This window comes from Syngnathus typhle, linkage group LG13 (genome assembly GCF_033458585.1).
Source record: "Syngnathus typhle isolate RoL2023-S1 ecotype Sweden linkage group LG13, RoL_Styp_1.0, whole genome shotgun sequence".
NCBI lineage: Eukaryota > Metazoa > Chordata > Actinopteri > Syngnathiformes > Syngnathidae > Syngnathus > Syngnathus typhle.
Genome location: NC_083750.1, coordinates 5486858 through 5723497, shown reverse-complemented (window position 1 = coordinate 5723497; position 236640 = coordinate 5486858). Strand labels below are relative to the sequence as shown.

Below are 236640 nucleotides of genomic sequence, written 5' to 3'. Positions count from 1 at the left end.
AGCAGCAACTGACTTGTTTTCAAGTCCCAAAGAGCACATTTAAAGTTTTCACTGTGCATCACATTATACAAAGTAATATGTGTACTTTTTTTCTGGAACATGTCAGTCTTTTTCCAACAATACACTTTCACCATCTATGAATTCCTATGATGCAAAAGAATGATAATAAATATATATATTCAAATTAGTTTCCAGTGCGACTAGTGTAGTTAAACGCAAAAAGAACAAAATATTGGAGACATCTATTTCCAAGATAAATAAACGTGAATGATAAGAAAGTAATTTGGGGACACATTACATTTCTGAACAAAATAATGGCCATTCAAAAAGAAAAGCATTGATGAGTCTTTCCTGGTGCGATGACGCTGGTGTCCGTTCGGATTTCCTCTGTGGCTGATGCCGCTCCAATCTTCAGCAACCCCAAAACATTTGCCCTCCTCACATCCGGAACTTCCAAATGAACACTCAAGAACAATAATGACCCTATTGTGCACAAGGATCCCTAGAGTGGCATGGGGGGTAAATTACAACAATCAAAAAATAACATGGGCCTCTGTCTCCCTTATTTTGCTTTGCAAATGACTGTTCACTAGATTTTGATCCACCATTCTGAGAATCAATTGTTCCCTGAGCTATTATTCTGATTTCTGTGATGTAACTTTTGGTGGTTGTGCTTTTTCCATTGATTTGATTGGACATCAAATCACCTAGTGTAGTCAGTCCAAGCAACCTCCCCGGAAATTATTCATGTGATTCTGCAGATAAATGTAATCCCCTTTTTTTTTGTTAGTACAAATCACTGACAGCTGTCACTGTGTGTGTGAGCATCTACACACACATCCATCCACTTGCATGGGGAAATATTTCTATGATGGTTTGCTCAAAGTGATCTTTTAAAGTAACTGGGACTTCACACTGTATATGTACTATTTATGTGTACTGTTTATATGATTTTTTATTATCACCTTAATCCATGCATATCACAGCGCAAACATCAAAAACAATTTCTAGGCTATTTTGCAATAGCCCCTCCCCTCCCCGATCTTCATTTATATGGAAATTGTACTCCAATGTTTCACACAATAGATAATTTACAAATAAATCATAGCACCTTGCTGGCAGTTTGGTTTAGTTTTTATTCCTCGCGCCGTCTGTCTGAAATAATTCAAGCTATCAAACTGTATCGTTTTGGCTGCTGTTTTGTAAATCATTCAAACCATTGTATTTGACAGCAGAGAGACGGTGTATATATAACGATACCTGCCAACCTAGAGAACGTCAGATATGAGGGGTCAACAAAACACGAATCAGTTGTTGGCGCACCAGTGTAAGCTAATGAGAAGGTGAATCCTGGAGCATGACACTTATGGATGAGGGCAGAGAATGATTAATTGTGGGAGTGTAATCCCAGGTCGTATGGATTTATGAAGGTGATGTGGGATGTGCAGTCTGGAAACATCTAAGGCAGGGGTGTCAAACTCTTTTTTTTCGCTGGCCGCATTGTAGTCATAGGTTTTTTTTGGAGGGCCATTATGACTATCAACACAAATAAATGAATGAGCACCTCATATTATATACAGTAAAAGCTACAAAACAAACTGACAAATAACTCGTTTTCCAAATTTAAAAAAAATAATAATTAAATTAAAAGTGAAGACAATTTGCAATTCTAGTAATGACACGAATTTGATGCACAATTTGTCTTCGCGGGCCACATAAAATGATGTGGCGGGCCGTATCTGGCCCCCGGGCCTTGAGTTTGACACCTGTGATCTAACCTAACTAACAACATCCAACACTTGAACTAATCAAAAGGCTCATTTCACCCTTCAGGATATGATGCCCCAATCAAATATTTTGTTATTTCAGATATTTTTGTGTCATCTTTTATGTTACAAAATCAACTGTCTTTGATTAGAACGTGTACGTGAAGTGATAGTCATGCGCAACAGTACAGTGTTTAGTAACGGAAGTAAATATAGCTCCTCGTTTAAGAGATTATCTCATTTGTGTATTTACAATTTAATAGATCCTTGCTCCTCTGTTTACATGGCAGTTCATCCCACCAGAAATCCCATCGAGGACATTAGGAGACTGAGGCAATGAGGGAGGAGAAGCAATGCAATATTTTGGGGTAAATAAGACCATATCTCCTCGACGTCTTTGTCAAGGTACCCTTGACAGTCATTTTCCTTCCTTCCCAACAATTTTATGACAAAATTGTATTCCATTTCAGAGGTCCAACTGTATATAACCATCGGTATTTTAGATTCAACCACACATACACACCCATCTAAACGCACATTTACCTGAGTACCTTTGTTCTCTAAGAACGGCCACAAAGGAATGGAACTACTTTAAGTGCACTCAGCTCGTCAGCTCGACAGTTTAGCAACTGGATGCAGAGCACCACTTTCCCTGCAGATTTGAAGGTTTAAAATAGGCAATAAAGACCTTATAGCTGTCCCTTTCGAACAGCAAAGCGATTCAATTTATAACGAATAGAAAACACAAACTTGTTTGTCCATGTTTATGGACCAATATATTTGTATGTGCAAATAAAATGTTGACAGGACTTCCTCTGCATATAATACAAGAATACCAATGGATGCTGCTTCTGTGAAGTCAGACAGTGAACAGAAAGGACTGTCTTATAGACATTTGATGTTAATTATACTGATGTGGGTCAAAACAAACTCCAGGGGGTAGGAGGAGCTTATTAACATCAAGCTTGAACTCACACACCGTGTCATGCTTAACTTCACAAGACACAATTCGAAACCAGATGTAACTCCTCAGGCAAGGAAACCTTTTCAGACAAAGCATCAAACCAGCTGCTAAAAAAAAAAAAAATGTTTATGTATGTGCAGTAAAGACCACAATGAATGGAAATGTGGTTATTCATAGCAGTGCCACTTTCCAGTAGCGCTAACACTATAATGGGTTAATTAATTCCTCGCAAATGGTTTGATGGCAAAATTCCAAACCATTTGGAGAAGTTGTAACAGATAAGTGAGCATCCATTTTAGGTTCAAGCTAGCAAAACCTTTCGAGCCTGAGCATTCTGTTGGAATGTAATTGAGAACCCGTCACTGTTCTTTAATTGACCGCCGCCATTTACAATGAGCCAAAGCAGCCTCTGAATAATAATTGCGATATTTTGATCAATGCTTATGAATGTTCTCATTCATCAAAAGTAATTTCATTGTCAGGGCGTTGAATCTATCCCGACTGAACTGTTTTGGTTGCCAGAACAATCCAGCTCTGATTGATTCAATGCCTTGGAACACATTAACTATAGGATTATTTAAACTGATGTAATTAGCATGTTCTTTCTAAAATTGTTATTTTGATCAAATGGACGAGCTGGATATAGTTAAAACTACCGCATAATGATTATACAGCTCAAAATTACTGTGCCGTAGGGACCGTCTCTCAATGGAGCATTGATGGCCATGTGAACTAATGGAAAAATGATTGAAGGGCACTCTATTGTCTTATGAATTTGACTAGAAGAAAATGTATTTCTTTGAAATGCAACATTCACAAAAAAATCCATTTAAATTACTATATTAGGACCATGATAGAGGGTTTAGCTGCATCTTGCTGCGCTCAAAGTTTGTGTTTGTGAGGAACAGAGTTCTGGACTGCAGTTAAATTTTGCATATTCCGGGTAATCAGTACCACGGGTGTTGAAATATGCGATAGAATGTTATTTCTGCCCATAGTCAGCCAACAGCTTAGAGCATTGAGCAATATGGTTGGCTGTAAATTACACTGAGACTGCACTGGTTGAGATAAATTGTTCTTCTGCTTTCATTTCATTTCCATTTCATTTCCAGCGTACCCAAGTCACGCTGACAGTATATATATATATATATATATATATATATATATATGTATATATATATATACATATATATATATATTCGTTTGTGCCCGAGTTGAAAATATCTAAAATTGATTGATTGATTTTTTTCTTCAAAAGACTGCAGTAAAAAAGAAAACATGTTTGCAATAGTGTATCCAATGTTGAATTTAATTCTGCAAGCGGCACATTAGATTTGCCTGAAATTTGGGGGATATAAAATCTTTCTCCAAATAATACAATGCATTTCACTTATCAAATGCAACAATAATTGAAAGAAATAAAAACAGCGCCAACTGCAGGATGTCTGCAGGCTTCCTCAGCTCCTTGCGTCGATTATCGACTGTTTTAAATTCAACCGGGGAGTAACGCTCCAGGCTGAGTGGATCATAAATCTATGCTTTAAAATGAATGAGAAAATAATAGTAATAACGCTCGTCTCTCTCTTTCACTCTCTCTTTTTCTCACTGAGAGGTAGAACATTTAAGTCAACACAAAAGCATTAGTTAGGTTCGTTATCGCTGGAAGATACTATCACACAGTGGGCGAGATAAGAGAGGGGGGAAAGGAGGAGGGGAGGTAAAAAGAGTCAATCGACCATCACCAGCACTGACGTCCGGCCGGCATTGGCGCTTCTTACTCCCTGCGTCCAATTCCTATGGACGAATTCGCACTGTGTGGAATACATTCGCCAACTCGGCCATCAGAACAGTGCTTTATGCACGGATTTCTTTCTTTCTTTAGAATGTCTGATGCCTTTTTCGTCGTTTAAGTGTCCAGAGCGAGGACTCTGCACGCGGAGAATTGGTAGGTTGCAATTGTATGGTAGCAGGATGCATAGTCAAGTGCGACAGTGCGATTAAAAAAAAGAAACTTGCGGTGGACACGTAATATGATCGTTGAGGATTTACTATAAAGTGCATATTTTTTGCGCCTTTATATTCATAATGTGTATGTAGCCTATGCGTGTTTCTTCTTTTATTATTATTATTATTATTATTATTATTATTATTATTATTATTATTATTATTATTATTATTATTATTATTATTATTATTATTATTATTATTATTATTATTATTATCATTATTGTATATTAACTATCACATAAGGAATAGTAGAAAAGTATATAAGTAATAATGATGAATTATTGATTATAGTAACTAGTTGGACAAGAATACCTTTAGGAGTACATGCCACTTTGACTCTTCTACCTTTGGTATTAAATTAGTTCAGTTTGCAAAAACACCAACCTTCTCAAACCCTAAAGAGTTGGGTACATAGTATATTGAACATTTTTGTTGATGTACAGAAAAAGCCTTTTGATGTGATCTAATTGCAAGTTTATTAGAATTATGTTACTCTTAAGAAAATGAGAAAAACAATACAAGCAAACTAATACATCAACTTTTTTCATCCATTTAGCACAAATCCATTTGTGCCTGGTGGCTTGCATTGAGGACAACAATGTCTTACAAAATTTCTCCACAAAAATTGTTGAGCAATTTAATCTAAATGAGGCAGTAATAGTACAGAAACTTAGTGTTGTGGACAATGCAGTGTATGTGACAGGATTAAAAGGCTATGACAAGCTAAATGCAGAAGGAACCAGATTGCAATTCAGAATCCACACGGGAAAGCAAATGCTCTGCCTCGAAGGTCATATTTTCTCATTCTCAGCATTAAGTGCAGCTCACACTTGGCCACTGTCACAGAGGGTATGCATATGACTCTGCTTAATTGCTATTCAAAACATGGACATGGGGCAAAACAGCAGTCCCTGGGATAGGACTCTGTTTGTTGTAACTCAGAGATGGCAAAGGGGTGGAGGGATTGGTGGTGGTGTCTCATGAACAGATTTGTATAGCAGACAAGTTGAATCCTTGTGCCTGCAGATGTTTAGATCTTTCATGGGGCTCTGCCAGAGACAATGATGACTGAAATAAATGTCGGTTGTTGTGTATGGCAAACCGAATCCCAGAAGACTTAGGAATGAAAAGCTCCTCTGCAATAAGAACGACATGAGGAAGACTAATAGTTTTCACCATTTCGGGCAGACAGAGCAACTATTCACCAGGCTGGTTGACAATATTATTTAACATATGTCTGGCAGCTGCCGTCATGTTACCATGAAAGTACAATTAGTCATCAAGCGTGCACAGTACTGTGCACTCGCTATTAATTGAAATGCTGCAGCGTGCAATAAAATTGTTATTAGAGTATAGTTTTCAATTTCATTTTCGGACACAATTTGCACACACTTCAGATTCCTGTTTGAGTAACGACTGCGCTGTGAATAGAGAACCCATAAAATAAAGCATATTTACCGTTTAGATTCAGCCAGATGAAACTGCATAATAATGCTTGATCTTGAACAGAATCAGTTAAATGCTAATTGTTAGGTGTGAATGCCTTAAATAAAATAGAAAATGAAAGGGATATTTGCGCTTCTCAAAGGGGGATGATGTAACTTCCCTTCATCTATCTTCCAACCTGTCAGATGCTATCCATCAATTACAGTGAGAAATGCTGCTGCTCAGAAAAGAACGGGCACACAATGGGACAGACACAGCCGTGTGCAACTCCAATGATAAAAATGAGAAGAATATCTAAATATCCTGCAAATTCTACAAAGCGACAAATGAAAATCAATTGCTTTAATTGATTGTGTCAATCATCTTTAATATTTACACTGGAAACAGTGTTTGTATGTGGGAGAACGTTTAGGACATTGATATTTAAACAGAAATATTGGTGTCAGAAAGAGCAGGAGGTCATGACGGTTACATTTCAAACAGGGGATAAGTATTATTTAAATCTAATGTCAGTCTTTGTGAAAAAAAATCAATCATGGCTGCCGAGTGGAATAACTGACATTTTACCATTTATCTCCTCAAAAACCTACGGTGAAAACATAGACATATACACCAATGATTGGCCAGATCATATGTTAAGGTGTCCACCATCTTGGGATAATCATTTTTCAAGCAACAGTGCCGCCTCACTGGAATTGTCTAAAATAACAGATTTTGTGGAATTACCTTTCAGATGTAGAAGAAATTGTTTTTGGTATTTGTTTGGTGCAAATAAACCACCCAACTATGCGTGGGAAATAGAACAATTTAAATGATGGAAAATGCTTCCCTCGTTCAAGCTAGTCTTTTTTTTTTTTGTAAGACATAAAATATAAGATTTTACATACATTTTACTACATTCATCTGAACTGTGGGGATTTATGAAGGTTATTAACTTTTCTAAACTTACTTTGCTGATGATCCCTTCTGTAAGGAGAGTGAAGGTCATTTCATCTGCCAGTCAGACAGGGGAAAAAAAAGCTTTTGTCCATGCAAACACTGAATCACAAGATTTTTTTTCCTCAGGGGACACAACAAGGATGCCCTTTTACTTTACCATACTACTACTAGACTTGCACTATTTTATTTGTTTGTGTACATCGTGTAAATGTACAGGCAAATAAATCGTTTTTCTTTTGTCTTGGACTACATCATGTAACTGAGATTGTCTGCTCCTGTGTACCCATTCAATTCGCAGTTTTCTTCCTGTCCTGACTGCAACTGTGAGTGTCAATAACTATAAATTGCTGCATACTATCATTCTTGTCAGCCAGTTAAAGTTGTAAACTGTTTCTCCCCCCCCCCCCCCCCCCCCGAAAAAAACCCCATCACTGTCACTGGTTGACGGGTTGTCATGACAGTGTGCGTCCATGCGTGTGTGTTTGTGTGCGTGAGTATGAATATTTGTTTTTTGAATACCACTCCTTGAATTGATGCTATTTCTCATTAGCATGTCAATGGGAGCACCGGAGATGTTTTGTATTTAAATATACACTCATTTATCTCTCACTATCACATATAGTGATATACAGGGGCAATTTCAAATCAATGTCTGCAACGAGCTTGTCAGAGTAGGAGTGTGAAGAGAAAAGAAATCAATGGTGGGCTGTTAACTGAGCAGGGCTTTTTTGACCATTGACCTACCAATGTGTGTTTTTGTGTCTTTATCCATTGCTTCCAGATCTGATTTGTGTTGGAGAATAATGTTGGCTGTTGGTGGTGTGGAAGTGCATAAACAGCGTGTGTGGGTGTATGTGTGTGAGTGTAGGTGTTATCTGATCTGTCAGTCAAACTGTAACAGGCTACCTTGGATGTGTGCTGCATGTTGATGGGCATTCACATGGTTGATGTTTTTATTTTGTTTCTGGTGGAGACTATCACTCAAAGTGGGAGTTTTTTTTTTTTTTATTATTATTATTGGTTTGGGCCAGAGTGTCGTCCCAGCTTACCTTGACCTTCGTGTGTTTGTGGACAAAAGGACGCAGTGAGACAAATGATTTAGGACCTGTCAGTCAGGCCACAAGGACAAGCGATGAGAAAAGAAAGAGGTCAGAAATGAGGAATGGAGAAATGATGGAGACTTTCAAAATTTGTAATTTGTCACCCGGACATCAGAGACTTGAGGTTCCTGTGAGTAATTTTGTGGAATGCATTTTTTTGTCTAAGCTCACGGAGAATGCGCTTGGTTGTTTGATTCTGCAAGGCACACGCTCCCCTTATCGTCGGAGTTACCATAACAACAGATGAGGCTGATCAGCAGCAATACGTGAACTTAGCTTGTGTCCCAAGCGCTGTGGCTGTCAGCTGCACTTTGAAACGTAAACAGCTTTTCTACTTCTCACACTTTTTGCTTCAATTTCCTGCATGTCATTATTGAATGCATAATTGCGCATTTGAAAACAAGGAGTACAATCATTTGGCAGGTTAACGTGTCAAATTTAAAGAACATTTGAATTTGAAGTTGAAATTCCGTAATGCAAGTGTGTTTAATTAGTCTCTTTTGGGGTTTATTTGTGATACTGATTAAAAATGCCACGACAGAAAAATTATCGTAAAAAGATGTGATGACAAAAAGGAGGTAAAAGCTTTTCAGTAGTCCAATACAAAATGTTTTTTTGCTCATTGGGATGCATGTACATAAAATAAAACGATGTCCTTTGTTGGGTTGCCGTTTTGATTTTTTTTTTTTCCGCATTTGAGACTGGCTCTAGTGGTTGCTTTTTAACATGCAGATCTAAGTACACAGCATTAAGCTCAAATCCTCCTTTTAAATTTTCACACTGTCGGCTGGGAGATACAGTTGACCTCATTTTTCAAAGCAAACAACAGAGACCTCGCTGTGAAAACATCAACAGTGCTGAGAGCGGCTTAGCTAACAAGCATCTGATTGTGCAGATTACGCCTGTACCGCAGAGGATTACTGGAATTGAAATGAACAAATTGACCTCTCACCAGTGAAATCCAAACATCAGCATAACAAAAAAAAAAGTCAAAACAATAAATGTAGAACAGATGAGCAAAAAAAACTCGAGTCAAGGACTGCTGATTTAGAAAGGCAAGTCACTGAACATTCTTTTTTGACTTTTGTTATCTATTTCTTTTCTGAGAACATAAAGAGTGAAAAAACTAGCGGAATTAAATCCAAAAGCTCTGCCTGGCAGGATGTCGTTGGCATTGATGTCTAGCCATGCATTCATACAATTTCTATTCCACATGTCCTCATTAGGGGCACGGATAACTGAAGGCTGTCCCAGCTGACTGGTGAGAGGCGGTGTGCACTCACAATTTAGTTTCTAAAACGTGCATACTCCACAAAGTGAAAGATGTTTCAATGGAGATTCAAATGTGTTTCTCCTGACTACGTGGTAGCTGCTCCTAATAACACCTATCGGGCAAAATACATCCTTTTCCGTGTCTATTCTCAGCCTGGGGCGAAAGTTTCTTTGCTCTCTGATCGCCCTGTGACATTTTCATTGTGAATCAAAGCAATTAAAAGCGCTCTTTCTCTCTCAGAGCAAAACATTGAAAAAATGAAATGACAGTCCAAGGCCATATTTAAAATTCAATTTTTGTCCTTTTGTCTATCCGACAATTACGATACGTTCTTTTCATACGGCAAGAGCTCTTGGCTGCTTTTGTTCTTTAGTGTCTCTGACGACTGAACAGTTAGACCACAAAGGAGTACTCAATCCAGGCTATCCTCATAAATGGTCTCTAAATATAACATGACATATTAGCATACAGTTCATTGGTTATTCTCTTAATAGTGCTGTGTTGTCAGACTGAAATATGGGCTACAATATTGCATTGGTGCTCTGGATTATTACCCAACTACAAATAAGACATGCTTAATGTCATTTTAATGAGTATGAATATGATGAGTCTTGAGGCTCTACTTTTGTGGACAGTGTGAGGCAAGGTCTTTGTAGGCACAAACTAAACTAAGTTGTGGTATTTTTGTGGACCTGTGCAAGTGGGCACAGTGTTTGCAAACTGTATTTAAGATGTGTACAAGGGTACATTTGTTTAGACTCTTTCACCAGTTTTCATTAGTGTGCACTCGAGTCACATGTCATCAATGTGCAGGCAATATTTATGCAGATGTGTTCATGTTTGTCTCGCTGGATTTAAATAAAGTAGTTTTTACAGAAGAAATATCAAGCCAGTTTATTCTTCTCCTTTCTGAATGTTAAATCCTCAGTTGTTCATCAACCATGGTCGTCTTGCGGCTGTCCACACACATCCTGATGATCCTGGCTTCAGTTTCACAACCTTCTCTGGGATGTCCCTCCGGTTGCCGCTGCTACAGCCTGACGGTGGAGTGTGGCTCTTTTGGAATCAAAGAAATCCCACAGGGCATCCCCTCTTTCACTGAGGTCAGTCGGACGAGTTCAGTCTACAGTGAACCTCTATTAACATACCAGTGATTTCCCATCTGTTGATATCTCTGTGATTCATTTGAATGTATTTGAGTTAAATGATTGTGGTCGATCATTTTGCCGTGACCATCTTCGACATAAGCCTGAGAGAGAGGCAATCAGCAGAGAAAGTGACCCTCGGCTCATCTGTCAACAAGATGTTTAATATCAGCCCGTGTTCACATTAATGGGTTCAGGCCCCCAGCATTAAGGCAGCTCATTAATATTGCTAAAACCATGTCTGAAATAATTCCTTCCATTAACCTTTGTGTCAAAGTCTGTGTTGTTGTAGTCTACCCGAATCGCACTGAGCCGAGAGTGTTTGCGCACGTAGCGAATGTTAGTATTTTGTCAGGGTTGAAAATGGGTGCAATTTCTGAGCATGTTCAAAATTTCTTCGCGATAACATAATCTGTTGATGACTGTCAAAACTGTTGATGAATGTCTGGTGAACGTTTTCGAGACCATTTGCGATCTTGAACAAACACTGATAAAAAATCAATGTTCTGCCCATGCACAAACCCTTGCTAATACAAACACGTGTCCATGCTTGGGCAAAATAGCTGACACCTTATAATGATTTTGGTGTTGAAAATTAGCTATTAGTAATTAGCAATTTAAAATAATTAATGACATTTCAAGATTGAATGCAGTTTGTTGACTATGACATCAAACCAGAAAGGACTTTTCACATATTTCTTAGATTTGTGTAGAATAACGTTTGCATGTATAAACCAAATTATTGAAAATACTGTAAATTTCTGAATTTTTGCAAATTTTGAACCCGGAATCACGGGTTTTAGCTGGGGCGTCTTATAGTCCGGTGCGGCTTATAGTCCAAAAATTACGGTAAGTCAAAAGTGCTGCAGAGTAACTTAGATTTCTTTGACAATTTAATAATGCGTCTGGGTATTTCCCTCTATCTATTAATTGTAATCAATTTAATTTCCCCTATCTACCCCACAGACATTGTTCCTCCAGGACAATGCTATTGTGCATATTCGTCTTCAGGATCTGACCCGACTGGGCAGGCTCCATTACCTGTACCTCCAAAATAACAGCATTTCAGCTCTGGAGCCGGGAGCATTTCTCAGTCAGGGTCAGTTACTCGAGCTCGCTCTCAATGGAAACCTCATCCATCTCATCACCCCAGAGATGTTCCAAGGTCTGGAGCATGTTCGGATCCTCTACCTTGCAGACAACCAGATTACTCGAGTCCAGGACAACACCTTCAGGGGTTTGCTGGTGAGTTTATGAGGACATGATGTTACATTTTTCGTTGCCTGAGAAGATTTGTTGACGGTTTTTGTTTCTTCTATTCACATTTGTCATTTTTTGCACTGTCCTCGTAGCGCCTCCAGGAACTCCACTTGCAGAAAAACAGCATAGAGCTACTGGCAGACAAAGCTCTGTCTGGGTTGTCGTCTCTGGCTCTACTGGATCTCAGCCAAAATCACCTCCATACCTTGGGAGCCTCAACACTCCAGCCACTTGTCAGCCTGCAAGTGCTCCGAGTCACAGGTTTGAAGAATGAGCGCATTATCAGTCATGAAATTACCCATCCCAAATCATTTTGGAAAGCAGCTGCAAAATTAACATTACTGCTTCATATTGTTTTTGTTGCGCTTCACACTCGTGAGATTTTGTATAATCAAAATCAGATTTACATAATCCATGAAAGGAGGAATAGTCAGAGGCAACTGGGATGATTTAGATATGCCAAAAAACAATTGCCAGCTTGGATACAATGGCCACCCTGCAATGAGTTTATTACGGGTGCCGGCATTGCTGCAGTTTAATCCAAAGCACAAAGCATTTCTTCATAATAACATGACGTAATACTAAGATAAAACAATGTTCTCCTTGACAGTCTAAACTTGCCCCTGTCAACATGTGTCCTAAAGGCATCTGTAATTTGCATAGTCTCTCTAGTGGAAGCTTTGTTTATCCCTTCTTATCACCTCTTAGAAACTATGTCTTTTCCCATTGGAAAAACAATTAATCCGTTTCAGCCTCAAACTGTTACTGTTATAAAAACTTGGCAGCATTTTCATACTTTTGTGTAATACGAAGGTGAGTAATTTCTGGCTTTTCTAAAATGTTTTTATTGTCTCTTTCTGTGGTCCATATAGAATTGTAAAAGTAACTCCTTGGTAAAATAAATGATTATCAGGTTCAAAGGTGCCTTCATATGATCATTGAAGAACTGAATAAACAGACGTACATTTCAGTTGGATGGCGTAAGGGGTTACGATGAAATTTCATTCAGTCACATCTTGTCCGTTCTCATTCTCATCCTGCAGAAAACCCATGGCGCTGTGATTGTGCTCTCGGTTGGCTAAGGACATGGATCAGTGAGGACGGACAGCGGCTGTTAAGCACAGCCGAGCAGCGTCGATTAATGTGCTCGGAGCCACCTCGCCTTTCCCACCTCAGCCTGGGGGAGGTAGCTCCAAACAGCCTGGTATGCATTCCCCCTGTCGTACAACTTGAACCGAGTCATCTAACTGTAAGACTCGGGGAGAGCCTCAGAGTCTCATGTCAAGCTTCAGGATATCCCCAGCCTCAGGTAACTTGGAAGAAATCTTACAACGGCAAGGCCCAGTTGTCCCCGCGAGGCTTGGTTCAAGAGCTGGGGCCCAATGGTGAACTATTCCGACCTGGCGTTGGAGGAGTGGTGACGGCGCTGCCCAGCAGCGGGGGGATGAAGACTGGAGGACTCAAAGGGCTTGTGCGTGGGACCGAGGAGGGCGGTGAGAGGGACAGCTTCGACCCAGATATGGGCAGCGGCATGCTCTTCCTCAGCAATGTGACCGTAGCACATGCTGGTCGCTATGAGTGCGAGGCATGGAATCCTGGTGGTGTGGCAAGGGTTACATTTCACTTAGCGGTCAATATGTCTTCATCTTCATATCCGTCCCAATTCTGGCCTCAACTGAACACGCACGCATCGGTTTCATCCTCATCAAATTCCTTCTACCAACCAAAGGTTGTGGATGTTAGCCAGGAGCCACTTTATGAGCAAGACAGCATGGACTTTAGTGCTCTTGGCCCGGCCACACAGACCGCCATCGCTATTGGGATCTCCTTACTCGCACTTACTGCTATTCTTCTCTTGGTTATGATCTATACCCGTCATCAGCAATACCATAAAGAAGAAGTGGGATCCTACTGTACCAGCAAGGAAGAGAGCATTATCTATGTAAATGATTACTCTGATGGACCAACCACTTTTGCACAGCTGGAAGAGTACAGTGATGACCATGGCCATGAGATGTACGTGCTGAACCGTGCAAAGCCAGTTGGGTCCGCCTCGGTGAGGTGTCCCATGATGGGAGAGTATGTCCAACAAAAGAGCATGAAAGAAGCTCTGCTGGATCATCAAGTGATTCAGACCCTGTCCAGATCAGGAGGAATGGAGGTTAGGAGGAATCCAGGCGATGGCGGCGAGGGGCCATTAAGCACGGATCAAGAGGAGGTCTTCCTCAGTCAGAGTCTTCTTTTTGGATCACAGCTTGCTTATGAAATCCACTGTTAAGTGGACAAACACAATATGTTATCAAAGCCACTAAATGAGACCAATTTGGAATGATGTGTAGAGTGATGGAAAGGATCAAATCATGCAGATTTTTAGGGAAAAGCAAAAAAGAGAACATTACATATCTGATATATACTGAACCGTTTATTCTGGAGCCTACCCCATTTGACTTCAGGCGGTACACCCTGAACTGGTTGGCAACCAATCCCAGGGCACACACTGACAAACAAGCATTCCCAATCACACCTAAGGACAATTTAGAATGCCCAATTAACCTATCACGCATGTCTATGAAATGTGGGAGAAAACCGGAATACCCGAAAGAGACTCGCAGGCACAGGGAAAACATGCAAGCTCCACACGGGAAGTCTGGAGCCGGAATCCAATCCCGCACCTCTGAACTGTATTAACCACTGCTCCACTGCGCCACTCACATCGCATATTTTATTTAGTTATGTGACAATGGATGGGTCAAACTATTACAAATTCCGGCATTCGATATCTGAATTGAACCTTTAAAAAGATCAACATGGAGATATGTGACATAGTTGGTATTTAACTATACTTTCAGAATGGACTGGGAAACTGAAACAACTGCATTGCTCAAACATTGTGTAGTCAGTATGTTTTGTGTAAATATAATAGCAGAAATGAAAACTTCATTTTTTGTGGTCCTTGTTGTAAATGTCATTTTACCAATCAATGTCTTTTTTTATTCAAGTTGTAAGAACACATTTTCATCGTGTATAATTGAAAGTGATGGAAATAACTACATTGGCATTCGTTTGTAACAACCAATTTATTGTAGTGTGAACAGGTCACAGTGCTCTGCAATTTCTAAATATTAAAATAACTTTTAAAGAATATAGTGGGTTGCTGTCTTTGTCTTTTCTCCTGCCTCACTATTTCTGGGACTGCTCTTGTACTGTCTTATATATATATAATATAATACAATATAAGCACCAACTCTCCTTATGAACTATAATAATCGTGCCTCTTTAAAGTAACTTGAAAATAAGGAATAGTGTGTAGAATTATTTAATATGCCTTATACTTAAATACACAGACTTGTGTTTTGAATCTATTAAGCAAAATGTTGTTTGCACAGTTGATAAGATTGAAGAGTCCGAGTGAAATCTCACTTTGTGGCAAATCCCTGATGGTTGGACCGCAGAAAGATTTTGACTGACATTTCAATTCCGCTGTCTTTTTTCAAAGGGCACTGCTTGCAGGGATTGTATAAGTTTGACAACACATCAGCAGGCACTGGCAGTGACACTTACTACAGAGATACTGAAAAAAAATACAAATAAATAAATACTAGAAGCCCAGCAACACCATTGCTCAGACTTGACTACAGTATACGGTAAACAAATGAGCACTGAAAGTATATCCTCGAATACTAGCGTGCAGGATATACTTTCTCCCTGTAATTTGATGTCAATTTATGTCCACCAAAGCCCTGGTTGTCATGGATGCAATGGATTTATATGATCCAGATAAACAGACTGGCCTTGGTCCTGTCTCTGTCATTGTGGCTCGATGGGAAGGAAAAATGAAATAATCCTGCAGTAATCAAAACAGATTTATACCTTCTTTTTTTTTCATGCAGCTCTTCCATTCAGAAGATAATATTGCTCTGTTTTGTCACCGTCACATTTGAGGTGTGTACATATACTATATACGTATATGGTCTGCAGCCACGTCTGAGGCTCAGAGTACCTGAAGGTGGCTATTGTTGATTAGAGAGCTCCATAATTGATTTAACAGCCAGGAAATTATGCATGAAAACCACTAATTAGAACAGTTACATAAAATCATGCAGAGCAGCAGCAGCTCCAAGCGGCTTGCTGTGGAGCGATGTTGGTTTTAACTTTATGTCTATCAGTATGCAAGTTGTACTAATTAGGCCATTATATATCTGTTCATTTACATCACTACTCAGCCATGTTATGAAATTCAACCAGGAAGTAAAACAAAAAAACCAATATGTGAAGTCCAAATATATTGCTGTGGGGGATGATGATGCAAATTAAACACATTTCCAGTTTTTTCACTTTTAATTGGGATGTTGCATCATTCAAACTAAAGTATTATGAATCTGAATCACAAAGCTTGATCATTTAGGGCAATTAGGAAGCAAGGGAAAGATTCAGATTTTTGTTTCATGTTTTTTGCTGATTCCAATTGTCATCTGTGATTTTTGAAAGATGTGACTTGAATGATATTGTGGATTCAATACTTGATCCATTTTGTCCCACACTTTGAAACAGCTTCATCCAGAGTCTCTCAAGGTAACACAGAGGTTCTCGTGCATGCTTTTAGCTTCTGTCTTTTAGATTATTGCAATACCCTGCTCTCTGATCTTCCAGAAATAAAAAACAGAGTGAGCACTCATCACCTCATGTGCTGACAAATCGGTGGGAGTACATTATACTCGTTTTAAGATCACTGCATTGGCACCCTGCATCCTTCAGAATCAGTTTAAAGGTTCTTTCATAGTATTCCATCATATCTATCTGATATGCTTTTATCATATTAACCCTCATGGGCCCTGAAATCCTCTGGCACCGGCTTTTTAATTGCTCCCAAAGCTAGAAAGAAAAAAAAAGAAATTGTGGAGATACTGCATTCAGCCATTCTGGCCAGAGGGCATTTGGACCACAGAGACTGCTGATATTTTGAGAGGCTCTAGACTCACCTATTTAATTTAGATTCTAACTCATTTATTTATTATTGATGTTTCATCTTTTCACTTAATTATTTATTCAATCATTTTTGGAATTGTTATTCCTCACGTTATGCCTTCTTTTAAGAGGCTGCGATTAGCAAGAATTCAACGTGTAGCGTAGTTTTCAAGTAAAATGAAATACATATGAATAATATATTCAGAAAATCAATCATCCCAACACAGTATACTGTTTTCTCTCTTCATTAGGAGTGATATGTATTTCGGGAGACCGAGTTGCTCATCTTGCAGAGCACATGTCATCTTTTGCTCAGGCCAACGAAGAGGAACGAACGACCAGTACTCGGCAGGTGTTATGAGAAAAGAAAATGTCTGCATCTTTAACCCTTTAGGACCTGAATCATAGGTGCCGCTGCAAACAAAATATTTGTTTTGAGGTGAGATTTCAATAATCATGTTACCTCATATCTTATTAGAAAGCCGCCATTATGGTGAATTGACAGCACAATTGAACCTGAATTGAGGTTCATTCATCAATTGGCATTTTCCAAACAAAAGGCCAGTGGCATGATGGCTGTTGGGAGTTTTGGGAGACCAATGGGTGATTTCAGTTGCCACAAAGTCTAAATAAGGCACTATTATATAGGAAGTCCAAAACCCATCATCAAGTCATTTCTTTATTTCTTTTTACATATTTTCTGCAGGATGTTCTTTACATGCATTGTGACAAACACTGTGTCCTGCTTTTAGAAGTGCTGTGAGTAACATTTGTTACTGCAATTATTTTACTTCATCTGGCTTGATTATTTTTTTTTTTTTTATGTTGTGGGGTTGAATTGCAGTTTAAAGGAAAATATGGAGGTAAAAATCTATTATTTGCTTAATGCTGCAGGCAGTCGGGGGAAAACAATGAAACACAAAAACAAAAAAAAATATGTGGTATGTTACTTCAGTAGACTTGGGCATCCATTGAATTCATGTTGAGGAAAACTGCAGGGGGGATTTTGCTGGTCACTTTCCCATAGTCCTCCTTTGGAGAATAGAAAAAACGAATGAAGAATGAATCACTCTTATGTGTTTGAAAAGCGCTGTGATGTAATGTGCTGCTCATAAGGACTTACCTTATTTTTTGCTTTCATCTCCATATTTTGTCTTAGCTTTGCAAATTGTTCTGAAAATCAACAGAGTAGGAGTTTCAAGATATTGATCATACTTCATGTATGTATGTTTCTCGCGAACCAGATAACACGCATGCAGCCATGCAAGGTCAAAGGTAAAATTGACCTTTGAAGAAATTTTCTCTTGATGTGTATTGTTCTCAATAAGAATGTGGTGTGAACTTACTATGTTTCCACATCTTCCTTGCTAATATAGCCAAGACTACGAGCAGCATGAAAGACGCAAACGTCATCACAGACTGCATGATGAAACTAAAACATGGACACAATCACAAGAAATTCACAAGACTGTTCAGCATAAAAAACTCTTGTCAAATGCACTTCCAGTGATTTTCAAATCTATAAAAGAATAGTTTCTCTGCCTTTCTCACGTTTGACACATCCAGCAATCATTGGTGTTGGGTTTGGGGGCATATGCATCTGCAACCACCAGGCTTGCTGGAGCTAAGGTTGTCACAGTCATCGTTGTTGCTGCTGGGAGAAATAGGAACACAGCTGTGAGGTTTCAGACTGACTACTTTAAGCGGTATCTGTAAATGTTTTTATTGTGTGGAGATGAGACTTGCTGAATTGCTATATGCCGCTACTATTTCTTGAATGACAAATAATTTACACATACACATTCCTCGTGTCTACAATATTAGCTTCATGACATCATTGAATGGGCCATTGTGAAGACTGCAACCAGTACTTACCTGGCCAGGCCTGCTTAACTAAATTCTAGTGAGATCTCACAAATATCCACATGAAGTTTATGTGATTCTTACTTGCTGTCAATTTACCAGTTGATGGTTGGTTTAAGACCTCCACGTGCACTGTCATCTGGTGTTGTCCGGTAGAGCACCAGTACCAGCCCATATCACTCATCTGCAGCTTCTTTAAGGTTATGGTGAAAGTGCCAGTTTTGTCATCTTTGATGGCCACTGACTTGTCTTCGTAGGTTCCCTCAGCACCTGTCACCAGGCAGGAGCTCGGGTCTCCACTCCTACACCACTTCTTCTCACTTCCTCTGTTGATGACGGACCAGAATGAATGAAGTGTTTACCGTATTTTCCGCACTATAAGGCGCACCTAAAAACCTCCAATTTTCTCAAAAGCCGACAGTGCGCCTTATAATCAAGTGCGCCTTATATATGGACCAATATTGAGCCACTACAGCAGGCGTGTCTAAAGTCCGGTCCACGGGCCAAATGTATATATCTTATATATGGACAAAGTTTTAAAATGGGCCATTCATTGAAGGTGCGCCTTATAATCCGGTGCGCCTTATGTATGGACAAAGTTTTAAAATGGGCCATTCATTGAAGGTGCGCTTTATAATCCACTGCGCCTTATAGTGTGGAAAATACGGTACATGTTTTTGGTTGCATAGAAAGTTAAATTCGCTTGTTGTTTTTATTCCGAACAAAATAGGTTCACAATAAAATTGCATGTCTTCAACTGACAAACACAACCATTAGCATCGCACCGTGAAAAAGAGCAAGCCATTTTCAACACTTTACCTTGGTTAATAATTTGCAACATGCCCACGTCTGAACTATCGGAATTATTAGCCCTTGAATTAATTCACGCAAGTAACTATTTTATTTAGGTAAGAGTAAATGAGGGTACAAATGGAACATTAAATGGATTGCAGAGACCTGTATTTTGGACTGTAGCGACATTGAACTGTGACACTATGCCCCTCCTCCTCGCTCAGCCTGTCATTTACTACCGACATTCCTGCAAAAACATACATTTTCATATAATAAAAAAAAAAGCATGAAAAATAAAACATTGATATATAAATACAACTTCCATTCACCTGGTTTGACTTTAATGTAAGTGAAAGCACGGGCATCCGCTTGCCAAAATCCACCAAGCTCCACACCACACATGTACCAGCCAGAATCTTCCTCCTTTACATTCTTCATTTCCACAGTGAAGACCTGCTGGATCGGGTCATCAAAAATACTTACGCTATCAGAGAGGGAGTTATCTGTACGGGCCAAACTTGAGCAAAATTCCCTCATCTTTCCCCGACACCAGTACTTCACATAGCTGGCATGCTGAGGCTCATAATGACATGGGATAATGAGGTCATTGCCTTCCAAGACTGTAACCTCGTCCTGGGTTATCAGACCACAAAGAAGTCCTGGTGGACAAACCAAATGTCTTTTAGTGTTGCTTAAAATTAAATTTTCATCGGGAAACCTGTATCCACAAGAAAACATTGCATGATTAGGAGTGAAGAAAAGGGAAGTGCTCTGACCATAGCACAGTTTCACTTTGTATTTGGCATAAATGATACTGGTGATCCTTTTGTATTATGAACTGGATTATGCCTAGTAATTGTAGTTTTTGAACAGACAAAACAGACTTTGAACACTTGAACATTTCTGTTTGCCGATATTACACAATAGCTAACAAAAGACAACTATTTTTCTTCTCATGATTTGTTGCTTACCACCGTTTTCTTTGTAAGAAGAAAAAGAAACAAAAGAACGGTTATAAATAATTAGAACGTACCAGGGATCCAAGGCAACAGGGTAAGCGCAAAACAGATGATTTGCTTCATGTTTTAATTTGTAATGTTTTTCAATCTCAATTCCTCTCTAAATCTGTTTTCCAGACTGCAGGTTTCACTATGAAAATCTCGCTCTGGTCACGTGACCACAAGTTGGATTCAGATGCTCCATGTCTTAACCACTTACATGCCAAACAGATGATAAAATAAGTTATTTTATGCACCATTTTTACAATGGTTAAATTCTAAATGTTATGTTATGCACACTAGGAATCATCTGTTGTGGTTGTTTACAAGGTTCACATCAGTGCATTGAGCCATTCCCAAAACTTTTTTTTTATTATGTGAATCTGTTCTTCTATATACGTATATGCTTTGTATGTGGTTTCAAATATGCTGAAATATGTTTAGAGTTTATATATGGGTACATTTAAGTTGAACAAAAAACAAAAGTAAATAAGGAACACCCCGACGGGCACTGAATGACATCATCATTATGCTTCCTGTGAAAAATGACAGTCTGTGTTTTGGTATGGGATTGAGTCAGTGGTGATAAGACGATGACACTTTTCAAATAAGAACAAGCAATGCAATGTGAGAGTTTCCATTCTGTGTACAAATGGCACTGGTGAGTTGTTACACGCTGGTGATGAAACGAAAGACAGATGCTTTGTTTTTGTGCTAATCCCAAAGCTATCATTCATCTATTCTTTTCTATACTATGTATTAAAGATGGAAATTATTTTACCCTATCGTAACACCTTTATTACAAGCTCTAATGTTTTTGTTCTGACCTTTTTTTAAAATGTGCTTAAACAGTGAACCTACACAAACTAAAAATGAAGACTTTAATTAGATCATGTACACATAGTGATTAAAATGCTGTAAACTGATGTAGTATAATTCTTTCCCCCGTTTTCTCTTTTCCTTGCAAAACTAATACAACTAGCATATTTCCTTGAATCACTCAGGAACAGACAGGAAGATAAAAGAATATGCTCATGCATTTGTCTGTTTGTTTTAATCTCCATAGCAACTATCTGCATGAATCAGCCACACACTGAAAACTGAATGAACACTGCAAACAGTTACGATTCGTAGAGTAATGCACACAGGCACGTTTCATCACACCAGTGAAATCACACTGACTTGATGTCACTCTGTTATGAATCAAGTGAATCATCACCCACAGCAAGTTAACATTCATCTGCCAGTAAAAGGGAGTGACGGATTCAAAAGTATGTGACCTCTTCACGGCAAGCTACCATGATGTTGCAATCACAGAGGTTTTTTTTTTTCTTTATTTCTTTTTGAAGTGGAAGCACAAAGAAACTGGAATTCAATTTGTGTTCAAAGGAGAGAGGTTATTTTTTGATGAGTGCCAATACAGAGATAACACCAAGGACAGTCTGATTTACCCAGCGTTTATTTCTATGGATTTTATTTGAATTACTTCACGACATGGTTTCCCCAACAGTGCCAGCCAGAACTTTTGTTCCCCTCTGTTACCCTCAGATGCTCAGGGAGCTCAATTCACCACTTTTATGTTTCTGCTCACGTACTCTGCTCGCCAGAAGCTGTGAATGTTGACCCTGCCATTCATCACACCGCTGTTTGTTCTGCTGGATCTGTAAAACTCTACAGGCTCTGTTTTTTCTTTTCTTTTTTTTTATATTGTAACATGGCTTCAATTTCATTAGAGAAATGCTGACTTGTTATCATAAGAAAATGCATAATAGAACGGATCCCATTATGAAGCGCTTTCTGTTTTTTAATTTAAATTGTTTGGTATATAGCATGTTGAGTGGCAAATGTGTTTTTGAGTAATGTGTATTGAATAAACTTGACTTAAGTGTAGTGCATGTTTTTGGGGGGGATGTGTTTTTTTTAGTTGTAGCAGTTTTTCTGTTCAACTTTCAAATTGCTTAGTGTTTTATTTCTAAAGACAAACATTTTATAGGCGGGAGATGTTAATTTTCATTACATCCTCTGTAATCCTATCAACTATACTAATGAATAAAAAGAGTCTGTTTTATTGCTCCCAGCAATTTCTCAAAAGAAAGTTATTCACTTATGAATGACCTTTGACATCATTATCAATGATGCAATACCACATATATAGCAGCTGTTTGACAACGCCTTTTTTTAAACAATCTATTGGTCTGCAGCATTTTTTTGAAATAGATATTTTTTCATTTTTAAAAAAACTCACCTGAAACCTTGTGAAACCTCTGATCAGCAAATGTTATTTTAATTCTCAAATGAGGGGAAGTGAGAATGTGAAAGGGAAGATTAATCCTGTTTTACTGTTACATGGCACACACACACACATGCACATGCACACGCACGTGCACGCACACACACACACACACACACACAGAGTTGGGGAATTCCTCGAGAATCCTGCCAAGATTTTCTTTTGGTTAATGATACAGGGTACTTTTACTTAAGGCCTAAATTTTAGTATTTTTATACTCAATGTTAATGACACAACTTCTCTCTCTCACTCAAATTTCGTGGTGCTTTACACACAGACCACGTCCCGTTTTACACAATACACACCCAAATAGCGCTGAGTGCTGGAAAAAGACATCTTGGGAGGAGTGGGAGAAACTTTAGTCGCACATTGCGGCCCAGTGGGGCGGAGTGTGTGTTAGAGTGGGTGTGTGAACGCTTAAAGCCCCATGCAGTACATTCCTGGACTGTCATATTCGGTTGTCTGAGCAAGTGATAGTAGAGAGAAAAGTTTCCAAAAGGTTCTTGAGAGGATAAGAAGCAAACTCTTCACCACTAATCCTTACACAGACAAAGTAAGACTTTCTTTTTTCCTTCACTGATCTTGTTCATGGCTAGATGAGGATTGTAAATAACGGTTTCCTTTCCCACAAAAGAAAGGGAAGCCTTTTGACCTTTAGTTTACAGCGGGGTTCCTTTGAGAAATGGCACTGAAAGAAATGGACAGTTTTACAACTTTTGCACAAGGTTCAGGAAAATTGCAGCAGTCATCCTGTTGTAGATTTAAAAGAAAGTAGAGTGTGAAGCTTTTGTGAGCACAAGCAAAATAAGCTCTCCTCAGTTGTTAACAAACAAGAAGCCTTCACATTCTGCAAAAATCAGATGACATTTTTAGTGTGTTAGGCACGCTTTGTCAGATGATTTTAGTTAAATTTCACTTTTGGGCTAGGGGACCTGTTGTTTGATGGCTACCAGGCTGCACATGACATCTGTTTTGCTTGATTATCCATGATTCATTACTTCATGTTGTGACTCTCCTTGTAGCATTATATTTATTTTTAGGGAAGGGGTGTCTGTCAGATAAACAAAAAGAACAAAACACAAACAAGCCCTGTGTGTAGATGATGCTGTTTTGGGACAACAAAACAGAACCTGAGTTTTAGGCGCTTATCTCAGGAGCCAGTTGGCATTCCAGTTGTGGTGCCATGCCAACATAAACTCGCTGAGAAAAGAAGATGGAGTGGGTGTATGCAGGCAGCATAAAGGAACATGTGACTTCCATTATAGTGATCGGCAGGAAAAAAAGACGTGGAAATTAATTTCAAACTAGTTAATCGGATTTTATGCTTCAGGGATCAGGGTAGATGGTTCTAAATCTAAATCCATCATTTGGGGCCTCACAAGCTTTATACCATTATATGTTTAATGTAACACCTATTACATGGACTTGAGCAATGCATGCAATTCCCCCAATTACTCACACGGACAGCTGACAACTTGTAAAATATACTTGTCACTGCTTGTGTCATCCCTCCACGAATGTATAAATACTGATAAACATTTTTATCAGTACTTTTTCACGTTATAACGCATATAATTTCAACTACCGTATTTTCCGCACTATAAGGCGCACCTAAAAACCTCCAATTTGCTCAAAAGCCGACAGTGCACCTTATAATCAAGTGCGCCTTATTTATAGACCAATATTGAGCCACTACAGCAGGCGTGTGTGTCCAAAGTCCGGCCCGCGGGCCAAATGTATATATCTTATATATGGACAAAGTTTTAAAATGGGCCATTCATTGAAGGTGCGCCTTATAATCCGGTGCACCTTAGAGTGCGGAAAATACAGTATACATGCTAACAAAAATGAGGTGGCACGGTGAAAGACTGGTTAGCACGTAGGCCTCAAAGGACAGAGGGGAGGGGTTCGATTCCACCTGTAGCTCTCCCTGTGTAGAGTTTGCATGTTCTCCCCGTGCCTACATGGGTTTACTCGGGGCACGTATCCAACTATTGGCCTGAGAGGCACAATTTTGCAATTGCTTATAATTATCATTAGGTTGTTAGGGTCGTGGGTGTACTGGAGTCTATCCCAGCAAACTCCAATCAGTAGGCGGGGAACACCCTGAACTGGTTGCCAGCCAATCACAGAGCACACATAAACAAACAACTGCATTGGTATATTTAGCCAAAAATAGCTGACAAGCAAGGAAGGCTGCAAGGTTATAGGTGATTGCAGAAGTTATGGATCGAGGGCAAATTGAAATATTGTTCACGCGGTTGACAAACCCTATTGTCTCCATCACAATGACTTTGGATGTTTATTCCAAATATTTACTGGATTTAGAAACAGAGGGGTGAACTCAGGAAGTCACTGTTAAAAATTAGATTACACACACGTCCGCACACACGCACGCACGCAGAATGTGAGGGAGAGCAACCACACACCAAGCAGCAAAACTTTTTAAACTTGAACATATCTTAAAGGATGGCTGTGACTTCAGAAATCACGCCCTATGTTATGCTCAGCTGTTCTGTGCCCTTTTAACTAGATTACTTCAGCATAATTGACTTTCCTCCAAACTGCAGTCACATGCTAATATTGAACAAATAACAGTACATTAACTCATTGTGAACTTTCTCTCAGGTCACCCAAAAGTGTAAAAAAGTAGTTTCATTTTTCTCCATTCCTTCCATAATAGTGTTTGTACAATTATAGAACTACTCAAAGCACTAAACATTTTGTGATATTTTATGCACAGTACTTTTTTTTTTTTTTTACCAAGTTTTAATGACTGTTCTGAATTTTCTTCCCAAAATCAAAAGAATTTCAGCATTAAATGTCTATGATTTTCAAGAGATGTTTGAGGTACCGTACGTAATATGATGTAAACTGGAAATGTACGTTTCCTTTAATGTTGCCCAGTTGAAATTAAAATAAAACTTGTGAGGACTGCAAAGTGACACACTGACTACACAGTGACAGTTTTCTTTTTTTAAATAGGATTCGGATTGTTTCCTTGCAACAGTGATAGTTGTAAACTATGGTAGCTTTAATGATAGATTTTAAACTTTGAATTGCAGAATAACTACTAAGATGTGCAGTCACTTGTTTAGTGAAAATTCAATCGTAGTAAAAACTAGAATAATGATGGCATATATATATGTGTGTTATTTCTGCTCATTACTGGGTGTTTTACCAGCGCTAACAGACTCCACGGCTGCTTTAACATTTTTACTAATCTTGGATTTTTTTTGCTGTGTATCATGGTCAATATAACTTTCAGGATGAGGCAAAGGAACATTAAGATGTGAGAAAACACATAAAAGGAAATGCCATTCTTCCCTTCGGCTTTTGTTTTCGCAAAAGGTCCTTCTTTTTTTCCCACTTTGAAATTTCTCACCCCGATTTAAAGCTGAGAACAAAAGGCAAAGCTTAAATGGCCAAATTCTGCTTTGTCTCTTGGTTCTCCACACAATGTGACATTGTGATAAATGCCCATATGATGTGTACATCATCTATGATGCGTGGCTTCATTACACACACAAGCCAGGCCAGGACCGTGTGGAATGCAACGTTTGTGGACGCAAAGGAGATGTTGATTTGTGATGAAAAAAATAAAGGAAAGGACAGAGGGCCTATTCATATGTTAATTTGAGACTATAATGTCAACTTCAACACGATGGCACAAAGCAATAATTGAGTTGTTTTTCCTCTCTGGCACTGAAAATGTAAAGTATAATTTTCTAATTCAAAATGATGTGCTATTTAGTTGTTTCTAATTTATTAAACATACATATTGATTTTGTTTCAGTCACAATGGGTAGCCTACAATATTTATGATCTCACATTCCATTTTTTTTTCGTTCGATAGGTTCTAATTCAGTGACTTAATATTTCTCTCTTGACTGAAATAAATGAATGCCATGTCCTTTCAAGGATGCCAGGTGAGAGGCTGACAGTAAGAGGCACATCTGATATGGGGCGCTTTCCTGGTGCAGCCCCACCCACCAAGGTGGAATTGTCCATTCACAAGGAAGGGGAAAAAAAAACAGAGGACAGTGCTTGTCGCCGCTGGTTTCGGAAAATGTGCCCATGCTGCTGTAAATGCCAGAATATCACCACCTATGATGTCACGGATAAAGTGGAACTGGTCAACCCTCCCACGCCGATTCCAGGACTTGATGGACCAAAGCCAGAAAATGGAGACTCCAACGAAATGGAAGGTAATGTCGATTAACTTTTGAGGTCAGTGAAGGTAGATTAACTTTTGAGGTCAGTGAAAATTGTAATAATGTACTCAAACATTTCATTTCTTTTTCCACCTTTTTTTCGCAGTTATGAAGTTGTCTGTGTGCTCTGTGGATCTCCTGAGCTCCAGAACAGGAAAAAACAGACAGGAGCATCACACCGACCTGCACAACTCAGAAAAGCTGATCATCCGCAGAGGACAGACGTTCCAAATAGAACTAGAGTTCAACAGGCCCTTTCGTGCTGACACTCACAAGCTGCATCTAGAACTGAGAACAGGTATGTATGAGACAATGACAAAAAAATTAAATGTGTATGGTGGTCATAAAGGGTCAAATGTTACTTGGGAAGCTATGAGATATTGTCCAATTAAAATCCTCATTTTAATCAAATTTTATTCTTAGCGCTTCTGAAGCTATGAGTTGGAGTTTCACAAAATCATGACCATGATAAATATATTCATATGGAAAATCTAAATGTGATTTCATGTCAAGCCTACTAAAGCAAAGGGGAGGCAGTGTGCTGAGACTGTATTTGAAATAAATAGCCATGACGACACTCTTTGGAATGGTGACCATTGCATCACAACAGAAACATTTGAAAATTCACACCCATCCCATCTCTTAAACAAATCCTCATTTGAACAGCTTTCAATGCCTTGAAAAATACTTTGTCATTCAATTCCTAACCCATTATCTGGTTCAAACAGTGGTAAGGATTTTCAGTCAAAGATGAAGCAATAAGAATAAAGCGGACTTTTTTAAATGGATTTTTTTCTCGGCAATGTTCTGTGATGGGAGAGGAAGGGAGGTGAGGTCTTGTCAAGAATCAGATAGAGAACAATGGATTCTTGATAAGCTCGATCCTCACGTAACCAATTCCAGCAGAATCCAGTCCAACCGAATACCACTAAGCAAACAGTTTGGAAGAAAACAAGGGAGGTAGTTACTTAGACAGCTACTGTTTTCTCACTCTACTAAATCAAGAGTTTCAATATTAGCTGGCAGAAAATGTAATAATGCCACGTAGGGTAATTCTAATTTTGGACAGTAATGAAAAGGGATAGGTTTTATTTTTAAGTCTTGTGTACCGAAGGTGAAGGTTCAGTTAAATGTAATACCTTTCACACATCAATCAAATATAATTCTTGCTAAACAGACACTATGTTGTTGTGAAAATTTTATATTTTGGTAATTTGTGGAAAGCCAGAAACTGCATGCATTTTTGTAAATGTACTTTTAGTTCAGATAAGTACCTTGGATTAAAATCATGAGTTGAATTTACTGCTATTTGTTACCATTGGAAACAGCCGCCATTTACAATCTTGCTGAGGAAGAAATAAATAAAATATAGCAGGATAGATTAGCATTTTTTTTTCTATGCATAATTGGTGAGAATCTGAAAAACTGCGGCACAGGGATTTGTCTAATCTGTCTTAACCTGATATATGATCTTTTTTGTAGGTCCGCTACCACTGGTGTCCAAAGGGACCCACATCATCATCCCATTGGTTGATACCTTGGATAATAAACAGTGGGGCGCTAAGATTGAAGAGCAAAATAACAACAAGTTTACGTTGTCTGTCAGCTCTACTGCCAATGCTGTGATTGGTCTTTATGGTCTGACAGTCACAACCAGCACCCTGAAAAATGAAAACCCAAATATTTACACCTCTAGCAAGAACATCATCATGCTCTTCAACCCCTGGTGTGCAGGTAAGATGGTGAAAGTCTTGTCTGCCCGTCATACAAGTGCACACAGTTTGGTGCTAACTTATCCTCCCCCCTACTAAACTTGATTTCCTTCTTAAGCCTCCTCCACATAGTTTTGCCACATCTGCTGACCTGAACTTCTCACAAACTTTCACCTCAGAGCCCTGCCCTCGTCTTCTTTTTCTCTGTCTCTGTTCTGACTTACATTTTAGAAATGCAGTTCTCCTGCCAGAACTCAAGACTTTTACTCCACCCCACAACCTCCCCAATCACACAACTTCCCCTCTTTCTCTTAACTGTCCCTCATGACTGGACGTCTCTTCCTTCCACTTTTTTTTTTGGTCATGCTTGTCTATCTTTGTCGCGTAATGTTTCCCACCCATTGTAGCAACAATAAGAGATACAAGAGATGGAATAAAAACGTCACATGTGCAGCACAAACACCCAACTCTGCCCTGGCAGAATTGGGGCCCATGTTTGGGAACCATTTCCTGACTCTATTGAAACCCAAATTTTTCGTGAAAAAAAATCACATTCTTGAGGGATGTTGAGGTGAATAGACCAGGCTTGCAGGGCCTCTTTCACTGAAAGGGAGCAAGCAAAATGTTTTAAATCTTAAACTGAAACTAATGTGAATGTGAAACATCAACTATACTACTACCACTACTACAGTAATAATAATAATAATAATAATAATAATAATAATAATAATAATAATAATAATAATAATAATAATAATAATAATAATAATAATAATAATAATAATAATAATAATAATAATAATAATAATAATAATAATAATAATAATAATAATAATAATAATAATCTCAAGGAAATATTTCAGGTGTTTTAAATGGTAGTCTTTTTCAGAGGACACAGTATTCCTGGATGATGAAGAGGAGAGGAAGGAGTATGTGTTGAATGACACTGGAAGAATTTATTATGGAACTGAGAAGCAAATTGGAGTTCGCACATGGAACTTTGGTCAGGTAGGAACTTTCTGGACAACACAACACCCTGATCACTGCAGTATTTTCCTCTTTCTGTATTTCAAAATGTCCAAATGCTTTGAAAATACAAATATTCTGTCTGTTTTGTACCGTCTTACTTTTTTTTGTTTTGGCATTAGCCCACAATTTGTTTGTTGGTTTGTTTGTTATTTTTGAACTCCTAAAAATTAAACTATACCATTTATTATTATATATTTAGAGAGCAGGTTAGCTTATTGGTTCAAATGAATTATCTTCAGCATGCTCTGGTGATACAATCAAAAGGCAAAGGAAAGCGGTTTGGGATTCCTTCAATTTGTTAGCAATATGGAGACACCAATATAAAGCCGCAACATACAAATACAATATGATGCAATCTGCAAAAAAACTATGCTAGTCGCATTGGTATGGATATGCATTGACGTTGAAGAAGATAACATTTTTGTGTTTGTAAAGAATTTGTAAAGACACTTCTTGACACAGCACTGCATTTTCCAAGGCAATGTTACACAATTGCAGATTTGAAAACAGACATTGATTGTGCTTTTCACGCTGGCATTATCAATACTGGGTTAAAGATAACATAATTCTATTGGCTTTTTTTTTTATTATTAAAAAAATGACAAAATGATTCTATATGTCTCTTGACTGCAGTTTCATGAGGGAATCTTGGAAGCATGTCTATTTGTTCTGGAGAAGAGTGACATGCCGCCATCTGGTCGAGGGGATCCTGTTAATGTTGTCAGGGTCATATCAGCCATGGTGAGTGGCTTTACTCATAAACATACTTTTACACATAACACTTCATAAATTTGGTTTGTTTTGGGTATATGATTTTTTTTTTTAAGATAAATGCACAAGACGATTATGGAGTTCTAATTGGAAGTTGGACTGGGAACTACTCTGATGGAGTGTCTCCTGCCGCGTGGAGCAGCAGTGTGGAGATCCTGAAAAAATACCACTCTTCCAATGGAATGCCTGTGTCATATGGACAATGTTGGGTCTTCTCTGGAGTAACAACATCAGGTGAGTGGGTGAGCAAATAAGGGAGGAAAGTGTGAAGACATATTTCATGATGACAGGATTGACCTTAGCAGTGCCAGATTTTCTGTTTTCCAAGTTGGGTTACAAAGAAGCAATTCTCTTTTGCTGTAGATTTTGGTTACAGTCCAGAAACATTTCAATGTGAAGTCAACTTTAAAAATTTCCACAATCACAGTGTTCTCTCTGCCAGGCCTTGTTAGGCTGCACCACGTGCGTGTGCATGCACATGATAGCCAGCTGACCCAAGCACTGATAGCCATAACTCATTTACACCCCCAAATGCTTTACACTGACATTCCCATCATACCTTCTACTTTGGTCCCTCATACAGCAACATGAGTCACTTTCATTCCACCAGCAAAGTGTAGTACTATCATGCAAATGTCACCTTGGTCGAAATATTTATGTGTTCAGAAAAACTGACTCATAATTGAAATATTAAATCATCCCTTCAGTTCTCTAACAACTACATCACTGTTTTTTTTTTTTGTCATCAGTACTTCGTTGTCTTGGCATACCTGCTCGCAGCGTGACCAACTTCCAGTCTGCTCATGACACTGATGTGTCCCTCACAACAGATGTATATTTTGATGAGAATATGGACCCAATCGACTACCTCAATAGTGATTCTGTCTGGTAAGTTATGGAAAGAGGTATGTGGTATGACCTGGGACATCAAAATCTAGTCCGCTATATTTAGATATTCTGAGAAATAGTCACCTTGAACTTGAGGCAGGCCGTAGACATGCTCCTTCAATTTGAGTTCATGAAAATTTTCAGCTCTCAATAGAAGCAGTCCGTCACACAATGGTGCTCGACATTCCTCGTCCAACTGTGCGAGTCTAGAAAAATAATAAAAATTCAATTGCAATGTTTAAAACAGTCACCCTGTGATTAACAGTTGATCAGAATCATATTTATATTCAACCCTTGTGTTTAGGAATTTCCATGTATGGAATGATTGCTGGATGGCCAGACCAGACTTGCCCCATGGTCATGGGGGCTGGCAAGCTGTTGACTCCACACCCCAAGAGACAAGTCAGGGTACCTTCCGCTGTGGCCCCGCCTCTGTCACCGCCATCCGTTCTGGGCAGGTCTACCTCAAACATGACACACCTTTTGTCTTTGCAGAGGTGGGCTAGTCTTCATTATGTTCAAACTTTCTATATTCGTCATCATCTCTATAAAAGGCAAGTCAACCCTGTTCACTGATGGTTGGAATGTTACTCCTTTATTAGGTCAACAGTGACAAGATCTTCTGGCAAAGGAATCTCGATGGTACATTCAGCCAAATCCAGAGTGAGAAGAAGGCTGTTGGCCACTGTATCAGCACAAAAGCAGTTGGATCTGATGAGCGACATGACATCACTCATTTGTATAAACATCAGGAAGGTATGCGTTTTCTATTCGTGCTATGCTCATAGAGTGGTGTCACCATTAAATTTAATTGTTCAAGATCAATATCAAGCGATAATCTCCTCCCATTCTCTTCCCATTTTTTCCAGGTTCAGAGGAGGAGCGTATCGCCGTAGAGACCGCGAGTCGTTTTGGCAGCAAGCCATACGTCTACTCCTCACCCATGGCAGAGGACGTCAGCATTGAAGTCAAAATGGAGGGAGAGGGGCCCAGGATGGGGACCGACGCTCATCTGAGCATCGTGCTGAAGAATCTGAGCTCTGAGCCTCGTAAAACTACGCTCCACAGTCACGTGGCTGTCATGTACTACACTGGTGTTGTGAAGGGCACCATCAAGAAGGAGCAGTTGCCAGTGGAGCTTTTGCCCAATGAAGGTCAGTTTTCACAGAAATTGACTCTCAAGGGCTCAATGGATGGACAGATGGGCGAGTGAACGGATGGATTTTTTTTCAAAGTATGACTTAAACCATTATTTTAAGAGCCTAGTGATATTTATTTACAGTAGTACGGCTTGGAGAGGTACTTTGTACAGTTCAAGCGGTTCTTCATTTATTGTGCAAGCGTACCTGGTGAACTACACAGTGAATGTATTTTGGTGCTTGTAAATCAATTTTTCAACTAGAAAAGAGCTTAGCATCCACAGAAAGAATGTCACACCAATGCTTGAAAAGCGCTCGTCGCCAAGAGGATATCACATTAGTGCCACAATTTATGTGTGTGTATGTGAAAAAAAGGACGTGCCTGTTCAAATATGCTGTTTTAGAAGATGATTGGTTGTTCATTTCTCTGCAGTGGTAACATCTTCATGGGCAATAAAGAATGCTGAAGGATGCATGACTGCGGCTCGCGTACTCTTCAAGGGTTAGATTAATGTGAGAATGTTCTAAGTCATTCCTCTGTCTATACACAGAAAGAAAGATTGAGTGGATTTTGCCTTATCAACAATACCAGAACCAACTGGTGGATCAGGCAGCACTGATGCTGACATTGTCCGGAAGAGTCAATGAAACCAAGCAAGTGTTAGCCAACCAGACCACCTTCAGGCTCCTTACACCTGATCTCATCGTCACGGTGAGTTTTTCTTAACTTTAGTATCAAATCAGATATGTTTGCATCAATTCATATAAATTCTGAATTTATGATCGGCAGCCTTTGGGGAAAGCTGTGGTTGGTAAGGAAATGGCAGCCAAGATCACGTTCACGAACCCGCTGCCGGGAATGCTGATGGGCGTGGTCTTTAGAGTGGAAGGACTGGGCCTGCAGAAAGGCCACGAAGTGTTTGTAGGGTAGGACTCCTTATCTCGTGGAAACTGTACTTTCTGTTATTGATAATTTTACTTGATGATTAACTTCTCTTTCTTCTATCTCAGTGACGTCAGTGGTCACTCCACCGTGACATTGACTGAACACTTCATCCCGACTCAACCCGGGCCCAGGAAACTGGTGGCATCGCTGGACTGCAAACAACTGACACAAGTGCACGGAGTGGCTGATATCATTGTTCTTGAACAATGAAAAGCAGCCGGCATCATCCCATAGTCATATTAGTCACTGACGCCTATAAAATATGAAGTCAATATAAAGCTTAAAATATGTATTGCTCTGCAGCAACATGTTGAAAAACATAGAAGAGAAATATATTTTGCTTTAAAAACACCACACAGTGTTAATTAAGTGTTGACAGGACGAGGATTTTTGTCATGAAAGTGAATAATTTTTCAAATAATTTTTGAAGCACTGAAAAAAAACTCACTGAACAAACATTTTTATTTCACAATTCTTTTATACCGAATCTGTGTAACTTAGTTTTAGTATGTGAAAAGTGTTATTGAACAAAGTGGAATTCACAATGGCTTTAATGAATGTAGCATGGAAGGTTTGGATGCATTGTAATTTCCCGTTTTTTTTAAATTACATTAATTATCTCAGTACAGGAAAGGCCTCAGTGGCAGTTTACTCTTGTGCTTTTTTTCTAAAAGACACCTGTGCAATGCTACAATATAATGTTCAAAAGGGAAAACCGCAGAAGTCTCATTCCCGTGAATATTAGACTGTACAGTTCCATCCATCATATCTTTGCCATTTTCACTATTATAGGCTATTTATGGTCATGTGCACACAAACAATGAAGTAAGCTCATTCCTGTAGCACGGTGATAAGTGGACTCATTAGGTAGCCCTATGAGAATGGTAAACACTGACCTACATTTAATTTTTTTTTTTATTACAGTATATTTAACCTCACAGAAATCACTATAAAATGTGAAGTAAACTGATTCAGTACCATTTTACTATTTATTTTTTTTGTATCGCCTAAGATGATGATTAAAACTATACCCAAACACGAAAAAAAGCTGAATTGAGTTCTTTCACTCTCCATACAGCAAGCTTTTCAGATAAGGTCATCCATCACTATGTGTACACAACATGTTCTGTTGAGAACATTGAAAGCAATATTCAATGTTCTCCAGATATTGCACTTCAACCTGGATCAAATTAATAGACAGCATACATTTGTTACATCTCAATCTGTAAAGTATTTAATTACAGTTATTGTTATACAAGTATGCATAGTCCATATAAGGCAGTGCTTCTCAATTATTTTCTGTTACGCCCCCCCCTAGCAAGAAGAAAACTATTCGCGCCCCCCCTCCCCACCGTGACTATCCTAACTTGTCTTGTAAGTCGCAAAATGTTGCACTGTCGCAAACGTGACAGAAGTAACAATGAGAGCGCCACTGCCCCCTGCTGTAGTAAACGCGCAATTACACTTTATTCTAGTACTGCCAAAAAAAAAGCCTGTTCCCCAGGGTCACACGCGCCCCCCCAGGAATAGCACCGCGCCCCCCAAGGGGGGCGCGCCCCACTATTTGAGAAGCACTGATATAAGGCGACGTGATTATTTTTCCTCCCCGAGTCACTGGTCCTTTCATTCTTACAAAAAGGAAACATGCCACTGTCACCTAGTGGTAGAAGATGAAATTGGCCAAATTCTCAAGTGGGTCACTGAAAACATGTTTTGGTATCAAAACAATCATTAATAATTTTCGATTTCTCATCGCTGGTGTGGATTAAATAATTTAGACGGCACTACATAACCCAAAAGCATACAAGCAAGTGAATTTTGCACAAATTTACTAGATTATTCACAAAAATAAAGTTTTTATCCTATATTATGATTGTGGATTATGCATAAACCCTTGTTGGTTTTTCATGAATATTCTTCGCACATACAGTACCTCAAAGGAGTAAAACCATTTATTGTTTTCAAAGTAGAAAATTCAGTTATGAGTGAAATCAAACAAGAGATCAAATGGGAAAAAAAAGAAAAGAAAAATAAGTATATGCTTTTTACATGGTCAAAATGCAAAACATAGCTGTAATAAACCACCCAAGTCAAATGCTGCTTAAATCTAGCGAATGAAAAACAAATAATTGGTTGCTTATTCATTCACACTGAGAACCAAAATATGTTTAGATTTTAATAGAGAAGATGGTAATAGATAAAAAGACATTAGTATAGAAACAGACTTTTTATATTATGATGAAATCAATGACACAAGGACAGGACGAAACAACATTCCTACTTACGTATATAAGATACAGAAACCCTCTGAACTTGGCTTTATATATATACACAGCATACAGTACACAGACAATATTAGTACTACACACAAGCTCTATTCAGTTAACAGAGTTGCATATATTTTCCACCACTTTGTTGAACTTCTCCGGTTGGTCGGCATAAACGTGGTGAGAGGCATCATTTATCATCTACGGAGTATAACAAATTTCAATATTATAAATGGATTGATGGATGAACAGAAACAAAGATTATCATTATAAGCAACATAAGTTTCCCTAATAAATAGTGTAACATAAACTAGAGTCAAGTGACATTAATTTGAATCAGGTCATCCAATATACGGTTGATAATTTGATAACTGCTGCACTTACCAGCACTTTAGTGTGAGCAGGTCCCCTAACCTGGACCACTTTGTCCCCAGAGGAACTATCAACCCACGATTGGGCGCCATAAAGCATGGTAAGCGGCATGGAGCTGGGTAACAGATGGACTCGCTGCAGCATGGGTCTCTTTGCCCAACCCAAAGACTCAGCCATGGCCCGGAAACCCACCTCGCCACTGAGAACAGAAAAATGAAAAAAATTATGAAATAGCCTTTTGAAAACAATGAGGGGTGCACATTGGGGGTATGCATGAGGACCAGAAATTGAATATTGGGTCTCATACTGTACGTAACAGTGTGTCGACATAGTACCTCGGCGGTTGTGCATTACAGTGGTAGATATACTGTGTCATGGTGTCATCATCAAACAGATCTTCAAATTTTCTTCTGAAATCAGGACGAAATCGGTTCACCAATCCTGGACCTGAATAAACAACACTCTGTGAGGTAAGAGGATGGCTTACATGCCACATAGAATTCGAGTGCAGAGGGATTATGTCTCACCCCATGGACCTGCTGCTCTGATGACAGCCAGAGGATTGAAGAGGGAAACTACGGAAAGAATAGCTTTCACCCAGTTAGGTGGGGATGGCCTTTTGACCAATTCTGTGGCCTGACTTTGGTTCTCCTGGATCTGCGGTCTCTCAGGGAAACCCCATGGATCAACCAGGATAAGATGAGACACTCTGGAAGAGAACATAGTACTTAACAATAATGCAAGACTTATTGCTAGTGCATTTGTAAGATTATTTGATAAGTCTAGCTCAGATGGCTCTAGGCAGAGTTATTTTAAAAAAAAAAAGAAAATCCCAATCTATATGACCCACCCACCTAAATACTAGAACTTTTATAATTACCTTGAAGGGTATTGGATGGCATAGGATGTAGCCAGGTACCCGCCCAGGCTGTGGCCCAACAGAATCATCTTCTCCACACCAACAGATTCTCTCCACTGCTCTATGGAGTTGACAAATTGCTCCTCTGCTTTGGAAGCATCGGAAGTGAATGATGGCCTGGAGCTCCTGCCAAAGCCAAGGAGGTCGAAGGCATAAACAGGCCGTGACCGGCACAGTGCGTCCAGATTCCGAATCCATAGGCCGACCCCTCCTCCAAAGCCATGGACCATCACCAGCGGCATTTTGGAATCTAAGACATGTGTAGGTGCATATGAATCATCACAATTTTCAATAATTTAAAAAAGTATTAATTTGTTATAAATAAACCAATTATCTTTTTACCATTAATTTAGTTTCCCTAGGATATGTCAACGCTGAGCTAAAAGCCCTAAAAGTGATGTCAATTTTGGTGTTTCTCTGACTTAATATACAAAAAGGTGGAGAAGACGTCAACCAGAACAACGTGCAAGTGTTTGGGAGAAGATACATAAACAATGCTGCCTGTTGCACTCTGACAAACAATGGGGGAAAAAAGGATAGGCAGAGGTACTACCTTGCTCTACAGGCTTTGGAACCACTTTGTTGGTAAGGGTCAGAGTCCATATTCGATCTTGAGTTGGAAGGGTCACAAACCTGGCCCATAGATTATTTTGAATACCTGCAACCAGAAAAAAAATCTATGAAGGGTGTCAAGAAGGCTGAGGGACACACTTGCCTAGGTTAATCATCACCACAGTCTACTGCAGTTTAATACTACATGAGATGTACCAACAACAATCTGCTTAATAGCATGATACTCAACAGACTAGTTTTCCTCCAGCAACCACACATTTTCCATCTCTCTCTCTCTCTCCGTCTCTCTGCAGGTTTAATGCGATGCTCAAACTTTCATACTGTACGAGAAGAAACAAAATATTGATATGATGTGTCAGGAGGTGTGTGACCATACAACTAAGAATCTTGCTCTCTGTAGCCTTCAATAGAGACATGGATGTTGGACGCCACGAAGGCCACCAGCTCCAAATAGAACTTGACCTGATAAATAAATACAAAGCAAACACAAATAAATAAAGCATTACAGTATACAGTATGTTTTGCTTCAATACTTGGGCAGGTCCAAACATTACACTACAAATCACATTAGGGCAAAGCCCCATGCTGTCAGTAAAAAACAGTTTAACTTGTAAGTACCTCCTGGTGCAAATGATTATCAGTGGACATGATATGCATGCTGTTCAGTACATTTTTCCTTTTCCTAGTATTATATATATGTTCCATTTTGTGGTTACACTGTCTGGGAGCTCAAATATTGCAAAACAATACCATATTTCTTCTTTCATTATCGGTACACGTATACCCCCATGGCCTTCAACCTGAGCACAGCTCTATAAGCTTATCTTGGATATGAGGTCTTTCAAATGTTGTGGTTCGTACAGATAGATGCATTTTATCAATTAAAAAATAAGGTATTTAAATGCCCTCATCCCCGAAAAGTTTTTGCTTAATTCTTCTTTAAGAACAATCTGGAAAAACACTACAATGCTAATGATTACTGCATAAAATACATTTCAAAACACTATTAATTTGGGGGCCATTACTAAAATGATTAACCAGTTTCCCACATTTTAATCAACCCTAAGAATCGACATCGCCAGTCTCTCTCACACACAAACACAAACATTCACACGCGTCTTTTCTCCTGTCAGTCTGTGACGTAATCAAACTAGTACAGCAGTGACATTTCTTACTCTGTCTCGCAATCGTTTTGCAATGCTACCGGTGCCGTAGGAGTAGGATCCATTCATAGATGTATCCTGGTGACTGCATACAAAATTAAGTAAAGCTATTGTAGTTATTTGTGGATGCGTCTTTCTGTCAATGTCTCGCCATGAGCCACCTATTACAATGTTTGGTAACTTGTGCATTCCTGGGTCAGCTGACCTAAAACAAAGATTGACAAGTGTGAAGATCCCTCTGCAACACTACCACCATGTTTATTATACTTCAGCGACCCACGTTACCTGACAACTCTATCTGAAAGTTTCTGCAGATTCAAATGATGAATACAGATTAACAACTCATTAAAGGCGTGTGGAATTGTTATTTTGAATGTTAGATATCATTTTGTCAGAAGAGGTTTGTTGAAATACAGTTTTGTTAAAATGTGTCAGAGTGGCACATTAGTGCTGCATTGTGACGCCATCTTTGTAGCGCGACCCATCAAATGCATCCTGCCGTTGATCGTTGTCCTTTCGTTCCTACTAAATGTTGTGACCGGATTATATTTACTGTTGCACTATGACCATTTCCGTGTTTTACGGACACGTAGCGTAACTGCATCATTTGGACTGCTATTGACCAGCGCACTTGACCAAATAATTGAAACGCAACAATGTCGGCTTCAGTCTTATCAGTTATTTCTCGGTTTCTTGAAGAATATACCTCGACGACGCCCAATAAATTGAAAGTGGTGGATGCATATTTGTTGTACATCATGCTGACGGGAGCGCTGCAGTTTCTTTACTGTCTGCTCGTTGGAACATTCCCCTTCAACAGTTTTCTTTCTGGCTTCATCTCATGCGTTGGCTCTTTCATTCTCGCAGGTAAACTTCTATTAAATAGTTTGTCCAGCACTGAATGGGATTTTTTTTTAAATCGAATTTAACCCAGTTTACCGATAGTCGCCATTTTTACGGCAATGAAAAGCTCGGTCCGCCCCTTGGTTTGTTGGTACCTTGCAAATTATGCAGAAATAATGTTCTTAAACTATTTGCAGAGAATATGTAACACAACTCATTAATTTTGTGTATGTCTTATGTCTCTCAAGTGTGTCTTCGTATCCAGATCAACCCTCACAACAAAGGAGACTTCTTGTCCATCTCACCAGAGAGAGCCTTTGCTGACTTTCTGTTTGCCCACACTGTTCTGCATCTCGTTGTCATGAACTTCATTGGCTGAACATTTTTCTATGACTGCCAGTATCACCTTGGTGGAAGGTGTGTGTTTGACACTTTACAGAATTTACAATGAGCATCATAATAACGTTTGCGATTATATCACGTGTAGGACAATTTTAGAAACTGACAAGAGATCACGGCTAAATATGCTGTCACTATAAAAAATACATGTTATAACACGTGTGGTACAAGTCACCTTGTATCTTTCTCATGGGCGAAACACTCAGATCATGTTCTGATATTGATTAATCACATATTAATAACCCAGTAATAGCTGTTGGCTTTCTCTGGAACCTCTTGTTGACTAATCATTTATCCTGTGTTGCTAACTAGACTTTGCTTTGCTCATAGATGCATACGAGAAGAAGATGGAGAAGAATAATCTCGACAAGTCCACATCTGCTTTTGTACATCTTCGTGGGAAAATTGCATCGATGAATGTCACAATTTCTTACAGATGATGGTTGACTTCTTTTTTTTACGTTTGAATTTGTTATCATTACCTTGCACTGAGGCATAGAAATAAAATTTAAAGAAAATGACAACTTTGAAATGGTGGTGTCTTTACACTTTTGTTCAGTGTACACATGTATTTATTCTTCTGATCTGGAGTTCATTTTAAAGCAGCTCGGGAGAAGCAATATACACTAATCTTTATATTAATTTGATCTGAAATATCATTCAACATTTCACTTTATTTCTACATTGATCACCAATTACACAGTCAAACAGAACACCAAAGGTGAAAATACCACACATATTAAAAGCTGAATACAAAAGTTAAGATGAAAATAAAACATTTCTATGAGGTTAATGGTTTGTTTTAATTTAGTATGTGATTATCGTCCATTATATAACAGGAACATTTGCTTTTTGAAGTAGACACAATCATTGACATGATCTCATATTAAATTGATATTTTTTAAAGTAAAAATTAAACAGTATTTGGACACACATATGTGTAAAATGCAATTTTTAACTGCATATTTTGCAACAAAGTTAAATGTTCTGTTGTGCAGCCAACAACACAGTGTACTGTTATTGCACGAAAAAAAAAAAGGTAAAATATTCCTTAGGATGCTCCCCTCATCAAGTATTTCCTGAAGATCGTCCTAATGGCGGCATTCAGATAGAAACTGCGGGTTTATGACATAGTGACCGGCTTGGTAGGGCTTCACCACATGGAAACAGCTGCCGCACCCACTGTTGATAAACCAATAAAAAAATTGTGATTAATAGGTTGATCCATTTTAGTTTGGATGCACAAACTAGGTTTGTTTGTTGTTTTTGTGTGTCAAATGTATTATCTGGATCACCATCAAAACCATAGTTTGAGATAAAAAAAAATTACCTTGATATTTTCTTCAGCTGGACACAGTTGCCAGTAGTATAGGATAGTTTCGGCTGCCGGGCAATAGAGGGCAGCTCTTGAACTGCAGATGGGTTTATGGCTTGCATGTGCTGTGTTTTGCTTGAGCCCACAATCCTGTCAGGGCTGACAGGACAAGTTCTTACTGGGCTATAGAATGACAGTCGTGTGACAGGGGGGAATGGTTGACAGCCAGCCTCCACAGGGGGTAAAGGTGTAAGTGGTTTGTGTGACTGTTTGTTCTGCTTTTTAAAAAGCCGGGGGAAAAGAAAGTCCTGCCAAGGCAACAGCATAAATAAAGGAGTAATAGATATGCAAGTCATATACATTATACAGAGACTGGAATTTTAACCCATTGCAAAAACAACCTAAGACAACTTAGTAGCAATAAGAAAGACTTTTTTACTGTGTGTTAAAGTTATTTTTCAATTGATAGTTTCTAATAAATATATCGAAGATATACACATTATTATACTTTCATTACTGTATTTGTTAGCTGATTCATTGGGTTTAAACATTTCTACTGCCTCAGCAGAGTAGAATATATCTGAAATTTTGACTGAGCAGATATTGTTCTTTTCATTATGTTTATTACATAATAATAAAATGAGACAACATTGAAACAGATTTACACAGGTTCTCACAATTATATTGAGTAACTATAGTTAATTGAAACTGTATTAAATTATTGAGCCATGTTATAGTCCTTTATTATGAAATTATCTGCTCAGCCTCTTACCGGTTGAGGGTGCGGGTTGTTTCTTCTGTGGGCAGAAGTTGGTTGAAGTTGGATTCGTTCCACTTTCCCAGGAGAGGCAAACTGCTCCCTATATGTTGTCATATAGAGCTGGAGGGCCATCCTCATTTGCAAATGTATTTTAATTCCCACTGCTTCTCTCATTGACCTAAACATCACCAATAACCCTCTCTGCCAATCCAACCTGAGAGCTCCTCCCTTTCTCTCACACACCTCTTCCTTGATTTTTTTTTTTTAAAGGAGCTTTGTATGTCAAATTTAATTCTAAAAAGTAACATAGAAACAAACAAAAATATTCAAGTTAGTCGAATTAAGAAATCAAATTGATTGGAAATAGTTTCTGAGCATATTTGCTGAACAACCAGAGCTCTTTGTGTCACCTGAGCACCTAATCCAAGCCCCCTGCTGTGACAAACATGGCTTGGTTTCCTAACATGACCTACTTTCCTCGGCGGTAGGTGTGTAGCCCGTCAATCTTATTACAGTTTTTATTGATTGCTTTGACTTGTTTGAAGAAACTGGGATATAGCAATCTGTCTTCAGACCTGTGTTATTCTTGGCAAGCATGGATTCTTCACTGTAAAATACTTTTTTTACCTTCTAATTTCTCACACAGTAGTGTTTATTTTAATTCCATGTATTCTCTGTGTGGATATTGTATTTGTCAACCACAGTCCCAAAAAAGAATGTAATCAATAAAATATCTGTAAAAATAAATTAAATTATCAGATATATCAAAGCATATCTTATTCTGGATTGGAGATGCTCATACACTTGAGTCAAAGTTTGATTTTCTGAAGGCAACATTTGCTTTTGTTCCATATTTTTAATATTTTGGCATAGGTATTGCCTTTTGCAAACAAAATGCGTTATTTTGACCTTTGTGGCATGTGTTTAGCCCTCTGCGTTAAGTGTTTTGAAAACGTCAAGTTTGAGTTGACGGCTGCGTCAATACAATCAAAAACTGTAGTTGGTGCTGTTCCGCTCCAATACTACAGGTGGCAGTATCTATTATAGAAGTCGATTAGAAGAAAAAGAAGGAGAAGAAGAAGACGACGAAGAAGAGCAAGAACAAGACCAAAAACACTGAAGGAGCCTTCAGCTGAAAATAAACCCTCGATCGAGTTCCAAATCAAGTTTTTGGACGTCAACTTTCCCCCACTTCATTTAACAAGATGTTTAACAGACAAACGAGTCTCTGGATGGGTGATGTATGCTTGAAGTCTTTTCAGTTAGTAGCATTAGCCTAGTTTTAAATTTAGCGAGTTCCGAACATGACACCGGCTAACATTACACAGTCTTGTTCAATTGTAATAGCTTTTTCTGTGTATGAGACCAATCACTTAAATGAAATTATTCACTTACAATAAACACTTAATCACTTCATCTCGATGCGTAGCTCTAACCATTTGCTATGCCATTGCTAAATTCCCATGTTTTGTAATGTTCACTAAAATGGTTGTTTACATGACGTAAGGTTTTCTTGCTGCAATTGATGTAGCATACAGTTGTTGCATTATTTTTTTTATCACCCATTTCTATAGTTGGACCCGTACATGGATGAGAGCTTCGTCAAACAGGCCTTCACTGCAATGGGAGAATCACCGCTTGGAGTAAAAATAATCACTCACAAGTTAACAGGGTAGGCTATATTCAAAGATTCGTGTTACAGTATTTCTTATGGCAATGGTTCTGAACCACATATTTAATCTACCAAACTACTTAGCCCACCAAGTATTACCATCATGAGCAACGTTACAATCAATACCACAAGTGTCTATCAAAACAAAACTAAAGATATATTCATAAAAAAAAAATATATATATATATTTAATAGCACCCTGTAAGGTAATATGCACGATTCAGTGTAAGATTTTTGTTTTACATCACTATGATTCTGTGAAAATGTGTTAGAGAGTTACATAAGAAAATATTTGATAAAATACATCCAAACAAATATTTATGCACATATTCTTCATTTAAAAGTGAAATGAGCTGCATTTAAGATGTGACTCTGTCACATCCCACCAGAGGGCCCCAAAGACATAACAGCACACATCAGTGGCCTGTGGCTTTGCTGGAGCAGGTTTCTCCTAGAGCTTTGCTGAAATCTAGTCTAGAGGTCCATATTGTCTCAACATATGACGTTTTTCCACCTTTCTCTAACGTTTGTGTTGTGTTGTTTAGTGGTTCTGCAGGTTACTGCTTTGTGGAGATGGCAGACGAAGCAAGTGTCGACCGCTGTGTTCAAAAACTAAATGGAAAACTGGTTCCTGGCTCAAACCCGGTATGCCCTCATTGCAAGTCGTTTACATTTCTTTTCTTTAATAATTGCTGAATGTCATCATTTCTGCATTGTATGTGTGAGTACTACTGACTTTCCTCTTTTCCGCAGTGGTAATCTGTATATTGTTAGGATTACTGTACTCCATTGTCAAATCTGATTTGTGGATTAATTTGCAGATTAATTGATTATTAAAATAATTGTTAGTAGTAGCCCTAGTAGAAAATTCCCTGTATTGTGGTTTGCTTTGTAAAAAGATTTGATTTCAGTTTGGACCCTGTAGTACAGTAGGGGTATTTTTCCTTTTCTGCTGGCAAATATAACACATGTATGCATTTTTCTGTGTTGACATATGTTCACAAAGTAGTGAATATATTTGATTGTACCATGAATCACATGGTATATGAAAAATAGTAGTAGTGTGTAGTGGTGCATGAAAGTACTGCTACCAAGTCAAGTCAAGTCAAGTCAAGTTTATTTGTATAGCCCTAAATCACAAGCAGTCTCAAAGGGCTTCACATAGACAGAAATTGACAATTATTCTCAAAGCATCCCCTGATCTTAAGCTCCCAAAAGGGCAAGGAAAAACTTAAAAACCCCTAGCAGGGGGAAAATGAGAAACCTTGAGAAGGGACCACAGATGGAAGGATCCCCCTTTCAGGATCACCAGGTTGAAATGGATGCAGAGAGGGCACAAATGATACAACATGAAAATCAATTAAATAAAAAGTGGATCTCCATGTCACAGCAGAGGGCTGCCGAAAGGAGCCCTCAATTGTCCTGGCAGTACCAAATTACTGTTGGCCCTGTGAGCTGGGCCAAACTTCTGAGTTCCGCTGTCCACTGCCCTCGACCTGCTGCTAAGAGGCTGCTTGTACATGAATGAACTTTGTTTGAAGCTGGTGAATAGAGTCTCTGGTAGCAACTAACAGAGGAATGGGCTAAAGGCTGGTCTAGGTGGAGGAGGTATGTAAACACAAATAACCATAATAACATCTCTCTTTATTCCCAGCAATATCAGTGCTATACTACAGGATTTTTGAGCGGTTCTGGTTTGCTTAGTGTGTGTTCTCTTTTCCCATTTGCAGCCTCGGAAGTTTAAGCTAAACTTTGCCACCTATGGGAAACGACAGGAGGCAGGGTAAGTTTGAGAAATCTGACCACTTATGTCCTTCTTGTTGATGAAGTGATTCATTTTGTGCAGCATGTCCTGAAAATAGGTAGAGATTAGTTCAAATGTGTTGTCAGCATTTACAAAGTAAAAAAAACAATATATATATATACTTAAAATCTATTTTACAATGGATGTCAATACATAAGAATGCGTGATCTGTCTTTTCTTCTACTAGGCCAGAGTTCTCAGTGTTTGTTGGAGATTTATCCTCTGAGGTGGATGATGACCAGCTCCACCATGTCTTTAAGGACTTTCCCTCCTGCAAGGGAGCCAAAGTCGTCACAGACCAATATGGCTACTCCAAGTATGTCAACTCGCAGTAGGACCCAACTGCAACTCCATTTCAATGAAATCTGTACTTGGATGTGGCTAGTGGTTCTCAAACTTTTCACAAGTACCACTCAAAAATATTTTGCACATATTTTGCAAAATCATCATGTTGGATTGCATTTGAAAATGATTTAGCATACCACTCACCAGAAAGAACTGGTACGCTTACTCCACTTTGAGAATCACTGGTGTAGACTGATTTTACACAGTAGGTCAGTGTAATTGCAAAGCTTTCATAGTGATTTACAATATTTTTTGTCTCTGTTTAGTAGCTTCTGGATAACAACACAAGGGACCTTGATGACATTTTCACTAGAAGCCTGAAGAAATGTTTTCTTGTCTTATGCTAAAACTATTGTTTTCCCCATATAGGCTAAGCAAGAGCAACTCACAATTGAAGTGATGCTACTTCATGTTAAAAGTAAAACCACAAGTTTCAGTTCTACTATAATAATACCCATCTATATACTGTTCTCAATATTAGCTGCTTTTCAATTTAAAAGTATCAAATGTCCAGGGGCATTGAGAGGAGTCCTGACTGTTGTTTACTTGCAGAGGTTATGGCTTTGTCAAGTTTGGAGATGAAAATGAACAGAAGAAGGCAATCGAGGAATGCCAGGGCATTGTGCTTGCGGGGAAGGCACTCCGACTCAGCCTTGCGGTGGCAAAGAGGTAAGCTAATCATCATTTGACATGTAAATACTCATACTCCAATACGCCATCGCATTCATCAAAGTACTCCACTGTGCGTAAACACTATTATATCGAAACACATGGCCTTTAACCTTTAGAAAGAGGTATTATCTAGGGTTAAGCTACTCAAGTTTTGTTCTTTGTAAATTGTTTGCATTTTAACTTTTTCTTTACACGCTCCCCATACATGCTGGACCACATTTACTTCTGTAAACAATACGTTGTGAGTGTCGTCGCTTCAGTGCACTCTGGAGACGCACAGCAGACAGACGGAGGTCACATTATGTGAACGCTCACACTAAAAAAAAAAAAACAATTCCATCCGAAACTTGTAGTGTGGAACACAAAAAAAAAAAAAAAACACAAGCATGAAGAGAATATGCAAGTTTCACACAGAGAGGCCAGAGCCAAGATTCTAACCATGAACCACAGAGCTGTGAGGCAGACATGCTAACCACGTAGCTCACTGTGCGGTCCTTATTTTGAATAGGCCTATTTCATAAATAGTCATATGGCAAAATGCATGCAGTGTCAATCTTTTATTTAGTACACTAATGATTTAGAATTCTTTCTTATTTCTTATTTTTTAACTGTTTGTTCTGTAGCCAGAAGACAACCACCTGGGTGGGCTCAAGTCAGAATTATCAGACTAACTACAGCCAGCCGCCAACCAATTACTTTGGAAACACCAATGGCGGGGGTCAAAGCTACTACTCTCAATGGGGCAGCTACGATCAGTACAACAACTACAACAATGGAGGCTACAACTCTGGCTATAATAATACTTCATACAATAGCGGCTACAACAGTGGCTACACCTACAACTATGGCCCCTACGGATACCCACCACCCAGCCAGATGGTACCACCACCTCCCACGGATTTGCCGCCCCCATCTTCTGATGTGACAGGAGACGTGCAGGTATGTGAGGTTTGTGATCCTACTGCTTAAATTACTGTTTAAAACCATCAAAGTATCTGCATAGTTTTCGCTTACAGAAATATGATCTCTGCAGTGGTTCTCCAACTTTTTACACAAAGTACCACCTCATTAACTACTTGGCTCTTCCAAGTATCATCATTACAACCAACATTAAACATTAGTAGAAAAGTATAATGGGTCAAATAAAATGTAGAGCACACAGAAGTTAAAGGGCAAGTCAATTTTTTTAAACGATAATATGGTCTATGCACCCCCAGTAGACGGAAACATGGCAGTCTGAATAATATTGCATTTGTGGAATAGAGCCGCTAAAATCACGCTCTTTGACTTTCTTACCAATAATACTGTTCATGACTTTACATAATCATATTCTGTATGTTCATTGGTCCTCAGCAGAGTCAAGAAGAGACTGGAGATGGTGAGGATAATACAGAAGGTAACACAGACACTTTCATCTCTCACCTTGCGTAATGTATCAGTTGGCCCTTTCAGATGAACCCCTGAGGCATGCAAATGATTGAAGTCCGCAACTCTTTAAAGGAGACATGAACTTTTTTTCCTTGTCTCCTTGCATAAGCTTTCTTAACATGCTTGACCTTCTGAGGTTTTGCCTGGCGTAGAGTGCGTGGAAGAGTCTCGGTTGGCTGTCGGATGTGTGCCATCCTTCTAATTTGACTTCAATTGATGGATTTCCAAAGCCATGACAAAGCACATCAGAGCAGAGTTGTGAAGCGGTCTATTTTGAGGAGGAATTAGGCCATCTGTTTTGCATAAATCATTTTCTCAGTGCCACCTATTTATCAGTCCTTTTATAGCCCTGACAGGAAAAAAAAAAATTAGGGTAACATTTGGTATTCACAGAAAGGGCCTCTAGTTTTATTTCACTCTGCTATGGTGCTTATTATTCTGTGTTTTACAGTGCCATTCCAAGAATGTGACGTTGACCAGTGGAACGCAGATTTTATGCAACGCAGCGAGGAGTTCTTTGATGCCTTGATGGATAGTCACTGGGAGCCACTGGACTCCTTTGACTCTGCTATACCCTTACTTGTTTGAAAGTCAATTAGTTCTTGTTTCCCCTTTGTTTGTGTTTTCATCTGTCAACTCCATAGACACAGCTCCAAAGTGTCACCACCATCAACAGTACGAGTCTACTTTGATTTTATTGTTTACCATGTTGGTAAGATTCAGAGTCTCACTATAAGGAGTGACGTTACCCCTCACGCCACAGTGTGCGTGGGTAGTTTGGGAACCCTGTCTGATCTTCACATTTGTTGTAGCAGTGCTCATCAAACACAACAAAAGTTGCATTGATTCATGTCGATGGTCATTGTAGAAAATGCGTAATGATCCCATTGAGCCTTAGACAGTCACTCCTGGATGGTACATAATTCATGTATACATAGGATTATTCTTTCAGGCTTTCATGAAGGAATTTTTAGATAATGGTTAAATCTAGGGGATGTTATATGGAGTGATATTTAAACCCAACACGTTTGTTGTGTGAATGCAACATTCCTGTTTCTAATGATGGATGTCACAGCAGCATCTCTAAATGTTGATTGGAAGGAGAATTTTGTACATATAGGTATATCTTTTCTGAAACTGTTTGAGCAATAAAACACTTTCAAAAGGGTCTCCAGGCCTGGTCATTTTGGATGGAGATGGTAAAATGGATTGCAAGGTATGGATGTAAAATTAGACCCAAATATATTATTACCCTCCCAAATTAGCACTTAAACTCGGTTGCATGTAAATGACACAAAATGAGATGTATGAAAAGATGAGCAAATATTAGCGATTGTTTTTTCATTTTTATAAAAGCGAACAGAGTTAAACTAGTGTCACAAACATTGGTTTGGGACGAGTAAAAAAATTGATTGTGAACATTTAAATACATCTGGGATCTGAGGCACACAACACATTTTTTTTGTCTCAAATTGTAGTTTGATATGCTCTACAAAATGCTCGGTCGCAACAAGTCAGGACACATCAACTATTGATGCAAAGTGGACAAATCGGGATTTATTTCAAACATTTTACACATTCAACAACCCCTTTTCCTTGACATACTTTGCTTAGGTTTTATATTAATTCACACTTGACACTCTTACACCTGCACTACATGATATAAAAGGAAGGGGGACATTTAAAGTGCTGTTAAATTTTGCATCTCGTTTTGACATTGCACAACACCCTAATTATGGAAGTGGGCATTCTGTCCCTGTGACAAAATGGCCCCTCTCTCCGTTACTAGTGGATGCCGATTTTGAGTACGTGGGACGAGAGCTCAAACAATAATTGATGTACAGAGGAACTGGGTATTTGCCTATCTGTGTAATCATCACCAACCAAGTGACGTGTCAATAGACCTCCTAGAAATGATGACCTTAGGATGGAATCCTATCACCCAGGTTTACACTTGTGCAATTACTCAGATTGTTCCACTTCAGTCTTGGTTTTTCAGAAGTCCAAGTCCAGGTCTCCCAGGGCAATACCAGCAGGGAACCTGACGGTACCACCCTTGATACAATCCCCTCCAACTCAAACAACCGAGGGCCCCTCCTAATAGCTGAGTGGGGAACTGGGGGAAGTAGGCGAGGAGACAGAGGAGCAGGAAGAGCCAAAGGCTGAGCAGGAGAACACAGAACAGGAAGAGGATCCTAAGTGGGGCATCAGAAAATCCACCTCGGTTCAGGTAAGGTCCAAACACTGCTGTTTCTTCAGCAAGCAGCAGGCAACAGAGACACAGGAGGAAAACATCCTCTGAAACTTCATATCCTCTCCATAGCATTCCAGCTTTGAGGCATTCTGTCTTGCTTTCACCTTCTCGCAACACCAAGAGAGACTGACTGTCGTTCTCCGGGTTGCCCGGTAGAGTCTCATAGCAGCTACCTGTAGCATTTCCGAGAACGCCGAGAAGTTTGCAGAAGACGAACCACAGTCCACCGGCCGCTCCAAGTCGAGACAGATGACGGAGTGACAGTGAGAGGGAACGACGGGAGGAGAAGGACAGAAGGAAGACAAAAGAGCCGACGAAGATGCACGTCCATCCCCAACCAGATCGCAAAAACATCCTGGAAAAATGCAATCAATCAATCACCAACCAAGATTGTAATGAAATAGTCTCTATTGCGGACTAGTAGTTTGTATATCTTCCTCACAGTTCTAAGATTTGAGGTTCACATTCCAAAAACATGCATTTTAGGTTCTGAAGACTCTAAATGGTCAATAGATGTAAATGTTAATCTGCAGTAGATGATTGGTGATGATTGATAATCTCTAACAAGATTAAGAGCGAAAATAATACAAATGAACTTGTGTTGGTGTTAATACAAGTCACAGCATCCTTCTCACCCTAAGCATCACGCAAAAGAAGACAGGAAGCAAACTCACCTGTAAAGGAAGTGGCTTCTCTTGGCAAAGATGCTGTGCTGGGACACCCAGAAACTCAGCACTGGGCCAAACATCACCGTGGCAGACAACACAAGATGGAAGTGTCGACGGAACAAATTGTTTCCCAGCAAGTGGGCGACCAGGTCCGTCAGGAACACCAGAACTGTGTTCAGGATCATCTCTACCTACAAATAACTGAGACAGAAGGAATTGCCTTGAATAAAATTCTTCACAGTCCTGTTCAGCATGCACCAAGTCACGCGTGATTTGAATCCAAGCTATTCCATTGATGTAAGAAACAAAATACTAGCCTAGTAAAAATAGTTAAGATACAATCCTAATTGGCTGAAGACCCTTCAGATTCGAAGCTGCCGTGCAGTCGGTTGCCACTGTGCAGGAAGTTGAACGAGCCACCTGTTTGTGGCTCCAAATATGTACATGAAGTTAAATCCAGCCGGGAAATTCTTAAGTGCCGGTGAGAAGGTCTGACTCGCAGCAGTATAGAGTGTCTGAGAACAGTTTGAACTGCAGCAGTAACATGAGCTGCTGTCTGTTGACTTCATACAATAATTTCCCGTGAGTCAGTCGCTGCGTAACGGCTGTCGCAGATACTGCAAAGAACTCAAACTTCACAGTTTATAGTCAAAGATTCCCTACAATAATATGAATATAATAATTCAGAAGACGGGATGTCTTGAAAATCACAGAAAGGTCAAAATAACCTTATTGTAGGGTATATCTCATCTGACGTACAAGCATAAGAAGAAAGCACACATGAAGTTATGAAATAAACATGTCATACCAATGTTGTATTATTAAAATCAAGTGTGTGTGCATGCGTGCGTGTAATAATAGCACTAACCTTTGCACCGACAACCACGCTGAAGCTCGACAGCTGCAACAGTCCATCTGCTTCTCCTTGTTGGTGGGTGGGCAAAGTGAGACGAATATTATAACATATTTTAAGAAACTTTTTTTTTTGTTCTAGGACTTTAAGGGAATTAGCATTTAAATAGTATCTTTGATACTAACCTTTTTTTCAGTGATATCAACTGTTAGGCAATTGACTGTCCACATGGCCACTTAAATGACCCTCCAAGTATGATAACACAATGGCATATTTCATGATATCAGTAAGAGATTTGCATGCCGTAACAACAATGGAGTGAAAGTGGATGTGGATGGTGGGCGTGGATGATGATGAGTGGTACTTGGCACTGTTGCCTTTGAATGGGTCATCTCACACCATGTTTTTCCATGAGTGACCTCTTTTTGGAGTAGTCCAGCTTTCTCCCACAGACGCAAAATAAATGTTTATTGAAGTCTCCTATGTCAGACCTGTGATTGACAGTTGATGAGTGTACAAAAACCCAGCATGGATGGATGAAGATAAATTTAACTGGCACAGAGAGTACCATAAAAAAAGTCTGTTGTGGAATACAATAATACATTAATATACAGTATGTAATTAATAAAAGTTTTACATTTTACTTCTCATTGATTGTTCATTAACATGTTCTCTTTGTATTTACATAATCTTAAATTGAGAAAATTAAATAAATCTATCTATCTATCTATCTATCTATCTATCTATCTATCTATCTATCTATCTATCTATCTATCTATCTATCTATCTATCTATCTATCTATCTATCTATCTATCTATCTATCTATCTATCTATCTATCTATCTATCTATCTATCTATCTATCTATCTATCTATCTATCTATCTATCTATCTATCTATCTATCTATCTATCTATCTATCTATCTATCTATCTATCTATCTATCTATCTATCTATCTATCTATCTATCTATCTATCTATCTATCTATCTATCTATCTATCTATCTATCTATCTATCTATCTATCTATCTATCTATCTATCTATCTATCTATCTATCTATCTATCTATCTATCTATCTATCTATCTATCTATCTATCTATCTATCTATCTATCTATCTATCTATCTATCTATCTATCTATCTATCTATCTATCTATCTATCTATCTATCTATCTATCTATCTATCTATCTATCTATCTATCTATCTATCTATCTATCTATCTATCTATCTATCTATCTATCTATCTATCTATCTATCTATCTATCTATCTATCTATCTATCTATCTATCTATCTATCTATCTATCTATCTATCTATCTATCTATCTATCTATTACTTCTCTGGTTCTTCTATATCAAACAAATTTGTTTTAGGTTCATTTACCTGACATGTTTCGGCGGAATCTTCCGCCTTCATCAGAGACTCTGATGAAGGCGGAAGATTCCGCCGAAACATGTCAGGTAAATGAACCTAAAACAAATTTGTTTGATATAGAAGAACCAGAGAAGTAATTGAAAAAGAAAAAACAAGATGAACCTAGTACAACTATCTATCTATCTATCTATCTATCTATCTATCTATCTATCTATCTATCTATCTATCTATCTATCTATCTATCTATCTATCTATCTATCTATCTATCTATCTATCTATCTATCTATCTATCTATCTATCTATCTATCTATCTATCTATCTATCTATCTATCTATCTATCTATCTATCTATCTATCTATCTATCTATCTATCTATCTATCTATCTATCTATCTATCTATCTATCTATCTATCTATCTATCTATCTATCTATCTATCTATCTATCTATCTATCTATCTATCTATCTATCTATCTATCTATCTATCTATCTATCTATCTATCTATCTATCTATCTATCTATCTATCTATCTATCTATCTATCTATCTATCTATCTATCTATCTATCTATCTATCTATCTATCTATCTATCTATCTATCTATTCGTTGGCGCCGCGGTAGTGGCGACACGTTTGCAGCAGCTCCGTCTTGGGGTGGTCTGCTGGAGCAGCGGCATCACTGCAGCGGAGAGGAAGAGGCTGGACAAGGTGGTGAAGAAAGCCGGCGCTGTCCTGGGCTGCAGTCTGGACCGGGTGGAGGTGGTGGGGGAGAGGAGGATGGTGGCTAAGCTGTCCTCCATCATGGACAATGTCTTCCACCCCCTTCATGAGACTGTCAGAGCCCTGGAGAGCTCCATCAGCGACCGGCTTCGTCACCCACGATGCACCACCGAGAGGCATCGCAGGTCCTTCCTCCCTGCTGCCATCAGACTGTACAACCAGGCCGACCATCGTAGCTAACGGACAAAATAACATGCAATAACGTGCAATAACCATATGTGCCATCACACTATGTGCAATATCTGTCTACCTCACACTCTTTTACCTGCTTTCTTTGCACTTTTTTTGCACTATTTTTTATCTAATATTTTTTTTTATCTCCACTGTATATTGTGTATTGTGTATTTTGTATACATTGTCCATATTTTTTTAATTATATATACCTTCTACTTCTTAAAATTTTTTACCCCCTTCCCCACATGCGTGTGTGTGTGTATATGTTACGTGTACTGCTGCCAACATAGGAGTTTCCCCATTGAGGGAATAATAAAGGATTATCTTATCTTATCTTATCTTATCTTATCTTATCTTATCTATCTATCTATCTATCTAGACTATGCAAAATACATATATATATATATATATATATATATATATATATATATATATATATATATATATATATATATATATATATATATATATATATAAACTGTGCAAAAATATAATGCTGCTACTTGACAATTTTCCTAGCAATGACATAGTAAACCTGTACAACATGTAAACAACTGTCCCATATTCCCATTGAAACAAAAAGACAGCTATCAAAACTTATTTGAAACATTTGTTTCAATGAAGGTCAAGATTGAAACAGAGGCTAATCTTCCATATTTGGGTTCACATTATTATATCTTTTCCAGAGTAGTGCCACACCATGCAGTCATGACGCTCATTGCACGCCACCCGCGCACCACTGTGTATACAAGATGTCAGCTGTTGTTTTGCACTGCCCATGACTGTCTCTTCATGGTTTGGCTCAATTACTCGAGGAAATACTTTATATCTGCCCCGCTGCTATCAGGTGTAAATGCCATTGATAAGTGAATTCTCCCCAGTATACACAACGAGTGTCTGTACTGTGTCTATGTTGTGGAACCGTGGTCAGGAATGATATCAAAGGTTTAAAAATATCAGTCACATGTGCAAATGCTCAAAACATAAACAGCTGTTTTGTTTTGAGTGAGTCCTCAATGTCAAGGTCAGAGAAGACCTGTGCATAAAGGATCATCAAAGTTTGGACAATTGTTTTCTGGGTGTTTGTTGTTTGCCCCTTTCATCCACTCACAGATAGAAAACAATAGGAATTGAAATGACCTGTTCTCGAGCCAAATTGTCTTGTCACCGTGGGATAGTGGAAACGTTATTTTGATTTCTTTGTGTGTCTTGGCATGTGAAGAAATTGACAATAAAGCAGACTTGGACTTTGACTTTGATAAGTAACAATTTAACATTCTTAAGTGTCATACAAGTGTAAAACTGTATGTCAAAACTGAGGGAGAATAAATTGTGTACTCACTTATGACTCATGCACATGTGTATAGATATTTTATGTTAACTTGTGACATTTGACTATAATTCTAACTAAAGCACACTTTGGTTGTATAGTATGGACATCATCACATATTTCCTTTGTTTTCATTTCTACAATGGCATAACATAAAAGTAAAAGAAAATGATAAAAACACTAGTATTTAGACATCGTGCAAAAGTCTCACTGAATATGGTTTAACTTCAAAGACCTTATAAAGCAAAATTCTTCCCAAAACCCATATATTCTCATTGATTCTTCAGTAAGATAACATTGTCAGAAGTGGGATTCGAACCCACGCCTCCAGTGGAGACTGCGACCTTAACGCAGCGCCTTAGACCGCTCGGCCATCCTGACACATGAGCACATAATAGGGGTGTAACGATCAATCGATACACATCGATTAATGCTCCGATTAGTTGTCATCGACGCTAGACGTAAACATCAATCCACAGATTCTCATTGATTCTTCAGTAAAATAACTTTGTCAGAAGTGGGATTCGAACCCACGCCTCCAGTAGAGACTGCGACCTGAACGCAGCGCCTTGGACCGCTCGGCCATCCTGACACATGAGCACATAATAGGGGTGTAACGATCAATCGATACACATCGATTAATGCTCCGATTAGTTGTCATCGACGCTAAACGTAAACATCGATCCACAGATTCTCATTGATTCTTCAGTAAAATAACTTTTGTCAGAAGTGGGACTCTAACCCACGCCTCCAGTGGAGACTGCGACCTGAACGCAGCGCCTTGGACCGCTCGGCCATCCTGACACATGAGCACATAATAGGGGTGTAACGATCAATCGATACACATCGATTAATGCTCCGATTAGTTGTCATCGACGCTAAACGTAAACATCGATCCACAGATTCACTAAAATAACTTTGTCAGCGCCTTGGACCGCTCGGCCATCCTGACACAAGAGGATACACGTTAGTTACTAAATTTATCAGGTGTGTGATTCTCAACTATCAAACTCAGGATTCTCATTGATTCTTCAGTAAGATTACCTTGTCAGAAGTGGGATTCGAACCCACGCCTCCAGTGGAGACTGCGACCTGAACGCAGCGCCTTGGACCGCTCGGCCATCCTGACACGTGAGCACATAATAGGGGTGTAACGATCAATCGATACACATCGATTAATGCTCCGATTAGTTGTCATCGACGCTAAACGTAAACATCGATCCACAGATTCTCATTGATTCTTCAGTAAGATAACCTTATCAGAAGTGGGATTCGAACCCACGCCTCCAGTGGAGACTGCCACCTGAACGCAGCGCCTTGGACCGCTCGGCCATCCTGACACGTGAGCACATAATAGGGGTGTAACGATCAATCGATACACATCGATTAATGCTCCGATTAGTTGTCATCGACGCTAAACGTAAACATCGATCCACAGGTTCTCATTGATTCTTCAGTAAGATAACCTTGTCAGAAGTGGGATTCGAACCCACGCCTCCAGTGGAGACTGCGACCTTAACGCAGCGCCTTGGACCGCTCGGCCATCCTGACACGTGAGCTCATAATAGGGGTGTAACAATCAATCGATACACATCGATTAATGCTCCGATTAGTTGTCATCGACGCTAAACGTAAACATCGATCCACAGATTCTCATTGATTCTTCAGTAAAATAACTTTGTCAGAAGTGGGATTCGAACCCACGCCTCCAGTGGAGACAGCGACCTTAACGCAGCGCCTTGGACTGCTCGGCCATCCTGACACGTGAGCACATAATAGGGGTGTAACGATCAATCGATACACATCGATTAATGCTCCGATTAGTTGTCATCGACGCTAAACGCAAACATTGAGCCACAGATTCTCATTGATTCTTCAGTAAGATAACCTTGTCAGAAGTGGGATTCGAACCCATGCCTCCAGTGGAGACTGCGACCTTAACGCAGCGCCTTAGACCGCTCGGCCATCCTGACACATGAGCACATAATAGGGGTGTAACGATCAATCGATACACATCGATTAATGCTCCGATTAGTTGTCATCGACGCTAAACGTAAACATCGATCCACAGATTCTCATTGATTCTTCAGTAAAATAACTTTGTCAGAAGTGGGATTCGAACCCACGCCTCCAGTAGAGACTGCGACCTGAACGCAGCGCCTTGGACCGCTCGGCCATCCTGACACATGAGCACATAATAGGGGTGTAACGATCAATCGAAACACATCGATTAATGCTCAGATTAGTTGTCATCGACGCTAAACGTAAACATCGATCCACAGATTCTCATTGATTCTTCAGTAAAATAACTTTTGTCAGAAGTGGGACTCTAACCCACGCCTCCAGTGGAGACTGCGACCTTAACGCAGGGCCTTGGACCGCTCGGCCATCCTGACACATGAGCACATAATAGGGGTGTAACGATCAATCGAAACACATCGATTAATGCTCCGATTAGTTGTCATCGACGCTAAACGTAAACATCGATCCACAGATTCTCATTGATTCTTCAGTAAAATAACTTTTGTCAGAAGTGGGACTCTAACCCACGCCTCCAGTGGAGACTGCGACCTGAACGCAGGGCCTTGGACCGCTCGGCCATCCTGACACATGAGCACATAATAGGGGTGTAACGATCAATCGATACACATCGATTAATGCTCCGATTAGTTGTCATCGACGCTAAACGTAAACATCGATCCACAGATTCTCATTGATTCTTCAGTAAAATAACTTTGTCAGAAGTGGGATTCGAACCCACGCCTCCAGTGGAGACTGCGACCTTAACGCAGCGCCTTAGACCGCTCGGCCATCCTGACACATGAGCACATAATAGGGGTGTAACGATCAATCGATACACATCGATTAATGCTCCGATTAGTTGTCATCGACGCTAAACGTAAACATCGATCCACAGATTCTCATTGATTCTTCAGTAAAATAACTTTGTCAGAAGTGGGATTCGAACCCACGCCTCCAGTAGAGACTGCGACCTGAACGCAGCGCCTTGGACCGCTCGGCCATCCTGACACATGAGCACATAATAGGGGTGTAACGATCAATCGATACACATCGATTAATGCTCCGATTAGTTGTCATCGACGCTAAACGTAAACATCGATCCACAGATTCTCATTGATTCTTCAGTAAAATAACTTTTGTCAGAAGTGGGACTCTAACCCACGCCTCCAGTGGAGACTGCGACCTGAACGCAGCGCCTTGGACCGCTCGGCCATCCTGACACATGAGCACATAATAGGGGTGTAACAATCAATTGATACACATCGATTAATGCTCCGATTAGTTGTCATCGACGCTAAACGTAAACATCGATCCACAGATTCAGTAAAATAACTTTGTCAGCGCCTTGGACCGCTCGGCCATCCTGACACAAGAGGATACACGTTAGTTACTAAATTTATCAGGTGTGTGATTCTCAACTATCAAACTCAGGATTCTCATTGATTCTTCAGTAAGATAACCTTGTCAGAAGTGGGATTCGAACCCACGCCTCCAGTGGAGACTGCGACCTGAACGCAGCGCCTTGGACCGCTCGGCCATCCTGACACGTGAGCATATTGATACACATCGATTAATGCTCCGATTAGTTGTCATCGACGCTAAACGTAAACATCGATCCACAGATTCTCATTGATTCTTCAGTAAAATAACTTTTGTCAGAAGTGGGATTCGAACCCACGCCTCCAGTGGAGACTGCGACCTGAACGCAGCGCTTTGGACCGCTCGGCCATCCTGACACATGAGCACATAATAGGGGTGTAACGATCAATCGATACACATCGATTAATGCTCCGATTAGTTGTCATCGACGCTAAACGTAAACATCGATCCACAGATTCTCATTGATTCTTCAGTAAAATAACTTTGTCAGAAGTGGGATTCGAACCCACGCCTCCAGTAGAGACTGCGACCTGAACGCAGCGCCTTGGACCGCTCGGCCATCCTGACACATGAGCACATAATAGGGGTGTAACGATCAATCGATACACATCGATTAATGCTCCGATTAGTTGTCATCGACGCTAAACGTAAACATCGATCCACAGATTCTCATTGATTCTTCAGTAAAATAACTTTTGTCAGAAGTGGGACTCTAACCCACGCCTCCAGTGGAGACTGCGACCTGAACGCAGCGCCTTGGACCGCTCGGCCATCCTGACACATGAGCACATAATAGGGGTGTAACGATCAATCGATACACATCGATTAATGCTCCGATTAGTTGTCATCGACGCTAAACGTAAACATCGATCCACAGATTCACTAAAATAACTTTGTCAGCGCCTTGGACCGCTCGGCCATCCTGACACAAGAGGATACACGTTAGTTACTAAATTTATCAGGTGTGTGATTCTCAACTATCAAACTCAGGATTCTCATTGATTCTTCAGTAAGATAACCTTGTCAGAAGTGGGATTCGAACCCACGCCTCCAGTGGAGACTGCGACCTGAACGCAGCGCCTTGGACCGCTCGGCCATCCTGACACGTGAGCACATAATAGGGGTGTAACGATCAATCGATACACATCGATTAATGCTCCGATTAGTTGTCATCGACGCTAAACGTAAACATCGATCCACAGATTCTCATTGATTCTTCAGTAAGATAACCTTATCAGAAGTGGGATTCGAACCCACGCCTCCAGTGGAGACTGCCACCTGAACGCAGCGCCTTGGACCGCTCGGCCATCCTGACACGTGAGCACATAATAGGGGTGTAACGATCAATCGATACACATCGATTAATGCTCCGATTAGTTGTCATCGACGCTAAACGTAAACATCGATCCACAGGTTCTCATTGATTCTTCAGTAAGATAACCTTGTCAGAAGTGGGATTCGAACCCACGCCTCCAGTGGAGACTGCGACCTTAACGCAGCGCCTTGGACCGCTCGGCCATCCTGACACGTGAGCTCATAATAGGGGTGTAACAATCAATCGATACACATCGATTAATGCTCCGATTAGTTGTCATCGACGCTAAACGTAAACATCGATCCACAGATTCTCATTGATTCTTCAGTAAAATAACTTTGTCAGAAGTGGGATTCGAACCCACGCCTCCAGTGGAGACAGCGACCTTAACGCAGCGCCTTGGACTGCTCGGCCATCCTGACACGTGAGCACATAATAGGGGTGTAACGATCAATCGATACACATCGATTAATGCTCCGATTAGTTGTCATCGACGCTAAACGCAAACATTGAGCCACAGATTCTCATTGATTCTTCAGTAAGATAACCTTGTCAGAAGTGGGATTCGAACCCATGCCTCCAGTGGAGACTGCGACCTTAACGCAGCGCCTTAGACCGCTCGGCCATCCTGACACATGAGCACATAATAGGGGTGTAACGATCAATCGATACACATCGATTAATGCTCCGATTAGTTGTCATCGACGCTAAACGTAAACATCGATCCACAGATTCTCATTGATTCTTCAGTAAAATAACTTTGTCAGAAGTGGGATTCGAACCCACGCCTCCAGTAGAGACTGCGACCTGAACGCAGCGCCTTGGACCGCTCGGCCATCCTGACACATGAGCACATAATAGGGGTGTAACGATCAATCGAAACACATCGATTAATGCTCCGATTAGTTGTCATCGACGCTAAACGTAAACATCGATCCACAGATTCTCATTGATTCTTCAGTAAAATAACTTTTGTCAGAAGTGGGACTCTAACCCACGCCTCCAGTGGAGACTGCGACCTTAACGCAGGGCCTTGGACCGCTCGGCCATCCTGACACATGAGCACATAATAGGGGTGTAACGATCAATCGAAACACATCGATTAATGCTCCGATTAGTTGTCATCGACGCTAAACGTAAACATCGATCCACAGATTCTCATTGATTCTTCAGTAAAATAACTTTTGTCAGAAGTGGGACTCTAACCCACGCCTCCAGTGGAGACTGCGACCTGAACGCAGGGCCTTGGACCGCTCGGCCATCCTGACACATGAGCACATAATAGGGGTGTAACGATCAATCGATACACATCGATTAATGCTCCGATTAGTTGTCATCGACGCTAAACGTAAACATCGATCCACAGATTCTCATTGATTCTTCAGTAAAATAACTTTGTCAGAAGTGGGATTCGAACCCACGCCTCCAGTGGAGACTGCGACCTGAACGCAGCGCCTTGGACCGCTCGGCCATCCTGACACATGAGCACATAATAGGGGTGTAACGATCAATCGATACACATCGATTAATGCTCCGATTAGTTGTCATCGACGCTAAACGTAAACATCGATCCACAGATTCTCATTGATTCTTCAGTAAAATAACTTTGTCAGAAGTGGGATTCGAACCCACGCCTCCAGTAGAGACTGCGACCTGAACGCAGCGCCTTGGACCGCTCGGCCATCCTGACACATGAGCACATAATAGGGGTGTAACGATCAATCGATACACATCGATTAATGCTCCGATTAGTTGTCATCGACGCTAAACGTAAACATCGATCCACAGATTCTCATTGATTCTTCAGTAAAATAACTTTTGTCAGAAGTGGGACTCTAACCCACGCCTCCAGTGGAGACTGCGACCTGAACGCAGCGCCTTGGACCGCTCGGCCATCCTGACACATGAGCACATAATAGGGGTGTAACAATCAATTGATACACATCGATTAATGCTCCGATTAGTTGTCATCGACGCTAAACGTAAACATCGATCCACAGATTCAGTAAAATAACTTTGTCAGCGCCTTGGACCGCTCGGCCATCCTGACACAAGAGGATACACGTTAGTTACTAAATTTATCAGGTGTGTGATTCTCAACTATCAAACTCAGGATTCTCATTGATTCTTCAGTAAGATAACCTTGTCAGAAGTGGGATTCGAACCCACGCCTCCAGTGGAGACTGCGACCTGAACGCAGCGCCTTGGACCGCTCGGCCATCCTGACACGTGAGCATATTGATACACATCGATTAATGCTCCGATTAGTTGTCATCGACGCTAAACGTAAACATCGATCCACAGATTCAGTAAAATAACTTTGTCAGCGCCTTGGACCGCTCGGCCATCCTGACACAAGAGGATACACGTTAGTTACTAAATTTATCAGGTGTGTGATTCTCAACTATCAAACTCAGGATTCTCATTGATTCTTCAGTAAGATAACCTTGTCAGAAGTGGGATTCGAACCCACGCCTCCAGTGGAGACTGCGACCTGAACGCAGCGCCTTGGACCGCTCGGCCATCCTGACACGTGAGCATATTGATACACATCGATTAATGCTCCGATTAGTTGTCATCGACGCTACACGTAAACATCGATCCACAGATTCTCATTGATTCTTCAGTAAAATAACTTTTGTCAGAAGTGGGATTCGAACCCACGCCTCCAGTGGAGACTGCGACCTGAACGCAGCGCTTTGGACCGCTCGGCCATCCTGACACATGAGCACATAATAGGGGTGTAACGATCAATCGATACACATCGATTAATGCTCCGATTAGTTGTCATCGACGCTAAACGTAAACATCGATCCACAGATTCTCATTGATTCTTCAGTAAAATAACTTTGTCAGAAGTGGGATTCGAACCCACGCCTCCAGTGGAGACTGCGACCTTAACGCAGCGCCTTAGACCGCTCGGCCATCCTGACACATGAACACATAATAGGGGTGTAACGATCAATCGATACACATCGATTAATGCTCCGATTAGTTGTCATCGACGCTAAACGTAAACATCGATCCACAGATTCTCATTGATTCTTCAGTAAAATAACTTTGTCAGAAGTGGGATTCGAACCCACGCCTCCAGTAGAGACTGCGACCTAAACGCAGCGCCTTGGACCGCTCGGCCATCCTGACACATGAGCACATAATAGGGGTGTAACGATCAATCGATACACATCGATTAATGCTCCGATTCGTTGTCATCGACGCTAAACGTAAACATCGATCCACAGATTCTCATTGATTCTTCAGTAAAATAACTTTTGTCAGAAGTGGGACTCTAACCCACGCCTCCAGTGGAGGCTGCGACCTGAACGCAGCGCCTTGGACCGCTCGGCCATCCTGACACATGAGCACATAATAGGGGTGTAACAATCAATTGATACACATCGATTAATGCTCCGATTAGTTGTCATCGACGCTAAACGTAAACATCGATCCACAGATTCAGTAAAATAACTTTGTCAGCGCCTTGGACCGCTCGGCCATCCTGACACAAGAGGATACACGTTAGTTACTAAATTTATCAGGTGTGTGATTCTCAACTATCAAACTCAGGATTCTCATTGATTCTTCAGTAAGATAACCTTGTCAGAAGTGGGATTCGAACCCACGCCTCCAGTGGAGACTGCGACCTGAACGCAGCGCCTTGGACCGCTCGGCCATCCTGACACGTGAGCATATTGATACACATCGATTAATGCTCCGATTAGTTGTCATCGACGCTAAACGTAAACATCGATCCACAGATTCTCATTGATTCTTCAGTAAAATAACTTTTGTCAGAAGTGGGATTCGAACCCACGCCTCCAGTGGAGACTGCGACCTGAACGCAGCGCTTTGGACCGCTCGGCCATCCTGACACATGAGCACATAACAGGGGTGTAACGATCAATCGATACACATCGATTAATGCTCCGATTAGTTGTCATCGACGCTAAACGTAAACATCGATCCACAGATTCTCATTGATTCTTCAGTAAAATAACTTTGTCAGAAGTGGGATTCGAACCCACGCCTCCAGTGGAGACTGCGACCTTAACGCAGCGCCTTAGACCGCTCGGCCATCCTGACACATGAACACATAATAGGGGTGTAACGATCAATCGATACACATCGATTAATGCTCCGATTAGTTGTCATCGACGCTAAACGTAAACATCGATCCACAGATTCTCATTGATTCTTCAGTAAAATAACTTTGTCAGAAGTGGGATTCGAACCCACGCCTCCAGTAGAGACTGCGACCTGAACGCAGCGCCTTGGACCGCTCGGCCATCCTGACACATGAGCACATAATAGGGGTGTAACGATCAATCGATACACATCGATTAATGCTCCGATTCGTTGTCATCGACGCTAAACGTAAACATCGATCCACAGATTCTCATTGATTCTTCAGTAAAATAACTTTTGTCAGAAGTGGGACTCTAACCCACGCCTCCAGTGGAGACTGCGACCTGAACGCAGCGCCTTGGACCGCTCGGCCATCCTGACACATGAGCACATAATAGGGGTGTAACAATCAATTGATACACATCGATTAATGCTCCGATTAGTTGTCATCGACGCTAAACGTAAACATCGATCCACAGATTCAGTAAAATAACTTTGTCAGCGCCTTGGACCGCTCGGCCATCCTGACACAAGAGGATACACGTTAGTTACTAAATTTATCAGGTGTGTGATTCTCAACTATCAAACTCAGGATTCTCATTGATTCTTCAGTAAGATAACCTTGTCAGAAGTGGGATTCGAACCCACGCCTCCAGTGGAGACTGCGACCTGAACGCAGCGCCTTGGACCGCTCGGCCATCCTGACACCTGAGCATATTGATACACATCGATTAATGCTCCGATTAGTTGTCATCGACGCTAAACGTAAACATCGATCCACAGATTCTCATTGATTCTTCAGTAAAATAACTTTGTCAGAAGTGGGATTCGAACCCACGCCTCCAGTGGAGACTGCGACCTGAACGCAGCGCTTTGGACCGCTCGGCCATCCTGACACATGAGGACAAATGTTAGTTACTAAATTTATCAGGTGTGTGATTCTCAACTATCAAACTCAGGATTCTCATTGATTCTTCAGTAAAAGAACTTTGTCCAAAGTGGGATTCGAACCCACGCCTCCAGTGGAGACTACGACCTGAACGCAGCGCCTTGGACCGCTCGGCCATCCTGACACATGAGGATAAACATTAGTTACTAAATTGATCAGGTGTGTGATTCTCAATTATCAAACTCAGGATTCTCATTGATTCTTCAGTAAGATAACCTTGTCAGAAGTGGGATTCGAACCCACGCCTCCTGTGGAGACTGCGACCTGAACGCAGCGCCTTGGACCGCTCGGCCATCCTGACACATGAGCACGTAATAGGGGTGTAACAATCAATCGATACACATCGATTAATGCTCCGATTAGTTGTCATCGACGCTAAACGTAAACATCGATCCACAGATTCTCATTGATTCTTCAGTAAAATAACTTTGTCAGAAGTGGGATTCGAACCCACGCCTCCAGTGGAGACTGCGACCTGAACGCAGCGCCTTGGACCGCTCGGCCATCCTGACACATTAGGATAAACATTAGTTACTAAATTTATCAGGTGTGTGAATCTCAACTATCAAACTCAGGATTCTCATTGATTCTTCAGTAAGATAACCTTGTCAGTAGTGGGATTCGAACCCACGCCTCCAGTGGAGACTGCGACCTTAACGCAGCGCCTTGGACCGCTCGGCCATCCTGACACGTGAGCACATAATAGGGGTGTAACAATCAATCGATACACATGGATTAATGCTCCGATTAGCTGTCATCGACGCTAAACGTAAACATCGATCCACAGATTCTCATTGATTCTTCAGTAAAATGACTTTGTCAGAAGTGAGATTCGAACCCACGCCTCCAGTGGAGACTGCAACCTGAACGGAGCGCCTTGGACCGCTCGGCCATCCTGACACATGAGGATTCACGTTAGTTACTACATTCATCAGGTGTGTGATTCTCAACGATCACAAACTGAGAATTCTCATTGATTCTTCAGTAAAATAACATTGTCAGAAGTGGGATTCGAACCCACGCCTCCAGAGGAGACTGCGACCTGACCGCAACGCCTTAGACCGCTCGGCCATCCTGACACATGAGGATTAACGTTAGTTACTACATTCATCAGGTGTGTGATTCTCAACGATCACAAACTGAGGATTCTCATTGATTCTTCAGTAAAATAACATTGTCAGAAGTGGGATTCGAACCCACGCCTCCAGAGGAGACTGCGACCTGAACGCAGCGCCTTAGACCGCTCGGCCATCCTGACACATGAGCACGCTCTCTAGTTACTAAATACATCGGGTGTGTGAGGCAGTACATAAGCATCAGACGCAACGCTCACTGACTGATCCGTTGATGCACGGGAATGAAGGCAGTTGAGCCATTGACTCATTAGCGGACGGGAAAGTCAGGATTCATTCCCTCACTGATCCGTTCTCGCGATGAACTAGAAATGCCAATCACTCACTCACTGATTTGTTCACTCACAGATTCGTTCGTTCGTGAACGGGAAATGCAATTCACGACTCGTTCGTGAACTTGATTATAACGTTTTGCATTCTGAACATTGGTTTTCTGAACAAGACTTAATGACTTTGCATAGCTCAGTGTAAGTATGAGATGCCCAACATTCAACAGTAGCACATATTAAAACGTGCATCATTCAGGATTCATTCCTTTTAAGTATCTCCATGAGTTATATTTATTTCATCAGTGTGAGGGGGATTACAGTTGACGACAGAACAACTGTCAGCAGCAATATGTAAACAGTAACAAGAAAGGAAAGCCTGCACTTTGTGTATAATAAAAGGACATGATGCCATTACTGATTTTGGGCCGACCTCTCAAATCTGTCATAGTGCTGTCAGAGCGAGGTGATTAGCAAGTCAATTAATACATGACAACACAACACTTGCTTCGGAAAGCACTGAAGAAGTAACACATATGCATACCATGGAGGATTTCTGGCGTCAACATTTGCAGGGATCACATTTATAAACCCTGATAACCCTGCCTTAATAGAGGCCACCACCCTAATTTACACACACACACACACACACATGCACATACACACACACACACACACAAACAACCCTCGCTGATGACAATAGAGACGCCGTCAGGGATTTGGCGGCATGTGAGAGAAAAAAAAATCTATTTGGGCCACAACATTTTGATGTTTTCGTAATTGCCGTCACTTTTCTGCTTCTTATGGTGACAATGACATTTTCCCCCCAAAATAGATGTAATGTAATTTCAGCAAATTTTATTTCATGCAAAAAACTCAATAAAAATAATAAAAAAAGCAATGCAATGTTCTTCAGTGGCCTTAATTTAAGCCGAAGCATCCACAAACAAACAGGAAGTGAGAGACGTGGGAGTGAAATTATTTATTGTGTTTATTGTGTGTGTATTGGTAATTGTGTTGGTAGTGTTTGGAAGATAATTTACTCAACGGAGGGTACACTATTTATGCACGCACAGTGTGTGTGCGTTCTCACAGGCATCATCATAGAAATTTCCATTCTGATACCTCAGATCTTGTAAGTTTGCTCAATTTTTACCATTTTTTACCATACAACACATTGCTAATGATCAGAAAATAAGCTCAGATATAATGGATTTTTTCTTAGAACATGAGCTTAAATATAAGTGAAACAAACAAGGAATTAAGAAATATACAGAAAAAACATTAATTATTCTCTTTGCTTTCTTTGTAGCTGAAGTCCTTTGTTTTTATTCTCAAGACTTCTGACTTTGTCTGAGTTGGACACATTGGTAAATTATACACTGAATCTAAATGGTTTGACTCCATTATTAATTCTAATTACAAATAATAAAATCTCAAAATGATAACAAATAATGAAAATGATTACTGTTTGATATTTTTTTTATTTGTAATTAACAAAACATTAAATTGTGTGTGAAGGGGAAAGATTTTCCATCTGTGATGTCCTTATTCTCTCCATTTACAGTGAAGCTATGGGAGATGCAGAGATGTCTGTGTACGGGGCAGCAGCGGATGGAGGCTTCCACTCGCATCTTCGACATAAAAAAGGAATGTTTCGTCCCTGATGCGGTAGAAGAGTTTGTAAAGGCTTCCGTCACAAGTCGAGACGGGGGCAGTGTCACTGTGCAGACAGAAAATGGAAAGGTTAGTGAGCTTAATGGCTACTCAAATTGAATTTTGCCAACATTGACAAAAAGAAGAAAGACAGACAAAATATGGTTTGGTGAGAAGGTGATTATTTAAAACTCCACGTACATTAATTACCCAGCATGCTTGGACGTTTGAGCTGTGTGGTTCCCAGTATGCTTCTTCGGTGGCCTAAAAATAAAGACAAATTAAAGTTACACTTGAAAGATAAAGTTCATGAGTGTATTCTTGTTAGCAAGAACTATTCTCCAGACTAGTGAGTAGCAGTTAGAAAATTATCTGAGCCAATCTAAAAATGCTATTTTTACTCTTAAAAGTAGAAGCTTGATTTAAAAAAAAAAAACAATCAAATAAAAAACATTGCACACATTTGACGGTTATACTGTGTTCCATAGACGGTGACCGTCAAAAGCGCCGAGATTCTGCAACAGAATCCTCCAAAATTTGACAAGATAGAAGACATGGCGATGTTGACCTTCCTCCACGAGCCCGCTGTGCTGTTTAACCTCAAAGAGCGTTATGCGGCATGGATGATCTATGTAAGATAATCATATTCGTTTTCCTGTCATTACTTAATGTCGCGCAATTTAAAAGTTGTTTTTTCGTTAGACCTACTCCGGATTGTTCTGTGTGACTGTCAACCCTTACAAGTGGCTGCCAGTCTACGACCGAGAGGTGGTTGTTGCCTACAGGGGAAAGAAGAGGAGCAAAGAAATTACTTCTTCTTTTTCAGTTTTTTTTTTTTTTTCATTAACAGATAGGTAGCAATAATTAGGTCCACATGTAATGGACAAAATTACCTTGCCTAACATGGCATTGTCTTATGTGATATTTTTTATGTTAATATGTATCTATTGGAAGTTATCATATGAAGGATTGCCAACTTCAGCTGGATGACTCTGTCCGAGCCAATGATGATCTGAAAGAGAACATTGCTATTGTGGAGAGGCTTAACAATCTCATTCAAACTGAGCTGGAAGAACTGAGGGCTGCTCTTGAACAAACTGAGAGAAGTCACAAACTTGCTGAGCAAGAGTTGCTGGATGTCAGTGAAAGGGTGCAGCTGCTGCATTCACAAGTGAGAGAAACACATGACATCTACCAATCTACCATCTTTCTGTTTGCTACTAAATAATCACTTGATTTAGAATACTTCTCTGATAAACCAAAAGAAGAAACTGGAAGCAGATACCTCCCAGCTTCTGACAGAAGTAGAAGATGCCCTCCAGGAGTGCAGGAATGCTGAGGAGAAGGCCAAGGCCATCACCGATGCGGCCATGATGGCAGAAGAGCTGAAGAAAGAGCAGGACACTAGTGCTCACCTGGAGCGTATGAAGAAAAACATGGAGCAAACCATCAAAAACCTGCAGCACCGTTTGGACGAAGCTGAACAAATTGCAATGAAGGGAGGGAAAAAGCAAATACAGAAGCTTGAGACTCGGGTGAGTGAAAGACAATTTCTGATTTGTGTCACTTAGGTTTGCTTTGTTCATTCATTGTGCATCTATATATTCATTTGCGAGGATAGGCAACTGGCGGGATTAGTATGGTCTTAGATTGATTTTTATAAATAAACATGTTGACTATAGCTGAGCAGCCATTAGTTGTAATACTGCTGTTCCCCACAAGGTAGCATTCATGACTTACAGTGCCTCCAATCCTAATACAGTAGTTGCACATCAGAAAAAGAGAGCTTGTCTTGGTTTGTGGATTTATGCCACAGACTGGTGGCACTGAATCAACTGCTTGCTCGTCTACAGTTGTAATCAATCTTGATCGATTCTGTCAATATCTTATACAATAAAGTAGGGCCTGCAAATATGTCAACAAAAATGTTTAGGAAATATTGTTTTCTGTAGCAACAATATTCCCACAAAATTGTTCAAAGTTGTTTTTGTAAAGATGGTTGTCCTTGATTAGGTTAAAGAGCTAAAGAATGAGGTGGAAATGGAACAGAAGAGGAGCAGTGAAGCTGTGAAGGGTGTGCGGAAATATGAACGACGCATCAAGGAACTCAGGCACTTCTCTTTACCACAGGGACACACTCTTTCTCAACGATCTAAACTTTGCTCTGATTTTGACAGACTGAGGAAGACCGCAAAAACCTTGCTTGTCTCCAAGATTTGGTAGACAAGTTGCAGATGAAAGTCAAAGCCTACAAGAGAGCTACTGAGGAGGCTGTATGTGTGAATACATTTAGTGGAAAACATACACTTGTTCCCCCTACCATCAGCCCGTAAACATCTATTTTCCTATATTTAAAACAGGAGGAGCAGGCTAATGTTCATCTGGGAAAGTTTCGGAAGCTGCAGCATGAATTGGACGAGGCTGAAGAGCGTGCTGACATTGCTGAGTCTCAGGTCAACAAGCTACGAGCCAAGAGCCGTGATGCTGGCCCCAAGGTTGGTGCAGCTGATACACTGCCCGACCTTTACACATGCTGCATTTAATTTCTATGCTGCTTTAAAATTGAGTCATTACTATAAACACGCTACTTCAGCACCTCATATGACGATGATATGATAAAGCAATACTAATCCGAAGACTTAATAGCTGTTTTTTTTTGTTCCCCCAATCTCCAACTTGCCCTGGCTGCAACAGAAAGGCTTTTGAGGAGGAGTGAAGTTTGGAGTCTTCAGCAAAACCTTTTGCTTGCAGTGTGACGTAGATTCCCTCAACACCCCCTCACAATTCACTACTTGTAGTGTCTAATAAAAGCTTATCAAGGATTGCACCACCCCTCTACTGTAGTTGTCATTTTCTTGCCATACTTGAGTTTTTCTGTTGATATATTTGTTTAGTCATAGTATGTAGTATTGGACATGTCAATAGGTTGAGATAGGTTGGAAAATAATAAATTTTAAACCAAATGTTTTTCAACTAAATGATGACAAAGCTCCAACCTGCCATGAAATTGAATATCCCATAAAAAATGGGGTTGACTACCTGCAAAATTCCAAAATCGCCGCTCCCTTTCTAAAACAACAACACCTCCAAAAAAACAACAAAATCCTAAAAAACACAATTAGGTCAATTTAATATTTTTTCAAATATTAGTCAATCGACTTGTGTGGGTGTTATAGATACAGATTACTGACCACTCAAAATTGTGGGAAATGGCTTGCTGTCTTTGTTCATGCAATTTTAACAGTTAAATAATCATGGTGTTTTTGGGGTCTCCTGAAAACGGACTATTTTGGAAGTAGACAGAACAAGGCTTCAGCCCGACGCGAGTTATCCTTGACCAATCACAATATAGTAATCTAAAAATCTTTGTGTCTTACAGAAGCAATTTGGCTACAAGGCAAATAAAAAGGACATCATGTCCTCGTTGATATAATAAATTCTGCAACTCATTATGTAATTTCTATTTTAACATGTAGACACTTAAGTATATACGTAGTTATTGTGCATTTTGCACGTCACACCTAAAAAATAACAACACGCTTTAGGTTTTGGTACAGAAGCGTCTAACTCTTGGATCAGTTCTTATTAGTTGTTATTAGATCTGAATGGAAAAAGACAACACTCATTTCAGTTTTGGATGTCGAGACGCCAGAGTTTAAGTAAAGGGGACCACAAATCTCCTGATCTTAAAATAGAGTTAATGAAATCCCATCTGCCAGGGCCTCAAGGTCAACAATAAACCACATATAATCCTAAACAGCTGCTTAGTGAATCCCCGCTAAGGTCTGCCTGTTTCCCCAAATGGCTATGATGGCAGATTTCAGTGAATCGATTTGTGTGTTAAATTACCGGTATGCCTAATCATCATACTTTGATGAAGTGAAATCAGTTTTTAAAATCTTTTTTACCAACATGTTAAACAGATGATCTATTTTTGCATTATACACAGTGATAGCTATATTTTCTAATAAGACAAAAATGTCAGTATGGAATGATTTTTTTCCCGTTTTTTGGTGACGTTGTTGTCACGTCTTTGTCATTTTAATTTGTGCTGGAGACGGAATAATCATTTGATAGAGGAGACCCCAGACACTCTTGGTGTGAAATTCTGGGAGCCTTTAGTATCTCATTACAAAACATGTCCTTGGATCCTCGAGCTGGCAATCACGTCTCTAAGAGCTAATAAAAATAAATTCACACGTCGACATAACAAGGAGAACAATATGTGTTAAGGACTAACAGCATTAAGTTTTAGAACGTCTGAGTCTTGGCCCGAGTGAAGAACACCAAAGACTGACCAAAAAAGAAATTCGAACCTTCAAAATGATATGATTATGTTCTTATTCTTGCTAAAAAGAAAAATGATCTATGGTACACACCTCTATTTTTGAGAGCTCCTCCTATTTAAAGTTTAAGGAGATGATGTAAGTCAAAGTCAAAGTCTGCTTTATTGTCAATTTCTTTACATGCCAAGACACACAAAGAAATCAAAATTACGTTCCCACTATCCCACGGTGACAAGACATAGTACACAATATACATACAAGTAAACAACACAAAAAAATAGAAACAAGAAGGCACAAACAATGAATAATAAATAAATGAATAATAAATGTGTTATGGCATAAACAAGGTATGCCTCCTTTAATGAGTAGAGGTTTGACCTATGATTAGCAGCTGCAAAGAATTTCTCGCTTCCATTTGGCAACCTGACGCCAGCTGTCAGGAAGAGGGCCGCTCACTTATTTGAACGGAAATAATCTCAGCACTTGTCAGCAGTTGTTGACCTTCTTTTTATCTCTTAACCTTTGAAGGGACTGTGATTGTTGGTGCTTAGGACTGTCTGTCCAGTTCCTGTTATAGTACACATCTATGATGCAGGTTGGTGAGATAAATTGTAGGAGTTTTACTTCTTTGCATTTTTTTTTTCATCCAATTTCTGTAATCCTTTGGAGTATCCCATTGGAGATTTTGTGCTGGTCGATAGTCACAGACATTCATAATCACTCGGTGACAGAGGGGGAACAAAAACATCCCACTTGCACAGCCGAAACAACACTTCAATTCCATTTGTTTAACTTAACACAGCCCCTCTGATTGATTCTCATAAATTCGCTTTTTCATGTTTCCAAATGCTGCTATGTAATAGAACAGCCAAGCCATTTCAGTTGAAAACAATCTTGTGTAACCTGTCCCTAAACACAGTCAAGTACATAAAAATCAAATTAACCAAGACCACACACCCGGTTCTCAAATTGGAAAAAAAATAAATCAAGACAAAATAAATGAGGGGAGTTCGCTGAAAGATGCTCTCTTAGTTTTTTTCTCAAGAGACTGCCATCTAATCTGGAGTACAAAAATGTAAGGAGGAATGCCGTCTACCTGTCACTCTCAGTGTATTTATGTATAACAGGCTGTGTGTGTGTGTGTGTGTGGCCACCATGTGCTGTTGTTATCCTTGATGCAAGCAAAGCCTCTGTGGCTGTTCTCCTCAATCAGTGCAAGGTTTTAAGAAGGCATTTCACACTGTTATCTTTGTCCTCAAAGACACAAAGCCACGTCAACAGGGCTGTTCGGGACCAGCTTTTTAATGTTTGATGGCTACTCTATTGTGACCTTGGCATTACAGTGGAGTCTGTCATACTGGCACACCCCACTGTTATTTGTCATCATTACAGCCTTTCAGTGAATCTCAGGCATGTCTCCGACTGAAGATTTTAGTCTGTGTTGCCTCACACTCGTCGCCTGGATAATCTCACAAACCAATGTTCTTTATTTAGAACTCCCCCACTTACCATCTCATGGTGTTTATACTGCAACAGTGGCCCTCCTATGATAACTCATCACATTACGTTACAGACACCACTTAAGCCCCCTGAGTAACTGAGACCCCTTCATAGCATAACGTTTTTTGGAGATCTACTGAGCTACTTTCCGTGGTTTATGTTGTTTGTACGAAAGGACGCCGATATTAAAAAAAAAAAAAGGATTATGCAAGTAAATTTAGTCCATTTGTTCCCAGATGAAAACAATTTAATATTACTACATTCATAATAAGTCTTGAGGAGGCTGGTCTTCCACCCAACATCCATTGTTCCCCCAGCCAACAGTTGCATGTTGGGACGATGACAAAAGAATTCCTTCTCGTGTCTATTTACGGATCGAGTCGTGTTTCCCTGGCTGCTTAAGGATACCTATGATTAATCACCAGCCTACAATGAGCTCCTAATATGGCCTCGTCAGGAGACCCCGACACTGATAAGACTCTGACCCGCTGATTTCTATATTGCTCTCTGCCCTTCATTTACCCTCAAACTGACCAACCCAACTCGGACACAATAGCATTCTTGGGCCTAACAAGCATCCTCCATATATGGCGGAGGGGGCTTCCTTTATAAAGGGAACTGATTGTGGAACCCACAGTGGGTCACCATTCTATCACAAGGTAAGGCTTCACCGTTTGACTGTCATCATATTTATTATAAGTCACTTTCAGCGCTCTATTTTTCCATCTAGGGCCGTAGCACCTCCGTCTTCTCTATACGAATTAAAAAAGTAAGTATTAATCTAAATCCAACATTTCTTCTAACCACAATTTACAATGCTTAACTCTATTTTTGCTTTCCTTTTGTATTAAGCAAGCTTAAAAATGGGTGACGCCGCCATGAGAGAGTTTGGGGCAGCGGCCCCCTACCTGAGGAAATCAGACAAGGAGCGTCTGGAGGCTCAGACTCGTGTATTTGACATGAAGAAAGAATGTTTTGTTCCTGACACTGAGGAGGAGTTCGTGAAGGCTTCCATCACCAGCCGCGAGGGGGACAAAGTCACCGCTCAAACTGCAAAGGGGAAGGTCAGTCATACTGGCAGGACCCAAAATCTCAGAGGTGAAGAAAGCTACCTATTAAGTGAGAAACTAAACAAGAAAAGACAGGAGGCAGATGATCGTCCCATTCCAAGATGCACATAAATAATTTTAATCTATGTCTGTCAACTCATCTTTATGTACTATATACAGATTACCACTGTCTACTTCAACATAATCTCCAGTTTAAATGAAAAAAAAATCTACAAATGAATGAAATTGTTGTCCATCTAATTGCCTCCAAAGAAGGAGTGGCTTACTTTAATGACAGGCAAACACATTAAGTTGCAAACCAATGTCTGCAAGCTGTATGTACGACGGAAGACAAAAAGAACACTGATGGCATTGCAATGATGGTTTTGTTGATTATAGTAAATATAATATAATATAGTATTGGAAATATGCTAAAGTCATTGAATTTTCTTTGTCTTCAGACTGTGACTGTGAAGGATGTTGACGTACACCCTCAGAACCCGCCAAAGTTTGATAAAATTGAAGACATGGCCATGTTCACTTTCCTTCATGAGCCCGCTGTGCTGTTTAACCTCAAAGAGCGTTACGCAGCATGGATGATCTATGTGAGTTAAGAGCTTTGAAAGCTATGTGAACGATGTCAGCTTCAAATGCCAGTGATAGCAGACCATGCCCTTACTTTCTGTATGTCTTTGCCAGACCTACTCTGGGCTGTTTTGTGTGACTGTCAACCCCTACAAGGCGCTGCCAGTCTACAACCAAGAGGTGGTTGTTGCCTACAGAGGGAAGAAGAGGAGTGAAGCTCCTCCTCACATCTTCTCCATCTCTGACAACGCTTACCAGTACATGTTAACTGGTAATTAAAGATTTATATAGACTATGCTCATATCAATATGATGGACACAATTTATGGAGATTGTGTACGAAGTTTTGAAATCTCTCTTGTATGTCCTTTCCAGACAGAGAAAATCAGTCTATTCTCATCACGTAAGTTTGATTTTAGTTCTTGGTTGGTTTTTGTAAGGTTTTATTTGCAGAGTGAGGCCTGAATTGAATCTATAATGCCATCATTACTGGTATTATTGTTTGCTCATTTGGAAGACATAATTAAAGACATTATTGATTAAATGTCAGTGTAATTTCGCATGCTTTTTCCACAGTGGAGAATCTGGTGCTGGGAAGACTGTCAACACTAAGAGAGTCATCCAGTATTTTGCCAGCATTGCAGCTAGCAGTGGGAAGAAAGAAACAGGCTCTGAGAAAAAGGTGTCTATCCTAATTTTGCAAAATTTTAAATCTATACTTTTTTCTTGTGTATTGCATTCCATAAGATTACTGTGTTTCCAGGGTACCTTGGAGGATCAAATCATTCAAGCTAACCCAGCTTTAGAGGCCTTTGGAAATGCCAAGACCATTAGAAATGACAACTCTTCCAGATTTGTAAGTTTCACTTATACAAAAAGTAATAAAAACAAGTATTTGTACTCTAAGTGTTGTACTTTAACACATTATTATTATTATTCTTTTTTTAAACCAGGGTAAATTCATCCGAATTCACTTTGCTGCCAGTGGAAAGCTTGCATCGGCTGATATTGAGACATGTTGGTAACACTTCATACATATAATCGATTATAGCAACAGCTAGTATGTATGTATGTATGTATGTATGTATGTATGTATGTATGTATATATGTATGTATGTATGTATGTATGTATGTATGTATGTATGTATGTATGTATGTATGTATGTATGTATGTATGTATGTATGTATGTATGTATGTATGTATGTATGTATGTATGTATGTATGTATGTATGTATGTATGTATGTATGTATGTATGTATGTATGTATGTATGTATGTATGTATGTATGTATGTATGTATGTATGTATGTATGTATGTATGTATGTATGTATGTATGTATGTATGTATGTATGTATGTATGTATGTATGTATGTATGTATGTATGTATGTATGTATGTATGTATGTATGTATGTATGTATGTATGTATGTACGTATGTATTTATTGTCACACCTATGTTTTCAATATGCGTCTATAGATCTGTTGGAGAAGTCCCGTGTCACCTTTCAGCTTAAGGCTGAAAGAGATTACCACATCTTCTATCAGATTCTCTCACAGAAAAAACCTGAGCTTTTGGGTAAATAAAAACAGCTGACTAAAAGCTTGTTTTGCGGTGCATGATTAAAAAAGTAACTATTTTTTCCCACTCTTATAGAAATGATGCTTATCACCAACAACCCCTACGACTATGCATTCATCTCCCAAGGAGAAACAACTGTCGCCTCCATCAATGATGCTGATGAGCTTGTGGCCACTGATGTGAGAAAATCAAACATATTGCTTGTTACATTTTCCAGTATTACTATTTTTTTGAGGTAGTGCAGAAAATATCAAGACAGGCAATCAAAATCATTTGCATATTAATCTCAGGATGCCTTTGATGTGCTGGGGTTCACCCAAGAGGAGAAGAATGGCATTTACAAACTTACGGGTGCCATCATGCACTATGGTAACATGAAATTCAAGAACAAGCAGCGTGAGGAGCAAGCAGAGGCTGATGGCACGGAAGGTAAAATTGACTGGATTTCAAAAACAGATTAATTAGGATGAAAAAAAAATGATTCCGATTTTTCATACTTAATTTCTTCAGATGCTGACAAAGTTGCTTACCTGATGGGCTTAAACTCTGCTGACCTCATCAAAGGTCTCTGTCATCCAAGAGTTAAAGTGGGAAATGAGTGGGTCACCAAGGGACAAAATGATAAGCAGGTAAATACTACAAAAGTGGTGGAAATGTTTTTTGGTCTAGTAAAATCAAGATGTATGTATGTAGCATTAGGACTGCACACTATAGCTTACCCATTGTATGATTTGCTGCAAAACATGATTTCTACAGTACGGTGTATAGCTCACCTGATTACGATCACACACCATAAGTGTGTTACTTGTTTTTTCTTTTTTTCTAGGTCTCCTATGCTGTTGGTGCACTAGCCAAGTCAGTGTATGAGAAGATGTTTTTGTGGATGGTGATCCGTATTAATCAATCTCTGGACACCAAGCAACCTCGCCAGTACTTCATTGGGGTTCTGGATATTGCTGGATTTGAGATCTTTGATGTGAGCTTTGTCTTGTATTGTTTTGTATAAAGATGACATTTGGTTAAACTTTTAATCGCTTTCTCTTTCAGTTCAACACATTTGAGCAGCTTTGTATCAACTTCACCAATGAAAAACTGCAACAGTTTTTCAACCATCACATGTTTGTGCTGGAGCAAGAAGAATACAAAAAAGAAGGCATTGAATGGACTTTCATCGATTTTGGAATGGACTTGCAGGCCTGTATTGACCTAATTGAAAAGGTGAGAGACACTTTTATGAGAGGCTATGACTGATCAGACATAACATTGAAATCTAAAATGTCATGTTCTCCTCAGCCCATGGGTATCATGTCCATCCTTGAAGAGGAGTGCATGTTCCCCAAAGCCAGCGATGCAACCTTTAAAGCTAAGCTCTACGACAACCACTTAGGGAAATCCAACAATTTCCAAAAGCCCAGAATAGTCAAAGGGAGACCAGAGGCCCATTTTGCCCTGATGCACTATGCTGGCACTGTTGATTACAATATCAACAACTGGCTGGTGAAGAACAAGGATCCTCTAAATGAGACGGTTGTTGGACTGTTCCAGAAATCTAACCTCAAATTATTGTCTTTACTCTTTGCAAATTATGCTGGATCAGATTTAGCCGCAGGTAAAAATGAACTCAATCCACCCCACCCATTCTTGCTTGTGTCGCTAAAAAAGATACTTAAAGTTGGCCCTCGTTAACAGATGGTGGAAAAGCCAAAGGAAGCAAGAAGAAGGGTTCATCTTTTCAGACTGTGTCGGCCTTGCATAGGGTCAGTACAAGACGTACAAGAAACTTTTCAATCAAGAATTGATCACAGTTATCACCCAGGTTAGTTGCAAACATTGTATCACTACCTTCACAGGAGAATCTGAACAAGCTGATGACCAACCTGAGGTCTACTCACCCCCATTTTGTACGCTGCATCATCCCCAATGAGACCAAGACTCCTGGAGCCATGGAGAACCCTCTGGTGATGCACCAGCTGCGTTGTAATGGTGTGCTGGAAGGCATCCGAATCTGCAGAAAGGGCTTTCCCAACAGGATACTCTATGGAGATTTCAAACAGAGGTAGCACCAGATAACTTTTATCCCCGCCAAAATTGGAAATTCACAGGGATTATTATTTGTAAATATTTTATCCATGTGTTTTTAGATATCGGATCTTGAATCCTGCTGCTATCCCTGAGGGTCAATTTATCGACAGTAAGAAGGGTGCAGAAAAACTTCTTGGGTCTTTGGATATTGACCACAATCAATACAAGTTTGGACACACAAAGGCAAGTTATAAAGGAATTCAAAAGTATTTGTTTTGAATTTTCAATCTATGCACATAATCCAAATGCGTCAAAACAATGTAACTGTTTAGTGTAACACTTATCTAATATTTGAGTTCAAGCATTAAGAATACAAAATATCATTGTATAATTATTGTTTATTCTGATTATTCCCTAACATTGGTAATAAAGGGTAGTTAGTATAGGACCATTACACCTAACATCTAATATAAATATCTTTCTGAAAATTTTAATGAACTAGATAGTAACATTGATTTACATTTTTCAAAAGGTGTTCTTCAAGGCTGGTCTCCTTGGGCAACTCGAGGAGATGAGAGATGACCGTTTATCTCTCATCATTACCGGAATCCAGTCTAGATCAAGAGGTCTCCTGGCAAGAATGGAATACCAAAAGATTGTTGAGAGGAGGTTAGAGGAATTAGGGCTACAGATTGTTTTAATATTTGGGCAAATGTCTGAACAAAGAGTTAAAACAATGGATGATCTTTGACAGGGATGCATTATTGGTAATCCAGTGGAACATTCGTGCCTTTATGGGGGTCAAGAATTGGCCTTGGATGAAACTATTCTTCAAGATCAAACCTCTTTTGAGATCAGCAGAGGCAGAAAAAGAAATGGCCAACATGAAGGAAGAATTCCTGAAATTGAAAGAAGCTTATGCAAAGTCAGAATCTCGCAGGAAGGAACTGGAGGAAAAAATGGTCTCTCTTCTCCAAGAAAAAAATGACCTGCAGCTCCAAGTCCAGGCCGTACGTTTAATATCATCATTCAGCTTTTAAGAAATGATCTATATCAGTTATATAAAAATATATGACATTGTGTTTCTAAATTAGGAGCAAGATAATCTTGCCGATGCTGAAGAAAGATGTGAGGGGTTGATCAAACACAAAATCCAGACGGAAGCAAAGGCAAAGGAGTTATCTGAAAGACTGGAGGATGAGGAGGAAATGAACGCTGAATTAACAGCAAAGAAGAGGAAGTTAGAGGATGAGTGTTCCGAGCTGAAGAAAGACATTGATGACTTGGAGTTAACTCTAGCTAAAGTGGAGAAAGAGAAGCACGCCACTGAGAACAAGGTATGAAAACTGCTTGATTATGTCCTACAAGAAAGATTAGAAATAGAAATTACAATAACTTAATTATGAACTATCATGATGATTTCCAGGTGAAAAACCTGGTCGAAGAAATGGCAGCTTTGGATGAAGTCATTGCCAAGTTGACCAAAGAGAAGAAGGCTTTACAAGAAGCTCACCAGCAAACATTGGATGACCTTCAGAGTGAGGAAGACAAAGTCAACACTCTGACCAAGGCCAAGTCAAAACTAGAACAGCAAGTTGATGATGTATGTGCTTGAGTATGATTTATTTGAAAAGCATGTTACTGCTACCTTGGAGCTAAACGTTTTGGATGCATTTTCTAATAGCTTGAAGGAAGCCTTGAACAAGAGAGGAAGATTCGAATGGATCTTGAGAGAGCAAAGAGGAAACTGGAGGGAGACTTAAAGTTGACCCAGGAAAGCCTCATGGATCTGGAGAATGACAAGCAGCAACTGGAAGAGCAGCTCAAAAAGTAAATACCATTGCAATTATTATTTCAAAGAATATATAGCCAGCTACATTGAAACTTTTGTTTCCTATACTATTTAATGATAAATATTTCATTGCAGGAAGGACTTTGAAGTCAACCAGCTCACTAGTAGAATAGAGGATGAGCAGGCAATTGGCATTCAGCTTCAAAAGAAACTGAAAGAGCTTCAGGTAACAAATGTTTCAGGTAATGGTTTGAAATTTGAAGTTTTCTAAAACGACTAACCAATAATGTTTAATCAGGCCCGCATTGAGGAGCTGGAAGAAGAGCTCGAGGCAGAGCGAGCTGCTCGAGCCAAGGTGGAGAAGCAAAGAGCAGAACTTGCAAGAGAGCTGGAGGAGATCAGTGAGAGACTCGAGGAGGCTGGTGGAGCAACATCTGCCCAGATTGAGATGAACAAGAAGAGGGAGGCTGAGTTCCAGAAACTTCGTCGAGACCTGGAAGAGGCCACGCTGCAGCATGAATCCACTGCGGCCACTCTGAGAAAGAAACAAGCTGACAGTGTGGCCGACTTGGGGGAGCAGATTGACAACCTGCAGAGAGTCAAGCAGAAATTGGAGAAAGAGAAGAGCGAACTTAGACTGGAATTAGATGATGTCGTCTCCAATATGGAACATATTGTCAAAACAAAAGTTAGCTGAACTTTTTTCTTAAGTTTCAATTTTATAAGTTTAAGGTGATAGTGCTAATATAAGAATTGCAATTGCAGATAACACTTGAGAAGACATGCAGAACGGTAGAAGATCAGATGAATGAATACAAGACCAAATTTGAAGAAGCCCAACGTTGCATCAATGACTTCAACATGCAGAAAGCAAAGCTTCAAACTGAAAATGGTATGTCATTGTGTTGTTTTAATTTAAAACTGTTCTTCTCCACTATGTTCCGACATAAATGAAACATGTGGCCATAACGTTAGGCGAGTTCTCAAGACAACTTGAGGAGAAAGAGTCTCTGGTATCTCAACTTACCAGAGGAAAAATGTCCTACACACAACAAATTGAAGACCTCAAACGACAACTGGAGGAGGAAACCAAAGTAAGATGAACTCTGCTCTGAGGCAGGTGCCTCAACATTTTGTAATTGTTTTCCACATATTCATAAAATATTTTCCTCACAGGCCAAGAATGCTTTAGCCCATGCTGTGCAATCTTCTCGCCACGATTGCGACCTGCTCAGAGAGCAGTATGAGGAAGAACAAGAGGCCAAGGCTGAATTGCAGCGTGGCATGTCCAAGAGCAATGCTGAGGTGGCTCAGTGGAGGACCAAGTATGAAACTGATGCCATCCAGAGAACTGAAGAACTGGAGGAGGCTAAGTAAGCGTTTGATCCACCTTGACTAAAATGTGACTCATCATTTCACCATGACTTCACTGTGTCTGGCAGATCAGCTTTTTGTTTGTGTTATGTTCCAGCTAAAATGTAAGACGAACAAAAAGTTTATTTGTTGGATAAATGAGCAGCCAATAATTGAATCGTTTTGAATTAAAAATTTTAACAATGGAAGCAATAACATTTATAACGTTTAAATGATTTCTAAAGGAAGAAGCTGGCTCAGCGTCTGCAGGATGCCGAAGAAGCTGTAGAAGCAGTGAATGCCAAATGTTCCTCTCTGGAGAAAACAAAACACAGACTGCAGAATGAGATTGAAGACCTCATGGTGGATGTGGAGAGATCAAATGCTGCTGCTGCTGCTCTGGACAAGAAGCAAAGAAACTTTGACAAGGTGAAGTGTTCAAACGGAGGCAACATTAGTAATTGCAGACCACAAAATTGAATAAGTCTGTATTCATGCATGGCAGTTCGATAAATTAAAATTGAAAGTTAACTAACTCAGAGACCCATGAATTGATGGATATAATTTGATGAGGAAGGGAATTAACCATAAAGCAATCAATCATCATTTTAATTAACCATACAGTTCATTGACAGTAAATGAAAACATGAATTTAGAGTTGAAGTCTGGATAGTTTTACACAGAAAATAGGACCTGGGATTCAGGAGAAACTTGAACACCACAAATACAGTATTTTAAAATACAAGAATGAAAACAGAAATATTTGATGGTCAGTCAATATATGCCAGGTATTAGTATAAAGAACAGAACTCATAATACAAGATTATGTTGGTGAATACAAAGCTGTTAGCAGTATGTTCATTAAAATGTCTCCTCAATGTGGCTTTTTTCTTTCCTGGTAGGTCTTGTCTGAATGGAAACAAAAGTATGAGGAATCTCAATGTGAATTGGAGGGCTCCCAGAAGGAAGCCAGAGCTCTGAGCACTGAGCTCTTCAAGCTAAAGAACTCCTATGAAGAGTCTCTGGATCATCTGGAGACCATGAAAAGAGAAAACAAAAACTTACAGGGTATGCTCTACTTGGATTGTGTTTAGAGTAGATATTTATCCCTAATGGTGCTTGATATTCTACAGAGGAGATTTCTGATCTCAGTGAGCAACTCGGTGAGAGTGGAAAGAATATTCATGAGCTGGAGAAAATAAGAAAGCAATTGGACCAAGAGAAGAGTGAGATCCAGTCTGCTCTAGAGGAAGCAGAGGTTAGGAAATTTTACCCGAGAACTTCACATTACCGTATTTATGTCAACCGTGAATTACTTCAGTGGATTCTTGTGTCTTCCAGGCTTCCTTGGAGCATGAGGAGGGTAAGATTCTAAGAGCCCAGCTTGAGTTCAGTCAGATCAAATCTGAAATTGAGCGAAAACTAGCTGAGAAAGATGAGGAGATGGAGCAGTGCAAGAGGAACATGCAGAGGACTATCGAAACTCTGCAGAGTTCTCTAGAAGCGGAGTGCCGAAGCAGAAACGAGGCCCTTCGTTTGAAGAAGAAGATGGAGGGAGACCTTAATGAGATGGAGATTCAGCTAAGTCAAGCCAACAGGCAGGCAGCGGAGGCTCAGAAGCAACTCAAATCTGTTCATTCACATCTGAAGGTAATCTTGGAGCAACACATTTTCACAAAATATTCGACAGACTACTAATTATGACGGATGTTGTCCCATGAAGGATTGCCAACTTCAGCTGGATGAGTCTCTTCGTGCCAATGATGATCTCAAAGAGAACATTGCTATTGTGGAGAGACGTAATAATCTCATTCAAGCTGAGCTGGAAGAACTGAGGGCTGCTCTCGAGCAAACTGATAGAAGTCGCAAACTTGCTGAGCAAGAGTTGCTGGATGTCAGTGAAAGGGTGCAGCTGCTGCACTCACAGGTGAGAGACTTTTATTATTCCAGCAAAATGGTTAACAGATGACTTTCTGCAACAGCACTTATTTACTTTCCAAACAATTTTACAGAACACCGGTCTGATTAATCAGAAGAAGAAACTTGAAAATGATGCATCCCAGCTTCAGAATGAAGTAGAAGAAGCAGTTCAGGAATGCAGGAACGCTGAGGAGAAGGCCAAGAAGGCCATCACCGATGCCGCCATGATGGCAGAAGAATTAAAGAAAGAGCAGGACACCAGTGCTCACCTGGAGCGTATGAAGAAGAACATGGAGCAAACCATCAAAGACCTGCAACACCGTTTGGACGAAGCTGAACAAATTGCAATGAAGGGGGGGAGGAAGCAGGTGCAGAAGCTCGAGGCCAGGGTAAGACTTCCTCGATCCACGAGAGTTCAGCCGATTCACCCTAACTCACCAGGTTCCCTGTTATAGTGCTAAAAATACGTTTTTGCTTTCAGGTGAAGGAGCTTGAGAATGAGGTGGAGTCTGAGCAAAAGAAGAGCAGCGAAGCAATAAAGGGAATTCGCAAGTATGAGAGGCGCATCAAGGAACTCACCTATCAGGTGGGATTTCTTTTAAAGAAATGTTCTTTTCTATAAATACATAAATACAAAATAGCATGTAAGCCTCTTTATACATTCAGTTTCTTAAATACTGAAATATATTTCATCATTGATATCCATCATTGATGGATCACACATTTTTCAATGTTTATTTTCATACAAATTTAGAATTAAAGAAATTGAGAGAACTTGAGTGTCTTACCTAGTCCTTATAATTACAGACGGAGGAAGATCGCAAGAATGTTGTGCGCCTCCAAGATCTGGTTGATAAACTCCAACTGAAAGTCAAAGCATACAAAAGATCTGCTGAGGAGGCTGTAAGTTGTTTTCAAAATGTTGGCCAATAAGCCTCTGCTCATTCACAATTAAATGACATCATACGAAAGCAACAACACCCTCATGAAGTTAATATTCATTGATTATATTGTATATAATTTTGTGTCGTGTGCTTTTCTGCATGGATCCCTGTAGGAAGAACAAGCCAATACTCATCTGGGCAAGTTCCGTAAACTGCAGCACGAGCTCGATGAAGCTGAAGAAAGAGCTGACATTGCTGAATCTCAGGTCAACAAGTTGCGTGCTAAAAGCCGTGATGTTGGCGCCAAGGTAAAGGATGCTTCTATGTTATTAGGCAAAAAGTAATGGATGACTGTCTTCACAAAATTGCAACTCATATTTCTCGATGGTCTTTGATGTAATAAGACAACTGAGGAGTTTATTTATTAAATCAGATATTTCGGAGGAAACTAAAAGTATGTTTTAGTCGAAACCATCCTGGTTTCACTTACCGTATTTTCCGCACTATAAGGCGCACCGGATTTCAAGGCGCACCTTCAATGAATGGCCCATTTTAAAACTTTGTCCATATATAAGGCGCACCGGATTATAAGGCGCACCTTCAATGAATGGCCCATTTTAAAACTTTGTCCATATATAAATCCATATATTAGGACACGCCTGCTGTAGTGGCTCAATATTGGTCCATATATAAGGCGCACCGGATTATAAAGCGCACTGTCGGCTTTTGAGAAAATTGGAGGTTTTTAGGTGCGCCTTATAGTGCGGAAAATACGGTACATTCTATTTTTGGCATTCCAGATTTCCAAGGGTTGAGGGTACGCTAGCTTTCTACCCATTCTAAAAACCCAAACGTTAGGTTACCTGAAGACAATATAAATAGGAGTGTGAACGGTTTGTAATGCCCTGTGATTGGCCGGCAAACAATCTGGGCCTCTCGCTCAAAGTTAGATGGGAAAGGTTGCAGCTCACCCATGACCCGAATGAGGACAAACGGATGGAAGGGTTTTCTTGAGCCGCTGTCAATCACGGGCTCCATGGACATCATTTTTCTCCTCCTTATGGCACCCCTGTTCAAAAGAGAAATGTTTTTTTTTTGTTTTTGTTTTTTTACAGGGCTTTGAAATTTTTTTTTATTATTGAGTGTTGTTATCTGTTACTAAATTGTCTTTCTTTGTCTATTCTTCATTACAGAAAGGACTAGATGAGGAGTGAAACCCACAGACAACCATGCAACAATTTTGGGTTTATCTGTAGCTAACAGTCTCTAAAATATCTGTAGAATAAAGCAAATGTGCAATAAAATGTATGTTCATTGCTTTTTTTTAATCATTTTTTTATTTTAAGGCAATGCAACAAGCACCTGGAGGCATAAAGTATAAGTCAGAAAGACCTTTTCATTCAATGTCATGAATCAAGAATTCAAGAATTGTGCTCACAACTTTGACTAGTACAAGAAGAGACAATCTAATGATGTTGGACAGGTGCATAGCAACTTATACTGAAGGACTGTTATTGAGACACTTTCATGCATTATTTTGTTTAGCTCTAATTTAGCCCCAAGGGGTCAAATATTTGTTGTTTTTAGACAGTCTTAAATATTATTCCCTCTAAGACTGCTGTATTTTGAATCTTTCTATCAATCAAGCAATAAGGTTTAATTGTGTGATGGAAATGCACTGCACCACAAGGCATTGATTTCACTATAGTATTTGCAGAAAACAGAAAAGGTCCAAGTAATTCAGGCCACACAAGCTTGCTGCTTAATTTGCTGCTTGTTTGTAATTAACTTTTACAAATTGACCAGAAAATGTACGTATACATTTAAAAATGAGTATTAGGTGCATCTTGAGGCATTTGTGCAATTTATAGTCTTGTAGAATGTTTTGGAGAAAACAATTTGTGGCTACATTTGGTGAAATAAGTACATAAACTAAGATATGATAATTAAATTGAAATGAAGAATATTCATGTTAAAAATTATCTAAAGAACACTTCATGCAAATACCGGACAGTTCCTGAAAAAAATAAAATATGTTACTCTACCGTAAGGAATAGTGCAGAAGGTCCATTCCTGGCAGAGATCAGATAAAGCTGGCGATCAGACTTGTCTCCCACTGCTTGTTGGTTCTAATCTTGCCGAGTCCAGTCTGCACAAAATTCCGGAGAACTATTGCTTCTGAATTCTTAACATAAAATGCACACAGCTATTCAAGAGCTTCTCTCTTCCTGCTTAGATTTGGACTGTTGTTACCTTTAACCGTCTTCTACATATGACTTTCATGGGGGAGTCTAAATTTGTGCACACACAGCCGTAGGAAGGGAATCAAGGTTTGAAGGTGAGATATCAGCGGCGAAGATGTGTAAGACAGCTGAGAATGAGGCCAACAAAGGAAAAAAACTAATTCAACCAGATATTATGCTGTGCACTGACACACTTTAAAAGTGAAGGAGAAAACCAGGGATTGACTAAGGTGTATCTAGCTACTAATAATAAAAATTTGCACTTAAATGAGTTAGTGTTTTGTATAAGTAAATACTGAATACTGGTGTGATAAGAATTAATTTAATTTAAAAATAAAAATAATTAATTTAATTTCTTGATATTGTATTAAATTTATTCTCATTTCAAAAATGAATAATAACATTTCAAGATGAGATGTATTCTCTGAGCACCTGTTAACCCTCATCCGTCACGAAAGCTGGCAGCTGTTGTGTTTCTCAATAAGGGACAAACAATCCAGACAAGAATTTCACACGGTTAACTTTGTCCTCAAGGCCAAAGGAAAAAGAACAATGCTATGACGACAGAATGAGATAAAGGGTGCACACCTCTCAGGGATCAGCAGTTGTGCGTGTGAAGTCACTCCATGACCTTAGGCCTCACTCAACGACAGCAAAAACAATTCAGTCTCATAAGTGTGTCACAAACGTGTTGCTACCACCTTCGTGACTGACCTTTCAGTAAATGTTTTGGATGAGGCGACCCCAGCTGAATGTTTGAAATCTCATTTCCTGGAAGATCTTGGATTCAATAATAATAATAATAATTAAAAAAAAAAGATAAATTCCAAAATGACAAACACCTAAAACAAAAATAAATTCATTTAAGTAAACATTAATCTATCTGACTGGGCACTTATAAGATTTACCATGATGCATATGTTGCGCTAATTCAGCTTTTGACTGGATTTGTAACAGAATGAAAGATGGCTGTCTTGAGCTTTGTTATAGTTTTGCTATTATTGGACTTATGAATAAGTAAACCCTGATTGTGTTGTTTAATAATTTTATGTCACATCTACATAGTCTTGATAATCACCTATGAATGCATTTCTGTTGTGTTCTGTTAATGCGGTAAATGATGTCAAGCCGGTCTATGATTGACACCTCACCTCTCTCCCTCCCCAGTGAAAGCAACGAATAGGAGCAGAGCATCCCGCCCAATTAAGAGAAAGCTTTTTATATTGTGTAACCTTTCTCCAAAATTGTATCCCATATTTGGCAGACAAACACCCTTTATTAGCGCAGGGGTGACAGCTGTAAGGTACAGTACATGCCTCCTCGCTTCGCTTAGCCAACAGGTAAGCGAAAAATCTTACCTAGTACAAATATTCTTCACATATTACTGTGCTCTTCATAGTATTAGTTGATTGGCTTTCTTCATTAGGTTATATTAAACACAATTCCTGTCTTCAAGCAAAGCACCCAAGGTAAGGGTGATTTATTTATGTATTTTTTAGCATATATTTTACATGAAATATTATTGATACTATGTAAAGTTGAGCAATTAAATAAGTAACTAAAACTTTTAGGCATGTGTGTTGTATTTATTCAATTTGAATCTCACTGTGTAATTACTTTTAAATTGACAACTTTTGACTATCATGACAGTTTGGATATATTTGTTGAATTATACATTATATCTATACATATTGTATTATTTATACACATATTAATGTTAAACAGGTTAAAATGGGCGACGCTGCTATGAGAGAGTTTGGGTCGGCTGCTCCTTATTTGAGAAAGTCAGACAGGGAGCGCTTGGAGGCTCAGACTCGTCTATTTGACATGAAGAAGGAATGTTTTGTTCCTGACCCTGAGGTTGAGTTCGTCAAGGCATCTATTAAGAGTCGAGATGGCGACAAGGTCACTGTTGAGACTGAGTTTGGAAAGGTATTTCCTTCAAAGTCATTTTGTTCAGAAAGTATTACAGGTTTTGGTATTACATCTGAATTTACACTTATCTGTCTCCAGACTGTGACAGTGAAGGAGATTGACGTACATCCTCAGAACCCGCCAAAGTTTGATAAAATTGAAGACATGGCCATGTTCACTTTTCTCCACGAACCTGCTGTGCTGTTTAACCTCAAAGAGCGATACGCGGCATGGATGATCTATGTAAGATAATCATATTCATTTTCCTGTCATTTTTTAATATCATGCAATTCAGATTTTTTTTTTTTTTTTTTTTAGACCTACTCCGGGCTGTTTTGTGTGACTGTCAACCCCTACAAGGCGCTGCCAGTCTACAACCAAGAGGTGGTTGTTGCCTACAGAGGAAAGAAGAGGAGTGAAGCTCCTCCTCACATCTTCTCCATCTCTGACAACGCTTACCAGTACATGCTGGCAGGTACAAAATCTACATTTCAAGCACTAATGTAAAAGCCATGAATAAATGGAAGCTTTTTGATTTACAGACAGGGAAAACCAGTCCATTCTTATCACGTAAGTCACAGAAAACACATTTCTTAAGTACTAGTTAAAAAGGTTTCGATGTCTTGTTTTAAACTGATGATGTCACGATTGAACTCAGTGGAGAATCCGGTGCTGGAAAGACTGTCAACACCAAGAGAGTAATACAATACTTTGCCAGCATTGCCGCGGCTCCAAGTGGAAAGAAAGATGCAGCTGCTGAGAAGAAGGTTTGTGTGACACGTTCTTTTTTTAATTTCACTGAATTCACATGTGTTGTGTAAATGAACTATATATAGTTATGACACAATGTCTGACTTGATTTCCGGATAACAAGCTATTCGTCTTATCTGATAACTTAGGGTACCCTGGAGGATCAAATCATCCAGGCAAACCCGGCTCTGGAAGCTTTTGGAAATGCCAAGACCATCCGAAATGACAACTCGTCCAGATTTGTGAGTGGTTGTGCAATGTCATTTCTCAAAACAAGAGACTTAGTGGTTCTTTTTGATGTAGGGTAAATTCATCCGAATTCATTTTGACAACCGAGGAAAGCTGGCTTCTGCTGATATCGAAACTTGTGAGTGGAACAATTTACAACGACAAATTACTGTATCACAATAACAGTCCATTATTATTATTATTATTATTATTATTATTATTATTATTATTATTATTATTATTATTATTATTATTATTATTATTATTATTATTATTATTATTATTATTATTATTATTATTATCAGACCTTTTGGAAAAGTCTCGTGTGACCTACCAACTCAAAGCTGAAAGAGACTACCATCTTTTCTACCAGATCTTGTCTCAGGTGAAACCTGAACTTCTGGGTAAGTAACAAATGACAGAGAATAAAACAGTTTGACATTATTATAGGAGCACTGTAATAAATATGATGGTTTCTGTGCGATATCATTTTAGAAATGTTGCTCATCACCAACAACCCCTACGACTATGCATTCATCTCCCAAGGAGAGACAACTGTCGCTTCCATCAATGATGCTGAGGAACTCATGGCCACTGATGTGGGCTGAATTTTTAAATTCACAGTATCACACCAAATAAGCAGAAAAAAATCACATCCCTTTTCTTCTCTCCTCACCAGGATGCATTTGATGTGCTGGGCTTCACCCAAGAAGAGAAGAACAGCATTTATAAGCTAACAGGTGCCATTATGCATTATGGTAACATGAAGTTTAAACAGAAGCAACGAGAAGAGCAGGCAGAGGCTGATGGTACTGAAGGTGAGCGTATTAGTAAAAAAAAAAAAAAATCTCACAAAGTGATACAACAGAAAAAAAAGTTCAGCGTTGTGGGGCACTGGCTGCTTTATTGATGACCATTAAATTCTCTGACCCAGATGCTGACAAAGTTGCTTATCTAATGGGCCTGAATTCTGCTGACCTCATCAAAGGTCTCTGTCATCCAAGAGTTAAAGTAGGAAACGAGTGGGTCACTAAGGGACAAAATGTCGCCCAGGTAAAGTGTTTTTTGTCTTGTTTTGTTTTTTTAAATCTTACTTTCAAGACAAATTCTTACTTTACTTTTAGGTGTACTATGCTGTTGGTGCACTGTCAAAGTCAGTGTATGAAAAAATGTTTCTGTGGATGGTGATGAGGATTAACCAATCGCTGGACACCAAGCAGCCTCGCCAGTACTTCATTGGAGTTCTGGATATTGCTGGATTTGAGATCTTTGATGTGAGCTTTGTCTTGGATTGTTTTGTATAAAGATGACATTTGGTTAAATTTTTAATCGCTTTCTCTTTCAGTTCAACACATTTGAGCAGCTTTGTATCAACTTCACCAATGAAAAACTGCAACAGTTTTTCAACCATCACATGTTTGTGCTGGAGCAAGAAGAATACAAAAAAGAAGGCATTGAATGGACTTTCATTGATTTTGGAATGGACTTGCAGGCCTGTATTGACCTAATTGAAAAGGTGAGAGACACTTTTCTGAGAGGCTATGACTGATCAGACATAACATTGAAATCTAAAATGTCATGTTCTCCTCAGCCCATGGGTATCATGTCCATCCTTGAAGAGGAGTGCATGTTCCCCAAAGCCAGCGATGCAACCTTTAAAGCTAAGCTCTACGACAACCACTTGGGGAAATCCAACAATTTCCAGAAGCCCAGAATAGTCAAAGGGAGACCAGAGGCCCATTTTGCCCTGATGCACTATGCTGGCACTGTTGATTACAATATCAACAACTGGCTGGTGAAGAACAAGGATCCTCTAAATGAAACTGTTGTTGGGCTTTACCAGAAATCAACCGTTAAGATGCTGGCTTTCCTCTTTGCAAATTATGCAGGATCGGACTCAGGTTTGTATTTTATAAACTTGTTGCTTGTTTATCTCAAATAAAATGATCAATAACACCATCTTATCTTATTCCCCTCAAGAACATGCCACTAAGGGTAAAGGTACCAAGAAGAAAGGTTCATCCTTTCAAACAGTATCTGCCTTACATAGGGTAAGATAATCTTACAATGTACATTGTGCTGTATTTTTAAATTCTAATAAATGATGACAATATGTTTTCTGAACTCATAGGAGAATCTGAACAAACTGATGACCAACCTGAGGTCTACTCACCCCCACTTTGTACGCTGCATCATCCCCAATGAGACCAAGACTCCTGGAGCCATGGAGAACCCTCTGGTGATGCACCAGCTGCGTTGTAACGGTGTGCTGGAAGGCATCCGAATCTGCAGGAAGGGCTTCCCCAACCGGATCCTCTATGGAGATTTCAAACAGAGGTATTGTTAATAGCAAAATAAACAGTCTACATAATGGGTTTATCCGTTCTCTTAAATGTAAATACTCTTTGCAGACACATTCACGCAAAATATATTAGTCAGTCATTTTAACTTAGGCTCCATTTCTTTTAAGGTACCGCATCCTAAACCCAAGTTCTATCCCAGAGGGACAGTTCATTGATAACAAGAAAGCAGCTGAGAAATTGTTAGGCTCTTTGGACATCGATCATAACCAGTACAAACTGGGGCACACCAAGGTAAAATTTAAGTTTACTCATGGCCTACACATAACAAAACTGGAGATGTTTTTATGTTTTGTTTTTATTAGGTGTTCTTCAAAGCAGGGCTCCTTGGTTTGCTTGAAGAGATGCGAGATGATCGATTAGCTCTGATAATTACCCGAATCCAGGCAAGGTCACGTGGTGTTCTGGCAAGAATTGAATTCCAGAAAATCGTTGAACGCAGGTATGTGCTATTCAAGTCTGACAAAGTTTCCATCTGTATGGGTATATTTAAACAGACAGATGACTGAGATGGGTGATTCAGAACAAAACCACTTTGATTGCTCTGTCTACCATATCGTCACAGGGATGCACTACTTGTTATCCAATGGAACATCCGTGCCTTCATGGGGGTCAAAAATTGGCCCTGGATGAAGATGTTCTTTAAGATCAAACCCCTTCTGAAGTCAGCAGAGACTGAGAAAGAAATGGCCAACATGAAGGAAGAATTTACCAAATTAAAAGAAGCTTTTGCAAAATCAGAAGCACGGAAAAAAGAACTGGAAGAGAAAATGGTCTCACTTCTCCAAGAGAAAAATGACCTACAGATACAAGTTCAAGCTGTATGTTCAAAATCTATCATCAAAATAACAGATTTAGAATTAATGTGCAAAGTGTTCAAACTCATCAATTCTGTGTCTTTTGTAAAAGGAGCAAGATAATCTTTGTGATGCTGAAGAAAGATGTGAGGGGCTGATTAAGAGCAAGATTCAGTTGGAGGCAAAAATTAAAGAACTGTTAGAAAGACTAGAAGATGAGGAGGAGATGAATGCCGATCTAACGTCCAAGAAGCGGAAATTGGAAGATGAGTCCTCTGAGCTCAAGAAGGACATTGATGACTTAGAATTAACCCTTGCTAAAGTGGAGAAGGAGAAACATGCCACTGAAAACAAGGTACAACCTCCATGTCCTTAAGACTATCATGAATCAACTAAAAATATATTTCGATGAATAGGTGAAGAACCTGACTGAAGAAATGGCTGCTTTGGATGAAATTATCGCCAAGCTGACCAAAGAGAAGAAAGCCTTACAAGAAGCCCATCAACAAACACTGGATGACCTTCAGAGTGAAGAAGACAAAGTCAACACTCTTACCAAGGCCAAGTCAAAACTAGAGCAGCAAGTGGATGATGTGAGATTCAACATGAAATGTAATTCAATAATCAGTGCTAACTAATCAAATTAATTGTGAATACTTGCCAACAGCTGGAAGGATCCCTGGAGCAAGAGAAAAAAGTGCGAATGGACCTTGAAAGGGCAAAGCGAAAGCTTGAAGGGGACTTAAAATTAACTCAAGAGAGTCTTATGGACCTAGAAAATGACAAGCAACAACTTGAAGAGAGGCTGAAAAAGTAAGAGGTTACAGTTTAAAAAAAAAAAAAAAAAACACGCAATTATGTTTTATGAAATATGTTTATGTCCACTCACAGGAAAGATTTTGAAATTAATCAATTTCTGAGCAAAATTGAGGATGAGCAAGCCATGAGTTCACAGCTCCAGAAAAAATTGAAGGAGTTGCAGGTACAATTGGCCTTTTGATCAATATTTGTTGTTGTATTGATTAAAATCTGTTGTCTGCTGAACAACGCAATCATATTTCGGGTCTTGAGCTTAAACATCCGCTTTGGCACGTGACTTCACATGCATATAGGCCCGCATAGAAGAGCTGGAGGAAGAGCTCGAGGCAGAGCGAGCTGCTCGAGCCAAGGTGGAAAAGCAGAGGGCAGACTTGGCCAGAGAGCTGGAGGAGATCAGTGAGAGACTGGAGGAGGCTGGTGGAGCAACATCTGCCCAGATTGAGATGAACAAGAAGAGGGAGGCTGAGTTCCAGAAACTCCGCCGAGACCTGGAAGAGGCCACTCTGCAGCATGAAGCTACTGCGGCCACTCTGAGAAAGAAACAAGCTGACAGTGTGGCTGACTTGGGGGAGCAGATTGACAGCCTGCAGAGAGTGAAGCAGAAACTAGAGAAGGAGAAGAGCGAACTCAGACTGGAATTGGATGATGTCGTCTCCAATATGGAACACATTGTAAAGTCTAAGGTACTGTAATTAATATGACAGGTTAGTAATTGCTAATTTGCCCACTTTGAATCACCTATTTCAATGCCTTTCTCTGTAATCTGTTGTTTTCAGAGTCATTTGGAGAAAATGTGCAGGTCTCTGGAAGACCAGATGAGTGAATATAAAACAAAAGCAGAAGAGGGACAGCGTACTATCAATGACTTCACCATGCACAAAGCCAAACTTCAAACAGAAAATGGTATTGTTTGTTTAATTCATTTTCTATTATAAATAAATGCACTGACAAAAACACGATTCATTGCTCTGTAACATTAGGTGAACTTGCAAGGCAACTTGAGGAGAAGGATTCCTTGGTGTCACAACTCACTAGAGGAAAGCAGTCCTACACTCAACAAATTGAAGACCTTAAAAGGCAACTGGAAGAGGAAGTCAAGGTAGCTTTGTGATGAGAATAATAATATACATTACAATGTGAGTCACAGCCAAATGTATGTATTTCATTTTAGGCCAAGAATGCATTAGCCCATGCTGTGCAGTCTTCGCGCCACGACTGCGACCTGCTCAGAGAGCAGTATGAGGAAGAACAAGAGGCCAAGGCGGAACTGCAGCGCGGCATGTCCAAGGCCAACTCTGAGGTGGCTCAGTGGAGGACCAAGTATGAAACTGATGCCATCCAGAAAACTGAAGAACTGGAGGAGGCTAAGTAAGAAAAAAATATACTCAAACATTTTTTTTAGTTTTATAGGAGAATTAAAATAAATGATCATAATGCAGGAAGAAGCTGGCCCAGCGTCTGCAGGATGCCGAGGAAGCTGTAGAAGCAGTGAATGCCAAATGTTCCTCTCTGGAGAAAACAAAACACAGACTGCAAAATGAGATTGAAGACCTCATGGTGGATGTGGAGAGATCAAATGCTGCTGCTGCTGCTCTGGACAAGAAGCAAAGAAACTTCGACAAGGTACCAAAGCAAGATATGCTATCAGAGGAATTTTAACAAGAGTAAAATGCTAATTTTAATTACCATTTTAACATGACTAAAATCTCAAAAAGATGATATTTGCATTCCTTGAATAAACACATAACTAAAACATGATCTGTCAGGTCTTGGCAGAGTGGAAACAGAAGTACGAAGAGTCTCAAACAGAGTTAGAAAGTTCTCAAAAGGATGCAAGATCTCTGAGCACAGAGCTTTTCAAACTCAAGAACTCCTACGAAGAATCCCTCGAGAACCTTGAGACTCTGAAGAGAGAAAATAAGAACTTGCAAGGTCAGTTAACAGAAATTCTGTACTTCAAATTGTTTGAAATATTTTCAGAAAATATTCATGTACAGTTTATTTCTTTTCAATGCAAAGAGGAAATATCTGACCTCACTGAACAAATCAGTGAGGGTGGAAAGAGCATCCATGAGCTCGAGAAGATTCGAAAGCAGTTGGAACAGGAGAAGTCTGACATCCAAACTGCTCTGGAAGAAGCAGAGGTAGGTTGTGTTGCATTAAAAAAATATTATATTCATTTCATCATGAATAGATGATGAGTAGTTCACCAACACCAACATAATTTATCTTTGTAGGCCACATTGGAACATGAGGAAGGAAAAATTCTCAGGTTCCAGCTTGAATTCAGTCAAGTGAAGGCTGAAATTGAGCGCAAGCTGGCTGAAAAAGATGAAGAGCTGGAGCAAGCAAAGAGAAACCAACAGAGGGTCGTGGACAACCTTCAGAGCGCCCTTGAGGCTGAGACCCGAAGCAGGAACGAGGCCCTTCGTTTGAAGAAGAAGATGGAGGGAGACCTCAATGAAATGGAGATCCAATTAAGTCAAGCCAACCGGCAGGCAGCCGAAGCACAGAAGCAACTCAAATCTGTTCATGCGCATCTGAAGGTTTGAACTGACCGAAGAAAAAGCCCTCCTGACTCCCCTTCAAAAACACACTTTAACATTTGGGTTTCCATTTTCAAGGATTCCCAACTCCAACTTGATGAGTCTCTTCGTACCAATGACGATCTTAAAGAGAACATCGCCATTGTGGAGAGACGGAACAACCTGATGCAGACCGAGCTGGAGGAACTGAGGGCTGCTCTCGAACAAGCTGAGAGAAGTCGCAAACTTGCTGAGCAAGAGTTGCTGGATGTTAGCGAAAGGGTGCAGTTGCTGCACTCACAAGTGAGAGCAACATGTGACATCTACAAATCTACCACCTTTCTTTTCGCTACTAAAGAACTACTTTTATATTTTTTTGTTGATTTAGAATACTGCTCTGATAAACCAAAAGAAAAAATTGGAAGCAGATACCTCCCAGCTTCAGACGGAAGTAGAAGATGCCGTCCAGGAATGCAGGAATACTGAGGAGAAGGCCAAGAAGGCCATCACCGATGCGGCCATGATGGCAGAAGAGCTGAAGAAAGAGCAGGACACCAGTGCTCACCTGGAGCGTATGAAGAAGAACATGGAGCAAACCATCAAAGACCTGCAGCACCGACTGGATGAAGCTGAACAAATTGCAATGAAGGGAGGGAAAAAGCAAATACAGAAGCTTGAGACTCGGGTGAGTATACCACACAATTTTGTAACAATTATTACCCAATATCTGGATTCATTCAAATGTCAGAAAATTCAGAGATGATTGGGTTTTATGATGATTCCATTTTGTAGGTAAAGGAACTTGAAAATGAGGTGGACATTGAACAGAAAAAGGCTAATGAAGCTGTCAAGGGTGTTAGGAAGTATGAAAGACGCATCAAAGAACTTACATACCAGGTAACTAACTAAACTTTGAAAGCTGTCAAGTAAATAAATCAAATAAAAATACTGTGTCTCAACAGACAGAAGAAGACAAAAAAAATCTAGTGCGTCTTCAAGATCTGGTGGATAAGCTTCAACTTAAGATCAAAGCCTACAAGAGAACAACTGAGGATGCAGTAAGTAGAACAAAGTCAGTTTTAACCAAATTTAAAGCCAATTTAAACAAAAGAAACACAATTATGAGCATAATCTTGTCATTCTCTATAGGAGGAACAAGCCAACATCAACCTCACCAAGTTCCGTAAGATTCAACATGAGCTTGATGAAGCTGAGGAGAGAGCTGACATCGCCGAGTCTCAAGTCAACAAGTTACGTGCCAAGAGTCGGGATGCTGGCTCAAAGGTTAGTAGATTTAAGTCATACTCTAAGTGACCCATCTTTTTGATTTTGCACATTTCATTTCAAAGCTGCACAAGTATATTACATTGATCAAACAATTAGTTACCAGATATTAAAACTTGGACCACACTCATTTATGAAGCATTCTTGTCTCTTTGTTTTTACAGAAAGCTTTTGATCGAGAGTGACCCCAACCGCATGATGAATCTTCTACTGTTTTGTTTCTGATGTTTTGAATGTTATGTAATTGTCTCCATAAGCATGTTTTTGGTCAGTAGAATAAATTGGAGTGTGCATCTAAAAGATCTCGTTTTTTTCTAAAATATATTGACGACAGTTTACAATTAATGGATATCATGTTTAACTGACCTACTCGGTTAAATAAAAGTTAAATAAAACTGACAATTTTTGTGATGCCACCATATAGCAAGGAATAATTTGGATTGTTCGGCTAACTGCTTGGATGGAATTTAAGTGTTGACTATGAGCATTTAATTACAGTGGTGAAGACATTTTACAAAATATTTTAATGAGAGATGCAATTAAACTTTTCAATATTATTTTATTGCCCTAATTGCGAATCACCCCTTGTTTTTCCTCCAAAGATCAGGTCTTCATAATATCAAAATAACAATAAAAATTACATACTAATAAGAGGCGGCACGGTGGAGCACTGGTTAGAACGTCCACCTCACAGTTTAGAGGGTGTGGATTCGATTCCACCTCTGGTCCTCCTTGAGTGGAGTTTGCATGTTCTCCCCCTGCCTGAATAATAAGTAAGTAATATTTATTATTTAAGGGCTAGATTTAGCAACAGTTCTTTCCATCATTGCTATAAATTACAATATAAAATCTGTATGTGCAAGCTTTCATAGGTCAAACTTAAAAACAAACATGAACATTTTTCAAAATCTGAAAAAAAAAGTCATTTTTTAATTTAAAATACATTAAGGGACACATGAAGCCAGCTCTGATTAAAATTAGCTGTTGGTCAATTATTTTAGGCTACTTTCTGCCTTACCAACATTAAGTTAAGTGCATGGGAGAGGTGGATGATTTACAACCCTTGTCAGGATAAGCGGTACAGAGAATGGGATGGATGGTTTTATGTGTGCAGCCCACTGGAGAGAGGCTAAATACTATTGCATATAATTTTTCACATTTGAGTTTGTAAAATTATTTGAAAACCATGTATCTTTTCTTTCAACTTAACAATATTTTGCCATTTTGTGTTGGTCTAGCCATCAACCTGCCTCCGTTTTCATGTACAACATAATGTAAAATGAAATTGTAATGAATATTGATTCATGTACTTGGTGAAATAATCAAATCAAATCAAATCAAATCAAATCAAATATGAACATTATATCCAGTAAACATTTACCTTACTTTTATTCCAAGAGTGCCACCTTGAGGTTTCATTAAAATACAGTATTAGTGTACCATAGCCTTAAAGGAAATACATGTAAATGTTTTTGAAAACCTGCATATTTAAAAATACATATAATCTTCTGCAATGTATTGATGAAAACTACAATAAATTAAGATACAAAACTAATAGATCTTATGCCTCTTTTTTTCACACTAGGTATGAATATGTTGCACAAGAACACATCCTTAACAATTACAAGTAAAAATATCATTATACACCGTATTTTGATGCCAAACATTTAACTATATTTTTCTGGAGTAAAACATTTAATCACTGAACATTTACTGAAAATTCAGTGGATGTTGCAAAATTCAATCAGCAGAGGGCACTTGCTAACTTGATAAGTTGCTAGGTGTGAAAACACTAATGAGTTCATGGTTGATTTCTGTTTAGTTTTCTGAATAAAAGGTTATAACAAACGAAAACAACTAACCTTTAGATCAATGGTGATTTTGTCTGTTTGGATCATCGTCTTCTCAAGAGTGCTGAAAGGAAGAGACACCGATTTGAAATAAGACATTTTGTCAAAATAACATCAAATATTGCACATTATCATCCTAGCAAAATTATCTTTTAATTGAATTACCTTAACCATATCTTTGCTTCTCCTGGTCTGCATTTCCTCTACAGATATCTTGAGTCCACACCGAGGTCCGTGGACTAAGCAATGGGGAAGGAAAAGACAAGACAAAAGAAAGATCAAGTCCAGTGAGCCTCCACCTGAATTCAACACCCCCTTGAAAGCCACATTTCACAATTGCAAAGAACAAATACTATTAATAGCTTCATGGGCTTGTGTTTCATACTCAAGTGAGACAAGGTGCTTCACACTTTCTTTTATGTGCTCATTATAAAACTCAAACTTAGAAGTACTGGTGACAGCTGGGTATGAGACCTTGGGTGGAAGGCAACAAGTGCAAAAGTCTGGATACAGGCTAAGACTGACATCATTTTTGTTTTATTACAAAGGTGATCAAATTCAAGCATTTAAAGATGCAAAGATGGTTCTGAAACGGAAAGCAACCAATGTTGCAAATGTTCAGTGTGGATTTCACTTCCTGGTTGCCATTTTTCTCCATTAGTTGCTCTGACAAATGAGCTCTCATATTTGAAAATACCAGAATCCTTTTGTACATTATTGTGCGTGTATATTACGTGGTGTGATTCGCAACATTTCTTCCGATCAAACACAATGTACATTGTCATTTATGGCGGTCACCTGTCATTGTGAATCAGAGGAACAATTAAAATACATCGAGTCAACGTGTGTCCCCAAGCTGTCCTCTGAATTTACAATTTCCCAGGGGTAGCAAAGAGCAATGTAACAAGTTATCTTTGTACTCAAACGTACAACGTTGTGGCAACGGCTCGTGCACTCTACTGCTTTTGCATAGAAGCTAGCAGTGAAGGTCAAAGTGATTTAAATTTTATTCAGTTATAAATTATGTTTTTTTTACATTTGTATTTTTTATTTATTGTAAAGGCATTATATTTATTTCTTCCCTGTTTTATGTTTATAATTTTGTCTTTTAAATGTGCTGGCATTGACGTTATAGCACTCCAGTTGCAACGGCAATTACCCCTCCCAAAAAAAAAAACAATGTGCATGACAATTCTGCAGGGAAGTCTACGTCTGAACCAGATTTGAAAAAGGTTCCTTAAATGGTTATGCCGGTTAAAAAAAAACACTTCACATTGGCAGATCCATGCTTTCATATACCTGACTTATTGTGTGGATATATGGAGGTCCTGCTCATCAGTATTGGTACCCTTCATTTTTTGCATACACTGCCAGAAAGGTCTATTTTTGTTTCTTCTGTCCAGTAACCATTTCTCTGTAGGATTGTGATTTGTCCAGATACTCCTTGGCAAACCGTAGTTGTTCCTTTTTATATGCTTGCCTCAAGATTGTTGTCTTCCATGACGCACTGCTCGGTTCAGTGTACGGCATATGGTACAAGTTCAAACCATGATCCCAGACTTTTCCAGGTTAGCCTTCAGGTCTCTTTGGATGTTTGACATTAAAGTCGAGACGTTAAAATCACCAACAATTTAGAATAAGAAATTCTCATTTGTGAGTTCCCATACTGATTTACAGGACAGTGTGCCAATATTAGTGACACAGCCAGCAAACTTTGAGTTTTCTAGTTTTCCCTGCCATTGTTTGAATGGGGTGTTTATCTTTTCTACTTCATAAAAAAGTTCTCTAGAGTAAAGAAAATGTTTCACTTTTTTTTTCTAGAAGATGTTCCACATTATGCACTTTAACTTCATGGGTGCTAATAGCTCATATAAGGAGTTCTGATTAATTAGCTGTAACCCCGGGCAGAGAAACTGCTCCTCAAAATTAGAATGTCAAGGGAACTCATTGATTGACTCCTCAAAGAATAAAAAAGGTTTTTAGCCTAAGGGTGATTATAGGCATTACCATAAAATACATCCAGAAATATTTTGTGCAAAGAAAGTGTCAAGATACAATAGATTGGACCAGTCTTCTTCTACTAATGTACAGTAACAGTATACGACAGCATGAAGTGAGATGGAAATGACAATGCCTAAAAAAAAAACAATCGAACAATTTTAAGAGCCTTGGGGCCGAGGGTATAGATCTACAGTAACTGTAAATAGTGATGAGTGATCATAAAGAGATGTCGCAGCTGTGACCTTGACCCTGTCTTGTCTTTTTGAAGGCAGCAGCTGCAACTCTCCAATCTCCCTCTTGAAATGTTTTTCACACCATATCACTTGACAGACTATTGTTGATCTTGATGTGTTTGGGGTCTCATAAAATCTGGTTGCTCACAAGCCCATAAATACTTAATTTAGAATCAGAATAGACCCAATGTCTGAACAACATAATTAGACAAACTATCATATAGATAATACAATTAAATCTATGGTGTACATTGATTATAGGTCATGTGGTTTGTTTTCTGAGGATATTTAATACAAAATATCAATTAGTAATTAAACAATAAATTAAAAAAAAATAAGTAAAGACAAACCCAATATAAGAAAAATCACCATAGAAATACGCTGTTCCAATTGGCATCCTACAATAAAATTGCTATTATTAGTTGCTAATGTACTTCTGTATTTGATAGAGAGTCGTGTGCTTCTCCCCACCTACAACCACCTCTTCCTACGTCATGTCCAACCTTGCTTATTGTTCTTTTGTGGACAAGGTGATAGCAACAAATAGCGGCACAAGACTCGACCCAATGTGGGGATGTCTTTTTTCTGATATGCAAATGGGAAGCCATCCGTCTCATATCCATCACCTTATTTGGCTGAGTAACAACCTTTATTAATGGAGAGGACACCTAGCATCAGCTACCACAACCATTATTCCGCTTGACAGAGTTTGACATCTTAAGGTAAGCACAACAGAACATATTCACGACATTATTTACTTAGCTTAACATGTATTTGTTCTCCAATTAACTTTTTTTTTTTTACCATGTCTGTAGTAGATCATAATGGATGAGACATTCAAATGTTCTAATAGTAGAGTAATAGACTAATTGTTTGTTACAATGTAAATATTATAAAATACATCTTTTTAACATAAATAAACACATAATTTACTTAAAATGTGGAGTGAAAGGCATGGTTGTGTTCAAACATTACATTGTCTCTTGACAGAAGACATAAAAAGGAGCAAAATGGGTGACGCAGCAATGGCAGAGTTTGGGGCAGCTGCCCCTTTTCTTAGAAAGTCAGACAAGGAGCGTTTGGAAGCCCAAACTCGACAATTTGATATGAAGAAGGAATGCTTCGTTCCAGACCCTGAAGTTGAGTACGTCAAGGCATCTGTTACAAGTCGAGATGGTGACAAGGTTACTGCTCATACTGAGTTTGGAAAGGTATATTTTTAATAGTCTTGAAACCCTAAAAAAATGACATGCTTTCATTTTAAGAGTGCATTATTTATTTCTACAGACTGTGACAGTGAAGGAGATTGACGTACATCCTCAGAACCCGCCAAAGTTTGATAAAATTGAAGACATGGCCATGTTCACATTCCTTCATGAGCCCGCTGTGTTGTTTAACCTCAAAGAGCGTTACGCGGCATGGATGATCTATGTAAGATAATCATATTCATTTTCCTGTCATTTTTTTAATATCATGCAATTCAGAATTTTATTTTATTTTTTAGACCTACTCCGGGCTGTTCTGTGTGACTGTCAACCCCTACAAGGCGCTGCCAGTCTACAACCAAGAGGTGGTTGTTGCCTACAGAGGAAAGAAGAGGAGTGAAGCTCCTCCTCACATCTTCTCCATCTCTGACAACGCTTACCAGTACATGCTGGCAGGTACAAAATCTATATTTCAAGCACTAATGTAAAAGCCATGAATGAAAGGAAGCTTTTTGATTTACAGACAGGGAAAACCAGTCCGTTCTTATCACGTAAGTCAGAGAAAACACATTTCTTAAGTACTAGTTAAAAAGGTTTCAATGTCTTGTTTTAAACTGATGATGTCACGATTGAACTCAGTGGAGAATCCGGTGCTGGAAAGACTGTCAACACCAAGAGAGTAATACAATACTTTGCCAGCATTGCTGCGGTTCCAAGTGGAAAGAAAGATGCAGCAGCTGAGAAAAAGGTGACAGATAACTGCATATTTTTCCTGAAAGGTGTGACTGAATTACAAACGATGTGACCTGAGCGGTGTTTGAATTTTACGCTTCACCAAATTTAAAATAATCACAGCCATGTTTATTTCCCCACACAACTTGTCCAAAAGAAAGCAACTCACATATTTTGTCTTCAGGGTACCTTGGAGGATCAAATCATCCAGGCAAACCCTGCTCTGGAGGCCTTCGGTAATGCTAAGACAATCAGAAATGACAATTCTTCGAGATTTGTGAGTATGTTCATTCATTGAGGCAAATTTAGAAATGCCACATTATCGAAATGAATGTTCAACACTTTGCATTTCAGGGAAAATTCATCAGAATTCATTTCGACAATCGAGGAAAGTTGGCGTCTGCTGATATTGAGACCTGTAAGTGAAGCATTATCTTTCCACATTTTTTTTCCAAAACACATCTTCAAGTGTTGCGTGATACAACATGAGAAAGGCAAGTAATATAAAGTGATCAGACAATCCTGAATTAACCTAATTTATTGTACATGGAAACTGTACATACTGGAAGAACATGCAAATGTCTCTCAAATGATTTGTATTTAGCTGCGAGCAATGACCTTCTTTTTTTGCGCAACAATGCGAACTTATTTTTTGCTATTTTTATGTTTAAATGTTAAACATACATTAATTTTTCATATGTATATATTAAACAGATCTTCTGGAAAAGTCTCGTGTGACCTACCAGCTCAAAGCTGAAAGGGACTATCACATTTTCTACCAAATTTTGTCTCAGGTGAAACCTGAACTTCTTGGTAAGTAATCATAAGCAAATGATATTTTAGCAGCTGGGATTGTTACAAAATTAATACTTGCTCTAAGTAACTATTTTAAAAATTTGGTGTAACATAATTTTAGATATGCTGCTGATCACCAACAACCCCTACGACTACGCCTTCATCTCCCAAGGAGAGACAACCGTAGCCTCCATCAATGACTCTGAGGAGCTTATGGCAACTGATGTGAGGGGAGAAAAAAGCTGTATACTTTCAAATCCAGCAGTTTAATCAATGTTTTGATTGTTTCATTTTTTTTAATTTTCAGGAGGCCTTTGACGTGCTTGGCTTCACTCAAGAGGAGAAGAACAGCATTTATAAGCTAACAGGTGCCATTATGCACTACGGTAACATGAAGTTTAAACAGAAGCAGCGAGAAGAGCAGGCAGAAGCGGACGGTACTGAAGGTAAGCTAATATTTGTACACTTTTCCTTAACAAATATGTATATTTTTTAAAAATGTACTGACATGGTGTTATGGTCAAACTCAGTCAACCTTTTCCAAGAGGTATTACATCTCGTGGAGGGTCTGGTTTATGTGGAGAAAAAATATTTATCTTGGTCTTTACCTTGCACTTGTGTAACCTCCTCGAGCTTCCCCCGGATATCAAAGCAATAACAGAAACGACAGAAATAAAGATGTTCAATAAATATTCTCCCTACAGTTGCTGACAAAGTTGCTTATCTGATGGGCCTGAACTCTGCTGACCTCATCAAAGGTCTTTGTCATCCAAGAGTTAAAGTAGGAAATGAGTGGGTCACTAAAGGACAAAGTGTTGCCCAGGTATGTATTTGTGGGGAATCTTTTGAGGAAGAAATTGGAATAAGTATTAGAAATGTATCAATTATTTTCTAGGTTTACTATGCTATTGGTGCACTGGCCAAGTCAGTGTATGAGAAGATGTTTCTGTGGATGGTGGTCCGTATCAACCAATCGCTGGACACCAAGCAGCCTCGTCAATACTTCATTGGTGTTTTGGATATCGCTGGATTTGAGATCTTTGATGTGAGCTGTGGTTAATTAATCATGGAGTAAAATCAGATTTCAGCTCTGTTAGATAATAGGACAGAGTTGAAAATGAGAAAACCTTTCCACTTTCAATTACAGTTCAACACCTTCGAGCAGCTTTGTATCAACTTCACCAATGAAAAACTCCAACAGTTTTTCAACCATCACATGTTTGTGCTGGAGCAGGAAGAATACAAAAAAGAAGGCATTGAATGGACTTTTATAGATTTTGGTATGGATTTGCAGGCCTGTATTGACTTGATTGAGAAGGTGAGTAACGTGTTATTAAAATATGGTTGAGCAATGTCGATTCTACTCAACGTGTATTTTGTTTTCCTTAGCCCATGGGTATCATGTCCATCCTTGAAGAGGAGTGTATGTTCCCCAAAGCCAGTGACACCACCTTTAAAGCTAAGCTATATGACAACCATCTAGGAAAATCCAACAACTTCCAGAAGCCCAGAGTCGTCAAAGGGAGACCAGAGGCTCATTTTTCCCTTGTCCACTACGCTGGCACCGTTGATTATAATATCAACAACTGGCTCGTAAAGAACAAGGACCCCCTAAATGAGACTGTTGTTGGACTTTTCCAGAAATCTAACCTCAAACTATTATCAATTCTTTTTGCTGGGTATGCAGGAGCTGATTCTGGTATGTTGAGCTTTGAAAAAATTGTCTTTGTGAATAAAATGTTTGAGAAATACAAACCTTGAACGTGATTGCTTCCAGTGCAATACGTTTTACAATTAATTCAGTTTCGTTCATTTAGATTCTGGCAAGGGAAAAGGTACCAAGAAGAAAGGTTCCTCGTTCCAGACGGTGTCTGCTTTACATAGGGTAAGACATTTCCCCATTTTTTTTTTAAGTCACAACTATGAAAGGCTCACTGATTACATAGCAACATTAAAGAAAGCAGCAACACACAATGCTTTTAATTCTCGATTACTCTCATTGACAAATTGACAAATTATCACAGGTAAAATCAGAGAACATTTATCCAAGATGTCCATGGTTGCATAATCATTATCATCATCATGATAAAAAAATTAAGTTTGTGGCACTTAAGGACACTACAGAGATATATATTATATACTCTTACACAAAAACCCAATACCTCAAAGCACCTCCACATCTAAGAAAATGGTTTATAGAATTCACATGAATTAAATTGATGAAACCTTGCAGGAGAATCTGAACAAGCTAATGACCAACCTGAGGTCTACTCACCCCCACTTTGTACGCTGCCTCATCCCCAATGAGACCAAGACTCCTGGAGCCATGGAGAACCCTCTAGTGATGCACCAGCTGCGTTGTAATGGTGTGTTGGAAGGCATCCGAATCTGCAGGAAGGGCTTCCCCAATAGGATCCTCTATGGAGATTTCAAACAGAGGTTTGCATCTGAGTGAATTGTCCATTCAAAGCACATGTTGACTGAATAAACTAGATAATTTCAAATTAAAAATGTTCCATTTCCATAAAGATACCGTATTCTGAACCCCAATGCAATTCCGGAAGGACAGTTCATTGACAACAAGAAGGCTGCAGAGAAACTGTTAGGTTCTCTGGATATTGACCACAGTCAGTACAGGCTTGGACACACCAAGGTCTGCAACTGATACTTTGTATAAGAGAATATTATTTTGATATAATTGTTGCCAATAATAAAGAATGCTCTCCAACAGGTGTTCTTCAAAGCAGGACTGCTGGGTCAGCTTGAAGAGATGCGAGATGACCGATTAGCACTGATTATCACTGGCATCCAAGCCCGGTCAAGGGGTCTTCTTGCGAGAATTGAATTCCAGAAGATTGTTGAACGAAGGTAACAAAGCCAAACTCTGTAACAATTAATATTTCATGATGAAAAAAAATGGAGGTACACCTTGGCAAATACTGTATGAAAGCCATAGTTTATGCAAGGCCAGGTCCTAAAAGGGGCATCCTTGGCTTACTGAATACTCTAAATTGGATTTACGGTTGCAGTCAAAATTATTCAACCATCATTGTACAGAATATTTCTTTCCAATTTTTCCTTATAATATATACTTTGCAAATCACCAGCAAAATAAGAATAATATCTACAGCAAAACAACTAACATTATAAGTGGCAATTATTTGGTTTTAAATGTGTCCATTTTAAAATATTGGACATTTTGCAAGTAGCCTTCATGTAATATACAATGGGAATTGAATTAATTATTTTGTAGTGAATGGCAGTCAATCTGAATAAATCGATTTAGATATACTGTACAAAGTTCTAACATAAAATCAATGACTGTTGTCAACAGAGATGCATTGCTTGTGATCCAGTGGAACATCCGTGCCTTCATGGGGGTGAAGAATTGGCCCTGGATGAAAATGTTCTTCAAGATTAAACCTCTCCTTAAATCAGCAGAGACTGAAAAGGAAATGGCCAATATGAAGGAAGAGTTTACCAAACTAAAAGAGGCTTATGCAAAATCAGAAGCCCGGAAAAAGGAACTGGAAGAAAAAATGGTCACTCTTCTCCAAGAGAAAAATGACTTACAGCTTCAAGTTCAGGCTGTATGTCTACCATAAGAAATACCAATCATTTTAAGACCAAAACAAGCCTGCCAACTCATCATTATGTGTATTTCTTGATAACAGGAGCAAGATAACCTTGGTGATGCTGAGGAAAGATGTGAGGGATTGATTAAAAGCAAAATCCAGATGGAAGCAAAAACAAAAGAGTTAACCGAACGACTGGAAGATGAGGAGGAGATGAATGCTGAATTAACATCTAAGAAACGTAAATTGGAGGATGAGTGCTCTGAGCTAAAGAAAGACATTGACGACTTAGAATTAACCCTTGCTAAAGTGGAGAAGGAGAAACATGCCACTGAAAACAAGGTGCAACCTCGACAGTCCATGTCCTGAAGACTATCATGATTCAACTAAAAATATATTTTCATGAATAGGTGAAGAACCTGACTGAGGAAATGGCGGCTTTGGATGAAATTATCACCAAGCTGACCAAAGAGAAGAAAGCCTTGCAAGAAGCTCATCAGCAAACACTGGATGACCTTCAGAGTGAAGAAGACAAAGTCAACACTCTTACCAAGGCCAAGTCAAAACTAGAGCAGCAAGTGGATGATGTGAGATTCAACATGAAATGTAAATCAATAATCAATGCTAACTAATCAAACTAATTGTGAATACTTGCCAACAGCTGGAAGGATCCCTGGAGCAAGAAAAGAAAGTGCGAATGGACCTTGAAAGAGCAAAGCGAAAGCTTGAAGGGGACTTAAAATTAGCTCAAGAGAGTCTTATGGACCTGGAAAATGACAAGCAACAACTTGAAGAGCGACTGAAAAAGTAAGAGGTTACAGGTTTAAAAAAAAAACCACACACACAATTATATTTTACATTTTGTGACTGAAATATGTGTATGTCCACTCACAGGAAAGATTTTGAAATTAATCAGCTTTTGTGCAAAATTGAGGATGAGCAAGCCATGAGTACACAGCTCCAGAAAAAATTGAAGGAGTTGCAGGTAATATCATTATCCTATTAAAAATATATTTCCTTCACTAAAGGTCAACCACAATTTATAGCAACCTATCCGAACTTCGGTTTGAGAGACAAAAAGACCAAGGGTCAGTTTTGACTGGGTTGCTGCCAATCCACAATTGGCCTTTTGTATTAAAATTTGTTGTCTGCTGAACAACACAATCATATTCTGGGTCTTGTGCTTAAACATTTTTGCACGGTTTTGCACGTGACTTCACATGCGTATAGGCCCGCATCGAAGAGCTGGAAGAAGAGCTCGAGGCAGAGCGAGCTGCTCGAGCCAAGGTGGAAAAGCAGAGGGCAGACTTGGCCAGAGAGCTGGAGGAGATCAGTGAGAGACTGGAGGAGGCTGGTGGAGCAACATCTGTCCAGATTGAGATGAACAAGAAGAGGGAGGCTGAGTTCCAGAAACTTCGTCGAGACCTGGAAGAGGCCACGCTGCAGCATGAAGCCACTGCGGCCACTCTGAGAAAGAAACAAGCTGACAGTGTGGCCGACTTTGGGGAGCAGATTGACAGCCTGCAGAGAGTGAAGCAGAAACTGGAGAAGGAGAAGAGCGAACTCAGACTGGAATTGGATGATGTTGTCTCCAATATGGAACACATTGTAAAGTCTAAGGTACTGTAATTAATATGACAGGTTAGTAATTGCTGTTTTGCTCACTTTGAATCACCTATCAATGCCTTTCTCTGTAATCTGTTGTTTTCAGAGTCATTTGGAGAAAATGTGCAGGTCTCTGGAAGACCAGATGAGTGAATATAAAACAAAAGCAGAAGAGGGACAGCGTACCATCAATGACTTTACCATGCACAAAGCCAAACTTCAAACAGAAAATGGTATTGTTTGTTGAATTCATTTTCTATTATAATTAAATGCACTGACAAAAACACGATTCATTGCTCTGTGAACATTAGGTGAACTTGCAAGGCAACTTGAGGAGAAGGATTCCTTGGTGTCACAACTCACTAGAGGAAAGCAGTCCTACACTCAACAAATTGAAGACCTTAAAAGGCAACTGGAAGAGGAAGTCAAGGTAGCTTTGTGATGAGAATAATAATATACATTACAACGTGAGTCACAGCCAACTGTACGTATTTCATTTTAGGCCAAGAACGCATTAGCCCATGCTGTGCAGTCTTCTCGCCACGACTGTGACCTGCTCAGAGAGCAGTATGAGGAAGAACAAGAGGCCAAGGCTGAATTGCAGCGTGGTATGTCCAAGAGCAATGCTGAGGTGGCTCAGTGGAGGACCAAGTATGAAACTGATGCCATCCAGAGGACTGAAGAATTGGAAGATGCTAAGTGAGTTAACGCCACAACTGTATATCCAACAGTGACACAGAGAGTGTCACAGTAGACTAAGGACCTTGGATCAAAATGCAGGAAGAAGCTAGCTCAGCGTCTGCAGGATGCAGAGGAAGCTGTGGAAGCAGTCAATGCTAAATGTTCCTCTCTGGAGAAGACCAAACACAGACTGCAGAATGAAATTGAAGATCTCATGGTGGATGTTGAGAGGTCAAACGCGGCTGCTGCTGCTCTGGATAAGAAGCAAAGAAACTTTGATAAGGTTGAACTAACTTCATACTGATTGCCAATGTCCGTGATTATATTTTATTCTAGGAAGACAATTCAAAATATTTAAAATGATATGGACTGGTTTTCAGATATTGGCGGAGTGGAAGCAGAAACATGAAGAGTCTCAAACAGAGTTGGAAAGCTCTCAAAAGGAGGCAAGGACTTTAAGCACAGAGCTTTTCAAACTCAAGAATTCCTACGAAGAATCTCTCGAGCACCTTGAGACTATGAAGAGAGAAAATAAGAACCTACAAGGTCAGTTAGTAATCATTCATTCCAATAGTCCATAAACATCAATATCACTTGAATTTATAATGGGTTTCATTTGAATGCAAAGAGGAAATATCTGACCTCACTGAACAAATCAGTGAGGGCGGAAAGAGCATCCATGAGCTCGAGAAGATTCGAAAGCAGTTGGAACAGGAGAAGTCTGACATCCAAACTGCTCTGGAAGAAGCAGAGGTAGGTTGTGTTTAAAAAAAACCCAATTCAATTCAACATGAATAGATTAAGCAGGTGCAGCAACACCACAATATTTGATCTTTATAGGCCACATTGGAGCATGAGGAAGGAAAGATTCTCAGAGCCCAGCTTGAGTTCAATCAAGTGAAGGCTGAAATTGAGCGCAAGCTGGCTGAAAAAGATGAAGAGCTAGAGCAAGCAAAGAGAAACCAACAGAGGATCGTGGACAACCTTCAGAGCGCCCTTGAGGCTGAGACCCGAAGCAGGAACGAGGCCCTTCGTTTGAAGAAGAAGATGGAGGGAGATCTCAATGAAATGGAGATCCAACTAAGTCAAGCCAACCGGCAGGCGGCCGAGGCTCAAAAGCAACTCAAATCTGTTCATGCCCATCTGAAGGTTTGAACTGACTGAATAAAAAGCCCTCCTGACCCCTTCAAAAACATACATTAATATTTGGGTTTCCATTTTCAAGGATTCCCAACTCCAACTTGATGAGTCTCTTCGTGCCAATGATGATCTTAAAGAGAACATCGCCATTGTAGAGAGACGGAACAACCTGATGCAGGCCGAGCTGGAGGAACTGAGGGCTGCTCTCGAGCAAGCTGAGAGAAGTCGCAAACTTGCTGAGCAAGAATTGTTGGAAGTTAGCGAAAGGGTGCAGTTGCTGCACTCACAGGTAAAAATGCATTCATGCAAATAGTAAATTGATCTCAGTTAAAGGTTTTGTGAGCCAATTTGTGTTTCTCCCCGATTTATTCAGAACACCAGCCTGCTAAACCAGAAGAAGAAACTGGAAGCTGACACATCCCAACTTCAGAGTGAGGTTGAAGATGCAGTTCAGGAGTGCAGAAATGCTGAGGAGAAGGCCAAGAAGGCCATCACCGATGCAGCCATGATGGCAGAAGAGCTGAAGAAAGAGCAGGACACCAGTGCTCACCTGGAGCGTATGAAGAAGAACATGGAGCAAACCATCAAAGACCTGCAGCACCGTTTGGACGAAGCTGAACAAATTGCAATGAAGGGAGGGAGGAAGCAAATACAGAAGCTCGAGGCCCGGGTGAGTGCTACTAAATCATGCAACAATAAAATGCTGACCACATCGGAAATATATGGTGGATACAAAAGATCTAAGATTCAAAATAAAGAAAAAAATTATTTATGTTTTCCTCCAAACAGATTAAAGATCTGGAAAGTGAAGTGGAAATCGAACAAAGAAAGTCCAGCGATGCAATCAAGGGAGTGCGGAAGTATGAGAGACGCATCAAGGAGCTAACCTACCAAGTAAAATTAAATTAGTTACAAAAATAACACAAATTAAAAAATTTTCATTTAATATTTTTATTTGATGTATTTATTACTATATATTGTTTTTAATTTCAGACAGAAGAGGATCGTAAGAATCTAGTTCGTCTGCAAGACCTAGTGGATAAACTCCAGTTGAAAGTGAAATCATACAAGAGGAATGCTGAGGAGGCTGTAAGCACTCATTACATACTTTTGTGAAATATTCCCATGTGATAATAATTCTAATATCGTGTTTATAGGAGGAGCAAGCCAACAGCAACATGATCAAGTTTCGTAAGATTCAGCATGAGCTTGATGAAGCAGAGGAAAGAGCTGACATTGCCGAGTCTCAGGTCAACAAGTTGCGAGCCAAGAGTCGGGATGTTGGCCCAAAGGTCAGTTTGGATGTTTTGATCATGTGTTAAATATAACAAATACATCTTGTGGATATTTTTACAATCCGGCGATGCAGGATATTATGAATAAAACTAAATATTTTGACAGCTACCAGTTGTTGCCAAAGTGGACATGGATGATTTTGTTGCACATTCAATTTCTGCCAAATTTGACAAAAATCGAGAAATCCCTAATTAATTGGGATAATTCTATGTTCATCATCATTAAGCAATTGTTTGGTTTTTAACTATCATGGTTTATCCAGTTACAAAGCGTACAGTATAACATAATACAGATCATTCTTGACCAAATGAAATGTTTAAATCAAACAACTTAGACAATATGATTGACAAAATATACCTAACAAATTTCAACTCTGAGAAAATTGTCACACTCACATTCTTTTTGTTATTAAAGAAAGGACAGAATGAAGAATGAAGCTCCTGGATCATCATTCAGCCCCTGAGTTACCTGTGGCCTGACTGTTGGTGATTCCACAAGTGTGTTAATCAGTAGAATAAAGTAATCTGCATCTCACACCACCGTCCTTTGTCTTTTTATTTCCAATTCTACCAACATAATAATTGGAATGATTTGAATGAGCTGCAAAAAATATATCTGATTACAGCCTCCGGTGGCTGTAAGCTATCCCACTGAGTCGTGGCCATGCACATGACCTTTCTCACACACACACACACACGCACGCACAAAAAAATTACTCCTAGATACTGCTCAGTTTTGCATGTTTTTAGCAATTATTGTCAAACATGTATCATGTACGTATTTAATTAAAAAAGAATCTCTGAATCTCACAGTCTTAAAGGTTGTAAGAAAGATATACATTTTAGTTAGTGTTGAGATTTACTATTTCAAATAGATAGAAATGAAAACAAGACAATTAAAAAGTATGAATAGCTTATATGTGACAGGTTCCACCAATCCTCTCGAATAAGACACACTACAGCAACATAAACTGCACAGAGATCATCGGAATCTCAGAAATCTTAATTATAATCCAGCTCTTGTCATTAATGACTTAAATCAAATATAGCCATATGTTTTAAAAAGAATAATATAAATTATTCTTCTACATTTAGTGTTTTCTCGCAATCGGCATTCGAAAGAGTATGTTAATATTAGAATGCATTGAATTAGAGTTGTGATCTCACTATAAATATTAGACATGCAATATGAATATTAATGTGACAAGATAAATGTGGAAAAACAACTTCTTTATAAACGGAACTGTTTTGGTGCAATGTTATATATGTCTTACCTTGATGTTTCTCCATTATGCTCCATGCTCATTGCACTTTCCCTCAGCAGAAGAGTTCTTCTGAGTGTGTAAGATCCCACTTCATTGTCTGAATGGACGCTGGTATAAAGGACAAGCCAAGAAAAGAACATATGGAGGCAAGGTCCAATACTCAACACCTCCTCAAGTGACATTTGTAAATAAGCATTCTAATAATAGCGACTTTGTCTGACAGATTTCAAACTCAAGACACAGAGTGTCTCACTCCTTGCCTTTGTGCACATGCATGTATGAGATTGCACAAGGATACAAGGACAGTGGACAGCTGAGAATGGCACATTTAATGAGAGGCTTACAGTTCATCCTCATTCTTGATGCCGGGCAGAGATTTAAGGATAAGTAATGGAGTTCAGAAAACTGAGATGTCACACATTCAAAAAAAAAAAATCTCAAAAGCCGACAGTGCGCCTTATAGTCCGGTGCGCCTTATATATGGACCAAATTCCTAAATTTAAACTGGCCCGAAGCATTGTGTCTTGAAATCAATCATAAGTGGCCCGCTGAAGACTATGAATCATGAATCAATAAGACTATGGATCATTATTTTGTGATTATAAAGTAATTTGTTGCGTCTGAAGTTGAAATAAAAAAGATAAAATGGAGAATGACTTGATTTGGATTAAAACTCTGACATGATGCATTAATGGTGTGCCTTATAGTCCGGTGCGCCTTACATAAGGACAAAGTTTTAAAATGGGCCATTCATTGAAGGTGCGCCTTATAATCCGGAAAATACGGTAAATCAAATTATAGGCCTGATATGCAGCCAGAGAGGGATGAGTTTTCAAAATTCCAAGTTTGGTATTTACTGTGTCAGGTCATAGTTTTTTGGAGGGGTATTTCTTTTCCCCCAAACTCCCCTTTCAAATGACCTAATCCTTAATATCACGTCACAATCTTATAAAATAATATCTAAAGTTAGGTTGAGTTGCAAATGCATACTAAATATCGCATTATAATGTAGGATAAGCGGTTCGGAAGATGAATTCTTTGATTTCACAATCCAGGGTGGCAAAGAAATAACAACCGTGTTGACGTCTGCTCTTTTCTTCATCTTTTTATTTCTTGATGAATATTCACATCACTGGTTGACAATCACAAAGAACATCTCTTTCATACCAAATATTCAGAATTGGAGGGGAAGATGAGCTCTAGCTAAAAAAAAGATGGATGTCTAACAATCAGCAGTTACTTTCTTCTCTTCCGTGTGCTCTTGCTCTGGTGTTGCGCCCCTCACAATAATTGCGCACACGACAGTGGGCCTATTCAACGACACTGAAAACCAGTTCCTTGTGATATAAATGTGAATGTTGCGCTGAATGTACAGCTCATAATTGCGCAAGAAAACTGTACTTATGTGTATACAAAAAGGTATACAATATATTGACCCAGTTTTATTTTTTCTTGTTTACAAATGGATTTGTACTTGAGAAGATATCATTTGATGGTTCTAAATAGCCCAATATTTTTATGTTTTGGGAATACCAGCCAACATTTGCCAAATTGTGTTGATTGGTATGTAAGGATTTTCATCAATAAGGAGTAATACTTTAAAAGTTAATCCAAAAAACTGTGGAAGAAAGGGCTGCCCAGTGTGTCCTACTCTCCTGTACCAAATACTGCCAAAAGTAGACATCCGTTTTCAGCTGATACATACGAAATATCTTGAGGTTCTGAATTTCATTTATCAGCTATCTTCCAGAGCATAACAGAAACAGACCTCATATATGAATTACATCTTTGATATATTTGAAAACATTCTTGAAATCAGAGTCTCTGAATTGGGACTCTCTCCATAAAGAAAAAGTATGTTTTTTTTCTTTCTTGCACTGTTAATTTAATAATAATACTATTAGAAGCTGTAACAGGTTTAGGAACACAAATGTTCATCAGTCAACATCCGCAACACCCTGTGAAGTATGATTTTTTTTATTATTATTACTATATCAGGAGTGATAAAAAGGTGGTTCTATCTATATACAGGGGATAGTGAAATCCTAGAGGGAAATGCAGAATTCCAGTGATATAATTGGACACAAACACTTATGGGTGGATATGATCTAATTATTATTACCTACAGTGCAAGTCATAGATCTGCAACTTTACCTAGATTCTCCACACATGATTACGTTTGATTTCAAAAGCACAATCAATATTATTCTCTTTGAAATGTGACTTCTTCAAAACCTTGCTACAGTTGTTCTTTGCTACTGGTGCAGCACAAAGCATATGTATTAAATTTGGCTGTGGTTTGCCAGTTTGTGGAGCGAGCCAAGAACTTGTACCCCTAAACTGCAGACTTGTAAGGCTCCCACTTTTCAGGTCTTCTCCACCATTTCAGGAATGAGCTTTTTTTGAGCCTTAAACAACTTTGTATGTCGCTTAATGCATCGCTCCAGGGTGCTGAAATACAAATTACTGCAGACTTTTTTCTCAGACAATTCATAGTTGATTGCAGCTATGATCAAGAAGAGAGGGTAGCAGTCGACACTGTCAAAGTGCCATTTGACCCTCGCTTTTTTTTTTTTCTAATAAAGTCAGCATGAACACTTCTGCTGCTACTATCACCACTACCACCCGCAAGTATTTGACATCACACCACTGGATGCTTATAATGAAAATCAGGGGTGTCGTCAAGGATTTAGAAATAAAACATTAGGCCACATACTTGAATGGCTCATTCCAGATGGGCCTTTTGAATCACCATTAGATGAAAATTACAAAGCATATTTTATGCTGAAGAGTAGAGTTTAGGTGAGGGCACACTTTAGCTCAGCTTTTAAATGTTGTTATAAACGTCGTTATAGCCAGTAGCACAACACCAATGACCAACGTTTCACCAGAGTCCACAAACTGACTAGAATGATGGTTTATCCAAGATACAACTCAAAGCCAAGGTCACATACAGCTTGTCTTTACTACTATTACAAGTTCATGTTGTCATACACAACTTACTATTCTTATCAAAGTGCTGTTATTCCTTTGCTCAGAATTACAGTGGAATGCACAATTTAATTTCACGCATGATCCACATATTTTACTTAGGCATCTTATGGATATGATTTGGAGGGTACAGAACAATATCAAATCTGACTATTTTTTTATTGTCTAGATTTTCTTCTTCCTTTGATTATAATAGATTTTAACAATCCAAACTAATAGTTTCCCCAAAACATAGATGTGCAGTAGCCGACTATACTCATATATACGTAGTACTGTAAAACAAAGTTTAGTACCTCAAGAAATGAATAAGACTGTGTTGAAAGTGCACAAGAGGAGAGCTGTACATAATGAATATAATTTGAATAGCATCTATGTGCAGGACACACACATATAAATAGCATGAGAGACAGATCAGCTTTCTGAAACAGCCTTACGGTTTCAGAGCCAGACTATCAGTGTTCCAGAGGCTAAGCGGCACTCTAAAAGGTGGATGAGACGGCAACACTTCACACATCTGACATCAACGACCACAAACACCTCACTAAACCTTCACTGTTTAAGTGCAGGCCATTAGAGTGGGAATTCATGATCTAAAGGCCTTTTGCCGAGTTGATGGTGGGCTGAACCTATGTCACACAAAACATTCTGTCTGTAAATTGGTACATCACAGTGTAAAAAGCTGAAATGTTGTTCATGGAGCCAACTCTTTAAGTTTAACAAAAATAATGCTCCATCATATTTTGGGTTCATTCGTTTAATGTTTTACAATAACCCTACTGAGACAAAAACAGACAGGATAACTAATCAACTAATTAATTAATCGATCAATTAATTAATTAACTTAGTCCGAAAAAAAAAAATGGGGTCCATGATCATATCGTGTTAGACAGAATGTAGCGTAGAATTGAAGCGTGTATAATCGAGGCTTAACTGTAGATCGTGGTGCTTTTTAAAAAAAAATATATATTTTAGTAGGAGTAATAAAACAATAATTATTATATTCTTTGATGTGCTACACAAACTATCAAAGATGGAAAGTATGACAAACTAAACAAATGTTTGAAGAAAAAAACAAAACAAAAAATCTTTCTTGTATTTACAGTACAAATCCAGGCTATAGCACAAGAGAATCAAATTTGACCTCCACTCTCACACAATCAGTATTTCATTTCTTGGTATCAGTTTTTTCCAAAGTGATTAATCAACATGTTATGCCAAAGTAGCATAATAAATCCACACTTGTATTTATTTGAACACAACATTCTACCCAGAAGACAACACTTTAGATTAGCATTTTTTGTAATCTTGCTAAAGGCTACCTCTTCAGCACATGTGTCTGCCTGGGTATATAATTGTGACAGCAGTCGGGATTACTATATTGCTCTAATCGACGTCTAATGAGAGACAGAAAGTGGAATTCGATGAATAAATGGCTGGTTGAGGTAAACTTATGACAAACGTGATAAGAATTTTAAATCAGTGTAGTTTAGCATTGTTTTAATCAACAACCCAACATGTTTGGATATTGGGTACCATATTTTCCGCACTATAAGGCGCACCTAAAAAACTCCAATTTTCTCAAAAGCCGACAGTGCGCCTTATAATTCAGTGCGCCTTATATACGGACCAATATTGAGCCACTACAGCAGGCGTGTCTAAAGTCAGGCCCGCGGGCCAAATGTATATATCTTATATATATATGGACAAAGTTTTAAAATGGGCCATTCATTGAAGGTGCGCCTTATAATCCGGTGCACCTTATATATGGACAAAGTTTTAAAACGGGCCATTCATTGAAGGTGAGTCTTATAATCTGGTGCGCCTTATAGTGCGGAAAATACGGTATTTCTTTGTGTGTGCATAGACAGCGTAGAGAAAATTAACAGGTTGAATCTCTTTAGGCCCAACGCAGAGCGAGCAAAGCAGTCAACCGAAACTGAAGTGGACTATCGTGAAAAAAAATACAGTTGGCAACTCTTTGCCCCGTACCACTCCATTGACCACCGTAACTGCAACCCTGTAATAATACACGACACTGTATTATTTCTTAATTGAACTACAAAAACATGCCGTGATTGTCGAGGAAGAGATGATGGCCGCATAGTGGAAACAGGTGAGAATAAAGAAGAAGGTGGCTATTTTGAGAGGTTGTCTGTAGTGATTGATTGCCTCATTTACTGACTTCACTTGTGCATTTTGGCAACCATGCTTTGTTTTCTAACCACAGGTACAAATTAAATTATTAATATTAAGTATTATTGTAAAACAGTGAGCATAGATAGATATGTGAGCAGTGTATTGGTACAACTTGGCGAGACCCCTTAAATGTAAATTTAGGAAACATTTTTGTAAAGGTTTGAAAATTAGTTACGGAACCCTGGACAGCGTGAGACTTCATTTGGTTTCTACCACGGTGCTCGGTGCGACGGGCGTAATAGATCACATCACATTGAGATCTAAAGAAGCTCTAACAAATCAGATTTGCCTTTAATAGAGTTTTATCTAATTCACCAGATTTAGACTATCCCTGGCCTCCAAACATATGAACCTGAACTAAACTAAACATTCCTACCATGTCCCACAGGTCTTGTGCTAAAACCATGTGATCAGAAAGTGTTGCAGACACTTTTGTCAGTAGGATGCAAATGTACATGATCCAACAGTTTAGTAGTGTTGATACATTCACCTAACACAAACAAAGCAGTAAGGCTCGTCTATCAGCAGACAATAATCACATCCAGCCTACTGAATATTAATGTTTTCATGTCGCAATTTATATGCAATGTAATTTTAAAATGTGCAGCAGCAATCAATTTTAACTGAAGTTCAACACAAATCAAATGCAAATAATTGAAGGAAGCACAGCAATTAAATAGACACTACTTCTAACGGATATCATTTTCCCTCCCCAGAATCGTCTCAATCTATCATCAACTGTCGTTTCACTCTCTCTTACTAACAGTGACACTGATACCAATGTGTAATTGCAGATACAGTATAAGGGTTTCAATTAGAGACAATGCTAAGCAAGCTCTAGTTACCTACAATGACACACAGTGCAGCGCTGTAGTTACCATAGATTTACAAACCATTAAGTGCTGGTTAAAAGGATGACTGTGCCCATTTAAAGCAGACAGGGAATTAGTTGCTATCCAGCTGAATTTACGAGTAAGCTTCAGATGGTTAGGAAAGCGTGGAGCTGGATTATCAATGGTGAAGTTGTTTGCTACTAGTTGGAGGGTTAATGGATTGATGAGTAAATTACTAAAGTAGGTGAAGTTACTTCATGAAAAAGAAAAAGGCCAACTTAAAATATTTCTACGGAGCGTTGGGGTCTACAGTGATGGGATTTTAGTTTTGCATTTTACGCCCTCTATGCCAGTGATCATGAGGAGTACAATGAGACGGAAGTTTTACAGACAATAAGTGCTCTTCTCTATGGTGCGGAGAGCTAAAGGTCAATCCCCTGGCAGGTGGATGTTCAGTTTGGTGATGCGGGATGGAGGGCGGGGCCAAAGGGAAGTCACCATGGAAGGTTGGTTGGTCAGCCGGCAAGCGCGGTGCGTGCCCCACTAAAACTCTGCAGCTGAGATTCAATCTGTGAAAGGGAGGAAGCCAGATTAAATTTGTAATGCTCAGGCCACTGATATATTGCTAACTACTTTATAGTTCTTATTAAGTGTTTTTTATATTGCATTTTGTGAGTCAGTAAGTGACACAGCATAATTAAACAATTTAGCATTAAAATTGATATTTTTCAGACCCTTAAAGGCCACCATACTAAATCAGCAAGTCTAACAGCAGAACACTGATGAGGTGTTCAAAATAATGACTATAATTAATATTTATTCTATTAATGTGTTTACACCTACTTTTCTCAGCAATGCGCCTGTCAATACTCATGGGGTCCCTCAATCCGTCTCCACCAAAAGGAGTAGGCATGGGCTCCTTAACCCCATTTTCCTTTGCAACACTTCCCGGTGCTGTCGTTGCCTTGGCAACACCTGCCGGTCCTGCACTTGGAGTGCTGTTTGGGGGTGAGGGTGTTTTTTCCTCTGCTCTCTCCTCCTGTTACCATTTATAGACATGCATGCATGGTAGGCAAGGACAAAAGCACACATCCAATCCATTAGCGGGCTACTCATTGTGCCACTACTCTATCTAGTGGTGATGACTGGAAAGAGCACAATGAGTCAGCAGACACATCATATACATCCATCCATCCATTCTCGACTCTATACTGTAAGACGGAGCCTGTCCCTTGACCTTTGGCGAGAGCACACTGGACTGGTTGCCAGCCAATTGCTGAGCCCAATTTAATTTTCAAAGAACCTAAATAAATTTGGAATGTGTGTGATTCAAACTCCATACAGGAGCTCCTGAGCCAAAATTGAAAACTCTCAACATGACAGAATTTATCATAATAGCAACTCACCTTGTGTCCATTCGTATGTCCATTTCCTGGTCCCACATTGTCCAGTGAGCCAATCTTGGATTTTGCCTTAATGTTCAGTTTATGAGACTCAATCTTGACATCGCCACCACCTGCAGTAAACGTGTTCATATGAGACTATTCTAAAAGCAAACAAGCACGCACTCCCGCGCACGCACACACGCAAGAGCGACAACCTGGCTTGTGCTTGATGTTGTCCTTGGAGCCACATTTGGATGTGACCTTGCTCACGTCAACCTTCTTGTTCAGGATTTGCACCTAAGGAGCAGATTTCAAAAAATGAATATTCTATCCTAGCAAATACCCACACTGACGAATCCGCTATGTTGCATATCTGGCATATTTATTGAAAGGATAAATAATCTCTTTTTGGGTATGTGGGGAAACCACAATCACCCTGAATTCTTTGAGGTTCGTTTTGATAAGCTAATTATTGCCAATCATTATTTGTATTTAATATAATTTATGTACTTCAGAATTTATATCCAACAAAACCACTGTAGATTACATTCATGAATAAATACTATAATGTACTTGATGCTGTATGGCAGTGGTATAAATGAGCTAACATGAACTTATATTCAAATAAATGATGTGCATGTTATATAAAAGCTGAATTTCAATTCTTTGTTATTTTGGGGAAGTACACTTAGAAGTAAGACCAAAATGGAAAATTAAACAATGTATACAAAAAGGAATAAAGTAAGATAACTGCAAATTAAACCAAATATGGGTCGCCCCCTGTGATCATCACTATCAAGTTCTTCCAATAAAACTCCCCAAACCGTTCCAAAAGTTTCATTTTAAATTCCTTAAAGATTCAGTTCATTCATGTTCAGAACAAAGTATTTAGAGATTGGTTGTTAGGATTGTTTGTAAAGTAGTTGTGAGAGCACAGATCATGCGTTTTGACATGCAGTAGAGTTAAGGCATATATTAACTCTAAATATAATGAATGCTAAACTTTTCACATTCATCACCACGCACAGAAAAAGCCAAGACACAAAACATACCTTTAAGAGTGGCAGGGGGGGATTTTAAACAGCAGTGGCGCTTACTAAGATAAAAATCAGTCCCAGAAGTGTAAATACAGCCCAGTCAGGTCTATACGATACCTTTGCATACCCAAAACTGCTGTTACATATTTTTTTTCTCTTGCAGAAAGCAATGTAGGCTTTTTATGGCTGCTACAAAATAACAAGAGATTCTTGATACATCACAAATTTAGAATTTGCTTAAAAACCTGATATTGAAGTCTCATGCCAAACCAGTCTACTCTCATCAGCAGCAGCTTTACTTACATTGCCACCTCCAGGGACATGTTTGATATTGTCCTTGGAGCCACAGCGAGACGTGACATGGCTGAAGTCCAGCTTTTTGTGCACTATCTGAACCTAAAGACAGTCAGGGAGACACATAGGCAAGCAAGAAAAGGATAGGTATCAGATAGAGGTGTTACAGACAGAAATAGAAAGCAAAAGAGAGATGAGAGCAGCAGAAAAGAGAAGATCAGCTGGCAGCTTTAAGTTCACACAAAACTTGCACTGTTATGGAAGTGTTTCTGTCATTCAACTCAAATGCTTCCTCTTAAATTACCTCAGTGTTTGAAACATCAGCTAAATGGAGCTAATGCGTAAGGCTGTATTTTTTTTTTCCAACAAAAGAAAGAAATTCCAGTTCCAAAAATGAATGCTGAATGTGAAACAGATGAGGATACTGACTTAATAACAAAGCGCTTCCATTGACAGCATAAGATAAAGCCAGCAAAGGACAGGTGAGACAGAGCACATGCAACACAATACTGTACTGCACAAAACATTCAGGGTGAGTTTTGGCTAAGCATGCCGTTCAGACTAAATGTAGTTGAACTGTCACCAAGTTTGAGCAACAACTACCAGGACGTTTGATTAAGGATGGATTACAGACAAGAGAATGTTGATCAGGTCAAGACATCATCATGAGTGATGTAACCTGACACATCAGCAACTTCAGCCTAACTGAGCCCAATTGCGTGTTTGGTTTTTGCTTTGACTTTTATTTTTGGAGTAAAATATTCCAAAAGACACAAAACATGATGACAAGAAGAGAAGAATGCATAGCATTGTCATGAAATAAGCGGACTCACTTTCAAAATCAGTACCCCGCAACTGTCAGACATAATATGTATTTAATCTTTTAATTTATTTAGCCCTTATCAAATGTTTTATTTAAATGCATTAAGAGACAAAAACACAATCATTTCAAAATACTTTGTGGCTCTGCATGATCGATGTTTTGTCTGAAATTTTAGTTTGTATCTGTGCGAGTGTTTTTTTTTTCTTCAATCAAAATCAAAACTTAACAGTATAACAAGAATGCTAACACACACACACACTCACACACACAATTACTTATGCTTTGCTGCTGGCTCGATTGTGGGAATTAAATGAACATCTCTCTCGGCTACTCCAACATCCCTAAGTGATATTTGATGGACCTGAACAGTTGTAAATTTTCAGTACCATCTTCCGCCATGTCCATTTCATCTGCTTAAATTGCACTTCTGGGCAGGTTCTCTTGTGTGTTTGCTATCTATAGGGGCCACTCATAAACAATGAGATCCTTAACCGGCCATACTTCAAAATTACATGGTGACAGGATCAACCCAGTTTATTGCCAACTCAGATCACTATGAGTGAGTGGCAAAGATAAATAAAACAACAACACTTTTTTGAAAACAGGATTAGATAAAGGGCTCAATGCGAGGGGCGTGGCCCCACAGTTATGCTTATAAGATCATAAATATTGGGATGTATATTGTTTTTGTGCATTAAGGTATTCATGGTAACTAAATCAAATGTTTTAATTATGGCAGGGATCACCAACTATATTTGTCAGAGGGCTAGAATTTTACCGTACAGTCACCTTGGGGGCCGGACCATCAAATAAAGATTAAATAAAAATAAAATTTTGGTTATTGTTAAATTTATATTTTCTTTGTTCCTCATAATGATAAAATCCAGTCATGGGCCGGATTGAATGGTTAGGCGGATTTGGCCCGCAGGCCAACAGTTGATGATGACTGGAGTATGGAATTGAGCAACATAATGTATTCGTCAGGGAGGAATGAAAAACACAACATTCTCATGGGGATCCAGAGTACGTATATACAATATGTACTGACTATTAATTATAGTTAGACGTCAGTAAAACTGGAAAAAAAAAAAGCCTGCCTTTACCCTCTAAAAAGTCCGGCTGTTCTTATTCAAGCAAAAAGCAGTATAAACCGGCACACAGCGGAATGAAATATGGATAAAGTGGGCTTGATGGAAATGTTTAAGAAGAAATGATATTTCGAAACTAAGACGTCTGATCGTAGTGGGAATGAACAGGAAACTGGAATGAAAGTGTGGAATTTTAATACTTCTTAATCCGCGAATTGTTATGCTAAATACTGCATATACGCAGGAGCCACAGCACAGCGGAGATGATCTTTGAGCTAATTCCAGAAGTAGTCCTGACTTATAGAGAACTCTTACTCTTTCCAACGAACTGTTCTTTTTTCAGCCTGATGAAAATGCAATTAACAAATCGTGCAACTCAGTTTGTTTCATATCCGTCATGTATTCGGGACTGATGTTTTCCACTATTATAAAATGTTGTATATTGTATAGTATTGTAAATGAAATAAAATTAAGGTTTTTGTTGCCTGAAGAGCAAAACCATTATTTCACGTCAGGCTAATCCTGATGACTAATGTTTACTGATCTCCACTAAATAGCAAAACTCCTGCATTATTAAAAAATTCTTAAATCCTTCAACAACAACCAAGATATCTCTGAGAAAAACAATTTCCTTCAAATAAATGCCCATCATTGTTTTTTATATTGGAAGTTTTATTTACTTTCTTTTTCTAAGCCTTCCTCAATTTTACTGTGTCTTTCATTGACCATAGGACACTAGGTGGTCAATGCAAATTGGAGAAAAAATTAAATATTGGTGTGTAGAAGTGAATATGCAGGTGACGGCGACTCACTCTGGCCTTGGAAGGATTGGATGGGTCTGTTGTCTTGTTGTTCTGTATGGAAGAAACCTGGGGAGACACCCAACTCCTGGTCAATAAATCTCACAAATTCTTACTGTGTTATAGTTATATAGGATCATTTGCTTCATTATGAAACATGGTCCTAGCAGTTTTGTAGCATTTGGCTAAAATGTAAGCAGAGAAAGAACTATACATTTCAAAATTCATTCAATTATTTCTGTTGACAGTTACATAGTAATCATAGAATGAGCATGTTTGGTCATTCATACCCATAGTTAACCTCCACCATATTTCTCAAAAATTGAATGAAGGCAACATGTTTTTCCTTGGTTGTTAAAGACAGTTCATCTTGAAAAAGGTTTCTTCAGTTCTAAATCTTAGGTATAGAGCAAGGATGGGCAACCAAAATGGCCCCTTGGGCATGTTTCTTCTACTACAGTAGATTCCTGAATATGCGCAACAATTTGCAGATTTTTACGTTTTTGTAAATATTATTTGTTTTGGTTTTTTGGGGAGGCGCAGAAAAAGTATAATGGAGGTTAATTTGTGTTTTTTTGTAGAATACTTTGGGTTTTATTTTGCATTTCATTGGGTGTCAGACGCAGATTCGCGCGATTCGCAAGCCGACCTGGGGCAAGCCAAATATTGCACATCAAAACACAAATTGGTTCACATTGCTTGTTAGTGAAGATGAAAAAAGGTAACAAGATCAGAGAGCATTTGCGGAAAAGGACACTGTGCATGAGGCTTCATAATGGACAAACAAATATCAGCATCATTAAAGACGTAGTGAGCCAGTGCAAGAAATTACAAAGCAGGAAGTGATGTGCTGGAGCGAGTATGTCATATAGCTTGACAAAGGTTGATCAAAAGAAGAGCGGCGTGAAAGAAAAAGGAGTAAACTTATTAAAGAGCACTAACAAGAGCAATAAGAAAACACAAGAACACACAAGACACTTTTTTTTTTGGAGACAGTGCACTCCTAGCAGAGTGGCAATTTTGTGGTAGAAACTCAATCTGAACACTGTTCAGACCATGGCTAAGTCTTGGCACGGGGTGAACTGCTGATCGGTGAATCTGATCGGAGCACCGGCTAGAGCAATGGCAATGCCCCCACTCATGTGCAGATCAGTCCCATCATTCCTTGTCAGTTCACCTTTCTGTCTTGCTCCCTGTTCCTGCTCTCATGCTCGTTGTTTTTCAGTTGCCGATCCTGTTTCCCCATCCGACTGACCGACTGTGCCCAAACGCCGCCTGCCCCGACCTATTGCCTTTCTCTGACAATGATTTCGCCTCACGTCGTACTTGCTTGTCAGTTCCACCCCTGCTTGCCTTTGACCATGTTTTCACCTTGACCTCCTGCTGCATTGAATCAGCAATGCGCCCGCTCTCCACCTCTTGCTCTTTTCAAGAAACGAGACTACTGCTGCATTTGGTTAGGGGGATAGGAGGAAAAAAACTCTTGATTTGCACAAAGGAGATTATGCAAAAAGCACTAAATTATCACAACATCCCACCTTACAGGTATTTTGCCTTTCCCTGCCAACGAGCCAGCAGCATCAGTCCTTCCTTTTTTTCCTTACAGGGCACCAAATGGAAGAGCTACAGTACATTTGTTTTGTATTTTCTAATACTGGTTTGTTTTGTTACATTTATGTAACTTGGAAAAAAAATGCTAATTGAAAAATATCCTGAAAAAAAATGCTGATTGAAAAACAAGCCAATTGCCCCAATATAAGGACATACACATTGTCACAGGAAATATAGCATGCATGAACAGAAATAATGTGGAAGTGTCACAGAAGGTGTGAGGCCGTAAACAGTACAAATAACTAACATAATGGCATATGTAAATTTTGCTCATGGATGTTTTATGTTGTAAGCAAACGGGCTTACAGAATATGCGCTAATTAAAACATTAAATACGAAAATAAAAATTAAATCAACAACGTGAGGATGGGATCTTCTTGCATTTTTTTCCCCATTTTGGGTTTAATTGTTGTAAATCACAAATTTGAAACAGTCTATAAATTAAAATAATCCTTCACGGATTATATTTGTAGATGCCCAAGTTATAAAGTTTTAGTGTGTAAATTCACAGTGCACAGTAACAAAGTTTTATCCCTTACCAAAAAATTTCAGAATTCAAAATTTAACCTTGGACCCGTGTGTAGTGAGCCCTATGATGAGCAATTAGCGAAGAAATCATTGCAGCATGATTTGCAAAGATAACATTTAGCTTCTTTGGTTGTCCTACCTTTCCTCCACCAGGCTGGTACTTAATGTTGTCGGTGGACCCGATCTTGGAACGCACGTTCTTCAAGTCTGGTGTGGGCGCATTGATGGGGCGGAGAGTTCGAGGAGCACGGGGCACCGTTGGCTTCTTTTCCAGAGCAGTTTGCTTGGGGACAGGAGGCTTGGTGATGACCCGGCGCCGTTGGGTGGGAGCGGCTTCACCGTTGGTTGTGTTTGCTGGAGTCGTTGGAGAGGTGGTGGAGGCTGGACGTGGACGAGCTACAGAGACAAAAAAAAAAAAATCTCTCAAATGATGTTTTAATCAATTTATTGTAAATGAGTAAAATGGTGTAACATTTGAAACGTGATCATGCACAACCTTAAAAAGTACTTCCAGAATTGTAATTGAAGAAAAACACTGTCCAATTTTTCTGACTTTATATATTTTATTCATATGCGTTAGGTTTCTCACCTGTAGGTTTGGTTTTCTTGGCTTCTGCTGACTTGTTCTCAGTCTTGTCATTCTTATTTGCTGTAAAAAAGGAAGCAGTAAATACGTTAATGACTAGCGGGCCTAGAAATAGGAACCACTGGGAATATTGTGCACTATACCGCTTATCGTTATTTATGTTGTGGATGAGCTGGAACATATCCCAGCTGACTTTGAATGAGAGGTTGTAACACACCAGAGGCACATAAACAACACTTGACGCAGGATGGCCGGAGACCAGATTCTAATTCCTAACCAGACAACTGTGAAGCAAATGTGCTAGGTAGACCATATTGACCATGTTGACATTAAAATCCTGCATGTAGCTACCCTGAATGCGAAAATAACTTGTTTTGCTCTGTCTGAAAATCCCAAATATATTAGAGATCATCTAAGATCCCAGAACGCATGACATTACCTCAGAGGTTTCAGTCTACTATAGTTTACTTTTAGCTTAGGTACCAAGATGGACACTGAAGCAACTCCATTGCAAATTATATCTCTGTTGTTAAATGTGTGTGTTTGTGTGTGCTCTTTGATTTACCAGCAGTTTTGGTCCCAGCAGAAGCAGAGGAATTGTTCTTGTTGGCAACAGAACGCGGAGCGGGAGTGGCTTTTTGCACAGCTGCACGTTTCTCAGCTGCTCCACTTTCTGGTGTCTGCGAATCAAACCAAAATAAATATATTGTGTGTGTGTGTATGTATGTATGTTTATGTGAATGTGTATGTGTATGTATGTATGTGTGCGAGCATGTGTGCGTGCATGTGTGTGTGCATGTGTGTGTGCATGATATGTTATATCTATACACTTAATATAATATATATATATATATGTCATATATACCTTAATATATATCTATATCTATATCTATATCTATATATATTTTAAGATATATCTATATATCTATATATAAAACATATTTATATAATACATACATATATTTATAAAAATAATCGGGACATCATGGATGTTGTATGTACTGTAAAAGGAGAGGAGGTGTACTTTGTATTCAACTTTGGAATAAGACTGTAACAAAACATGTAAAAAGTGCAACATTATGAATGGTTTTCAAGTGTACTGTTAAGAGTACAACACAATTATGGCTTTCTTACTTTTGCAGGTCCAGTTGCTATTGGAGGCCTCTTAGCAGCAGTGGGTGTTGCCGCCTTGGGCAGAGGACTTTTTTTATTAGCTGGGGTCATGGTTGGGGAGGGGCGTTTGGCTGAGGTGGCCTCGCCATTGGTTGGGAGGGTGGACGGACGAGATTTGGATGCATTTGTTTTGGTCGAAACCACCTCAGTCTAAAGGTTCAATTAAAATAAAATGATCCATAAGAACACAGTAAAAAATAATAAAGGGAAAAAAATAAATGAACGTGTGGATCAAATAAAATAGGGAGGGAAATAGAACAAGCAGAAATGGAGTGAGCAATGTCATTGCAGAGCAAGCACATTACAATTGCAACAGTCCATCCATTTTCTATATCGCGAATGCTCATTAGGGTTGCAGATGAGCTGGAGCTGGAAAAAAGTCTCCCTATTTTTCACAACCGGATGTTGGCAGGTATGGAACATGCAAACTCGACGCAAGAAGGCCTGAGCTATGATTGGAACAGCAAACCTCTTGACTTTGAGGCAGACATGCTAACCACTCAACGGCTCCAATCCAACCACTCCAATCAGAGCAGCCACAAATTCAAAAATAAAAACATATTCATCAACATAAAAAAATTGTCATTATGCCTCAGTCCCAATGAGCAGTAAATTACAAAAGCAAGTGCCAAATATGTAGCAGTCTAAATGCACATAAATAATCAAATCAGATATTAGATACTGGGCATGCACAAGCAAGTACAATGAAAGGGTACTGCAGTTGTATGTATGTACATATGCATCAAATGTTATTATTGGTATATTTGGGCGAATAATAACCAATCTATGTCGTTTTATTTAACCATCTAACAAAAAATATCTCGGTTAAGTGTGTGCTAAAATGAGCGTACAACTCTAGCTACAATGTTGGACTCTGTCAAAAAAACAACACAGAATAACCAACATGGTAAACAACATAGAGAGAAGGGATTATTTTACATTTTAACAACTGAAAAAAGCTGCAGTAGTAGTTTTACCAATATACCAATATTTTCGTAATAGCTATACAAGTATAATCTACTTTTGCTTAATTACTAGTAAAGGGCTCCAGCACAGGTATCAAACTCAAAGCCCGGGGGCCAGATACGGCCCGCCACATCATTTTATGTGGCCCGCGAAGACAAATTGTGCATTAAATTTGTGTCATTACTAGAATTGCAAATTGTCTTCACTTTTAATATATATATTTTTTAAATGTTAGACCAGTTTTTACTCGTCTGATTTGAAAATGAGTTATTTGTCACTTTGTTTTGTAGCTTTTACTGTATATAATATGAGGTGCTCATACATTTATTTGGGTTGACAATCATAATGGCCCTCCGAAAGAAGCTATGACTACAATGAATTTTGTTTTTGATACCCCTGGGCTACAGTAATTAAAGTAGTAATTAAATACTGATGTGGTAGGTTTTCATTCAAAATGAATCTGCTGTGGTTTTTTAGATGACAGAGGTCCAACCTTAGATCAAGCATGATTGTGTGGAAAGCCAAATGTTTGTGTCTTGCTATTCCTAAATTTGACACCCTGAGCGTGTGAAGAAATACTGCATGAGTAATGCAGATGCATGTGTGTGTGTGTGTGGGTGCATGCGTGTGTAAAAGATCCACCTTGCTCTTGTTGTCCTGGCTTGGCAGGGCCTTACTGCCATTGCCCGTTGGAGACTTGGCCACCACTTTTCCTCCTTTCTCATCCTTCTTTTCAGTCAGCTTCTTTTCCTCTTCTTTCTTATCTTCTTTGTTGGTCTTCTCTGGCTTATCTGTTTTCTCTGCCTTCTCACTGGCCTTGTTTTTCTCAGCATTCATCTTGTCCATCTTCTCGTCATCTTTGAGAATTTTCTCAGGCTTCAGATTCTTGTCAGGGCAGTTGTCTTTGTTCTGCTTCTCCGCTATCTCCTTCTTCTCAAAGGCATCCATCTTGCTGGACACGATGTCTGTTTTCTCCTGCTTGGCCTTGTCAACTTTCACTGTGAAAGTAAGATAAGTAAAATTTGTGTCAGGCTATTTTGACCAACTCACAAAGACTGAATTACAACACAAATGGAGAAAAGTGATTACAATAATGCATGTGGAAATAAATGCAAATTAAATTAGTTTGTATCTTATCATGTAGTATATTAAAGACTGCAGTAAATACAAACGCTCCTTCTATTAAGCGACAAATTGTCATAAGCTAAAAAATCCAAATTAACTGATGTTTCCCAAAAAAGCTGTAACACCATGAATTAAAAAGAAATAGTGTAATAAATTTGTTCTGCTGCAAAGCTTGAACAGAATTATATATAAGTCTAAGACACAAGTGTGACAGTAATTAGACACATTTTATAAAAAAAGATTGTTACGGTAGAACTGGTATGCTAATTATTATTGAATTTAAAAAAAAAGTGTAATAAATGTATTCTGCTGCAAAGTTTGAACAGAATTACATGCAAGTCTAAGACACAAGTATGACAGTGATTAGACACATTTCATAAAAATTTGTTACAGTAGAACTGGTATGCTAATTATGCATGCTTAGAAGGGCAGAAAGAGCCAGACTCTCTGCTTCTGTTTTTAAAATCTTACATAAGACATCTGGTTGCGTTCAGTCTTCATGCCGCACCATTTTTATTCGTGCGACACACTTGGCAATTTGATTTTGTTGTGCTTGTAAAATAATGACAGATATCACTTGACAACTTCCACAACTCTGGCTACCTTCAAATAAAACCAACAAAAGTTATATTGGATCTTTCAATTAGGTCAGCCTGGAGCCTCAATCAAACAGGCTTTGCTAATGAAAATTGATCACTGGTACTTGTGTGGTCACAGTCAGTGATGACCTAATTAAATTACCTTTTATAGAGTACAATTCATTTCACACATGGATTACCACTACTACCCAACACAGCTTAAAATGTTCAATTTGAGGAGGACTGAACATGAACATATTTGTGATGAGAAAGCATATGGGGGAAAAAAAAAACACTGACTCAAAATGTGTCAAGGATATGAAACTGGACTTTACAATTGATATATCTGTTAATTAGTTCTAATTCTGCAACAAAGTTTCACACTATGTAAAACATGCACAGTGAGTGTAGATCAGCATGTTGTTTAACAACCTGATTATTTTTAGTGAGACTGCGGTGAGGAGCATCTTAGAGCAAACAGATCTAAAAGACATAGAAATAGTTGCTGCTCTCTGTGCAGTTGTGCCTTTAAAATCTTGAAGATGACGCCATTACAAACTCTTCACACGTGTGTGTGCGTGTGTGTGTGTTTGTGTGAGCGTGCATGCACAGAAACTGCTAAAAATAGCTGCTCTATATTTGAATGAGTACAGTCAATGTCTAGTCAATATCCCAGCTCTTTCTCTAAACAGATCTGAATGCTACATAATTCTGCAAACTATTATAAAGCGTATTGGACTACAAATAGAGAAAATAAAAATGCATGATTGGTTTAACTTTAATTAGCTTAATATTTTGTCCCTGTTTTTTTTTTTTTTTTTGGTCATGTTTCATACATTATCTACCATGAAGCAATGCAAAGATGAGGTGAATATGTGGAAGAGTCAAAGTTGACAAGGGATACATATATCGAACACTGGAACATATAAAGTGGAACCTCTGTTTACGTCCAAATTGAATCCGTTCTGTGACTCAGTAAAGTGACATTTTTCCCATTAAAATGAATGGAAATAGCTCATGAACCAAGTTATGTTTTCCTCATTTTTATCAAGAAATGGTTACAAATAAAGATGAATATAGAGTAGAAATGTAATAGGAAATAACACAAGCCAATAACTGGAACGTCTTAACGTGTAGCCTTTTCACATTTCACACGTTTCAAAACACCGATTTTTTTTCTTACGCCCTCATCTCTTTATTTTTTGCTGTGGCGTGAGCAAGATCACACCTAAGAATGAGGGGTTTAAAATGGCCTTGCTAGTGCGAAGAACCCAGACAGCGAGCACTCGTTTCCAACACCCGCTATTTTATTTATTTTTTTCTCGTGGGTCACACCTGAGAATGCGCTTCAAAGTAACTAAGAGACCCAATTCCATTCATGTGGCTGGAGAAAGAAAACCCTGAGCCTTCTGTTGCCAGGTCAAGATCATTTCTCTTCAAAGGTTTTGATGGTAAATCGACATTTTGGTAACAGCGGACATACATACCAGCCGAGGTTGGCACGGAAATTAAAACATTGGTCTCGCAGGTCCCATGATGTCTCCTAGGTGGTGGAGATGACGGCAACACAGGTGATATCATTAACGGAGTTGACATCATTGATGCCATTGCAGCGGAGGCTTCCGTGGCGTCTGTCACTGTGAGCGAACGCCGGACCACCATGTGCGGGTAGGGCACCCTGAGTGGACACCCTGTTCCCATTACGGCAAAGTTGGTTAAGTTAGACGTTACTGCTGCTGAGCCTTCCGCACCGCTGTGGAACATTTCAGCATTTAACGTAGGAACAGATAGGTGAGAACAGTCTGACATTGCTCGTCTGACCACACTTCGCTGGGGCAGCTCGTTGGCGTGATTATTTTTTGTCCCATTGTTGACTGTAACATCTAATGTTACTTTGCTGTCTTCACTAGGATTTGTCTTTGCATCCTGACTTTCTTTTCCACCTGTACGAGTTTCAGCATGGTTCAAGTTGCCTTTTACCGTCACTCTTCCCTCTCCAATCATGTTTGCTTGGTTAGATGAAGCAGGGAATACGGAGAGCCTTGAAGATAATGTCATGTTACTTCCTGTTGCGTTGACTATGGATTGAGCAGCAGGTTGCTCATCAGGATTTTGCCTCCCTATAGGTGACTTGAGTCCTGCGTCTTCAATCAGACATCCAGTTGAATTTTCTTCAAAAATATGCTCAAATGAAGAAGAACAAACTGTATTTGGCTGATTATTCTTGTCTCCCGAACATGGACGACCAGTCGAAATAGGTCTTTGTTGAACTTCTTGGGATTGCTCAATGTAAACTCCATCTTTACTTGGGCGAGAACAGTTCAGGTTATGTAAAAGGTTTGTTCCAAAGTTAGCATTTGATCCAGGTTTAGATTCCAGTGCGGCATTGAATAATTTCCCAGGAGAAACTGCTGGAGAAGTTGATGAAGAGGAAGGGGAGGAATAGGGAGAAAGAGGGCTGCTGGGAGTTTGTCCTGCACTCCCTAGCGAAATGCCTCCTCTTTGTTTTTCCGCCTTCGGTCCCCCACCTGTTGTTTTATCCTCGACAATCAGCACCGGAATATTTAGACCCAGGGTCTCTGGTGTAATTCCAGAGGATGTTTTGCCACACCCTAATCTCAATTCCTCTTCAGTTAAAGTCACATTGAATCCCCCTTGTGGGGTGGTAGCAACCTTCCCGCCAGGTGCCATCTGGCCTGGGTCATGCAAGCCGCTGTGGTCGGCAGAGGCCAAGACTGCAGGGATGTTGGCAGCGGAGAGGGTAAGCGCAGGTTTTGGTTGCTGCTGTTGATGCCCACTGGATGGTTTTCTGCACCCGTTGTTACCAGCAATAATGCCAGGCTCCTGCCACTGTGAGCCAGACAAAAAGGACATTTTCCTGTTGTCGCGTGCGTCCTTTGCTCGTGCCGCTGTGTTACTTAACCCCTTTAATTCCGTCTTGGTCTTTTCTGTTGTTTGAGTCCGTCTTCCTCTCTGTTTTCTTCTTGCTTAATGTCCAGTAAGGGAAAAATGCTCTGTCCAGTAAGGGAAAAATGCTCTAAATATTAGAGCTTAAAAAAATGGGAGGAAAAAAATAACATCCCCTGTAAAGTGATGCCCGAATTGGTTTGAGGGTGCGATTGTGCTGAAGTGTGAGAAGAGCATGCACGCAAATTGTATGTGCATGTCTTAACAAGTGAGGCGAGGAAAACTCAGATAAGAGCGAATGTGTGTCTGGTGGTCTTGCTTCCTCTCTGAGCTCTGCACAGATCAGCTGTAGGGATAAATTACACCTTGCGCTCTCTCTCTTTCTCTCTCTCTCTGTCTCTCTCTCTCTCTTTCTCTCTCTCTTTCTCTCTCTCTCTCTCTCCCTCTCCCTTTCTCTCTCTCTCTCCCTCTCCCTTTCTCTCTCTCTCTTTCCTGACATCACACAATCACATGACAACTGGGAATATGCCCTCATTTGTTGATACTAAATTTCATCTAGTCCCTCGCGACAAACATGTACAAGCATACGTGAGACCGCACAGTTACATACACTCACATGGGCTGTGTCCTTTTCCCCTAATCCCTCATTCATGATATATTCCTGCACTATATGGCACTGGAAAGTAGTTTCCTCATTCTGTTTAGTGATTTCAGACAGCCAGCTCACTACTTTTTCCTTGTGGCATATCAGGTGACCACCGTACATGTCCTGACAAAGATCCCAGACTATTTATTGGGAATAAGTTTATTTATTTTAAACTGTTTTCATTTTTTTAGTTGTACATTTTTTGAATTAAATTAAATGAATGAATTATACCGCATTGATATTTGTGTTTGTGCCGTGTTTTTCTGCTCACAATGCATTGTGGTCTATATTGTGGTTGCATTGGGAGTGATTTTGAGTACCCTACATTTATGCTTCCTTGACCTCCTACAAATGGCATAACGCTATCTGGGAATAGTGTGCATATTCGGACACAGCCATGCAACTTTAAACAGATGTGCTCAAATGATGATCAATGGCTGTCACGGTTGTTCAACTAGCATATGACAACTGCCTTTCATATGTTGATTTAGAAGGAGAGATTTGCAGGAAAACACTGAGGACTGCAATTACCCTGACAAGTGTGATGAGGCTATTGACTGGCGACAGATGTGGGGGGGAGGGGGGGGGGGGGGGACAATGAATATCTACAGTGACTTCAGTTGACATCAATTATGATCATTTGTGTGCTTGTCTTAGAAATTATATTTTGCTGTTTTTCATTTACACAAATGAGTATATATTTTTGTAAAAAATAAAATATACTTGTAATCAATTCACAGAGGCTACTCTTATTTCCTTTGGCCCAAAGAATATCTTATGCACTCAAAATAATGATAGGGAAATTGTGTTTCTTGAAAGATGCTTGTATATAAATCTATGTATATATACTGCTGATTTAAATTGTTTGCAAATAGCAACTTTATACTACTACATAGCTCAAGTGACACACCCATTTAGCTATGCCATTTAGCCATGGTCAAAGAAGCTGAAAACATACTCATAACAACACGCCACTAACGCAAAGGCTAACTTCAAAATTAAAGCTTACCAAAGAATTTATAGACACCAATGAAATCGCCAGGCAGCACGGTGGCGCACTGGTTAGTTCATTACCTTCATCATCTTTCGCTACCCAGGTGGGACTATAATCACACCAAAACAATAAACTGGATTCCCTGAGAGCGCCAATTCATGTCTCTCCCTCATACACCCTAATCTCTGCTTCCTTTCGTCCTCATCCAATCACACTTCATGACGTCCCAGACAATTGGAAATTACAGAACTCATGACCAAAATCCAATGATTATTTTGCGGACCACCAGAGAGAGAGCCTTGAATATCACTTGTTGGTAAAGTACAATTTGAGAATCACTGCTCGAGCGTACTCATGACACTAGTGAGCATAAACGGCATAGAAGATGGATGAATGTATTCAAATGAATGCAATAGTTTGTTTAACTGTTTAAATAATAATCCAAATTGAATTAAGTCCAACCCTTTTCAACAAAACTGTTGCCTACATGCAACACATATCTTATGATGATGTAGAGAGTCATTAGGTTAGATTGCTGTGCCTGTTGTAAAATGGCAATTTCATAAATGGCCCTTTGGTAATAATATTCCAATAAACCACTGTTAATTGAATCCAAACAAAGGCAAATCACTCTGGATATATTGATGTTCAACTAGGTTTCGCTATTTTTACTGGCCTGCAGTCCAGAGTTGATAGATGATGTCATTCATGAACAAACATTAGGAAAGCATAGGGGTACCGAATAAAATGAGATTCTTAGATGATGTTTTCTACCCAGACAGTCTCATAGAGGTCATGGTAAATGATCTTTATGAAGGTCAGAGATCTCTGAGCAGCTGGAGACAGGGGAGCCAAGAGGAGACAGAGGATGCTACAGCTGCCTGCCCGTGGTGCTGGGAAAAGAGGCAGAATGGGTGGGGGCCGAAGGAGGAACAGAGGGTTGGGGATCTTGTCACAGTGTTTCTATTTTTAATCTTCAACCTCACAGACTGTCACACCCAGTCCACTCCTTCTCTATTCCTCCGTCCCTCACTTGCAGAGTGGTTTAGTTGCTATGGCAACCGCCTCCCACATCTCCCCGACAACGCCTTCCCCTCTCCAACAACACCCTCAATTGCCCACCCCACCCCTGCAGTGCAGATGCAGTGATTACTGCGTTGTGGCAGAGACTCAGAGAATCTGGGTAGCCAATGGAAGATATGATGTGGTCGTAGGAGACAGAAAGGGCAAAAACATAGATAAAGAAAAAAATCCAAATGGCAAATGCGGACATAAAGGGAATGGAGATTAGAATCCAAAAAGGGAAAATACAGGAAAGTGCTTTGCTACAACAACAGCTTTTGTGATCTTAAAAAATATTTTAACAGGTTGGTGGGCCGTAGGAGTAGGGGTCACACTCGGAAATACGATTGGGGATGCAAGGTGGTCTCGCGGAATATCTGAGGAAATAAAACTCTACCCATGCGGACAGTGAGACTGTGATTTGCGCTAGACTTAGGGCACGCTAAAGATTTCTTTTCCTGGTGTTAAATCTAAAAATGATTAATCATGTTCTTTCAACTCATCTGGCGTGAAAAAGCAATAACACTTGAATCAAATAGATCACAGAGGTAGCAACAAAAAGAGCACCAACCCATGTTAGTGCAACATCACAGTGTGGGCTAAATTAAGACTGCATTTTCTCCCCTGTGAAAAATATGCTTTTCTACCAACTCGCTCTAATTGAAAACAAATGAGCCAAGACTGAGTCACACAACACTATTAGCAGCCAATGCAATTAAAAGGGGTCGTTTCTCATGCAGCGTCAGTGACAGCTCAGCCTTCTGTACATCCTCAGCAGGAACTGCTTCCTCAAGATCAAGAGGATACAGTATAAGCAGATGTGAGTGAGATCACTTTGAACACTATTTAAAGAGAGAGGTGCAGAAGCACAGACTACAAGTATACTGTCAACGAAAAGATTTAGTGCATGCCACTGAAGGGCACACCCTACAAAACAGCTGCTGACCTTTGATCTTGTACGTATACAGCAGATAAGATAGATGCCGTAATGTCAGACATGTATACCAAAGATGAAATAATGATGAAATAAATAAATAATGATGCAATTATGTACGTTCTTCGAGTTGAGAACTTTATTCTTTATAATATTCCTATTTTATGAAACAGCTATCTATCGTTAGTGTTACAGAACTCAAACATCATACAATATGGAAACAACCTTTCTCAATGCGAATTACATGTTCATTTGTAAAACCAGACTCCCTTCTGCTGTCATGGGATCCCATGTCTGGTGTTTTTCACTATCATGAGGCCATCTGATCATTAAATTTAAAAAGGTTTTTCTACAAAAAAAATATGAATTTATATATATATATATGAAATGACATTACAAACCAAACAACAAAAAGACTACAAGAAAGGATTGTACCCGAGTTCTGAGAGCTCAGTGTTTCATTTTAAATATTTGCTTTAAAATTAAACGCATACGTACATGGCACAAATTTGATATGATGAGTGAAATATGACTTACCTGGTGCTACTTCGTTGGCAGCATTGTGGGAGCAAGTAAGAGAGAAGGGAGGGAAAAAAGAAAGACAATTTAAAGAACTATCATGCTTGACACACTCAACTATTATGCAACTTAGACATTCCATTACCCAATAACTGTTAAACAATATATTATCACAAAATGTAAATTCAAGGAAGTGCAAAAACATGCCCAGTAAGACGCTGCAGTTGACAGATTTCTGATTGGTCCCAATTACACTCTCAGGCCGATTCTCATTGTTGTAAGAAAAATATATGAATTTAGACTCTTTGCCACGTCAAATTTATAGTTAGAACACACTGCCACTTACTGGTCAGGTTATTAAGTGAGGAGAATAATACAGCACACTATATACTTCATTCTACAGAAAACAAATATAGTAAGTATAGCCAGAGCATTAAATCAGAGGCATTATATAAGTAAATACAATTCACCCCAGATTACAGAGGAAATGCATTGTAAAAAAAATGACACCCAACATGGTAGGTAGATGATGATCAAAAGTATTTCACAATTTTAGTACTTTTTGAAGTACCACATGAGTAGAAGCCCAATGACAAAGGGTGATTTGTGGATTAATATAGTACACAAAAGAGAGGCCAGCTTTTGCAAACTGCACCAGATAATGCGATCATGTTTAAGGTTATATTAATAAAACTTTTAGTACAGGAGGTGGGGCAAGGGTATGAGGGATCAAATTTTAGTATCTTGCAGTGGATAAAAGTCTACACGCTGAGGGTTGTGCTAGAAAGAACGCCTACTAAAATAGCCGAACTTTATTTGGTGTTAATCAGAAGCATGGCTCCTATTTAAAATTAGTTTGAATATAACTGGGTAATTCTCAACTTAGCCATATGTACACACTTGCGTCACCACATTATTTCAATTTTTTTATTCTCCTCTCTAAAAGCTTTTTTTTTATATTTGGCATTGTACAGTTAGTTTCTAAGTGTCAAAATGAAGGGAAAGGTTTTGAACTAATTATCTTTCTATCTCATTTTTCCATTTCACAGTTGTGTAGACTTTTTATATCCACTGTAGTAGCACACATTTTTATATAACATTTCATCTTTCAAATTATCGTCATGTATACTTTTAACAACATCACAACAATTGCAGTTAGAGAACCATAGCTGTGACGTTTTTTGTAGCCAGCTTGCTTCGCACTGCATTAAATTAACATTTGTGTTTCTATGGCGAGAGGGAACAGTGGAAAGTTACACAAGCTGTTGGCCTTACGAGAAAGGACAGAGGAGAAATAATTGCACTTATCTGATTTAGCAGAGCAAGTAATTAACAGGTTATGAAAGAGGTAATAGAGCAATACATAGCAGCAAAGCAGAATGGAACCATCATTTGGAGCCCGACTAAAACAATTTGAACATGTCCAGCATTTGTGCAAGTAGTTATGAAGGGACATAAGCACTTTTAAAAAGCCTTCCAGTAAAATGTTTCTTCACTATTTTTGGTTTGTTTGCTTTTGTATGCTCAACTGCCGGGACCCTTTTAATTAAAAATATGGACCAAGGTCCAAGCAAGTCTAGTACTCAATCCACAAGCAAACAGGCATGCATAGCACAAGACAAATATAAGCAACTCTTTTTTATTTTAGATGATCAGCCCCATGTTAGTCATACTTTTCCCTGTAGTTCACCAACCTTCCAGTGGGGGGAGCAGTGGTGATGCGGGAACTGCAGGTGTGGTGAACAGAGATGGGGTGGCTTCAGCTTTGTTGGGAGTGTCTGATAATGCTGGCTTTACAGCTTCACTGATAGTGGAAGGAGGACAACCAAGATGCATGACTGCACCGGTGGAGACTGTTGCGTTAACAGTAGCAGGAGATGCGTTTGGACTGGGAGCAGTTGTGGGGGTTATGCGTGAGGCTGAGGGGATGAAAGGCTTTGCATCAACGTTGAGGACCGATTCACGGGCAGATTTTGAATATTGGGTGTCTGTGACAGGTGAGGGGCAGGACTTTGACGGCACAGCAAAGGTTGGAGGGACATCTGAAGTGGTCTTAGAGGCTTGTGAAGAAGAGACAATAATGTCGGCTGAAGTGGACAAGGAAGTTGAAGAAAGTTCGGGTGCATTTGTGATAGGGGTGGCGTTCTGTGAGTCGGGGGTAGAACCTGGCGGTGTCTGGAGGACTGAATCGAGAAAAGAGAACGTCTGGGAGACTGGGCTTAGATTGTCCCCCGTCATTAATGCTAAATCTCCACTAACCATCCCTAGTGTACTACTTTTATTGGTAGCGTTGCCCGGTGAGCTAATTAGTTGAGGTTTGCTGGTCACATTTTGGGTAGACACAGGGTAGTCATCGACACACACGGGCTCAAAGGAACTAGGAGATGAATCTGCTGTGCGATTGGTCAAACTTGTTGGTATTTGCATAGATGGAGAGAAACCTGGACTGGGGTTGGATTTAGGAACTTTGGAGTCTAAAGGGCCAAAGTCTGCTGCTGTGGCCCAAGTAGGAGCAACTGCAGCTGGGATGGGAGACATCGGCTGCTGAGGTGCTCCCCACTCCTCTGGAAGTCTTGCACGGCTTTTCAATTTCTTGCCTTTCACTCTACCTCCTGCTCCACTCTCTCTTATTTCCCACTCCCAGTTGTCTTCCTCCTCCTCATCCTCCTCCACACCCTGTCCACCCTTATCCTGCAAGCCATGTTTGTCGGAATGGCCGTTCTTCTCCTGGCTATCCAAGAAGCTGTAAACCTCGTCACGCCCCTTCCTCTTCTTCTTCTTCCGCCTTTGCTGTTGCTTGCCAGCCTCACACCCCGATCGTTCGGGACTGAGGGGTTCAGATGTGGAGGAAGTGGGGCTGCTGTCATCCACTGAGCCGCTGGGAGAAAGGGTGGGAGCTGCCGAGGGGGGAAGGTTTTATATGAGCAGGAACCAGTCACATACTGTGTCAGAAAGCAAAATTAACTACCAAAATGAAATTAATTATGTGGAAATGTAGGCTCTTTGAATTATGTCTAAATGTACGTCCTTAAGGTCCCTAAACAAAAAATACCGGTAAAAATATACCTCAGAGTCAACAGTCAGCAGCACAACCCGAGATACAAAAGGCCTTGTCTATGAGGCAGCTATATATAACATAGCAAAATAGGCATACAAAGTATAACAATAAAGCGAGTGCATTGTGAATACAGTACATCATTAAAAGCAGGATTCAAAACAAATTCATGCGTGCTGGGAGCATCATGAAATACAATGATCCATTGCTACACATGCAATGATTAGAAAAAAATAAAAAAATCATGTTTAAAAACAACATCTTGGAAAAGGTAAGAGAAAGGAATGACAAGCAGTACATGCAAGATACTACAAAATAAATGTTTTGCATATTAACTTGCTTGAAATGATCCAATCGTTTTTTCCCACTTGTTATCTGACCTGTCATTGGATAAATAATAATTATATAAACTCCTATTTTTATATTTATAATATAATATGACTACATCTCATTCATCCAGCGACTAAAGAAATATATATTGAAATTGAAAATAGATACTTGCGAAAAAAACAAAAAGAAACTGAACCTTTATCAATCTGCTTTCACTTTTTCTCTTCATGTAAAATATCTCCGCTTCTATCATCTCTGCCTTTCGGTCTTACATCATGGGATAAACCAATCAAAACCTAGGAAAAAGTGCATACCACCCTAAAGCCGACTTTTCACTTCATAGATTGATTGCTGCTTGGCATGCGATTCTCCTGCAATAGACAGCTCAAACAGGAGTATTAAGGTATTTAATGGATGTAAGTCTGGGACGCTCCCAAAATATGCATTATTGTTCCAGTGTTGAACATCTGATCAAATCACTAATATTTATTAATCATATGACCATATATGTCAACAGAATTAGATGATTATGTAATTATAACAATTTTCCTGTCAATTTCTTAATCCTCTTTAAGATAGAGAAAGTACCGAGCTGCGTGCTTCCAATAAATAAATGAGAAGATGCAGGAAATCTAAAGATAGGCGTCAACGCGACATGAACGCAGCACTGAAACGGCTCGGTCGCAAGCAAAGGCTGCCCTCTGCTGCTCAAAGTATTTCCTTTGTCATTACATCCCACATTGCCTACACTGGAGCTCTAAGATTTAATATTTGTTCTTTTCATTTCAGAATTCCAGGCTGGGCACATTCATCGAAAGCACTTATAGTACATGCATTTTAACATACATACTTTTTATCATCACTTCACTCATTTCATCCTTTCTGCATGCAGGTTACCTGGACTGCGATCCAAAGACTGGATTCCTGGACCACCAGAAGAAAACGGATCATTTGGTTTGAAGGGATTGTTGCCACTGGTGTTACTGATGTTTTGGGGCTCTGAACCAAAGAGGCCAGAAGTTTTCTGCGTGTCCGTAGATTTTCCCATTCCCATCTGGCCTAGAGAGGAGTTCATGTTTGTTTGGAACGGTGGCATGCTGGAACCCATATTACCACTCATTACAGACTGAGAAAATCCTGGAGCAGAGAAAACAAATACATTCAACAGGTATACGCCACGTTCACACAAACATTCACAACACTCATGGGGTTCCTTAATTCAGTTGTCATTTAACGAAACCTCGTCACACTTCTTTAATCTATTATAGCAATTAATGTTTGGAAGTCACTTTGATAAAGGTGTTTTACAAAAAAGAAAATACATCCTTTCTAATAATATTTCTTACATTTAATTCTACTATCTTAAACCAGGGAAACACAAGATAGATGAAGAATAAGAGAACCTAGGAATGCGTCAGGCATGCTGGCATCCTTTGTTTTGTTCTGGTTCCACTGGTCACTCATTCCTCCCATCTTAGGACCTTGGAAAGCAAAAGCGAGGAAGACGGGAATCAGTAAATTAGTCATTTATTGTAAAGTTAACCCCAGTTGCTTTCATTCAACATTTGCAGATTACCATTACCTGGATAACTGTGAAGCAAGTCGCTCAAACTGTTCCTCGTAAGCAAAGATTAAATGTCAAATGATTTTTCATCAACAAATTCTTACCAGACAGGTAGTCGGAAGTGAATGCAGGTTGTCCAGGAGGGTCTTGGCGTCCACCTGGAAACATCATTGATGAAGTCATCCCAAGTCCTGTCAAAGAAAAACACTTATTGTATTATATGTGTAACCAATACACTATATAAAAGTAATTTGCACCAGTTTCCTACATTTACTCACTGCCAAATTTTGTCTAATAGGGAAACAGGGTCATTGTCGAATATTTTTTTATCCATCATGCTGCATTTATCTCCGGACAAGATCCAAACATGCTGCTTGCTCATCAAAACATTTTGCAAAACTGGCTGAACCAGCTCATAAGTGTCTCTTTCTCGTGCGGGTATTAGTGCATCTTTGACAGTGACACATGTAGACAAAACATGTCGCTGAAGGGTCTATCGCTATGGTTACACCAGAAGAGGACGACAGCATCTGTGACTCTTGGCGTTCGTGTCTCACCGTCTCAGAATCATCACATTTGTATGTGTCCTTGAAGGACATACTAGTGAGTGTGTTGGAATAGGCCTCTTTGGCACGCATGATTAACTAGATAGCTTGAGCTATGCTGATATCTTGCTGTGAACCTACTCTTGATTTCAGAGGTACATCAAAAAAGTGGGCGGAATAAGTTGAATAATAAAATATAAGAAAAGGCTAGTTGCCTTCACACAATAAATGCATTTAAGGTTTCTCCCAAAAGATTTAACTGCTGTTTTGAGCTTCTGTGTATATATGAGAATGACTGAAAAGGTGCAATAATTCATATTCATATTTAGAAACGTTCTTTGCAATGCGGGAAAAGGCCTAGATTCATCACAGGAGCCTTTGTTACCTAATTTTGCAATAAACGCAATCGTTCATCAAGATGAGTGTATCAGGAATGAGGGATATGAGAAACATTCTAAATCACACAAGAGGACAGGTAAATAAAAAAAATTAAAAAAGGGGGCGGGTGTAACGGACACTAAACGTGAGGGCAGCACAGCTGGAATCTTGTCAGGCCTCTGAGGACTGCAGTCATTCTGCAGGCTCAAGGTCAAAGTCCTTCTTTTAAACCAAATTGCATTTCTGCATCACTAAACTGAAAGCTCTCCCGACATTTCCCATCCAAGTAAAAGCTTCCAAAATGGGGTAGCACCCCTAAAATAGATACCCACATGCGTGGGTAGGAGTGAGTGTTTTTTAAATCAACATCATGTACTGCAGTATTGCATGAGATGCAAAGTTGACCTTTTCCTGTTTAGTTCATGGTGCAAGACACAGGGGAATACTTCAAGACTCTTGAAAGGTAAGTCAGTTATTGTGACACAAACCAAAGCTGTTGTATAGAACTAAGTCATAGTGCAAATATGATTCCGATTATTCTGTTATGTATAAACACTGCCTCCTTATTACGATATGTAGTAATTAACATTTTAACAACAAATGTCATTATGACCAATAGGTCGTGTAGTAATAATATTTGATCGACATCGGTTTCATCATCAAAACTGACTCAAAAGCCAGCAACCACTGGACGGATAATCGGAATGACAGTTTCCTCAAAATTCCAGACATTTGGCGAAGCCTCACGATGACATTTATCCTCTGGCCATATGTGACATTTAAGATAGAAACTGAGCTATGATTTTCAGTCAACAGCTAGTCAACAAACAAACATATAGCAGCAACACCATCTGGCTTAAGTACAAAGTTTTATATACAGAAATCAAGATCCTCAATAAAAATACCATTTCCTTTAATGTTTGTAGTGACTCACCACTCTTGCCGTCCTTTCCATCCAGTAAAGGTCGGTAGTCACTTTTGGTCATTGTCTCACCGACCTTGTCGTCATAACTCTCTTTTTCCAGCGCACTCATAAAGTCTCTCTTGATTAGTGCTTCGGCAGGGGCTCCGCCTGGGACCCCACCTCCACCCCCACCCAGTGCATCTCGCAAGCTCAGGTCCATAGTCGTCGAACTGGAGAGGTAAAATAGAGACAGACACACACATCATTGGTTGTATTGCTCAGAGGTAGGGCTGCTCGAATTTTAATCATGATTACGATTTTGGCTCCACACGATCTCAAAATTCATATAATCGAGGAAAAATTCATATTTAGTGTTTACGTTCTGAGAGGCGCATGCACAACTTAACAGCTGCATCCCTGAATGTGTGGAAATGCTGCTCCAATTTCAAAAACATAATCGCACAAATAATCGTGGTTTCAACATTGAACAAAATAATCGTGATCATGATTTATCCATAATCGAGCAGCCCTACCCAGAGGAGTTATTTGGAATTATTTGTTATTTTTCGCTGCAAAGTTTTGTTTTCTTTCATCTTTTCTTGAGTTTTCTGTTCTCTCCACAATCTGTCTCCTCTCTGTCGTAGACTGACGTCAGATAAAAGTTGTAAACAAGTTATTCCGCACCAAAACTCATTCAAGCATCTTTTCATTGCCCTTGCTTTGTGTACCCGAGCACATTCACGCTAGAATAAAAAAGCATCATCGCCAATCACAACCCAAGCGCAATGCGCAGTCTAACTATGTTTTCGATATTTTCCTAGACTCGCACAGGTGAAAGAGGAAGTTTGCAACTCTCCGTAAACATGGGATGGTGACTCCCCCTCATTCCATTTAAAATGAGGGCAGTCAAAGCTTGCCATTACAGAAGCAAAACTTGACTTGCTAATAATAATAATGTAATATAAATTTGTTATACCTGCTTTTTACATAATAGCTTTTTGAGCATTTCCCTGACTCAGAGAAATAAAAAAATAAAAGAAATGTCCACAATTTTTTAAAATAAACATCAAGGTCCATTCATTGTAATGCCACTTGTAAAATGACACAAATATCAGCTATAAATGGTATCCTGACACTTTGACACCATGGCCTCGAAACAAACCCCTCATTCTTTTTTGTTTTTTTACATCTCCACATCCAGGCTCCCAGTACAACAAGTTGTCATTGTCTCACAGAAGACATCCACACAAACACACGCACATAAGATACACGCACACGATGGCCAGCAGCCAGTTTGAAAGCATGCAGTAGTGTAAGCAGGGAACTGTAAGCCATTGTTTCAAGGTAATGGTGCAGTATAGTGGAAACCAATTTTTTTATTTATTTTTGCCACTCCTCTAGTCTTGCTTAGCAAACAATTTTGTTATTGTAACATCTAAATGTGGTAGTCATGAATAGGCAGTTGATAACCTCATAGCGCTCTGAGTGCATTTGTCTCTTATAATTCATTAGTCCATTGGAACGCTTTCATAATCTAAAATATTCAGTGGCCTGAATTCAGAGATCTTTGTTGTGGGCTCTCTCATTCATTCCACACAAGTTTTTCCACTGTTTGTATTGTTAACATTTGTTTGTGAAAAACTACTGTATCTGCACGCTATCAACTCAAAAAAATGGGTCAAGAAAGGTAAGAATTAGCATGCGTGGTTGGTTTACGTTAATGATTTGCCCTCTGACCAATCCTATCTCAGTCATAATGTGTTAGATAACCTTTGATAATAATTAAATGAAAAACAAAATAAGCAATGCTAAATAATCTTGCCAGCTCGCAGTTCTAGATTGTCTATCTTGATAACTAAATGCTTGTTTCCTGGCTAAGATAGACTTGAGTAATTCAATTATTTCCTAATTTGACATACGACATAATATAATATGTGACATTATAATATAATATGTATATGTGACGATAAGATCTGTGTAACATAAGACATCTCAAAAGGCAATGACAGTCCTCAGAAAATTTCCTTGTACGGTATTGTACTGTACATGTAAGCAATATGTTTGTAGTACACATAAAAACATTTCAGATTAGGTTACTATGGTAAAAATATTTGGCTATATCTAGCCGCTTTCAATATCAAGCCTTTTCGAATTTCAGTAGCTCTTCACAGAGGGTGGCATTATGATGTAACTGGTGGCAAGCAAAAAGCTATGCATGTCTAAAGTAAGAGAGGGAGAGAGACTGAGCGACTGAGATGGGGGGAGAGAGAGAGAGAGAGAGAGAGAGAGAGAGAGAGAGAGAGAGAGAGAGAGAGAGAGAGAGAGAGAGAGAGAGAGAGAGAGAGAGAGAGAGAGTGAGAGAGAGCCTGTTAAACTCAGAGATTAAAAACAATCTCAGTATTCACAATCCCTGGCTTTCAGCCACCTCTGCCTCTCTGAACCTTTAGCCGCCTGCTACATAATCATCTCATGCTCCAAAACCCGAGGAGCACTCACGAAAACGACGCACATGCACATGTAAACTAAAACAGACTCGCGTGAAGGCTTTGCAGGAGAAAATATTCTAATTTGAAAACGGGGCCTAATGTTCTTAATTGCATCCATGGGCAGCTATTTGACACTCAATCAAACATTTATTTCAGTGTACAATGAGACCTTGTATGACCTGCATGTGTAATGAATTAAGTGAGACTGTTTGTTGTTGTAATTGTCTCCACAAATGTCAGTATACACTCACATTGTCATTATTTACTCAGAGTATATAATATAATATGAAGCATATTTGCAAAACTATTAGGTTTTATTAAGAGTGCACCTAAGTATACTCAAATGTCAAATTTGAAAGTATCATATTTGGCACCATCTGTATGAAAAAACAAGCCAGCCACAGGTTAGTCGGGCTAAGTGATGAGTCATTGTACAACATCCGCGGTCTTAGCTCATGATGTAACAGTAATGAATGGAGAGGTTAGTGGCCTCGGGGAGAAACTCTTTCCTGCTTTCATGGGATTATATTCATTGAAAAAGCAATAAAGAGTCATGTCACTAATACTGATGATGGGACTTGTAAAGTTGTGTTGGGCAAATCACTGTCCAAGATGCATTTCAAGCAGCAGTCCAAAAAGTAGTAGAGTGATCCAAAGACAGGCAATAAAAAGTGTGTATTGTAAATTTACTTTGTAAATTGGATGTCGTTAATATTTCTCAACTGTGGGTATGTGAAGGCCTTTGGGACAGTGATTAAGGGCTACATAAATAATCTTGACTTGACTCCAACTTGCAGTGCCATGAAGGAGTATTTGCCCTATATTTGTAATGAATTAATGTACGCACATTTAGACTGAGATTGTTTTTCAACTTTCAAATCATTATATTTTGAGACAAATGATTAAAAATGAACAAAATATTTTAAACAACCAATTCGAGGGAGAAAAAATCAAAATGCACGAAATTGCTTATTTTAATAAAAAAATATTTCTTGGTATATTTCTTCCTTTGCACATATTATATTAAAACATGGGCTTTAAATCTTATGGCCTTAAATAGCAAATTATGGCTTCCTCTTGCCTTTCTCCTTTTGCTGTTTGCCATTGACTCCCATGATAATCCTTTTATTTCTAAGATTAAAAACTTAAAAACAACAAATCAAAATACAAGAACAATGAAAACACTACAACATTTCCCTTTTTTAAACTGAGAGCATTAAATCTGTTCATCAAATCCGTGCATGGTTGTCCAGGCAGTCAGTTACCAGGGTGACTCAGCACCTCATCAATGTGCCCTTCTTGACAGGCAGAAGCTCTGTCACGCATATACACAAACACACACGCACACACACACACATACGCGCGCACACAGCGTTTCTGAAAAGAAAAGAAATGTTGATTAGTGTTGACAACACTGTCACCTCAAGCACACACACACGTTCACGCATCATACTGTCAGGAAATTAAAACGCTGCAGATATTTTATACAACTTGCCTAATGATTGAACCATTTCTTCAAAGTTGTCAGCAGTATGCATTTCACATTGTGGTCGTGCAGTGGGATTTTTAAAACCTATTAACTGGCATCCTTCCCAGGCAGGATGCACATTTGAGTCGGTGATGGCAGTGAATGAGGAAATGGACAAAAATAATTTCTTCTAGGTTTCTACTCAACCCTTGGTATTGCTCTGATTTTTAACATAAAAAAGGTAGTAAAAATAAAAAGAGAATTAATCCGTACCACAGTCAAACCGTCAACATCAGAATACAACTAGGGCTGCACGATAATGGAAAAACATGTAGCGATAACGATGGAATGTTGTGATATCGATATTATTGTAATATTTAACATGTTCCAAAAGAAATGACAATTTTATTATATAATGGAGAAAAAACTGCAGCAAAATGAGCAAGCTCAATGTGTTATTGGCTACTTACCGTAATTTTCTGACTATAAGTCGCACCGGAGTATAAGTCGCACCAGCCATAAAATGCCCAAAAAAGTGAAAAAAAAAACATATATATGTATATAAATCGCTCCTGAGTATAAGTCGCCCCCCCACCCAAACTATGAAAAAAAAACGCGACTTATAGTCCGAAAATTACGGTACTTGTAATTGCCCTTCCTGATGTAAGAAGCATAAACCCATAATACAGTTATCAACCCAATCTGGTTCAAAATAAGTACCCAACCTTGGGTAAAATTAACTTAATTTGCTCAAAATTTAAGGCTATCAGTCAGCAGGTTCGTAAAGCAACCCGGCATTTGCGTGTGTGTATTGCATATCCCCAAACTAATTGACTGTTGTTACTCATCATCTTACTGATTTATTTTCCAGACATGTGTCCTTCACATTGCCTGTCCCCAAAACCCAGCGATAAAGACGATCTAAAACAGCCTATTATTCTGGTGTATTGTACCTACTCTGTCTCAAGGCTTTGAGGGGCAAGGATTGTTTCAGTAAGCCTTGCTGGTTTACTTAAATCTGTCATGGAATTGATTGGGCGACCTTGAGGGAGGTAATGTTTAATATGATAATCAAAACACAGATAGCAACACTTTGTCATTGATCCTCGGTTTATCATTTACCACTGCGATGCAGTTCATTAAGGCGCTACTGTCATTTTCACGGATGCCGAAGCAGCAAAATAAACTTGACTAAAATTTGACTCTGTTGTTCCACCGTGTTTACTGAATGTAAACCAAACCCCAGTTCAAAATGGCAATAATAATCTATGTATACTTTATCATTCATTGTGCTCTGTGAAAAATATGTGTAGCCTACTGAATTGCATTTATTTACAATACAAAAACAAAAAATATTGCTTTAATTACCGTATTTTCCGCACTATAAGGCGCACCGGATTATAAGGCGCACCTTCAATGAATGGCCCATTTTAAAACTTTGTCCATATATAAATCCATACATCTGGACACGCCTGCTGTAGTGGCTCAATATTGGTCCATATATAAGGCGCACCGGATTATAAGGCGAAGTGTCGGCTTTTGAGAAAATTGAAGGTTTTTAGGTGCGTCTTATAGTGCAGAAAGTACGGTATTTGAAACTGGAAGAAAGAGCAGCACTATAAACCACTGACAATCACTATGTCATAAAATAAATGACATCTGCACTTTACAGTATCATAGATTATTTATTTCAATAAAATGTTACCAACTATTACAGGGGAATATAAATTGTTTTTGGACGCCTGTTTGATCACATTCCTGTGATCGCACCCCTGTACTGCCTGCCCCTGCCTGATACACTGCCGTAATGAATAAGGGGAGACATTTCCTGTAGAAGCACCCTATTAAAACAGACAAAGATGCTTTTGTCTCGAAACACTAAGAGATAGACCTACTACTGCCCGTTTATCTGCTCATCACATACATGACTCAGACTCTATGGATGCTGGGCAGAAACTGTGGGCTGTACCAGATGTACTCCATGACCCCAAACCTAACTGCCTGACTGGTAATCTGAGAGGGATTGAATATAATCTCTCCAATCCACACAGTACAAAATCTACATGTACGTATATCATCATGCCAAAAGATATATATTTTAATATCTCTGATTGTCAAAACACTTCATCCTTGTCGTGCGTATTGTAGCAATTAAAAAAAAAAGGGGCTCAAACTCACCTAATAAAGACAAGCGCTACAGAAAATGTTTATGTTGATTGATAATTTGATAATTTGATCGGCGCGCAACACAAACCTTTACTGCGTGTGTTATGACGTCAGTCTACGGGTTTGTTATTCCCGGAAGCTGCCATCTCCTTCAGTTCATCATCACTTGTGGCTTGTGGCTTAAAAATAATACAAAAAAAAGCTGATGTGCACACTTGTGCAATTACAATTTTTACTTCCACACTTGAAAAGTCATCATATATTACAGAACTGTACAAAAGTCAATTTGGCATTTCACTTTTCTAAAATTCTCCAACATCCATCCTGGAAATGCCCAGTCTAACATTCGACAAAAGATGTATTTTATTGAGGGCAAAGTCTGCAATCATTTCACCCTACTTCCACGAGAATGGGCCCAATCCGTGATATTTCAGTTGAGAAAGACAAACAGCTAGACAGACATGGGCACAGACAGAACAATGTGGAGGCCTACTAATCCCCACAGAGAGGATACAGGATGTGCCAGGATGCCTTTGTGTCTATTGAGCGACATCATTTTATAACCAAAAGCTCTGGTCTAAAACAGTCTTTACCTGACAGGCTGCATTAAATCAGAAAATGATATTTTATGTAACAAGGTCTTCCAGCCTACCTACGAAAAACACAGCGTGTAATATAGGAAAGTCGGAAAAAAATGTAGTTCGGGATCCCTCATTTTGAGGTTCGATCCTCCATACATGCACATCACGTATGCCATTTGATATGATTATTCTAATAGCTGACAATCTACGGCCTAGTCATTTTTAGCATGCGCGTAGATCATCCCGATTGCGGCATCACTGTAACAAAGAGGAACGGATTCACGGATCTCCGCAGGAGACCGACAACACCCCCACTACACGCCCACCATGCCATTGTGGATGAGGGGAAACGTCGTATACTACAATGATCCATATCGCTACTCCGCCATCTGATGAGCTATAGATAGGCCACATCCTTGCAGGTAATGCATACTGTCGTGGCATCTATATCCCACGCATTTCATCACTCATTTCAAATGATGGTGCAGAGCGCTGGAGCAAGAGCAAGGTTTCACACGCGATGACATAACAGCCCAACTGGTGTAAAATGAAGAAATTAAATTCACTCACGGTGCACTGCTGTCTTGTTTTCTCGTAGCGTGTGTGTGTGGCTGTAAATCAGAGGGGGGATTAAAATATCTCTCCACCTTACTCTGTCACTAAAAAAAAAAAAAAATGATGACAGGGATGAGAAGTCAGTCCCGCCCACAATAGCCCGTTTGACCAATTGGAAGCCGGAGCGAGAAACCCCATTCGGTACAATTTGCGGACTCTTCGCGTGGCTCTTCGGAGGGTACTGTTGCCTTCAAGTGCTACCGTACATACAAGAATTTCCGCAAATGCATAGCATCCAGGGACGCAATTTTTTCCCCCCCGAACTGTTTACTCACGAGGGTCAGTGATGCCCCCAAAAGGCTTCTGAATTTGGGCCATGGGGAAAGTGGTAACCAAAACCAACATTTATGTCATTGATGAAAAACTGCAGCATCTTGCGCTGTAATCTGCCTTTTCTTTGTATTTGGTAGATACCAGTGAACAGTTTACATAACAATGTTGTTAGCAACTATCAAGTAGGCAGAGAGACAAATATTTCAAATCTAGATTAAAAACAGAGCAGTGCTAAAAACCTGTTTTGCAACTCAAAAAATGGATGACTTTCATTGTAACCTCATCTTTGACACTCTTACAAGGAGTGCTTTGGGTTACAATGTGTTTACATGCACAGGTTCATCATATCAGACAATCTAGCTAGACTCGGAGTACGCACCCAATAAATTGATGTCATATTTTTTTTCCATACGTGTTTGTCAATTGCATGTGTGTGCTTTCTTACCACGCACCATACAGCATATTGCATGTAAATCGGTCACACAGACCAGATGTTGGAGCTCTGTGGACCAATCCAGATGAGTTCCCAATGGACCTCATCCATACAATGATGACCTAAATAAGGAATGAACCCCTGCAGTGTTAGAGCTTAGTTTAGAGATTGACACAGTAATATGAAAAACATCCTAAAGCACACATTAAAGCTATACTAGCAATAGTATTAGAATAGAATATTACAAATAGATTGTAGAGACAAAAGAACTGCTGTGACAATTTCAAGAATTCTATCTGAAATATCTTCTTTGATCAGGAGAATTATCGAGGGAGGCTTGGGAGATTTTCTGTCAGTCAGTAATGTTGGTCTTCAGACCAACCCAGGGGGTGCCCGCGGAATGAAAGATTTGGAGAGAGAGTGGGGGAATTTGTTGAGGGGATTTGGACTGAGGCTGTGCAGGGGGTGTCTGGGTTAGATTGGGAGATGAGACACAAGTGGGGCATTTGGAATGCTCAAGAGAGATTTTTTTTAAAAACATAAACTGATGTCCTTTAAAGGTACCTCAAGCATAGTTTTTTTGGAGACTGGTCTGTGGATGTCCCCCTTCAGATGGATGCCTGAAGACCCCAGATCCGTTGAGTCAACCTAGACACACAGGTCCAGACATTAGCTGACATATACAATTTGGTGCAGCCTCCATGAGGAAAAGTAAAATGAATATTGCCACGTGAGTGGTTTGCACTTGGGAGTTCACAGTAACTTTTTAAATCCAGGTTTCTACATTCGGCCACTTCTGCCCCTCATCATGGTAATGAAATCCATACTTGCTATTGGCACAAACAGACAAATTTCAACAAAACAAAAACTCCGGTGTGTAAAGCATGCAATACTTTTTTTATCTTGAGGTATTTTGACAAAACACTGTCACTAATTTGTGATAAGGGCACTTGCAAACCTTTTTTGAATTTTTAAAATTTTTAGTCCCCTTTCAATTTACTTGACTCATTAAACCTCTGGTACAGACAATGACACAAATTAACATTAAATTCTGTGCCACTTTTGTTACTGACGCTTAAAGAAAAGATCATATCTATATTTGGCCTCCAAAAATCAAAGAGGATTTGAAAATTACAGACGAAAGGAACCTCAGAATTAAAAAATTGGAAGACATCTGACATTAAAAAAAAGAATTTATCATGTGTTCTACAAAAACCAGCCGAAAAACAAAGCACCCTAAAATAACATGGATACACACTACCCTCTTGTGGACAAAAAGAGTTGGTGCAACTTGTATATATAAAAGGAAACCATAGGATTTAATTGCCATTTTAAACATCTCACAGGCAATAAAAAAAAAAAATATTATCCGTATAGAAACGGTTTACGAAAATACGAAATTACGGTAATAAATTAGATGACTGATGAACATAATTTATATACCGTATTTTCAGTAGTAGTACGCTCTTTATTTTGCGCATGCACAGAACAACATTCATGCACAACCACTGATTACCAAGTGTAATATGTTTTTTAACATGGCTTTAACAGTTTTTGTTAACCTACATTCTGTAAAACAATGCATTGAAAATCAAACTATGATTCACAAGAAAACATTAAACCCAGTTGGTGCATGGGTCTTGAAAGAAACCATTAAGTTGCTGTGGCTCTGGATAAAGGCACTTAGTAAAAGTTTATTTTTATTGTCACTGAGTAACTGATTGTGTATTGTTTCTTTCCCTATCTACAGTGCAAGAAGCGTGGGTTCAGTTTCCACTCAAGGCGGTATGAATGTGAAAGCACTGTGATTGACTGGCAAGTAGTCGCGGATGTAGTTAGCCGTTTGCCCCAAATCAGTTGGGACAGGCTCCAGGTTACCTTGACGATGAACAGGCTAAGTGGTTTAGTGGTTGGATGGAGCCACTCTGGCATGCTTGACAAACACATTATATTCCTTTGTTTTTGTTTTTAAAAGGCCTTGGAGTAAGTCCCAAATTGATAGGACTATTAATCTAATGGCAGTGAAGGATGTTCCTATACTGTAGTACTATAAATGATAAATACAAGCATGTAAAAGTAAATGCAAAAATATGACAGCAAAACCAAATAACCAAATAACATTTGCCAAATTAAAATCTCATTTTGTGAGCAATATAGCTTCAGACATTGACTTAAACACAGGTTTGAGGAAATTGTAGATGCCTTCCACTCTTGCCTCCTACGCTCCATCTTTCATTACTCCATTCATTATAGTGTCCTGCCGCAAAGTATGTTTGTATGACTAAGGCTATGGGTGACCCATTGCTTTCAACTCTTAAGATTAACTGCAGCAAGTAGTGAGCCAAAGGAGACACAGCCCCGCTCTGATAAGGCACATGCCTTAACACATACAGCCACTGGATAAATGTAAAACTTCCTGCTAATAGGCCCAGGCCATATGTAAGTGGATCTGTGCTTATCTGAGTGGCATCACTGCACCCTTAACACACAAAGGCAATTTACCAATTCCTTCAAAGACGTACACAGAAACCCGACAGGCAACCGTTTAATGGGTTTAGTCGTTACCGATGCATGTCCTGCATATATATGACACATTGATTTGAACTTATGTTCTGTTTTTATGTATTATAAAACCAGTTTTTAATGGTCATTAAATTTCAGGAATAAAATGGTTTGATTTGTTGCATTTCTAATCAATGTAATTAATAATTTTGATAATAGTTAAGCAATAAAAGCATGTCATAATTTAGCCTAATTTGCGTGCGTGAGTGCGTGCATGCATGTTGGTTATGATAATCTTGATATATGATATGACATGATATATGATTATCATGAGATGATACATTCATTGTGATCTTTCTGTGGAAGGACAGCATGGTAGTCGACTGGCTCTGGCCTTCCTGTGTGGAATTTGCATGTTCTCCCCATGCCTCTTTCTCTGGCTATCCCAATTTCCTCCCACACTCCAAAAACATGCATGGTAGATGAATTGAAGATTCTTAATTGTAGGTGTGAATGCTTGTTTGTCTATTTATCTCCTGTGACCAGTTCAAGGTGTACTCTGCCTCTCGCCCAAAGCCAGCTGGGATAGCAAGGAGTCTTAATCGTGATGCTAGAACCTACAGGCCTATTGTTTGAATAACACCCATCCAGCGGAACCGACATTTACCTCCATTACCCCTCTATGTTTATCGCCGCACGATGCCCAGAATAACCTGTCACTCTGCAGCCACTGTTCACCCGTTTCCTCCAATAGCGTGACTCTGCTATATCAGGGGGCGGGAACTCAATTAAAACAGGATAGAAGGAGGAAAACAAGATGTGACTGTGAAGTGGGTTTCACAAAGGACAGGAAACTTAAAGACATGTCAAGGAGAAGTGGGAGCAAGATGGAGGAGCGATAGAAGGAGGACGGCTGTGGGGGTGAGAAGAATTGAAGTGAGGTAAGTTAATGTGTTTGAACAGAGAACAAAACTAACAAGAACAAATACAAGGAGGAAGGAAAGTCCAGAGCTAAAAGGAGGAAAAAAGAAAATGAAAACATCCCCAAAATATTGCTCCATTGCCTTTGAAATTCATTAATAGACGTGCTTATCATATCATTGGATAAACAATTGTCTTGGCGTGTGTGTGTGCATGCGGATGAAGTGGTGAAAGCTTCATGATAACAGAAACGCTCAAAGCTTTTGGTCTCATGTTAGTGAGTTGACTGACAGACACAGCTTTGATGTGTGACACTGATTCCGAGCATATCACAATTGATTTCGTCAGTATGCGAGTGGCTGAGATTTTGAGGATTTTTTTTTTTCCTCCTTCAGTGTTTGCACAAGTTAAAAAAGCTATTTTCAACATTTGTCCAACATTATACCAATATGTTAGAACATTTAGGAAGTAAACATATTTATTAGTCATTTTATGGTTTTATTATCATGTCCGCAGTGCATGATGCCATTTTTTGCAGTTAGCCTAAATTTTATTAATATGTCTGAACATATTTTGCAAAAATGTTCAGATGTGTATTAACGCTAACCTCTCCTCGCAAACACATGGGGTACATCTGCAGCACAAACACAGGAATGAGTACTGATGAAGGTTCTGATGTTTTGAAACTTGTATAAAAAAAATACTAGGGGGACGAATGGGGGCTGAATATATTGCTGACAGTGATTGCATGATGTAGTGCTGTAGATACATATAATCTATTATTCTAACTTGGATAAAGAGGTTAATAAATGATGGGAGACATTTACACTTTCATGACTACCGTTACAAACAATCACAACATGACATAACCAAGCCACAAAAAAAAACTGCTGCTGTAAACCAAAACAACTCGATGTTCGTGAGATACTGGTTGTTTTTGGTTGGAGAGGGGAAGCCAAACCCACTGGGTGACAAACAGTCATCTCTCATAGGCCTCAACATCATGATTAATCCATTCACTGAGGATGGAACTGGCCTTCCCTTTTTAATACCACTTGTCCTTGTGAGCCGGATTCTGTAACCCAAATGAAGAGAGGTACGGCGCATCCTAAATTGGTTCTCAGTCAATCACTGGGCACAAACATCCAGTCACACTCACATTCATACATAGGCATGATTTAGGGTCTTCAGATGACCTAATTTACATTTTTTAGATGGAAAACCAAGAAGGGGCTTAGCCAGGATTCGAATAAAGGACTCCTGAACTTGAGGTACACGTATTAACAACTGTCATCATATATCGTACGTATATAACAGTCACCATGCTTCATAATAAGTTACAGTATATATATATATATCTATTATATATTTATATTTGGATTGAGATGGATACTTGGATGGATTAAAAAACACATAGGGTCCAAACCCTTGATGAAGAGGCCTTTAAGGCTCCATCTGCTGTCAATTATAGAAGCAGGTGCTGGTTGTCCAGAGCTCTCAGACACACAGAGTAAATGAGACTGGAGAAAAAAAAATCTTAGCATCTGTTTTTTTTCTTTCATTTTGCAAGTCTGCTAGGCAGATTTGTTCATCTAAAAATTGTATGACAAGCACTTTAATAATATACCATTGTTCATACAATAAGGGAGCTAATGGTCAGGTAATCTTATCCACCGTTCATAATAAAGAGCAGATGCTATATGCAAAAGTGTTTTGGTAAATCCTTAAATTTCTAGTTAGCGGGCATACTAATGAAATGGAAAGGACATGTCAAAAATATTTTTTAAAATAAGATAAAAGTTTTCCCTTCATTCGTTGCATATCTGGCCTATTGTTTTACGATGCAAATTTGTGTAATGTAATTTAAGTGGAGAAAAAAAAACTCATTGCATAGCCATTTTACTCAATTCAAAAAGTATTGTCATTTTCTGTTGCCACTAAAACGATAGTTTTACACATTAATTTGGAGATTGCATTAAAATCAATTGTGAGATCTACTATACCAAACAACTTGCATGTCTTCAAACGTATCTTATAAAAATACGAGAATTCATAAAATAAAAATGTCTACCTTGATTTAAATTCCCAAACATTTTGTGTTTGATTTGGTTTGCCAAAACATATGTGTGAGCAGATTCTATGTCTCTATGCAAACTCAATATGTATTTACACTAAAATCAGTGATTTTTGTAAACTTCCATTTCTTTACGATATTGAGATATGTTGCCTATAAGCCAAGTTATCCAGCATTTATATCCTAGGGAAATTGTGACTGACCTTGGGCCAAAGTAAATAAAACAGTGGATGCATGGCACGCTACCTGCAGAACATTTAAAGATCTTAGAACTTTTGTGACATATACAGTACTTGAAAGAGGAAATAATATTTGACACCATTTCACACCAAATATCCTGCATGTAAGCCTCTTTCTGTTCGTCAAATAATGACAGACCAGTGTGTGGTTCCTGCTGATGCTGCTGCAGGCGGGCCTCTCGGGTCTGAGTGGGAGGTGCGTTTTTTTTTTTTTTTTGACTTATGAAATTTAAAAGACAGCCAAATTCAAACATGCATTGCCGAAAGAAGTAGGTAGCCAACAAATACGAACGTGGTGAAACGGACAAGTGTATTAAGTTTTGTGGTGGAAATGTTCCATTCTGTTTCCAATAGCATGGTAAGTTGAATTATTCATTATTAAATTTCCCAATTTGTAGCGCCGGACAAGTGTGATGACAAACTTGAAACGGAGGTTGTTTTCTTTTTAAATAATGACAGAATTAAAAAAAACAAAAAATCGACGCACAAGTTTTTCGAATGCATTATTCTTTTTCATTTGAGTATAGAGATATGTTTTCTCTTTAGGGCAGTGTCATTTTTACCTTGACATTCATGCAAATTCGTGCACAACGAACAACACGTCAAAATATGAGAGTAGTTTGTATTTTCCGTATTTGTGATGTTCTGGTGTGCGACTTTTCCTGCGCGTCTCCGCAAAGTAAACACGCTACGTGCGCACTGCGCAGCCGCTTTATCAATTACCTTCACCTGTGAGGCATATTACGCACACTGTCCAGCTGTGCACGCGTCGGCAGGACCGTGTTTCGGGTTGAGACCCCGGTCCAGACATAATTTGTTTTGGTTCCGTCTTTAATTAACTTGAAGACTAGATTAATGTTGAATATTAAAGTTTTGTTTGTAAGATAAAATGAAATAAATTGGTGGTCATGGGAATATAAACCTTGTTTCCTGGTTTGGTCGTAAGGGAGTATCTGTCAGTCGGTCAGTATTTGAAGCATGTCCGACACACAATTGACACCTCCGGACGCTTTAGTCCAATATGGAAATTATTTTGTCGACATAGTAAGTTATTTTTTTCTATAATTAATTGAACGTTGTTTGAGTTATATTACATAAATGCTCGGGGTTTATGTGGTAAAACAACTTAAAACAACGCCGACTGACTGAGCGCGCACATCAAAGTGGTGCCGCCTGTGACAAATACAATATAAATGTCAACAGTTGCCGTGCTAGCAAAACAACCGGTATTGAATTGTTTTTAACCTCAAGTTTGTATACTTCGACGACCTCAAGGCAAAACTTAAATTGTGAACTTTTTATTTCTTAATGGTAATGTCATTTGTAAGCAGTGATTTATTATATTATATTTCTAACAGGGTTCCTCTGGCTCCGAAGACCTTTTTGAGGACTGCTTTTCTCCCTGCACTTTGTCCTCCTCCTCTTCCCCATTAACTTCTCAGCAAGGAAAATTCTTCTGTTCGTCTTGCTGCGGGGAGATAGTGGACAGGTATCTCCTCAAGGTATGGCCTTGTTATACTGTATCAAAGAGACTATAAGTACAGAAAAGAGTCAACGCCGCCAGAGTTTTGGGGACGGCTCAAATAAAAGTGAGATAAAAACTCACGGTAATTCATGGAAATTCTCATATTGCTACTTGAACATGGCTTTCTGCAAACAAAGAGCCATGGGTAACCTCATAATTAGGACTGCTACTATAGCTCTCCAGTATGCAATAACAATGTTTAGCAACAATCAAAAAAAATATTTTCAAGCGGATTCTCCTTTCAGGTGAACAATTTATGTTGGCATGTCCGCTGCTTGACATGCTGTGTGTGCAAGACATCCTTAGGGAGACATGTGAGCTGCTTTATCAAGGAGACACAAGTTTTCTGCAAACTAGACTACTTCAGGTAACACAAAATGTTTTGGTCTGGCTATGGGGATGATAAATATATTTATTATTAAATAATTTATGAGTATATACCTTTATTATCCAATCAGATTATATATTTTTGTGGTTTAACCAAAATGAACACATTTTACTGATGATGTTTAGAGTTCACCATTTTTTGTGTTCTTTATCAGGAAATATGGGACCCGTTGTGCACGTTGTGGTCGGAACATCCATACCAGTGACTGGGTGCGACAGGCAAGAGGTAACACCTTCCACCTGGCTTGTTTTGCCTGTGCCACCTGTAAGCGTCAGCTTTCGACTGGAGAGGAATGTGGGCTATTAGAAAACAGAGTCTACTGCCGGCCCCACTATGATGTTATGATGGAGAATATCAAACGTTCTAAAGAAAATGGTGAGCAAAAAGGAACACAGTAATGACCAAATGTAAATTGTGTCCAATGTTTTAGCTGTTGATGCCTCTACTGCAGTGTTGATACTTCAGATATAACTATTTGCAACGGTTGAGACATTGAATGGCGGACAAAAACATAAAGTTAAGATTAAAATAAAAAAAACAAACTAACATACACTGTGTGTTGTCTCTGATGACCAATCCTAAGTCGATAGAGACCAGGCAGTGAAAGATGGCTCCAGCACCATGCCCAGACCCGCTAAGAGGGCTAGGACCAGTTTTACTGTTGACCAGTTGCAGGTACTGAATTGTTGTCAAGCCCTCCACAAAGCGTAGACTTTGGAGTTGTTGTGTTTTGTTCATATTGTACATACTTTACATTCACTGAAGTTATAGGTGTAAAAGGACCCATGGTTGTTCCGAGCACTGGTCATGTGAGCCTCATGCCCTCAACTCTATCTTCAGGTAATGCAAACTCAGTTTGCTCAAGACAACAACCCAGATGCTCAGACTCTCCAGACACTGTCAGAAAGGACTGGCCTAAGCCGCAGAGTAATTCAGGTGGGATAAGACAAAATGATTTAAATAATTGCTTAATCGATGGATAATTAAAAATGGACATTATTTCAAATTCATAGTGCCCAAAAAGAACTGCATCAACACGAAAGATCTCGAAGTTATGGATTCGGATTTATTTATAAATTAGTTTTTTGTACATATCCATGTATATTTTACAAATGAATCGGTAATGAATTTTTTTTGCCAACATTTTCAATTATGGATTTTTATTGACTCACTGTTGCAGCCCTATTGAAAAGTTCATTCTGGTACTGTAATTTCAACACGGATCTTATGCTGCAGAACATTTATTGACATTGCAGCTTACCCTAATTTCTCTCAACTGCAGGTCTGGTTCCAGAACTGCAGAGCCCGTCAAAAGAAACACACAACCACAAATTGTGCCCCCAAAACAATGGCTTCACTCCCTACTGGTCATCTGACAACATCACTGTTGGATGACTTGCAGTACACAACTTATATTACACCAGATGTGCCTCTCCTGACCACAATGACCTATATGGAGGGTAAGAAATCCTCTCTTCACACTTGTCTCAACCAACATTTTCAAACAGAAAAACCTTGAACGCACATCATTGTATAAAATAGTGTTAGACCTTTCCCAAATCTTATACACTTCAATTTCAAGTTCATTGTTGGCAAATTTCTGAAAATGCTTGCAAATTGTATTTGTTTAAATTATGACTTTTTTTTCTTATGCATTATTTATATTTTCAGTACAAACGCAAGACCCACTTCTACTTCAGCCGCTCATACCCCATCCACTAACACAGCTGCCCGTCAGACATACTTAAGAGGCTGTCTACCACTGGGAGAGGTCACTAATTGTCCATCTATGTTTTCTTCACCACTTATCCTCTTTTGGGTGACGAGCAAGCCTGTGCCAGAGAGTGGCGGGGAAACACCCTGGACTGGAAGCCAGCCAATTTCACAAGTTATTACTGTAAAGTTTACGCCCCCGAATGTGTTCCCATGCACTTCAAATACACAGGAAAGGTAGAGGAATTCGACTGGAGTTTTATGTTTAAAAAGAATGCTACTTTAATTTATATGCATAGTATGTTGAAAGCACCAAGACAGTTGAAGTAAATTATTTGATTAAAAATGAAATTTCAATCTCCACTTATATTTATAGGATATAAAATGTCTGTCATCTGCTGTTACAAAATTCACAGCCGCTAGTTAAACTGAAAATCATTTGAACCAGTACTTACATTCTTGCACCTCCATTTTTTGATTGTTATGATGAATGTGTAATGATCATTTGGCACACTACAATTGACTTATTGTTATGCTCAATTCTTCATATACTGTGCCTAATTCTCATGTATTATCACAAGGATCCTCTACCACAAAATAAATCACAGCAAACAATGTCATTTGTCAAATGTGAATGCAAGAATTACACGCTTGCATAATATTTAAATATAAAATGGATGCTGATATGACGGCTGAAATTTGGTATTTACCGACTTGTCCCAATTATCAAACGAAGCATATCAATTTGGGGATTTTAGACAACTACACAACTATATACAAAATCTGCATTTACTGTACTGTGTAGTGTATAAACTTGAACTCTGTACAATTTTTGATCTAGTGGAAACTTCATGATACAAGAGTAAATCTGAATACTGTACAATAATGAACTAGTCTTAGAATGAACTGCTGAACTGTATGCAACAGTTATACGGAACAAAAGCAAACATCTCCCTTGAATTTTGATTCAATTATATTTATGTTCTTTTAAATCGACATATTTAATTTTGCTTCATTTGTGTTCATAAAGACTGGCCATAAATTAAATGTTAAAATTAAGGAGAGAAAATAAAATAAGTTTCGTTTAATGATCAATTGCTTTACGTTCTACTAATCATCAGCACGTATGAATGAGTACGTCACTCAAGGTAAAAAAAAATATTATAAAATCGGGGGTTACACGACCCTTAAGAATCGCTGATCTTGCGCGTTTAACTCGATGACGTAATTCAATTCCTTTATTTTGAAAGCGCCTTGTCCGGAAGTGATACTTGATATTTTGACATGCGCACATCGTCAATGAAGAAAAGCTACGTCTCCAACCATCAAACTTGTAAACATTAGCGAGCCGAAATCACTGTGTTTTTCCTCGTTTGATTTTGGCATGTAAATACAAGGTAACTGTCCTTCAAAATCAATACACTTTATTTCGTTTTGACATTCGGAGTTTTTAATAACAGCTCTGGATGTGGCGTGTTTGCTGATAATGTGGAGTTAATGTTAGCATGGCATTCTGTTGATACCAGTTTTAGGCAACAGCTATAGATTCTCACGTATTACAAAACGGTACTCTTGTAAATACATTAAATTACCCTTACACAAAATTACCTTTGTTTTTACCCTGCATTACTTAAAATAGTCGTCATGGGAAATCGGTTGACACTCAGCTACCGACAAAAGCAAACAAGTTAGTTTACGATTTGTTCAAAGAACAGTCTAACGTTTACATTGGATTTTTGATTTAACATTAAGTTTACAGTATTGCAATGCATTCTATAGGAATTTGTCTGGTCCATATTGTCGAAATAAAATGTCCTGCGTAGAGATATTTCGCTACTTTGCTGGCTGAGCTCCTCTATGGAATGTGTCTATTTGCTGAAACTACAAATGGTTAACATGAAACGACATGACTTCCACTTTTTTTTTTGTAATACGTAATCTATAAAACGTATGAGCGAACGAGCCACTACTTTCTGTGACAGATGCCTGACGTTACGTTCATTAACCATTCAAGTTATTTGCAGTAACCGGCGAAGGTAAACAATTAAAGGGGATCTAAGAAAAGCAAAATCGTAATTTGGCAAAGGTAAAACATTCAGTGTGTTGAGAGATGAAACATTATAACAGCCATAGGAGAAATTATTAATTCCTGACACAGTTTTAAAACTGCCAGGCTGGTTACATGTAGCGAAGCAGAGAAGTGGGGGTGGGTGGTGCACACAATTCTATATTCTGATATAGTTTCTTTGTGTTTGCAGGCTTTTAAGGTGTGGTACAAAACACTGTTCTACCTTGCATGGACCCAAAGCTGATGCGCAGGTATGTCTGAAAATAATGTGAATTTGCGATTCCTCACGTTAGCAGTACAGAAAAGGCACAACCGTGAATTGAATACGGTTCCGTGACTGGATTGGTCCATACTAACACGTGTTTACAAAGCATATATTCACTCACTTGACCGTGTGGTTCACCTCCAGGGCCACCAGCGCACGCCAAGACGCCACTGGAATGGACATCACCAGCCGCTGTACTTTGGGGGACCCTAACAAGCTTCCCGAAGGGGTCCCCCAGCCTGCGCGCATGCCGTACGTCTCGGACAAACACCCACGGCAAACCCTAGAAGTGATAAACTTGCTGAGGAAGCACCGTGAGCTCTGTGATGTGGTACTTGTGGTGGGTGCCAAGAAAATTTATGCCCATCGTGTCATCCTTTCTGCTTGCAGTCCCTACTTCAGGTAATAGAGCGTTGGATGGCGACTTAACCCGTTCGATGAACTTTACCAATATTTATTATAATGGTCTTGCCACGTATACAAGCTTTTTTGTCCTGGTCTCTTCAGGGCAATGTTTACTGGGGAGCTTGCTGAAAGTAGACAGACTGAAGTTGTTATTCGAGATATTGATGAGAGAGCAATGGAACTGTTGATCGACTTTGCCTATACTTCGCAGGTTTGTATGCGTGTTTTTGTGTTTTTAGTGTGTAAATTGCTTTCAGCTTACTTACGTAAATCAGTGGCCCCAAAATCCACCAGTTCAATTAGATGTGCTCCTTCCATCTGTAGGTGACTGTAGAGGAAGGGAATGTTCAGACCCTGCTTCCAGCAGCCTGTCTGCTCCAGCTTGCTGAGATCCAGGAGGCTTGCTGCGAGTTCCTCAAGAGGCAGCTGGATCCTTCCAACTGCCTGGGTATCAGGGCATTTGCAGACACTCACTCCTGTCGGGAACTGCTTCGCATTGCAGACAAATTCACGCAACACAATTTTCAAGAGGTAAAAATTTAAACATTTTTTAGCCTGATACATTTTAGGGATAGGTGACTCTCTGTGAATATTTTAAATCATCCAAACTAAATGAAATGTTCCCAATGTGATAATGAAAAATGTCTTTTTCATTGTCTTGTTAGGTTATGGAAAGTGAGGAGTTCATGTTACTACCCGCCAACCAGTTGATTGATATAATTTCCAGCGATGAACTTAATGTGCGAAGTGAGGAGCAGGTTTTTAATGCTGTGATGGCCTGGGTGAAATATAGCATTCAGGAACGCAGACCACAACTACCCCAGGTATGTTTCTTGTTGAAAAAGCATTAAAGCAATTTTTTATTTTATCAGTGTAGTTGGAAAAATGGACAATCAATGATTTTCTTTTGGTTTTAGGTTCTACAACATGTCAGACTACCGCTCCTTAGCCCCAAATTTCTGGTGGGCACTGTGGGCTCAGACCCTCTTATCAAGAGTGATGAAGAATGCAGGTAATCCAAATGATAGATAACATATTTCATGTAACTTTTGCACTTAGGCATTTCTTTTTCTTTTTTTTTTTGTCAATCTGTTACTGTATCAATTTGGTAAGTATGATGTGTGCTATATAAATCTCTTCTGTGGCTGTTAGGGACCTGGTTGATGAAGCTAAGAACTACCTGTTGCTGCCACAAGAAAGGCCACTGATGCAAGGCCCAAGAACCCGGCCAAGGAAACCCATACGGTGTGGCGAAGTCCTTTTTGCAGGTTAGTTTTATTTAGTATTACAATCGAAAGACATTTTATGGGGCTAGGTGATATGAACAAAATTACATAGTATCTTAAAACTAATGCTCAACATTTCAATGATTAAAAACCAATATGATGAAAACCAAGCTTTTTTTTCTAAGGAAAAAACAAAACAATCCAAAAGGGCGTCACCTGGGGGGCGGTACGAGCCTCATACTTTCTTGACATTCTGAGCTCTCCAAAGGTTCAAATCCCCTTCAATTCTCCCTGTTCCAGAAGATGAGTCGAAATCTTTCATTTTCTTATAGTTGGTGGTTGGTGCAGTGGTGACGCCATATCCAGTGTGGAACGTTACGATCCTCAGACCAATGAGTGGCGGATGGTGGCATCAATGAGTAAACGGCGTTGTGGAGTGGGTGTCAGTGTCCTGGATGACTTGCTGTATGCTGTGGGAGGACATGACGGCTCCTCCTATCTCAACTCAGTAGAGAGGTGTGCAAAAATGTTGCTTTTCGTTGTCTCTTTAGAGCTGTGGTTCCCAACGTTTACAAGAGTAGCTGCCGTTAAAAATTGGATTCTGCTTTGGTCTCGTCCTCTTCTGTTTTTGTTGTGATATGACTTTCCTGAGCCACACCTTTTCAAACTGAAGCCATGATAGTTTCGTTGAGCTCTTTGCAGTTAGTTTAGTGACCTCCACTTCTTGCAGGCACAGTGTTTGATGATTTTACATGCTGTGCATGCCAGAAGCTTGCCTTGCTCAAAAAAATGATAATATTTGAATGAACCATTTTGGGGACAAAAATTACCTCAGCAAAAAGTAGGCCAAGTTAAAGAATTGAACAAGAGGAGAGAAGAAAATATAAGAAAAAGGGTAATCTGTCTGTCCATGCTTCTAGTCAAAAGATTTGTGTGTGACATTTTTTCCATTTCTTATTTGGTTGTTCCAGATATGATCCAAAGACCAACCAATGGAGCAGTGATGTGGCCCCAACTAGCACCTGTCGAACCAGTGTAGGCGTAGCTGTTCTTGGTGGTTTTTTGTATGCGGTAGGAGGACAGGATGGGGTTTCCTGTCTCAACATTGTTGAAAGGTACTAGTTGAAACCTCAAGTTATTGCCCATGAAAATGCGTGAGGTGCTTTCAACACGCTTGCTGTGCAGGTATGATCCAAAAGAGAACAAATGGACTCGTGTGGCCTCCATGAGCACCAGGCGACTAGGTGTCGCCGTGGCTGTGCTCGGAGGTTTTCTGTATGCTGTAGGAGGCTCTGATGGGACATCCCCATTAAATACAGGTATTAAATAAACTGTATGATCTGGACTTTTCCAATTGCGCAATTCTCGAAAATGTATCTACAGTAAAAATGGTAACGCACATTTCAAGGTTTGTATAGAACTAGGGAAGGAACATAATGCGGAAAGAGACCATTTTTTAAAAATAAGTCAACACGATGCAAAATGAGTAGGTTACAGTGAGGAAAACAAATTGGGAAATAATATTCACCTGACAGTTTTCCTTTCCCGTTCTCCTCCTCAGTGGAGCGTTACAATCCTCAGGAGAACCGATGGCACACCGTATCTCCAATGGGTACGCGGCGTAAGCACCTTGGCTGTGCAGTCTACCAAGACATGATTTATTCTGTTGGAGGCCGCGATGACACAACAGAGTTGAGCAGTGCCGAGCGTTACAATCCCAGGACCAACCAGTGGTCTCCTGTAGTCGCTATGACATCGAGACGGAGTGGGGTATGTACCGTCGTCAGCCGGCATATGAATTGTGTAAACCTCCATATGATTGGTTTCATTTGAAATGCATTGGGAGGAAACCAATTAAAAACATTCAATGAGTCTTTCTCCCCCAAAAAGTTTCACATTAGCATGTTACACTTGGATCACTCAATGTTGATGTGTTGGTTTTGATTATCACTGCGTCTTCAGGTGGGCTTAGCTGTAGTCAATGGTCAATTGATGGCAGTAGGAGGATTTGATGGGACGACATATTTGAAAACTATCGAAGTTTACGACCCTGATGCCAACACATGGAGGTAGGTTCCTTTTGCTGCCCCGATTATATTTAAGTCGTGTATATTTAAGAGTTTCTGTATACTCATTGAATGCCATTCAACAATGTGAAAATGACTAATTATTTTTTAAAATATTATCTTGAGTCCCTACCACTAACTTGATTTGACCTCTTCACAGGTTGTACGGAGGAATGAATTACCGACGACTAGGTGGTGGAGTGGGCGTCATTAAAATGACTCACTGTGAATCCCACATATGGTAACGCTAGCCTCCCTCACAGACACACACACACACAGCCTCCGAAGTGGACGCCACCAACACTCATACCTCCATAAAAGACTGTTACTTATGTGAGGATAAAAGAAATGTTTGGACGACACTGAAAGCAGAACGCATTTCCTACTCATCATCATCATCCCTCCTTCAACTTTCAAAACTCTTGTCTTCAGCGATTGAACATTATCTCCTTGTTATGCATTGTGCACAGAGAGCACACGCTGGGCATCAGTGACGCGCCAGATTGGAAAAGCAGTTATAAGGACCCTTCCAGTGACCTCATCTTACTTTTACCTTCAAAGCTATTAGCTCAAAAACTGACTTGCAATTGTGTAGGTTTGTTTAATTGAGACGTGTGGGCAGTGACTGTTTCTAAACCTTAGAACAAGGGAGAGGGTTAAAAGATCATCAAAGGAGGCAAAATAAAACATTGTACAGCATCCAGCAAACAAGCAATCATTTTGTCCAGTTTCCATGAGACAGATAACAAACGCTAACTCAATATACAACCTACTCACATTTCCACAAAGCTTGTACGACATCCCAGTTAATATTTATGTATGCAATTTAAACAACAGAAAGCGATCAAAACAAATTGCTGCTTGTCGATAAAAAGCATCTTTACAATCCTGCCACTTTCCAACAGAAAAATCGGGACAAGCACGTCACATCCTATTTGTAGGCCGCATATGACACATGCCTAGCATTGTGTTTTATGACTATCTGTTTTGAATACTTTGTTCAGGCCCCTCGTCACACTACTGCAATAAATAAAAGTTTAAACGCCAAAATCAGTCATTTCTGTCGCTCGCCGAGTCTCGTTCTGAAACAGCTCAGTGTGCTTTTAGCTGACTTGCACAATTAAATTTGTGCGGAGAGTCCACATATGAAAAGTTGATTTCCTTTTTAACAAAAGAGGCCACACTGTCTTAAGTTAATATATTTGTTATTGATCAATTTCAAAAGCAGACTAATAAACATTTGATGAGTTAGTTGATGTGGCTATATAAGAAGAAGAAAAAAGGTGGAAACAACCTGCAGAGTTTGGTCTGGAAATCGTGTTGCTTGCTTACTGGATTACTGCATTTTTTTATTTTAGAAATAGCTTCCCTTTTGAAAAGTATTCAGTTATCTATAGCTTGAAAAAAAAAAAACAATCTCAAGAACAGGCCAAGGCTTTCTAAATTGGATTGCTGACACTTACAATAAACTTAGACAAATATGAAAATCAGCTTTCACCCCTCTTGTTCCATCAAGTTGTTCTGCTTTGTGTAACATTATTTCTGAGCGGGCTTGTGTGCAGCAATGTGGTGCAATAGTGCCATCTGCTGGAAACTGTGGAATAGTGCAGCTGTTCCTTTGTAATCGTGCTGCCTTTCCAATAGGTGGGGATGACTGCGTGAAAACAGTCGATGACAGACGTTATTATACTCAGAATGTATTGCAGTGCAACTGGAAGTGAGTTTCAGATTTAATTTCTTTAAATCTATTTTGTTGGACTTTGCTAAACTGTGCATACAAATCTTTCACCAGTTGTTGGAGGCAGACATTTAGACTGTTTAATGCAGTGGTGCTTGACGTTTTGACTGGTTTTTGTCTCAAAGTGCTTTGTGTGTGTGCGTGTGTGTGTGTCACTGCAATCACAAAGCTCATAACGTTAAGTAAATGTTAAAGGCAGCTCATCTTCGATTTCACAATTTCTTGAAGGAACAAATGCTCTCTAGGATTAATGAGAGAGGAAAGTTAACCCCGCCAATCTGCCACGTTCTTAGTTATGCAAGTCTTTGTGTTACAGATGCATTTTTCACAAAATTCGATCATTTCATGCATTTTATTATTTGTTTATATTTTTTAACAACATGCACCATCTAGCCTCGTTTTAGAAAACAAAAGTGAAATCCTCTTGCTGAAAAATGCCTAATTCAGTTATGCAGTTTTACTGCCATTATGAAATGTACCACACAGCCCTTTTTTTGTGTCAGGTTATCTCTGTTTTTATTTTACAAAACAAATCTGCTATTAATGCTCAAGGAGTACAGTTGCTCAAGAAGAAGAGCTATAAATTATTTAAGTATGTCCTCACTATTTTTTCCCTCCAAGTACATGTTCTTTCTTAAAAAGCCTTAATTTGAGAATTTTCTTCAACAGTTTTACACTTTTCTGGGGTGTGTGTACATGGTTCAAAACTAGACGGGAGTTTTCCAGGACTAATGTGCTCTTGTAACAATCATTTGGAACTTGTTTGGCGTGACCTCTGTGAAGTATGTCCAATTTGTAATCTGAATAGAATTCCTAACACAGATTCAGTTTTAAGGTATGGCCTCAACATCAAAAATGTTCTCCATGAAAATAATAAAATTTGTTTTAGTGGGGAAAGAAAGGTTCCCGTGTTCATGTATGTTGTATGTTTTCTATGATAAAATTATTTTTGTGTCTGACCTGAAAAGTATTTGCGTCTTTCTGAAATTCATACTCTGAGCCACGAAATAAGACATACAACAAACTCTGGCATCATGTATGTCGAAGTCTGAAAGCTAATTTATTTTTAACCGGAAAGCCTTCACTCTTGCAGCTGGAAGTTTTTCTTCAGCATTTTTGATCATCCAATCACAAAGTAATAGTGTTTATGATTCAATGTGGTTTGGAAGTCCAGAAAACGTTTTATTTACGTCAAAATAAGCTTGCCTACTCCAATAATGGCAATTTGACTAAGAAAATGTTATGAATGCGCTTGTGTTACTTGGAACAAAATGCAATAAGTACTATGAAGAATTATTTTTAAAAATAATTTTTTATATAGAAATATTAGCTTTTCCGAGCAGCACTGGTTAGTTTTAAATATAAAACAAATATGTTGAACATGTGTTCATCTTTTATAAAGGGAACCGGAACAAAATGTCAAAATGTGCTGTATTTAAATTTTCATTAAAAATAATTTCTTCTCAAGAGAAGGTTTTTTGCCACCTCCTGTTCATGCTCTCTATTTCTCCAGCTTTTAAAAATATGCATTCAAATGGCACTGATGATGCAGAAAGACAAATATTTGCATACCACTTCCCCTCAGCGTGGGAGCATTATGATATGACTATGCCTTTTTTTTTTTTTTTACTTTTTAAATTATACCCCTGTCGTCAGCACAGCTATGAGTGGCTTTCTTTCTCTCTTTTTGTTTGTGGGGCACGGACACAAATGGAGTTGTAAAACAGTAGCCCCCTAACCTGTTGCTTGCTGCTCTGCGATGAGATCACTGGCTATGAAATATTAAAATAAGATGACTAATCCACTGTAATTGTCATTTATGGGGCATCGTAAAACAGTGTAGAGAGCCTCGTGAATCAAGCATGGACGAATGACGTTTGAAGCATCATCACAAAAACTTCAAGAATGGTCTCAGCAGAGCTGCAAGTTGAATGAAAAGCTTTGTAAACTCCTTCAGACAAAAAGAAGTTAGAGGCATCTCCGGGAGCGAAAGTAACTTCAGTAAACCTGAGAACAAGTTGAAAATAACTCAGTGGGAATAACAGAGGATAAAAGTCAGGATTGCAACTCAGGTTTTCAGCAGGAGTTTGTCAGATGTTTGAGAACACACGTCGCTGCACACAGCTGCATCTGTCAAAGTTCAGAGAATGTTTAGAGACCGTAGTGCTCCTGAGAAACATTGATGTCAACTTGGAAGGGCTCCACAGCAGAATTCCTTCAAGGTGAACAATACAAAGCGCTGTGGACATACAAGCACGTATAGCAAAGAAAGGCTCTGGTGAAGTCAGAAAAATCCAGGAAGTGAAATATTTTATATATATGAATTTTTTATATTTAGTATATATGACGGGTTATTTTTTTACGATATCGGGAGGCTGTCTGATTCTAATGGCCAAGGCTTTTACTTCCTTATTGTCAGGGTTTGTCATGATCAAGTTAGGCCTTTTATTACTCTGGAAGCTTGCACTGAATGAACAAGGAAGACAAGTGTCCTTTGATTAAGCGACATCAGTAGACTGAAATAGGCCATTGAACCTCTGTGACAATGCTGCTAGTCTTTGAGGTTACACTCAGGAAAAATAATTTTGATAGTACAAAGAAGAAAAAAAAAATTCTAATAAATGTTGACTTGGAGTCAAGGCATTGAAAAAGACTGGATATAGCTTGCAATCATTCCGCATGTTTTCGGTAAAGTCTTTCTTATTAAGAGACAGGTCTAGTGTGATGTTGAATTTAATCTGACAGTGGTATTTTGATTCACATCACATCGGTACTTTGAGTGTCAAGCTTGCCAACTTGGTCGTGATACAAATAAACAGCAGGTACAAAAGCTAGTCCACAATCTTTGTCAGATATTTCAGGCTAATTATAGTCGTTGGTTTTTGGAAATGCTACAGCTGTCGGCTGCTGTCACATGTGGTCAGGTTGAGGCTCATAATGCAAATTTCCACCAACTTCATAGAATATTTGTTTTTTAACTCTATGCTTGTTTTCATGTAAAAGCAGGTAGACTGATGAAGAAGCCTTTCACATGATTTATAATCTATCAATGTTGGTAAAACGTGTATTATTCATCATGCATTTTCTGAAGAGCAAAAAAAAGACATCCTAATGCCATTTGATTCATAAACTCACTATTCCAAATTAAGAAACACATTATAGTGCTGTATATATAATATAATATAATATAATATAATATAATATAATATAATATAATATAATATAATATAATATAATATAATATAATATAATATAATATAATATAATATAATATAATATAATATAATATAATATAATATAACACAACGCACCGTAACGCAACGCAACGTAACGTAACGTAATGTAATGTAATGTAATATATATAATATAAAACACCTCAATCATTACATTTTAAAGGGTGACACTTCCATGCAGGAAAAAAAAACAATAACCCCGAAAAACCCACAGGCATACAGTATTTCTATCCGTTGACTCCCTAGATAAGAAGGAAATAAGCATTATTGCCACACAGCAGAGGCCTATTTGCGTCACCTACCACATACAGCATATTCTTTTGTGGCTGACTATATTGAAACTTATTACATTCATAAACCCTAACCCTGGTAAAGAAATGATAAGGATCCATCAGTAAAATGCTCACATTTGCAATAGACTGGATATTAGATATCTTTGGTCATCTGTCATCCGTGGATGCTGCTCTGAATTATAATGACATTGACTTTCATACATGCATTGTTCATATTGCTCAGCCTGAATAGTGGGGGGGTGCAAGGCAGGGCCCACACTAAGCAAATCGTGAGTCAATGACAAGGTACATAGAGATGGAGAATGATGCAAACTCACATTCCCACCTATGGGTAATTTAGAGCCCTTAATTAGTATAGAATGCATGTTATTGTAATATGGGAGAACTACTATACTAGGCTTGAAGAAAATTGTAATGTGATTATGTCTTATTTTTCTGCAACTATAACGGAATACACAACTACATGTTAAAATTCATCCTGTGGGCCGGTTTTGTATTTTGACTAGATAGTAAGTTATACATCCGCAGAATAAATAAATGTTCAATCAATCAAATGGATATTCATGTTCCTTCGCTATTTCATGACATCATCATGAAATGAAAGTGCCACTTGATAAATTATTCAAATGTTTGACTATGCAGCAAGGCAAATAAAATTATGCATGGTGAACTGCAATAGCAGGCTGGACTATTTATGAACTTGCTTTAGGAGGTGACAAGAAAAAAAGGTTGGTGTACAGTGCTCATGAAAATAAAATACTAATGGTGTTTGGTAGTAATGTTGCAGAAATATTATGGTAGGAACTACTACATCCGAGAACTGATTAAAATAGAATAACAATTGCAATTTTTCTCTCTCTTGCTCTCACTTTCCAATGAATATCCAATTCCGTAGTCCATCATGATAGCAGCCTTACGTTGAATCAGAAATAAAACATTTACTTTGAAAAACAATGATCAACATTTTTGGTCTATTTTCTGATGTAATGTCCTGTTTTTAATAAAAATAATCGAAATTCATATTTTTTTTTCGTTGATACACTGCCAATCAAATCAGCAAATTAAATAATTAAAATAAAATAATACTAATATTAATTAAAATAATAATTAGTTGCAGCCCTAGAATTAAATATTACATATTTTTGCGCTTCATCCACTTCAGTTGAACTCATTAATAATTTCATGCGTTGCACATATTAGTTGTGCACCTGGTCTTATTTTTACAAATGGATAGTATATTTTTAAATATATCATGAAAGTTACAATGAGCTTATTAGTTAATGCTTTCTAATTTACAAATTTGAACAGAGGTGAACATCAGTGACGCAGGATCTTTTTGTGTTCCAAAAAGTGGTTTGATCAATAGAATTCTAACCATAATGTCAAAGAGCCCGCGGAAAATGGAGGTGAAGTGGACTCAGTAACGATTATGTTTCAAAAAAAAAAAAAAATACAACAACAAAGTGCTGTGGTTATCAGCTGTGCCTCCATGTGAAAACCCAATGAAAAAGACACGGCGGTGCCAGATTTTTAAAAAGGAACTGGTCAAGCAAAGCACTCTTCTTCCTGCAGACACAGAAAAGAATCAGGAGGTTGGCGAGTGCAATAACACAATAACTCAGTGCTGTCTCCAACCATGACTAAGAAGGAAGCAACAAGATAAAAAAAAAACACGTGGCAACATTGCCCACATACTTCTCAACATGCTGCCATATTAAAAAAACGGACCAAAATTGAAGGATATTGATTACCTAGGGATCCAAACAGGCTGGCAGGATGTCTCCCACCCACGACATGAAACAATCTCTTCTAACGCTCTCAAAGAAAACAAAATCTCAAAGTGCAAAAGACTCCCGAAAGACATCACTAAACCAAATGAAAACATAGCACATCAAGCATAACTCTTAATAAGCTCTCAGATAAACTACAGCAAAGCATTAAACTAAAAGCGGTGAAATAAACATAAACCCTCAGGGCAAACACTGTTCAGCTGACAAAAGAAAAATGACAAAATGAAGAATTAATTAAAGTGTGACAAAACAGCAAGGAAGTTAACAGAAAAATAAATAGTGGGGGTCGGGCTAAAAGCGTCCTACACAACTCTTGAACGCTACTGAGGCATCACCAGAGGCCAATGGCATGACCCATGTGCAATTTTTAGCTTGGCAAAGACAGAAAGACAAAAGAGAGTCGTTTAGTGGGGTGAACAATCAGTAGAAGCAAGCCTTTGTGTAGTAAGGGCACATTTAACCCATAGCAAGCAGTGGCAGGAGCCAAGAGAATGAAACTGCATGAACAGGTGCCTCGTGTCACTTGGGCTTCATTAGGAGGTTAGCAGAGGAGAAAGAAGAGTCAAGCCTGAGGCAGCAACACAACCCCTGCCTCCCTCTTCAAGCCAGGCCAAGTCAGATGAGCTCTTACGCTTTGCATTTTACAAAGTTAGTTGTTGTATCACCTTGACCATATTTACACTCTAAACCACAGGTGTCAAACTCAAGGCCCGGGGGCCCAGATACGGCCCGCCACATCATTTTATGTGGCCCGCGAAGACAAATTGTGCATCAAATTGGTGTGTCATTACTAGAATTGCAAATTGTCTTCACTTTTAATAATAGCTTTTTTTTTTTTAGTATTCGACCAGTTTTTACTCGTCTGATTTGAAAACGAGTTATTTGTCAGTTTGTTTTGTAGCTTTTACTGAATATAATATGAGGTGCTCATACATTTATTTGGGTTGACAGTCATAATGGCCCTCCGAAAGAAGCTATGACTACAATGCAGCCCGCGAAAAAAATTAGTTTGACACCCCTGTTCTAAACACAATATCTTACAAAAATTTGCGGTGTGTTTATCGAATGATAATAAAGCTCAGTCTAATAATTAGCTAAACAAAATGGAATAACGTTGTTAAAGTAAACACCAAAGCACTTTGGGAGAAATCATTGTCTAATGGAAAATTCCTAGGAATGAACAAACTGCTCACAAGGACTGAAATATGACTGAATAAACTGTAATGCAACAATAAATATTATCTTCACTCCCTCTGACTACAAAGTCAATACCTTGTGGCAGGTGTTTGTTTGTTATTTAAAGAGTCTGTTTATCCCTTCATACTGTTGCGGACTTATTGCATTTGTGTAAAAAACAATATACGGGAAAAATGCAGGTCGAATGACAAATAGTCTATTTCGGGATCACTGTTAAATAAAATCATATTGACGTGTGTGACAGTATTGCTCATCTGGTTTTATCTTCAAAGATGTGATACAAGTCTGTTTAATTTTCTCAGCCGTTGAAAAGCTGGAGACTGCATTCTTATTTCCTTTGGTGCACGTGTCAGCTCCAATAGAAAGGAACGTGATGCTGTGTAAATATTTTAGTACCGTTTCCTGTGTCTTCTGATCTAAAATGCATAATGTGATGACGGTGACTTGGAGTCTGTCACAAGAGATTTTTCATTTTAAGTCTGGAGTTGGCAAAGAGTTGTGGAAGAATATTGCCCTGCGTTGTTTTCTTTCAATCTACGGCAGTGTGAAATGAAATTGTTGCACCTTTACAATGTGTTTACACACGAGTGCATTTTCTGCTTTCCACTCAAGCAGAACATCCACAGCTATCTTATTGCCATAAACATCCTGACAGATGGTTGAAAAAAATTGTGAATTACTTGAGCACATTCATTTTGCTCAAACTTTGAAACCAATGAAATAGACAAGGGACAGAATATGGGATCAGCTTGACAAATCGTTGTCTAGTCAGTCACAGTTCAACTCAAGACCTTTCTACAACTTAACATCATGTCAAATTGGCAATTACCGTATTTTCCATACTATAAGGTGCGCCTAAAAACCTCCAATTTTTGGCGCCCTATATATGCACCAATATGGATTTGTTGATGAGGACTAACTTATTAAAGTAAGCTTTACGTGTTTATTTTGTGTGTTGTGTGATATTAACGTTTGAGCAACGTTGACTTATTGACATATTGTTATTGTTTTCACTATTTCGAGTGTTACTATATTGTGATTGCATTAACGTTTGAGCAACGTTGAGTTATTTATTCTATGCGCCTTATAATCCGGTGTGCCTTATATATGTACACAGTTTTAAAATGGGCCATTCATTGAAGGTGGGCTTTATAATCCGGTGCGCCTTATATTGCGGAAAATACGGTAAGATTATCAAGTGCCTTCAGGATCCTTTACTGGTCGAAACCACTTTTATTCTGGTTATTTGTGTTTCATTGTGACATTGTTAGGAATAATGCCTTACATTACAAAACTAACAATTTATGGAATTCTTTTCACAGAAACGAATTACATGAAACTGCAGCAGGTTATAAAATCTATTTCCTATCTATTGAAGACAAATGTGTGATTGGTCAATATGTTTGTACTTGAATTTCCAAACAAATTTAAAACAGCCTCAGACCTTGCACAAATAATGATGGACCATCTGCAGGAAAATATTTGTTTAAAAAAAAAAAAAAAAAACACGGCCGCATGCTAGATCCAGAAGTCCATTGAAACGCTTGCATTAATCCAAGACTTCAGAATTTTTTAATATTATATGTTGAATTTGTATACAAAATGCGAACATTTCCACACATTCACCAGCAAATGTCTTTGTAACTTTATGAAAGTGTTAGTAAAGTCAAGATATTAACACTTTTCTGAAATCATTAATAAGAACCTCAACAACTCGATTTGTTATGGTTGATAAATTCACTGTATAATTTCCCAATCAAATAGCGCCAGAGCTCTCCAACAAATAAATGTGATAAATTTTAGTAGGAAAGTACAATCTATCAGGTCAAACATCAGCACTAAGCAGTAAATGACAAATTATTCAACATGCTACTTTGAATGGAAGGGAATCTTCAAAGTGTTTAATCCTGGTGTGATATGTTAAGGATTTTCTTAAAGTTCAACAGTAGCAGAAATGATTCAAAAAAAAAAAAAAGGCTTCAGAATCAGATTTCAAGCTTTCTTCATTTTTTTTTGTAGTAGAATGAATGCATAAATTATATTAAATGAAAACGATATGACGCCAATTCTGCGTCTGTTTAAAAGAGATAGTTCAACATTTAGGGAATAATAGATAACGAGGAAAATATTCTTCTCATTGCTTGAACAATAGCAAGCCGGAGCCAAGAGTTAGCTGAGATTTGAAGTCAATAGTCGAAATGGAAAATGCTTCTGTGCATACTATAGGAAGTGCAAGATCTCTTTGTGTGTTGTTTAATAATTCCATCAATTAATTGATTCTTATAATAGTTCAGAGGAATTGGGGCACACTGTTGTCACTTTTTTTTGATTGATTGATTTCTTTATTTTGAACATATTTAAAACATAGAAAGTACTTATTAAGGAGTACGATGATATCCACCGCATACATTTGCGCAAAATGTGTCTTACTGCATCTCGGTGAGGTATACCAAAATCATGTTTCACTATCTGCGCCACAAAATAGACCGACTTTTAGCTGATCTTTTGTCTATAGTCGACTTTCTGTCACCAAAATGTGAGGCACGCTGGCAGCGTTTAATACTTAATGCTCTTGGTCTGCTGAAATGCCGAGCGAGGCGCAGCACCTTCTGCTAAATTCCCAAACACGGTAAACTAGACTTGCCCCACCATGAAAATTACTACACAAAGCACATGTGCACTTGTTTAGGGAAAAGGGCCTCACAATGCACCAATGCTAAAATAATTCTGCTAAGAAGAGTGATTTCCCCACAGTGATGCAAATTGATCAATTTCACAACCGACCATTAATCTTTAAACACACGGCCAGAAAGGTTCGGATATTTTGTCGATTATGTCGAAAGTGCTTTTCATATTTACAATGATAAATTTGCAACAAAAGTTTGAAATCAGGAAGGGCAAATACTTTTTCATCACACTATATGGCAAATAAATTATGTATAGAAGTAATTTTATGTTTTGTGGCGAAAAGCTAGTCTGTGTACGGCATTGAATGCATTTTTAACAACAATGTAGTAACAGCAAAACAACACCGTAAAATTTTAATGAGGTCCTTCTAGTATAATGCCACTTAGGGCTATTCCATGATACAATAACAATAGTTTCCTTCACAAATTAGTTGTGAAGTAGTTTTCTTTTGCTCTTTGTATGCTTTGTAGAATAAAGAAATTTAGTTCAGTCAAGCAATTATTTTTCTAAAAATTCATATAGAAGAATCTCTTCTAAACTTTTGTTTCTCTTTCAAATGGGTTACATATATGCTTTTCATCGTGTGTGTGTGTGTGTTGACCATGTTTGGGGGTGATATGCTCATCACCACCTGGTGATGGCAGCATTGCTTCTCAGAATGTTAACCATCACTTGTTTTTCTCCTGCCCTTATCTGGAACAGTGTGACTTTAAGGGAAGTGGTTAAAGGTTAAATACTTTTCTCAAGAGTGCTCCACACAGTCCCTCATCATATGCTAAAATCCGCATACAAAAAGCTGCGAGCTATAAGCTCTCAGATCGCCATTTTACAACGTACTTATCAACTGGAATGCTGCACTTCAGCTTTAAGGCTGTATGCTAATCACATGGCTCAGACTCAACTACAATTATTTAGTCTGCGATTCGGAATGTAAAGCGATGTAACATTTTGAGGGATGAGCTTGGTGGGTTGGCCTGTTTATTTCTGAGCACACATTCTTTTGTACTGCTGCTCCATAACAATATTTCATGCTCAGTGGAGCGTAACAGATCCTCCTCAGCTATCACAACACTGCTAATTAACGGAAGGCATTCATGAATTGGATCTCAGTCTACAGATCTATAGTCAGTAAGTCAGTATGAATGAACCACCAGGAAATGTCTCCCATGTGTTTAATCTCTTATTGTGCCATTTGCGAATTCCGTAGTGCTGCTCAGAGGGTTTTACATACTCTGCCAGCAGGATGTTTCAGTCAACATTCAGATTTCGATAATGCCCCATTCCAGCCCGTGTTGTAATACAAGTGCCCGTGGAGTCTCAGATGCTTTTAAAAAACACATTCGAACCAGGGGGTTAGCACCTGTTAGGCCATTTCCACATCAGGGTAAATTCACAGGGGATCAGAAGGCCTTGGAAAAATAATCAATAACTCTCCCAGACACATCGGAGTTGGGGTTACGAGTGACCATGACTTATGACACCGACGAAATGGGTGACTGCAGGTGAATACCAAGACAATGGCTGAAAAATTTTGACAGTTTGCATTCAGGTGAGTTTTTGTCCAGCTAATATAATACTAAATCGGTTATTTTCTGCTATATTATGACTAATGGTGACTAACTGATTATGCAATATCAACCTACCTTCAAGCCTGGGATGGATAAATTAAGTGCCTATGAATGTACAGTGCATAATTCATTAGGCAACCACACTTCATCGTCTCGGGGACTATCCAGAATCACAAAGTGCTTTCATGCGGACCGTTATCTTCACTGAGCGCTCAACTTTAACAGGAATAATTTCAAACTGAACTTTTTCTTTCTTCAGTTTTCTGAGAAGACAAACATCAAACCCATAAAATGTATGCATTTTCATGGATACCAATAAGGATTATGTTTTAGAATTAAAATAAGCGTCAGTTAGGGAAGATGTTGAAAATAGATAAATAATCTAATAAATTTGCTAAGCAATTCACACAATGTACGACTAACAATACTTGCCTATGGTAGACCACCATTTGTTTTTTTTACTGTGTTTGGGTCCTTGACATTTGCAATTGCTGTGATCCCATTTTGTCACAGGCCTGGTGTCTTTCAGAGCTTAAGCTTTAGTTGCTCTTTGGCACGTTGTCAGAACATCCCATTCTCTCCCATGCCTCTTTGTTGCATACAATTGAACTTCCAATAAAAAAGGAAACGCCCAAGATACAATCAAATCATATATAAATAAATAAATATATATCATATATAAATCGTATATTTAAGCTTCAGAAGAAAGCAGAAAGCTATGACTGCAATTGGGTGGGTTTCCAAGTGTGAGCGTTCTCACTCCGTAGGTGTTGGGGTTGCAGGAGCTTGTTATTCTGGTCTTGTTTCTGCGACAGCATGCATAGTGCCAAGCTAACTGTGCAGCCATATTTAGTGATAGCAGCTGGTGAGCCTGCAAACATGCAAGAATGCACTCTTGCTTATCCCTGCCCAATTTCCATCCCTCCCTCCTTATTTCTTGCTCACTTTCAGACATTCTCATTAAGAACAGAAGAAAAAAAAAACCATCCGGATGACAAGCACAGCCAAGTTCTCCCCAGGTTTAAATCACGCTGACAATTCAAAGAGGCATTTGTACCAACTTGAACTAACTTTACCCCAAAGCGCTGAAATGACTAAGAATTTTTGTGAGGCCATTTGTAATACTTTGAGCTGTAGAAGCTGGGTCAAATGATTTATTATGCTGTCCTAACATCAGATCATGTCAGTCACCACTATGTCTAGCGGTTGTGCTTTTAATATTCTGTTCGGAAAATCCATCCATCCTTTATACTCTTGTCCTCATTCAGGCAATACGTTTTTTTTATTCAGAGAATTGGTAGAGTACCTACTGTATATATTTGGGCTAGTGTGGGGAGATCCGTGTTTGCAATAGAAATATTCCACGTGCGCTGGTTGCTCCAATTTTCTACATCCAATGTGGGAGCAATATTGTTGCATAATTCAGCATTTGCGGTAAGGTCTATGAACCGTATACAGCACAGGTGTCAAACTCAAGGCCCGGGGGCCAGATACGGCCCGCCACATCATTTTATGTGGCCGGGGAAGGCAAATTGTGCATCAGATTCGTGTCATTACTAGAATTGCAAATTGTCTTCACTTTTAACATCTTAATTTTTTTTTAAATATTTGACCAGTTTTTACTCATCTGATTTGAAAACAAGTTATTTGTCAGTTTGTTTTGTAGCTTTTACTGTATATAATATGAGGTGCTCATACATTTATTTGGGTTGACAGCCCTCCGAAAGAAGCTGACTACAATGCGGCCCGTGAAGAAAATGAGGTTCACACCCCTAGTATACAGCATACGTCCGTCTATGGACTTTGCCTCTCTCTGACCTGAATAACATTGTGTGAGCTCCCTGGGGTCCAAATTGTTCCTTCCATCCCCAGCACTTCGTTAGTGGGTGTTGTAGATGAAATCTTTCAGCCGAGAAGTTAGATGATGGACAACACAATCCTCACAGCAAAATAAAGAAAATGATTACATCAAGTTGAAACGGAAAACAAGAAAAAGTGAGACAACCCACACAAGGTTGTGATGAATAGTGATAGAGAATCTATCTGTCCCTGCTCTGAGAGGAAGGCAGTGTGCAAAACATTCTACCTACATCTATTGAGTCCTGGAGACTGATGTATAGAAATATTCCTATCCTGGCTGCAGGCGCGTTTCCGTTCTTTTGTACATTTTGACTACCGTCATCTCCCTGCTCATGCGACCCAAGGTCACTGGTTATTACAGGAATGCAGAGACCTTCTCATGGGAGGGTGAGGGACAATTTTGTCAACAGGAAATCACACAGCAAAGATCAAAAGGTCATGGTGAAGACAATGACATATTAAGACTGAGCAAGTTCAAATAGCTTCCAGTCAATAATAGGAGGTGGACACAATTTCCTCTTGACCTGTGCAATCAAAGCCATTCATCCCCGCAGCTAGCTGTGATCACAAGCTTTGGGGCTTTAGAGGTTGAACTCATGAGGTGTGATTTTTGATCGTCTAATGTTTGAAGAAGTTCCAAGAGCTTTTTAAGAATAAACCTGCTAATTACTTGCATGCATTACATTTATTATCTCTGCACCACCCTTTACATCTATTATTTCCACCAAACCCACATTTATTGCAAAATAGTGTGCACAACTTTATATCGACGTGTGGTATAATGACTACTATTTTTACCAACAAAACGACTGCTGCAGAACATTGGGCACTTGTTTGTTTGTGCCTATAGAAATACAGTATGTTGTCCACCGAGTGGATACATGACCTAAAGGCGACCTACCCACAAGCTAACATCCACCCACTCTGTGTTAGACAAGAGTGTGGCTGGCTACACATCTACAGCAAGTCCCTCAACCTGCAAGGTTGCTGTAAAAAAAAAAATGCTTTAACTAGATCGCACTAAGCCCTAGTCTTCAAATCCAAAATCCAAGACTGAGTTACAGTCAACAGGAGTTATGAACCTAATCAACAAACCTGTTCTATAATAATGGAGACATGATCTAACGCAGGCATCCTGTTATTGTTATTTTTATACACTTTAGGATTTTTTTTAACATACCGTATTTTCCGCTCTATAAGGCCCACCGGATTATAAGGCGCACCTTCAATGAATGGCCCATTTTAAAACTTTGTATGGACAATCTTATATATGTAAGATATATACATTTGGCCCGCGGGCCGGACTTTGGACACGCCTGCTGTAGTGGCTCAATATTGGTCCATATATAAGGCACACCTGATTATAAGGCGCACTGTCGGCTTTCGAGAAAATTCGAGGTTTTTAGGTGTGCCTTATTGTGCGGAAAATACGGTACATTAAAAGGTTTTTTTTTTAATTTTTTTTAGAGAAATTACTTGAGGTATAAAGCTCAAGAAGCTAACTAGCATTATAAAATACTTTTTAGGTCTCCCAAAAAATACTGATAAACAAATCAACAGTCATATTGTATCTTCAGCACTATTAAGTGCTTGCTCATGTGGGGTTTGATAAGTTGTTTTTCTTGGACCTGCTAAATATAGAAAGTGCTTTGAGATAACTGTTGTGAATTGGCACATAACAAATAACTGACTTGACTACCGCCAGCTTCCTTTCACAAGCAAAAAAAAAAAGCAGTGGCAAGAGAAAAAAAGAGAGGCGTTTGTAGAGGACGTCATACAATAGCAAGCAAGACATGTTTATATTTTTAAACAGTCATTACTATGTGACAGCTGGGTGTCTGTCATCTAGTTTGTCTTGATATGATTTATTTGCAGTCTGGCAGGTCTGAATTTCAAATCACAGCTTACACAACGGTGCTCATTCCCGGGAAGTCAGTATTCACTTTGAGACTCATAAGCAAGATAGCCACACTTTAAAATAAAATGGCCCCTTTGCAAAGACCCAAGTAGTAAAACAGTATGGAGCAGTTGGATTTGCATTGGCTGTATCTGTTTGTCTTTGGTGTAATAGTTTATTTAGACCGAAAAAGGCTGACCATGATTTTTGTTGCTAGGTGGGTATGAGGAAATATTTTATATATATATATAACGGTCATCCAAGCACAAATTTTGTTAAAACTGTGGTAGGCTCGTGATCAAATGTGTTAGGCCATGACCAATACAATTGTGGCCTAATGAAAGTACTTAGGTATTTTGCAATGCTTTGGACTGAGTAAAACATGGATAATAGCATGAAAAGAAGCCCTGAGGTCACTCATTTTAAAATGTAATAAGTTAATTTAAGTAATACTTGTGCGTGTGTGTGTGTGCGCGCGTCTGAAGTTGTGCTCTTTTCTAATCCGAACACATGGCTCTACCAAAATATGCCTTCAAAAAGTCAAAAATGACAAATCAACAGATGTTATTTTATCAATTAATCTGGATATAGAAATAAGATGCATTGATGTTTTTTTTAATAGGCTACATTAATAATGTTGGGCTTTTTGCTGCAAGACAAACGGCTGATGAATGAGCCATCACAATAAATAAATCTGCTGATGCAAGTGCAATATGTTTCTTGTGTGTCGTGATATCTAAATGCCATCTTTCTTAATGACTTTTTTCTGGATAGTTAGTTTTCTCAGTGAACCACAGTACCCCAATAATGAGTGTAGAAACAGCATTTCACGTTAGTTTCCTGAAATCCTAAAAACACAGAACTCCCCTGAAATAATGACGATATTTAGCTTAAAAAAATAAGTCAAACTGATGCAGTAACATTCGTGTTCTCCCCTCAGTATCTACTCTAAATAGTGAATGTTGTTTTTGTTGGTCCTCTTATCTACAACTTGTCTGACCTTCATTCAGTCAGGTAACTATTTAGTTTACTTTTTTATTTAGTTTACCTTAATTTGCTATTTCGTTTTGCCATTGCCAAACAGTCCTGATAATGCTCTTGCTTATCTCAGACAATCCATGCGCCAGCCTATGCAAAAGATTGCATCATGCGGAAGCCGTCGCCACAGTTTGCTACCGTGAAAATAGACATTTGAAAAAGTTACTTGTTTACTGTTGGGAACTATACACAGCATATAATTTCTCTTGTTTTGAGTTCCTCTTTATCTGCAATAATGAAACTATTTTTGTGATTCTTAGTCGAACATGAGAACTAATAGGACATCATTTTTAGAGCAATCATCGCAATCTCTGTTTTGTAATATCTTTTGGTTTTTAGTTTGAAAGTGATGCAGCTCATTACAATTTCTTATGTTATGACTCTTTAGTTTTGGTTCGTTTTCCGTGACCCCTGTCTGCTGAGCATTGTGGACTGAACCCACTGCCTGCACCGAAGGTCTAACTACACCATTATTTGGTAATCCTCAAAAATCACATTTACAATTATTATAAAGCAAACCTCACGCTCGGAACAAAATCAGACTCTTTCAAACCTACAATGTGTATTGATCCCTGAAGGAAAATTCAATTTTCATTCACCAAGCAATCAATTTTCTATACCCCTTGACTTCTATGTAATTGTCCTTATTAGGATTGTGGGTGAACTGGAGCCTTTCCCATCTTATATTGGCCAAGGAGCAAGGTACAGCTTGGACTGGTTGCCAACCAATTGCAGATTATGTCTGTGTATGTTCTTCTGTGGGTTTTTAGCTTGTAATTTTTTAATCTTTTTATTCTATTTATTTTTTATCTCATGCGCTGATCGGTTGGCACTTTTAAATTTCGTTGTACGTGTGACAATGACAAATGAAGACCTATTCTATTCTATTCTATTCTATTCTATTCTATTCTATTCTATTCTATTCTATTCTATTCTATTCTATTCTATTCTATTCTATTCTATTCTACATATTGGCATTTTTATTACACCAAAGAGAATTTGACCATACACATGCAGGGGAAGAAAGAAAAATGAGTGTGTGGGGGATTGCTGCCTTGCTCAAGGGCACTTCAGGAGTAGATACTGTCAATAGAATCTCTTCAACACCAACTTGACATCCCAAGTCCATACCCTCTCTTGCCAGAGGGTGAGTCCTTGCAGACTGAGCTACTGTCAGTGAATTTTTATGCTAAATTAATCAATTATGTGACTGCCCCCCCCCCACAGCACATATAACTGTTTTTTCTCCCTGTCAAAATTGGTATTATATGGGGCCTTTGTGTTAAATACTTAGCCTGCAGCCATAGCAGCTATCTGGTTAACGTGGTCAAACTTCGAGCTAAAAATAAATGACAAAGTCATTAAAAGTCGGTGGTGTGAGAAAGTGTCGTCCTCAAGCCTTGTTAAAATTTGGGCATAAATGTTTAGGTGCTAATGTCTGCTGAAATTATGTGTGGGAACATTGGCTGTCCAAGGCTTGCATAGGGAAGTTTGCCAGTGATGATTTTGTTTTTCTTCAAAATAAAAACGGATATCTTTCTCAATGTCTGTGTTTTTCCATCATCATTTAATATTCATCATACTAATCCCCTTTCTGTAAACTGATGAGTTTGGCAATGTTCTGCTGTTCTCATAGTTAGGGTCATTTGTATCATGATTCATTTTGGGCCAACACTGGTTCTGTGTCAACATTTGACCCTTAGATAATTCAGTGAATGAGTATTATTCTGGTTTCCCATTTCTCAAACAATTTTGGATTTTTCATTTGGCTGTAATTATTCTTGCATTTTCACACTGGCTTTAAAGCAATTCATTCTAAACTTAAATCAAGCAATACCGTGCAAGTAGCAAGCTGTTATACAATGAACAACAATATCAATGAATACGCGCCTAGTTTTAATGAGTTGAACACAAAGATCTAATAAATGTAAATCAGTGTCTGTATTAGTGAGAACAATAAATAAATAAATAAATAAATAAATAAATAAATAAATAAATAAATAAATAAATAAATAAATAAATAAATAAATAAATAAATAAATAAATAAATAAATAAATAAATAAATAAATAAATAAATAAATAAATAAATAAATAAATAAATAAACCTGTGCCCTTAGCTTTCAAAAAGCTTGGCTTTAAGTCAGAAACAGTAATTTCCTCCTCCACATTCATCACCACGTCGTCCAATCATGAACTAGAAAATACGCAACTTATCAGTGTAACTTTTTACCAATAACGCCCAACAGTTCTCAACTGGAAGATAAACGCATGTGTGCTGCCATATGTCTTCATTGTAGTCTTTATTTTTCGGTCCATTGTTCTCCAAACATGAACATTTGTCATGATTTGGTTGCTCATGAAATGCTTGGTTACCCAGCCAAACAGCTTAATAAAAAAACGGCAGCCAGTCCCAAGTACTGAAGGAGTATGAAAACTGTTTACTGAAGCATGATCACAGTGAGATGTGAAAATGTTCACCTTTCTGATTTCTTTGTAAACTGCTGTAACTTACTATGATTATGAATCAGTTGTGAGTCACGTTCTCATTAACTCAGAAGACAACAAAAGAACAAATTTTAGGCAGATGAGGCAGTAGGATATTTTCTTTAATGGCGTAAACTTATTTTGCAGGGGCTGAAAAAAAAATTATTGTTCAAACAATGAGTATTCTAAACCAAGATTATTCTAAAATGAATTTGATTAGACTTTACATTGAATCACTACTGCCACATGCCACTACAGTATACATTTTAGCCTACTTTTCTTCTTAGTTTGAAGACTGATAACTGACACAAACTAAGATAAAAACTGGCCATAAAAACGAAGTGCTAGAATTTTCAAAAATGAATCACAAGTCATTGAAACACGCACTCTATTTTAGAAGGTGGGCGTAATTAACCAAAAAAAAATGCCAACCATCAAAAAAAGAAGAAAAAAAAGAAGAAATAGAAGTAGTCGGAGCAAATAATTTGTCATATGCTGTATGTCGTCAGAAGCAAATTTCCCTTTCCAAAATAAATTGCACATTTAAGATAAGTAACTGCAATGCCTTTCAACACCACTGTCATGCATTCAGTGGAAGTAAAGTCAGTGTGGCGCTACGGTGGGATCATTGGGGCTATTCAGGGTGTCCACTGGGACGCCAAACACAAGAGACTCAGTAGGGCCTGTCAGGAGGACGGACTGGATACCAAACAAATAGAAATTTCCAAGGTTGTTCTTTGGGGAATAGCTGGAAAAACAGGAGACACTGACAGGTGAAGTGGACATAAGGTGAACAGGGCAATGACCACCATTACTGAGGCACCTGAGTTAGCTGCTACAAGTTTTACCTATGTGTACTTTTAGCCGAGTAAAGGTCAGCAAGACAACAAGAATGAGGCAGTGAACAACATGACAAAAAAGGACAGCAATGAAGGGGACACTGCACAAATAAAAAAAAAATAAAACTCAGGGTTCAACACAAATCTTCCAAACACGTTTTATTTATTTATTTCTTTTAGGGCAGCTAACTATTTATTTATTTATTATTTCTTTTTTAGGGCAGCTAACTATGATCATTGATTGTCCTCGTCATGCCTCACTAAACATGTTTCAAGTTCAACACAGAGTTGAGACTCAGCATTAGGGTCAATTACTTGCTCAAATTATAGGCTTTAAACACTAACTTGAAATTCAATCGGTCTTTAGATTAGAGAAGTAATGCCCTCAGCATCATTTAATTAGAAAACATTGAGGGTTGGTTTGCAGCTAAGAACAATCCAGTTAAATGGTTGATTTGCGCGTACAGTGGACGAAGGTGTATGAAACATCCCTTCAAATGAACTCTAATTTAATAGAATACCAATACAATATAGATTAAGGTTGCTAGGTTAGATACGAACTGCTTCACCATAAATTGTAATCTGTTTGACTTTTAGAATGAGATTTTATGGAAAATATTGCTATGGCAATACAGTATAGTGTTTACTATCTTGTTTTAGATGTTGTTTTACAAATGCATAGTTTTGCATACAAGCTATATTCTTAAGTCACTCATGAGTATTTATTTTACTCTCTGCCTCAGTTAATCAGAAAATATTCAAATAAAATAATTTGAAGGAGTTAATGCAAGACGGAATGTTTTAGGGCGTAAGTATACGCTTCTGCATATCCAACTGTCAATCGTGGAATCAATCAAATCAATATTTCATCCACCAAGCCTCGTGAAGATAGGTGGTTCAGAAAATGGATGGACTGATGGATGGATTTAATATTATAAATAATAGCAGACTCTCACCAGCATATGCATATTTGGGCTTCGAAGGTTTTAAAATTTAAAACCTTAGAAGTAAATATTTGGAACATAACCCGCACAACAAAGAAGATTACTGTGTTGGAGGATTGTTTTTGGAAGATTACAGTTTGCTTTCCAATCTAGTTTCTGTCTATATCTTACAAAACAATGTTGAAGACTTTCCCATAACTGGCAGTTATCGCAGATGTGTCACATCCCACTTTACATATCTCATGCATATCGGGTAGTTAATCAAATATTTACCACCGGATAGAACATGTTTTATTCTCTGCATATTTGCTCTTATAGTTGACTAGAGTTCCCTTTGGCAAGTCCCGTTGCTGAATGCTAATGTATACAGTATGGCTAAATGCAGTGGCTGTCGTGTGGTATCAGATTACAGAATGATTAAAACATGCCTATAGTCTCTCCAGATTTCTCCTCTGTGTGAGGTTGGCAAGTATCTTTGTGACCAATTTACATTTTATGTCCAGCTTTGCCCCCAACAGGAATTACTGTGACCTCCCTCATTGATTGGCTAGAACGTCATTTCCAGGCAGTCCTTAATTAGGATTGGAGTTAATCCCCCTCCGTCATGTCTCCCGCTGAATTTTTCCTCGCTCCAGCTGACCTCTGCCAAAGATAAGACGCACACCTTCCTTGTATTGCGCGTTAGTTGTTCACCCTAAGACTTCTGAGCTGTGCTGATAAAGCCAGGCTTTTAAGAAGCCTTTTTTTTCGTGAGAACATGGTACCTCATTACTTACTGCCTGGTCAGTCAGCCCATTTAGTGTGACATGGATGGTAGAAAGAATGAGTCACATGAAATGTGTCTTTACTTGGAATTCCTAAGTCCAGAACTACTAAAAGGTTATTTATTATTCAAGGACCAATTTTGAAATATCCCGAATAAAAATAATCTCAATTTAAAAAGAGTTTAAAATGTCATTGCAGCAAGGTCCTTCTGAAATTTCAAATCAGTGACTTTTTTCAAGGCGACACAAACTCAGTTCTGACCGACAGACTTTCTCCGAAAAATCGACTTCATCCTTTATGCCCACAAGGGAGCCACTTTGAGAATTGCTGCGATAGGTCATTAGAGTGATTACAATAAATTAATAAAGCTTTTCAAGCCGTTGAGTATTATGTATCCAGATTGTAGTAACAACTGTACACTGCATTGCATTTCGCACCAAATCCTATTAAATTCTCACGAGAACAGGCTCTATCTAGTCATGTGGATAAATGGAAGCAATGTAGTGTTCAACTTGCAGACTCAGGTCCGTCATCTTATGACTGGGGAGAACAGAGAGCTTTCTTTCTCAAGCACTCAATAATGACATTTGAGATTTGATTCCCTCCGCAATATCTGTGCTTCTTGTTCTTCACTTCATAATCTATGTAACCATGGGAACTTATATTTTGTTTGTGTCAGTGTTGAGTTAAATAAGGTCCAACACTCTTCGAGACACTTCAGACCAGTAACGTTGAGTGGGTGAGGGCATTGAGTTGATTGCCTGAGGTGCCAAATTTGAAAAGAAGGGAAGAGAAGAGGGGGGGGGGGGAGTAATGATGAATAATCCTCTCCTCTGGTGTGGAGTCGCATCATTACATTGATGCGCATTTCTGAGTTGGGGCATAGCTGAGCCAATAGACAGGAATCAATCAGCAAAGAACGGGAAAAAAATGTGTCCAGTACCGTCAGCTGCTAGACTTTTAATGAACTTTTTTATAAAATCAGCTATTTGCAAAGTAATAAGTCGAACAGATGGATTTTTAAAAAACTATTTGCCTTAAACGCCATTCCAAACCAAATTCAAAGATGAGCTTGAGCACGATCACACAGCAGTCAGTGCAGCCATTTGAAATCCGCTGGTTATAATGGATTGTTTTAAACTGCTACCTGCTGTCAGGACAAACTTCAACAATACCTGTTTTGAGCATCGCGCTTCCCATGCAGACAATTTTGATCAAATGAGTCACATTTAAAGCTACAGGGTTCAAAGCATAGGAAAATAGTAGCGACTGTCTTGAAAATACAGTGCTAAAATTTCCCACTGTGCCATTTTGATGAATGTAATAGTGGGAGCCCTACGCTTTTAAGAACCACCAGAGCCTTGTTTTTCACTGTCGGCCGCCAGCATTTGAGTTTGAAGCTACTCCTCCCAGTTGTAGGTGAAAAAAGTATAAATATGCTGGTGTGTTTTTTTTTTTTTCTCTATCTCAAGCTCTATATAGCTACCGTATTTTCCGGACTATAAGGCACACCTAAAAACCCCCAATTTTTTCAAAAGCCGACAGTTCGCCTAATAAATCAGGTGCGCCTTATATATGGACAAAGTTTTAAAATGGGCCATTCATTGACGGTGCGCTTTATAATCCGGTGCGCCTTATAGTGCGGAAAATACGGTACATATGGTTACATATGGTAGCTTTTTTGAAGTGTATAATAATTGTGGTGGGATGTATTGTAAAACCTCATCCCCAATATGATGGTTCACCTTCCTGGGCTGCTGGATTTACTACAGTCTCTACAGTCTTTACTACAGCAGAGGAAATCTGCATATGTTGACTAGAGAATCTACAGATGACCAGATTTAACAAGGAATGGCGACATTTTAGAGTATCTCCCAGAGTGCATATCTGGCGAGAAGCTGTATAAATGACAGCCTTAAGTGGATAGGAGAATCCTCACAGCCAAACTAGTGTGTAAGTGAGCAGATCTTTTTTTTTTTTACTTAAGCTCATAGAAAAAATATGACCATTCATGATTGTTGTTTTTTTTACTTACATTTTGTGAATGTCTGCATCAAGGACTGACAGAATTATACAAGAATGGCACAGTTATATGGATTAGCTATTTTTTATTAAAAAAAAATTGAGATCAAATAGTCACTAATGTAGATTTTACATGAAATGTAACCTGTGATAAAGTGGATTTACTTCCTAGCTACTTTGCAATCTACTGCATAATTGGATCAAAGAGAAAATAAATACCGTATTTTGCGCCCTATTAGGCGCACCGGGGTATAAGGCGCACCTTCAATGAACGGCCCATTTTAAAACTTTGTCCATATACAAGGCGCACCGGACTATAAGGCGCATAAAATAGAAGCTTTACTGCAACAAACTGAGGTTGACTAGGGTTGCGGTATGCACCCACTAGCCAATAACCAACGAGCCCTCTGTAAACAATCGCGTTTCTCAAACGATCTCCTATAAAATGATCAGAACTGACTAAAGTTCGATCTAACGCATTGGTACTTCTTACCTATGTTTCCCTTCCATATCGATCCGTAGATTTACTCGAAACATTAACAGAGCAGCCTATTTTGACATGAAATAGCCTCGCGCGTATAGCAACTATCGTTATAGCCTTAGCCATCCGCAATTTCCTATGAGCCTCAGCTCGCAATCTCCCATGAGCCTCAGCAAAGTGGAAACAATCGCGTTTCTCAAACGATCTCCTATAAAATGATCAGAACTGACTAAAGTTCGATCTAACGCATTGGTACTACTTACCTATGTTTCCCTTCCATATCGATCCGTAGATTTACTCGAAACATTAACGGAGCAGCCTATTTTGAAATGAAATAGCCTCGCTATTCGGTGACGCCCCCTGACTACAGTTACCGTAATGTTGGGAAGCAATGTGACCTTGTAATTTACTAGTCGTACTAAAACGTACTAAAACATTTTGGCAGAGCACTGTGTACAACCAGTATGGATCAACAAATTCATCACTTGATCCATATATAAGGCGCACCGGACTATAAGGCGCACTGTCAACTTTTGATAAGAATTTAGGTTTTTAGGTGCGCCTTATAGGGCGGAAAATACGGTAATCTCAAAAGGGATGTATTTTGTATGCACTCTGAAAACATTTGGCGGAAAGATTGACATTGGACTGGATTGTAATACTGCTGCTCAGACAAGGGAGATTATTACCCAAAGCGCAGCTATGACGGAGTAGATATTAGACAATGAAACGAATGAAATTTACTCAAACAATGATACTGGCAGTCAATCAAGCAACAAGGGAGTAAATTCCATACACACAACAGATGGGATGGGAAATACAGAATAGACAAAGCTTGGCAAAAAGTCTGGAAGGCTTTTAAGTCAACATTTAAATGCCTACTGTCAAATAAAAAAGGTTTTGCTTGAATAACATTGAACTTTATTTCTCCGTCAGTTTGCATATTCTTTGACAAATTTGTCGTTTGTTTATTTTTTTTTACCTTATTCTATTTATTTAACAGTTTTGTCTTAAAAAACATTGTGTGTCTTGTCTCCTCCTCTATATCTATGTACAACAGTGTGTGTGTCTGTGTGTGTGCGTGATCTACAGTGGTATTAACAAGCAAGACAGATGTTGCTCCCAGCTGAGTGAGGATTTAGTGAATGCTTAATGAACATTGTAATTTCACTCTTTGCCCTGTCAGCACAGCAGTCTTCCTTTTTATTATCAGGGATGGCACAGTGCTTTGTAAACTTTTAATCTTCGTTTTTATTGAGTGCACACACTTATTGTGACTCAATATGCTTGGCCATTGATTTTCCTATATCATTTTCTGTTTCAGTTATACATCAGGAAATTCTGTGAATACATCTACATTATTAGTAATGCAGGGAATATCACGGCTGATAAATATTACTACTACTGTTCTACTATCTGGACATGGTATTTACCTTATCGGTCTTGTATTATACAAGAGGAATATGATTGACTGTTCATATCCAGAGATGGGACCAAGTCGCACTTGTGCAAGTCTCAAGTAAGTCTCAAGTCTTAACCTTCAAGTCTCAGGTAAGTCCCAAGTCATTTTTTCTTGGGCAAGTCAAGTCAAGTCCCAAGTCACAAGTCATCAAAACAGAGACTCGAGTCGACTTGACTCCAAGTCACAGTGACTCGAGTCCCCATCTCTGTTTATATTTGAATACATCAAAACTGGACAACTTACTTTTTTAATCAGTGCTTCTTATTGGACACAAACGCAGTTTCCAACCAGATGAATGACAAAAAATGTATTTTAAATGTGGACAAAATACATGCATGTGGACAAAATAGATGCTCTTAATAAATTTTAGTTTTGCTAATGCATTTTTCAAGGTATGTATAAAAGATCCACTATTAAAAAAAAAAAAAGGGAAACTAATTCAAAAATAAAATAACCATGTGCTGTGATTTTCTTTTCATAGTGCAAATGGCTAGCTTCAAATAATTCCTTATTACTGCGAAAGGTGCATTAGCACTAAAACAGACTTTTTTCCCTTTGTCATTATGGGATGTGTCATTTTGAGGGGAAAGATGATTTACGCCATCATGGGATAAGGCTGTTACAGCAAATAAATGGAAAAAGTGAATATTGTCTGGATTTGCTGTATAAGACTCCAGTGGAACAGCAATAGCCAGAACACACAGTGAGGGCAGCCAAGTTGTGCGTCTCAGTCCAGACAATGCATATCTAATGATGTCCTGATGACTCCAGGGACAGCAGTTCCCATTCTGAAGTCTTGAGTGACTAACAGAACGGTTTTCACAGAAAAATCCAAGTCCAGTTCAGAAATGTCACTATTGCGTTATTGAGTTGTTGTTTTTTTCTGCCCTTTGTCTCATTTGCCTGAATCAGTAAATGTTTTTTTCTGTCTGTGTGAAAGTGTGTGCATTTTTATGGGCTGAAATTTGCAATGTCACCACAATTCACGTTATGAAATCCAGAGGACTCGTGAAATCACACACTTTTTGGATGCGAACTTTACACTGAAGGCTTGCATAGTTCAGTTGATCAATTCATTGGCGCATGTTGTAATGAAAAAGCACGTTTGTCAAGCTGGGACAACCGAGGCTGGTGTCAGGCCGCTCTGGAACCTATAACGGAAAATCAGCTAAAGTTTTAACGAGAAAAAATTGCTTTTTGCCCCACTGAGGCCTCTGGCAAATATATTCCTTCTGCAGGACTGCTCTTTTTGTCACCTAAATTGTCATTATTGCTGCTTTGCTCGCTTAGCAATTACCATAGAGTAAAATCAATTATTCTCAAATGAGTTGTTCAATAACACCATTCACACAAAATTAAATTCTCTGATTATTTAGCTAAATTATTTACCTCCTGCATCCACATCACAATCAACTCCCTTCACACCGAATGGTAAATAATTGTTGTTTGTGAAAGCTTTTCAGGATGATGTTGGTGGGTTGAAATTTGCAATGTGACAATCAGATACAGATACTAGTCACAAAAAGCTATTACACCAACTGGTGTTAAAATTATTTTTAAGATGCTGTCCTCTGTCCATAAAAATATTTTTCCTTTAGAAAAACAGTCCCATAATTTAACAGGGTAAACTGGAAATGAAATTCCATGGTTGTCCTTGACTGTTGTAGGGCGTGGTATGTAGGTGGTGATGCAAGAAGAGGGGTGACCAAACTCATTCAAATTCTGGAAGATCCACAGGTTGATTGAAAAAGCTTTAGAAAAAATCCATTCGTCGAAGTTGGGTCAGGCAGGGTCAACAACAATCAAATCAATCCAGACACAAATGTTGGAAAGTCATGCATGGGCAGAGGATCAATCCACCAATGGAAAAAGATACTTAAATCCCGGTGAACTAAATTCCGGTGGCTTAAAGTTAATTGCAGTTAAGAAGAAAAGTTTGGTCACACTGCATTCAGGGACACACAGGAACCGGTAAGTCAGTGACTGCTGGTCATTAATGGAGGGGAAGCTCTTTTTTTATTTTTTTTACGACCAAAATCATAAATGTGTTTCTTTATTGACATCCTCGCTGTCAGGCGGAAACCTTCTAGTGTTAAATAACTTTACAGGAACTCAAAAAACTGCCAGCTTGTTTTGAGTTCTCAGGTATTACCGTGTTTTCCGGACTATAAGGCGCACCTTCAATGAATGGCCCATTTTAAAACTTTGTCCTTATATAAAGCACACCGGACTATAAGGCGCACCATTAATGCATCATGTCAGATTTTTAATCCAAATCAAATCATTCTCCATTGTATATGTTTTATTTCAACTTCAGACGTAACAAATTACTTTACAATCCCAAAATAATGATCCATAGTCTTTTTGATTCATGATTCATAGTCTTCAGCGGGCCACTTATGATTGATTTCATGACACAATGCTTCGGGCCAGTTTAAATTGAGGAATTTGGTCCATATACAAGGCGCACCAGACTATAAGGCGCACTGTCGGCTTTTGAGAAAATGTTTGGTTTTTACGTGCGCCTTATAGTCCGGAAAATACGGTACTTTGTTCCAGATGTATTGTACCTTAATATTGCCATTCCAAACTTGCGTCAACATTACACTACCTACAAACACTAATACGCTAAAAAACTTTTGGGTGAAGCAGAAGCTTATATAGGGCTCCCTAACTACATAGCTTTCAGTAGAGCAGGGAAACGTTTTCCATCGAGAACTGCATATTAAAAAATATCACATGCATAAATATCATCTGTAATATTTCATCAACCCTGCAGTGCTGCTGTCAGTTGCTCAATCTTAAGACCCTTGGAGCTATATATTCTTTCTTTAATGTATTGAATTTTTTTTTTTTTTTTTTTATTGACAGAAAACAAAGACTATATCTGCACTCTCGGGGTGATTTCAGCAGTTTTACAAGTGGTACTTAGGTGAACTTCATTAAACCATTTTCTATCCATGACCACAGAGGGAAGCTGGTTGAATAAGCAATTACCACTAAAGAGTGCTTCAATTGGGATTTCTATTTCAGTTAATGTGCACTGAGGGGACAAAAGACGAATGCAATTTTGTGAAACACCCGTTTAGGTATATGGGTTATGTGAAGCCCGCTGAGTCATTCGGCTATGCTACCTCTGCAGGTGGTGCTCCACTTAACAAGCAGAAACATCACAGCATCCCAATTAAAAAGCAAAGTGCTTACTGTCCATGCCACTTTGTGTTTTGATGTTGACGAATGATCATGGCTACAACAAAAACTCTCCTCTAATGAAGAGATGAAAGTAGCCTTCACAGGTTATAGAAGGGCTTCTGTATTTTCATCAACTTCAGCCATCAGCTAATTCACAAGAAGTGTTGTTTTGAATCATTCATTACTTCATTTAAAAGTTTTATGGTCAGCTTCCTCCCTCTGGATTCTGTGCATCAAATTTAAGGCTGATTTGCTTGAAGTTGCACTCCTCTTGCATTATGTCTGATGAAGCCATGCTTAGATTGCAATTCTTAATTTTGGATGGACAGGGACTTGTGCAGTTACTGATCTTTCAGATGAGCCAATACCACCGCTTTTATTATCAGAACATCCATTTCAGACAATTTTGGTGAAAAGCTAGAATGCAAATACATCAATTCACAGTGTGCAACATTAAACATACAATACACACTGACTCATAGCGTTTCATGTTCCAGACAGGAATTCAGGAGCAAATAAGAGTAAGCCAAACATTGTTGCATGCACAGTATGCTTCATTTTCCTCCTCAGACCTGACGCAATTATCTAACTACTTGTAACTAATTCCTGCCACACGATGCAACCCTCAAATAGAACAGTGGGAGACAATAACCCAAACAAATGTGAGTATTTTGAAATGTACATTACATTTACATTGCAATACATATAGAAAAATAAACAAACACGATCCTTTTAAATCACAACAGTTCCATACAGTTTGTAACTAATGCAGCTAAAAGATTTCTGATGGATGTTTGCCCATTTTAATTTTAGAATTACCCTGCTACTTTTATTCTTCATCTCTGCTGTTCACAGTAGAACACATTTTGCAAACCATAAAGCAATCCATGTCACAGTGAAGATATATAACTCCACTGTGACAAGGATTGCTTTATGCAATGCTGACTTTTCAGCTTTTGAAATAATTCAAATGCTGAAAAGTCAGCATTGCAGCAGCTTTCATCATCATCATCTGTCAGCATCAGTCATCGGTCCTTATAATGCTGAAGCGGCTGCTTAGAAGCACAAAACTGTAACAATGTATTCACTTATTTATGATAACCTACCCACTCTCTAAATTGCTCATTTTGTGCTTTTCCAAGCACAAGTAAATAATAGTCATTATCTGCTGCAATGCACCGACTTGAACAGTAATGTGCGCATTGTGCAAGGAGTAACAGTTTGAAATCTGTAATTGAGTGAGATAAATGTACTACCAACGTATTGTTGCTCTACTGCAGTAAAGGATGATAAAATATCCCAGAAGGGGTCGGTCATGTGTCATGATGGCCCATGCTTTTTATGAGGACTTTTTTTATTTTTATTCCACTAATGAGCACTTAAATGGCTCGCCAGCAACTGTTTTGTCATTATACACTGATAAATGCAATAGTACTAAGAAAGAAAGTACTAAGAAACAATTCTCAAATGATATATGTATGTACAAATTATCCGTCCATTTTCAGAACCGCTCGTCCTCACTAGTTTTTGTTAATTCAGATTTATCAGGGAATTATTCATAAGAAAGCACATGATCCCGATTTGTTGCTATTGTAACCTATTCTAAAAAAAAAAAGCTCATATACTGACCTTGCAGATTCAAATCTGTTGCAGCCCCATATGGCACCATACACTTGAAGGCCTTTTTGGTGATTAATTACATTACATTAGTGTATTGAGTGCATAATGGCTGCTGATCCATTACATCCAGTCTTTGACATCACAAAATCAATCAGGCCTAAATGAAAGAGAAAAGTAATGTAATGATGCAAAATAAATGACTAATGGAGACCTTTTATAAGAGAACATAGAATAAAGACGTTGGCTGCTCTAAAGAGACTGTTATAAATGGTGCATGGTTAGTAGAGGTGGGATGGTGCATTTCTATTGTGTGTTTTGTGCATAGAGAGGACATTACTTATTCACAGTATTTTGATTGAACAATTTTTACTTATTATTTATTGATTTGAACTGAATTAGGGGAAAAAACATGCTCTGCTTAGTGGAAGTGAATGATGTGTACCATGTTAAACAGGTTACCGTATTTTCCGGACTATAAGGCGCACCGGACTATAAGGCAGACTTTCAATGAATGGCCCATTTTAAAACTTTGTCCTCATTTAAGGTATCATATTAATTCATCATGTCAGATTTTTAATCCAAATCAAATCATTCTCCATTTTATCTTTTTTATTTCAACTTCAGACGCAACAAATTACTTTCTAATCAAGAAATAATGATCCATAGTCTTTTTGATTCATGATTCATAGTCTTCAGTCACTTATGATTGATTTTATGACACAATGCTTCGGGCCAGTTTAAATTTAGAAATTTGGTCCATATATAAAGCGCACCGGACTATAAAGCGCACTGTCGGCTTTTGAGAAAATTTTAGGTTTTTAGGTGCGCCTCATAGTCCGGAAAATACGGTAGTAGTCAAAGTCCAAACAAATTATTTGAACAAGTTACATTTACAATTATCATATTTCCATGCTAATTCACAAATGAGGTGAGTTGCAGTCCTCAAAAAAAATAAAAAAATGTGTGCTGAGGGATTTATATGCACTTTCATTTTGGAAAGTAGGCAGGAGGACAATACATTGCAGAAGCTTAATGTTCTGTTGCTGCCCGTGTTTAATTACATTTCTCGACCAGCCCAGGAACTGGACTGGCACACCCTCCTTTAACTCAAAGAGCTCCAGTTGATTCATGTTGCTCTAATAGATTGTCTGCATTAATGTCACCTTGGACCCTCTGTCCAAAATTGTTTTTAACTTGCTGGATAGCAGACGGTTCAGCTTTACAGTACACATTCATTATAAAGTGACAGTAGTGCTTCCCCCACTGTAAAAGATGATGAGGACTTCTGTCTTGAAGAGAAAGAAATAAACATGGCTGCATGAAGCACAGTAGAACTGAGACTTCATTGATTATTAATAACTTCTACTCACTGACACGATCAGTCAGGATCTAATCATTATTAATGTACAGTGTTCTTCAACACATGAAAAAGGTCACGCGATTAGAGACTGCTTGCAGTCATTACAAACCTTTCTATGCATGCAGCAAAACCCCTCAAGCAACTGCCACTTGAGATTTTAGCCAAAAATATCCTATGACACAGCCAAGTGTACATCTATATAATTAATTTAGAGACCATTAAAACACCTTCTGTGTCATTCATCTCACATTGTGCTCACCTTATGAATTGTTAAACCTTTTGGAATACAATGGACACGTCTCAAATACGCATGCACATTTTCATTTCAAAAGATGTCTGCATGCCTGCTGTTATTCTTCCCCTGGTGTGTGTGTGTGTGTGTGTGCGTGGATGCTTGCATGTGTGTGTGCGCATGCTGATGATTTGATCAGGCCACTAACTTGGTCATCAAATAATCTAACAAATAGGTTACATACAATATTAATAACAATAATAATAAAAGAATAAAATCATAATACCGTACTTTCCGCACTATTAGGCGCACTTAAAAACTTAAAATTTACTCAAAAAACCACAGTGCGCCTTATAATGCAGAGCGCCTTATATGTATATGGATCACTTGATGAATTTGTTGATCCATACTGGTTGTACACAGCGCTCTGCCAAAATGTTTCAGTACATTTTAGTACGACTAGTAAATTACAAGGTCGCATCGCTTCCCAGCATTACGGCAACCGTGGTCACTGAATAGCTGTTGTACCCGCGAGGCTATTTCATTTTTAAATAGGCTGTTCCGTTCATGTTTTCGAGTACGTTTACAGATCAATATCAAACAATCAAACAGAAGCAGCACCAATGTGTTAAATCAATCTTTAGTTGGTTCCGATCACTTTTATGAGAGAAAGTTTGAGAAACGCGATTGTTTACACTCTTTTTCTCTTGCTTCTTACGTTTGACTATTACCTTGCACACTCCACAGAGTTCATACAGTCCTAGTTCTCCCATTCCCATTTTCTTCCTCAAACCCGGTTCTCCTCACGCATGCACATTCTGCATTTGTACGTCGCAAATAGTCAGCCGTCAGTCACACACAAGATTTTCCAACAGCAGCTTCCGTCACACACACGAGCATAAATAAGCAGACACAGCCGGAAAAAAAACAGGCATATGGTGAAAAAAATAACCCATGAAGGACACGCTGGAGATACACAAGCAGAGGTAAACAGTCATTTTTTTTAGCGAGGAGGAAACCTACTGCTTGATTCCTGTGGTGGATGAAATGACTATAATTTCTTTTGTTTATGGTAGAAGTAACAAGCAAAATTAATGTCTTTTGTGTCATGACGTAAATGTGTCGTTCAATCAGGATAGTTAAATGAGCAAGTAGCTCTGTCATCCAGGCAAAAACAGGTTATTGCAAATGTTTCCGAAACTGGGGATGTCCTTCTCTCGAATATTGCACACCTGATTTATTTACACAGCAACATTGGAAACATACACTACCGTTCAAAAGTTTGGGGTCACAAAATTGTTTGGGTGACCCCAAACTTTTGAACGGTAGTGTAAATATTATAAATAAATATATACACTAATATATACAATACAATATTGTATATACAATAAATATATACCTACACGTTCAAAGGTTTGGGGTCACCCAAACAATTTTGTGACCCCAAACTTTTGAACGGTAGTGTACTTCCGTAGCTTCATTCGATGGACATTTTGCAGGGGTTACTTTACGGCGTCATTGAAGTAGACAAACGATCATAAACCAACACACACTGATGCTTTGCAAGTGCCAAAGACAAAACCCTCATATATACGTATGCTGTTAAGCCAAGGGCTGACAATATCAGCACAGGGAAAGGTACAAGATTGAGGGCGGAATCAAAGAACATTGCCTTGTCTCTAACGGGAATACAACCAATGGAAAACACTTACACTCCTTTGATTTTAGCAGCAGGCTTGATTTGAGATACACACTTCACTGAGGTTCTAAGTGTTTTTTATTATTCTCCCTTAGAGGTTGTGCTTACGTTTCTTCTTGTTGCCTCTTGAAAAATATATTGTTTTGAACCTTTCACAAATTTGACGACTACGACTTTGATGAAGGAGTTTGAATTTGGGAAACAGTTTACAGCGCAATACGTACAGTTTATAGCACTTTTGTTTTTACGGTAATGAGCGCATGTATAATCACACCCATTTACCCATTTATTAGTGAAACATTTTGTTCTGTATTCTATATACTTTGTTTTAATGACAAATAAAGGAAGTCTAGTCTAATTAGGATATCCCGCCTTTGGCCGCCGCCCAGCTCACTTTGCACCCGACCCCTTTGACCCCACTCACAGGTGGTGAGCCCATGGGAAGGGGGACCCATGTTGCCTTTTCGGGCTGTGGGTGAATGTATTAGTGCTCCTTCTGGGGACTTTGGATGTTGTGGGGCTGTTCTGGCTGACACACCTCTACAACATTGCATGGACATCAGAAACAGTGCCTTTGCATTGGCAGACTGGGGTGGTGGTAGACCGGAGGGTGTGTTCCAACTACAGAGGAATCACACTCCTCAGCTTCCCTGGTAAGGTCCATTCAGGGGTGGTGGGTCCGTCGGGAGGTTGAATCTTGGATTCAGGAGGAGCAGTGTGGAACAGTGGACCAGCTCTATACCCTCGGCAAGATCCTCGAGGGTGGATGGGAGTTCGCTCAACCAGCTCATGAGTGTTTTGTGGACCTGGAAAAGGCGTTTGACCGTGTCCTTTTGGGAGTTCCGTAGGGGGTGCTTCGGGAGTACGGCGTGACAAACCCACTGATAAGGGCGCACTGTATCACCGATGCCAGAGTTTTGTCCACATTTCCGGCAGTAAGTCGGATTCGTTCACAGTGAGGGTTGGATTCCGCCACGGCTGCCCTTTGTCACTGATTCTGTTCATAAATTTTATGGACAGAATTTCTAGGGGTAGCGGAGGCGTTGAGGTTCTCCAGTTTGTTGACCTGAGCATCGCAGCTCTGCTTTTTGCAGACGATGTGGTGCTGTTGGCTTCTTCAAGCCATGATCTCCAGCTCTCACTGGAGCGTTTTGCAGCTGAGTGTAAAGCGGTCAGGATGAAAGTCACCACCTCCAACTCTGAGACCATTGTCCTCAGTCGGAAAAGGGTGGAATGCCCTCTCCGGGTCAGGGATGAGACCCTGCCCCAAGTGGAAAAGTTCAAGTATCTTTGGGTCTTGTTCACGAGCAACGACAGGATGGAGCATGAGATCGACAGGCGAATCGGTGCAGCAACTTAAGTTTACGATATGCAGCAATTTTTTCCCTGTTGGTTTTGCTTTCATTTCATTGTTAACAGTTCTGAGACAGGATTTAAGTGTGCCACTCACAGTTTCATGAAACGCATGCACTCTGGGTTGAGTGACTTTCAAATTAGAGTGTTCCCTGCAAAATGTGTTAAGAGTTGAAACGCAAATCAAACACTACAGTTATCATCATTGTCAAGTTGTCCTGACTCTCTCCAGTTCTTTGCCCTAACTTGATAAAGGGCCTTGGTGCTTCGAACACAAGACCAACTCAGATCTTCCTCTTTCTTTTTGCAGTTTTGCAAGGTTAATTAGAGGGTGATTAGGTTGCCAACCTTAACAAAGAAAACATTGCATTATTTTAAGTTCAGTAATGGCATACATATGCCAGGAAAAAACGAAGCATAAGTAATTAAGTTAAAGGAAATAAGCAACTTACCTGAGTGTTCAAACATAAATGCCAAACATAAACATCCAATTTTCCTTTGTGAGTTCTTTAAACTGATTGAGCCAGTCAAAATTAAGATAAACACAGCTTGTGACTCAAACCAAACATTTCAAACAAACTAAGCATTTACCAAACTATATTATCCAAGTGACTATTTCCTACGTGTTGCGTGTGATCAGGAACACTGGAGTGTCTTTGTTTTGTTTTTTTCTTTGATTTCTCAGGTTTTTTTTGCTTTGTCTTTGTTTCACTAACAAGCTTTTCCTTCTTTGTTCCCCCAGCTCACATGCTGGTCTGTAGGCTATATGGCAGTCCCTAGCATCTGACAAGAAGTTTGTTGATGTGGCTGTTTTTTCTCTGCCACCTTCAGGTCTGGAGGGGGACTAGTGGATATTTTGACTAAATATTTTTTCGTAGGATTGAAACAAAGCAAGCAACTAAATACCAAGAAACTGACGAGACACAATTGGCTGGAGGAGGCTGACTGGGAAAGACAAGGGGAAGGGAAAATGAGCACTGGTGCACACAATAACCTCAGAAGATGGGGGAATAGGGTGGAACAACACTAAATTAACATGAGAAATACATTCAACAAAATGATCAATCATAAAACGTAACAAATATGCCCCCACATCAGAAAAAGCAATTTAGAATTAGATGGATGGATAATAAATGACAATTCCGCCCAGTGAAATATGCTTGATCTTCCTAAATAACAGTAATTCTTGCATTCATCAAACGTTTCAAATAATATTTATGCATCTGGATCGGGATGAAAAACTTGAGATGAGAGATGAGATTTCATTATAATAACCTAAAGATTCAGACAGAGAGATGAGGCAATATTTCGTGGGCTTCACCATGGAGATTTGATGTACCAGAAAAGGGCACAGTTCCCTTATGGCCATTTGAAATGAATACTGATTTTTTTTTTTTCAAAGAACATAAAATAAATATGAATCAACTTCAGCTAATCCCATTTATTTTGAGCAGTAGCATTGATGGGTTCAGAAGTGGCAGTCGAAACTTAAGTCATAGTGTTGGTATTGATGCCAGCCAGGTCTGAGTGTCAATCTCTCACTGACGAATCTTGACAGCCATTTCCAGGCCACCATTTGTGTGCTCCTCAGCCTTCAACATCAATAAAAAAAAAAACATTGTAATTGCAGTTCTATTTTAGTTAAATGATAAAAATATTATCAGGCAAAACAATCAATCTTCATGCGTGTCATCATCAAAATTCGAACATTGTTAATTTAATACATATCTGACAGTGTCAGTTAAAACTGACTTTTATTATAGTATATCTAGAATGCAGGCTATTTGACAGTGAGTCTTATGTTATTAAAAAAGAAAACGATACGAATAAATGACCCGTTCCATACTCTGATTTATTGTTATTTGCTTGTCCTGGTGATAAATAGCAGGTTACTCAGAGGAAGAACAATTTAATGCCCATGAGGGAATTGCTTTAGATGTTTTGGACAGATGCTTTTCACAAGAAATCCAAAGATTAATGGGATTGCTCTCACAACTGAGATAATCCCGCATTATACTTTTTTGGTGGCGATGCACTGCTCTAATCATAGCATCCATCTGCATAAGAAGCCAAAGTTAAAGCTGTGCTCCTCACTAAAATTTTCTATGCAGAACCCTCAAAGCCGATGTACACCATTAGCATAATACTATGTGTCTATGACTCTTGAGTGTAATTGGATTTTTTTTTTTTTTTTTTTGCCTTTGTGAGACAACAGTTATAATTTCTCTTTACCTAGTTTAAAATTGAATTACTAGTTGGATTGTGATCATGAATAAGTGCACTCTAACAGTGACGGAGCTGACTTTTAGTTGACTGTGCGAGACAAAAAAAAAGTAAAGACAGTGTAGAGTTTGCGTGGTTTTCCTCCGGGAACTCCGGTTTCCTCCTACATCCCCAAAAAATGTGTGGTAGGCTGATTGGGCAATCCAAATTATCTGTGGTTGTACGTGCAAGTGCGAGTGGTTGTTCGTCTCTGTGTGCCCTGCGATTTGCTGGAAACCAATTCAAGGTGTCCCCCGTCTACTGCCCGATGACTGCTGGGATAGGCTCTAGCCCGCCCGCAACCCCCAAGTGGTACAGAAGATCTTTATTTTTAATTTCATTTACAATTAAAATTATTTCCCTAATTCTCATTCCTGCGAGAGAAGTCAATTATCACCAGGCTGCATTCTTGAGGTTAATACAATTATCAGTGCCAGGCCATCATATAAAGGCTGTCACATTATGTTTCCCTGCCTCATTCTGTGTTAGGCTTTTGCAGCTGCATGCAGTGTAAATTGGAATTTTTACGTCATAGCCCAGAAATAATCATCGTTAATGATAATTTTTAAATGAGTGTTTTTATGTACATGCACAGTTTGTGGTGACTACGTTGATGACAACTTGCAACAAGAATAGAAATAACACGCTTGGAGCTTTAGGCACAGTACACCACAACCCCAGTGGCCTCCCAGAGGTATGGGAGTGCCTGTCATCCATTGACACCAGAGGGTGCAGCCAGCAGAACAGGGCCAAGACTGAGCCTAATGCATGGGGCAACTTGATCACCGCACCAAGTACCGAAGGCCCCTGAGGAGTTACCCTTGAAAAACAAACAGAAGCAGCCCTTCCCTTAGGTCACCCTATAGTCCAGTTGCATTCCATTCCTTTGGTGCCCATAGCAACCAGTCAATCTGCAGATCACCATGGTCAATTTAAAGATGCATGGTTTGGCTAAGAATCTAAGCGAGCAGTTGCCCTCCTCAATGAAGAGAAGCCATGTTGCGTCACATTCCCCAAAATGGAAACTCTTGACTATAAAATCGGGAGATTAGCGAGACAAATGACTGATTGGGAGTTATGCAGCAGATGAGGCTGAAATTTGGGATTCTGAATCGGGAAATGTGGTGTGTAATCAATTTTGTGGTCCATGCGTCATGGTTAATGCAGGAGTAACTCTATTTACTCAGTGGGTTCTTGTAAATGTTTCTGATACTAGAACTTTGACCTTAGCTCGAAGACTGATGACATATGAACATAGTTATATTTATTTTAACATGATGATATCATCACTTGGGTCAGGCAGCCAAGTCACATGATTGTCCACGAAGGTGGAGTGGTTCCAAGCAACATGGCGAACAAAGGTACATTTTCAGCAGAACGACTCATTACTGTATAATAAAACAAGACCATGACAATATTGAGGCGGTTTTAAAACAATGAATATTATGACATCCTATTTATCTTTTGTTGCCGGCGGGTAAATTTCGTTGCACAAACCATTTGTCGCTGATCATTGCATATGATTCCTGTAAGCTGCAATTCATTCCTTTTCTTGGTATTTTGAGTAAATTGTTCCAGTTTTGGCAACATTTTCAGTTCATCCATAATTGGTCAACTTCCAAGAAAACATGTTCTCTGCCTGAAGTGGACAATGAGACAAAAAACTAAGTTTCATCATTAGGTTGCAAAAGAGAGCTGAGACACAAAAAGACACAAAAGGATAATTGCTGCTCATTTTCGTGTTAAAGAATACCACGTTATGCTTGTGCAAAAAGTACTTAAATGAGGGTGTGTGCTTTTAAAAGTCAAGTCACTTGTAAAGGTTATAGCATAGAGATTTCATTTTGTGAGTGGACTTGGCAACAGCTGGGTTCTTTTGAAAAAGGCATTGATTGCAGGAGAAACCTTGAAAAGAGTTGGTGTCCAAAGTCAGACCAATCATACACCACGCACCTTACTCTTTTTCAAAGTGCTGGAAAAAGTGGAGGAAGTCTCAGTCAGGAAAAGAGGAGGGTCAAGACTTTTCAGAATAATGTCAGAATTGACTGTATGTTTCAAAAAGGCAAACAATGTTGTCATGTTCAACAATGATCGATAGACTCCATTCAGTGATCCATGGCTAGTCATTATTCCCGCGGTCACATATCCAAAGGAACGGAAGCTCTTAACAGGCCACGTATGTCCTTCCAAGAGTTGTGGGATGTTTTCATATGACAGCAGAGATTTTAATCACTTTACCACAATATTCAATTTAACCTTGAATATAACCTTACATCTTAATTAGAAAATGTAATAGTGTGTAGTGACCATAGACCATTGTAATTATGTCCCAGCATAGCGTAACATTGATGAAACCGTCTGTAAAGTATCTGTCTGAGAACATAATGATGACAAATTCTAAAATAAAAAGGTTTAATTTGAAAAATTAATACATATTCCCCGTAGAAAAGAGCAGGTACTATGCTTATTTATACATGCCACATGCATTATTCAAAATACAAATTAAGGCATACAGGTAGGGCAGGCAAAATTACAAAACGACTGTTTGTATTTTTCAATGATTATATGACTACATAGTCACCTACCACGTCGACGGATAAGAGATCATCACATTTGACTGTCCGTATGCTGTGTTGGAGGAAAAAAGGTCAAAGTAAATATTTATAACCCTACACAGAGTTTAAAGTAAATAATCTGATGTATGCCAATTTGGGTGAGGGAGGTCATTCTGGTGTAGCTGGAGGTTTATTGTAGATACACTATTAGAGCTGCCCAATTGAGAGCATAGAAAAAAGAAATTACATTAAGTATTCAATATTCATATTTCCCCAATTCACCTTGCCTTTCTCTTTTTCGATCTCTTTTCCATTTGAATTTATTTCTACTTCACACTCCTCTCTGCCACACTCACATTGGTAGGATGAGGTGCTGTGCCCCTAACATGCCATTTTGATGTAGTGTGAAATAACTACCGGATTGGATCGGCAGATGTGCGGATGAATACAAATTGTAGGGGAAGCAATGAGCAGCTCAAGGTTATCTGACAGGATCATATCCAAAAGTCATTTCATTGTTCGTTGGGTAATGAGAATAAGGACTTGGATTACCGTGTGGAATGAAATTTCTCCTTTCCACTGCCAGATTCTGTTACTTATAGCATGTGCTGGACTGTTTTGCCAAAACGTTTAAAGAATGGTATACAAAAAGTACTGTGTTGCACTAATGCCAACTGCCCGATGATGGCTGGGATAGGCTCCAGCACGCCTGCGACCCCGTGGGGACAAAGCGGTACAGAAAATGTGTATATATATATATATACATATACACTACCATTCAAAAGTTTGGGGTCACAAAATTGTTTGGGTGACCCCAAACTTTTGAACGGTAGTGTATATATTTATTTAGATAATTATTTATAGATTAGATTCTATTCTGCGTAAAAAATCGTATAATATATATGTGTACTTATATTCATAGATTATATATAATCTTATACAAATATAAGATATCATTTATAATATTTAATTCGTAATATTTTATTATAATAATATTTACACTACCGTTCAAAAGTTTGGGGTCACCCAAACAATTTTGTGACCCCAAACATTTGAACGGTAGTATATATATATATATATATATATATATATATATATATATATATATATATATATATATATATATATATTCCACCTTCTTATCTAGTTTAGTTGCAGAAAAAAAGTATATGTATATGACTATTTTTTTGTGCCCGTTTTAGCAATATGTGATTGACACAGAAGTTTCAGTTTCTATACACTGCTGTGGTTTGTCATATTAGTGGCTCTGCTCACAAAAACCTGGAACTAAAATTATTTTTCTGCACAGGGTGGCTTCTTTTTCAGCCATCCATCCATCCATCCATCCATCCATCCATCCATCCATCCATCCATCCATCCATCCATCCATCCATCCATCCATCCATCCATCCATCCATCCATCCAACATGTATACTATATACACACATATATATATAAATAAATCCAATTTGATTCGCATTTCAAACTGGTTCGACTAAGATCACAAAAAAGGATTTTCTGAGCTCCATGAATCAAAGTGGGGTTCTGTTATAACTTTATCTCTAACGTCCCTGCTGACTGTGGGGATGGCAGGTATGCAGTAGCTCATCAGTTACTCCTTAAATGTTCCCCAAAACCACTGAGTCATCTAGTGTGTGTGTGTGTGTGTGTGTGTGTGCGGTTGCGTGCGCGTGCGCGCGTGTGTGTGTGTGTGTAAATGCGTATGTACTTTGTGTGCATTTGTGTGCATTTGTGCGCGAGTTCATTCTGGTTTATTAATCATTCCCAAGCTTGTAGCACGAAAGAAGAGAGCTTTAAGAAGATTCCAGCTTTGTTGCCAGATGAGAGGCTATGAAAAATAAAATGAAGAGCATAACCAAGATAAAAAGCTAGGAAGCAGGAACACACACACATACACACAGACGCACACACACACATGTAAAATACAATGTAGGTGTGAGTGATTGTGGGTGACTGCTTACTGCCCAAGTTAGATGGGATAGGCTCCAGCATGCCCACGGCCCTCATGAGGAAAAGCGGCTCAGAAAACAGATGGCTGGATGGATGGATGGCTGGATGGATGGATGGCTGGATGGATGGATGATGGATGGATGGATGGATGGATGGATGGATGGATGGATGGATGGATGGATGGATGGATGGATGGATGGATGGATGGATGGATGGATGGATGGATGGATGGATGGATGGATGGATGGATGAACTATTTAGAAAAGCAGGTGGCATATATTGTATGCAATGTACAGCTTCCATCTTGCAACACAATGTGCAGAATTGCTGATGTAGCAGCGTCTGGAATAGAAAGCATACTAATCAGATTTGAAACTCACATTCACACACTGATGGTGCAGCTCATCAAGAGTAATTATACTTTATCGAGGTAGCATGCTCAAGGACACTTTGATATGATCTGTACAAATATCGAAGGTAAAGCCTGCAAGTTTCTTCTCATCAAGTGACGGACAATGAAAGATAATGCATCTAGAGTGCTGGAATTAAGGTTAATAATACCTTTTACTAAAGCAGAATTAGAATGTATGAAATACTTTACTAAATAAAATCACAGTCAATTGTAAATGTATATATTGTGATATATATATACTTTTCGATATATATACTTTTTTTCAGACTTGAAATCTTGCAGTCTTTTAGTAGAAGGTTCACTTCTAATCTCTGAGGTCTAAGTTTGTCAGGGCTTGCCTGTCGTCTGATGTTCACTCTTCAATCGATCAACATTTGGCACTCAATAGAGTAAAGCACTTTGTTCTTTTTTTTTCTACAGCCACAAGCTCACTTTATACTTAGAAGAAGAAGAAATGGGCTTTGGAGATTGTACTATGTCGTGGCAGAGCTGGTGACGGCAGTGGTGGGGGCATCTAAGACAACCGAGAATAGGATAAGAGGAACTTTAGTGACATTTTATGCAAAGTGGTTGGATTTAAAGAAAAATGCAAAGACAGCTAAACCCTCCAGTCATGAACGACCCTATGTAACGAATTTTCAAGTCACGCACATTTTTATGTTGAAAACCTACCTATAGGTACGTACATGTTCTGTTATGCAAAGTAAGCGATAGTTAAAGTAAACATTTCTTACATGTATTATTGTATTCATATGCACATATCTGGGCTTAGCGCTGGAAATATGCCACAGGTGATAGTGATGCAACTAACTTTTTTTCAATCCTCTGGCCCCTCAGCTCTAATGATATATGTACTAGCCTAGAGGAAGATACTAAAGATTTCCATTGCACCATTTATTTACCAATGTATTCACTTTGTGGACGTCGCCTTCATGCAGTAGAGAAACAATACGATGAATGGCCTATAAAAAAAAGAACAAACTGGAATATTGTCATTTTTTTTGTACGTCAGGGATTGATGAAATAACTACTCTGCTGCACAGCTCAAATAGCATAGCCAGGAGCGTTTGATACCAATATCCTTCCTGCAGCCTACCTTTGGGTCCTGAACTATGCAATGAAAAATAGTAATGAACATGCTTAATTGTGTGCTGGGGGCTCAGTTGTGACCTAGATACCCCCTATCAAGTCAATTTGAGTGGATAATTACAGAATACGTGTGCTACTCATACTCAGTGTGGGCCCACAAGGGGGGACAAATGTCACTGTAAATGAGATAAAACAGACTGATAAATAATTGGAGAGCCCTCGGAAAAGGTAGACATTCATTTTTTTTTCTAAATACCAAGAAAAGCTATTGTATAAAGAGGGATTTTAATTTACCCTCAACTCAAATCTTTGTATACTAAAGCATTTCAAAATATCACCTTTTTTAAAAAAAAAATCTCACACTCGAAACAGCAGAAAGAAGAATAGAATTACAATGCAATGCAAACATTCGCACCGACTAACTGAAACTGAATATATTACACAAATGCAGAGAGGAGAGGCATGCCCCCCGTAACTTGGTTTGTGAGCTGCATGCATCAATTTTGCCTCAAGAGAAATTCTATATGAATTTAACATTAGTATGCTGTTCTGACTGCTGCATTCTCAACATGTGGTTCGCCTCTCCCAGGTATGTGAATATAGATCGGCCGGTGTGTTTATCTGCACAGTCTCAGTGATCTATTTCCCATGGTGACTTAAGAACATGACCTTCAAGTGACATATGCTTTCTGCATCCCGGCAACCATGATGAGGCTATTCCCAGGGAAGACTTCAAACATAGTACATCATTCAGGAACTAAGATGAGGATACATTCACACCCTGAGTTACATAGATCTTTAGAGTATGATATTCCTGGGAATGCAGAAATGAATGACACAATTCTGATCATGTTTAAAAGTAGCAAGATGATTGTTGCTGGAGAAGTTATTATAAAACTCTCACTTCATTTCATTTTTATATTTGTTTCTGGCAATAGCAAAAGCAACAGTCAGTGTCATATTCCAAAATATAACAAAAAGGAAAATTGGTAAAAAAAAAAACCAAATCAATTTTGCCTGAAAGATAGTGGAAAGAAGAAAATAAATATATTCACACCACACTCCCACTGTTTACTATGTGCAGAACATACCTTTGGCATAGCCCAAGATATGGCTAATTAGGGTCATCTTGTGATTAAAAAAATAAACAAGACCTCAATGTGGAAGCTTTAACGAGAGGTAAGCTGAATGTCAGAAAAACCATGGGCATCTTTTAAACCGGACGAATAACAACAATAATAATAAAAGTAATCAATTGGCGACAGAGAAGCATGGCTAAAGTCAGTAAGGCATGATCATTTTTCGAATGTTACATAAACCGCTGGGAGTGGTTGGCAATGAAGCACCATGCAGCAATTCCAAGAAAAAATGGCATCCTAATTAAAAATCCATTTTCATGTAAATGTAAAATCGTTTAATCTGCTTTATGAATAGAAGCACCATTTTCATATTCGAACTGCACTTCTATTTATGTTTGAAATCCCGTAAACTCTCTTTTTCAAGGACGGGGGAAATCATGCATACATTTGTCCTGCATGCTCGGGATAGAGTAATTCTGCTAATTGTTTTCTCCTACTGCTTCAGTTCATTTATCCCTTATCTAATAGTACCGTTGGGCAAATGTTCATCACAATAAAATTAATTCAGTATTTAGTGTTTTGTCATATATGCTCAAGCAGTACATTGTCTTTTCACCAGGTGGAGGATGATAATTGTAAAAAAAAAAATAATGTACGTGTCCAGATGTAATGTAGTTTAATCAACAGAGAATGGTTTTGCTCACGCTGTTTTGATTAAATCTGTTTTAGTCATAAGCCTTAAATCAAGTATTATTCCTCTTCACATTCAGGCAGTTGCGGATGACCAATAACAGAAGGCAGCTGTGTTTGCAAGGTTAGGTGAAAAACATTGTTTGGCCGCATAAAACAGAACTTGGCGACATGGAGAACTTTTTCGAACCTATCTACAGCCGACAGATAGCAAATTCTAAGTGTGAAAGATTTCATTATCCATCGTTACATAATCAAATCAATATTTCAACACATATCCAATAAGATTACTTAAGTAAGTGGAGCTGCATGATTATTACTATGGCTTTGAATTTATTTATGAAGTCAAGCCATAAAGCAGTGGGTTACTTTGCAGAGATGCCACATTGATGGGGTGCTTCTATTTCTGTTGCTATACAATGAGACATGGATGAAAGCTGATGAAAATGGTTTTCATGACAGCGTGTGGGATTAGAGGTCAACGAAATGATTATCTGATATTCTTCTTTTAAAACACACACTCGTGTACACACACATTCCCATCTTCTTCACAGCGATCCTCGCCTCCATGGAGATCTCATAGTCGATTCCCCAACACCAAAACCCACTGCAAGAATCTAATTGCTTTGCTGGCCTCTCCATGTAATGGCCCCATGCAGAGTAAATTTTACCACCGGGCCGTTGCGAAACCTATGACTAAAGATTGCAATATTGATGGCTCCCCCGTCCCTCTGCCTCATCTCAACACTTCTTTTATGGCTGACAGTCATTTCTCGACTGTTATCCTCTGATGTTTCCTACCGCTAAAATCACATGACCCCATGCAGTGCATAGCAGGGCCCCTGTAGATAATTCAGATCAGATACTTTGCTTTTCCTTGCGTTTAGCTGATTCCACCAATTGATTTTTTTTATTTCATTTGTGAATATTTTTTTTTCTGATGGTGGCTTAATGCATAATCAAAGCAATCGTATTAACGTTTCAAAATAAAGTTAATGCAGTATAGTGAAATGGGATTAAACGCTAAAAAAAAAAAAGATACAGAGAATATAAAGTGTAGCATTTTAGAAACTGGGAGCACACGATTTCGATGAAACGCAGTAGTGCTCAAAAGCACTTGACCCCAGGTTTGGCTGTCAGATCATAGGTGGGCTGTGTTCACACAGAATCCAGTGGACAATACCTTGATGCAGCTCTCTTCACAAATCCATTTCACAGTCAGTTTAACAGCTCTCTCCTGGAGGAAATCTCCCTTCCTTCTCACCACAGTGTCTTCAGGGGAGGACCGACTTCCTGTAAAATCAAGTTCATATTTCTTTTGTTTATTGTAGAAGACTATCATAGAATGAGTGTGTACAGAACAGTATGTTTACTGTTCTGGGCCAGGGTAATAGACTCATTTTCTATTATATGGCACATTCATACACAGCGTGGTAAGAAATCAAACTCGGGGTGACAAATACTAAGAAAAGAAATAACATACACATCGAGTGTATTCAGTCACCCATTAGTACATCATGGGCACAATTCTCACCTTAAGATGTGTTTGAGTGCCGATCCACATTCTTATCTAATCTGCATAACAGAATAGAACAACTTGAAATTACTCACAAAGTCAAGAAAGTTATGGTACTACTGATTTGTATTAGGAAATGATGGCGCAGAAAAACAAGCTGAAGGGGGAATGACTGCAGTGCCATGTAGGAGGAAGGGGATATTATGCCGAAGGTGGAACTTGCCCACCGCTGATGTAATAGAAATGGAAGTCAACAGCGAGTTATCTGCAAAATTGCACTTTCAAGTGGGTCCATTTCCAGAAGTGTGAGTGTGTACCAGAGGCCTCAGTGTTGTGTAGTGATTATTGAGATTGAACATCCCCAGGCATGGAAGGCCAGGCGTGTCCACGATGTCCATATCTAATCCATGCTGGATGTGATTGCACTCTTACCGACTCTTCACATAACCACAACTTAACCCTGCACCCTCAGTGTTTACATTTTGATAGAGATGTGGGAGAGGGTTATCTGTCAAGTTGTGCTTTTACAGGCGATTTGTTTTCTCGATTTGGAAGTGGAAAATTACCATGTTGTAAGCGATAAAGAGGAGCCACAGTTCCCCCCCAGGAACTATAGAACATAAAACATTCAAGCCAAGTGGTTACCAACTAGTCAAAGAAAATGTTTAGGGAGTGAATATAGACTTGAATTATCCATCCATCCATTTTCTGTACCGTTTAGTCCCCACGGGGGTCGCGGGTGTGCTGGAGCCCATCCCAGCCATCATCGGGCACTAGGCGGGGGACACCCTGAACCGGTTGCCAGCCAATCGCAGGGCACACAGAGACAAACAACCATTTGCACTCATTCCTAGGGACAATTTGGAGTGCTCAATCGGCCTACCAAGCATGTATTTGGGATGTGGGAGGAAACCGGAGTGCCCGGAGAAAATTATGTTTTTTTTAATTATTATGATTTTCAGGGCGGCTCTGTGGGGCACTGGGTAGCACGTCCGCCTCACAGTTAGGAGGGTGCGGGTTCGATTTCACCTCCGGCCCTCCCTGTGTGGAGTTTGCATGTTCTCCCCGGGCCCGCGTGGGTTTCCTCCGGGCACTCCGGTTTCCTCCCAAAGGGAAGATACTTTATGCTGCCAATAGAAAAATACTGCACAGCTTTGCTAAACTAAAAAAGGCTAAAACAAAGAATCTAAAATTGAAATATTGGGCTTCTTCTCAATGGATAAGAATGTAAGGTGTGAAATAAAACTGAAGCCATATACAGTACATATTGTAACTATATAAATGCATAGACATCAAATAAGAAAATAACCAAAAAACTGTTAATATACTGCTGTATTCTAATTATATGGCACTCAAGCGCCTCACAAAATGGAGATGATTAACAAAAAAAAAGTTCACAAAACATAATCAGCGTGCTTTGAACTACAATAAAAGCATCAACAATTTTATGTGGTTACTTGAAAAAGGAACATTTCCACTCAGGTATGCAGGATTTTATTTGTGCTCACAAGAATACTTCACAAAACTGCCACTTCACCTTCTCCCACATTGTTTACATTGTCAGAGATGTGGGCAAGCTTTCCTGTCGAGTTGTGCTTTTTGCAACGAGTAGAAGCGTGTGATCCGATCACAAGTACTCTCTTGAAAGTGTGTGGACCAAATTCTAATGTCAGATCTAACATGGTGTGCTTATAGCTGTACACTTGTAACTGCTATACCCTGGACACTTGTAAATTCAATATGTAGATAGCTGGTGAGGGTGTTAGCCTTAAACTGTGCTGCATGTGCTATGTGTACCTTAATACTGTGCATGCCAAATTACAGACAGAATATTGAAGATACAACTGTATTTTGAACAACATTTTTTAAAATTCATTTAACATATCACAACAGACAGCAAATTACTGGCAGGAGGGAGTCCAGTAATTTACTCTTATATTACAATGCACCAACTGTAATTCATTTTAACAATATCGTACATAATTACAGTACTGCTATATTTTGAATTACAGTATTTTACGGTAAGATAACTGTGGATGGTGTGGTAATTTTACATCTACTGTTATTTATTTTAACAATACATGTCATTAGGATAACTGTGTTATTGTATTGTTTCCACTACACACCATTACTCTAATACAAATAATAATATAAACGCTTTTGATTTACATCCCACTTTTCTGTCAAAGCTCCCAGATTTCATATTCTCGTACTTGCATATTCACATTCTGGTGGGGCTAAATTACGTTTTCACCACAACGACAATAATTACTGAAACAGAGTGGAAATTAAAAGAACAGACCCTTCAGTTGACGGATGATCTGTGTGGGCTTTTTCTTGCCCTCCCAGAGGTTAATATCAGCATATGCATTCATAAAGTGCCCACTCACATAATTATGTCAATAAGCCCAGTCTGACACATAGCCCGGAGATAAAGACAACACTCTTAATACTGCTGGGTCAAAAACTACCCAATTTGGGTTAATCAATTTGACCTGACAAAGTTTTTTTTTTTTTTTGCTGAACAACTCAGAGTTTGGTCGAATTGACCCAACTGCCTGGGTCACTCCAATTTTTAACTCTGCAGTTTTAAGGAGTGCAATTTTGTAATTTTTCCATACAGCAAAAACTATAATCTTGCACTTGGTATACTACCATCCACACATAAATCAATAAACCTTCGTCCACTCATGGATAATTGAAGTATTTATAAATAAATATTGATGAAGATTTAAAAAAAATGGTATCACACAGGAAAAAAAACATTATACATAACCCCTTCTCAAAATAAATGCTAATTCCTGTCCCCTCTATACAAATAACATTTATATATGTACAAACATAGGCCACAGCAATGCAGAAAAGAGCTATTAGTGCAATTAATATTACATTATCACTCGGGAGTGTTTTAGTCATATTAGAGAGGAGTAGACAAAGCGGCACTGCAGCAGATGAAGATACCAGTGCACCTACTAATTGCAATATCTACCCTTCTTAGCCAAAATGTCTTCGGAAAAATTAGAAAAGTGGATAAGTAGAGAGAATTCAAAAAATGTAACGTTCACTACTTATTCACAGTGGTGAACGGGAAGCTTGGTGTGGAATCAACAAGTGTCAGAAGGACTACAATTTGCAATGCCACAATAAGACTCATCTTAGTGAGAATATTTCAAGGACAACAAATAAAATGGTGGTGGGTCGAAGGATAGAGCAATCCATTTTCCCAAAGAGCCGAATGACAGCAGTATAAGCCAGCTAACCATATCCCGACAGTGCGTGGGTTAAAAGATGCACGCTGAAGGCTGCAGAGGTCTTGTTCTGATAAGCAACAAGCTTTTACTGACATTAGTCTGACAAATAATACTGTGTCAAAGAAGATATTGGACACAAGGACAAATTTCTTGTATTTTCTGCCGCAATTAATGAGAGCACGGCCATTATAGACATTCGTGAACTGGCCATATTCATGGCATTTTTCATACGCTGACCGTCACCGAGGAGTTTATTGTGTACCATTTGTGAGCTGACACTATATAGAAGGATTCCTAAGTCTAAGGCACAGGTGTCAAACTCAAGGGCCGGGGGCTAGATACGGCCCGCCACATCATTTCATGTGGTCCGCAAAGACAAATTGTGCATCAAATTCGTGTGTCATGATTAGAATTGCAAATTGTCTTCACTTTTAATTATATCTTTTTTTTTTAATATTTGACCAGTTTTTCCTCGTTTGATTTGAAAACGAGTTATTTTTCTATTTGTTTTGTAGCTTTTACTGCATATAATATGAGGTGTTCATACATTTATTTGGGATGGCAGTCATAATGGCCCTCTGAAAGAAGCTATGACTACAATGCGCCCCGCGAAAAAAAATAGTTTGACACCCCTGGTCTAAGGGATTACTTAACCACTCCCAAAAACAATTTTTTTTGCTTATCCTGTCCATGGTCACGCGCGAGCTAGTGCCGATCCCAGCACACTTTGGATGAGGGACAGGATACACCCTGGGCTGATTTCCAGTCAATCAGGGTTGCTCAAAAAATATGTTTCAGCCAATACCCTTCCACTGCAGTCTTGCTGGTGGTGCAATGCACATTTCAAATTGGACGTCAACAGCCAAACAAGTCAGCAAGACGGCATCTTTGCTGTCTCATTGTGTGATGTGGATTCCATAGGTATAAAGGAAAGTTTCAATCATTGTACCACATATAGAATATATTCTACCTTCTTATCTAGTTTAGTTGCAGAAAAAAAGTATATGTACTATATGATTATTTTTTTGAGCCCGTTTTAGCAATATGTGATTGACAGAAGTTTCAGTTTCTATACGCTGCTGTGGTTTGTCATATTAGTGGCTCTGCTCACAAAAAAACTGGAACTAAAATGATTTTTATGCACAGGGTGGCTTCTTTTTCATCCATCCATCCATCCATCCATCCATCCGTCCGTCCGTCCGTCCGTCCGTCCGTCCGTCCATCCATCCATCCATCCATCCATCCATCCATCCATCCATCCATCCATCCATCCATGTAATATATATCCATATCTATCTATCTATCTATCTATATATCTCTCTCTCTATATATAGATAGATATGGATATAGATAGATAGATAGATAGATAGATAGATAGATAGATAGATAGATAGATAGATAGATAGATAGATAGATAGATAGATAGATAGATAGATAGATAGATAGATAGATAGATAGATAGATAGATAGATAGATAGATAGATAGATAGATAGATAGATAGATAGATAGATAGATAGATATGGATATAGATAGATAGATAGATAGATAGATAGATAGATAGATAGATAGATAGATAGATAGATAGATAGATAGATAGATAGATAGATAGATAGATAGATAGATAGATAGATAGATAGATAGATAGATAGATAGATAGATAGATAGATAGATAGATAGATAGAGATAGAGATAGAGATAGAGATAGAGATAGAGATAGAGATAGAGATAGAGATAGAGATAGATAGATAGATAGATAGATAGATAGATAGATAGATAGATAGATAGATAGATAGATAGATAGATAGATAGATAGATAGATAGATAGATAGATAGATAGATAGATAGATAGATAGATAGATAGATAGATAGATAGATAGATAGATAGATAGATAGATAGATAGATACGTATATATATATATATATAGATAGATACACACACAGTATATATACTGTATAGTATATATATTATCTTTTTAAATATATTAATCATTAAAAAAAATCTCATTACATGTAATAAATTTTACTTTTAAAATGCAAAACGAAGAGTAAATATTTAGCTGCAGGCTATGAGAAGAGCCTGCTCTGCGCCCCCGGCACAGTGCGAATACGATGGAACATTAGCTAATGACTACGTTACAGTTCAAATAAATTAAAATAAAATAAGAGGGGAGACGGACAGAAATCGAAGAGGGAAGAGACAAAAATCGAAAAAAGGGAGGCAGAGGCTGAAGTGAAGAAAAACAAGTGATGTGTGAAAGCTTATTCCACAATTGGAGCTGGATTTCTTATTCAAAGTGTGAGAAGACAGCAGAGGGGAGAAAAGCAGAACATTGGAGTCATTCTTTGACAGCAAAAAAGCATCAGAGAGCTACAATGAGGTCAGAAATGTAACCCCACACTGAATGCCACTACTTGATATGTTCCGTAGGGCACTGTGTGTAACCACAAGCTTTATAACAAAGAAATCTGCGATCTATGGGAAGAATAAATTCAAACTGAAACAAAAGGTCAGAATAATGGCTAACTGATAAAAAGTGGATGTGTCTGTTTAAAGAAAAGTCAAGAATCTCCAGAATCTACACTTTTATAAATGGAATTTCTGTGCAATAAATCATGCTCGGTTTTTTTTTTTTTTTTTGAGGGGGGGAACTTTTACCGTAATTTCCGGAATATAAACTGCTACTTTTTGCTCATACATTGAACCCGGTGGCTTATAGTCCAGTGTGGTTTATCTATGGTTTTGTCATGATTTTTATGATATTGTAAGAGGGTTTGTTTTACACGCAAAACGGGTAATAGGACATTTTATTTAAAGCACCTGCAATTTATAGTCATGTATGGCTTATATATAAACAAAACAAGATTTTCACCTAATTTTATTGCCTGAAGTCACCTGGGATAGGCTTCTACACGCCCATGACCCTCGTGAGGATAAAGCGATTTGTTTAATGAATGGTTTCTTGAATGATTAAGAGGGTATGATGCATGCTATTGTCATATCTTTGAAATCAATACAATAACATCCACCATACATGTCTGCAGAGGGCAGAATCTGTCTGCCCAAGGTCATTTGGTAAAACAAAGTTCAGATGACTATGTTCCAACAAATTGTCATATAAGCCAGGCGCATGTTAAGGGAAGTTTCCTCTAAGAGCCGAAACAACCAGCATGGCGTGGAGAGATGACCCAAATTCCTGGAAAAAAATGTTGAGGCACGCGTCGGCACAAAAATGAGGATACGCCACTTTATACCAGAGTGCAGCTGCGCTGGCTACAAATAATGGGGTCTTAATCTTTGTTCTGCTCAAGAACAGTGATTTGTTGCTAACCTTGCTGATGTGGTCACTTATGTGGGGTTAGGTGGTTTTCAATAATGTACTTGGCCGCGGAAAATACCAAAAGATGATTTTTTTTCCATTTATCAGTGTTTTAAATCATATTTTAAATCAGGGGTGTCAAACAAATTTTTTTCGCAAACTGTCAAATAACAAATCAGACGAGTAAAATCTGGTCAAATATATTTTTTTCTTTTTTTCTTCAATCTGCAATTCTAGTAATGACACGAATTTGATGCACAATTTGTCACATAAAATGATGTGGCGGGCCGAATCTGGCCCCCGGGCCTTGAGTTTGACACCTCTGTTTTAAATAGATAAACGATAATATGAACATGAGTTTTTCTCATAGATAAATATTCTGTAAATTCAAAATTCACTTTAGAAAAACAGCAATTCCTAAAAAAAAGTGAAATGACACAAGTTCAGGTAATAACATTTATTGTAATAATATAACAAGAGGATTTTTTGGCGATAAGACATCAATGCCATGTTGTAACATTATTAAATAAGCTCCAGAACTTGAGGAAAAGAAATACTCCTGGGCTGTGGGTGGTGGAGCAAGGCCAACAGATGGAGATGGAACTTTCCAGATGGTTTACCAAGGACCAATGAGATAAGTGACTAGTAGGGGGTGGACAACATGGAGTAATGCAAATGAAAACACTGATATTTAAAAGAGGAAAAAATGTGAGTGTGGTTGGCTCAGAGGAACCTGGCAGATGGAGGTCTAAACAGAGAAAATGTTTTGGGATAATGTGGGGAAACACATGGGGGGGTGATAGGCGCAAAATTCCCAGCAGCCCCAGCTGTCCGTATTCTTGGTGCGGCACCATGTTACACCTTACTTTGCTTCATCCTTTAATGAAGCGGTTTAATTTTCATTCAGGTAGCGCTTCTATTTAACAACCTATTTCATTCATGGCGGCACTTATTACAATACAGTTTGCTGGAAATGTTGTAAAATAATGGGTTCAAATGAACTTGCAACAGTTTTTGGACAGAATTAAATACATCGTGGGCCTGAATTATTTATTACACTGTTCAGTTTAGGTGGATGGTGACGTTATAGTGGCGAGTGGACTTCAGAATTAAAAAAAGAATCTAGAGCACTGTAAAAAATTTCAAACAAACGAGCCACTTGATTTCTGATTTAAGCAAGCTGAAAACAGATAAACAGCTGGAAATGAGGAAAAAATGTTTGTTTTTTTAAATACAGAATAGAATAATAATAATAATATTAATAATAATAACTCTTACAAGGCGCTGTGTTGTTTGAAGTTCTCAGAATAACCATCATTGCCCTTCAGAAACCATAAAAAAAGTTATAATTTTCAGATGATAATGCTGAACCTGTCACTTTGTGAGTCAATAAAAATATCAAAAACTTTACGATATTTTTAGAAATATAACCACTCCAGGTGTGAGAGCATCTATAATTGGACCAAGAGGACCTTTGCTGAATAATTACATTACCGTATTCAAAGCAAATGGTGCAATGTGGCCAGCATGTACATGGAAAAGCACATTAACTTGAAGGATGTGTTTTTACTGATAGAAAACTGGAAATCTTAAAAGGAATACATCACCTGCCAGGAAATCAAACACCAAAACAAAATGTGCTTCTCACAACACTTACTCCATATAAGGCATGAGTTGTTATAAACATTTCTGTCTTTTTTTTCTTTTTTTTTTTTGTCTTTCCACTTGGTTATCTAAAAAGCAATGTGCACATATTCACACGTCAAGTTAGATGGCGCATTATTTACAGCACTGTACCCGCAATTATTTTTTTAATAACCACATCATAATTTCCTTAGGTTTTCATTTCAAAAGAAGAAAAATAAAAAGAAACATATAAGCTATGTTGCTATTTGCGTTGCCAATGTGTTCACCTTTTTTGTTCTGGTAAAGACACATCACCAAATATAGAGCTAACACTAACAGACTTCTCGGTTGTTCAGCATAGATACACATTTTCAAATGTCTGAAAAAAAGAAAGTCAAAAGGTTGGGAGGAAATATTCAATGATAGTAACACGGTTGGGGTTATCAAAATGTAAGCATAACATCGATTCAATGCACATTTGATTTTTATCCACTATTCTCCTCTCTAGATTGTTCCCTAACCAAAGAAAATAGGTTAGGACAATCTTCCTCTATTAGATCATTAATGTTGATCCATCAAGAATCCCTCTATACATCACAATCACATTTCTCTTTACAAGACATAGGCGTTAGGTACTTGACTCTCCCAGCTATCATGTAGTTTGCCGTAAGAAAGGCAGTTATAGCAAAATTAAGCCTCCAGGCAAGTTCAGGAGAGCACTTGAACTTCATGTTCTCCAAGAGGTCGAAATCATGCCTTGATCGATGGCCTCTGATAGTCATAACCCTCATGATTCAAACAACACTGGAAAATCAGCCAAGAGACTTTGTCACGTCATTGTGATATATCGATTCTGATAAGGTCCAAGGTTTGCTGGAAACCACGTTCCTCATGCCAATAATATCCCTGAATCTCCTTAGCAGGGTAGTCCAGCCCTGCCCTGAGAGTTAAGCTAGTTAGCTGCAGAGCTGAGCCAGCTCAGGTTCAGGAGAGGCATTGGGGAGCTTTGAGTTGAAGATCTGAAGAGCTTCCTTGATACGCACTACCTCACCAGCTGACATCTTCAGTCGGTGACGCAGAAGACAAGAAAACAGGTCGAGTGGCTGTGGCGCTGGCGGGGCCAACCTGTTAACGCGATCCCTCATTTCCAGTAACATCAAAAAGGCAGCATCCTGTGTACTCTGTGTATATGGGTAGTCCAGCTGGAGTATCAAATCTTTAATGCCCTCAGGGTCAAAGTGCATGCTGTATCCAAAGATTTTCAGAGTATTGATCTTCATATAACCCATGTTAGACGTCTGGTCATCCATGTCCAACGGTTCATAGAATAGAGTTTCGTTCACTGTTGGATCATCTGTGACAATGCGGCTTCGCAGGTAGATGTGCACGGTTTCAAAGAAGGACTTCCATATGTTGCCCAGTGACAATGTCCAGTTGAAGCATTGTGCAGTTGTCACAAAGTCCAGTCGAGTTCTCTCCCAGTTGGGGAACTCAGGCTGGTTCACAGGCATGAACCAACTTTCTGAGTGACTTCCCCCAAAAGGGTTAACGTAAATTGCTGGCACTGGCTCCAGTGTTGAATTTTTCGTTAAGCATATCTGGAAAGTCATGCCCATCAACATGTGGATAAGATTTGACTTATTTTTATTACTCTTGAGAGTAAGCAGCATCCTCTTTCTCCAAGCAGGGTTGAACCAACTTCCCAGACGGACGTCGTTGCTAATGTAAATGGCATGGACCTCAATTCTGCTATCAAGCTGCTGAAGTAGGTACTTCACCTACAAAAACAACAATCATTTACTTACACTTCTTCAGGGAACAACAAAGAAACACACTTAATCACTTCATATACATTGTGTCGACAATGGTTCTCGGACTTTGATGCGGACCAAGATTGAGGACGAGAACCCTGAAGAGGTTAGGTGTAGAAAATGCGTGATGATATAATTTGACATTGATATAAAACAATAATGATCAATTTACTGTAACAAACAAAGCAAAAAAACAATGGCTACTACCGTATTTTCCGCACTATAAGGCACACCTAAAAACCTAAAATTTTCTCAAAAGCCGACAGTGCGCCTTATAATCCGGTGCACCTTATATATGGACCAATATGGATTCGTGGATGAGGACTAATTCATTAAAGTAAGCTTTACGTGTTTATTTTGTGTGTTCTGTGATATTAACGTTTGAGCAACGTTGAGTTATTGATATATTGTTATTGTTTTCACATTTCAAGTGTTACTATATTGTGATTGCATTAACGTTTGAGCAACGTTGAGTTATTTATTCTATGCGTTTTATAATCTGGTGCGCTTTATATATGGACAAAGTTTTAAAATGGGTCATTCATTGAAGGTGCACTTTATAATCCGGTGCGCCTTATAGTGCGGAAAATACGGTATTTTGGTATGCAATAGCTGCATGTTCATCTCCTTCCTGGACTACAAAGACCTAACATTTAAGACCATCCAAGTTTGAGAACCATTGGAATGTATAAGATAATTTTGAAACCTCAGCATCCGGCATGTCGAGATCAAAGTTCAGATAGTGGTCCAAGGACGTAGCGATGCTCGGTCGACAGGAACCAAGGTGTAAGAGATTGCCGTGGTGGCAGGATCCACAGCGGGTTACATTGTCAGCAGCACAAGCAGAGCAGGAGGTGAAGGAGGCGTCAACAAGACAGGGAATGGCACCCTGACAGGTTGGCTGCTCCACAGGACAGCTGCATCGCTTCACTTCCTCAGCAAATGATCCCAGTACTCCATGGTCATTGCAGTACAGAAGGGATTGAGCCTTGTTCAACCAAAAGGCTATCGACCTACAAAAAGACAAAAACAACTTCTCATAAACTATAAAAATATGCTGTTAGAGGTAGCTGGTATATTGATGATACGCAATTTAACACACAGTTGTGCTCATGAAGTTTTTATACTCTTGCATAATTTGTAAGATGAGCAGAATTGGTCAAAAAAGATATGATTCATTTGATTTGGAATAGAACTGAAATTAAACTACATAGCATTTCAGACAATCATTAAATTAAAAAAACAACAACAGCTCAGCTCTAGTGGATTGCCCTGTTGGGCATCAATGATGGCTTTCAGTCTGTTTTTGTGATATTTGTGGATGAGGTCCCTTATTTTTTTCTGGTGGTAAAGCTTTCCATTTTCCTTGCCAAAAAGTTACTATGCCCTGTAAAATTTTACAGGTTGTGTTTGGTGCCTTACTGGAACTGCACATTTGAGTCTCTTGTCAGAGTGGCTCAATATTTTTAGGTCAGGAGACTTTCATGGCCACACCACAACCTTCCTTTTTATTCTGCTGTCAGACTTGACCGTGTGCTTTGGATCAATGTCATCTTTGAAAGCCAAGTGAATCCCTTTATGCAACTGGGACTCATGAATGCAAATTGTCCTCCAATATGTTCGGGATGCATATTTTATTCATCTTACCGTCAATTTTGACAATATTCCCTGTGCCGTTATAGCACACCAAAGCTCTACCTGCATATTATACAGTAGCGATAAATGAGTTTACATTTTGGCATACGCTTTGAAATGTACCATTTATTAATTTGACCATTAGGTTAAAATTTAGTCTGGTCCTTCCAAAGGACTGTTTTAGAAGGTTTGAAGCTCGTTGCTGTACTTTGCGATACTGTCTGAGCAAGCTGTTTAGACGATGGTGCAGTAATGGCTTTATGCCTGCTCAGTGGCCTAGCACCAGCTCAGTGTCTTAGTGGTAGAGTATCTTCCCTGAGACTGGAAGTTTGTGGGTTCAAACCCCGGCCGGGTCATACCAAAAACTATAAAAATGGGACCCATTGCCTCCCTGCTTGGCACTCAGCATTAAGTGTTGGAATTGGGGGGTTAGATCACCAAATTATTCCCAAGCATGGCACTGCTGCTGCTCACAGCTCCCCTCCCCCTCAGGGGATGGATCTAAAAATCACACGGGGACGTGTTTAATGCAGAGGAGAAATTTCACTACACCCAGATGTGTGTGTGACGGTCATTGAGACTTTTCCCATTTTGCTATTGTCACTTCCTTTCCACACACAAATGATGGAAGCCATCATACAGTATGGATAACAAGCTTATCATTCAAATTCACACATCACCACACTCTACATTAAATTATTTAGCAGCTCCCAATTGACTCCATACTGTATACTTTTTCCTTGTGGAGGAATAGTTGCTGTGTTTGACTGCAGATGAGATGAAAATGCAGACACAAAATTGCCATCCATTTTGGCAGGCAAGAGTTTGCAAGGGCTTCAGTTGCAAAATGGGTTCTGTAAAGATTCTATCCCTCAGGCTAAGATGGGGAAAATTGCACACAGCATTGCCAAAAAGCTACGGCAATTCCATACCCTGAGGCTTGCGTAAATAGACAGAAATAAGTGATGATGAAACAAATAGATTTGTGCAGGACGAAATATGGATCCTTTGCTGGCCCTGATAGCTTGCTGTTGCTGTGAGCACGGTAAAGACTGAGTGATGGTCTCAGACAGACAAGGAGAGGGACAAGGGGAGGAAAAGGTGAGAGTGCAGGGAAAATAAAGACAGAAAGTGGCAAAAAAGTAAGCGAGGGGAGATGGAGTGATTGCTAGTGACAAAAGACTGCCAAGGAAATTAAGGTTCTCTGTAAACAAGCGGCAGACTGTCAGTACAGGAAAAGACTTGATTAGAGCTTGCCACAGTGTAGAGTACCTCACTCCGCAGCCTATAACTAGACCCTTCATCTGTCCTACACTTTCTTGGAAGTTCTGTCTTTGTTCATTCCTTCCTAGCATGTCTCCTTTCACCCCATTTCTTTTTCCCTTTCCAATTTTATTTGCTATCCCAAACTGATTCCTCACATTATTCTGTGCTTGACTTCAGTGCTTTTCTTGACACAAGGCATTATCCTGGCCTTCATGTTTTGCCTCTTCCATGTAATAACAGCATTAGTGAATACTTTACTCAGAAATCAATCACACGGGCAAACAATGTCAGTTAGCCTTTCAAATAATTATCATACGATATCATAATATTAAGATGGAAAATGACTTCTAATCTACTTAGGTTGGAACATAATCTGTTTATCAGAGCTGCACAATACACGCCCTGCTTTTTGTACGTTAAAAAAAAAAAGAAACGTGGCCGTCTTTGTCTGTGAATGGCATATCTAAGTAGCACTAGACCTTCAACATTACCCTGGGAAGAGAAACTCTTAACAAGTCGATTATTATTATTACATTTTTGACACAGCATATCCTCAAAAAGGTTGGAGGTGTGCTGAATCCTATCCCAGCAGATTTAGGGTGAGGCGTGGATCCCAGCCAATCACAGGGCATATTCAGACAGACAATAGTATTGTGAATATTAGTATCATCATCATCACTAGAAGTAGTAGCATAAATATTAGCAGTAGCAGTTGTAGGAGTTCATACATGAAATATTGATATGTTATATTTACAGCTGCAGCTGCCTTTGTACAAAAATCTTAAGTTTTTTTGTCAGCAATCCCAAACTTGCAGATCGCCGTATGTCCTGAAGTTGTAATAATCATTGACTAAAATAAGCACACCGTTTAATATTAAATCTGAAACGTCAAATGCGATACCTTTCTCGGGGGAGACTGATTCGAGGTTGTTTTGGACATCGTTTGCTGAGGGTGAACAATTTCCTGATGATTTTCTGAGCTTTGTTCAGGACCAAGGCTGTGCTGGACTCGAGATGAGCATAGCGCTTCTGGAGAGATAAGTCAGCTGACCAATACTTGGCAATCATGGAAACATTCAAGAATTGATCAGTGGGTAATTGTTTCAGGAAGGCCTTGAATTCATCTGCAACAGAGACAAAGGGAGAACAAATTAGAAACAGTTGCCCATCAGTTACTCATATTGATCACTTTATCCCAAGTGAGCAACATCAGGATGTCGAAGCCTTCATTAGAATAGCCCAACATTTTTTTTGTTAATTGTTAATACACGATCATTCAAAACAACCCTGAAACTTAAGCTTTGATTAAAAACACTCACCAGCTCTGTCGAAAGTTAAATATTGTTAATAACAGTTGTCATTCAACATGATTCTGTGAGAAATACCTGTAAATTGTATTAACAAAGCAACCAAGCATATTCACAAACCAGTTTCTCTCCTTCCCACAGTCAAGGCCAAAAAAAAAACAATGCTGCAATGAGATGATTGTGTTGCTGTCAAGTTTGGCATCCACACTGTCTTTCTTCTTGACACTACAAATGCAAATATACTGTCAAAGTGTCATTCAGTTCACTGACACAATTACAAACGATCCCAAGTGCCTGCCATTTGTTCCAATGAACATTCTTGTCAGAAAGCAAGCAGACTTCTTATTTGCTTGTTTTCTGTGTAGTGCCTGTGACAACAACTTCAGTAATCCTATTTTTCCTCCGTGACCATAATTCAGCTGCAAACGTGACAGACAATGAGATTGGATTTAGGATGTCTTCCGGCAAGTGTGGCAGCACATGGGCCCTGCACAGTGATGCCAGCTGGGAGAGATGACGCAGAAAACAGAGGGGCCAGAGCTGTCGAGGAAGCTGCCATCTCCTTCCCTTCAAAGTGTTCATAACACATTGAATGCGCCATCAATCACGCTGTTCATGTAAGAGTTAACAGAGGAAGCTATTGCTTGACTGTCTCCATAAAACCTCAACCATGCCCATGAAGTAGCCCTAGTCTGTGTTTGGTCAATAGATTATATGTTATTATTTTGAACTAAAGTGTCCTCTTTGAATATATTTCCCACCCAAATCCCATTCAGACATTAAAACACACAATGGATGAGACAATATTCTTCAAAATGCTGGGGGTAACTTGTTGACTTCATACACAACAAAAAACTGTTGGCTGCTGTCGAGAAAATACCAATTTCATCTACAACCATAAAAACACATATCATATTTTCCGGACTATAAGGCGCACCTAAAAACCTAACATTTTCTCAAAAGCCGACAGTGCGCCTTATAAATCCGGTGCGCCTTATAAATGGACCAAATTCCTAAATTTAAACTGGCCCAAAGCACTGTGTCATGAAATCAATCATAAGTGGCCCGCTGAAGACTAAGAATCATGAGTCAAAAAGACTATGGATGATTATTTTGTGATTATAAAGTAATTTGTTGCGTCTGAAGTTAAAATAAAAAATATAAAATGGAGAATGATTTGATTTGGATAAAATCTGACATGATGCAATAATGGTGCGCCTTATAGTCCGGTGCGCCTTGTAGTCCGGAAAATACTGTAATTACATTGGGGCCCACGTCACTCTTCATCTTGGACACTGACATCCTACGAGGGGTGTGTGATAAGCCGAATGCTTTATACTCTACACACCAACTACACACCCACCCACTCCAGTAACACCTGTGTGAAGTACTTGTGAATTCTGTATTACAGTGTGACTGCACTGAAGCAGAATGGAAGAGGCTCCAAAGAATGGTCAAGAGCACACAGACGATTATCTGTGTTTTCATCCTTGCCTGAAAGACGTCTAAATGTTCTGCTGTTTTAAAGATTTGAGGCAATCACATGTGACAGCCCCTACCCTGCCCGCTAGATGTTTTCTTCTGGAACGCCAAATAAACTCAGAGACCCCTTCTTCCAGCAAGCCATCATTACACTGAACTCATAATCACACCAACACACATTCTATAATGCTGTGATGTGTGCATCCAAACATCTCTAACCCTGCTGCCACTGCACACATTAGCGCCTCACTGCCAATTGCACTGCAGATGTTTTTACTTTACACATACAACATCCCTGACTTTGCTGCTGATGTACATACAACGCACGTGCCATACTGCATTCTCCATGCATAATTTAGTAATGTTTACTTTTTATTATTTATTGTTGTTGTATTATATTTGTTTATTTTCATTTTCGAAACACAAACCTATATGTTTTTGTATCTGGACTGTAAAATTACATTTGTATTTTACTGCAGTCTGTTATTCTTATGGTAATTTAATAAAATATCATAGCCGCTGACAAATAATGTTCCTAAAAATAGGAAGTTTCAGACATTCCATTGATTGTGATTTTTATGGTTTAAGGTAATAAAAGTCTTGGTGCATGAACTCTGTTCTTGGTAGGGGCTTGGGTGTCACTAGTGTTTCTCTTCAGATATAGTACTTGGTTAACACTAATGGAAGTGTTTTTTTCTTATTTGTTTTTGTTGGATCATGAGTGATTATAATTGTTTCAAGAACAATGGTGGGACAGAACCTTAACAGGTGTGATGCTCAGTGTAGAAAGAATGAGAGCAGACTACACACGCAATACGACCTTCTTCGTTATCTGTGTACCAGGCCTAAGCCAGGACCCCAGATAAGGATTCCACTTTAGCCATCACTTGGCAGAAGAACAAACTGAATGAACCACAAGAATTCCATTGTGTACTTTCTGGCAGCCAGAGTGAAATCGCTTTTGCTCATCACCACTCAATGTTCTATTTTATTCTTCCACACATGGGAGGTGCACAGTCAAATCACAGTTTTCACTTTTGGCTCAGCAGCCTGAGGTTACACAAGGACATTAACACAGTGACTCCTATAGAAATTGAATTAGCCATGCAATTTCTTACCCTTTTCCATCAAGTTAAATATTATTTGTGCTGTTATCTCATTGTACAAAACATCCAACTGGATTGAATGACACTTTCCTTCCCAAAAGAAGTTTTGAAATTCTTCTGCACTTCTTAAAAGTAGAAAGTTATTGATGGACATTATTTGGATTTTGCACAATCAATACCAGAGAAAGCCTACATCGGTCCATTAAAACTGAAGATAAATGTTCCATTAAAATGTGATTGCAAACCTTTACATGACAACATTTTCTCTCAGAAATGAAGGGAGACACGGACTACTTTAATGAACGCGGTAAATGAAGGAAAAACAGTAAAACAAAAATTAATAAAACCTTTTTGTCAATAAGGTCGAAAACAGTAACAGTAAAGGTTTCCCTTGGTTATTCCCTTTGGTTAGCTCCTTGACGTCCCCAACATTGCCAGTGCCCATCATATCTGCTCAACATAAATCAACTTTCATTCGAGAAGAGCCCTAAGCCCGACTGGCCCATCATCCAGCGTAAATATTTCTTGGCGGATACAAGACAATGGCGCCTGAAGGTGTGGTACCCTTGCAGGTCGTTTAGCATGCAGACCACTCTAATCTAAACAGTTTTGAATGGTTGGATGAGACACTTTGGTGCCTCTCATCGCTCTTGAACATGCCTCAAGCTGAGTGGCCTTCATTATCCGATTTGGCAGGTTACTGCTCATAGTGAAGCAGTCATCAGTGTGGGATGCAGATAAGACCTTTCTGTTCATCTGTCAACATGCTGATGACAATCTGTGACAACAGGAACGTAGTGGCCATTTTGCCTCAAGAACATCTCATTTGAAGCTTCGCAATGGGAAAGTTCGATTGACCAATTGTTAGGCGTCATCTTGGTCTCATGTTGTCAAAATCTTAACAGCAAGATGCACTGGTTAGCACGTCTGCCTCATAGCGCAGAGGTTGTGGGTTTGTTTGGCCTTCCTGTGTGGAGGTCGCATGTTCTCCCCGTGCCTGTGTGAGTTTCCTCCCACATTCCGAAGACATGAAAGAGAGGCTAATCAACCACGCCAAATTGGCCCGAGGTGTGATTGTGACTGTGGATGGTTATGTGTGCCGTGTGATTGGCTGGTGACCAGTTCAGGGTGTTCCCTACCGACTGCTCGAAGACTGGTGGGATGGGCTCCAGCATGCCCATGACCCTCGGTGCTCAGAAAATGAATGGGTTTAAATAATCTTAGACTCATTTAATAATCAGCAAAAGTCTCCCATCACAGGATTTTCTTTGCACATAGTTTACAGAATCCACATTCAAAACATCCATCATTTTAATGTGTGCATTACCCATTGGAACAGCAGCTAATGTGGGGACTCAAAAAACACAGAAATTAAACACAATAAAGATCTTAGAAAATCCTTCATCCTTCCTTCTCCTGTATCTTGTTAACAGCTTTGTTGTAAAGAAAAAAAAATCTTCCGCTTGACACATCTGGCCTTGTAATAGCAACATTCTCTGACAGATGAGCAATAGAACAGGATACACAATAATTGGCTAGATTCATGCACTCCCAAAGTAGACCTCTGTCTTGAAATATCAAAAAAATGAAAAATAATCTCTCTCTGTCACCTATGGCTGCACTCCAAAACTGTATCACATCATTAAACTAATTTGAAGGCGATTATTTTGCTTCAGCTGCACTTGGGCCATGTGAGTTGGATACAGAACTACCTTGTAGATGACTAAGGACCTTGAGTTCTTCACATCCCTCAACTGTCACACCCTCGGATAAAAAAAAGAGAAGAAAAAAGTTTTGGAGAGGATAAAACCGTGATAGGGTGTGACAATGAGACAAAAATAAAAGACAACTTTGAGTGTCTCCCCATTACTGAGCACCTCATTAAATGGAGAGGCTTTCTAGACTGTGCAGCAGCTGCCCCCCCCCCCACCCCCCCCCCCCCCACACACACACACATTCTGTGGTGACATTTGATAGGCTCTGTCTGTGTTCTAATTGATTCTCCAGAGAATCATGTTGACACTTAGCAATGGGGAAAGGCGCTGTCCAGCCAATCAAACTTGGAGCTGGAAGCACGCAGCTGAGTTGAGGGACTTCACAGCAAAACACTCCATTGCCAATCATGTCGTCCACTTATCTAAACCCGCCGTAGCCAAAAAGTTCAACAACTCCTCTCACCTATGTGCTTCACTTGCATGTAAAAAAAATGAAACCGTAAAGCTTTGTGTAAAAAGGAAAAAAAGAGAATCCACACAAATCTGGAAGAGCAATCAGCTTTCAGTGAGATAGTCACATATCACTCCTGACAAAAGATCCCGTCAGTAACATCTTAAGATGCGAGGGATTCATTGAAGCCATTGATGATGGAGTGGGTCTATTAACTGACTTTCATTCATGGATTGACCTACTCCCTGATGACATAACTGTATGCATGGCTATCTGTGTTGATATATTTCCAAAAGAAAAGCATTTCCTGCTTACAAATCTTTCAAAAAATAAAAGTCGTTAAAAAAAAGTATGAACATTTCTTTGTGGGCACAAACCATCCAGGGCTAATACAGGAACTAATTAAAATGAATACCTGACAAGTTGTGCGGCCCTTTTTAAAACATGTTGGACACTAACGACCCTCAAAGACAGACAACGAGAGCTTCAAGACCCAAAC

The 236640-nt window shown here is 39.0% G+C and overlaps 16 protein-coding genes, 2 long non-coding RNA genes and 45 other non-coding genes across 77 annotated transcripts in view; 11 read left to right on the top strand and 52 right to left on the bottom strand.

Moving 5' to 3' along the window:
- The first annotated feature begins 10432 nt into the window (after window positions 1–10432).
- LOC133165699 (leucine-rich repeat-containing protein 24-like) lies at window positions 10433–15042 on the top strand. Its single transcript, XM_061295543.1, has 4 exons — window positions 10433–10598; window positions 11607–11885; window positions 11993–12161; window positions 12944–15042. The coding sequence occupies exons 1-4, from the start codon at window positions 10437–10439 to the stop codon at window positions 14176–14178; spliced, it is 1845 nt and encodes a 614-aa protein (XP_061151527.1). The 5' UTR covers window positions 10433–10436; the 3' UTR covers window positions 14179–15042.
- Window positions 15043–17526: 2484 nt separating this feature from the next.
- On the bottom strand, window positions 17527–20714 carry LOC133165900 (polymeric immunoglobulin receptor-like). Of its 6 annotated transcripts, none has more exons than XM_061295799.1 (8): window positions 20554–20714; window positions 19850–20179; window positions 19686–19767; window positions 18813–19054; window positions 18417–18519; window positions 18212–18297; window positions 17989–18038; window positions 17527–17897 (listed from the first exon to the last, which is right to left on the bottom strand). In XM_061295799.1, the coding sequence occupies exons 1-8, from the start codon at window positions 20600–20602 to the stop codon at window positions 17817–17819; spliced, it is 1023 nt and encodes a 340-aa protein (XP_061151783.1). In that variant the 5' UTR covers window positions 20603–20714; the 3' UTR covers window positions 17527–17816. The 6 variants fall into 6 exon arrangements, with proteins under 6 accessions (XP_061151783.1, XP_061151785.1, XP_061151786.1 ...); XM_061295801.1 differs by having other exon boundaries at window positions 18417–18516; XM_061295802.1 differs by having other exon boundaries at window positions 18828–19054.
- A 2486-nt stretch (window positions 20715–23200) lies between these two features.
- Window positions 23201–34554, top strand: tgm1l1 (transglutaminase 1 like 1). The gene is made up of 14 exons (XM_061295259.1): window positions 23201–23361; window positions 26730–27016; window positions 27129–27320; window positions 28505–28756; window positions 29624–29742; window positions 30397–30504; window positions 30591–30768; window positions 31284–31422; window positions 31727–31919; window positions 32025–32178; window positions 32292–32576; window positions 33113–33273; window positions 33352–33488; window positions 33573–34554. The coding sequence occupies exons 2-14, from the start codon at window positions 26731–26733 to the stop codon at window positions 33715–33717; spliced, it is 2349 nt and encodes a 782-aa protein (XP_061151243.1). The 5' UTR covers window positions 23201–23361; window position 26730; the 3' UTR covers window positions 33718–34554.
- Window positions 34555–35432: 878 nt separating this feature from the next.
- On the bottom strand, window positions 35433–39006 carry abhd4 (abhydrolase domain containing 4, N-acyl phospholipase B). Of its 2 annotated transcripts, none has more exons than XM_061295261.1 (8): window positions 38814–39006; window positions 37868–38100; window positions 37619–37723; window positions 37027–37315; window positions 36674–36855; window positions 36482–36593; window positions 36159–36345; window positions 35433–35975 (listed from the first exon to the last, which is right to left on the bottom strand). In XM_061295261.1, exons 1-8 carry the CDS (start codon window positions 38864–38866, stop codon window positions 35886–35888), a joined length of 1251 nt encoding a protein of 416 aa, XP_061151245.1. In that variant the 5' UTR covers window positions 38867–39006; the 3' UTR covers window positions 35433–35885. The 2 variants fall into 2 exon arrangements, with proteins under 2 accessions (XP_061151245.1, XP_061151246.1); XM_061295262.1 differs by having other exon boundaries at window positions 38015–38100.
- Window positions 39007–39352: 346 nt separating this feature from the next.
- Window positions 39353–40575, top strand: dad1 (defender against cell death 1). Its single transcript, XM_061295263.1, has 3 exons — window positions 39353–39668; window positions 39893–40061; window positions 40374–40575. Exons 1-2 carry the CDS (start codon window positions 39458–39460, stop codon window positions 40021–40023), a joined length of 342 nt encoding a protein of 113 aa, XP_061151247.1. The 5' UTR covers window positions 39353–39457; the 3' UTR covers window positions 40024–40061; window positions 40374–40575.
- Window positions 40576–43174: 2599 nt separating this feature from the next.
- On the top strand, window positions 43175–49207 carry trnau1apb (tRNA selenocysteine 1 associated protein 1b). Of its 2 annotated transcripts, none has more exons than XM_061295560.1 (9): window positions 43175–43359; window positions 43693–43790; window positions 44336–44435; window positions 45521–45573; window positions 45782–45910; window positions 46492–46608; window positions 47235–47550; window positions 47968–48007; window positions 48491–49207. In XM_061295560.1, the coding sequence occupies exons 1-9, from the start codon at window positions 43324–43326 to the stop codon at window positions 48625–48627; spliced, it is 1026 nt and encodes a 341-aa protein (XP_061151544.1). In that variant the 5' UTR covers window positions 43175–43323; the 3' UTR covers window positions 48628–49207. The 2 variants fall into 2 exon arrangements, with proteins under 2 accessions (XP_061151544.1, XP_061151543.1); XM_061295559.1 differs by having other exon boundaries at window positions 47965–48007.
- A 369-nt stretch (window positions 49208–49576) lies between these two features.
- On the bottom strand, window positions 49577–52141 carry fitm1l (fat storage inducing transmembrane protein 1, like). Of its 2 annotated transcripts, XM_061296105.1 has the most exons (4): window positions 52000–52141; window positions 51830–51885; window positions 50968–51162; window positions 49577–50648 (listed from the first exon to the last, which is right to left on the bottom strand). In XM_061296105.1, exons 3-4 carry the CDS (start codon window positions 51144–51146, stop codon window positions 50021–50023), a joined length of 807 nt encoding a protein of 268 aa, XP_061152089.1. In that variant the 5' UTR covers window positions 51147–51162; window positions 51830–51885; window positions 52000–52141; the 3' UTR covers window positions 49577–50020. The 2 variants fall into 2 exon arrangements, with proteins under 2 accessions (XP_061152089.1, XP_061152090.1); XM_061296106.1 differs by lacking the exons at window positions 51830–51885; window positions 52000–52141 and adding an exon at window positions 51279–51479.
- Window positions 52142–55763: 3622 nt separating this feature from the next.
- Window positions 55764–55846, bottom strand: trnal-aag (transfer RNA leucine (anticodon AAG)). Its single transcript has one exon. It is a non-coding gene; the product is annotated as a tRNA-Leu (tRNA).
- Window positions 55847–55974: 128 nt separating this feature from the next.
- Window positions 55975–56057, bottom strand: trnal-cag (transfer RNA leucine (anticodon CAG)). The gene has a single exon. It is a non-coding gene; the product is annotated as a tRNA-Leu (tRNA).
- Window positions 56058–56186: 129 nt separating this feature from the next.
- Window positions 56187–56269, bottom strand: trnal-cag (transfer RNA leucine (anticodon CAG)). Its single transcript has one exon. It is a non-coding gene; the product is annotated as a tRNA-Leu (tRNA).
- A 242-nt stretch (window positions 56270–56511) lies between these two features.
- Window positions 56512–56594, bottom strand: trnal-cag (transfer RNA leucine (anticodon CAG)). Its single transcript has one exon. It is a non-coding gene; the product is annotated as a tRNA-Leu (tRNA).
- A 128-nt stretch (window positions 56595–56722) lies between these two features.
- trnal-cag (transfer RNA leucine (anticodon CAG)) lies at window positions 56723–56805 on the bottom strand. The gene has a single exon. It is a non-coding gene; the product is annotated as a tRNA-Leu (tRNA).
- Window positions 56806–56933: 128 nt separating this feature from the next.
- trnal-aag (transfer RNA leucine (anticodon AAG)) lies at window positions 56934–57016 on the bottom strand. The gene has a single exon. It is a non-coding gene; the product is annotated as a tRNA-Leu (tRNA).
- Window positions 57017–57355: 339 nt separating this feature from the next.
- trnal-aag (transfer RNA leucine (anticodon AAG)) lies at window positions 57356–57438 on the bottom strand. The gene has a single exon. It is a non-coding gene; the product is annotated as a tRNA-Leu (tRNA).
- Window positions 57439–57566: 128 nt separating this feature from the next.
- On the bottom strand, window positions 57567–57649 carry trnal-cag (transfer RNA leucine (anticodon CAG)). Its single transcript has one exon. It is a non-coding gene; the product is annotated as a tRNA-Leu (tRNA).
- A 129-nt stretch (window positions 57650–57778) lies between these two features.
- On the bottom strand, window positions 57779–57861 carry trnal-aag (transfer RNA leucine (anticodon AAG)). The gene has a single exon. It is a non-coding gene; the product is annotated as a tRNA-Leu (tRNA).
- A 129-nt stretch (window positions 57862–57990) lies between these two features.
- trnal-cag (transfer RNA leucine (anticodon CAG)) lies at window positions 57991–58073 on the bottom strand. The gene has a single exon. It is a non-coding gene; the product is annotated as a tRNA-Leu (tRNA).
- A 128-nt stretch (window positions 58074–58201) lies between these two features.
- trnal-aag (transfer RNA leucine (anticodon AAG)) lies at window positions 58202–58284 on the bottom strand. The gene has a single exon. It is a non-coding gene; the product is annotated as a tRNA-Leu (tRNA).
- Window positions 58285–58412: 128 nt separating this feature from the next.
- trnal-cag (transfer RNA leucine (anticodon CAG)) lies at window positions 58413–58495 on the bottom strand. Its single transcript has one exon. It is a non-coding gene; the product is annotated as a tRNA-Leu (tRNA).
- Window positions 58496–58624: 129 nt separating this feature from the next.
- Window positions 58625–58707, bottom strand: trnal-cag (transfer RNA leucine (anticodon CAG)). Its single transcript has one exon. It is a non-coding gene; the product is annotated as a tRNA-Leu (tRNA).
- A 242-nt stretch (window positions 58708–58949) lies between these two features.
- trnal-cag (transfer RNA leucine (anticodon CAG)) lies at window positions 58950–59032 on the bottom strand. Its single transcript has one exon. It is a non-coding gene; the product is annotated as a tRNA-Leu (tRNA).
- A 108-nt stretch (window positions 59033–59140) lies between these two features.
- Window positions 59141–59223, bottom strand: trnal-cag (transfer RNA leucine (anticodon CAG)). The gene has a single exon. It is a non-coding gene; the product is annotated as a tRNA-Leu (tRNA).
- Window positions 59224–59351: 128 nt separating this feature from the next.
- trnal-cag (transfer RNA leucine (anticodon CAG)) lies at window positions 59352–59434 on the bottom strand. The gene has a single exon. It is a non-coding gene; the product is annotated as a tRNA-Leu (tRNA).
- Window positions 59435–59563: 129 nt separating this feature from the next.
- On the bottom strand, window positions 59564–59646 carry trnal-cag (transfer RNA leucine (anticodon CAG)). The gene has a single exon. It is a non-coding gene; the product is annotated as a tRNA-Leu (tRNA).
- A 242-nt stretch (window positions 59647–59888) lies between these two features.
- Window positions 59889–59971, bottom strand: trnal-cag (transfer RNA leucine (anticodon CAG)). The gene has a single exon. It is a non-coding gene; the product is annotated as a tRNA-Leu (tRNA).
- Window positions 59972–60099: 128 nt separating this feature from the next.
- On the bottom strand, window positions 60100–60182 carry trnal-cag (transfer RNA leucine (anticodon CAG)). The gene has a single exon. It is a non-coding gene; the product is annotated as a tRNA-Leu (tRNA).
- A 128-nt stretch (window positions 60183–60310) lies between these two features.
- Window positions 60311–60393, bottom strand: trnal-aag (transfer RNA leucine (anticodon AAG)). Its single transcript has one exon. It is a non-coding gene; the product is annotated as a tRNA-Leu (tRNA).
- A 339-nt stretch (window positions 60394–60732) lies between these two features.
- On the bottom strand, window positions 60733–60815 carry trnal-aag (transfer RNA leucine (anticodon AAG)). The gene has a single exon. It is a non-coding gene; the product is annotated as a tRNA-Leu (tRNA).
- A 128-nt stretch (window positions 60816–60943) lies between these two features.
- Window positions 60944–61026, bottom strand: trnal-cag (transfer RNA leucine (anticodon CAG)). The gene has a single exon. It is a non-coding gene; the product is annotated as a tRNA-Leu (tRNA).
- A 341-nt stretch (window positions 61027–61367) lies between these two features.
- trnal-cag (transfer RNA leucine (anticodon CAG)) lies at window positions 61368–61450 on the bottom strand. Its single transcript has one exon. It is a non-coding gene; the product is annotated as a tRNA-Leu (tRNA).
- Window positions 61451–61578: 128 nt separating this feature from the next.
- trnal-cag (transfer RNA leucine (anticodon CAG)) lies at window positions 61579–61661 on the bottom strand. The gene has a single exon. It is a non-coding gene; the product is annotated as a tRNA-Leu (tRNA).
- Window positions 61662–61789: 128 nt separating this feature from the next.
- Window positions 61790–61872, bottom strand: trnal-cag (transfer RNA leucine (anticodon CAG)). The gene has a single exon. It is a non-coding gene; the product is annotated as a tRNA-Leu (tRNA).
- Window positions 61873–62001: 129 nt separating this feature from the next.
- Window positions 62002–62084, bottom strand: trnal-cag (transfer RNA leucine (anticodon CAG)). Its single transcript has one exon. It is a non-coding gene; the product is annotated as a tRNA-Leu (tRNA).
- A 242-nt stretch (window positions 62085–62326) lies between these two features.
- On the bottom strand, window positions 62327–62409 carry trnal-cag (transfer RNA leucine (anticodon CAG)). The gene has a single exon. It is a non-coding gene; the product is annotated as a tRNA-Leu (tRNA).
- A 221-nt stretch (window positions 62410–62630) lies between these two features.
- Window positions 62631–62713, bottom strand: trnal-cag (transfer RNA leucine (anticodon CAG)). Its single transcript has one exon. It is a non-coding gene; the product is annotated as a tRNA-Leu (tRNA).
- Window positions 62714–62821: 108 nt separating this feature from the next.
- trnal-cag (transfer RNA leucine (anticodon CAG)) lies at window positions 62822–62904 on the bottom strand. Its single transcript has one exon. It is a non-coding gene; the product is annotated as a tRNA-Leu (tRNA).
- Window positions 62905–63032: 128 nt separating this feature from the next.
- trnal-aag (transfer RNA leucine (anticodon AAG)) lies at window positions 63033–63115 on the bottom strand. Its single transcript has one exon. It is a non-coding gene; the product is annotated as a tRNA-Leu (tRNA).
- A 128-nt stretch (window positions 63116–63243) lies between these two features.
- trnal-uag (transfer RNA leucine (anticodon UAG)) lies at window positions 63244–63326 on the bottom strand. The gene has a single exon. It is a non-coding gene; the product is annotated as a tRNA-Leu (tRNA).
- A 129-nt stretch (window positions 63327–63455) lies between these two features.
- On the bottom strand, window positions 63456–63538 carry trnal-cag (transfer RNA leucine (anticodon CAG)). Its single transcript has one exon. It is a non-coding gene; the product is annotated as a tRNA-Leu (tRNA).
- A 242-nt stretch (window positions 63539–63780) lies between these two features.
- On the bottom strand, window positions 63781–63863 carry trnal-cag (transfer RNA leucine (anticodon CAG)). Its single transcript has one exon. It is a non-coding gene; the product is annotated as a tRNA-Leu (tRNA).
- A 108-nt stretch (window positions 63864–63971) lies between these two features.
- trnal-cag (transfer RNA leucine (anticodon CAG)) lies at window positions 63972–64054 on the bottom strand. Its single transcript has one exon. It is a non-coding gene; the product is annotated as a tRNA-Leu (tRNA).
- A 128-nt stretch (window positions 64055–64182) lies between these two features.
- On the bottom strand, window positions 64183–64265 carry trnal-aag (transfer RNA leucine (anticodon AAG)). The gene has a single exon. It is a non-coding gene; the product is annotated as a tRNA-Leu (tRNA).
- Window positions 64266–64393: 128 nt separating this feature from the next.
- Window positions 64394–64476, bottom strand: trnal-cag (transfer RNA leucine (anticodon CAG)). Its single transcript has one exon. It is a non-coding gene; the product is annotated as a tRNA-Leu (tRNA).
- Window positions 64477–64605: 129 nt separating this feature from the next.
- Window positions 64606–64688, bottom strand: trnal-cag (transfer RNA leucine (anticodon CAG)). The gene has a single exon. It is a non-coding gene; the product is annotated as a tRNA-Leu (tRNA).
- Window positions 64689–64930: 242 nt separating this feature from the next.
- trnal-cag (transfer RNA leucine (anticodon CAG)) lies at window positions 64931–65013 on the bottom strand. The gene has a single exon. It is a non-coding gene; the product is annotated as a tRNA-Leu (tRNA).
- Window positions 65014–65120: 107 nt separating this feature from the next.
- Window positions 65121–65203, bottom strand: trnal-cag (transfer RNA leucine (anticodon CAG)). Its single transcript has one exon. It is a non-coding gene; the product is annotated as a tRNA-Leu (tRNA).
- A 94-nt stretch (window positions 65204–65297) lies between these two features.
- trnal-cag (transfer RNA leucine (anticodon CAG)) lies at window positions 65298–65380 on the bottom strand. Its single transcript has one exon. It is a non-coding gene; the product is annotated as a tRNA-Leu (tRNA).
- Window positions 65381–65474: 94 nt separating this feature from the next.
- trnal-cag (transfer RNA leucine (anticodon CAG)) lies at window positions 65475–65557 on the bottom strand. Its single transcript has one exon. It is a non-coding gene; the product is annotated as a tRNA-Leu (tRNA).
- A 128-nt stretch (window positions 65558–65685) lies between these two features.
- Window positions 65686–65768, bottom strand: trnal-cag (transfer RNA leucine (anticodon CAG)). Its single transcript has one exon. It is a non-coding gene; the product is annotated as a tRNA-Leu (tRNA).
- Window positions 65769–65862: 94 nt separating this feature from the next.
- trnal-aag (transfer RNA leucine (anticodon AAG)) lies at window positions 65863–65945 on the bottom strand. Its single transcript has one exon. It is a non-coding gene; the product is annotated as a tRNA-Leu (tRNA).
- A 307-nt stretch (window positions 65946–66252) lies between these two features.
- Window positions 66253–66335, bottom strand: trnal-cag (transfer RNA leucine (anticodon CAG)). The gene has a single exon. It is a non-coding gene; the product is annotated as a tRNA-Leu (tRNA).
- Window positions 66336–66431: 96 nt separating this feature from the next.
- Window positions 66432–66514, bottom strand: trnal-cag (transfer RNA leucine (anticodon CAG)). Its single transcript has one exon. It is a non-coding gene; the product is annotated as a tRNA-Leu (tRNA).
- Window positions 66515–68119: 1605 nt separating this feature from the next.
- On the bottom strand, window positions 68120–85460 carry LOC133165709 (uncharacterized). 3 transcript variants are annotated; one of them, XR_009717651.1, is made up of 7 exons: window positions 85185–85460; window positions 79202–79344; window positions 69597–69726; window positions 69020–69090; window positions 68773–68939; window positions 68513–68575; window positions 68120–68378 (listed from the first exon to the last, which is right to left on the bottom strand). It is a non-coding gene; the product is annotated as an uncharacterized LOC133165709 (long non-coding RNA). The 3 variants fall into 3 exon arrangements; XR_009717649.1 differs by having other exon boundaries at window positions 68773–69726; XR_009717650.1 differs by lacking the exon at window positions 85185–85460 and adding an exon at window positions 79852–79964 and having other exon boundaries at window positions 68773–69726.
- Window positions 68185–69247, top strand: LOC133165707 (myosin-6-like). The gene is made up of 3 exons (XM_061295552.1): window positions 68185–68401; window positions 68800–68943; window positions 69014–69247. The coding sequence occupies exons 1-3, from the start codon at window positions 68198–68200 to the stop codon at window positions 69167–69169; spliced, it is 504 nt and encodes a 167-aa protein (XP_061151536.1). The 5' UTR covers window positions 68185–68197; the 3' UTR covers window positions 69170–69247.
- On the top strand, window positions 69185–71143 carry LOC133165706 (myosin-7-like). 2 transcript variants are annotated; one of them, XM_061295551.1, is made up of 5 exons: window positions 69185–69482; window positions 69553–69846; window positions 70489–70584; window positions 70672–70806; window positions 71006–71143. In XM_061295551.1, the coding sequence occupies exons 1-5, from the start codon at window positions 69273–69275 to the stop codon at window positions 71015–71017; spliced, it is 747 nt and encodes a 248-aa protein (XP_061151535.1). In that variant the 5' UTR covers window positions 69185–69272; the 3' UTR covers window positions 71018–71143. The 2 variants fall into 2 exon arrangements, 1 of the variants encoding a protein (XP_061151535.1); XR_009717645.1 differs by lacking the exon at window positions 71006–71143 and having other exon boundaries at window positions 69186–69482; window positions 70325–70584.
- On the top strand, window positions 74644–86588 carry LOC133165702 (myosin-7). 2 transcript variants are annotated; one of them, XM_061295548.1, is made up of 39 exons: window positions 74644–74756; window positions 74828–74866; window positions 74950–75161; window positions 75608–75751; window positions 75846–76002; window positions 76106–76133; window positions 76307–76412; window positions 76494–76586; window positions 76684–76747; window positions 77208–77306; window positions 77385–77488; window positions 77600–77738; window positions 77820–77938; window positions 78136–78285; window positions 78357–78527; window positions 78603–78918; window positions 78999–79066; window positions 79160–79365; window positions 79451–79574; window positions 79864–80000; window positions 80086–80341; window positions 80426–80668; window positions 80758–80934; window positions 81016–81161; window positions 81259–81349; window positions 81422–81811; window positions 81889–82015; window positions 82099–82217; window positions 82300–82496; window positions 82722–82905; window positions 83379–83544; window positions 83610–83734; window positions 83818–84126; window positions 84200–84403; window positions 84489–84785; window positions 84878–84982; window positions 85204–85299; window positions 85454–85588; window positions 86474–86588. In XM_061295548.1, exons 3-39 carry the CDS (start codon window positions 74961–74963, stop codon window positions 86492–86494), a joined length of 5814 nt encoding a protein of 1937 aa, XP_061151532.1. In that variant the 5' UTR covers window positions 74644–74756; window positions 74828–74866; window positions 74950–74960; the 3' UTR covers window positions 86495–86588. The 2 variants fall into 2 exon arrangements, with proteins under 2 accessions (XP_061151532.1, XP_061151531.1); XM_061295547.1 differs by having other exon boundaries at window positions 76307–76586.
- Window positions 86265–114824, bottom strand: LOC133165708 (uncharacterized). Of its 3 annotated transcripts, none has more exons than XR_009717648.1 (8): window positions 114587–114824; window positions 107292–107434; window positions 100216–100289; window positions 100063–100114; window positions 98846–98962; window positions 92589–92731; window positions 87326–87429; window positions 86265–86349 (listed from the first exon to the last, which is right to left on the bottom strand). It is a non-coding gene; the product is annotated as an uncharacterized LOC133165708 (long non-coding RNA). The 3 variants fall into 3 exon arrangements; XR_009717647.1 differs by lacking the exon at window positions 98846–98962 and adding an exon at window positions 97349–97545; XR_009717646.1 differs by lacking the exon at window positions 98846–98962 and having other exon boundaries at window positions 114587–114823.
- Window positions 88874–98822, top strand: LOC133165703 (myosin-7-like). Its single transcript, XM_061295549.1, has 38 exons — window positions 88874–88992; window positions 89249–89455; window positions 89537–89680; window positions 89756–89912; window positions 89980–90007; window positions 90096–90204; window positions 90337–90429; window positions 90491–90554; window positions 90721–90819; window positions 90911–91014; window positions 91095–91233; window positions 91350–91468; window positions 91540–91689; window positions 91761–91931; window positions 92007–92316; window positions 92396–92466; window positions 92547–92752; window positions 92886–93009; window positions 93081–93217; window positions 93341–93596; window positions 93685–93927; window positions 93989–94165; window positions 94240–94385; window positions 94464–94554; window positions 94685–95074; window positions 95168–95294; window positions 95372–95490; window positions 95563–95759; window positions 95831–96014; window positions 96158–96323; window positions 96411–96535; window positions 96629–96937; window positions 97016–97219; window positions 97305–97601; window positions 97709–97813; window positions 97879–97974; window positions 98066–98200; window positions 98365–98822. The coding sequence occupies exons 2-38, from the start codon at window positions 89255–89257 to the stop codon at window positions 98383–98385; spliced, it is 5814 nt and encodes a 1937-aa protein (XP_061151533.1). The 5' UTR covers window positions 88874–88992; window positions 89249–89254; the 3' UTR covers window positions 98386–98822.
- On the top strand, window positions 102846–113847 carry LOC133165704 (myosin-7-like). Its single transcript, XM_061295550.1, has 38 exons — window positions 102846–103006; window positions 103275–103495; window positions 103572–103715; window positions 103789–103945; window positions 104013–104040; window positions 104129–104237; window positions 104406–104498; window positions 104576–104639; window positions 104936–105034; window positions 105138–105241; window positions 105324–105462; window positions 105721–105839; window positions 105912–106061; window positions 106164–106334; window positions 106406–106715; window positions 106834–106901; window positions 107250–107455; window positions 107546–107669; window positions 107748–107884; window positions 108351–108606; window positions 108691–108933; window positions 109002–109178; window positions 109253–109398; window positions 109486–109576; window positions 109822–110211; window positions 110303–110429; window positions 110508–110626; window positions 110699–110895; window positions 110977–111160; window positions 111258–111423; window positions 111506–111630; window positions 111718–112026; window positions 112103–112306; window positions 112391–112687; window positions 112807–112911; window positions 113011–113106; window positions 113175–113309; window positions 113728–113847. The coding sequence occupies exons 2-38, from the start codon at window positions 103295–103297 to the stop codon at window positions 113746–113748; spliced, it is 5811 nt and encodes a 1936-aa protein (XP_061151534.1). The 5' UTR covers window positions 102846–103006; window positions 103275–103294; the 3' UTR covers window positions 113749–113847.
- A 3701-nt stretch (window positions 114825–118525) lies between the features above and the next one.
- Window positions 118526–153782, bottom strand: LOC133165826 (mucin-19-like). The gene is made up of 19 exons (XM_061295721.1): window positions 153701–153782; window positions 146460–146659; window positions 144707–144793; window positions 144442–144519; window positions 143936–144175; window positions 141348–142550; window positions 137913–137974; window positions 134079–135441; window positions 131531–131886; window positions 129884–130072; window positions 129315–129429; window positions 128753–128812; window positions 128303–128559; window positions 126037–126093; window positions 123323–123415; window positions 122198–122279; window positions 122004–122113; window positions 121441–121636; window positions 118526–121166 (listed from the first exon to the last, which is right to left on the bottom strand). Exons 2-19 carry the CDS (start codon window positions 146647–146649, stop codon window positions 121162–121164), a joined length of 4743 nt encoding a protein of 1580 aa, XP_061151705.1. The 5' UTR covers window positions 146650–146659; window positions 153701–153782; the 3' UTR covers window positions 118526–121161.
- Window positions 153783–160413: 6631 nt separating this feature from the next.
- LOC133165669 (LIM/homeobox protein Lhx8-like) lies at window positions 160414–164430 on the top strand. Its single transcript, XM_061295502.1, has 8 exons — window positions 160414–160545; window positions 161546–161689; window positions 161958–162079; window positions 162255–162475; window positions 162684–162775; window positions 162941–163036; window positions 163383–163560; window positions 163772–164430. Exons 1-8 carry the CDS (start codon window positions 160519–160521, stop codon window positions 163846–163848), a joined length of 957 nt encoding a protein of 318 aa, XP_061151486.1. The 5' UTR covers window positions 160414–160518; the 3' UTR covers window positions 163849–164430.
- A 639-nt stretch (window positions 164431–165069) lies between these two features.
- On the top strand, window positions 165070–172548 carry klhl20 (kelch-like family member 20). The gene is made up of 14 exons (XM_061295676.1): window positions 165070–165210; window positions 166072–166132; window positions 166291–166548; window positions 166654–166762; window positions 166876–167082; window positions 167217–167375; window positions 167469–167563; window positions 167704–167819; window positions 168110–168293; window positions 168749–168892; window positions 168963–169096; window positions 169339–169547; window positions 169740–169846; window positions 170004–172548. The coding sequence occupies exons 2-14, from the start codon at window positions 166110–166112 to the stop codon at window positions 170086–170088; spliced, it is 1830 nt and encodes a 609-aa protein (XP_061151660.1). The 5' UTR covers window positions 165070–165210; window positions 166072–166109; the 3' UTR covers window positions 170089–172548.
- A 51651-nt stretch (window positions 172549–224199) lies between these two features.
- brinp2 (bone morphogenetic protein/retinoic acid inducible neural-specific 2) overlaps window positions 224200–236640 on the bottom strand; it is a 74854-nt gene continuing 62413 nt past the window's right edge. Inside the window, exons 7-9 of the mRNA XM_061296136.1 lie at window positions 230982–231204; window positions 227886–228192; window positions 224200–227146 (exon numbers count right to left, since the gene is read on the bottom strand). Of these exons, the coding sequence (XP_061152120.1) occupies window positions 226325–227146; window positions 227886–228192; window positions 230982–231204 (1352 nt within the window). The 3' untranslated portion in view covers window positions 224200–226324. The remainder of the gene's footprint in view (window positions 227147–227885; window positions 228193–230981; window positions 231205–236640) is intronic.

Coding starts and splice junctions, on each gene's coding strand:
- LOC133165699 (XM_061295543.1), top strand. CDS start 10,437: ATGGTCGTCTTGCGGCTGTCCACACACATCCTGATGATCCTGGCTTCA. Junction 11,886..11,992: donor ACACCTTCAGGGGTTTGCTG/GTGAGTTTATGA, acceptor CTGTCCTCGTAG/CGCCTCCAGGAACTCCACTT. Junction 12,162..12,943: donor GCAAGTGCTCCGAGTCACAG/GTTTGAAGAATG, acceptor CTCATCCTGCAG/AAAACCCATGGCGCTGTGAT.
- LOC133165900 (XM_061295799.1), bottom strand. CDS start 20,602: ATGAAGCAAATCATCTGTTTTGCGCTTACCCTGTTGCCTTGGATCCCT. Junction 19,055..19,685: donor CGCTACAGTCCAAAATACAG/GTCTCTGCAATC, acceptor CGTCATCAACAG/AGGAAGTGAGAAGAAGTGGT. Junction 18,039..18,211: donor AAGGAAGATGTGGAAACATA/GTAAGTTCACAC, acceptor GTTGATTTTCAG/AACAATTTGCAAAGCTAAGA.
- tgm1l1 (XM_061295259.1), top strand. CDS start 26,731: ATGCCAGGTGAGAGGCTGACAGTAAGAGGCACATCTGATATGGGGCGC. Junction 28,757..29,623: donor CTTCAACCCCTGGTGTGCAG/GTAAGATGGTGA, acceptor AGTCTTTTTCAG/AGGACACAGTATTCCTGGAT. Junction 31,920..32,024: donor CACCTTTTGTCTTTGCAGAG/GTGGGCTAGTCT, acceptor CTCCTTTATTAG/GTCAACAGTGACAAGATCTT.
- abhd4 (XM_061295261.1), bottom strand. CDS start 38,866: ATGGATCCTACTCCTACGGCACCGGTAGCATTGCAAAACGATTGCGAG. Junction 38,101..38,813: donor CAAAACGATTGCGAGACAGA/GTAAGAAATGTC, acceptor TTTATTTATCAG/GTCAAGTTCTATTTGGAGCT. Junction 37,724..37,867: donor TGCTGGAGGAAAACTAGTCT/GTTGAGTATCAT, acceptor TTCTGGTTGCAG/GTATTCAAAATAATCTATGG.
- dad1 (XM_061295263.1), top strand. CDS start 39,458: ATGTCGGCTTCAGTCTTATCAGTTATTTCTCGGTTTCTTGAAGAATAT. Junction 39,669..39,892: donor TGGCTCTTTCATTCTCGCAG/GTAAACTTCTAT, acceptor ATGTCTCTCAAG/TGTGTCTTCGTATCCAGATC.
- trnau1apb (XM_061295559.1), top strand. CDS start 43,324: ATGTTTAACAGACAAACGAGTCTCTGGATGGGTGAT. Junction 43,360..43,692: donor CGAGTCTCTGGATGGGTGAT/GTATGCTTGAAG, acceptor CCATTTCTATAG/TTGGACCCGTACATGGATGA. Junction 44,436..45,520: donor TGGTTCCTGGCTCAAACCCG/GTATGCCCTCAT, acceptor TCCCATTTGCAG/CCTCGGAAGTTTAAGCTAAA.
- fitm1l (XM_061296105.1), bottom strand. CDS start 51,146: ATGATCCTGAACACAGTTCTGGTGTTCCTGACGGACCTGGTCGCCCAC. Junction 50,649..50,967: donor AGAAGCCACTTCCTTTACAG/GTGAGTTTGCTT, acceptor GCATTTTTCCAG/GATGTTTTTGCGATCTGGTT.
- LOC133165707 (XM_061295552.1), top strand. CDS start 68,198: ATGTCCTTATTCTCTCCATTTACAGTGAAGCTATGGGAGATGCAGAGA. Junction 68,402..68,799: donor TGCAGACAGAAAATGGAAAG/GTTAGTGAGCTT, acceptor TGTGTTCCATAG/ACGGTGACCGTCAAAAGCGC. Junction 68,944..69,013: donor ATGCGGCATGGATGATCTAT/GTAAGATAATCA, acceptor TTTTTTCGTTAG/ACCTACTCCGGATTGTTCTG.
- LOC133165706 (XM_061295551.1), top strand. CDS start 69,273: ATGAAGGATTGCCAACTTCAGCTGGATGACTCTGTCCGAGCCAATGAT. Junction 69,483..69,552: donor TGCAGCTGCTGCATTCACAA/GTGAGAGAAACA, acceptor CACTTGATTTAG/AATACTTCTCTGATAAACCA. Junction 70,585..70,671: donor AGAGAGCTACTGAGGAGGCT/GTATGTGTGAAT, acceptor TATTTAAAACAG/GAGGAGCAGGCTAATGTTCA.
- LOC133165702 (XM_061295547.1), top strand. CDS start 74,961: ATGGGTGACGCCGCCATGAGAGAGTTTGGGGCAGCGGCCCCCTACCTG. Junction 81,350..81,421: donor AGAAACTGAAAGAGCTTCAG/GTAACAAATGTT, acceptor ATGTTTAATCAG/GCCCGCATTGAGGAGCTGGA. Junction 83,545..83,609: donor AGAAAACAAAAACTTACAGG/GTATGCTCTACT, acceptor GATATTCTACAG/AGGAGATTTCTGATCTCAGT.
- LOC133165703 (XM_061295549.1), top strand. CDS start 89,255: ATGGGCGACGCTGCTATGAGAGAGTTTGGGTCGGCTGCTCCTTATTTG. Junction 89,913..89,979: donor TTACCAGTACATGCTGGCAG/GTACAAAATCTA, acceptor TTTGATTTACAG/ACAGGGAAAACCAGTCCATT. Junction 97,975..98,065: donor AGAGAACAACTGAGGATGCA/GTAAGTAGAACA, acceptor CATTCTCTATAG/GAGGAACAAGCCAACATCAA.
- LOC133165704 (XM_061295550.1), top strand. CDS start 103,295: ATGGGTGACGCAGCAATGGCAGAGTTTGGGGCAGCTGCCCCTTTTCTT. Junction 106,902..107,249: donor CGGTGTCTGCTTTACATAGG/GTAAGACATTTC, acceptor GAAACCTTGCAG/GAGAATCTGAACAAGCTAAT. Junction 109,577..109,821: donor AAAAATTGAAGGAGTTGCAG/GTAATATCATTA, acceptor ACATGCGTATAG/GCCCGCATCGAAGAGCTGGA.
- LOC133165826 (XM_061295721.1), bottom strand. CDS start 146,649: ATGGACCTGAGCTTGCGAGATGCACTGGGTGGGGGTGGAGGTGGGGTC. Junction 142,551..143,935: donor GTCTTTGGATCGCAGTCCAG/GTAACCTGCATG, acceptor CCCCCTCGGCAG/CTCCCACCCTTTCTCCCAGC. Junction 137,975..141,347: donor ACTGCTCCCCCCACTGGAAG/GTTGGTGAACTA, acceptor CCCTGTCTCCAG/CTGCTCAGAGATCTCTGACC.
- LOC133165669 (XM_061295502.1), top strand. CDS start 160,519: ATGTTCCATTCTGTTTCCAATAGCATG. Junction 162,776..162,940: donor TTACTGTTGACCAGTTGCAG/GTACTGAATTGT, acceptor CTCTATCTTCAG/GTAATGCAAACTCAGTTTGC. Junction 163,037..163,382: donor TAAGCCGCAGAGTAATTCAG/GTGGGATAAGAC, acceptor TCTCAACTGCAG/GTCTGGTTCCAGAACTGCAG.
- klhl20 (XM_061295676.1), top strand. CDS start 166,110: ATGGACCCAAAGCTGATGCGCAG. Junction 166,763..166,875: donor ACTTTGCCTATACTTCGCAG/GTTTGTATGCGT, acceptor TTCCATCTGTAG/GTGACTGTAGAGGAAGGGAA. Junction 167,564..167,703: donor AAGAGTGATGAAGAATGCAG/GTAATCCAAATG, acceptor TGTGGCTGTTAG/GGACCTGGTTGATGAAGCTA.